General features: G+C 40.7%; 6 protein-coding genes across 8 annotated transcripts; 1 reads left to right on the forward strand and 5 right to left on the reverse strand.

Annotated features, from left to right (window-relative positions):
* Positions 1–23,782: 23,782 nt before the first annotated feature.
* Positions 23,783–95,958, reverse strand: PTPN22 (protein tyrosine phosphatase non-receptor type 22). The gene is made up of 21 exons (XM_053457639.1): positions 95,771–95,958; positions 88,515–88,623; positions 86,940–87,016; positions 78,148–78,243; positions 77,580–77,618; positions 67,612–67,683; positions 67,450–67,509; positions 66,992–67,134; positions 64,922–64,988; positions 61,881–61,958; positions 60,790–60,882; positions 60,301–60,362; positions 58,074–58,777; positions 52,096–52,179; positions 49,869–49,993; positions 48,162–48,189; positions 47,889–47,972; positions 42,042–42,151; positions 41,029–41,059; positions 27,952–28,020; positions 23,783–23,909 (listed from the first exon to the last, which is right to left on the reverse strand). The coding sequence occupies exons 1-21, from the start codon at positions 95,855–95,857 to the stop codon at positions 23,845–23,847; spliced, it is 2,283 nt and encodes a 760-aa protein (XP_053313614.1). The 5' UTR covers positions 95,858–95,958; the 3' UTR covers positions 23,783–23,844.
* An 8,447-nt stretch (positions 95,959–104,405) lies between these two features.
* On the forward strand, positions 104,406–128,040 carry LOC128475169 (serine/threonine-protein kinase 38). 3 transcript variants are annotated; one of them, XM_053457642.1, is made up of 14 exons: positions 104,406–104,573; positions 107,069–107,201; positions 109,180–109,231; positions 110,662–110,784; positions 111,056–111,139; positions 117,763–117,886; positions 120,176–120,330; positions 120,921–121,023; positions 122,087–122,148; positions 123,175–123,292; positions 123,405–123,528; positions 124,879–124,974; positions 125,232–125,326; positions 127,238–128,040. In XM_053457642.1, exons 2-14 carry the CDS (start codon positions 107,071–107,073, stop codon positions 127,366–127,368), a joined length of 1,398 nt encoding a protein of 465 aa, XP_053313617.1. In that variant the 5' UTR covers positions 104,406–104,573; positions 107,069–107,070; the 3' UTR covers positions 127,369–128,040. The 3 variants fall into 3 exon arrangements, with proteins under 3 accessions (XP_053313617.1, XP_053313615.1, XP_053313616.1); XM_053457640.1 differs by having other exon boundaries at positions 104,406–104,547; positions 107,066–107,201; XM_053457641.1 differs by having other exon boundaries at positions 104,406–104,547.
* Positions 128,041–137,055: 9,015 nt separating this feature from the next.
* On the reverse strand, positions 137,056–138,027 carry LOC128473642 (olfactory receptor class A-like protein 1). The gene has a single exon (XM_053455892.1). The coding sequence runs from the start codon at positions 138,025–138,027 to the stop codon at positions 137,056–137,058; it is 972 nt and encodes a 323-aa protein (XP_053311867.1).
* A 3,723-nt stretch (positions 138,028–141,750) lies between these two features.
* On the reverse strand, positions 141,751–142,728 carry LOC128473643 (olfactory receptor class A-like protein 1). The gene has a single exon (XM_053455894.1). It carries the CDS (start codon positions 142,726–142,728, stop codon positions 141,751–141,753), a length of 978 nt encoding a protein of 325 aa, XP_053311869.1.
* An 8,195-nt stretch (positions 142,729–150,923) lies between these two features.
* On the reverse strand, positions 150,924–151,901 carry LOC128473644 (olfactory receptor class A-like protein 1). The gene has a single exon (XM_053455895.1). The coding sequence runs from the start codon at positions 151,899–151,901 to the stop codon at positions 150,924–150,926; it is 978 nt and encodes a 325-aa protein (XP_053311870.1).
* Positions 151,902–163,638: 11,737 nt separating this feature from the next.
* LOC128473645 (olfactory receptor class A-like protein 1) lies at positions 163,639–164,729 on the reverse strand. Its single transcript, XM_053455896.1, has one exon. It carries the CDS (start codon positions 164,727–164,729, stop codon positions 163,767–163,769), a length of 963 nt encoding a protein of 320 aa, XP_053311871.1. The 3' UTR covers positions 163,639–163,766.
* Positions 164,730–288,358: the final 123,629 nt, after the last annotated feature.

A 288,358-nucleotide genomic window follows, 5' to 3' on the forward strand; every position in this document is an offset into this window, starting at 1 on the left:
CCTTCGCTCTGATTGGTCAGCCCTGGTCAGGTGACACCACCCACCAATCAGGAGGCTAGGGCTGAGGGGCAGCCCCTGATTGGCTGAGATTAGTCAGCTGACCCCAGCGACCAATCAGCAGCCAGCCCAGGTTTCCCTCGCTCTGATTGGTCAGCCCTGGTCAGGTGACACCACCCACCAATCAGGAAGCTAGGGCTGAGGGGCAGCCCCTGATTGGCTGAGCCTAGTCAGCTGACCCCAGCGACCAATCAGCAGCCGGCCCAAGTTTCCCTTGCTCTGATTGGTCAGCCCTGGTCAGGTGACAACACCCACCAATCAGGAGGCTAGGGCTGAGGGGCAGCCCCTTATTGGCTGAGCCTAGTCAGCTGACTCCAGCGACCAATCAGCAGCCGGCCTAGAAATCCCTTGCTCTGATTGGTCTGCCCTGGTCAGGTGACACCACCCACCAATCAGGAGGCTAGGGCTAAGGGGCAGCCCCTGATTGGCTGAGCCTAGTCAGCTGATCCCAGCGACCAATCAGCAGCCGGCCCAGGAATCCTTCGCTCTGATTGGTCAGCCCTGGTCAGGTGACACCACCCACCAATCAGGAGGCTAGGGCTGAGAGGCAGCCCCTGATTGGCTGAGCCTAGTCAGCTGACCCCAGCGACCAATCAGCAGCCAACACAGGTTTCCCTCGCTCTGATTGGTCAGCCCTGGTCAGGTGACAACACCCACCAATCAGGAGGCTAGGGCTGAGGGGCAGCCCCTGATTGGCTGAGCCTAGCCAGCTGACGCCAGCGACCAATCAGCAGCCGGCCTAGAAATCCCTCGCTCTGATTGGTCTGCCCTGGTCAGGTGACACCACCCACCAATCAGCAGGCTAGGGCTGAGGGGCAGCCCCTGATTGGCTGAGCCTAGTCAGCTGACCCCAGCGACCAATCAGCAGCCGGCACAGGAATCCTTCGCTCTGATTGGTCAGCCCTGGTCAGGTGACACCACCCACACCACCCACCAATCAGGAGGCTATGGCTGAGGGGCAGCCCCTGATTGGCTGAGCCTAGTCAGCTGACCCCAGCGACCAATCAGCAGCCAGCCCAGGTTTCCCTCGCTCTGATTGGTCAGCCCTGGTCAGGTGACAACACCCACCAATCAGGAGGCTAGGGCTGAGGGGCAGCCCCTTATTGGCTGAGCCTAGTCAGCTGACTCCAGCGACCAATCAGCAGCCGGCCTAGAAATCCCTCGCTCTGATTGGTCTGGTCAGGTGACACCACCCACCAATCAGGAGGCTAGGGCTGAGGGGCAGCCCCTGATTGGCTGAGCCTAGTCAGCTGATCCCAGCGACCAATCAGCAGCCGGCCCAGGAATCCTTCGCTCTGATTGGTCAGCCCTGGTCAGGTGACACCACCCACCAATCAGGAGGCTAGGGCTGAGGGGCAGCCCCTGATTGGCTGAGCCTAGTCAGCTGACCCCAGCGACCAATCAGCAGCCGGCCCAGGAATCCTTCGCTCTGATTGGTCAGCCCTGGTCAGGTGACACCACCCACCAATCAGGAGGCTAGGGCTGAGGGGCAGCCCCTGATTGGCTGAGATTAGTCAGCTGACCCCAGCGACCAATCAGCAGCCAGCCCAGGTTTCCCTCGCTCTGATTGGTCAGCCCTGGTCAGGTGACACCACCCACCAATCAGGAAGCTAGGGCTGAGGGGCAGCCCCTGATTGGCTGAGCCTAGTCAGCTGACCCCAGCGACCAATCAGCAGCCGGCCCAAGTTTCCCTTGCTCTGATTGGTCAGCCCTGGTCAGGTGACAACACCCACCAATCAGGAGGCTAGGGCTGAGGGGCAGCCCCTTATTGGCTGAGCCTAGTCAGCTGACTCCAGCGACCAATCAGCAGCCGGCCTAGAAATCCCTTGCTCTGATTGGTCTGCCCTGGTCAGGTGACACCACCCACCAATCAGGAGGCTAGGGCTGAGGGGCAGCCCCTGATTGGCTGAGCCTAGTCAGCTGATCCCAGCGACCAATCAGCAGCCGGCCCAGGAATCCTTCGCTCTGATTGGTCAGCCCTGGTCAGGTGACACCACCCACCAATCAGGAGGCTAGGGCTGAGGGGCAGCCCCTGATTGGCTGAGCCTAGTCAGCTGACCCCAGCGACCAATCAGCAGCCGGCCCAGGAATTCTTCGCTCTGATTGGTCAGCCCTGGTCAGGTGACACCACCCACCAATCAGGAGGCTAGGGCTGAGGGGCAGCCCCTGATTGGCTGAGCCTAGTCAGCTGACCCCAGCGACCAATCAGCAGCTGGCCTAGGAATCCCTCGCTCTGATTGGTCAGCCCTGGTCAGGTGACACCACCCACCAATCAGGAGGCTAGGGCTGAGGGGCAGCCCCTGATTGGCTGAGCCTAGTCAGCTGATCCCAGCGACCAATCAGCAGCCGGCCCAGGAATCCTTCGCTCTGATTGGTCAGCCCTGGTCAGGTGACACCACCCACCAATCAGGAGGCTAGGGCTGAGGGGCAGCCCCTGATTGGCTGAGCTTAGTCAGCTGACCCCAGCGACCAATCAGCAGCCGGCCCAGGAATTCTTCGCTCTGATTGGTCAGCCCTGGTCAGGTGACACCACCCACCAATCAGGAGGCTAGGGCTGAGGGGCAGCCCCTGATTGGCTGAGCCTAGTCAGCTGACCCCAGCGACCAATCAGCAGCTGGCCTAGGAATCCCTCGCTCTGATTGGTCAGCCCTGGTCAGGTGACACCACCCACCAATCAGGAGGCTAGGGCTGAGGGGCAGCCCCTGATTGGCTGAGCCTAGTCAGCTGACCCCAGCGACCAATCAGCAGCCGGCCCAGGAATCCTTCGCTCTGATTGGTCAGCCCTGGTCAGGTGATACCACCCACCAATCAGGAGGCTAGGGCTGAGGGGCAGCCCCTGATTGGCTGAGCCTAGTCAGCTGACCCCAGCGACCAATCAGCAGCCAACACAGGTTTCCCTCGCTCTGATTGGTCAGCCCTGGTCAGGTGACACCACCCACCAATCAGGAGGCTAGGGCTGAGGGGCAGCCCCTTATTGGCTGAGCCTAGTCAGCTGACTCCAGCGACCAATCAGCAGCCGGCCTAGAAATCCCTCGCTCTGATTGGTCTGCCCTGGTCAGGTGACACCACCCACCAATCAGGAGGCTAGGGCTGAGGGGCAGCCCCTGATTGGCTGAGCCTAGTCAGCTGATCCCAGCGACCAATCAGCAGCCGGCCCAGGAATCCTTCGCTCTGATTGGTCAGCCCTGGTCAGGTGACACCACCCACCAATCAGCAGGCTAGGGCTGAGGGGCAGCCCCTGATTGGCTGAGCCTAGCCAGCTGACCCCAGCGACCAATCAGCAGCCGGCCCAGGAATCCTTCACTCTGATTGGTCAGGTGACACCACCCACCAATCAGGAGGCTAGGGCTGAGGGGCAGCCCCTGATTGGCTGAGCCTAGTCAGCTGACCCCAGCGACCAATCAGCAGCCGGCCCAGGAATCCTTCGCTCTGATTGGTCAGCCCTGGTCAGGTGACAACACCCACCAATCAGGACGCTAGGGCTGAGGGGCATCCCCTGATTGGCTGAGCCTAGTCAGCTGACTCCAGCGACCAATCAGCAGCCGGCCCAGGTTCACCTTGCTCTGATTGGTCAGCCCTGGTCAGGTGACACCACCTACCAATCAGGATGCTAGGGCTGAGGGGCAGCTGCTGCTTGACTAATATAAGCCTGTCTTGGCTCAGCAGGCAGAAGAAATTCTCCAGCAGTCACTTCCTTAATTGGAGAGTATTCCCTGGAAGGAGGGTTGACGGGAGAGCTCATATTGCCCAGACTTACAGGTTCCTCTTGCTAGAATGGCTGTGCTGTTCCTGTATAGTGCATAATTAAATGGTCAGGGATTTTTCAGCGACATCTCATTGACTTAGCTATGCATTATACAGGACCAGCCAAGCTCTTTACGCTGCAGAAACGGATTAATAATTTGGCAATTAGAATGTATGGCAAAGTCAAGGGGTTTAAATCAGGTCTCTGCCGTAGACTTGCTTCTGATATTGAGGTGGTCTGTTATAGCAACAATCCACAAATAGCCAGGACTATCTTGGTCAGAGCTGAAAATTCACTCAAATTAAACCCCTATGTTTGCTTTTGTACAACTGTCCACAAATCCTCACACTGGAGGGGGGAAAGCAGAAAGCTACATACCAAAGGAATATTAAAAAAAATAATAATAATAATACACACACACTTAAATAATTCATTTTATTTCCATAAAAGATAAAAAATGTGAAGTGCCTTAATGTGGTACGTCAAGTCACTTCCTAGGTGGGAGTTGCGTCTCTATTGGCTAAGCAAAACTTCATTTGTGATTGGGTGTAGCATTTTCCATACTTCCGTTAACGCCAAACTGGGATAGCAAACTCCACCGAGCCGTTAATGTGACAAAATAGACAAATTGATGCAGGACACACTGCTTGTTTTATCCCACAGGTCTGTGCTGTTAACTGAGCCCTCTGACGTAGGGGTGTTTTGTGGCCATCAGCTTGGAACAGAAAAACACCACTTGGGTAAAAAAAGAGGAACACAATGAGAGAGGATAGGCTAGAAGAGTAAGAGATACCAGCCTTGGGAAAAGGGATAAAGACAATGGCAAAAAGAAAAGTAAAGAAGGAAAAAAAAAAAGGAAGAAATGCTGATATATGTATCTCTACATGTAAAGAAGCAACACAATTCTCTGAGGAAACTATGAGTACTAGATGAGTTACAGTGAAAGGAAATGTTCAACTTACCATTGTAGATAAGAATAACGCAGGCTCAGGATCAGGAAAGACTAGGGAATCTCGATATGTATAAGCTTGGAGAAAATACTGGAAATCCTTAAAGGCATTTAACAAATCACAGGAGGGAGGTTTGTTTCAAAAGAGGAGATATGGTTAAACAAGGTCATAATCTGAAACTAGTGAGTTAGAGGCTTAGATGGAATGTAAAGGAGTTTTATTCCTAGAGTGGTAGAGAAATGGAACAGTCTCCCAGCAGAAGCGGTAGAGACTAAAAGCGAGGGAACGTTAGCTTCAAAGACACAACACAACAGAAAAGGGATTGAACAGGACATGTTAAAGCTATGGAAAGAAGAAGAACTACTCATGATAGGTGAAGGAAAATACATTAGTATTATTGGAGATGATAGGGTCTGTGACGCCTTGTGCCTTCAGTAACAGCAAAGGTGGAAGCAGGAAAAAAACAACTAAAACACAAAAGAATAGGGCCAATGGCAATGCAAAAACAGAGACAGGGGAAATACTGTACAAAGATAAGCCCTGGCCTGGACACATCCCACCGCAACCACAGCACCTGGATTTCTCAAAGAAAATGAACATCAAAAGAACCAAGGGCTGCAAGTGAAGCTTAACCCCCGCCGGGTCTCAATCCCAATGCCTGGTTGGCTGGTGGAGTCACTTGACCAGGTTCAACCAATCGGACACATCCCACTGCAACCACAGCACCTGGATTTCTCAAAGAAAATGGATGAGGACAATACACAAGGGTGTGGGGGGCAATGGGGCATTCATTTACATGTAGGGGTGGCTGAGGGTCATCACATAAATCAATACACAATGTGGGGATGTATGGTGGGATAACTATACAATGCAGGGGTAATTTTTAAGTTGATGATTTTGTACGGCCTGTGAATGATGATATAAATATTCAAATGTGGGAAAAATGGCTAATGCTGACAGAGTGACCCAAATCCCTTTGAGTAAATCATTCAATTTAAATGCGTGAACTGGGTGGCTTGTGTTTTGGTCTACCTGGTTGCTAACAATAGCTTTTTTCTCCCTCACCAAACAAAAAAAATGTAGAAGAGAGCTCAGAGAAAGTTCAGATGGAGCACAAGGGAATTGAACCCTGGACCTTAAGCACTGGGGTTCAGCTCCTTAACCATTACTCTACATAGTCATATGGGAGTGGCACCTAGCTTGTCTCCCTCACAAACACAATTAATAAACGAAAGAAGGGTAGCATATACACTACAGACACTAGCAAACCTGTCCCCTGCAAACAATCCATTGGTTTTTGACCTCATTGCAATCTTGTAGCGTGCCTTCCTCCCAAACAAACACACCAAATAAATCAATTGGAGTGAATTAAACCCAAAACCTCAAAAACTAAATTTAACATCTCTACCATTGCACCACAGAGAACAGGTATAAAGCCCTGTTTTCAATCTTTTAGTTTTTACAGCCCTTTAACTAGCCTGACTCCCAAACAAATGTACTAAATAAACTAAAGAAGGGTGGCTTGCAAGGGCAAAGACAAAATGGCTTATGTTTTGGTCTATGTGCTTACTTAAAAACCAAAACAGACACAGTTGAAGCATAGGGGAATTGAACTCAGGGCGTCAAGGTACCAAGCACAACACCTTAGCCATTAGGCTACAGAGACTGGATGGCAAAGCTTGGAAAATCAGTCCTTTATACAATACAGTCCTCCAGCTGGCCTGACTTCTAAATAAACTAAAGAATGGTAGCTTGTAGGGGCAGAGACAATATGGCTTAAATTTTGGTCTACGTGGTGACGTAAAAAATAAGCCTCAGGGAATCACCTAAAGCTAAACTAAAATCACGTAACACCTAAACCAATATGCTACTGAGAGGGGTGCTTCTCAGTATCTCTGGCTTAGAGTTGTGGTTAAGGTGTTCGACTTCCACCCCGTTGCTCGTGAGTTTGATTCTGGCTACTGCCGGCTCGTTCCCACACCAGTAATGTCGCTCGTGATGCCCGTAAAGGCAAGCGCCATTTATTATGGATTCATTTAATATTAATTCATAATTCATAAATCATAATTCATAATTCATAAATAATAATACAAAGCAATCAGGAGGCTAGGGCTGAGGGGCAGCGCCTGATTGGCTGAGCCTAGTCAGCTGACCCCAGTGACCAATCAGCAGCTGGCCTAGGAATCCCTCGCTCTGATTGGTCAGCCCTGGTCAGGTGACACCACCCACCAATCAGGAGGCTAGGGCTGAGGGGCAGCCCCTGATTGGCTGAGCCTAGTCAGCTGACCCCAGCGACCAATCAGCAGCTGTCCTAGGAATCCCTCGCTCTGATTGGTCAGCCCTGGTCAGGTGACACCACCCACCAATCAGGAGGCTAGGGCTGAGGGGCAGCCCCTGATTGGCTGAGCCTAGTCAGCTGACCCCAGCGACCAATCAGCAGCCGGCCCAGGAATCCTTCGCTCTGATTGGCCAGCCCTGGTCAGGTGACACCACCCACCAATCAGGAGGCTAGGGCTGAGGGGCAGCCCCTGATTGGCTGAGCCTAGTCAGCTGACCCCAGCGACCAATCAGCAGCTGGCCTAGGAATCCCTCGCTCTGATTGGTCAGCCCTGGTCAGGTGACACCACCCACCAATCAGGAGGCTAGGGCTGAGGGGCAGCCCCTGATTGGCTGAGCCTAGTCAGCTGACCCCAGCGACCAATCAGCAGCCGGCCCAGGAATCCTCCGCTCTGATTGGTCAGCCCTGGTCAGGTGATACCACCCACCAATCAGGAGGCTAGGGCTGAGGGGCAGCCCCTGATTGGCTGAGCCTAGTCAGCTGACCCCAGCGACCAATCAGCAGCCAACACAGGTTTCCCTCGCTCTGATTGGTCAGCCCTGGTCAGGTGACACCACCCACCAATCAGGAGGCTAGGGCTGAGGGGCAGCCCCTGATTGGCTGAGCCTAGCCAGCTGACCCCAGCGACCAATCAGCAGCCGGCCCAGGTTTCCCTCGCTCTGATTGGCTGAGCCTAGTCAGCTGACCCCAGCGACCAATCAGTAGCCGGCCCAGGTTTCCCTCGCTCTGATTGGTCAGCCCTGGTCAGGTGACAACACCCACCAATCAGGAGGCTAGGGCTGAGGGGCAGCCCCTGATTGGCTGAGCCTAGCCAGCTGACGCCAGCGACCAATCAGCAGCCGGCCTAGAAATCCCTCGCTCTGATTGGTCTGGTCAGGTGACACCACCCACCAATCAGCAGGCTAGGGCTGAGGGGCAGCCCCTGATTGGCTGAGCCTAGCCAGCTGACGCCAGCGACCAATCAGCAGCCAGCCCAGGTTTCCCTCGCTCTGATTGGTCAGCCCTGGTCAGGTGACACCACCCACCAATCAGGAAGCTAGGGCTGAGGGGCAGCCCCTGATTGGCTGAGCCTAGTCAGCTGACCCCAGCGACCAATCAGCAGCCGGCCCAGGAATCCTTCGCTCTGATTGGTCAGCCCTGGTCAGGTGACACCACCCACCAATCAGGAGGCTAGGGCTGAGGGGCAGCCCCTGATTGGCTGAGCCTAGCGACCAATCAGCAGCCGGCCCAAGTTTCCCTCGCTCTGATTGGTCAGCCCTGGTCAGGTGACAACACCCACCAATCAGGAGGCTAGGGCTGAGGGTCAGCCCCTGATTGGCTGAGCCTAGTCAGCTGACCCCAGCGACCAATCAGCAGCCGGCCCAAGTTTCCCTCGCTCTGATTGGTCAGCCCTGGTCAGGTGACAACACCCACCAATCAGGAGGCTAGGGCTGAGGGTCAGCCCCTTATTGGCTGAGCCTAGTCAGCTGACTCCAGCGACCAATCAGCAGCCGGCCTAGAAATCCCTCGCTCTGATTGGTCTGGTCAGGTGACACCACCCACCAATCAGGAGGCTAGGGCTGAGGGGCAGCCCCTGATTGGCTGAGCCTAGTCAGCTGATCCCAGCGACCAATCAGCAGCCGGCCCAGGAATCCTTCGCTCTGATTGGTCAGCCCTGGTCAGGTGACACCACCCACCAATCAGCAGGCTAGGGCTGAGGGGCAGCCCCTGATTGGCTGAGCCTAGCCAGCTGACCCCAGCGACCAATCAGCAGCCGGCCCAGGAATCCTTCACTCTAGGGCTGAGGGGCAGCTGCTGCTTGACTAATATAAGCCTGTCTTGGCTCAGCAGGCAGAAGAAATTCTCCAGCAGTCACTTCCTTAATTGGAGAGTATTCCCTGGAAGGAGGGTTGACGGGAGAGCTCATATTGCCCAGACTTACAGGTTCCTCTTGCTAGAATGGCTGTGCTGTTCCTGTATAGTGCATAATTAAATGGTCAGGGATTTTTCAGCGACATCTCATTGACTTAGCTATGCATTATACAGGACCAGCCAAGCTCTTTACGCTGCAGAAACGGATTAATAATTTGGCAATTAGAATGTATGGCAAAGTCAAGGGGTTTAAATCAGGTCTCTGCCGTAGACTTGCTTCTGATATTGAGGTGGTCTGTTATAGCAACAATCCACAAATAGCCAGGACTATCTTGGTCAGAGCTGAAAATTCACTCAAATTAAACCCCTATGTTTGCTTTTGTACAACTGTCCACAAATCCTCACACTGGAGGGGGGAAAGCAGATAGCTACATACCAAAGGAATATTAAAAAAAATAATAATAATAATACACACACACTTAAATAATTCATTTTATTTCCATAAAAGATAAAAAATGTGAAGTGCCTTAATGTGCCACGTCAAGTCACTTCCTAGGTGGGAGTTGCGTCTCTATTGGCTAAGCAAAACTTCATTTGTGATTGGGTGTAGCATTTTCCATACTTCCGTTAACGCCAAACTGGGATAGCAAACTCCACCGAGCCGTTAATGTGACAAAATAGACAAATTGATGCAGGACACACTGCTTGTTTTATCCCACAGGTCTGTGCTGTTAGCTGAGCCCTCTGACGTAGGGGTGTTTTGTGGCCATCAGCTTGGAACAGAAAAACACCACTTGGGTAAAAAAAGAGGAACACAATGAGAGAGGATAGGCTAGAAGAGTAAGAGATACCAGCCTTGGGAAAAGGGATAAAGACAATGGCAAAAAGAAAAGTAAAGAAGGAAAAAAAAAGGAAGAAATGCTGATATATGTATCTCTACATGTAAAGAAGCAACACAATTCTCTGAGGAAACTATGAGTACTAGATGAGTTACAGTGAAAGGAAATGTTCAACTTACCATTGTAGATAAGAATAACGCAGGCTCAGGATCAGGAAAGACTAGGGAATCTCGATATGTATAAGCTTGGAGAAAATACTGGAAATCCTTAAAGGCATTTAACAAATCACAGGAGGGAGGTTTGTTTCAAAAGAGGAGATATGGTTAAACAAGGTCATAATCTGAAACTAGTGAGTTAGAGGCTTAGATGGAATGTAAAGGAGTTTTATTCCTAGAGTGGTAGAGAAATGGAACAGTCTCCCAGCAGAAGCGGTAGAGACTAAAAGCGAGGGAACGTTAGCTTCAAAGACACAACACAACAGAAAAGGGATTGAACAGGACATGTTAAAGCTATGGAAAGAAGAAGAACTACTCATGATAGGTGAAGGAAAATACATTAGTATTATTGGAGATGATAGGGTCTGTGACGCCTTGTGCCTTCAGTAACAGCAAAGGTGGAAGCAGGAAAAAAACAACTAAAACACAAAAGAATAGGGCCAATGGCAATGCAAAAACAGAGACAGGGGAAATACTGTACAAAGATAAGCCCTGGCCTGGACACATCCCACCGCAACCACAGCACCTGGATTTCTCAAAGAAAATGAACATCAAAAGAACCAAGGGCTGCAAGTGAAGCTTAACCCCCGCCGGGTCTCAATCCCAATGCCTGGTTGGCTGGTGGAGTCACTTGACCAGGTTCAACCAATCGGACACATCCCACTGCAACCACAGCACCTGGATTTCTCAAAGAAAATGGATGAGGACAATACACAAGGGTGTGGGGGGCAATGGGGCATTCATTTACATGTAGGGATGGCTGAGGGTCATCACATAAATCAATACACAATGTGGGGATGTATGGTGGGATAACTATACAATGCAGGGGTAATTTTTAAGTTGATGATTTTGTACGGCCTGTGAATGATGATATAAATATTCAAATGTGGGAAAAATGGCTAATGCTGACAGAGTGACCCAAATCCCTTTGAGTAAATCATTCAATTTAAATGCATGAACTGGGTGGCTTGTGTTTTGGTCTACCTGGTTGCTAACAATAGCTTTTTTCTCCCTCACCAAACAAAAAAAATGTAGAAGAGAGCTCAGATGGAGCACAAGGGAATTGAACCCTGGACCTTAAGCACTGGGGTTCAGCTCCTTAACCATTACTCTACATAGTCATATGGGAGTGGCACCTAGCTTGTCTCCCTCACAAACACAATTAATAAACGAAAGAAGGGTAGCATATACACTACAGACACTAGCAAACCTGTCCCCTGCAAACAATCCATTGGTTTTTGACCTCATTGCAATCTTGTAGCGTGCCTTCCTCCCAAACAAACACACCAAATAAATCAATTGGAGTGAATTAAACCCAAAACCTCAAAAACTAAATTTAACATCTCTACCATTGCACCACAGAGAACAGGTATAAGGCCCTGTTTTCAATCTTTTAGTTTTTACAGCCCTTTAACTAGCCTGACTCCCAAACAAATGTACTAAATAAACTAAAGAAGGGTGGCTTGCAAGGGCAAAGACAAAATGGCTTATGTTTTGGTCTATGTGCTTACTTAAAAACCAAAACAGACACAGTTGAAGCATAGGGGAATTGAACTCAGGGCGTCAAGGTACCAAGCACAACACCTTAGCCATTAGGCTACAGAGACTGGATGGCAAAGCTTGGAAAATCAGTCCTTTATACAATACAGTCCTCCAGCTGGCCTGACTTCTAAATAAACTAAAGAATGGTAGCTTGTAGGGGCAGAGACAATATGGCTTAAATTTTGGTCTACGTGGTGACGTAAAAAATAAGCCTCAGGGAATCACCTAAAGCTAAACTAAAATCACGTAACACCTAAACCAATATGCTACTGAGAGGGGTGCTTCTCAGTATCTCTGGCTTAGAGTTGTGGTTAAGGTGTTCGACTTCCACCCCGTTGCTCGTGAGTTTGATTCTGGCTACTGCCGGCTCGTTCCCACACCAGTAATGTCGCTCGTGATGCCCGTAAAGGCAATCGCCATTTATTAAGGATTCATGTAATATTAATTCATAATTCATAAATCATAATTCATAATTCATAAATAATAATACAAAGCAATCAGGAGGCTAGGGCTGAGGGGCAGCGCCTGATTGGCTGAGCCTAGTCAGCTGACCCCAGTGACCAATCAGCAGCTGGCCTAGGAATCCCTCGCTCTGATTGGTCAGCCCTGGTCAGGTGACACCACCCACCAATCAGGAGGCTAGGGCTGAGGGGCAGCCCCTGATTGGCTGAGCCTAGTCAGCTGACCCCAGCGACCAATCAGCAGCTGTCCTAGGAATCCCTCGCTCTGATTGGTCAGCCCTGGTCAGGTGACACCACCCACCAATCAGGAGGCTAGGGCTGAGGGGCAGCCCCTGATTGGCTGAGCCTAGTCAGCTGACCCCAGCGACCAATCAGCAGCCGGCCCAGGAATCCTTCGCTCTGATTGGCCAGCCCTGGTCAGGTGACACCACCCACCAATCAGGAGGCTAGGGCTGAGGGGCAGCCCCTGATTGGCTGAGCCTAGTCAGCTGACCCCAGCGACCAATCAGCAGCTGGCCTAGGAATCCCTCGCTCTGATTGGTCAGCCCTGGTCAGGTGACACCACCCACCAATCAGGAGGCTAGGGCTGAGGGGCAGCCCCTGATTGGCTGAGCCTAGTCAGCTGACCCCAGCGACCAATCAGCAGCCGGCCCAGGAATCCTCCGCTCTGATTGGTCAGCCCTGGTCAGGTGATACCACCCACCAATCAGGAGGCTAGGGCTGAGGGGCAGCCCCTGATTGGCTGAGCCTAGTCAGCTGACCCCAGCGACCAATCAGCAGCCAACACAGGTTTCCCTCGCTCTGATTGGTCAGCCCTGGTCAGGTGACACCACCCACCAATCAGGAGGCTAGGGCTGAGGGGCAGCCCCTGATTGGCTGAGCCTAGCCAGCTGACCCCAGCGACCAATCAGCAGCCGGCCCAGGTTTCCCTCGCTCTGATTGGCTGAGCCTAGTCAGCTGACCCCAGCGACCAATCAGTAGCCGGCCCAGGTTTCCCTCGCTCTGATTGGTCAGCCCTGGTCAGGTGACAACACCCACCAATCAGGAGGCTAGGGCTGAGGGGCAGCCCCTGATTGGCTGAGCCTAGCCAGCTGACGCCAGCGACCAATCAGCAGCCGGCCTAGAAATCCCTCGCTCTGATTGGTCTGGTCAGGTGACACCACCCACCAATCAGCAGGCTAGGGCTGAGGGGCAGCCCCTGATTGGCTGAGCCTAGCCAGCTGACGCCAGCGACCAATCAGCAGCCAGCCCAGGTTTCCCTCGCTCTGATTGGTCAGCCCTGGTCAGGTGACACCACCCACCAATCAGGAAGCTAGGGCTGAGGGGCAGCCCCTGATTGGCTGAGCCTAGTCAGCTGACCCCAGCGACCAATCAGCAGCCGGCCCAGGAATCCTTCGCTCTGATTGGTCAGCCCTGGTCAGGTGACACCACCCACCAATCAGGAGGCTAGGGCTGAGGGGCAGCCCCTGATTGGCTGAGCCTAGCGACCAATCAGCAGCCGGCCCAAGTTTCCCTCGCTCTGATTGGTCAGCCCTGGTCAGGTGACAACACCCACCAATCAGGAGGCTAGGGCTGAGGGTCAGCCCCTGATTGGCTGAGCCTAGTCAGCTGACCCCAGCGACCAATCAGCAGCCGGCCCAAGTTTCCCTCGCTCTGATTGGTCAGCCCTGGTCAGGTGACAACACCCACCAATCAGGAGGCTAGGGCTGAGGGTCAGCCCCTTATTGGCTGAGCCTAGTCAGCTGACTCCAGCGACCAATCAGCAGCCGGCCTAGAAATCCCTCGCTCTGATTGGTCTGGTCAGGTGACACCACCCACCAATCAGGAGGCTAGGGCTGAGGGGCAGCCCCTGATTGGCTGAGCCTAGTCAGCTGATCCCAGCGACCAATCAGCAGCCGGCCCAGGAATCCTTCGCTCTGATTGGTCAGCCCTGGTCAGGTGACACCACCCACCAATCAGCAGGCTAGGGCTGAGGGGCAGCCCCTGATTGGCTGAGCCTAGCCAGCTGACCCCAGCGACCAATCAGCAGCCGGCCCAGGAATCCTTCACTCTAGGGCTGAGGGGCAGCTGCTGCTTGACTAATATAAGCCTGTCTTGGCTCAGCAGGCAGAAGAAATTCTCCAGCAGTCACTTCCTTAATTGGAGAGTATTCCCTGGAAGGAGGGTTGACGGGAGAGCTCATATTGCCCAGACTTACAGGTTCCTCTTGCTAGAATGGCTGTGCTGTTCCTGTATAGTGCATAATTAAATGGTCAGGGATTTTTCAGCGACATCTCATTGACTTAGCTATGCATTATACAGGACCAGCCAAGCTCTTTACGCTGCAGAAACGGATTAATAATTTGGCAATTAGAATGTATGGCAAAGTCAAGGGGTTTAAATCAGGTCTCTGCCGTAGACTTGCTTCTGATATTGAGGTGGTCTGTTATAGCAACAATCCACAAATAGCCAGGACTATCTTGGTCAGAGCTGAAAATTCACTCAAATTAAACCCCTATGTTTGCTTTTGTACAACTGTCCACAAATCCTCACACTGGAGGGGGGAAAGCAGATAGCTACATACCAAAGGAATATTAAAAAAAATAATAATAATAATACACACACACTTAAATAATTCATTTTATTTCCATAAAAGATAAAAAATGTGAAGTGCCTTAATGTGCCACGTCAAGTCACTTCCTAGGTGGGAGTTGCGTCTCTATTGGCTCGGCAAAACTTCATTTGTGATTGGGTGTAGCATTTTCCATACTTCCGTTAACTCCAAACTGGGATTGCAAACTCCACCGAGCCGTTAATGTGACAAAATAGACAAATTGATGCAGGACACACTGCTTGTTTTATCCCACATGTCTGTGCTGTTAGCTGAGCCCTCTGACGTAGGGGTGTTTTGTGGCCATCAGCTTGGAACAGAAAAACACCACTTGGGTAAAAAAAGAGGAACACAATGAGAGAGGATAGGCTAGAAGAGTAAGAGATACCAGCCTTGGGAAAAGGGATAAAGACAATGGCAAAAAGAAAAGTAAAGAAGGAAAAAAAAAAGGAAGAAATGCTGATATATGTATCTCTACATGTAAAGAAGCAACACAATTCTCTGAGGAAACTATGAGTACTAGATGAGTTACAGTGAAAGGAAATGTTCAACTTACCATTGTAGATAAGAATAACGCAGGCTCAGGATCAGGAAAGACTAGGGAATCTCGATATGTATAAGCTTGGAGAAAATACTGGAAATCCTTAAAGGCATTTAACAAATCACAGGAGGGAGGTTTGTTTCAAAAGAGGAGATATGGTTAAACAAGGTCATAATCTGAAACTAGTGAGTTAGAGGCTTAGATGGAATGTAAAGGAGTTTTATTCCACTGGAGTCAAGCTATCAGACACTTTCAAATCAGTGGTCATGCCATCAGACGCTTTTTCTTTAGATTAGCAAAAGGTGCATTAGACCTGGAAATGTGATTATAATCATATAATGTTACAATATTTAGTGGATTTATATCTCCCTGCAAAATTAGATACGTTTATCTCCCTGCAAAATTAGATACGTTTATTAAACAATTTAAAGGTAAATATCGCTTTTATTACATTTCTGCATATATGACAAAATTCCACCGTTGGACCAACACATTTACACTGCACATATCTCACACACACACACCCCTATATAATATGTTACAATATGGTGCATTTTTACTGTGGAAATTTAAAGATATAGCACCCCAAATAGCAGTGCAGTACTTGATAAATGTCATATTTCAACATTCTACATGGGGTTAAAAAAAATTCCCCCATTGGACCAATACAGTTACACTGCACATATCTCAAACACAACCCCCTCTATTATTTCTGAGAATATGGTGCATTTTTACAGTGGAAATTTAAAGCTATAGCGCCCCAAATATCATCCCGGTAGACAGCAACTGCCATTTTTCAACTTTCTACAGGGGGTTAAAAAAAATTCCCCCATTGGACCAATACAGTTACACTGCAGATATCTCAAACACATGCCCCTCTATTGTTTCTGAGAATATAGTGCATTTTTACTGTGGAAATTTAAAGATACAGTGCCCCAAATATCAGCCCAACATATAGCAAATGGGATTTTTCTAAAATCTACAGAGGGTTAAAAAAAATTCCTCCATTGGACCAATTCAGTTACAGTGCAAATATCTCAAACACACCATCCTCTATGATTTTTGAGAATATGGTGCATTTTTACTGTGAAAATTTAAAGCTATTGCGCCCCAAATATCAGCCCAGTGGACAGCTAATGGGATTTTTCAACATTCTACAGGGGGTTAAAAAAAATTCCCCCATTGGACCAATACAGTTACACTGAAGATATCTCAAGATATTAAACAAAAATTGTTTAATAAACGTATCTAATTTTGCAGGGAGATATATCTTTTAAATAGCTTTTAAACAGATGTGAAGTGGAATAATTGGTGTTGCCAGACATACTGTGACAGAATGTCATACAGGGTCCCCAAGGTACTCAGAGATGTCTCCAGCTTGGCTGCCAAACAAAGATAGCACAGGTAGGAACTACATTGTTTAACTAATCCCAATAATAAGATTGCTGCCAGGAGAATTAAAGGTTGGGTTGTATACATAGTTACATGTGTCCATCAAGTTCAGCCTTTCCCATATCTGTTAATTTCTTGCTATTGATCCAAAAGATATACATGTATCTGTTGATCTATGTTAATGCAATTCTGTTGATATATGAGGCTATGTTTTGCAACATAAAATGTTCATTCTTGCTGTACACAATTGAAGGTAGTTGTGTCTACTTATTGGGTACATATGGCAAGGTGTGCATGCTGACTGGTGCTGGAAGTTTTTTCGGGGGCAACAGGAGGATACATCTGGGTGATCTCTGGGAGTGACTACAGCTCTCTTGGTGAACCCATTACGCATATTACATATTACACATTTCTGTTGTTCACGACCACAGAGCACTTTCTATCCCATTCTCTAATTTTATCTTACTGGTTTCTCTCTCTCTTAGGGACTGCGTCCGCTGAGGAAATTGTCTCAATCCTGGTGAAGGCTGGTCTGTTTGATACAGCCATCTCCCTCTGTCAGACCTTTAAACTCTCACTCACAGCTGTCTTTGAACGCCTTGCTTATAAGTGAGTTTGTCTTGTGTCACCTGTGAAATTTGTTAGCGCTGTAATACATCATATTTTCAACTTATTTATTTAATGTTAACAAATTAATTAGTTGCATTAATTGTTGCATTGTTTAACACTAGTTCTACCTGTAATGTGAGTTTATTATACAATTGACTTTAAAGCACCATACAGTGAAACTGCTGCTGTCCAGAATTTTGCTGCATGCTCGGATAGCTTTTCTGTTTTCCTTCTCAAGATACACAGAGAGTTACAGTTCATTGTTGACAGATTTGTGTCATATTATACGTGGCATTCGTACCTGAAAAATGTAATACTTTTGTGTCACATGAGAGAGAACATTATAAACAAGGACAGTGCTTCATTCAGTGCCAATCCTTGAAAGAGTTGCAGTATTGGTTACATATACTGTGTGCATTGCAGGGATGGATGTACTGTTAGTTACATTGGTATGGAACAGAAGACTACACTACAGTGTAAGGCTGTCGAGTATAGTACATAGGGAAACAGATGGCGCTAATGACACTACGAGGATTATTTCTTTTGATGTATATAGGGATTTGGAATTAACCTACATCTCCTTTTATCATCCAAGATGCATAAAATTACAACACAATGGAGAAGCTCCACAGGTAGATGCCTGGCAGTGGTTGGCAGCTAACCAGTTGTCAACTATCGTCACCACCAAAGAAACCAGGTATCATTTGAATTCATTTATTTAATCATTTTGCAAACTTTGATTTCTGCTGACTTTGAGGACTGTATATTTAATAAAAATTAAAAATTCTTTGCCCATAGGCTGTATTTCCATCTCCAATACTGCATAGGAGCCATACTCTACTCTGGTCTCTTCAAATGGCAAAACCAAAAGGAGGTTTTACAAGTAAAAGAAGCACTTGTGGTATATGAGGATTCAGGCAGTGCAATCAATTTAATTTGTTGTCAATTGGCTGTGTATTGCAAAAGTATTATGTTAAAGACAAGCCATGCAGGAGGTCTGTCTTAATAGTGCAATATTGCAAAATACATTTTAATGGGGTTTATGGAATATTGCCCAATATAACTGTTGGTAACAACTTTAAGCTGTTTTTTTTTTTACATTCTCTTTTTTCCCCAAGTGCACCAGATGAATCTTAGCGGATGCTTACATCCTATCTGGAGACATATGAGGCACAGAATGGCCAGGATCATAGCTGTATCATCAGCAAGCTACTGTCACATGGACTTCCTTTACCTAGCTGGTTAATTATCAGGTGTCCTTTATAAAATTATAAAAATTATATATACACACATTTTGGAATGGAACTGTAGCATAGCAATAAAGCCCTCTGCATTGTAGCAGTTGCTGCAGAACTGGGGCTTGTTTGCTTTCAGATAGACGAAAGTGGGAATTGCAAAAACTTTCCCATGGCCACAAAACTATTCTGTCATTTTAATGTACATCCGACTTATTTTCCGCCACAAATATTCTTCCTTAGTAAACGCTATGATGTTGTCGATGTCTGTTCATTCCAGCGTCATAATAATTGAACGACTTGAAATACAGCCATACTGTCATGGCAGCCATGGGTCTCCTGCTAAATCTTCAATAATGCTTAGATAGCAGGGAAGTGTAGCATTATACCAGTTGCACTCCTGCACCAGCTTGAATACCATGTGTTATACCTTACTAAGGTTTTAAATCGTATCTAGTTTCTAAAGAATAGCTTAAACCTGGACTAGGAACACTTTTGGTGACATGCTGATCTGCTGGCTATTTCTAACCAAAATGAAACACATACTTCAGATTTCATATGTGATCTTAATCTATGTCAGATTTACTACCATATTGGTAATTTGGGATAAAATTTTATTGATGTATAGAATTTGTTACATTTTAACTCACTTGAACCCATGTCCTGTGTTTTAGGTGATGCATGATGTTTTGATGCAGAGGTACTCCGTTTGAATTTGAACGATGATCTTTTGGAGGAGGCAGCAGACCTGGTTAGAATATGTAGATATAGATAAAGGTCACCAGTATTTTCAAATTAAAGTGAGTATCTCTAATTAGAATTAAAACCATCACAGTATGAACTATATCCATCTTTATTGGGGTGAACAAGATACAATGCCTCCTGTGCAATCAAAAACCGGTCAGTGCTACAGCCCCATTGGTTTGGCTTCCTTACTGTGCAAAAGACCATCTCCTTAAAGCATTAGCAGAGAACAAAAATAATCAACACAACACAGAAATGAGCACCCCATCTTATTATTTATTCACTTGATGTTTCTCACTCAGTGGCTAAACATTTTTTGAGCGATAAACATCACTTGAACTCTTTACGCTTTGTAGCCATTGATATGGTCCCCTCCTTGAGAAGAGGAGGTGACAGGGCCAAGTTATTGCTTCAGACCTTTTGGATTAAGACTCTTAATACTCTCACACCAATGGGACTAAATGAACATGTTTCTTTTTCCTCATTTTTGGATACTCGATGAAATGGATTATCATACTTTTTTATTGACTGCATTTATGAAATCCCAATATGTTCTGTTTTTATTCATTGCATGCATAATATTTCTTTGCAGTCTGCAGAAGTCTCTGCCTTTACCAAAATTTGTCTATTATAGATTCCTGTGGTATGGTACACATTTTCATTCTATATGCACTATTTAATTGCTATTTCACTGAGAAGTTTCTCTTTTATTGATATCATTTCACATGACCAAGGGAATTCAATGTATTGAACGGAACGGTTAAAGGTTCCGCTTGTTGCATGGGGGATGTTTTACTAGGTACACATTATGTTTAACTGGGGATATGCACATGCTGTTCTGGTGATTCCAGTCTTCATTCCCACATGATGATCGTTTGAGAGGTGGGGTAAGCCACCTCCTGTTGTTTATCACATTAATCACTGCACTGCATAAATTGTTTCACTTTGCCACACAGCACTTGTCTTGAGAAAGGACCGGAGGTGGTCCGAAACGTTGGCCGTGCTGATTAAAATAAACTAGTGTTCAATGCACTTTACTGCAAAGACCCGTGAGTGCCCATTTTTCTTTGGTTACATATATATATATATATATATATATATATAATAAGACCCTGTTGCCAATATATTTTATGGTGAAAAAATTGGACCCTACACAAGTATTTTCTTGGGCCCCGCTCCACGCTCCCTAGCATGCAATCACTCCCTCCGCTACCACACCAAAAAAAAATATTTGCCACACTGACTGCAGATCAGGGGAAGACTGTGAGAGTCAGTGCACTCTTCCCTCCTTCTGACTGCACTGTGACATTGAGAGGTCCTCTCCTCCAGTAATCATCCCCAGAGTCCCTTTGTCCCCTCATTCACTAAACCACACCTCTCTTTTACTTACTCCCTGAAGTTCATGTATAGATAAAAAAAAAAACACATGGAAACAGCACGTGCAACTGAATAAGACATAAAAACCCTGTATTTGCAGGTATACATAAATAATATATGGAAACATAGCATTGCAGGTATAAATCAACAGAACACTAGAAATCAACTGGAAATCACATGTAAACTCAGCACTTAATGTATAGATCAAATAAACAACACATGGAAACAGCACTCCAGGTATTGATCAACTGAATAATACATACAAATCCTGTATTTGCAGGTAAACAAACATAATGTATGGAAACATAGCATAGCAGATATGGAGCTACAGAATAACACAAAAAACAGCTTTGCAGGTATAGATCAATGGGAATTCACAAAAAAACTCGGCATTAAAGGTATAGATAAAACCCCCTAAATAACAGGCATATATTACAGGTTGCACACCTCAAAGCCAGCCCTGACATCCACACTGCCCACATAGAACCTGACCAGCACCCAAATTACACACACATAGGATGTGCCAAATAGCCCAGAATGAGTCAACATTGTCCCCAAACAGCCGAGCGTACGCCATCTTTGTCCCATAAACACGCTACCTGTGCCATCTTTGTCCCATAAACACCCTGCTTGTACCATATTGGTCCCCAATGCTTAAACACCCTGCTTATACCATCTTTGTCTTTTTGACAAATCAGTTATACACCTATGATTCACACAAACACTTTTACAGTCACTCACTAATTTGTTTTCATTCAATCATTTATTCTTTCACTCTTTCACAAATTATTTATACATATTTATTCATGCATTCTCACAAATTCATTACTTAGCTCACTCATTCACACAATTCATCCACACATTAATTAATACTCTCACTCATTCACACAATTTATCCACGCATTAATTCATTTATTCTCTCGCTCATTCACACAATTCATCCACACATTAATCCATTCACTCTCTCATTCTGACTCTTTATTTCAACATTCTTGCTACCCTCCTTTCTCCCTATCTACCCCTTCTTACTCTCTTCTGCCCTATCTACCCCTTCACTCCCTTCTCCCCTATCTACCCCTTCTCACTCCCTTCTCCCCTATCTACCCCTTCTCACTCCCTTCTCCCCTATCTACCTCTTCTCACTCCCTTCTCCCTATCTACCCCTTCTCACTCCCTTCTCCCTATCTACTCTTCTGTTATGCTGTAATCCATGATGAAAAAAGGATCAGACAGAAAAAGTCCCATCCCACCAACACCTGCACAGCTCTGTATGTTCAGAGCCACCTTTCGGACAGGAACGTCTCCTTGTGCTGACTTCTGCTTTGATGATTTGACTGCGTCATCTCCAGGGCTCCTGGAAAACTCTACTTTGGATTCCCCCTCCTTGTTGTCTTTAAAGACCTCCACTTCAGCCCCCAGAAGGGGTGCCAAACAGCATTCACTGTCAAACCTCCATCAGAGCAATCATATGCACAGGGTTAATGGATATTAGGGATTGGACGGTCTCCTCTACAACAGCTGTAGTTAACGCTTGTTCTGGACTTGATGGTGAGATCTCACTGCTGGACTTTCCACCTCTGTTGTGAGGACTGCTCTCAAGGTCTCCCACAGGAATGTGACTCATGACTGGTAGAAGGACCTGCACAGGGATTTAAAAACACGTTGGGATCCGCAGGACCCACCACTGGGGAGGGATCTATTGGACCCAAAACAGCCTGTTCCTTCATCTGATTACTTAAAATTACTGATCCCACAGCAACCAGCACAGCCGGGTCATCCAATGGCGTCATCACTATTACAGGCTCCTTCGGGTCAGCTGTAGAGGAGGACTTACTTGGACCTGCATCTAGTTTGCCAGGCCGTCCAGCAGGCATATCTGCACAGGACCCCCGGGGCTTGCTGGGGCAGTCCTTATATACATGGTCTGGCTTGCCACATCCGTTGCATAACTTGGACTTATCACAGCTAGCAGTGAGGTGCCCCCATTCTCCACAGTTCCTGTGCCTGAGTGTGCCCATAGCCCCCGCACCTCCTGCACAGGAATGGCATCCCAAGGTAGAAACAGTATCCCCTGTTGCTACCGATGGAGAAACTCTGGGGGGATGCGCTATTCCACCTACTCCTTCCTTGTGTTCTTTTATCTGCGCAAGGAACCTCCTCTTACCGTTCCAAATCCCCATCTCATTCCGTACCTTCTGTGGGTTACACACTTTGCTGCAATAGTGATATAACCAGGTTGTCAGACACATACGGGTTATAGATGTGAACAGTAAGAGGGATTTCCTCACTGCCATACAGCAACGTGAAGCGGAGTCCATCTGGTGGGTCATCTTTCTTTCCTCTGAGGCTTTTGTAGATGTTATGACACACGCAGATGTTCAGTAATGTTACTACATATGTACCTTTAACTTGGTTTTGCAGGCAGTAGATGTCTTTAAGATCCAGTCCAAGTGTTTTTATTAGCACCTCCTCTACAACATACTTTGTTCCTTTTTCCTGCTTCTCTCTCAGGAACTCAGGATCGAATTCCTTAGTCTCCCCTGTCCTTAACAGACGCAAAAACTGACGGTTCCAGGCATTTTCCTTTCACCAGAGCAATAAATTACTCCGACTTAACCCCTTCAGTCCCCTATGGACGTATCGGTACGTCCAAAAAACGCATCCCAAGAAATAACCCCAGTTATATGCAAGAACATCGCCTAATTAACAACTCAACATTATTCTGTTTGTACATGCATATCTATAAAAAGGTTCGATTTTGCCATCAGGATGTATATGTATGTTCACAAGCTACAACAAACCCTGTAGGTTCATGATGTGCTGGCCAAACCAATTAAGTCAACACTATTTATTAACATACCTGCAAAATATTACTTCCAAAAAAAAAGAAACAACATAAATGGGTCAGCAAAGACTCACTTGTTTTTGAAAAACTTTAAACAGCAACAAAAATGTTCATTCTTTTTTGGGGTAAAAAAAGGTTACTAAACTTAGTTGGTTTATTGTCTTAATATTAGCCCATCAGTAATACGAATGGGTACAGTAGTTCCAGCAAATAATCATGTATTTCATGACCACTATCAAGCTTACATTATATACAGTACTGGATTCCTTACAAGGCAAGAGTTTGTACCTTTTCTAGAAGGCTTCTTTGTGTGTGGCCTACAAACAACACAAGGGAAAGAACTGTAAACATAGGGTCACCTCCACAATGCCTATGTTTCCATGTTTCATCCATTTTTGTCTGTACTGCATCCAGTTCTTTAAGACTATTTTTTTTTAAAAAAGGGAGTGATGGATACCAATATCCTTCATGCCTGCAAATTGTTGAAATATACATCTGAAAGTCCATATTAAATTATAGGTTCCATGATGTAGGAAGATGTCTGGGACCCTTTGGTTTTGCAAATCGATGTCCAAATCCTAGAAAAAGCCATAAGTATATTTATCAGAAAAGATACATTTGATTGCTGGTTTAACAATGTGAGTTTCCTATACCTTTTAGGAACAGCAATGTATTGGCCTAGGCCAGTAGTTCTCGAAGGGCATCAAAAAGCTGGGTGTGTTGGTGCTTATTGAGCTAGTTACAACAATCTCAGATCTTGGCCCATTTACACTGACACTATGTGCTTTTAAGACATAGAGCTGGGATGGTCCTGGGGCAGCACCAAAGGTAAGTTTGCTACTGTTTGGGATAAACAGTTTATTTGACTCATCTCAATTTTATATTTGTTTTTTGCAATATAAGACATACTGAAAGGCACAACTAATTTCTAGCAGGGTGATATAGGGTTGACAGTTCTGATCTTTTCATGAAAAACATAGTCAGGTTTGCAGTTGAAGAACAAGTGACTTGTTCTGAAGCTCATCTGAATATTCACATGCTTCTGAAGAACCATAGCCTAAGAAATACTAAAGTATCTTTTAAAATTCCCTTAATGACAGCAGTGATATAATATATATTACCGTATAAGATTCTAAGACAAGGTTTTTTCAGAGCAAATGCTCTGAAAAAATACTGCTCGTCAAATTGAGATCTGACTATAAGACTAGGACCCAGGTCCCCAGAAGCGCTGCGGGGGATCTGGATCCTAGTCTTATAGTCAGACCTCTCTGGTAACACCCACCGCTGCCAGTACTTCCTCTGGGGCTTCTATGACGGAGCGTTGGTGTGATATGACCTTCCAGTGCTCCATCATAGAAGGCCCAGGGTAAGTGCCTGGCAGTGGAGGCTGTCTGCGCGCATTGCACAGACGTTCACTAGCTGCCAGAAAGGAGGATCCCCCGCAGCACTGCAGGGGACCTGGATCCTCCTCCCTGGCAGCGGTGAAAATCTGCACGATGCACGCAGACAATCTCCGATGCTAATGACACTTCCGCCGGGGCTTCTATGACGGCGCACAGGCGTGCCATGACCTTCCGGTGCTCAGTCATAGAACTGGACGTTGTCTACGCTCATTTGATAACGGCCAAGATATTAATGTGGTCATTCATGGGCACGTCCACCGGGTGCCCCCACTAGACACCAGGGAGACTGAAGCATGGGGGACAAGTCTAGGGATGCACTGGTAAGTTGGGGTGAGGGGACAAATTGGCATTTGGGGGTATACGGCATATCAGAGTGGCATATAGGGGGTATCAGGCATATCTGGGGGGCAGAGTGGCATATAGGGGGGTATAAGGCATATCTGGGAGGCAGAGTGGCAGTAGCTGGTGGACAGGTTGGCAAATAAAAGGGGAAAAAACCCAAAAAGTCATTTTTCTCAATCATAGTTTTTATTAAATATGAAAAACGGAAATTTTTTACTCACCGTAAATTCCTTTTTCCTTAAAACAGTGGCAGTACAATGGGTACTGTTCTTTTCTCGGGACAAGATGGATCTAAAGATAAACAATTAAGTGCCCCGGAACCCCTCCTCCTTACCCATAAAACCGGGGCCGAACCGGAGGTAGACAGTAAGTAACAAGACAGACACAAAATAGCTTGCCAAACATAATGTATCACATAAGGGAGGGAAACTGGTACTGCCACTGTATTAAGGAAAAAGGAATTTACGGTGAGTAAAAAATTTCCGTTTTTTCCCAACATACAGTGGCAGTACGATGGGATGTAGCAAGATCCCAGAAATGGGGGGGCCATATTAAGAGACCACCGCCTGGAGCACCTTACGCCCAAAATCCGCCGCAGAGGAGGAAAAGATGTCTAGCCGATAATGGTGCACGAAAGTGGAAAAAGAGGTCCAGGTAGCAGCCGTACAAATGTCCTCAGGCGAAGCTGCAGCCTTTTCAGCCCAGGAGGCCGCCATGGCCCGAGTGGAATGGGCCCTGATGGGCCATTGTAGAGTGAGACCACTGGAGTGGTAAGCCATACGGATGGAGTCCACCAGCCAACAAGAAATAGAAGCTTTAGAAACTGCTGTCCCGGCCGACCGCCCAAAAAATTTGATAAATAGCTGGTCTGAAGAACGGATGGAGGAGGTACGAGCAATATAAATCTCCAAAGCCCTCTTGACGTCTAACGTGTGCCAAACCAATTCATCAGGAGAAGAAGGACACGGAAAAAAGTAGGAAGAACCAGGGAAATGACCTTATGGAGAAAAGAGGGTTTAACATGGAGAACAACTTTATCGTCATGAAAAATCGTGAACTCCGGAGAGGATGACAGCGCCTGGATTTCCCCAACTCTCCTAGCCGAGGTAATAGCCACTAAAAAAACTGTTTTCAGCGAAAGAAACTTCATGGACACTTCCTCCAGAGGTTCAAAGGGCGCTGAACACAAGGCTCGAAGCACAATGGCAAGATCCCATGATGGAAACAAGGACCTCCTAGGAGGACGGCGAATAGTAGCGGCCTTAAAAAAACGTCTAATAAGCACATGAGAGGCCAGATCTGAAAGAAAAAAATGACTAAGGGCCGAGATCTGCCCTTTAAGGGTCGAGACACTAAGGCCCAAAGTCAGACCTTCCCGTAAAAAACAAATGACAGAATTGATGAAAGGAGGAAAAATGGAAAGGTGCCTAGCGGTGCACCACCGGAGGAACTTGGTCCACACCCGGAAATAAATTTTGGACATTGAACTCCTGACTGAAGTCAACAGAAAGTCTGCGACGTCTTCGTCCAAACCCTGGTCACTCAAGATCAGCCTTGCAACAGCCAGGCTGTCAAACGGAACGTCTGAAGAAGCTCCGGGCGAAGGTCGATGTTCTCGAGAAGTTGTGGAGAAATTGGCAGCTCCCAAAAGGTGACGATCAACTGCCTGAGGAGGACAAACCAACCCCTGTTGGGCCAGTATGGAAGGATGGCCAAGACCCTGGCCTTGTCGTAGCGGATTTTCAGCAGAACGCGAGGAATCAATGCCACTGGCGGGAAGATGTAGGCCAACCGGAAATTCCACACCATGGAAAGACCGTCCAAAAATTGAGGAAGATCCCATCGGTTGAGGGACGCGAACACCGGGACCTTGCGGTTCTTGCGAGTCGCCATCAAATCCACTTCCGGAAGACCGAAGAGTGCCACCAGAGTGGAGAAGGTTTGAGGGGTCAAAGACTATTCTGTCTGTGACCATTTTGCCCTGCTTAAATCGTCCGCGATTAAATTATATTAAAAAATAATTTTTTTTTCAGGTGGGAAGAGCATAGGAAAGAGCCAAGATAAAGAAAATATCTTACCCTAACCTCCTCTGAACCGTGTGGGGGGGCTGGTGACACGGCTGCACTGTACTGTACTAAAGCTCCAGCAGTCTGACAGGCAAAGCGCTTAAATGCAATTTTAAAATTGCCGCCCTCCGGAAGATCCAATTCGCGCATGCTCAGTAGCGCGAGCGGATCTTCAGTGGAACGCAATGACACCCGGGCGTGCGTTCCACCAAACTGCGCATGCTCCCACTTCCTTGCCCAGAAAGGAAGAAACCGTTACATCCTCCGTAACGCGGACCGCTACGGAGGGAAGAAAAGAACTGTCTACCTCCGGTTCGGCCCTGGTTTTATGGGTAAGGAGGAGGGGTTCCGGGGCACTTAATTGTTTTTTATCTTTAGATTCATCTTGTCCCGAGAAAAGAACAGTACCCATCGTACTGCCACTGTATGTTGGGAAAAAATAGTTTACATGTGAACTAAAATTTACCAGTAAAACTTTTTTCCTATACGATAGTCTCATATTCAGCCTTTTTCTTTTTTCCCTAAATTAATATTCAAGTTTTGGGGGGGGTCGTCTTCTAATCAGGATCGTCTTGTAATCGAGCAAATACGGTATATGTATTAAACATGAAACTATATCATAAACCTAATGCTCTTCTCATGTATCAAATTAATCTCAATTATTCAAGAGTTTAGAAGCTATACAAAACCTGCATGCCAGTGTGTTTCTCTGATAGTTGAGTATATAGGAAAGCTGCACCTAGAAAAGGGGTGGCAACTATTTTTCCAAGGCACCTTGCCTGGGTAGTTATGCCCCTGCTTAAACTTACCAAAGTGTAGAAACGAAAGCACATTGTGGGATGAAGAGGATTCTGATGATTTTGATGAACTGCATAGATCTAGGAGATAAAAAATAACTAGCAATATGGTAATATATCTCATTTGTAGCAAACTTGACCTTGCACCACTTAAAACACATAAAATGGTCAGATGGTTGAAATGTGAATTAAAGGTTATGTTGATTTATCATGTTCAATGCAACTTGATAAATGTTTGTTTTCATCATACTTTTGTGCTTTCCTTAACTTTGTTAACTTTATAGGACCAATGTCATATATATATTGTGACACGCCTCCCTTTTCCTTGGGAGTTTTGTCAAGGATCTTGGCTGTAACCACAGTCTTCTAGGGTAAATGAAGCCCAGGACACATCCAGCTCAGTTTCAATGTTTATTTTAAAGGAATGAACAGCAGCAGTTATAAGCAGAATAACAGTCTTTGCTTTTGCTTGAGCACTTGCTTAGGACAAAACAGGTCACGAGTTACCATCCAAACGGCTTTGCAGAGAGAAACCACTCCTCAGTTCATCAGTTCTCCTAGCTGGCATAACAATGGCTTACTCTCTTTGAATCAGGCTCAATCCCTTTTACCTTCTGCCTGCTAATTAATCAACCACAGGTGAGCTGCTACTTAGTCCACACCTGTGGAGCTCCTGTCCAGAATGCAGGCTCTGGACTGGATCAAAACAGCAATTACTGCTGTTGGAGCACTGGCCCACCCTGCTCTTCCAGATGCTCCGCCCCAGGGACCCTTACCATGTTTTGCAAACTGCCAGTAGTGCAGTTTGTAAACAATCAACATCTTTCCCTGGGACATATTTTAACCCCTTCAATCCCCTATAGACGTCCCGGGACATCCAAAAAACGCCTATTAAGAAACCCCTATGGACGTCCCGGTACGTCCAGCCCTTCTTGCAGCGTCAGGGACACATCCCTGCCACTGCACGGGAGATCAGGCTGTCGTTTGACAGCCTGGACTCCCCACTGACAGCAGAAGCCGGCATTGCCGGCTTTCTGCTGTCCGATCTGCTGTAACAGCTTCCGGCATGAAAGCCGGAAAGTTGTTACGTTTCAAACTGCCTGATCGCGTGATCAGGCAGTTTCAAATGCCCGATCGCGCAATCGGGCATTCCCTTCTGGGTTGAGTCACTGCTGATGTAACCCGGAAGGTCATCGGAGGATAGGATATCCCCTGCAGGGGATACAAAAAAAATAAATATATATATATATATAAAAAAAATATACCGTATTGGCTCGGATATAGGCCGCCCCCGTATATAGGCCGCACCCTAAAAGTTTGGTGCTTTTTTAACGAAAAAGTTTTTTTCTTTAAAAAAGCACCAAAAAAAAAAAACATTCTGCCACTCTGTCTCCCCCCCCCGAGATATGCTGCCACTGTCCTCCCCCCCGAGATATGCAGCCACTGTCCCCCCCCCCTCGAGATATGCTGCCACTGCCCCCCCCCGAGATATGCTGCCACTGTCCTCCTCCTCCCCCCCCGAGATATGCTACCACTGTCCTCCTCTGCCCCCCCCCCCCGACTTACCGGAGCAGACTCCCGGGTGTCTTGCGGGGCCGGCGGGGGGCATCTACGCAATACGCGTATACAACCGGAAGTTGTATACGCGTATTGCGTAGATGTCCCCCGCCGGCGCCCCGCAAGACACCCGGGAGTCTGCTCCGGTAAGTCTTGGGGGCAGAGGTAAAACGCATCGTGTGGACGGTCACCGGCTGCGGCGATGCGGGTAAACAACCCGGAGGCTGTTTACCCGCATCGCTGCAGCCGGTGACCGTCCAGACGATGCGCTTAGACAACCTCCCGTGCCGGCACCCCCCCCGTGGAAAGTGCCGGCAGGGGAGGCTGTCTGAGCGTATCAGACAGTAGGATACAGGTCCCCTGCACCGCTGCGGGGGATCTGTATCCTGACCCCGCTGCCTGCCCGGCGCCCGGGACTGCATGTACCGGGCGTCGGGCACTAGACCCCGAATATAGGCCGCACCCCCACTTTAAAGTCTTAAAGTGGGGGAAAAAAGTGCGGCCTATATTCGAGCCAATACGGTAATAATAAAAAAAAATTATGAAACCTTACATCCCATTGTCCTAGCACAGTGATGGGCAACCTTTTTGGCGTGGTGTGTCAAAAATCTGCAAAAAATCGAGCATAACTCGCGTGGTGTGTCACTTCGACAAAAAAACATAATTTTGCGCAATTTATAGTTTAAACTACAAAAATGTATAATTTCAATATATAATTGTATTTAATAAACCAAAAACAAATTATTTAACATACCTGCTTAGTAACTACCGTATTTGCTCGATTATAAGACGAGGTTTTTTTCAGAGCAAATGCTCTGAAAAATACCCCTCGTCTTATAATCGGGGTCGTCTTCTAATCAGACCTCAAATAGAGGTCTGATTAGGAGACTAAGATCCAGATCCCCCGCACCGCTGCAGGGGACCTGGATCCTCCTGTCGTCGCCCCCCCCCCACACACACTTACCGGTGCTTCCGGAGGTGAAGTTGGCAGCGGGGGTTTGTATGCGTCCGTCGCAAATACCTTCCCCGACTGTCAGAGATCATTGTTCCAGAGTTCCTGATCTCTGACAGCCGGGGAAGGTATTTGCGACGGACGCATACAAACCCCCGCTGCCAACTCCACCTCCTTCCGGCTGCCGCGGAATGAGACGTCAACCCGCTGCCCCGGCAATACACCAGGAAATTGGAAGCACCGGTAAGTAAGTAAGTGTGTGTGTGTGTGTGTGTGTGTGTGTGTGTGTGTAGGGCATTTCTGGAATGCCTTACACCCCTATATGCCACTCTGGCACTTAGGGGGTTAAAAGGCATATTATGGGGCAGAGTGGCATATAGGGAGGTATAAGGCATTTCAGGAGGCAGAGTGGCGTTAAGGGGGCATTTAATAGTGCACTCTGCCTCCTGAAATGCCTTATACCTCCCTATATGCCACTCTGCCCCATAATATGCCTTTTAACCCCCTAAATGCCAGAGTGGCATATAGGGGTATAAGGCATTTCTGGAGGCAGAGTGCTCTATATAATGCCTTTTAACTCCCTTAATGCCACTCTGCCTCCTGGAATGCCTTATACCTCCCTATATGCCACTCTGCCCCATAATATGCATTTTAACCCCCTAAATGCCAGAATGGGATATAGGGGTATAAGGCATTTCTGGAGGCAGAGTGGCACATAGGGGGTCAAAAGGCATACCATGGGGCACAGTGGCATATAGAGGGTTAAAAGGCATATCATGGGCCACAGTGCCATATTGGTGTGGCAAGCCTGGGGGCAGATGTGCGTAACTGGGGGACAGGTTGGAAAATACAATAGAAAATATAAAAGAAATAAAAACAAAAAAAAAATATTTTTCTCAATCATAGCTTTTATTAAAAAAAATAGTTTACATGAATTAACATTTACTGGTAAAACTTTTTTCCTTTAGGGTCGTCTTATATTCAGGCTTTTTCTTTTTTTCCTAAGTTAATATTCAGATTTTGGGGGGTCGTCTTATAATCAGGGTCGTCTTATAATCGAGCAAATACGGTACTTACCTTTCAGGAGTCCTGCGGTGGGGGTGCAAGGCCTCTGTCTCCCAGCTCTGCCACTGTATGGAACAGTATAGAGTGATGGGAGTTATGATGTACTTTAGAGCATAATTATATAATGAAAAATACATTGGAAATGGTACAGCATAACACCCATCACTCTCACACACTTACCAATCCGCATTTACCAATCCACACGTATACACCAATCCACACGCATACCAATCCACACATATATACCAATCCACACACATACCAATCCACACATATATACCAATCCACACATATATACCAATCCACACGCATACCAATCCACACATATATACCAATCCACACGCATACCAATCCACACGCATACCAATCCACACATATATACCAATCCACACACATACCAATCCACACACATATACTAATCCACACACATATACTAATCCACACACATACACCAATCCACACACATATACCAATCCACACACATACACCAATCCACACACATATACCAATCCACACACATATACTAATCCACACACATACCAATCCACACATACCAATCCACACACATACACCAATCCACACACATACCAATCCGCATTTACCAATCCACACACATACCAATCCACACACACACACATACCAATCCACACACACACATACCAATCCACACACATATACTAATCCACACACATACCAATCCACACACATACCAATCCACACACACACATACCAATCCACACACATACCAATCCACACACATACCAATCCACACACATACCAATCCACACACATATACTAATCCACACACATACCAATCCACACACATACCAATCCACACACATACCAATCCACACACATACCACAATCCACACACATACAACAATCCACACACATACAACAATCCACACACATACACCAATCCACACACATACCAATCCACACACATACACCAATCCACACACATACCAATCCACACACACATACCAATCCACACACACATACCAATCCACACACATACACCAATCCACACACATACCAATCCACACACATACCAATCCACACACATACACCAATCCACACACACACCAATCCACACACATACACCAATCCACACACATACCAATCCACACACACATACCAATCCACACACATACACCAATCCACACACATACCAATCCACACACATACCAATCCACACACACATACCAATCCACACACACATACCAATCCACACACATACACCAATCCACACACATACCAATCCACACACACATACCAATCCACACACATACCAATCCACACACATACACCAATCCCCACACATACACCAATCCCCACACATACACCAATCCACACACATACCAATCCACACACACATACCAATCCACACACATACACCAATCCACACACATACCAATCCACACACACATACCAATCCACACACACATACCAATCCACACACATACCAATCCACACACACACACCAATCCACACACATACACCAATCCACACACACACATACCAATCCACACACACATACCAATCCACACACACATACCAATCCACACACATACACCAATCCCCACACATACACCAATCCCCACACATACACCAATCCACACACATACACCAATCCACTCTCACTGTATGCTTTCCTACCTTTCCTCTTTTCTCCTTACAGCTCCTTTTCCTGTTCTTCGCTCCTCTTCTTCTTCAGTTCTTCTTCCGAGGGCACGGGGTTCAGAGGGCACGGACAGCGGTGGGCGCGGCTTCAGTGTTGTGCGCCGGGATCTGACAACAAACCCCGGCGCACAACAGCTGTTGCCGCGCGGATCGCAAGGGAGCGGTATCGGAGGTCTTTAACAGACCTCCGGCTCCCTTGAGTGATTTTAAGCCGGGTTCAAGGGAGATCCTTGAACCGGCTTAAAATCACTCAAGGGAGCCGGTGGTCTGTTAAAGACCTCCGATACCGCTCCCTTGCGAGCCTGCTCCTCCACCGCCGCCCCCCGCTAGGTACGCTACTGCACGTCCCACCCCCCCTTTTTTTTGGGGGGGGGGGTGACACGCGCAGGATTTCCTGCGATTCATCCTCGGCTCCTGCACGGCCGCCGAGGATGAAAGAATCTGTGCTGGAGGAACGGGTCCCGAAGATGAATCGCAGGAAATCCTGCGCGTGTCACCCCAAATGGCTACGCGTGTCAGCACTGACACGCGTGTCATAGGTTCGCCATCACTGCCCTAGCATAACATCTAGCCAGTATAACCCTCCTGCCCCCGTTCGCAACCCCCAAACCCGTTAAGCCATAGGCATAAAAATTTTACAAAAAATTTACACCTTATAGTATGCTCCATGGTGCTGGGAAAGTATGGAAAATCTATATAAATTAGGTATTTCCATCACTTTACCTAATTTTGTGAGGATTCAGAGGGAAAATGTAAAAAAAAAAAAATCAGGTTTTTTTTCAAATTTTCTCTAGTTTTTACTAAATTTCTCATTCTAAATTTTCAGCTAATCATGCAACTATGGTATCTATCTCTCCTTGAAAAAAACAATATATAGGTTACATGGGTACACTATTCACAGGAAAAGAGAATAATCTCTGAACCGACATAGCGCAAAAATGGCAAAATTGGGATTGAAGGGGTTAAAGGCTGGTCTAATATACCTGCCATCTACCACTTTACCACACCATTTGTCACAATATATATATATATATATATGTATGTATGTATGAACACATATTCTGTTGTAATTCAATTTAAAGGCACTGTTTACTGTCAAGTAATGTATGTTACAGTTCTCTGTGTTTACTTTAATACACATTCTTCATAAATGAAAAAAGCACCGACCCAAGGTAGAAATGCAGCAGTGAAATTGATGGGAGCGATTTCCACGCACTCGCTGAGTCAGCACTGGAGCTGACTTGTGTGCATATTTATCACTTGGATGGAAATGTGCTTGTCCAAAATAGCACTGGTGGGCAAATGCATATGAGGGACTCTACAGAATCCCCTGTGCATTTGCAAGGAGGACACCACAAAAATGGAATTCAGCTAGCTTATGCAGTAAAGCAGTTCACTGCTGGAGTGTCCCATTAAATGAATTGACTGAGATACTGATAACATTGTTTATACTCTATGAAGACACTAAATGGATGCTCTGTCAGAATAACATTGGCATGTCCTAATGAAGGACGCTATTACATTATATTTATTTATAAAGCCCTGAGAGATTCTGCAGCGCTGAACAAAATAGATTCACACACAATAACCAACTGGTACAAAGGAGAAGAGGGCTCTGTGCTTGCGAGTTTACAATCTAGTCAGTGGTTGAGATGGAAGTGAGATAGTAGGAGAGGACTGCTTGGATGGGGATGAGTTGATCTTGTTCCGATGATATGTTGAAGCTGTTAATTATTCAGATGGCTTGATTATGGTGGTTGAGAGTACTGGGAAGGAAGGCTGTACGCTTGAACACCCTGAACAGGTGGGTTTTCAGAGAGGTTTTGAAGGTTGTGTATGAGGTAGAAAGTCTGATGGAACGGGGAAGAGGATTCTACAGGAGAGGTGTGGCGCGGGTGAAATCCTGAATACAGGAGTGGGAAGAGGTAACAACAGCTGCCGTGTTGAGAATGGATTGAAGCGGTGAAAGGCGGGAGAGGGGGAGACTGGTTAGTAGGGAGTTGCAATAATCCAGGCGGGATATCACCAGGGAGTGGATTAGTAACTTGGTTGTGTCTTGTGTGAGGAATGGGTGGATTCGGGAGATGTTTTTCAGGTGAAGGCGGCAGGATTTGGTGAGGGACTGGATGTAAGGGATGAAGGAGAGAGTAGAGTCAAGGGTGACACCAAGGCAGCGAACCTGGTCCATTGGTTGGATAGTGGAGTTGTCAACAGTAATAAGTAATAAGATGTCAGGAAAAGCGGACAGAGCAGATGGAGGGATTACCATGAGTTCGGTCTTAGAGATGTTAAGCTTTGGGTCACGGGACGCCATCCATGATGCAATTCCTGATAGACAGTCGGTAAGCGAGTTAGAAGAGAGGGGGAAAGGTCAGGAGCAGAAATATAGATTAGGGTGTCACCTGCATGTAAGTGGTACTGGAAGCCAAAAGGAAGATATAAATTGTCTGAGGGAAGAAGTGTAGATGGAGAATAGCAGAGACCCAAGAACTGAGCCTTGAGGAACACCAATAGATAATGGTAGGGGAGAGAAGCAAGTTACAGTGAATGAGACACTAAAAGTACGGTCAGAAAGGTAGGATTTAAGCCATGAAAGAGCGGTATCATGGCTGTGACTGTGTCAAAGGCTGCAAAGAGTTCCAAGAGAATAACCAGTGGGAACTGGCCTTTTGTTTTAGCTGCAAGGAGGTCATTAGTAATTGTGTAGTAATTTGAGTGCAGTCTCTGTTGAATGCTGTGGACGGAAACCGGATTGTAAAGGGTTAAGTAGAGAGTTTGAAGAGAGAAAGTTACTGGTTCCAGAAAGTTTGGAAGCTATCCAAACATATTGAGCTCCAACCACACCACTCTTAACCCCTTAATGACAAGACTGTTTTTTACTTGTAGTACACTTTGGGACAAAGGCTGTTGCTGTTTAGCTGAAATTTTCTGCTTTCTCATTTAGTGCTCCCACACACATTATATAATGTTTTATTTTCAGGACAAGCAGGGCTAAATTTAGAGGTCATGCACAGGGTCTCTAAGAACACTACCCATTTTGAAACCAATAAAAAAGGTCTCATGCAATGGTATTATGTCCCACAGAAGCTTGCCAAATTCTTCCCAATTCTTCCTTGTGCTGGAGGAAGTGCAGTGAAATTGGTACAATGATCCACATATGGTGGAACTTCCCTCAACTTTCACAATTCTGGAAAGATGTCTACTCTAATCACAGCCTCTGAACTTGGTGAAGGTAGCTCTCCTTGTTTCCCGAATATCTCTTTGTTTCACATCATAAATTGTGTCCCATGTATTGACTGCTGCAAAACTCTGCATAGCCAAGTGTTGGAATCACGTATCTCTGACTATCCAAGAGGTACTCTATTCATTGACCACTCGCATCTATGAGAAAATGGCCCACTCAGCTTCCAATACCTCACATATTTTCTTAAATACACAAATCCAAAGTAAAACATTACTCATTTAGTAAAGTTACTAATAGAAGGATCAGATAGCATACAAGAAATGGCAGTATAGTAACTTAGGTAGCCTGCATATTGGATTGATCATTACCCACATACAGTTGACATAGAACTTAGTATAGAAATGTAGTCTTATAATATACAAATCTGTGAATATAGGTTATTTCCACAGCACATTTATCCTTCACCAGCAGCACTATATATATCTATGTGTTTCACTCGATCATTTAACAAGAATTCAAAGTTACAAATGAAAAAGTCATTTATCTCTGATAAATCAAAAACGTATACAACCCCCCCTTTCTTTCCTGGGAGTTGAAGTGAGTCCAAGAAACATCAAGAGGGTTCAGTACATCCTAATAGAAGTGCTCTATCGCACTCTGAAAAATGTGAGTGCACACATTATCTTAAACTATTGATCAAAATTTAAAAGGATTACCACACTATATTGTTTTTCACTCTTTTTTGTTTCTCTTTTGGGATGTATACATATTGCAAAAGCTAAATATCAGGGACTGGGTCCATACAGACGACTGTAAAGACCTAGCCGCAGGAGTGGAGTCTGACAAAACGAGCAAAACTTGGAGATATCCTGCAGGCACCCTGGAGCATGCATGAAACATAGCACTGGAATCGTGTGCAGGATGCTGCAGGCTGGGAGTATGGAAGCTAAGCATAGTACACAATGGAAACATAGCAAGCAAGGACAGAGCAAGGAACAGGGAGACCGAGCAAGGAACATAACCAGACAAGACCTACATGATACAGGGCACAACAAAGGACAGGGAACAAGGCAAGGAACACAGGGGAAGGAGTGAGGAGCCGGAATCCTTGGACGCTTCTCCTTTAAGCAAGGATAGGACTACTTAACTGGGACATGGGGAGAGGAGAGGGGAACCGAAATCCTCAGATGATTCAGGGAAGGAGGGTAAAGGTACATAAGAGACAGACAAACATGAATACAGGAACTAGCCTAGGACTAAAAGATAACAATTGGAGATTCAGTCACATCATATGGCCATAGTATGCTTAGCCCACCACTACACCAAAGTACTCCAATGACGGTGGGTCCTATCCTATGCCAAACCGACACCCAAACACACACACACCAGGACAGGCTCTGCCACACCGACACCCAAACACACACACCAGGACAGGCTCTGCCACACCGACACCCAAACACACGCACACCAGGACAGGCTCTGACACACTGACAGACAGACACACGCACACCAGGTGATTTGGGATGAAATTGTGCAAGAGTACAAATAGGGTTTAAGATGTGAGTTTTACAAAGGTCCACTGATCAGCACAGGCAGAAGGGAGAGATAATCTCAGATGGGCCTGGTGATACCCGAAAGTATAAAATGCTTTGGATACCACACAGGATCTTATAAAGAAACTGTCTCAAGAGCAGCTACAAATAGGGGCGGTAGCTCTCCAAAATCGCCTAGCCCCATATTATCTCCTTGCCGCCAAGGGCAGAGTCTGTGGTTTGGTGGGTAAGGAGTGCTGCAGCTACATAGTGAACAATGAGGGCGAGATTAACCATCTATCTAAGCTGACAGCAATAAGTAAAAGCTCCATGAAACACCAGACACCGGTTTATTTGGGTGGTTGGGGAGCTTGGAAAATACAATTGTACATGGGTTGATGATTGCCATATTAATTTGTATTTCTTTGTTTTATGGAAGTGTGCATGTTGTATGTTTGGTAAACTAGCAGACATGGATTTTAGAGAACCCTTATTAGAGTATAACATTAGTAAATTGTGGTAAAAAAGCAAGAGGTGGAATGTTATGGACATGAAAAATTAAAAACATTTTTGGTGCTATTTCTGCTTTTGCTCCCATAACTCCCTAAGTTATAAACTCGGAGATTCCCCATTTAGTAGATATTCCCTGGGTAAGTGGCAGTCTCCAGCAATGGAAGGCCTAAAAGAAGTTGCTTTTACAGTCCTGGAAACTGGTAGTGGTGCCTTTAGCCTAAGAATTGGGATTGCATCTTGGAGAGTAAAGAGGAAGACCCACATTTAGAGCTGCAGGAAGTATGAAAGGCTTTTCCCTCCTGCTTCTCACGTGTTCCAGTATCATCACCGTAAAATAGCCTGGGATTGGATAAGTATTGAAATCGTATCAATTCTCATATTTTATACTTTAACTTTATATCACTCAGATAGATCTGTGCTAGTCTACTAAACATAGAGCATGTACTATTGTATTTAATGTTTGCATGTATGTTTTTTAGCTACAGTATTAATGTTTAATATTTTGTTACATTAACTAACATTGATTATAAAACATTATTAACTTTAACTCGGTTCCCGAGTGATTGTTAAGTTCCTTTGTGATTGTTAAGTTGGTAATGGTCAACTGCTAATACAAGATATTTGCTGCCAAAATACCTGGTACATCTTATAGTATTAATTTCATAGTTGTACACAATTAATCAGTCTTTCAGGGTGTTTTACAAATGCATTTGGGTCCTATAAACTTAGCTTGTCCCTTCTGCCTGAGTTTTACATGCTCGGCAGCCATCTTGGGACTCCTGAACAAAAGAGCACATAGTCAGTGGCCATCTTTGTCTAACACAGCTGTTATTGTAACCTTTTTGCACCCAGTGTTGCGCAATTTCATCCCAAACCACAACACCAGGACAGGCCCTGTCACACTGACCCAGACACACACACCAGGAAAGGCTCTGACACCCACCAGATGGGCTAAGCTACAACAATAATAAAAAAAAAAGTATTTTCCACACTGCTTTGTCATTGACCACCCTTTTAGTGTTTTTGCCCCCTTTTGTGTAGTGGCCCCAGTTGCTACCCTGGTGTATTGATGCCGCCAGCATAGATAAAATGCTGCCCTGCAGTATGGAGGATGTATAACTGACTAGTTTGTTCCTTCCATGAGTCTATACATGCCCCATACTGCAGGGCAGCATTTTATCTCGGCTGGTTAGCAGAATGTAAAAGCTATATGTGTCCTGGAAAACAAGGCCAATGCAGTCACCCTAATTCACCCACACCCTCGTTTATTGCCCCAGCTAGCCCTACATTGTAAATTTATCCCAACGCCCAGCCCCCCCTTTAGTATTTATTTATGTGATGCCCCCAGCCAGCACCCTCTCGTGAATTAATGCCCCCCCCTTACCACCCAATTTCACTCACTGGATCTGCCCAACACCCAGAATGGAAGCATAGGACTTCCCACCTTTGCCCCTAAACAACCTGCCTGTGGTAAGTGTGCAATGCTTTCCCCCCACTTACACATCCATGCAATCACACACGTATTCATTCATTCATTCATTCTTCCTTAAACATTAATTCACTCATTCATATATCATTTTTTTCATTTACAGATATTAATTTACAGACCCTCATTCTTTCACTCATTGACAGATACTCATTAATTTCCTCAATCATGCATATTCATTCATACCACCACCCTCACCTCCTTACCTGAACTGCAGATCACTCTGTGCCACTTGCAGACTTCTGCAGGAGCTGCTGCATCCCTCTGCGTTCTTCTCTTGTACCTCCCAGGAAAGGAGGAACAGAGCCGAGTCATGTGATGTGACGTAAAGTCACGTGACTCCGCTGGTTTCCTGCTTGTCCTGGGTAGAACAAGAGATGTTGCTCGCACAGTGAGCAACGCACAGGTAAGTGGCAGGGCCTCTGTGGAAGTGATCGTAGGGTTGCGACCCCTGCGATTACGGTTAATGCAGGCTTTTGTCCAGCATTAAAGACGGGCTTTTTTCCAGTATTAAAGACGGGCTTTTGTCCAGCGTTAAAGACGGCCATGGCGGTCATGTGGCCGCATAGGCCACTCAGCTGGCCATCTTATTAACATTTAAGGTGGCCTGGGAGGCAATTGCCCTCCCAAGCCCAGCATGCCCCTGCTTAGTGAAGCCTTGCTAAGAATGACAGGACCTCTAGAAAGACACATAGGAATCTGCCCTGCTTTGGTGCAATGTCAGGAAATAAAATGACAGCATTGCTGGGAATACAGATATAAGTTGACAGGAATGATTATAAGGATACGTACAGACAATGCTTTCTAGCAAATACATATAAAGCACTCTCAAGACAGTATAAAGTATAAAGAATGTTAAACAAAATGGCCCATGCAAAGGTCAGAGCCAACAGTTGCTATGGGGAATAGAACCATAAATAAACTATATAATCGAAGAAAGCAAACACCACTAGAAAACACCAAAATCCAAATGTACACTTTCATAACTATCATATGCATTTTCATAACTATCATATCAAGTAGATAAAATCATAATGGAAGCTAACCTAATCCTTGCACTTCACTGCATTTTTCCAGTTTTGGAAGATCATGAACAGTTTTATAGCAGATTACTTACTTTTTGTAACATTCCGCAATATTTTCAGACTCTGCAAAGAAGAATAACCATATTTAGCTACTATTATGGTGTGAAAAGATAAACAAACATTTGTAAAAGTACTGATGTACATTTAGTATGAAAGGAAGTGTGGGTACAGCACATTGACTAAAAAATTCAAAATGGCAGCCCAATGTGTCACTTTGAAGGTAACTCTGCCTTCTTCAAAAGAAATCAACACAACTTTTTGAGTGACCACCAAATACACCTTACAAGCAGACTTGTCAGCCATTGCTTCAGCAGTAAGTGGCTCAATTTTAAACATAATCCCAGATGTTGATCTGGTCTAAAAACATTTCCCTCTGCAGGAGCTACCACCACTAATTTGGGGGCACTGACAAGATGTTTGGAAACAAAGATGGCACATAGAAGCTGTTTAGAAGCTGTTTGGGGGCACTGACAAGCTGGGAGCAAAGATGGCACAGACAAGCTGTTTTGGGGCAAGGGTGACACTGTGGGACATGGTGCTTGTTAAGTAGGGGTTGGGAATTTCACACAGGGGCCATATATTTTCTACTCACAGCTCTAAGTTACATTGCATGCATTAATGAAACGTATTGTTTAATATTGGATGAATTTGAAGGGGAAATGGCCCGGGACAGCTCTACACTAACACATACTGTACATACATACAGCCACTCTAACACCATAAACATTCATAGATATACACATACTCATTAACACGTTAAACATACATGCATGCACACACTCTTTCATCATACACATATATCCACTCTAATAGCTACTCTTACACCATACACTTACATATACATACACACACCACTCTAAAATAAAACACTTACGCATACATACACACACAGCCAATCCAACACCATACATACATATTCTGAACAAAAAATATTGAAGCCAGAACCTGACATGTGCAGTGTGCCTAAAAATAGCACCATGAAATACGGGACTGGTATTCAATTATTTCCAGGGCTTGTTTTAATTCCCAATCTGGTTCTGCTTACTTTTTTCCTTGTCATTTGCGCTTCAGGCTCACTGGATGCCACCACTTCTCTATGTTCTGTGATCATGACTCTGGAGGGACCATGTCTTTCAGGCACATTGTTCTGCAGGTCTAAACATATCAGAATATTCAGGAAAACAATTCTAAAACAGAACTGGGCCCATTCGCTAAAAAAGAGGTTAGAAGGAGAGTCTGAAGTAGAGTTATAGTAACATAAAATTTGATGTCAGATGAGAACCACTTGGTCCATCTAGGTTACCCTTTTATTTCCTGCTTAAAAGACTCAAACCCTAATCAGTCCAATTATTTGACACAGTTGCTAGCATCATGACTTTAAAATCATTTTATGGGTTACATTACAATTTGGTAAATGTACAGTAAAGTATCTTGGTGTCATTTATAGACTCCCTAGACAAGTAGAAGTGCTAGATAATCTACTCATTGAGGAAATGTATATTCATGTGTGACTTTAATCTTCCTGATGTGAACTGGAAAACCAGAGTAGCTGGTTGTCCCTAGAGTGCAGATATTCTAAACTCCCTACTGGGATTACCGTATTTGCTCGATTATAAGACAAGATTTTTTCCAGCGCAAATGCTCTGAAAAATACCCCTTGTCTTATAATCAGGGTCGTCTTATAATCAGACCTCCAATAGGTCTGACTATGAGACTAAGATCCAGATCCCCCCCAGCGATTTAGGGGACCTGGATCCTCCTGTATTATGCCCCCCCAACTTATCGGTGCTTCTGAGTCCCCGGTCCGTAGTCCAGGCAGCGTGTAGAGCTCTACGCGATTCGCATTGACAACATTCCCTGCAGCTGGAAGGAGGTGCGGTAAGCAGCGGGGGTTGTCTGCGTCCATCGCGTAGACCTTCCCCGGCTGTCAGAGATCAGCCCCAGAGCTCTACACGCTGCACTGACTACGCACCGGGGACTCAGAAACACCGGTAAGTTTGGAGGAGGGAGGGTGGGGGAGGGAGTGTTAGATTGGAGGGCATAAGGCATTTCTGTAGGCATTTCTGGAGTGCTCTTTTAACCCCCTTGATGCCACTCTGCCTCCAGAAATGCCTTTTAACCCTCTATACACCACTCTGCTTCCTGAAATGCCTGAGTTGAATATAGGGGTATAAGGCAATTCTGGAGGCAGAGTGGCACATAGGAGGTCAAAAGGCATATCATGGGGCACAGTGGCATATAGAGGGTTAAAAGGCATATCACGGGGCACAGTGGCATTTAGAGGGTTAAAATGCATATCATGGGGCACAGTGGCATATATAAACTTTTTTCCTATAGTGTAGTCTTATATTCAGGCCTTTTCTTTTTTTTTATAAATTAATATTCAGATTTTGGGGGGGTCGTCTTATAATCAGGGTCGTCTTATAATCGAGCAAATACGGTATGTTTAAAACAAGTATTGAGGAGCGAACTCATAAGGAGGTCATATTAGATTTAGTGTTCACAGATATTACTGTAGGTGAAAGTTTGGGGTTTAGTGATCATCAGTCTATGTGATTTAATAGACTCACACCACACAAGAACCAAAGCTTTAGATTTTTGAAAAGCTGACTTTTCTAAAATGAGAATATGTGTAAAGGAGTCATCAGACTGGTGCCATTTGAATGGAGTTCCGGAGAGATAGGATTATTAAAAAGTTGAATTATTGAAGGTAACAGAAAATTGTATTAGGCTAGTTAGTAAGAGGGGAAAAAAAATAAACCACGGTGGTCCTCTGCAAATATAGACAGATCTACAAGATTAGGCAGAAATAGGCAAAGCAAATTATAAGAGCTGCCAAAGCACACGCAAAAAGAGAGATTTGCCCTGTCAGTAGAAAAAGGGAGTATTGGCACTCGAGCCCCTAGCGATCTTATTCACGGCTTTTTAAAGATCACACCTATAAAATTAGTTTATTCGCGGACGACATTCTTTTAGTTCTTTCTCAGCCTTTACAGTCGATCCCCCCTCTCCTACAACTCCTACAAGACTACAGCAAACTCTCCTACTATAAGAATAATGCTAGCAAGACGCAATCACTCCCTCTCAATATGTCCCCCACTGCCCTTCTATCTCTGCGACAGCTCTATCAATTTGACTGGAGGAATGACTACCTAACCTATCTAGGTATTAAACTTACCAAACGCTTTTCCTCACTGATCCATAATAATTTTGCCACACTATGGCCGTCAATTAGGAGAGATATCCAGACATGGACTAAATTCGAGATTTCGAGAATTCGAGATTTCCTGGTTAGGTCGCATAGCGGCTGCGAAAATGGCTGCCCTCCCAAGATTAATGTATCTTTTCCATCCACTACCAATCCCTGTTCCAGTTCGCTGCCACATTATGACACTATCAAGCTACACTCACTTATTTTATCTGGATGGGCAAAAGGCCACGACTAGCCATGACTACCTTGAGATTCCCGACACATAAAGGGGGGTTGGGACTTCCGGACCTTCATTCATACTACAAAGCGACGATTGTTGCCCAGCTTTTGGTGGCTTTTAAGGCGCCTGAACAGCCTCGCTGGATGGAACTGGAGTCTGCCTTCTTAGCTCACCTTACTGAAATCCTATGGTTTCCTCCCACTTTAGACTTGGATTCGTGGAGGTATCCGTACAATCAACCACCTAATGACGAAAACTAGAGTATATACCTTTCCAAAGCTCCAAACTCGCTACTGTCTCCCTCTCTGAAAAATATACTTATTTCAGAATTTCTAGCATTTTACATAAAGTGTTTACCAACCCAGATTTGGGGGGCGATCGTAGGCTACTCGCCTTTCTAGGGTCTTCGAGGTCTCCCGAACACGCTATTTCAATATGCTATGAGTCTATTGTTACCCTTACTTATCCAGATAAATTGCCATATATGGTAGCGTGGGAAAGGGAGCTAGGTACAGAATTTTCTAGCCAAATGTGGTCAGTCGCGATTTCTAACTTTATTGGTATATCTGGTTGTTCCAATCCTTTTGAGGCAAGTAGGAAGGTATTATTTAGGTGGTACATGGTTCCGGCGAAACTGGCTACTATATTCCCAACCTGCCCCAATGTATGCTGGAGATGTCTGAGAGCTCCTGGGACGATGAGTCACATCTGGTGGCATTGTCCTCTTCTTCAGCAGTTTTGGAGGATGGTTTTTGCTCTTCTTAATTCGTTTAGAGCCCCCAGATTACTCCCATCCATTCAGATAGGTTTACTAGACATGCTACCTAAAAGCGTTACTTCCTGCTCCAAACCTCTGGCCTTACACATTCTTGCCTCAGCAAAACGCCTTATAGCACGTCATTGGAAGTCCACTAGCCCCCCGTCTATCTTACATCTTAAAGAAGACTTACTCTTCGTGGAAAATATGGAAGCCATGACTTACAACAGATGTAACCGCTTCATTGCTTTGCCATATTTAAATAAGTCGCTACTAGGGTTAAGTTAGACGGGTGGATGTTGCGTCTAACGGTGGGGGGTCCGAGACAGCCTACGAGCTCTAAAGGCTCTAATCTTATCTCCTTATCCTGGGTCCGTTATCCCACGCTTCTCCACGCTGTTTCTAAGTTTGTTCCGTTATCCTTGTCCCTGGAGTCGCCACTTGGGTCTAGGACAGGAGACACTGGGGGTGAGAGATAACACTTTCTCCTTGACACATATGTAGCACTTCACACTTGTTTTCTTTTGTTTCTTTTTTTTATTGTTTTGTCGTTTTGATGTTTTACACATCCCCGCGAATCGTGGTTTTGTTTCGAGGCTCTACCAAATTACCATCTCAGAACTTTACATACTTGCTATGTCTCTGACCGCACTTTTTCTGTCCTTGGTATATGTATGACTTGCTGAATGGCAACTTGATTCCCCTCAGCCAGGGCATTACTTATAATAATATATGTACTCTAAGAGAATACAGGTTTGGTTGAGCGCTTCCTACATGCATTCTTCTTCTCTGTTTTTGTTTTTGTTTTCCATCAATATACGCATGGACGTTTAACACTCTGCTACAGTCAGCCCAGTATATGATATTGACACCTAAATCTCCATATATTGCTTTGTATTAGCTCCTTGGTGAGCTTTCTCTACTTCATACCATGTTTATGTTAAACTTCGTGAAGCTGTCGGATTTCATAATTGTACACCTGTGTGCTGACTTCAATAAAAACAATTAAAAAAAAAAGGGGAGATAAAATATTTTTTTAGATTTCTAAATGAGAAAAGGAAAGTAAAACAAGTACGAGTTAGATTGAAAACAAAATAACGAAGATATATAGAAGAGGATAAATGTCTAGCTGACTGTCTCAATTAATATTTCTGCTCAGTTTTTACAGATGAAAGTGGGACCTCAGTAAGGAAAAAAGACTAATGAGTCATTTGATACATGTGAGTTTATCAAGGGAGAGGTTCTATTCCAGTTCTCTAAGGTAAAGACAAATAAGTCGATGGGCCCTGATGGGATACACCCCAAGTTCTTAAAATAGCTTGGTGGTGTACTAGTAAAGCTGTTAACAGATTTTTTTTTAACAAATTATTATTAACAGGAATAGTCCCAGAAGATTGGAAATTAGCAAATGTTGTTTACAAGAAAGGCAGTAGGGAGGAGTCAGTCTTACATCTGTAGTGGGGAAATAAATGGAAACTATGTTAAATGATAGGATTGTTGAACATCTAAAGTCATATGGGTTTCAAGATCAAAAACAACATGGGTTTACTTAAGGGATATCGTGTCAAACTCATTTTAATGATTTTTTTTGATTAGGTGACTAAAATAATCAACCAAGGTGGTGCAGTCGAGGTTGCATATCTAGATTTCGGTAAGGCTTTTGACACTGTCCCACATAGAAGACTTATCAATAAAATGCAATCCCTTAGTATTGTTGAATGGATCAGGCAACAGATGGTTGTAGTCAATGGAGTATATTCAGAGCAGGGTCTTGTTACCAGTGATGTACCTCAGGGACCCATTCTCTTTAATATTGTTATTAATATTTTTTTGCTGATGACACAAAGATTTTAAACAGGGTTGATGTTCCTGCATGGATAAGCCAAATGGCAAATGCTTTAAGTAACCTGGAAAAATGGTCAGAGCTGTGGCAACTGGCATTTAATGTGGATAAATGCAAAATAATGCACCTAGGGCATAAAAACCCAAGGGCAGAGTATAGAATATTTGATACTGTCCTAACCTCAACGTGTGAGGAAAGGGATTTAGGGGTGATTATTTCTGAGGACTTAAAGGTAGGTGGACAATGCAATAGAGCAACAGGGAATGCTAGCGGAATGCTTGGTTGTATAGGGAGAGGTATTAACAGTAGAAAGAAGGAAGTGCTCATGCCCTTGTACAGAAAACTGGTGAGATCTCAATTGGAGTAGTGTGGATATAGATATGTTGGCGAAAGCTCAGAGAAGGGCTACTAAAATGGTTTATGGATTTCAGGATAAAACTCTCCAGGAAAAAAAGGATCTTAACATATATAGCCTGTGACGGGAAATATAATTATATTACTTTACTGAAAGGTTAGTAAATGCATGTAATAGCCTTCCAGCAGAAGTGGTTTTTCAAATCCCAAATATTTTTTTAATGTCATTTTTTTCATATTTTTCTTACAGAATAATTTATTGTATATATTGTATATACTTATGACATAGAATTTGTTTGGGTACACTAAATGAGGAATAACTCAAGCAATAGGTGTGATATGTCCCAAATAGTTGAACAACATATATTTATTTTTAGTCTTACTTTCTAAAATTGGAGGCTACCTCTCCCCTCACTCGGTGTCATGAGGATTTCTTGAAAAGCATCTCAAACTTTATTCACATCTACACACAACTCGAGATGAACCTTTTAATACTTTTCTACTCACCACCAATTTCACTAGTTATTATAAACGAGTCCTCAGTTCTTTCTGGCAATGGAGGAGGAGAAGGTGATCTATGATGCAGTTCCTCTGGAATATAGTATTGAAGCAGAGAACTATCATAATTACAAAAAGTAAGATGCTGGCATGTCTAAAAACATCACCACAAATCAAATAGACCTTATTTATAACGTGAATTGTATTTTTTGTCAGGAAATGTGTTTGAAAATAAGAATTTATTAAACTAGCAGTCTGCTGATATACAGTATGTTAACTCACCCAACCTGAAACTCCTAACTTTCACGCTCTGGAAAAAAGATAACAGAAAAAATATAGCAAATTCTGGGAATTCTTAAACATTCAAAAACTGTACAATATGGCATTTTTATTTCTTGTTGTGCATATTAGCTAGGTACAAGCTGCTTTAAGAAAATATACATGAGTTAAACAATTTGGTGCTAGATCATTTTATTGGTATTGACTAGATAACTTCAGTCTACATTTGCCTGATCTATTTAAACATGCCAGTAGAGGGCACCGAACTGTGGATGCATTTGTTACCCACTACTCCCCATTAAACCATTCCAAATCATATCCCTCTCCATCTCTCTGCCGTCACAGCTATCCCAGTACCTCTACACTAAACCTTTATATGTGAAACCTACATGTATTTGCTCTGCTACTTCTGTCTCCCACATATTCTTCCCTATTCCTATCACTCTCAACCGCCAAACTTAACCAACATGCACAACCTAACCAATCTTATTCCTATCATCTCCAACCATAAACTCCCTCCCGTCTTTAACTGTGCCCTATGGAATGCCCGTTATGCAACAAACTCGCTTGTATACATGACATTTTTCTCTCCCATGCTTTTAACCTCCTAGCACTAACTGAAACCTGGATCCACTCCCATGACACTACCGCTTCTGCTGCACTCTCCTTCGGAGTACTACACTTCAGGCACACTCCTAGGCCTGATGGCAGAAAGGGTGGCGGTGTAGGCATCCTTCTCTCACCTCACTGCACCTTCCAGCATATACCAAGCCCTCCCTCTCCCAAATCTACCTGTTGTCTCCTGATCTCTCTCCATCTCTCATGTCCCGTATTACCATTATTATTGCTTAATCTTTCTAAAACTAAAGTCATTATTTTCCCTCCCTCCATCTCCACTCCACTACCTGAATTCTCTATCACCATTGACAACACGACTATCTCTCCTACTAACCAGGCCCTATGCCTTGGGGTCATCCTTGACTCGAACCTTTCCTTCATCCCTCGCCAGATCCTACCTAATAAACATCTCTCGTATCCGCCCATTCCTCACCCAAGAATCCACAAAAACTCTGGTTCATTCACTTATCATTTCTCGTCTTGACTACTGCAACACTCTTCTGGTTGGCATTCCACTGTCTCGACTCTCTCCTCTACAGTCTGTCCTAAATGCTGCTGCTAGGCTTATCTTCCTTGCACGTCGCTCCTCTTCTGCTTCCCCACTCTGTGAAACCCTCCACTGGCTCCCAATTACCTTTAGAATTAAATTTAAAATCCTGGTACTAACATATAAGGCCCTCCATAATACTGTTTATACATACCTCCATACATTTCTGCCCTCATAAGCAAATAATCTCCTACATTCTTCCCATGGGCTAAGGCTCTCCTCCTCACTTATCACCTCTTCCTTTTCCCGTGTACAAGATTTCACTCGAGCTGCCCCATATCTCTGGAATCTACTCCCAATGAACCTTCAGCATTCACCCTCCCTCCCAACGATCAAGAAACATCTCAAAATTCACTTCTTCAGAGAAGCATACCATCTTAGCTGCTAGAACTTCCTTGTCATTGATACAACCACCACACTACCTCTCACCCTTTCTCTGTGCCTCTGTCACCCCATTCCCTCAAGATTGTAAGCTTGCGAGCAGGGCTCTCTCCACCTAATGTATCGGTTATGTCATAATTTGGACACGGGAGTTCTTTTGTTACCTTACTACGTGTCATGAGGTTTGATTCAACAGGTTTACAAATAGATGCACCTCCCCATTCCAAAGAGGTTCCAATTTTCCCGTTAAATAATAGAGGATCCAGTTTTGGAGGCTTCTGTGTTGGTTCTGGAAAAAAATATAAGAAATCTTATTTTATAAGAAAAAGGTAGCTAAGCAAAAGCAACAAGCAGGGATGAATGATCCTTATATGCAGTCAAATTGAATCAAATTCAAATATTTTGTATGTTTCAAAGTTAATTGGCATTATTAAATATATATATATTACCTCTGTTTGTTTAAAAAGAAAGAAAAACCTGAAATAGCAATTCCTCCTGGGGTCTACTCATCTCCCAAGTTCTGGCAAGTGTCAGCATTACTAACAATTTATTAACTGTAACTGTTTGGATGTCCGATCACACGTGCAATTCTGCATTCAAACACTTGCAGTCTCACTGAGTGTCGTTACACCGGATCTATAGGAAGGAAGCAGCAATGGTCTCTCCTGGTAACAGGGGGCTTTAGACAGCTGGGAAATCTCCCAACCCTTCAAAAATATCTTAACACACTGATACATCCTAAGGGCCAACCTAATAAGTTTTCCGTGGACATATCAATACATCCAAAGTGGCATCAATAGGTTAAATGTCAACTTTATAAATAGAAGCAAATTATGAAAACGGTAATATTTATATAGTATTATTTAAAGTGCTATTTAAAAACCATCAGTGATATCAATGAGCATACCAGAAAATTAAAAGGCAATAAGTTACAAAAACACAAAGTACCATTCATGGAGTAAGAAATAAAAGAGAATCACACAAACAAATGAACACATATGAAATTGCATAGAAAGGCTCAAAACAGTGACAGCCAGTGGGTAATAGGAGTCGTTTGTCAGTAGGACAAATAGTTTTCTTTATTTTAACCACCTCCATCCTTCAAGGCATGTCACCAAGTTTATATTTTATTACGTGCTGCCCCATCACACACAGGATGGGTCGATAAATCTACAGGAATAGCCAAATGGTGGAAACTACTTCGAAGGTTGGAAGACCCGGACACAGAAACAGGAGTCTATTTATTATTCTGGGCACTTCTACAGAGTACACTTTTTGCTCTTACTGACCAGCTCAATACAATTTTTAATAATTCAACTCTTAAATAATCCCATTTTCCTGGACTCCATTTAAATGGCACCAGTCTGATAGTGACTCACTTGCACATATAATTATTTTTTAAAAAGTCAGCTTTTCTAAAATCTAAAACTTTTGTTTGTGTGTGTGGTGTTTGTTTATTAAACCACACAGACTGATGATCACTAGATCCCAAACTTTCACTTTAGCGAATGTTGTACAGTCATATCTGTTAACAAAGCACCATTTACGAACACAAAATCTAATATGGCCTCCTTCCAAGTTGGCTCCTCAACTACTTGTTTTAAAGATAATCCCAGTAGGAAGTATATAATATCTGCACTCCAGGCACAACCAGCTTCTGGTGTTCCAGTTCACATCAGGAAGATTAAAGTAACCCATGATTAGAACTTCCCCCTTCACTGTCTTTTTAGCTATTTCCTCAATTAGTAGATTATTCAGATCTTCTACTTGTTCAGGGGGTCTATAAATTACACCTACACAAGTTACTGTACGTTTCCCAAATTGTAATGTAAACCAAACTAACTATGTTCTTCTCGCCAACTTGTGCTAGGTTAGATATTGCAGTTCTTCACATATATGGCCACCCCTCCCCTTTCCTGCCCTCCCAACCTGAGCTTCCAGAGAGGCCAATTGCTCACACTTGCCACAGCAATATAGACCCAGGGACTGCGTTTCCCAGCATGCAAACACCATTAACTAATTACGCACTAAAAAAAGGAGAGAAAAAACAAAGTTAACCAAAACACACAATTTTTACAAACCCTTCAACTTTCTTACTGCAGGTTGAGTTACTATGAGCCTTACCTGAGTATTGTTTTTAAATATAATACATGATCCATTAGAGTAATTATACAGTGTTTACCCTTTCATTGCTGCAATCATATACCCTTTAATTTGGGATAGACATCAACAAATAGGTGGACTACGTATCATATCCCATTAATACATGACACTAGCTAGGACCATCACAGGATTGGCTGCTGAAGGCATCCCCATTTCAGATAAATATATTCAAAGGCTTACTTATTGTATTTGTATGAAAGATTCAAATTAGCGTTCACAGAAACTTACCACATTGATTGGCTACAATGAAGGATTCTGGAGTGCGTTCTGGCAAAGGAGGGGGCCTTTCGTCATCAAGGCTAAGAGGAACTCCTAATTTAATAGAACAAAAAAGTCTAGGTTATGCTATAGTGAATCTGACACATTTGCCTATTATTTTACCTGTTCAATACTAATCCTTGCACCTCAATACAGTAAGCAAACCTATTTCAAAACAATAATTCATGTGTATAGGAACCCACATTTAAGTGGTTATCACTGGGATCAGCCAACAAAAACTTTTGAATGTTTCCAGAGCTCACTACTATTCAGTTCTATTAACTAATGGTTGCCATAGACACAGATATTACATTAAACGCGTGCACGGCAAGCAAAATTTATTCAAACAGATTTTTTGTTTTGTTTTTGCCATGTTTGTTCTTGGACAACAAATTCTGTCAGCCACTTGGTACGCAGCTGAATTTCCCTAGTGTTAGAAAAAAAAATAATATAAAAAATAAGTACATAAGTAATATTAGAATAAAATTAAATTTTAGGGCACTGGACAGTAGGGAACTGGACATGGGCAGGCACTTCCAGCCTTATGGTACAGGACTGAATTTCCCCAATATTAAAACAAATAAAATAGTTGATCCCCTAGAGTAAGGAAGGAGTAAGAGCACTAGAACATCACTCATTTTTAATAAAGCCATCTGCTCCAACATGTTCTGGGAAGAGCTGTGTTCTTTTGGAGTTGAGAAAAGAGAAAACCTTCTCGCTTTGGACACTGGTGGATGGAAAAACAGGTGCTGGGCCACTAAGGATAGGCTTTCTGGTCCCAATAACTTACAGGGTCAGTCGTAGGATGTATTGTGTAATAATGCCTTGCATTCCTTTTTATATATATATATATAGGTGCCGATTTAAGTAGTTTACCAAAGGAGCTCACCAAAGAGAACAAGGAGAGGAACTTGGAAGCTCTCTTCAATCAATACTAAACAGTCAATAACTGCTGCCTACTGGTTACTATGTTTCTTCCACTATCATTCTACTCTCATCACCATAATTCTCTATCTATCATGTCCATAATTTTCTTGTTGCTATTCTTAATTTCATCTGTTATCAATAGAACTTTTGTCTCCCACCAGCCACCAACCTCCACACTATATCTGTATTGCTCCCACCTGCCCTTTCCCTCACTTTAACTCCTTACCCTCCAATTCACCAAACTCAATTTCTTTTGCCACATTTAACCAATTTACTCCTGTCACAGAAGATGGGGTTTGTGCTCTTCTTCATTTCCTTCCTTTCTAATCATACCTTCAGCTTCTCGCTCTCCAGTAACACTTCCCCTCCTCTCCCCCTCTATGTCGGGGTACCCCAAGACTCAGCTCAATGAACCCTTCTGTTCTGTCTTTACACTACCTCACATGGAAAACTAATCTCATCCTTTAGTTTTCAATACTTCAATACAATACTTTCAATACAGGTTTCTAGTTTACATGCACACTTAGAAGATTCTCAACAGCTGCCCTTATCCTCTGGAATGCCCTTTCACCCGGCCTATCCATCTTTCCCCCTGCCTTTGTTCCTTCAAAAAATCCCTTAAGACCCACTTTTTTAAAGACGCCTATGAACTTACACTTAAATGCTCTTACTCCTATATTCCTTTAGCTCACCTTTCCTAGTCCCTTTCCTGCAATACTAATACTAGTGTGGCTGGTCCATCCTTAACAGCGGCACTTTTGCCTCTTGTATAATGCACCCTAACTCCCTCTTTATTATAAACTCATTTGAACAGGGCCCTCCTAACCTGTCATTTCTGTATGTAATCTTGTTATGTTATACACTAATTGTTATGTACTGTCTACTTTTGTACAGTGCTATGTAATGTGATGGCGCTGAACAGTATAAAACAATAAATAATAATAAATGGAAAATTACTCGGTTCATACAGAAATTTAGGGTTAACAAATATCACATAACCCTTGTGAAATTTGAGCTTCAACCATCATGTATTTAGATTAAAAAAGTGAATTTGTTGGTTACTATTTGGTGTTTTGTTACAGTTGTCTGCTAAGAGGTTAAAAGGGGGGGTCAGATTGACACAGAATGTAATTAGTGTATTGGTGAAAGACCATAAAATTTATGACAAAAAATAAACGTTTAGTGAATGGAGAGATGACATTGAGAATTCCAAGCTGTGCTCATCATTACTTGTCTGATATGTACAAAATTGCAGAAACAATTGATAAAATCATATTAAAGTTCTAGTTAATTCATGAATTTAAAAGATTCTATTGAATACTTGAAAGCTCAGTGCAATGAGCAGGCTGGGGAGATTGCCAGAGTTCAAGAGGATGTGTCCATAATGCAAGAAGCATGGAACAGTACAGACTGGCTAGTAATAAGGCATTCATTAAGACGTTGTGAGATTGTGGCAATGAAAGAATAAAACAATGTTCTATCTGATAAATATATTCCGGAAAAGGATAAGTTGTGCAAATGTTGGAAAGATTGTCAGTTGATGATTGCTGAGCGAGATAAGTGGAGAAGTGATGTGACATGTTTATTCACAAAATACGATATTCTTAAGCAGAGAAGTAACAATTATTCCACCCAAATTGAGCAACTAAGCGCACAGATATCTGACTCCAAGCAATTAATTCAGCAATATTTGAAAGACAAAAAAGACAGAAAAATATTTTGCTGCCAAGATGTCTAAAGACATTGATCAATTATCAGGGGAGAATAGACGGTTATCCCAAATGCTTACTGCCAAGGTGGAATTAACTGACAGGAGCGAACCTACCCTGTCACCAAAACCGGTTAATGAGCCATCTACCCAACCAAAAGTAAGTGTATTTGAATCAGGAACAGCCACTCTTACAAAAATGAATGGTTTGATGGGGTAAATTGGAGTGGCCGGGTTCAAAGATAGGGCATAAGCACAGATTGACCAAAATAGAAAAAAAACACACTTCCCAAATGTGGCCTTGGGTGGTATCATTGTAATCAAAAGATGTTGCTAAACACATATTGGGGGAGTGACATGTACCAGGAGCTGTAAATTCACACCTGAAATACCAGCATTTGAAATACCTTGGGGTATCTAGTTTTCAAAAATATATGGTTAAATTTGCTGGCTTTAAATATACTCGGAATAGCACATGAGGCAGAATAACCAGATTTGTAAAAAAAAAATAGTTTTCAAATAGCAAAACACTACTTGTACTTATTGTCCTTATTTCTAAATTCAGGACAAATAGTATAATCTATTTAGCGGGTTTTTTCATTAGCTTTTTTGGACGAGTAAATGTTTTTTCAAATAAAAGTGAGAAAAAGGGTTTTTTTTCAATTTTTCATCATATTTTATTATTTTTTTATATGAAATTAGACGAAAAGCCCTTCTTGTCCTAAACAAAAAAAAAAAAAAAAAAAAAGCAATTTTTAACTTGTGTGGGCACTAGGGTGACCACATGTTGCGGATTGCCCAGGACAGTCCCGCAATGGGACTTCAAGTCCCGGGCACTCTCAATGCATCAGTGAGTGTGTATGAATTAATGAATTTGTGAGAATGCATTAATGAATATGTATAAATGATTTGTGTGAATGAGTGAGAGAATAAATGACTGTGTGAATGAATTATGTGAAAGGAAGTGTGAATTGGTGAGTGACTGTAAAAGTGTTTTTGTGTATCATAGATGTATAAGTGATTTGTGGAAAGGCAAATATGGCATAAGCAGGGTGTTTGAACCTTGGGGACCAAGATGGCACAGGCAGGGTGTTTATGGGGCAAAGATGTCACAGGCCAGGCTGTTTGGGGACAAAGTTGACTCATGCTGTGCTGTTTGGGGACAAAGATGGCAAGCCCCATGTGTGTTATCTGGGTGCTGGTCAGGTTATATGTGAGCAATGTGGACACCAGGGCTGGCTTTGGGGTGTTCAACCTGTGATCTATGCCTGTAATTTAAGGGGTTTCAGCTATACCTTTAATGCTGAGTTTTTATGTGATTTCCAATTGATCTATACTGGCAAAGCTGGGTTTGTGTGTTATTCTGTTGATCCATATCTGCTGTGCTATGTTTCCATACATTATTTATGTATACCTGGAAATACAGGGTTTGTATGTCTTATTCAGTTGATCAATACCTGCAGTGCTGTTTCCATGTGTTGTTTATTTAACCCCTTAATGACAAGACTGTTTCTTATTCGTAGTACATTGTGGGACAATGGCTCTTTTAACATTTTTCAGTGTTGCTGTTTAGCTGTGATTTTCTTCATTCTCATTTCGTGCACCCACACATATTATATATTGTTTTTTTTTCAGGACAAACAGGGCTTTCTTTATTTTTATTATATCATCTAATTTACTATAAAAGAAATCATAAAATATGGTGATTTTTTTGTTTTACTCATCTGCAAAAACTAATGAAAAAACCTGCTAAATAGATTCTACTATTTGTCCTGAGTTTAGAAACATCCAAGCAAGATTCAAAGCGGCCATTGCGTGGCCGTCAGTCTGCCTCCACCGGCTGCCGGCCACTAATGAAATTAAAGTGGCTGGTGTGCATGCACTGCGCCGCCCAATAGCCCTGCCACAGCTCTTCGTCCCACCCCTTTTGTGGTTGAATCCAGTACCTGCATTCAACCTGCAGGGGGAGCTCGAGAGTTCTCAAGAGGGTCTGGATAGTCTGGATTAATTTTTCTATTGTTGACGCCATCTTGTGAATGGCGGCAACGTCGTTTGCATGATGGCACTTGTGGTTGCTCTTCGGAGCAATCACAAGGCTATAGGGGTAGGGGGGTTGTGTTGCTACATGCCTCGATATCGAGGCATGTCAGCAACACCATTTATGCTTAGGAAGCGATTCCGATCGCTTCCTTACCTGTTTAAGCCTGCCGCCGCGATCTTTGATGATTGGTGCGGCGGCAGGCTTAAACAGGTAAGGAAGCGATCGGAAGGGCTTTCCTCCCCGGATCCATGGTCAGCCTCACTTGTGAGGCTTCCGTGGATGCAGCAAAGCCGCCGGTCACGGCAAAAACGCATACGGGCTTTTTCGTTATCACGTTGCACTTGCACGGGCTTTGTCGTTAAGGGGTTAATCTATACCTTCAGTACTGAATTTCCAGTTGTTCTATACCTGCAATGCTGGGTTTGTGTGTCCTGTAGATCTACACCTGCAATGCTATGCTTCCATACATTATTTAAGTATACCTGCAAATACAGGATTTGTATGTCTGATTCTGATTCAGTGTGGCAAATATTTTTTTTAAAATGTTTGCAGTAACAAATGTTTTGATTCCATTATGTCTAACGTATTTAATTTATTATGGCCTTTTAACACTTTTGCTTTCTGGCATTTTAATACTAATAATGCGATAAAAAGAATGTTTTATAGTTATTTGTATGGCAAATAGTGTGACTCGAGTATGTATAAAGGGTGCGTGTGGGTACAAGGGCTCAACCGTGAGATAAACTATATGGGGCTGGTCTCCAAATCTTTTCAGGGCTGCTTTTTTTTCCCAGTCGGGCCCTGTGTAGGCCCTCCTGGATGGAGCTCTGTAAAAAGCAGCCATTTCTTAGGCCTGCCTCTCAGAAGTCTTGCATGAATGAATCTTAATTTTTTTAAAAAAAGTTTTGTTCATTTTCATTTGATTAATTGGGGATCCTCCTAGTTATCTGACATTTGTACAATGGCACAAAACTAGCAAATATCTTAAAAATAAAATTCAAAAGAATTTTAGGGAATTAAACCTTTTTGAGGTATTTTCATATGCTGTTGACAAGCAAATATGAAATGCTACCCTGCATTATATGTAAATGAGTAATCGATTATCTCCTGTAAGTTTATATATCCCACATTCAGCCGAGCTGCACCTTACACGTGGTATTCAGCAACATGTAAAATGTATGTGTGTTTCTTAAAAATGGCTAATATGGCAACTATACCTACAACTATATAGACTGAAAACCAAAATGGGCAGAAATGCAAAATAGTACTTACGCTCTCTGCATTTGTCTGCAGAAGTTATATTGGTGTGAGGCACAGGAGCAGTACCAGAAGGTAGTAATTCCATGTTTAGTGTATTAGTTGGTAGCTTAGCTACATCAGGGTATGATGCTACCACATAGAAATTGGCAAACTTTGGAGATCCCGGGTCAGAAGACGAAGATGATGGTGAGAAGTAAGGGTCTTCAGTCAAACGTATATAAGCATGTGTGCTAGGGACAGTACTAATATTACCCAAAGAGCCAGTGATTTCACAACGAAGGCATTCTCTAACATGACCTCTTGGATTATTAAACATATGGGAATCTGAAGCTGCTGAATCTGATACGTATCTGTTCTTTAGCAGTTCAAATGGTGACGATTTGGTTTTTATTAATGGTTGATGCCCACTGTAACTTCTCGTATCACCAGAGTGTGCTTTGAAGAGGAGGTCATTGGAATTAACATTTCCAAATTGTGTATCTTGCTGTTTACATGGCTTCAAACTTGATAGAGCATCAGGTACATCTTCAAATGGTCTAACTGGGTCAGATTGCTGGTTGGTAGAAGTAGTACAAGTTCCAGATTTGGATATGAATGAGGTCTGAATTCCATTACGAAGCTTTACTACTGGGCTACAGGATATTGGACAAAATCCAGCAGAGTTTTGGAAAATCTCCTCTTGTGGCGACAGTTCAACTTTGCTTTGATCTGTGTAACTATAATATATTTGAATGTTATTTCTAGACACAGGTTACTCACTTGTACATTAAACTATAATAATACAAATTTGAAATACATTTAACAATGCAACAACTACATACTTATGTATCCTAGTTCAGGAACTGTGGTACAGAGAACAAAAATGTGAATGCCTCATGGCTCTGTTTTATATCCCTAGATTAAAGATTTCCAACTCACCACCAGATTGTGGGTACAGATGTTATATCTAACAAATAGCAATATACAGCCTGGCCAGGAACAAAAGAAGAAATATTTTTTGCAAAAGGTTGTGTCAATTACCAGGTAGAAATATAGAGAGCACCTTTGGTTTTGTCACAGCTGCACCTATGTGAGCACTGTAATTAATTATTGAACTATCCCCAGTGAAAACATTTTTTTCATGAAGTCACAGATTTCTAGTTTCAAGCGGGATGATTAAAAACCCCACAATCACAAAGCTTTATTTAGTCTCCCTGCATGCACCACAGCACTTAGATGTCGGAGTGGAGGTAAATGTATTGTCGGTGGAACAGCTGTCTAAAAACACCTTACTAAGGATACAGTATAGCTTTAAAAGTAACCACTACGTGTGACACCATTAATTGTGTGAGTTTCAAGTCTTAAAATTACTGCAATCCACAAAAAACACTTGAAATTCTATTTTTGATTTGGATAACCCTATGGGTATCATAAGGATGAGCATTTGCTTAAGAACTAAATACTTTGTTGATATGTTCCTTTTTAAGAGGAATCCTAGTGCAAACATTATAGATGTTGTTTCCTCACCAAAGTATCCAGTGGCAAGCTTCACTTTTTTCAGTTTGCACTGGAAACCCACATATATATTTTTTAAACCAGGTAACTCTTTGATATTTTTGATAATGATTGGTATATTCAAATGCACAGTATATTAAGACATTTGAGATATACATGAGAAAATGAGAACAAAGACACACATGAAATACAGTTACGTATTTTGGCAGTGGTGTAACACAAAATCCTGGCACCCCTACAAAGTGTATTCAGGGGTCCCTACTCATTTATGTATCCTGTTTTGGATCAAATTAGCTGTCTTGGATGATGTTATTGAACATATAACAACTAGTGTTCATTTAATTGCACTTATATTATGGAGCAAATAAACACAATATTACTCAAATTATGAATCAATTATATGCTAACACACACCTTGTGCGTGTATGGTAATAAAGTATTATAGATGTTATTTAGCAGATGAAGTCCAGTTTCAAAGGTCTCTTTTCTGCACCATGAAGACTTTGGGTTTCAGAAGAACTGTAGAGGCAGGGGACTGTGGTACGGCCCTGTATTTTGCATCACAAACTAAAGCGCAGTCTTTCCAATGTATTTTAATTTCTCAAGAAAATCTTTCTCAACATAAAGTTACTTGAATTTTGCCTCTTGAATTATAAAATGTTGAACTGTATTTACTTGATGTCTTTTTTTAATCTTATTTAACACTGTAATGTAATGTTTTTGTAATAACAGGGTTTGCACTTACCCATGTGCCAGGTTAACTGAAGGTAATGCAGGTGACGAATTGGAGGAATGAGTTTGCCTTACCTATAAAAGAAATAGGTATTATCGTCTTTGCAGATTTTTCTGATTTTTAGATAATTTAACCTTATGTAAATGTATGCACTGGTTCAAAGAAAAGTCTGTTCAACAAAAGCCTGGACTAGCCATCTGGCACACCAGGCAAATGCCTCTAACCATTGATGCCCCATACACACCCGATCTGCCACTTCCGCTGCAGAATATGGCCTTCAGCTTGATTTGTCCAGCGCTATACTACGTGAGTATAAAAATGTAGCATGCTGCCATGCATATCCAGCTGTTGACCTCACCCACATCATCAGACTGGACTATAAAAAGTGCCAGCGCCGTCTAGTCCAGCCAAGCCTATGTATAATTATTTTAATCCTATGAAATGTCAGAATGAGCACCAATACCATGTGAGGGCTTGGGTCACTTAAAAAGTATAACTTACTTCTGACATAGGAGAGCAATTTTCTGCATTGATCCGTTCAAGTTCTTTATTGAATAGTTGGACCACAGCATGGTAGACTAATTCATACTGTTCCTGTAAAAAATTAAGAAAAAATGTATTATACATTATAAGCTTGTGAGCAGGGCCCTCTTTACCTAACATATCGGTTTGTCTTAGTCTGTCAATTCAAGTTTTGTCATACCCTATTGAAGACAGCCCTGATTATATTGTTGGCGCTATATAAATAATAAAATAATAATAATATTAATACAACTGTACAAATATCATTAGAAAACTCATTTTGCTTAATTTTGAAATTTACTGAACAAAGGAAGGGGATTTGTGTGAGCCCTTTCATCTAGAGGCTGTTAAAATAATGTTAAATATACAAAACTAAGCCTACAATATTTCAGACTTTCTGCATTAACTGGAGCCCAGTGATCTAATTACAGGTACATGTTGTCCTTGTCTAGATTGCCCTTAGGGCAGGTCAAGCAGAGCTCTCACTCAAGCTTCATGCTTGTGCTCTCTGCAGAGCGTCATATCCCAGCGCTCTGCTTTTTTCAGACCTGTGGTGACTTCAAGCAGAGCCACTGTTGCAAGCACATGTTACTGTTAAGAGCCCTCTTCAGTTGGAGGTGGGGACCCATCACGAGGCAGTTGCCCTGTGGCCAGTAAGGGCCTGAGCATGTCTAAGAATTAAATATTCCTAGTTACAGACATGTATTTCTTTATGAGATATACTTTAACTGGTCCCTTAAAACCACTACAACAAAGATAGGTGCAGATTCTACCGTATGGAAATTAAACTGTTTTATTTCCATATTATTGCAAGCTAATTCTATACACCATAGTTTCTAGTTTTATACCAGCATGATATAGTGTTAAGTAGAAGAGGGCAGATAGTAATGCTAGAATTTTTTTACAGAAAGGCTAGTAGATGCCAAGAATGGTCTTCCAGTGGCAGTAGTACATAAAAACGCAAAAAAATTGGTCACAGTACACTTCTTTCTGAATTAAATGACTACAATTACTATATATACTTTGGGTCTGCATCTTTGTGCATAATCTTTCTGAATGTGACAACATACCTTGGTCTGGACAAGTGAATACCTCTGAGTTCTCATTTCCTGAATGATGCAATAAACACTGAAGTTCATTGGAATAATCTAAAAAAGAAATAATAACAACAACTTAATGGAATTACAAAAGGAAAGCCGTTTGATTTTGACTGCTGCATAAGAACATCTAGATGAATGATAATAGGAGTAATAAACCTGATACCATGCTAAACTTGACATTAAAGAGTAACTTAAATCTGTGCAGTTTATAAAATCCAATTAAATCAATTTATTATATATTTTGTTTTCAAGCAGCTAATTTGAACAAATTCAATTTTAAGTGAACTATTTTACAATAGGCAAAATTGAGATCTGTTGTGTTTTATCTTTAAATAAGCATAAATATATTCTCTCCTGATGTTGCCTCTTTATCCTCCCACCACCCTCCTACCAAAAGTCTGTCAGCTTCTATGACAAGCATACCTGGGAACTCTCTGGGTTTGCCCTGGAGATTGCCGGGTGAGCGCTGCTTCTCCGGTTCTCTGGGTCAAGCCCTGGGTCAAGACCCGAATCCTCCGGGTCACGGGAGCGGGGTCTTGACATGCCCGCAAGGGAAGGCTCCAGGTAGCGGTAGCCCAGAAGTTCCCAGGTATGATGACAAGGCAGTAAGACCCCGGACAAATCACTATTTCAAGGGAGCCCACTGGTGAGTTGGGTAGCTCCACAAGGTCCAGACCTACCACTCTAGGTGTGTTTAATATTCCTGCTTGTGCTGACAGTAGGACTGTGATACAAGTCCTCTCTAAGAATTCACTGAAATAGTGGAGATTGCATTAAATATCTATGCCTTTGGAATAGGCAGATGTTTTATTAGCGGAAGAAAATATAGATCTGGATAACTTAAAAGCAAAACATTAAAAAATATTGTAGATAATAAATGTTTCATAGTGCTAGATTCAACTGCAAATTTATACTTGATGTGTCAGTTTTCGCTTAACCCCATAAGGACAGAGCTATTTTTTATTCTTTGTGCCCTTTGTTTCATATTTCTGCAGTGCTCATGTTTAGCTGTAATTTTATTCTTTCTCATTTACTGTACCCACCCAAATACGGTTTTTGTCATGACAAAAAGAGGTTACATTAGATACAATTATTTTGGTCATATGTGTACTATAACACAAATCTAAAATATGGTAAAAAATTTAGATAACTGACTTTTATTTGAAAAAATCTTTTACTCATATACAAAAGTTAATGAAAAAAAAGCCTGCTAAATAGAGTGTAATATTTGTCCTGAGTTTACAAATACCCATTTTTTACAGTAAAAGTAGCATATTGCTATTTCAAACTAATTTTTCATATCTTGTCATACTGCTCCATGTCCTATTTGGGACATCTATGAAGCCAGTGTTGCTTCAGGCTGACTCAGCTGTTGCTTGACAAACTGCCTTACTTCTCTGTTACCATGGTTACTCACATGATTGTTAAGAGCCAACCTCTATTTTAGGCTATTTTAGCAGCTCAGTCCATTTCCTCCTTGCTTGTGTTTATTTCCTGTTACCAAGTTCACTCCATTGTATTTGTGTTCCTGTGTATTACCTGGATTCGTAAGACTACTCTCCTGACTTCTGTACTCTGACTTTGCTGACCTCCGTCAGCCTATATTTTTAGGCTGACTCAGCTGTTGCTTAACCAGCTGCTTACTTCTCTGTTAGCACAGTTACTCACCTGTCATCAGCCGATCTCTTACAGGCAATTTTACCAGCAAGCCCCATTTCCTCCATGCCCTTGTGTTCGTTTCCTGTTACCAAGCAAACTCTGTGTTCTGGTTTCTGTACCCTGACTTCGTTGACCTTCATATTGCTGACCTGGCTAGTCTGATTAGCCCCTCTGTTTATTGACTCTGGCTTGTTATTTGGACTTTGTTTTTGGTTCACAATTCTCGTATTCTATCTGGCATCTTAATAAATGTTTTTGCATTTTACCTTTTTGTGTCTGTCCCGTTGCTTGTCCCTTACAGTTCAAATTACCCCCACCAAACCATATATGTTCAAAAACTAGACACCCAAAGGTAGTATTTTAACTCTTTCCATGCATGAATTCTAATACCAGCCTTTGTCAAACTTTGTGGTAGTGAGAAGTTTTTTTTCTCACACATTTTATTTTTGATATGAAGTTACAGCTTCTGGTATATGTCACTGTCAAACAACACCCCAATATGCGTTCAGCAACATCTACATATGTACATATATATATATATATTAATATATACACATATATTAATATATACATATATATATATAAATATACATATATTAATATATACATATATATACATATATTATATGTATATATATATATATATATATATATATATACATACATATATTTGGATTTTTTTGCTGGAACTGGATGGTTCCCCTGTTGGTCACATCAGTGAGGAAATTTTTTCACATGTTATCACATTTATATTTATTTCTATTTGTTTCTTATCATTATTTTTATTTATTTATTTTACCAATCACATTGTGATTAGTATGCTGCGCTCCATTGACTTGCATGGTTGAATACAATACCTGTATTAAAAATGCAAGGGAAGCTCTGGAGAGATCCTCTTGGGAACTTGTTTAATTTTTTAAAGGGCACTGCCATCTTACGAGCGTCAAATCTCGCTATGGCACTTTTGAAGTGGGTTTTCATTGTCGCTGAATGCTTTTATATCCAGGCATTTCAGTGACACCGGTTAAGCTTAGGAGATGATTGCTGATATCCTTCTTACTTCTTTTAATATGCCATATGTTGATGCACTGAAGAGAGATCAGATGGGGCAGCTGTAGTAGTTTTCCGTTTGGGAGAAGAAAGTGATTTTAGATTGCCTTCTAAATCCGTTTAAACTCATGACGTGCCAGGCACGTCAACTGTTACCAAGGGGTTAAAATTCGTTTTAGTGAATAGTTCCATATACATTTAATTGCCTCTTTACTACTATATGATTGCCTCTTTACTACTATATAGTAAAAAAATAAATGATGTACTGGCAAAGGAAGCTTAGTTGCAGCTTGAAACTTTACCTTATCTTTTAGGAGTCTCCACACATAATCAATTGCACAAATAACCCCAGTTCTTCCACAGCCAGCACTAAAATAAAGAGAGTAAGGCTACGATGAACGCAAATGTACACAATTCTGATCATGGACACCTGAATTTAAATATTCTGCATATTCTGTGTTTCAAAACCTCATCTTACAATACTACATCAGTACAGATTTTAGGGATCACTTTACCTGAGTTAAGTTTGTTTCATTTGTATCATTCACTCATACTCTGCCAATAATAAGACACATTTCAGTTATAGAATACCTGGCAGGTATTTTTGTATTCATTTTTGCTCAGATGATCACACACTCACATCCCTTCACACAATTTTTATGTCAAGTTTAATCCATTTACTATTATACCCCATCTATTTCATGTATATGAACCACCGACAAATTATTTATATTTTTGGTCATTATGTCATTATGTATGTATTTTTTATGTACTTTTTAATATGTCATTATGCCAGTAGGTGCTTTGAATAAAATCTTTAATAGTTATGACACACATGCATATACCATATACACTGTACTTTTAAGATCGTTTAGGAATATAAACTAGGGGAGAGGAAACTATTCTATTAGAGACAGGTCTTTTAGAATATTTAAGTTTTAGAATACCATATAGCACCTTGCAAAAGTAGTCAAACCCCTTGGCATTTTTCCTATTTTGTTGCATTACAACCTGCAATTAAAATGTTGTTGGGGGGTTTGTATCAGTTGATTTACCAAACATGCCTACCACTTTGAAGCTGCAAACTATTTTTATTGTAAAACAAACAGGAAATAAGACCAGAAACTCTTTTTAGAGCCATCTTTTGCACCAAATACAGCTGCAAATCTATTGGGGTACATCTTGAAAAGCTTGGCACATCTAGCCACTGGGATTTTTGCCCATTCTTCAAGGCAAAACTTCAGTAACTCGTTCAAGTTGGTTGGGTTCCACTGGTGTACAGCAATCTTTAAGTCATACCACAGATTCTCTGTTGGATTGAGGGTTTTGACTCGGCCATTCCAAGACATTTAAATGTTTCCCTTTAAACCACTCAAATGTTGCTTTAGAAGTATGCTTAGGGACATTGTCCTGCTGGAAGGTGAACCTCCGTCCCAATCTCTGGAAGACTGAAACAGGTTTCCCTCAAGAATTTCCCCGGGGTGATGAGAGGTGTTGGGTTTGTGCCAGACATAGCATTTTTCCTTGATGGCCAAAAAGCTAAATTTAAGTCTCATCTGACCAGAGACCTACAATGCCGTCCAGGCCGCATCCACCGATCTGTTGAAGGAGTGATGGTGGTGGGGGTGTCCTGTGGTCCAATGAAGCAGGAGAGCAGACCAGGGGGCAGGATAAGCGGTGGCGGACAGGTCACCATTGACTATAGGTATAGGGGCTGGGGGATGAGTCAGGCTTTGGTGGGCTATTTAACCCTCCAGCACTGATCCATCATTGCTTGATTGTTCAAGTCCCTTTCCGGTTTTCCCATACCTCCTTGCTGGATACTTGTTTTTCGAATTCTATGGACCTTGGCTTGCTTAACGGACTTTGCTGATTCTCTCTGCCCCAGACCACGGATTTCTGTATGGTACTGATTTTGCCTTTTCTTATTGCACAGTGGAATAAAACCATTGCTGTTATACCCTGGTTTGCTTCTGCTACTACTCTCTGCGCTGTGCTCCAACCCCTACACACCTGACAGTACCTTCTTCCATATGTTTGGGGAGTCTCTCACATGCCTTTAGGCATACAGCAAACATGTTTGGTTTGCTATTTTTTATCTTCATTCAATTGGTTACACCAGGTCTTATTTAGGGGCTTCATAGCACCACTTTTTTTTTTTTTTTTATAAAAAAGTTATTTTCACCAAGTGAATAAAAATCAATTTTAGTTCCAGGTTGTAATGCAAAAAAAAATAGGAAAAATGCCAAGGGGGTGAATACTTTTGCAAGCCACTGTATTAATCTTTCAATTAAGTCAAGACTCTTTTACTTATTAATTTATGTATAATATATTTCATTATATAAATCATCATTCCAATAAAAAATCCTTACCTGCAGTGGACACATATTGGTGGACTATCATCTTGCTGGAGCTGACTAATGTCTTTTATCAGGTTCAAAATATATTCGGTAGAGGAGGGAACATCATGGTCTGGCCAGTTCTTATAATGAAGTTGGTGAACAATTCTTATCTCCTAGATGTAAGTGGAACAAGCGCCAAAACATGAATCCTATGACGTCTGTTAAATATTCAGTAATATAAGGATAAATAAAATTACCAGTCCCAGAGGTGTTTAAAATCATTAAGAAACACCCTTAGTTACTAGAGTTGTAAGGGTAACTCTTACATTTGACATAAAACCAAAATTGAATCCGACATGGAAATTAATTTAACATTACACACATCTGAAGCGACAACCCTGTCCCTGGTTCACAATTAGAAAATGTGGCCATTCAAAATTCTCAAAAGACATTTAATTTCATATATGCAAAAACATAGAAACACCTACATTCCCATAGGTAACCACCAGTGTCCTGATGATATAGTCTGTCTTTTTCTTCTCATCGCTCTGCAGAGGAATATGATTATTGTATTTTGTTAGATTGGTAGATGGTTTATATGTATAAAACTAAGTAAAGTTAATGTATACAAGCATTACATATATACTTACACACTGAATAGCGAAAGGTCCACACTGTAACACTTCAGATCCCAATTCCACCCAGTAACGTTCACACTTTTTCTAATTAAAATACACACAGTGGTTAAATGATTAATCTGCTACTAGTTTTAGTTTTGTACTAAAATAGCATTGCTTGTACACAGGTATGGTTCTTTATCATATAGTGTCAAGTGTGAATACAGTATATAGGGTACATAAAAATTAAATGATCATTTGATGCAATGTGAAAAACAATGATCTTAATAACCAATTGAATTGTCAAATATGCAGGAACATATCTATCCTTTAAGGTGCTGTAACAAAAAGCCAAGTTTTCAAACTTTAGATTCAAATCCCTCTTTACATGAAACCCCATATACAGCAGTTATGCCAGAACCCCAGAGTTACATTTTAGCAATAACTTATGCTTTAGTCTTTAGTCAAACTTGATACCTATTATTGGACCAACATAAAAAAAAGATGTTAAGTTACATCAGGGTTGGCTCAAGACTTTGTGCTGCCTGCACCCAAAACCATGCCCACATCCATTATGCTATATCATGATTTAGTTTTTTCTAAAAGAAAGAAAAAAAGCTTGGCAGCAGCTCCACTGAGCTCATGATCCCGATATTACAGGATCAGCAATTAGAGAGGGCTACAGGAGGAACCCTCACTGCCAGAGGCGCCACTAGTCTCCCACAAAACCTCGTCGACCTCTGTGACCTGGGACGGCACATTACTGCCATCAAAGTGATTCACCACGAAGCCCCAAAAATAGTAGCATATCTATGGGGGAGGGGGCGAGCGAAGAGGCCGGTCCTCATTGATGCCGGTCTTCATTGACCGCTCCCACAACTGGATGGAGGATAGAGGATGAAAGATGAGAAGGTAAGAGATGGGGAGAAAGGGGTGTAAGGGCTATGTATTTGTATGTTTGTAAGCTGGTGTGTGTGTATGTGTAAATATGAGTGTAAAGGCAGTGGTGTCTGAGGGCAGTGTATGGGTATACATGTGTGTGGATAGGCTTGTGTAAAGGCAGTGAATGTGTATGTGTATTTATAGGTAAGTGTTTGTAAGGGCAGTGTATGTGTATATGTGTGTTTATGGGCAGTTGTGTGTAAGGGCAGTGTATGTGTATATCTGTGTTTATGGGCAGTTGTGTGTAAGGGCAGTGTATGTGTACGTGTGTTTATGGAAAGGCGTGTTGCAAGAGCAGTGTCAATGAAATAACCTCTGCAAAAAAAACTGCTGAAGGGGCACAATTTTCCATTCTTGTCTTGAGCGCAAAAGGAACTAGCTACGGCTCTGCTCACAGCAACCAGGCAGCACAAGAGAATGTCGCTCTGTCTCTGCACTTATTTGTAAACTATAAAGAAAGCTTTCCAGAGTTTTCCTCTCTTTCTCAGGTCTGAAGCAATACCTAAGAAAGAGAGGAAAACATTTGAAAGCTTGTCTTTTTTAAGTATTGTGTTAATCCAATAAAAACAACTATCATTCCTCTCTGTGAGTTCTGCTTGGCTTTTTGCAGTTGCATTTAGCTTGGACACACAAGCGAATCCTGAGCTGGGGCGAATCTCCTAAGTGACATCTCTAAGTGAGGAGTTCCAAGCAAAGAAGGAGTTAAAAAGCAAAAAGGAGGGTAAAGTATACATCCTTGTAATTCCATATAATATATTTATATATATTTTGCGTCTTACATTAGTAGCCATGTTGGATAATGCCACTCAGTGCATGTCTTGCAAAATGTATGTGCTCTTGGAGCGAGCTCCCCAGGGGCCATACCGCTGTTGCAAGTGTGAGCAGGTTGCTTCTTTGGAATGTACTGTGATAGATCTAAAGAGGCAACTGGCAACACTGAGGGACATAGACAACATGGAGAGGAGCTTGCTGCTTACAGAGCAGGCATTGGCTGGGGCCAGTGCTGAGGGGGGTGGAGATGGGGAAGAAGAGGTCTCGAGGGCAGAGAGCTGGGTTAGTTGTGCAAGGGGCAGCAGGGGCCGGAGAGCTAGGGAGGTTTGTTCTGGGCTAGATCACCCCAACATGTTTGCCAGTTTGTGCGAAGATGCTGGGGAGACCAGCTCAGAGGAAGCATTTCTGGGGCAGGCTGACTCTCCTAGCAGCCAGGAGAGTAGCCTCTCCAGCATAGTGGGGAGCCAGAAGGCTAGGAAGGCTAGACAGGTGCTGGTGGTAGGGGATTCAATTATAAGGAAGGTTGATAGGGTAATCTGTCGCCAGGACCCCGAATGCCGAACAGTATGCTGTCTCCCGGGTGCTCGGGTTCGACATATTGTGGACCGGGTAGACAGATTGTTGGGAGGGGCTGGAGATGATCCAGCGGTCGTAGTACATGTTGGTACTAACGACATAGTTAAGGGCAGGTGGGGGGTCCTTAAAAATGAGTTTAGGGCACTAGGTCAGAAACTTAGGCAAAGGACCTCCAAGGTAATGTTCTCTGGAATATTACCAGTACCACGCGCTACTTCAGGGAGACAGCGGGAGCTTAGGGAGATCAATGCGTGGCTAAGAGCATGGTGTAAGAAAGAGGGATTTGGGTTTTTGGAGAACTGGGCAGACTTTGCAGTCGGCTACAGACTCTACAGCAGGTATGGACTGCACCTCAATGAGGAGGGGGCTGCAGTGCTAGGGGAGAGGATGGCTAGGGGAATTGCGGATCTTTTAAACTAGGTTCTGGGGGGGAGGATAAATATAGAAATGAAGTGCTAGCTAGAGTAGACTCAGAAGGGGGTCTAGCTATGGGAAAAGGGTGTGAGAGCACTGGTGGGGTTAGCACAGACAATATGGTGTTGCATAGTACTAAACCTGCTGTCAAGAATTATTTGTCAACTGTTACATCAGAAATGGGTAGTAACCTTAAATGTCTTTTAGCAAATGCGAGAAGCTTGGCAAACAAAATGGGTGAGCTGGAAGTATTGGTAAGTAATGAACAATATGACTTGATCGGTATCACGGAAACGTGGTGGGATGATACGTATGACTGGTCAGTAAACTTACAAGGATATTCACTTTTTAGAAGGGACAGAGCAAATAGAAAAGGGGGAGGGATTTGTTTATATGCAAACCCTAAACTTAAGCCCAGTATTAAGGAAGATGTGCATGATGACAGTAGTAATGTGGAGACGCTGTGGGTAGAGATTAACCTAGATAGTAAAAAAAGTCACACACTACTTGTGGGTGTATGCTACAAGCCACCCAACATTAGCAATGAGGGGGAAGATCAGCTGCTATTTCAAATTGATAAGGCTGCATATAGAAATGAAGTTTTGATCATGGGAGATTTTAATTACCCAGATATAGATTGGAATAGTGGAACTTGTTCCACTAAGGGCAGCAAGTTTCTGAACCTGCTTAATGACCAATTTATGTCCCAATTAGTAGAGACCCCAACCAGAATGGATGCCTGTCTAGATCTGGTAATAACTAACAATGAGGAACTTATCTCAAACATTAAAGTAAGAGAACACTTGGGAAATAGTGACCATAACATGGTTTCATTTGAGATTAATTCCAAAAAGCAAATGGGTAACTTCTCTACCAAAACTCTTAATTTCAGAAGGGCAAACTTTGACAGGCTAAGGTCCACCATGGAATGTATAGACTGGGATGGATTGTTCTCTGGGTTAAACACAGAGGAGAAATGGAATACGTTTAAGCACATATTGCAAAGTTATACATCCCAATATATACCTATGGGAAACAAATACAAAAGAAACAAATCAAAACCAATGTGGCTTACCTGGAAAGTAAAACAGGAAATAAGGAATAAACAATTGGCATTTAAGCATTATAAAAGCGAGGGGTCGGTAGTATCATTTATGGCATACAAAGATGCCAACAAAGCCTGCAAAAAGGAGATTAAAATGGCTAAACTAGAAAATGAGAAACTTATTGCCAAGGAAAGTAAAACCAATCCCAAGAAATTTTTCAAGTATGTGAATGGAAAAAAGTTAAAGGTAGAGAATGTCGGTACGTTATTATCTGAAACTGGAAATTTGGTTAGTGAGGACAGAGAGAAAGCCGACATCTTAAATGCTTTTTTTTCTTCTGTTTATACCAAGGAAGAACCGATGACGGAGCCCCTGCTGGCTAATTTTAAGAAACCGTTGCAACAAACATGGGATTGGCTGACACAAGAAAAAGTGCTCAAGCAATTAAATACTGTTAAGGTAGACAAGGCCCCTGGACCGGATGGTATACACCCAAGGGTACTGAAGGAACTAAGCCTAATTCTGGCCCAGCCACTATTGCTAATCTTTAGGGATTCTTTCAGCTCGGGCATAGTTCCATTAGATTGGCGCAAGGCAGATGTTGTGCCCATATTTAAAAAGGGATCAAAATCTCAACCTGGCAATTACAGGCCAGTAAGCTTAACATCGGTAGCAGGGAAATTATTTGAAGGGTTGCTAAAGGTATACATTCAAGATCATATCTTGATCCATAATCCAATTAGTAGAAGTCAACATGGATTTGTGAAAGACCGGTCTTGTCAAACCAACCTATTAACATTCTATGAAGAAGTTAGTAAAAATATAGACCTGGGGTTGGCTGTAGATGTGATTTATCTGGACTTTGCTAAGGCGTTTGATACGGTTCCGCATAAAAGGCTACTCTATAAATTAACAGAAATAGGCTTAGGGGCAAATGTATGTATGTGGATCAGAAATTGGCTAAAAGATAGAATGCAGAGGGTTGTTGTGAATGGATGTTTCTCAGCCTATACGCAGGTATTAAGTGGAGTGCCTCAGGGGTCTGTCCTCGGTCCTCTTCTTTTTAATTTATTTATAAATGATCTCCCAAGCTGCATTAAGAGCCATGTCACAGTTTTTGCTGATGACACAAAATTAGGCCGGGTAATTCAGACTAATCTTGATGTTTCTTCATTGCAGGAAGATCTAGACAGAGTTGGGGACTGGGCGTGCAAGTGGCAGATGAGGTTCAATATAGAGAAATGCAAAGTTATGCATTATGGTAAAAATAATAAAAATGCAACCTATTCTTTAAATGGAATATCCTTGGGGGAAACTACCAATGAGAAGGATTTAGGAATAACGGTTGACAACAGACTTGACAACAGTGCGCAATGCCAGCAAGCAGATGCGAGGGCCAATAAGGTTTTGGCATGCATAAAAAGAGGTATTGATTCAAGGGAGGAGGATATCATCTTGCCTCTGTACAGGTCATTGGTAAGACCTCACCTTGAATATGCGGTACAATTCTGGGCACCGGTCCTTAAAAAGGACATTATGGAATTAGAAAAAGTGCAAAGGAGGGCTACGAAATTAATAAGGGGATTGGGAGATACCAGTTATGAAGAGAGACTAAAAAAGTTTAAATTATATACACTGGAGAAACGGCGTCTCAGAGGGGATATGATAACATTATATACCGTATTGGCTCGGATATAGGCCGCCCCCGTATATAGGCCGCACCCTAAAAGTTTGGTGCTTTTTTAAAGAAAAAGTTTTTTTTCTTTAAAAAAGCACCAAAAAAAACATGCTGCCACTCTGTCCCCCCCCGAGATATGCTGCCGCTGTCCTCCCTCCCCGAGATACGCTGCCGCTGTCCTCCCTCCCCGCGATACGCTGCCGCTGTCCTCCCTCCCCGCGATACGCTGCCGCTGTCCTCCCTCCCCGCGATACGCTGCCGCTGTCCTCCCTCCCCGAGATCCGCTGCCGCTGTCCTCCCTCCCCGAGATCCGCTGCCGCTGTCCTCCCTCCCCGAGATCCGCTGCCGCTGTCCTCCCTCCCCGAGATCCGCTGCCGCTGTCCTCCCTCCCCGCGATCCGCTGCCGCTGTCCTCCCTCCCCGCGATACGCTGCCGCTTTCCTCCTCTGCCCCCCCTCCTCGACTTACCGGAGCAGACTCCCGGGTGTCTTGCGGGGCCGGCGAGGGACATCTACGCAATACGCGTATGCAACTTCCGGTACCGGAAGTTGCATGCGCGTATTGCGTAAATGTCTCCCGCCGGCCCCGCAAGACACCCGGGAGTCTGCTCCGGTAAGTCGGGGGTGGGCAGAGGTAAAACGCTTAGATAACCTCCCGTGCCGGCACCCCCCCCGTGGGAAGTGCTGGCAGGGGAGGCTGTCTGAGCGTATCGGGGAGAAGGATGCAGGTCCCCTGCACCGCTGCGGGGGATCTGTATCTTAACCCCGCTGCCTGCCCGGCGCCTGGGACTGCATGTCCCGGGCGTCGGGCGCTAGAGCCCGAATATAGGCCGCACCCCCACTTTAAAAACTTAAAGTGGGGGAAAAAAGTGCGGCCTATATTCGAGCCAATACGGTAAATACATGCAGGGCCAATATAAAGAGCTCTTCAGTGACCTGTTCATTAACAGAAATATACAAAGAACAAGAGGTCACCCTCTGAGACTGGAAGAGCGCAGATTTCATAGACGACAAAGGAAAGGATTCTTCACAGTGAGGACAATTAAGGTATGGAATTCACTTCCAAGGGAGGTAGTGTTATCCAATACATTAGATACCTTCAAAAGGGGCCTCGATATTTTCTTAGAAAGGCACGATATACAGGGATACAAATAGAATAATATTAATATTTTAGAGCTTCTTGATCCAAGGAGAAATCCGATTGCCTCTTGGGGTCAGGAAGGAATTTTTTCCCCTGATGGCAGAATTCGAGGTAGCTTAATTGGGGGTTTTTTGCCTTCTTTTGGATCAAGAATAGAAAGGTTAGGTAGAAGGGTTGAACTTGATGGACTTAGGTCTTTTTTCAACCTTATGAACTATGTAACTATGTAAATTCCATATTGCAATATTCTTTTGCATTATTTTGGCATCTTATTTATATATATTTTTTCAGTGGCATGATTTAGTGGAACTTATTAGTGCCCCCCCAGTTTTGACTGTATTATCGTATGTGCGCCCCCCTATATATTGAGTCACCACTGATTACAGAGGAGGGAGCACAAGTTTAGAGATAATATTTTTTTCCTGACATTTGGAACCTCCTCATGAGGAATGGAACTGCACATACAAAATATATAACTTATCTCATAGGTTACTGAGTATTATCACTCAATTTGAATGCATATCTATAAAGGTTAAGTTTTGATATAAAATACTTTTACTAATTAGTCTTAAGTTTGGTGTGTTCGAGTTTGATAAGCCATCTGAATCCTGGAGGTATTTAACCCCTTAACAACTATTGACGTGCCTGGCATGTCATGGCATTAAAGAAGCTTATACTCCGATTTAAACGGTGTTGCTGTAATGTCAAGGCATTCCGATGGACAGTAGGGGCCTCGTGTGGCCCCTCCCCTGGTCATCGTCAGCGGATGCCTATTTAAAAGACCTTAGGAGGTGATCGTATATTCAATGGTGTTGCTGAAATGCCTCGATATTGAGGCATACAGTGACACCAAAAACGCACTACAAGGCGCACTGTGACCGCTCTCGGCTCCCCGTGCACGTTGAATACAGGTACTTCATTCAACCATGCAAGCCAATGGAGGCCAGCTTTTCAATCCAATGTGATTAGTAAAATATTTAATTTTGTTTCCATTTTTTATATGTAGTTAAAAAACAAATACAAATGTTAAAAATAATGATGTAGTGATGTCACCATCAGGGAAACCATCCATTTCCAAAAATATAAAAAAAAGTTTCTTTTTTTGAGCAAGTGCTAAAATTAGCGCTTTATCTTTCCAAAACTCCTGGCATGGAAAGAGCTAAAATACTAGCATAGGGTGTCTACTTTAAAAAAAAATGTATGGTTTGATACGGTAAATTTAATTGGCCATGTTCAAAGATGCCTTAAATAGGGCATAGGTGCAGACTGATCAGATGTCAAAATGAAAAGAAAAAAAAGCGCATCTCTCAAATGTGGCCTTTTAGCCCTCAAACACCCAACAAACCCATGCATGGGTGGTATCACTGTACTGTATTGAACAGCTGGGGTAAATTGAATTGACTGGTTTCAAAGTTGTCCCAAATAGCAAATGGGGGCAGAATGACCAGAGTAATAATGGTTTTGAAATCACAAAATGCTACTTGTACTTATTGCCATAAAAATTGTTAAAAAAAAAATATGTTTTTGAAACTCAGAACAAATATAATCTATGTAGCAGTTTTTTATTAGCTTTTGTAGATGAGTAAAGGTCTTTTACAAATGAAAGATAGAAAAAATGCTTTTTTCAAATTTTTACCATATTTTATTTTTTTAATATAGAAAATTAGATGGTGTGACTATGAAAATGGTTCTAGAAAACTTGTGTGAGTAGACTAAATGAGAGAGAAGAAAATTACATCTACACATCGCAAAAGTGTTAAAACCGCCTTTGTGAAGGGTAGAAAAAAAGAAAATACAGCCTGATCCTTAAGGGGTTAAGTAGGAGCCCCTCCTTTGTTTGATTACTGTGCCATATTTGTCCCCAAACAGCTTGTCTGTGCCATCTTTGTCCCCAGCTTGTCTGTGTCATCTTTGTCACAAAACAGCTTGTCTGTGTCATCTTTGTCACAAAATATCTTGTCTGTGTCCCGAAACAGCCTGTCTGTGCAATCTTTGTACCAAAAAATATAAGTAGGAGACATAATCCTAGTGGTGTGGATCATCCGGGGAAGGGAGCCCAGACCATTTGTTCTGTAAGGGTTGCAAAATTTCTCATGGCGGCCCTGCTCTCATACTCTCAGGCTCTCTCACAATGACCGATCCCTATTTGCTGCTATTTGCTTAGTAGCTATAATGGTTAAAAATGCCACGTTCTTATAACAAGTGATACCTACTTGTAAGTGCAGGAACTCTCCGCATCTAATTTCTGAGCTAAAAGATTAACTACCTAGACCACAATCCTGGGTGTCAGGAGTAATAGATCGGGAGAGCAGTTCCCATGGACCCCAGGTTTAAAGAAAAAAAATCTTAACGTGCATTTCACTAACTCACTTTAGCTTTTTTCAGGGAAACATACCAAGGGGAAGCACGCAAAATTTAGAGGGCTATTAGCCACACCTCTTGATTACTCTCATTGGATGAGTTTTCTTAGCCACAACCCCGTCTTTTCATGAGTTTCCTTAACCAGCCTGAACCACTAAAGAGAGGAATCCTGTGGGCCATCACCTGAGCCTTAGACGTAATTTTATATCATGTGAGGATTTTTATTGTCAAGGTGAAAACTTTGAAACAAGATTTTAGGAAAAAAGGATATCCCAATAAGTGGCTGAAGAAGGCCTATCAAAGAGCGCTCTCAACGGAACAAACAAGTTTATTAGCCCAGAATATGATCCCTCAAAAAAAGAGGTGTGCACTCCTCCTCATGTCTTTTCGCAAAAGAGAGATCCTTCAGGCACACTCTCTCCCCCTACTGGAGTATTAGGGTGTCAGGATTCCACCCCGCCAACCAGGACTCGAAGCATACAGAGCTGGGCAGGTGTTGCTGAGATGGGACTTTTTCTGTCTTATCCTTTTTACATCATATCAGAAGTTTCGGACTCTTAATGTAAGGAGTCTGAGGAACCCTGTCAGAAGGGCTGTTTGCATATTTATTGACTCTAAATTTGGACAGTGTGCAATCCAATGATTAGTTGGGGGTGATTTTAATTGTGTGTTTCCGGGTGCAAATAGAAGTGGAGGGAATGAAAACCGGAAGGTAGACAGAACTTAAGTTATTGTTACCTAAGGATGAACAAATCAGGAATAATTTTACGGTCTCCTATGGGTGATGGCGGCGACAGGAAGACCCAAGTCAGAACTTTATCTTTATGTTGTATCCAATAAACTGCCAGGAAAGTGTTCATGAACAAATATATATACCAAGAAACTTTAGGGAGTGGCTACTTTCATTCTCTGTGGCGTACTACAGAGCTTTTACTATAGAGGAATGGCAAAGGCAAGTTTAATACCAAATTATCTGGGTTATAAGGCAAAGAGAAAATCATTACATATCCAGCTTCACTTCATTTTCATATCTTGTGATTTGTTTTTGTAATCCTACTGAAAAATTATATTTACCTTCCCCATTTCAAACTCCATGCACGCCATGACTATAACCTAGGACCGAAGCAGAGCACAAACATGTGAGTTGTAATAAATCCTGACTGAGATGATCAAGCAAAGTTAGCTAATTATAAATGGTAAAGCTATCAGAGCTTCTATAAATTAAGTAGCCAAATCTCCCTGATTTTAAACAGGAATTTAATATATAGAACATCATTAAAATGTCATCTTATCATTAATATACACATTTGATGTATTCATGCACAATAATTAGACTTGGAAGAGATATTTATCTTGTCCTTGCCCATGGTGAAATTATTCTGTTCAATATAAAACATTTATAACTAGACACTGAACTATCATTACTGGTGCTGTTGTCAACATGCTTAATTGTAGCTATTTTTTTGTGCTTCATGTATCTTATCCTGTGCTATTCTGTGTCCTATCTGATACAGATTTACAAAGTATAATATTAAAATCTCCCTCACCAGTGGTATGCTATGTGTTATGTTCAGAATTGTAGGATGTTATAGTTTACACTGTTATTTACCTGCTATCATTTCTATCCCTAAAATGGTCTTACCACAACTTTATATTCCCAGATCATTCTCCAGAAGTCAGTGAGTGTCCCAGGCAGGGGCCCTTGAGTGGCAATATATGCCCTCGGACCATAAACACCCTGTAACAAAAAAAGTACTTGAGCTGTAATCAAAACAGTACTTGTAAAAGCCACATAGTGTTCAAAATAGTAGCACGTAGTAGAGTTTGTAGCTACATGATCCATGTGCTTGTTTCGTCTTTGCTTAAAGTTCCACCATTAAGGTTTCCCTGTCTCAAGGCTATGCATTTCTAATACTTGGTGGGTTGCTGAAGACTTTTCCACTCCACTGTCACACAGGGTTTGAGAATTACAAGTGAGGAACCCAGTATGCAGATGTGGCACTGGTAACGGACACTGGAAGCATTTTAAATATTCCATTATATCCTTTAACCTGTTTTAAAATATTTATTTATTATACTGTAGCATATAGTTAATAAAAATCTCTGTACCAGGTCTTGAATCGTTCCTGGCATCCTGCTTCTGACCTGGCTTAATTTTGACCACTCTCCTGCATACCGTATCTGGCTTTTCTGAGACCAGCTATACAGAGCGGGCCCCTGCCAGTTCAGCTACATAGAGAGGTTTCCTGCTGTATGTCCTGCCAGAAGGGCTTCCAAGTCGCGTGCCCTGCCAGAAGGGCTTCCAAGTCGCGTGCCCTGCCAGAAGGCTCCCTGCCGTGTGTCCAGTGCCCTGCCGACTTACAGCCTGTACTTGCCTGTTGTCCAGCTTCTCCAATACAGACCATATCGTACTATTCAGCCTGTGTTGTGTTTCATTTCGCGTGTTTGTATCATACTTCTAATTGTAATTCATTGTGGGGTACAAACTGAGCCTCTGGTATCCCCTGCGACTGGGCTCCTACCTGACCTGCTTACCAGAGTCCTGACACATTGTGACATCACTGGCATAAATAACATGTTCAAGGGGTCCTCCTCTAACCATACTGCACAGATAACAGTGCAATTTTAAAACACACACACAAAAATAGCAACAAAATTAAAAAATACATTTTAAAAAAAATATATATAAAAAAAATAAAAAATAAAAATCCCTTAAATCCCATTGCCCTAGCACAACATCTAAAAAGTATATCCCCCTGCCCCAGTTCACAACCCCCAAACCTGTTAAGCCATAGGTATGCAAAATACTACCCTATAGGGTACTATGTAAGATATGGATATGGCCCTCTAGAAAAGAAAAGGAAAAAAAAAAAAAAGATGTGGGGTATTTCTGTAATCTGGAGATGCAGCTAAATAATTTTGGCTGGGTTTCTCTGCCATAACACATACCCTGTGCAAAATCTAAGCAACACAGAAGAGCAGGAAATGATTGCTACAGGCAACTTTGGCAGTGATTGGTGTCCAAATGGTTGCATAAAAAATGCCCAAATGCCCCTAGTGAGATACTCTGGGTTGTCTGCTTTACAGAAATATATCGCGCAACTACAGCGAAATTTCACGTTTGGAATCTATAGAGCTCATGGTCCAACTTGTGCCCTGTAATGTCTAGAAAACCACAAAAAACTATGCATGTGGAGTAATTCCGTAATCAGGAGATGCAGCTGAACAATTTAGGCTGGATTTCCCTGCCATAACACATACCCTATGCCAAAAATCCTCAGTAACACAGAGGATAAAAATAAAATGAAAATAGTTCAGGGAATTATTGCTATCAACTATTAACTATTTGTTATTGCTATTAACAAAAACTTGTTAAATATATGTATGGCACACTTATTGGTACCGCTATAAAGTCATATGAGAAAATGTATTTGAAGTATATTTGGGTATCAAGCCTACTGTCAGGAACCACTTTTTCACTGCCTGAACCATGGCTTTTTTATACCTGTGGTGTTTAAATCTGCTACCACTAGTGGCCACCCTCCGCCCTCTGGAGCACTCAGAACTCAGGTGTGCCTTGTTACTTGGGTTGAGCCCAAGTCAACACATCCAGCTGGGTCTTGTTACCTGGATTACACTGCCTTTATGAACTTGCCCTGCCCTTCAGTCAGGCCCTTTGTATTGAAGTCTATGGACCTTTCTGCTGTGGCTCTGCACCTGTACTGTTCCTGGTTCCCTGCTTTGTGTCCTTCCAAGTGGACTCCCTGCTTTGTGTCCTTCCAAGCGGGCTGTGTGCCTTTCGTACCCTTCCAAGCGGGCTGTGTGCCTTTCGTACCCATCCAAGCGGGCTGTGTGCCTTTCGTACCCATCCAAGCGGGCTGTGTGCCTTTTGTACCCTTTCAAGCGGGCTGTGTGCCTTTTGTACCCTTTCAAGCGGGCTGTGTGCCTTTCGTGCCCGTCCAAGCGGGCTCCCTGCCAAAAGACTTATTACCGGTATTTTATTTTGCCATACGTCTGGTTTCTTGCTTAGACTGTGTTACCCTTATTTGCTGGTCCTGTTATATACATAAAATACACTGCATTACCTGGATTTCTGCTTGTGGTGTCTTTGTTTGCATAATCATGCCCTGTGGGTTACAGACTAAACCCCAAGTATCCCCTGCGCATGGGCTCCTACCCGACCTGATCACCCGAGTCCTGACACCTATTGTGTAAATCATTAGCCATCAGAGTCAAATTCAGAAAAAAATAAGTGGGCAAATATAAGATTCAGATCATTGTGTAGCCCTGTCTACACTATCTTTTTAAGTGATAACCAAATCATCAATATATATATCATCTATTGCAGGGGTGTCCAAGTTTTTTCTGCAGTGGGCCACTTCATCAGAATTGTATACGTGCGCGGGCCGCACTCATTTTTCACTGTGACAAAAAATATGGCCTTTAATAAAATATGCAGATTAAAATAAAGTAAAATGACACAAAACCTTTATTCTTCCTCTCACTGATTTCTGGGCCTAGAAAGTTTTGCGACTACAAATTCAGGATTCCCTAGATTTATTCTAGGGATGAACTAAAATGAAAATTCTGGACCAAAACATTCAGGGTTCACTTAGCCAAAACCGAAAATGACCCCCACCTTTAATAATAATAATAAAAACTCACATTTTTAATAAAAGTAGGTAACACACAACTGGACAAAATTAGCAATATGACTTGGCAACCAGTAAATGCTGGCAACCCAGGCAACCAGTAAATGGTGGTACCTAGGCATGATGGGACTGTGCTCGCTGTGATTGCTGTTAGCAATCACACTCCTATCATGCCAAGTCAGCCAATACACGCTGGTACAGGGTGGCTGTAAGTGATGTGCAGACCCCATACTGCTGGCAGCATCAATACACAAGGGGGCAGCTAGCCAGGTTTCAGCATGTACTGGCTGACTTGGCATGATAGGAGTGCGATTGCTAACAGCAATCACAGTCCCATCATGCCTAGGTTCCAGCACTTACACATCCATCCAGTAAATACTGGAACCTAGGCATTATGGGACTATGATTGCTGTTAGCAATCACACTCCTATCATGCCAAGTCAGCCAGTACATGCTAGTACAGGGTGGCTGTAAGTGCAGACCCCATACTGCTGGCAGCATCAATACACAAGGGGGGCAGCTGGCCAGGTTTCAGCATGTACTGGATGACTTGGCATGATAGGAGTGTGATTACTAACAGCAATCACAGTCCCATCATGCCTAGGTTCCAGCACTTACACATCCATGCTATCACACACACACACACACTCATTTATTCATATAATCATTCATTCACAGATTCATTCCCTCAATCACACACACTCATTCAAACAAAAAAAACCCCACCCCCTTACCTGCACTGCAGCTCCTCGATGCCGCTTACAGACTTCAGCAGGGGGCGCGGCCTCCCTCTGCCTTCTCTGCTAAAGCACAGAGGAAGTAGGATGTCACGTGAACTCCGCTTCCTCTGTGCAGTCCAGAAGACCCTCCCACAAGTAAGTAGCAGGGCTTGAGGTGCGGCTCGCGTAAGATCGGTTGCCCTGGCCCGCGGGCCGCATGTTGGACGCCCCTGATCTATTGCTTTGCGTTATATTATATATATATATATTGTATATTGCCATTTTTCTCCAGCCACCACCTACCTTTGAAGACTTCAGCCCCCCCTTTCTTTTGGGGAGACCAAGAAGAGGGCTACTCTCTCTAGCTTTGGCTATGAAGAGTAAGACTAGGAAGCTTAAAGATGGGCTGAATAGTTCATATCTGTCATCAAATTCTGCATTATTGATCTTAAGGAGATTGGTAAACCCACATTTTATTGTGAGCAGTTTGCTCAGAACATTGGGCAGTATGAATAGTATGTGGATGACATACTTGATTGCCTGGCTATGGAGATTGAGAAATTGCAAGCATCTACATGCTGTAGCAAAGACTTTTACTTTAAGCACTTGGAGATGATGCAAAAAATGTATCGTCATGACATAATAAATTTTTCCTAATAATTGTCTAGATAAAGTTATTAAAATTAGGTGAGAAATGGGAATTGTGACTACAGCCACATGGTGAAATTCATTGCACAACACAATTATAAAAAAAAAAACTATACACACACAAAAAATTAATGTTGGTAAGAATATTAATTTCACAAATTTATAAACTGCATGTCAACTGGAAAAACTAGATATCTGAAAAAAAAAATAATTATTAACTTATAAATAAATGAAATACGTTTAAATAAATAACATTTACTGAACAGATATGGTACAGCATAACTCCAATGCCTGTATAATGAGCCCTCATATCTCATTGACACCACTGATTTGTTGAATAAAATCGCAGAAATTAGAGATGAAGTTACCTTAGTGACTTTTGATGTAGCAAGCCTTTATACTTCCATTCCCCATGTGGAAGGTTTAAAAGCTATGGAAACAGCCACCAAGAAATTAGGATATGATGGGGCTTCTCTAAATCGACTTACTACATTTGGTCCCAAGTGAAAATGACTTCCGTTTTGATGGTAGATTTTTTGGACAAATTTGTGGTACAGCTATGGGTTCAAGCGTAGCCACGACCTATGCAGGTATATTCATGGGTATTGTGATGGAACCCTCCATCGCTGGGGCCACTGGAGAGGCCTGACTGCCAGCCTCCTCCCTGTTGACAATGTAAAGACTTCTGTGGCTACCCCCAGCAGGATGTCATCTCATTATATCATCAGGCCCCCCACCCCATGGTGCATTACTATGTTGTACCCCCCCCTTCCCCCCAGTTCCACCACTACAGACATTTACCCATGACAGGTATGTTTGAAGATAAGGTTATATACCAACTCCCAGCATACCAAGAGCATGTTAGAACATGGTTTAGGCATATTGATGGTGCGGATCTGCATTTCTCTGATTTTCCCTGTCTCGCTACAGTTTTGGAACCCACAGCAGAGATGTTGCAAGGATTCTTAGAAAGCACTGGCATATATTATCTGATGGCTATCCAAGGATAAAAGAGTTTGTATCACCTCCCTTAATGGCTCATACAAGGGGTGGTACTATTCGGGACCAATTGGTCCATGCTGAGTTTAAAAATCCAAAATGTGATGCCCCACAGTGATTTTTGGGTTCAAAAAAATGTCCCATGCTTAGGTAGTGTGGCTTGTCCCAACATACTAAAGGGGGACAGGTTTAAACAACCACAGAAAGAAAAGTGATATAACCTCAAATCCTGCTATACATGTGAGTCATCCTATGTGGTTTACACACTTACCTGTCCTTGCAACCTCTTTTATGTGGGAGAATCCACCATTAAATTGAGAACTGGAGTTACCGGTTCCATCACATTTTGATGAGTTGAGACACAAAGTAACGGACCTTAAATTACGGGTTGTCGAACAGGTGCTCAGACCCAAACGAGGGGGTGATCGGGAAAATATTCTTAAGCAACGTGAAGCATGGTGGATTTATGAATTGGATACATTATTTTCAAATGGACTCAATAGGGAATTAGATTTACTGCCATTTTTGTAATAGCCATTTCTGTGCGATAGCCATGTTTTATTATGGGATATATAGGAAGATTTTGAATTATCTAAATTGTTCTCAAAAATATATTGCTTTATATATTGACATTCTCATATATATATATATACACATTAATTGAAGTATTATTTGAGCTGTAGGCCCGTGTTAGGCGATCGTCGTGGCACCCCCCTGATGAGTAGCACCCGGGGCGGACCACAACCCCCCCCCCTTACGCTACTGACTAAACCACAATGAAAGCAGTATCTTCTATGTAGACCTGGCTTATTAATCTTGTCCATCTTGATGGGGTGTTCCAGAATTTTAGTGTATTCCCCAACTTTTCAAGTGTCCCCCTGGAGGTGGATTAGAGTTGGAGATGGTGGTTGCCACTTTGGGGGGCATAGTCAGGACAATCTGCACACCACACCCAGTAAAGCTACCGCGTGACCCTCAAGTAGGCTACATGGGATCTGCATTGGAGGTCTATGCTACAACATCACAGATCGTAATTTATGTTACAGTAACCTGGATTAGTCAAGAGAGGTCAGGAGATCACCTAACCTCTGGAGCCTAACCTCAGGAGGGGCACTCACACGAACAGACACCCAAACACACACAGACACGCATGCTAACAATCACACAGACGCTCAGCACTAACACACACACAGACCAGGCACTAACACACACACAACACACACACCCAGGCACTCACACTAACATACCGAGAAATAGGCACATGTTCACACATTAACATACCCAGACACACACATACTAACATTCCTAAATACCCACCACACACACACACACACATGCAACAGCATAATAGTATACCAAAATAAAAACAATTAACACACTACAATACCCCCCACACTAACATACCAAGACAAAGGCACATTTTCTCATGCTAACACATCCAGACTCACACACTAACATACCCAATGACACATGTTCCCACACTAACATACTCAGACAAAAGCCTCAGCTAGTGTTTGGTGCAGCTCACGCGTCTCGTTTTACTCGTGTGGGGTCATACAATGATGATACGTGACCCTGCTAAACCTCACCCACTCCTGGAAATTAAGGAAATAAAGTCTGGGTGTTGGAACGTACCTCTTTATCCCTACTACTCCTAGAACCTACTGATATCTATCTCGGGGCAATTGCCCTGTGTTCCCCCCTGGATCCGTCAATGCCATGATCCCCACTGCTTTTAAAAGCCGGATGGTGCTATGCAGGACAGTATTAGAAAATCAAAACCAACTTGAAAAAGCAGGACACTTGATATGTATGTCTTATTAAGAAATATGTTATGGTATATACCATGTTGAATGTGTATTTTTGTTATAAGTAAAAAGACCTTTGTAGCAAAACTATTAGCCCCTTCTTCAGTTGTTTTGGTTGTGCCCAGGAGTATAATCCCACCCTTGTGTCACCCGGATCCATTGGATCTTTATTCCCCTTGCCCTGTATCTGACCGGGTGTTAGCCGTAATTCTCTGAAACTGTTTGTCGGTTAGGATCCGCAGGAGTGCCTGCTGGACTTTTTAACCCTAAATATTACAGATGCCCCTGGCCCCACCAGAGTGCTCTTTTGCACAAATATACCACCCGTGGTGGGGCTCAGAAGAGGGGTGGTTGGGAGAGGGGAGCACATTGGGATCACCCCAAAAACAACAATGTTATATTTGCATTGCTGTGCTTGGTGGCCTGATTGTGGCGCCGGGCTGTCTGGGTAGGGTATTGTTTGTGGTGATTATCTCCTTATCTGAAACAGTTTGGATATAAGGCTGCGTGTTTTCACCATGGTGGGCAAAGTCCCGTTTCATCTCTCTAGCGCTAGTTCTGTCTAGCACTGAGAGGGTTAAATGCTGAAGTCTCGGGAAGGAAGCAATGTGTGGCAGGTGTACCCAGTCAGGGTACAGGACCTCCTGTCACAGATTCTATTGAAAACAATGTGAACTTTAGTGTTACTGAAGTAAAGCCTCTTCAACAGAGTGTAACTCTTATTAAGTCCATATTCTATATGCTGTACAGAACTGCCAATTGCAAGACCTCTAGATTTTCAAGGGTGTTGCAGGAAACTAGTGGTCAAAATGTAATAGAAGCACCATATCCTGTACATTTTTTATTTTTGATGTTCCAACAACACTATGATATATGACTTCCACACGCAAATTTTATGGTCCTGGCCATGAGTGGAGGAAGTTAGTTGATTCTCCCTAAAGAACCTAAGGCCAAATTCATAACAGATTTTAACCTATGATAATGTAAGTGGTAACTGGACAGTTCGCCTATCCAGTTAGAATTGTTTTCTACTTATGCAATGCCAAAAACAGTAAGGTGGGTGTGCATTGACAAAATCTGCAGACCTGGTGGCTGACTCTCAGTCATGTGATATTTTAGGTGACTTTTCCTACTCAACCACCACAGCGAGTTGATTCTTTATGGCAATGTTAACAAAGTTGGTTCCCCCATAGACCTGCATCAGTCAGAGTGTCTGACTGGCCAGTTAACAATAAGCCATTTTATTGTTAACTGCAGGCAGTAAGGAGTCTGAGGTGTTTGTCTAGAAGACTGGGTCAAGATGACAGAGCTAAAACATGTACAAAAGGCTAATATGTGGCTGCCTTAAAACATTATATAATGAAAAAACTGGAAGTGTTTTAAAAAATAAAACGGCACAAGCATTTTGAAAATTTCTATACTATATTTCTGATAACAATAATAAAGGTAATACAATAATTTGGTGGGTGCCCCCATTTAATGGTTACCTACAGATTAAATGAAGTAAATAAAGCCATTTCTGCCCAGAGATGTCTGTAATACTTCAACATTTTTCTTTGCTTTCACTCTAAACTAAATATTTTTGAAGAAAAAAACACAATACTTCACCTTAATAAAATTGGCATTGATGTAATCCGTGTCTTCATCAGATGTGATCAGTGAGAGTTTCACTCGACTATGGTCAACTGTTGCAAGGAAATAGATGTCATACACATTTTTAACTAAAATAAGTTTATGTAAACAAGGTAACACTGTAACAAACAAAAATCCTTTGCTATTTCTCCTGAATGCTGAGGATCCATGCTTTTCCCAAGTCTACGATTTTAACTAAGTACAGGAGGGAAGTTTATTTCAGAGGCGAAATATCAGAACAAGAGGCCATACTCTGGAAGGTTGGTGATTTAGATGTAAAGACGTTTTACTTTACAGAGAGGGTGGTAGATAAATGGAACAGACTCCCATCACAAGTGGTATAGGCTAATACAGTGAGGCAATTTAAGCATGCATGAGAATATACCCGGAATATAAGACAAAGCCTCTACATCAGGAAAAATGGGTAGACTAGATAAGCTGAATGGTTTCTATGTTACTCGAGAAGCAATATATTTGTGTTTAAAAATTAAATAGGCTATATATATATATATATATATATATATATATATATATATATAGATATATTTGCCACTCTCAGGATTATTGTGTACAGAAAGTAATATAATTTTATTAGTCATTAGAGGATTGACCATGGTGCATAACATGATTGACCATGGTGCATAACAGTAAATATGCATTATCCCTCATAACCCGTGGCCACTTATATATAATATATATACCGTATTGGCCCGAATATAGGCCACACTTTTTTCCCCCACTTTAAGTCTTTAAAGTGGGGGTGCGGCCTATATTCGGGGTCTAGCGCCCGACGCCCGGGACATGCAGTCCCGGGCGCCGGGCAGGCAGCGGGGTCAGGATACAGATCCCCCGCAGCGGTGCAGGGGACCTGTATCCTACTGTCTGATACGCTCAGAGGACAGAGTGGCAGCATGTTTTTTTGGTGCTTTTTTAAAGAAAAAAACTTTTTCTTTAAAAAAGCACCAAACTTTTAGGGTGCGGCATATATAAGGGGGCGGCCTATATCCGAGCCAATACGGTATTACTATATACACATATATATATATACACATATATATTCTTTTAACTAATTATTGGTGGATACCATTAAGGTAAGTTTCAGAGGCTGCAAAAGAATACATTGGATAGATTAAGGATTTAGATGTAGGAAAACAAAATATAGAATAGAGTTAAAGCCCTCTATTTCATTGTGCAAGTTGCGGGAATTGGAAGGGCATAGGTTCCAAGCCTGCTTATACGTGGAATTTTTCCCTAAGACTTCTTCCAGCTGAAACTTGCAATTATCCAGTTGGTGTCTCTGTGCTACAGTCAAATTAATGCAAGTCCAGTAAGGTTTAATGCTAGTGTAAATGTGAGTTGGACGTTTTCCATCTGCAAACTTGCATACACTTGCAGTTTGGTAAATAGACCTATAGGTTCCTTAACTACACAAAATGTAATGTTTGATTGGTGGTTTTTATTTTAGTTTTACACCTTGACACATTAAATGTTAATTAGGAAACTGTGAAGCAAATTAGCTGTATAAGAAAAGGGTAGTGTCTTTGTACTCACACGGAAGTATGTCTTTATATCGGTTTTTCTTAAAGTTTTCAGGCCTTTCTGCAACCTTGGTGGTATAACTTTGGTTTGTCTTGAACTTTGCAGATTGTTTTTTTAAATTCTAAAAACAATAAAAAAACGTTTATAGAAAATGAATAAATACAATAAATATATGGGATATATATATATATATATATATATATATATATATATACGTATATGAAAAAAAGTGGATGACAAATTATACATGAGGTAGATTTAAAATATAACTTTTTTTATGTTTTTAAGTAAACGAGATCTATCTTCCTAAGCTCTGAAATCTATCACAACAATAAATATATAAATAGAAATCCAAGAGGTACACAAAAATCTCAAAGCAAGATTGTAACAGGCTTCTAGGACTCTTGGCAGTTCCACTATTTTAAGGTGACCTATACTGAATGATCACAATACAAAAAACTCTTTTGTATAATGTTTATGCATTATAGTGATCATAACAAATGTCCGGGCTTTCTTTTCCATTCTCAGATGGGATCTGAAGAATACACGAGGGTCCTAAATTGTTTCTCAAGCTGCTTAAACAGTATTGCAATTTTCATGCAATCCATCCATTAATATTATCCTCGACTCCAGAGACCAATGGGGTTTCTTTCTACCAGCATTTCCTGTGCTAATTATATTTTTTATAGTCCTGCACATCTCTGTAACCTAGATATTACTCAGCATTTTTAAAATATATTGACCAACTTCATTTAATAGTGAATTCCACCTTCCTTTCTTGCTATACAAGAAACCCTTTTCCACAAAAATGTGTGTAATGATCTCTAAAATATATTTCTGTAGGCATTTAGAATACTTGTCTGTGATAATCATGTCTTGTAAATGCTTCTTTTATAAAGCACACAAGCTCAATTAGTATAACCAGTTAATAAAGTAGCTGAACTTGGGACTTGTAAGATAATTGCCATTTAATAATTTAAATAACTGTTTTTTATAATATCATTATCTAATTATAATCGTTACTTATCAGAGGATAGAGATATTCTGAATTGTTCTCATACCGATGGAGCAATGTCAGCTGTAATAGTCCAGTGATAAAAGTACAAGGCAGCCCCAGATGGTGTGACTCATTTCATTGGATTTGCCAAATCACCTTAAGATCATGAATCAGGTACAAGGATATGCAATATTTCTATACAAGGATACCAGGATCCATGACAAGGCTTGTGGAAGTCATTGGTTCTACCACAAAGCCTGTTGTTGCGTTTTGTTAGCAAGAGGACCACTTAGCTACCATATATATTAAGCAATTTCTCTTTACACTAAGGATGGTGCAAAAGATGTATTGCTGGGTAATACTTGGGTCAAGGGTCCATCTCCTCCAGCAGGGGTATTTGCAGATACATAGATATACTCAATCACTGGAGTATTCTCAATAATGGCATATGGAAACTCTTAATTCCTAGCATGTGGCAGGATCAGCCAATAAGATGCTTAAACTCATTGCTTGCAATTGAATACAAGGCTGAGTGTTACTGTTTTTTAGCTAGCAACTTGAAGTCATAGGAACTGAGGGATTCTATGTAAGTATGAGCTTGGGACCATATGTATGAAAGTTGGTGTAAATTAACATAGGAATGACACTACATGAACGCATCTGGCTATATCCATTGTACAGCGCTGCGGAATTTGATGGTGCAATATAAAAAATAAATAATAATAATATCTTATGTGTCTGCATATCTGAGCATGTGTATATATGCATACACATGAGGGTGTACCCAAACAGCATCACAACTTATATGACGTAGATATTTTTGTGTATACTTACTTGTATGACAGATACTTGGTTATATTTTGATTTTCATGTATGTATCTTTGCAGAACACTTGCTTCACATGCCAGTCCTCTTAGCTTTGTGGTCCAGGAATTGTAGAGTTCTGACTTAGACTTGATAATGCACTGACCCTGTGGTATGTGTGTATGTATAGATATAGTTATAGTATCCCTGGCAGGTTATAGTGCTGATTAATTCAAATGTGAAGGTCTCTTTCTCAAAGAAAACACAATGCTTTGATATACAAAAATCAGTATTTAAATAAATAACACATGTAAATGAAAAATATATTGTTTAAGTTGTTATATGCATTATATGCTTTCACCAGCTAACAAGTAGAATGTAGTTTTGGTGAGTTTTTTGTTACCCCCCCCACTCAAAGATTTCAGCTTGTTATAATGTGAACAATTCAATTGCAAAAAAACCTGAAATCTTTGAGGTGGGACTCACAATAACCTGGTTGCACCCTTAAACTAATACTTTGTTGAAGCACTTTTTTATTTTATTACAGCAATCAGTCTTTTTGGGTAAGAGTCTATTAGCATGTCACATCTTGACATGGTAATATATGCCCACTCCTCTTTGCAAAAGCGCTCCAAATCTGTCAGATGGCGAGGACATCTCCTGTGCACAGCTCTACAGATCACCCCACAGATGTTCAATCGGATTCAGGTCTGGGCTCTGGCTGGGTCATTCCAAAATGTTAATCTTCGTTGTCATGCTGAAAGGTAAACTTCCTCTTTAGCTTCGTAACGGACGCCTAAAGGTTTTGTGCCAAAATTGCCTGGTAATTGGAACTGTTCATAATTCCCTCCTCCCTAAGACAAGGGTCCCTCTCCTGGAGCAGGAGCATGTTAACAGCGGGGGGGGGGGGCGTGTGTAGACATTTTATATCCACTGTGTATATATACCGTATTTGCCCGAATATAGGCCGCACTTTTTTTGTGGCCTATATTCGGGGTCTAGCGTCCGACGCCCGGGTCATGCAGTTCCGGGGCGCCGAGCAGGCACCAGGGTTAGGATGCAGATCCCCCCGCTGCGGTGCAGGGGACCTGTATCCTACTCTCTGATACGCTCAGACAGCCTCCCCTGCCAGTACTTCCCAGGGGGGAGTGCCGGCACGGGAGATTGTCTTTGTGCTCCTTGGAAAAAAAAAACTGCATTTATTCCAAAGTAGCTTGTATTCCTCATGAGGTTACCTGTGGGGTTTTCTTTGTATACTAAACAATACCAAAGTCCAGGCAGACCAGCAACAGCAAAAAAGAGCACCCACAAGCCCTTTGATCACTCCTACATGTGTGATCAATAGGGCTCCTCCCTGCAATCGCCGGTTTACGGGTGATTGTGTCCCTGCTGCCAGCTCCAGGGACAGGGGCCAATGTTTCATGAGTGTGGAGACCAGCCCCAACCCTCTTCTGCTGCCTGATCACTCCATTAACAGCGACCCTGCAGTATTAACCCCCTTCAGTGCCGCGATTGTGTATGACACTGATGTGCTACTATGGCGCATAAGCATTGAAAGAGTTAAAAAAAAAAAAACAGCACTGACCTGAAAGTCAAGGGTGCTTACAGGCCAGTTGCTATAAGTTAATTACCTGCAGCAGTTCAACTGCTGCAGAACCAATCAGCAGAGGGCTGGTGATGATCAGATCACTCCTGGTCAATAGGAGTGATCTGATCATTATGGCAGCCCCTGGATGACCCTGCCCTAGAAAGACAGAAGGGTCATCTAAGGTAATAATGAACCCCCCACACACACAAATTATCAAAAAGACTGGAACCAAAATGGTTAAATCAAAAGTGTTAAAATGCACCTAGTAAAATACTTCAAAAAATATATACTTTTGTTTAGCAGTTTTTCTTTTTCTGGCTGTTATTGGGGCACAACTCCCAGCATACCACATTTTCAAAAAATCTTGTTTACAAACAGCGATGCGCGTCATTCATATTTAACCCTGTAAGTGCCAAAAAATGAAAATACCAGGCATATGTGGTGTTTCCAAAAACAGAACAAATACCTAAATAAACTTTTGGAGTTTTTTTTTCAATTTGCAGTGGTGATATATAGTTTTTATATGTGAAACATTTTTACTTTTTCCCCCCAATGTTCCCCATATTTTTTAGATATTTTTCATACAAGATAATGGTTTATATATAAAATTATTATTTCAAAAGAAAGCCATACTTGTGCTGAAAATAACTATATATAATGTGTGGGGGTGTACTAATGAGTTAGTGGGCAATCAGAGTTGAATAAAGTCATTTAGTGCAAACACGGTAAAAAAAAATAAAATAAAATAAATGAAGGGGTTAATAATTGGCTATTTTTTTCTTTCTTTTCTTCTGTGCTATAAACAAAATATGTCTGTATGCCTTAAGAAAATTCAATACATATGATATAAAAAAACAATTTAAGTGAAACAATGTAATATTTTATTTTGCTACAATTGTTCATGATTTTTTTGTTATATTGTTCAAACAAGCATATGCATATGAAACTTCGCTACCTTGCAGGAAATGGAAAAAAATTGAGCCAGGGTGTTTTTAGAACATAAGAGAGTGTTTGTGGTCAAGATGTTATGTTTAACAGAAATAGTACGGTGGCGTTTACATACACGTATGGGTGCCTGAAGCCAGCAATCACGCATTGCTCTCTTTTAAGACTAATAATTGTAGAGTTTTCCATTTACATTGTTTTTTAAATATTAGGACATTGCAATCTGCTAAAGATTTAAAAGTAATTATAAGACAACCCAATTATTACTAAGATCACTTTTCTAAGATAAATTGAGAGTATAGCATAAACTCTATGGAGGAGACAAACAAGGTATCATGGAACACACATAATGATCCAAGGAAGATAATGATTTAGAAACTTTTAGAAAATTAATATCAAATCCAGACGCTACTGCAGAAATTGTTACTCTCAGGTGTTCAATGCAAAAATCAGTCAATAGTGAAGGCTGGCATATAGACAATATATGTGCCCAATGTGCCCTAAGGACTGGTTCATTTAGATACGTGTTTGTGAGAAAGTGGCATATGAGCCATATTAAGTGGCTCATCTAGTACCACAAAAACAGAAGCTCTGACATGGAGCTGTTGTAGTTTACCAGAGACTACCCACTTTGGAAATGTGTACTAATGGAGAATTGGAGTCTTTGTCATATAGAAACTAGTCATTTTATGCATAATTTCCCATGATTTACTGTTTCAAATGGAAACCTAATGGTATAAACGTATATGTCACTAATGGTAACTAAATAGACCAGATGTTTCTAATTGAGATATCAATCCATTGTTTCTATTTGTTAGATTCGAAAAACAGTTTGCTTTTTTATAGTTAATGCTTTTAAAGTCATATGCACACCAGTTTAGATTTGTATAAATATAACATCTATGATACTAAATGTGATTAAAAAACATATGTATTTCTGATTATACTTATTTTACAATGGATACATTTATTTACACATATACAAACCCTTCCCAGAAATAAGTCTTTAATCAAGCAAAATTTGCTTTTGCGCAAAAACCTTGTCATGCGGCACAAAAGGAGAACTGATAGGTTGTGTCCATAGAAACCTAAAAAGGCTTATTTAATTAAGTTTTGGTGCTATTTTTTGTTAATTAAATGTTCAGATTGGAGGATAAAATAACGGATCTGCAACAAATTATTTGCTAGGGCAGGGATATCCAACCTGCGGCCCTCCAGCTGCTGCAGGACTACATCTCCCACAAGGGGCTGGCTGAGGAGGATGGGAGTCCTGCAGCAGCTGGAGGGCCGCAGGTTGGACACCCCTGTGCTAGGGAGTGCAATTTTTTTGGGCTAAGTGGAACAACACCTTTAAATCACAGTACATCACATAAGAGTTTTATATCATTGTTTTTATAGCACTGTCCAGTTTTTAGTGGTTATGTGCATATTCATACCTGGGAACTTCTGGGAACTTCCCTTGCGGGACGCAGCCAGGACTGCACGCTGATGTCAGCGGGAGGTCCCGCTGGCGTTGATGGGTGGTCCCGCTGACGTCGGGGGAGTTCCCGCCGACTTCGGGGGAGTTCCAGCTGACGGCAGCGGGAAACACCCCCATTTCAAGGAAAAAATGGGCGGGGAGCGGGGTGGATTCGGTTCTTGTGCATATTAACTTATTTAAAAGAAATGGAAAACATCCATATTGGAAAGCATACAGGCATCCCTTTTATTATTTCTCATATCACTGGCCAATGAAATCAATTACATACACAAAGCCTTTTTTCCCCAAAGAAACCAAGTAAGACTTCTGAAAAAGGTCAACAACACTGGAAGAATTCCTTGTGTCCATCTAGTCATTGAAACAATTATCCAGCAAATGACTAATTATTTAGTGATGCCTTAGCGTTTGCAAAGGATCACATTGTTTTAGTCTTAGATGTTCTTTAAACATGTAAACATGTAATGAAAGTACTCTAGCATTTTTTGACAAGGTCAAAGGAGGACAACATAAGACTCATTAAAGGTTAGCAGAAATACGTGACAACTATATATCTTGTATTAATTAAACAAAGTAAATTCAGTATTCTTTGTATGGGTATTATTACCGAAGGTTCTTTAAACTTCTTGAAAAATATGATTAAAATTTAAAGTCAATCTTTCTAATACTGCCCTACTCTGACAACTTGTGACCCCCTTACTTTCTCATTTCTGCCCACCCCTAGTCTAAGAATACATGACCTTTAATGCAGTTGATAATTGTGCACGTCAGTACTGTAGTACATTACTTTTGTCGTGCTTTGAAATACCACTTGATTCTAGAAGTTAGATCTGCTTCTGACCACAGTGTGGGAGATTCCGTGCTGTTATAGTAACGCTGCTGCCAAAGCAACATGAACGTGTAAGTACCCTGACTTACATTACCATTAACAGGAACATCAGTAAATATAATACATAAATGGTACAGAAGGAAAGCGGATCCTGCTTTTGTAATTGCATTGAATTTGGGGGTTGAGTTGGATTTAGCAGAAAGAAACTGACTGCTTGAATATATTATCTATTACAATATACATAATTAGCCAGTAATTTAATACAACAGTTATATAATAGCTAATAATAATATATACATAAAATACAAAAGATATCAAATATCTCCAGTGTTTACTATAGCATATGCCTGACTCAAGCCTTTTTTTCTTTAATTTGTTTTACATCAGCTAGAATGTTGTTTAATGTATTTAAAGAAGTTAAAATTGTAATCCTGACAAAAGCTTCCAAACTTCTTGCACTTTATTTGTGTTTTACTGTAAATGCATTAGATTGATCTCTGTAAGTGTACTCAATGTGTCTTGAATCCCAGGATGATGTGCCCGATGTGTCCCATGTTTAATTCTAGGATTAACACCAAAATAAAATATTTTGTTGTAATGAAGTATGTATGCTTTCTCAGTATCTTACCGTGAAGTCACTGGTAAACTCTTCTGAATTCTCTTTCTTTTTCTGGAAGTCTTTGACATAACGCATAAGAACCTCTCTCTGGTCCATCTTTGGAAATTAGCAATGGGTATGGCCACATCAACTAGACTTTATGTGTAACAAGAACAACAGGCAGAGGCGAAGTATATAGTTTTCACGCATCATGACAAATAAGAGAGAAAAAAAATCTTCAAGCGGAAGTTATTACTGACAGCTAATCGTGGCCACGATTAAACCAGAAGCTAACTTAGTCCTGCTGACTTCCTCTTTCAAATATATACAGTTTCTGGTTTTGGCTTTTCATGTGCACAGCAGAATAATGATAAGTTCACTTTGCTGCTAAGTTTAAAACTATATTTCTAATACTGTTGCAATCAGAGCAGACACTCCACGTCTACTCACGTTGCCTCTTTCCTTTTTCAAACAAATAATGTTTAATATATTGTTTATGACAAGAGATTAGCTCAAAGTTACTCTAGGCAAACACACAGCACTTTTCAGTGCTTTTAGAATGTAGGCAAGGATAATGGAACAGTCTTTAGTAACTCCCAGAGATCCCCCACATGTATCCTCCTGTTGTCCCCCGAAATCACTTCCAGCACCAGTCAGCATGCACACTTTGGAACCCTGCTTTGTGTACCCAATAAGTAGACACAACTACCTTGAATTGAGTACAGCAGGAATTAACAGTTTATTCTTGTAAAACATAGACTCATATAACCACAGAACTTCATTAACATAAATCAACATTGATAACCTCTTCCCTGAGGTGGCGGCTAGGGGGGTGTCCGGGATTCGGGCCTTCTTGTCCTCCCGTGGCTTGAACCCGTTGGGAGACCTGGTGGCTGCTGGTCCGCCGGCCCCTCTTGATCGGTTCCACTATGCCCAGCTGGGCAACTTCTTTCGGACTCTGGTCCGTTAACATGAGATCTTCCGGGACCTTACTGCCTTCGAGAATCTTTGTGTGCGAGACGAGACTCCGGCTCACGGTGTGTCTTTACTTTATGGACTTCTTCTGCCCGCTGTTTACCCCGCTACTCCGCCCCATGTGGGGAGGTGGGAGAGTTCACTGAATCTGACCCTTACGGAGGGGCAATGGCATAAGATCTCGATCCTCACTCACCAGTGCTCCATCAATAACAGGGACCAGGAGATGTCCTATAAGCTCTTGGCCGGTTGGTACCGTCCTCCGTCCACGTTAGCCCGATACAATCCCGACATACGGGATGAATGCTGGAGATGTGGGGCTTCCCCGTGTTCGATCCTTCACTTATGGTGGTCTTGCCCTCGGATGCTCTCTTTTTGGACCACTGTCCATTCCACTGCTCAAGCTCTTACTGACAGACAGCTGCCGTTCACCCCCGAGTTCCTCCTATTGCTGCATATGCCCTATCCTGTCTCTTGGTACAAGTCTACGATACTCCGTCATCTCCTGGTGGCGGCCAAATCTATAATCCCCCTGCATTGGGGTGACCCTGCCCCGCCCTCGATTCGGGAGTGGATCCTGCGGGTGGAGCGGAGACCTATCCTTGAGGAACTGATGTGCTCGGTGGACGACAGGTCTGAAAAACATCTTCGTCTCTGGTATCATTGGGTGCAATACCTATCGGGCCCCGAGGTACGCCCTCACCTGGCGGCCACACCTGCTGCGTAGTCCCACCTTGCCTCCACTTTTTTTTTCTTTTCTCCTCTCTCTTTTTCTTCCCGTTCTCGTCCATTTCTACCCTCAGCTTCCTGTCTCCCTTTCCCCTTCCTGGATCCTTTGTCTTATTGTCCTCTTCCCGGCCGTCACGATACCGAGTGGGTACCTTCTTTCCGGATGCTCGAGGTGCCTCATCCACTGTGCTGTACCCAAGCCCCGACTTCCTTCCGATGTCGGTCGCTTTTCGCCTCCCATGTGGGGCTGGCCCCTGGCTGTCCCCGCCTCTATAGTTTACCGGACTCGTCGGCCCGCTCCACTCGGAGCCCTTCACACATACTACATCCTGTTGTGTCACGGGCCACGACGGTGTCACTTCTCTGGTTAACAATTTTGATTGGTCCATCATGTTTCCGTTGTCATGCTGCTGACCCAGATGTGTTGTTCTGTTAATGGGATTAGTTTACACAATAGCGTTCCTGCCTGCAACCAGTTCAGTCAGGGAGCACAGCTCTGTCGCTCTTAGAGTTGTGGATGCAGGGGGCTGGCAAGAGGCACCTGTCCCACTAACCAGTACTGGAGTGCATTCAATGACTGGGGAGTTTGGGTCCCAGACGAGGACAACAGTCCCACTCGCCAGGGCATGGAGGCAGGGTCCATAATCTGTGGACCTCCAGGGGCCCGAGTGATGGACCGTTCTGTCACACACTCCATCACATATCTCCTTTTTCTGGGGGAGACTGACGTCTGATAAGACCCCACACGGTTTGACTCCGAAGTCAGTCTGTATATCTAGACCACCACTGCCAGCCACAAATTGATACTCCCCAAAACAATTTAACAAAAGAGCATTACTCACCCAGCCGCACTCTGCTTCTCCCAAACAACGTAACTGCCGCTGGGAAGAAGGGCCAAATGTGCCTTCTCCCTGGAGTTCTCTCAGCCGCTGGGGAGAAAACAGAGAGGCTGGGGTCCCTTCCATATGGGGTTCTGACTGCCCGGCACCTCTGGGGACTGCAGGTGGCAACCGTAGTCCAATCCACCTGCATGGTACAAATGTTTGCATGATCCACTGCGAGGGGAGGGAAGCCACATGCATCCCCTCCTGTATACTCCATCTGCTGGGGAGAGATGTCGATCTGCCTCTCTCCCATTGTCAACACTTCTGCTGGGGATACAGGATCCATAGAAATCACTGCCTCTGGGCAACATTGCGGGGGTAAAGCCAATGGAGCTGGGGTCACAGAGGGGAGCGCTTCAGCTGCATTTGTAAAATCCAGGAGCACCACCAACTCTGTGGCTGCCTGACCAGACTCTCTTTGGTTGCTGCGGTCAGGCATGGGAACAAGTGGAAGGGGTGGGCAGAGGCCAGCAGTGCTCTGCCTCAATGCCAGCAGTTCAGCTGGGGGATCTGGCTGGGACATGCAGGGGAGGTCTCGGTCAGTTTCTGGGCTATATTGTGGGGAATAGGGCAAAGTGTCTGGGGTGAGAGAAGGGAGTGGGCAGGGGCCAGTTGCGCTCTGCACAGTCAAAGAGTTCTCGGTAGGCCTGCTCCAGGATCCATTCTTGGTAAACCAAATAATCGAAATCAGTCCACAAGTCGGGCAGGTAACAGGGCACATCTGCGAGAATCCCTTCCCTGAACTCCCGGATCTCCTCGCACCGATATTTCGATGGGCTCCCAAATTCTCGGTCCTCCTGTAGGCTTTCCATTATAGAAACATAGAAACATAGAAAGTGACGGCAGATAAGAGCCAGAAGGCCCATCCAGTCTGCCCAACCTCTGAGTACTCTCCTTTAGTACTTGCCCTTATCCTATATCTAGCTTGGCATTATGCCTATCCCATGCTTGCTTAAATGACTTTACTGTATTAACATCTACCACTTCCACTGGGAGGCTATTCCATGCGTCCACTACCCTTTCCGTAAAGTAATATTTTCTGATGTTACCATTAAACCTTTGCCCCTCTAGTTTATGCTTGTGTCCTCTTGTTGTGGTTTTATTTCTTCTTTTAAATAAACTTTCTTCCTTTACTTTGTTGATTCCCTTTAAGTATTTAAATGTTTCTATCATATCCCCCCTGTCCCGTCTTTTTTCCAGGCTATATAGGTTAAGATCCTTTAACCTGTCCTGGTAAGGTTTATTTTGTAATCCATAAACCATTTTAGTAGCCCTTCTCTGCACTTTCTCCAACATATCTATATCCTTCTGGAGATATGGTCTCCAGTACTGTACACAATACTCCAAGTGAGGTCTCACCAGTGATCTGTACAGCGGCATGAGCACTTCCCTCTTCCTACTGCTAATACCTCTCCCTATACAACCAAGCATTCTGCTAGCATTACCTGCTGCTCTACTGCATTGTCTACCTACCTTTAAATCCTCAGAAATAATTACCCCTAAATCCCTTTCCTCACACGTTGAGGTTAGGACAGTACCAAATAGTCTATACTCTGCCCTTGGGTTTTTATGCCCCAGGTGCATTACTTTGCATTTATCCACGTTAAATGCCAATTGCCACAGCTCTGACCATTTTTCCAGCTTACCTAGATCGTTTGCCATTTGGCTTCTTCCTCCAGGAACATCAACCCTGTTGCAAATTTTTGTGTCGTCGGCAAATAAACATACCTTTCCATCAACACCATCTGCAATATCACTAATGAAAATATTAAAGAGAATGGGTCCAAGTACAGATCCCTGAGGTATCCCACTGGTAACAAGACCTTGTTCTGAATATACGCCATTGACTACAACCCTCTGTTTTCTGTCACTCAGCCACTCCTTAATCCATTCAACAACATTGGGATCTAAACCCAGAGATTGCAGTTTATTTATAAGTCTTCTATGTGGGACAGTGTCAAAGGCCTTACTGAAATCCAGATACGCAATGTCTACTGCACCACCTTGATCAATTACTTTAGTCACCCAATCAAAAAAATCAATAAGATTTGTTTGGCAAGATCTTCCTGAGGAAAACCCATGTTGTTTTTGATCTTGAAAGCCATGTGACTTCAGATGTTCAACAATCCTTTCCTTTAACATTGTTTCCATTAATTTTCCCACTACAGATGTAAGACTAACTGGCCTGTAGTTGCCCGACTCCTCCCTACTGCCTTTTTTGTGTATAGGCACAACATTCGCTACTTTCCAATCCCCAGGGACAACTCCCGTTACCAATGATTCGTTAAATATATCAGTTAACGGTTTTGCTAGTACACCCCCAAGCTCTTTTAATAACTTGGGGTGTATCCCATCAGGCCCCATCGACTTATTTGTCTTTACCTTAGACAACTGAAGTAAAACCTCCGCCTCGATAAACTCACATATTTCAAATGATTCAGTCTTTTTTCCCAACTGAGGTCCCATTCCATCATTCTCATCTGTAAAAACTGAACAGAAATATTCGTTGAGGCAGTCAGCTAAACCTTTATCCTCTTCTACATATATGCCTTTTGTTTTTAGTCTAACTAATCCTTGTTTAACTTTCCTTTTCTCATTTATATATCTAAAAAATGTTTTATCTCCATTTTTTACTGATAGGGCAATTCGCTCTTCTGCCTGTGATTTGGCAGTTTTTATAACTTTCTTTGCCTCTTTCTGCCTAATTTTATAGATCTGTCTATCTTCCTCACTTTGGGTATTTTTGTATCTACTAAAGGCTAACTTCTTGTCTTTCACGATTTTGGCCACTTCTGCAGAGTACCACAGCGGTTTCCTTAATTTTTTACTCTTACTGACCAACCTAATACAATTTTCTGTTATCAATCCTGGGCCACCAAAGTCATCGCCCTCTGGCATGTAGTCATCCTTCAGCTCTGGGCACCACTGCGCGGCCTGCCAATACAGGGCCCAGTATCCACAATCCACAGTCATTTCAAGTGGAAGCAACTTCTCCAACTCAGCCACCAAGTCCTCTTGGGGCTGTTCTCCCAGGTACTGCATTCGCCAATCCAGTTGTAGCACGTACCATTCCTGGGAGGATGGAAGGACTATTCCCCGGACACCCTGGTCCACTCTGAGAGCCTCCATCCAGGCATTTATGTAACTCGCGACTCTGCTGCGCACTAACACGTCCTGTAGTGCTGGAACCATCTTTAGCTTGCTGCAGGCATACCCGATTGTACTCCGCTGGGACGTTTGCAAGGAGGATCCCGCCGCTGGCGCCAATGTAACGGGTTCACCAAGAGAGCTGTAGTAACTCCCAGAGATCACCCACATGTACCCTCCTGTTGTCCTCAAAATAACTTCCAGCACCAGTCAGCATGCACACCTTGGAACCCTGCTATGTGTACCCAATAAGTAGACACAACTACCTTGAATTGAGTACAGCAGGAATGAACGGTTTATTCTTGTAAAACATAGACTCATATAACCACAGAACTTCATTAACATGTAGACAACCCAACCTTTAATCCCCTTTAGCTACTGAAACTCCCTCCTGGCAGCCATCCTGTTAATGGGATTAGTTTACGCAATAGAGTTCCTGCCTGTTTGGCAGCCAGGCTGGAGCCATCTTTGAGTACCTTGTGATATTTTTACATGTTACCATTTAAAAATAACAAATAAAACTATTTTTATTTTTTTCACATTTATTTTACTAATTACATTGTGATTAGAAAGCTGGGCTCCATTGACTTGCATGTACCTGTACAGGTACCTGTATTCAACCTGCAAGTAGAGCAGGAGAGACCCTCTGTGAAGCTTTTTCAACTCTATTTTTTTAAAAGGACGAGCTGCCATATTCCGAGTGGCAAAATCACTGGAGCGGTCACAGCGCATCCTAGGGTGGGTGTTCAGTGTCGCTGAATGCCTCGCTATTCAGGTGATCGTTGATAGTCTCCTAAACTCTTTTAAAGCAGGTGTCCGCCGCCAAATAGTGTATGGTGGACGTTGATTCCCTGGGGAGGGGCCAGACACGGCACCTGTTGTCGACCTCGGTGTTGCTGAATGCCTCCACATTGAGGCATTAAAGCAACACCGTTTGGGCTTTCTGCACCCGTTTAAAGCCATGAAGGTCCTGGCATGTCAATTGACACTAACTGGATGTTAGCGCATGACGTGCCGAACCATCAATTGTCATCAACGGGTTAATGGTTAGGTGAGTGACCAAAGGGCTGGTATCATTAAACCTTGCAAAACTCACACCCTGTATGTCTTGTTATCCGATAGCTAACCATGACAGTGCTGTTTATTACCTACTGTCAAAGTAATTTCTGTTTAATAACTTTGATTTCATTAATGTATTTAAATACATTTGAAAACAGTTAATTTCATACTAAGATTTTTTTTTTTGCATTATATAAACTATATCGGTGCTCTCTCATTTGGTACCAGCCAACTTGTCCTGGGCCACAGTGATATTAGGAATTATGAGTTGTTATATAGCTATATTAATTAAGACTAACATGTTTTTCAAATATACCGTATTGGCTCGGATATAGGCCACCCCCTTATATAGGCCGGACCCTAAACGTTTGGTGCTTTTTTAAAGAAAACGTTTTTTCTTTAAAAAAGCACCAAAAAAACATGCTGCCACTCTGTCTCCCCCCCCCGAGATATGCTGCCACTCCCCCCCAGATATGCTGCCACTCCCCCCCAGATATGCTGCCACTGTCCTCCTCCCCCCACCCCGAGATATGCTGCCACTGTCCTCCTCCCCCCACCCCGAGATATGCTGCCACTGTCCTCCTCCTCCCCCCCGAGATATGCTGCCACTGTCCTCCTCCTCCCCGAGATATGCTGCCACTATGCCCCCCGACTTACCAGAGCAGACTCCCGGGTGTCTTGCGGGGCCGGCGGGGGACATCTACGCAATGCGCGTATACCGGCACCGGAAGTTGTATATGCGTATTGCGTAGATGTCCCCTGCCCCGAGAGTCTTGTCTGGTAAGTCTTGGGGGCAGAGGTAAAACGCATCGTGCGGACGGTCAGCCGGTGACCGTCCCCACAATGCGCTTAGACAACCTCCCGTGCCGGCACCCCCCCGTGGAAAGTGCTGGCAGGGGAGGCTGTCTGAGCACATCCGAGAGTAGGATACAGGTCCCCTGCATCGCTGCGGGGGATCTGTATCCTAACCCCGCTGCCTGCCCGGCAGGACTTAAAGTGGGGGGGGAGTGTGGCCTATATTCGAGCCAATACGGTACTTTTAAATGCATGGTTAGTCCCTAATGTGAACAGAAACACAACATGTGCAGCATGCCCAAAAATGGCACTATTAAATATAGGCTGGTATTCAATTATTCCTAGAGCTGGTTTCATTCCCATCTGAGCTAGTCAGTAACCACTCATGTATTAGTTTCAATTCGAGATGGAAACGATCACCCTGTCAGTCTGTGCTATGTGCTTCCCGCGTATTTCCTACTTGTGAAGAGAGTCTGTCCCTCGTTTTTGCTAAGAGCTTAGAGCGGTTTGCTGGGTGTGAGGATGTTACAGCGTAACATTAAATGTTGCAATAGCAGAAATTGGGTAAATAACACAGGTCTTACTCAGTTTGCCAAACTCTTGGTAAAGCCACACTAGCTTAAAAAAAAAAAAAAAAAATGCCCCTGATTTGACACCTGTCGGAAAGTACGAAGGCTGCGTATGTCATATATCGACGCAAATAATTTCGACGTATCCCATCCCAATAACTTTTTTTAAAATAAGGCCAGCCCCTAGCCACGCCCCTAAAGCGCTCTTCCGACTTAAGAGATGGTTGAAAACGCATTTATGTTTTAGCGTAAACGAACAGGCATATGAAAAATAGCAAGACACCGTTCCAATAAACGTCCTCAACAAGTATGTTCACGCATTGAATTCGCATCAAGGCACTGCATAGCCACAGGTCGGATACACTATTATATTTGTTATTTTTCAGACTGCTCAACTGCTTCTCTAAATAAACATGCGAGCCGGCCCCACGTCACACCAGCAATATTTATACGCATTTTTTTTACTCTCGCGAGAAACGAGATTACCACGTTATCAATGACTATTTGCGTCGCTGAAGCCAGGAAGCAGGGAAGGAAGGTTGCACTTGCGCGTTTATGTGACGTCAAGACACAGACGACAACATCGGGGCTGCTAATTTCAAGTAGTAAAACGCCATATACTGGTGTTTTTAAAGCGGCGGATCGGCTGGTAAGCCTGCAGCAGGACTGGTGGAGGTGGCCTGGTCTGCCCTCTGCTAAGCTTTAGGACAGCCCTGTTTAGCCTTGTTACCCACATGCTTGGTTATGTCAACTTCCTAAATTGGTTTGTTTCCTATGTAAATGAACATAAAATACCGTTGTCATTATTAATACACGCAAGCTAAGATTTAATATTGTTCTCGTTAAAAGAGCTGGTATAGTTGGCAAATGTTTGATGAGCTCTTTTATGATTTCAAATAGAGCTGTAATAATGCTCTGGCTTGCGAGCAGGCCCCCTCTAATGGTTTGTCTTCGTCCATCGGTTGTAGTGTTGTCATTCCGTTTGAGTACATGAACTGTAAAAAGTGGTGTGTAATTTGCTATTGCTATAAAAATAAAATATGATGATCCGATGTTGTTTGCTAATTTGTTGCAAATAGGTACCCCGTTTGGCTCTGTTTCACACCACTGATTCTCTAAGGTTATCCTTACAGCGATGCTGTTTTGACAGGTCCACCTTGATATTAGACTCAAAGCACTTCAGGAAAGGTGTGGAAAATCTGATACTTGCATATCAGTTCTGATATTTATCAACTGCTTAAGGCTATTTTTCAATCTGGTTCTTCTGTTATGGATTCTGAGTAATGGTCTTTGGAAGTAAGTTTTATTTTAATTTGTATACAGTGTATAGTTAACATTCCAGCTTTGCTAGTTTGTCACTGAATCCATGTAGGTAAATTAATTTACTGAATCAAAATGGCTTTTATGTTTACATCTGATTGCTAGGCATCTGCAGTAGCACTGTCAGGAGAGCAGCTCTGCTCTCTAAAGGCAGGGCTGATATTTAGGTAATCGCCTCCACCTTAATACTTATGTTTTCTTTTCTGTACTGCTTTTGGCAGACCGGCTACTGGTCTTTTTCAAGCCTCCCCTTTTCTCCCAGTTACCTACCCGTGGTGGCATGTGACTGGATGCGTGACCACATGCTGACCTCAGGAACGGTGTAGTGGTTCAAATTGGACTGTTAACTGTTCCTTGGTGGGACTGTGGTCATAATCAAGGGCAGTCTGAGGTGGTGTTTTATTTATTTATTTTTAATAATTTTATGATAAAGGATACAATACCTGCTGAGTTGCTAGATAGTATACAGGCCCCAGCTCCTGGACTCCCTTGGCTCCATTTTTTTACTCAGTTTCTAGGGGAAAGGCAACAATAAATGTGTGCAATGGGGCTTTTTGGAGAGGCAGGGGACTAGAAACAATGCCCCAATACAGGAGCTTGCTGGGTCCATAGAGCTCAAGCGTATCCACAATTAACAGTATGATCTGAGACTGCAATACACTTTTTTTTTGTTTCCTACCAAACTTTTAAAAGACAGATTTCCGAGGCAGCCTCAGCACAACACACCTCTTGCATGCCAAATAACTGGAGGGTCATGGGAAGGCTCATGCATTTCTGATCTCTTCAGAATCTCCCCATGCTTTTGCAATTGGGACCGCATGGAGATCACACAAGTATCATATATATTAAAGTACATATAATTAAAGTACATATAATTGCTAGTGTCCATTTAAAGGTACATTTTGGCAAATCCTACTTTTAATGTAGGATTTGCTTAATTTAGTCAAAAATATGTTTAGTGCCTCTTTTCATGAAATGTGTGCTAAGCCTGTGATGGTAACCTTCCCGCTTTAATATATATATATATATATATATATATATATATATATATATATATATATATATATATATATATATATATATATATATTAAAAAAAAGGCTGCAGTCAGCAAGGCACAAGCATTTACCGCAAAATCTCACATATAATGCGCACATGTGTCTATGTAATACCCAGTTATACACTCAATTTTGTAGGCAATAATGAAGTACCTGTGTATGATATGCACTCACCAGAATAGGTCTCACTGAGAGTCACCACTCATTGATCACATAGCATTTTATTAGGATTAAAAATTATTATGATTTCTGGAGGCAGATTGGCATAGAGGAGGCACTCTGCCTCCAGAAAAGCCTTATGCCTCCCATATAACACTCCCCCCGACTTACCAGTGCTTTTGACTCCTTGGTGTCTAGTGGAGGCCAGCGTTAGTTTCGCCGGGGCTTCTATGACTGAGCGCCGGAAGGTCATGTGAAGCCCTGGCGGAAGTGCCGGCAGCAGCGGAGGTTGTCTATGCGCATCGCACAAACGTTCACCGGTTGCCAGAGAAGCGAAGCGCTGCGGGGAATTCTCTCTGGCAGCCGGGGAAGGTCTGTGCGATGCGCATAGACAACCTCTGCTGCTGCCGGGACTTTCGCTGGCACTCGGTGATGGCGGCCTCGGTGGAAGTGCCGGCAGCAGCTGAGGTTACTCAGCAATTGAGAATTATATGTATGCATTACATGTGACCAGGGCGTAATTGTAGAATATGGATAAACATATTTGTTGTATTCAAACTGAGGCCCAAGACTGTATTTAATATGCTTTTTAATTGTCTAGTTCGTCATTGAAAATTGTTTTCTTTTATAGCAGTAATGGCAATGACAGAGCAGAGCCCATGCTTCCCAATGAGCAATCACACAAAGGAACGAGTCACTATGACCAAAATGACATTGGAAAACTTCTACAGTAACCTTATCGCACAACATGAGGAACGGGAGTTGAGGTATGTAAATGCGCTATCCATACATAGAATTGTCTGAGGAGTGTGTATTTTTGTATGGCCTGAAAATGTTGGTTTGGCTCATCAGATAACCAGCAGACATCTTATTTCCTTTAAGCAGAAGTCTTTTGTGTTTAATTGTAAGCTTCAGACTTCCTTATATAGCTTTTGTTTTCTTCAACCCCCATCGCTTTGATGGTGGTTCTCAAGTGCATGTGCACCAGAGTTGGGAAAAGGTTGGTATACATGTATGTATGTATGTATGTGTGCTTTCTACCTAGAGTTTGTGTCATTATGATTGTGTCTGTGTGTCCACCCTGCACCATATTGTGTATGGAGAGCTTTTTGTGTAATCTATGTTTATGTTTAACATAACAAATGTAGGTTAGTTTGCACATAAATCAACCATTTAACATCAACATCAACTTCAAGGAGAGAGGTTCAGTTGTTGTGAAGAATGCACCAGGGCGCCCAAGAAAATCCACCAAGTGCCAGGACTGTCTCTTAAAGTTGATTCAGCGCAGAGCTTGCTCAGGAATGGCAGCAGGCCGGTGTGAGTACCTCTGCATGCACAGTGAGGCGGAGACTTTTGAAGGATGGCCTAGTGTCAAGAAGGGCAGCAAAGAAGCCACTTCTCTCCAAAAAAATTATCAGGGACAAACAGATATTCTGCAAAAAGTACAGGAATTGGACTGGGGCAAAGTAATTTTGAATCCCATTTCCGATTGTTTGGGGCACCCAGAAAAAAGCTTATGCGGAGAAGACCATGTGAGCGCTACCATCAGTCCTGTGGTACCAACACATCCTTCAAGAGCAACTTCTCCAAACCATCCAAGAATGGATGATGATGAACAATACCCTTTTCAGCAAAAGTGAAAAGTAAGAGGCTCGGGGAACAAAACATCGAAATTTTGGGTCCATGGCCAGGAAACTCCCCAGACCTTAATCCCATTGAGAACTTGTGATCAATCCTTGAGGCGATGGACAAACAAATTCTGACAAACTCCAAGCATTGATTATGCAAGAATGGGCTGCCATAAATCAGGATCTGGCCCAGAGGTTAATTGATAGCACGCCAGGGCAAATTGCAGAGGTCTTGAAAAAGGAGTTAACACTGTAAATACTGACTCTTTGCATAAACCTAATGTAATTGTCAATTAAAACCTTTTGACTTTTTGAAATGTTTGTAATTAACTGGATGATATACAAAAAGTTTTAAAGAAATGTAATAGAGGTACATAACACTAATATAATCACACAAAAAGAAAATCCCATTTATTTGTACAGTGTTGAACTTACTAATATAAAAATTGAGAAGAAACAATTAGACTGTAACTGGATCATGTTTATATATTGTATATTCTTTCGTGATGTGCAGGAAAAATATAATAGAAAGTATTATCATGTATATGGTTTATACCATAGGGATGTAGACTATTAATAGTAAATAGCCATCTTATATCAGTCTGTCCTAGTCTCTTAATGAAACTTTTTTTTTCTCTATTGATATTTCGTAAGTCTTGTTTCACTTTTTCTGCTTGTTCAAGAAAAATCTCCCTATCTGTGCGATATCTGTGTATTCTAACCAAATGATCTTTACGGGTATTTTTAAGCCAAGGTGTATAATAGCAACTATTTCAATGTAAACGGTAACTATACCTGTTAGAGTGTATAAGTATATTTATACTCACACCTTACATACATTTAATGTATTTTGCAGATTTACATTATTTTACGTTTGTAAATTTAAAGAATACTTTTGCGTTGTTTAAGTATTGTACCAATGAACAGCATTTTTTGTTTTTGTATGCTTATTTGATCTGTAGTGATAAGTATACTGTAGCATTAAAATGTGTGCCACGGCAGTTTTCTTATTTTAAAATATTTGTCTGCTAAAAGTCTGGTAATTCATAATCTGTAATTTATATTTTATGCATCTTATTTGCAATTTTTTATAACTAACAAAAACACTTCTGTGCAGGCAGAAGAGACTAGAAAAAGTCATGGATGAGGAAGGATTAAGAGATGAAGAGGTAAAAATGTTATGCCTGCATTCCTTAGTCTGATAAACATCACTGAATAACGTGACTATTTCATTAATTCTGAAAACACCAAGGTAAAAATCTGTATTGACCTAAGATCTCTAGGTTAATATAAAACTTCTGCCCATACTTTTACTGTTTAGAATATGCGTATAAAGTATAGGTCTTCATTACATCTGGAGAAGAAAATTCTGAGTTCCCTAAATCTTATGTAATTGTAACTTTTCGCATTGTGTGTTTATTTACATATGTGTGAGATCAGATTCTTTAATAGAAAATGTCTCTATTAAATCTTTCAAGAATCTGATCTCACACATATGTAAATAAACACACAATGCGTTTTCCTTCATATGCAACGGTCGGTAATATGGTGGAGAAAAGTTACAATTAACTGCAATGTTTGTACTGGTGGCTGCCTAAAGGGCAAATGTTACTGTAATTTTTTTTTATTTAGTCCTCCATGTTATGTGTGAAAGCTAGAACAATTTTATTTTTATTTATTTTTTTCTGATACTGGCTTAAAAAGACCAATTGTAGGCGTATGTCCTTAAACACTGTACACTTCCAGTTACCGTGAAGCAGTTTATAGATCATACACCCGCACTGGAATATAGGATATTTTTACTCTTACATATTTTTCCTGATGCCGAATAAATGTTCTTTTAATAGGCATGAGTTAAATAGAGGTTATGTCCTTTTAGAGTCCTGATTGAGGAAATAGGTAGTGATTTTTCAGGAAAATACTTCTGAAAAGACAGAATACAGATGGGTCTTCATACACGCCTCGTGTATATAAAAATGATCATACCTTTCCGTAACTGAGGAAACCATAGACCGGCTATGAGAGCACACTGTCAGGGTATATGACCAATTCAGCAGTACCAATATGCCTGGGCTGCTCATCTGGCAAATCGGGCAAACGTAGGGCGGCTCACTGACCGCCAACTCCCCATACTGAAATCAATATCTAATCTGCTGCTCCTGCATCAACTCAAGTGCTGCAGTGTGTGACCGCCAGCTGGATATGCCCAGCCTCAAGCTATGTGAGCAGTTCTGCCATTCGACGGCCGCCGGCTTTAGTATTAGGGCTGCTTTGCTATCCCCAATCAAGGTCAAAGTACCAATGTTTAAATGTGCCTTGAAGCCATAGTAATGCAATGCAAATTCTTGTTACCCTGCATATATGTTATATGGCCTAATATAAACAGAGTACGTCGGTTGACATGACTTGGCCGTTATCTAATCCAGTTTTAAACCTGGCAAAAGCAAGTTGATTATAGGTTTCCAGTACAGCAGTTGTCACTTTCACCCCTAAAGAACTTGTATTGCTTGGGGAGGAACTGTATGTAATTGCCGTTGAACTAAACCGAACCTGAATTTTAATAATCATAAAAGATCTGACGTTTATTTTCTCTGCATAGAAAAAGATGAGACGGTCAGCACATGCTCGAAAAGAGACAGAGTTTCTTCGACTGAAACGGACAAGGTTGGGGCTAGAGGATTTTGAATCCTTAAAAGTGATTGGAAGAGGTGCTTTCGGAGAGGTAAGAAAATGAGTATAGTGAAAATTTTCAGGTGGTGCATTTGTTTATTCCTTGTTACAGAAGTTGCATACCATTGTTTGCATCCGAGTGCATGCATTCTAACATAACCATATTATCTTTTTAATTTAATATACTCCTAATGTGCCTATAGTCAAGTCTTTTTATTTTATATTTTTATACCTTTAATCAGCTAATCTATTAAGACTGACAAACACATAGTTGTACACTAAAAATAATGCTTTTTTTTTTTTTTTTTTTTTTTTTTTTTTAGGTCAGACTGGTTCAAAAGAAAGACACTGGACATGTATATGCCATGAAAATATTACGTAAATCTGATATGCTGGAAAAAGAACAGGTACTGTTGCCATTTTAAAGTATATGTTGACATTTTACGTTTGTACCTCCCAATACTTGTAGCTACTGTGGACATGCTTCTCTTTATCTAACCTTATTTTTAGTTTCTTTTGGAATTTCAGTGCTTTTAAAGGGTGTGTGGCCTTTGGATTCCATTTTGGCTTTGTACATAATTGCAAATAGTCCAGTGTGTTTTTTTCTGTAAACATTTACTCAATAAGACTTCTAATAGGAAGAAGGGTGTGGTTTAGCCAGCGTATTTGAGAAGACAAAAATATTCTCAGACATGGCATGGGTACAAAGGGAGAATATAAAGATCGGAAAGCATAACGAGAAAAATGAGGAAGAGAAAATGCAGTATATGGTAAATAAGTTCTCTTTATGTACACCCAGGGCCACCAATTGTTTTCTGTAAATATGTTTTGGACAGTACAGTAATGGTATGCATAAAGTGTGTTATCTGAAAATGTATTGGACTACATTACGACTGCCCCATGACTGCATTTGTTCCCTAAGCTCACCAGCCCACATCTACGAGTATGTACATATGCATTAGCCCACAGCAGTTTTTAAAAAGCTTTTTTCATTATTTAAAATAAATCTACCATTCCAATTTATACTAGAAGATTTTGGTAATATTTACAAAAACGATAAGCGATAGAGATTAATCCCTTCAGTCCCAGGGGTTTCTGGTACCTCAAGTCCTAGAGCAATTTTGCCATTTTTTGCGGTATGTCAGTTAAGCAATTATTCCCCTTTCCTGTGAATAGTGTGCCCATGTAAATTAAAGAAAGCTCTCTCTCCTTGAAAAAACTATATATAGACACCATAGTTAGATAATTAGCTGAAAACTTAGGATAAGAAATGTAGTAAAAACAAGTGAAAATTAGAAGAAAAAAACAAATTTTTTTAAATATATTTTCCCCTCTGAATCCTCACAAACGTAGATAAAGCTAAGGAAAAACCCCTCTAAATTTATCAATTCAGGTGTCTTGATTTCAGAAATACCTCATTTATATAGAATTTCCATACTTTCCCAGCACTTATAGGGAACATACTGTAAGGTGTACATTATTCTTAACAAAAGCTGTGGAATTTTAACATTAGGTATGATGGGATTGCAACTCCAATTTTTAACAAACAAACCAAAAATACCCACAAAAGTATATATTTCTGTAAAGCAGACAACCCAGACGATCTTATCAGGGATATTTGAGCACTCTTCACACAGCTATTTGGCCACCAATCACTGTCAAAGGTGGCAGCAGAAATTATTTCCTGCGCTTTTTTAGCTGCATCTCCTGGTTATGCACATCCTTCGTTTTTTCTTTCTTTCTTGAGGGCAATATCCATCCCTTGCATATACTACCCTATAGGGTAGTATTTTTTTTATACTTATGGCATAATGGGTTTGTGGGTTGTGAACGGGAGCAGGGGGTTATACCTTTTAGATGTTGTGTTAGGGCAATGAGCTGTAAGTCGTTTTTTTTTCTTCTTTTTTTCTTTATAATTTAAATTTTTTTATTGTTTTTCTTTTAACATATTAATGCCAGTGATGTCACAATGACATTGCTTAGCTCACTTTATTGTTTATTTTTTTATTAGTGTTTTTTTTATTGTTAAAAAAAAATCACTAACACTTTTTTTTTTTTTTTTGCCGATTGGTATTTCAGCATGTGAGAAAAGTGATAAACATGGTTTCTCACTCGCCTCCCTGCGATCTCCCTGCACAATCACACTGTGATCTCCATGCAAGTCCCCATAGACTTGCATAGAGATCACAGTGTGTGATCAGTGCCTCATCGGAGTGATTGGATATCCTGTCCTCCGATGACCTTCCGGGTGATGTCAGCAGTGTAAAACTGTAACAGGCAGCTGGTACAGGAGTTTGGGCAGCAGAAAGCCAGCGATGTGTCCCTGCCGCTACAAGGAGGACAGGATGTACCGGTATGTCCATAGGGGACTGAAGGGGTTAAACCTTTTTCCAAGGACATGTATAAGGTACACATTAAGCCAATATGGGTATGTCTGAGACACCTACACGCCCTGTGACAGAACCCTCCTTTACTGGGGCCACTGGAGAGGCCTGACAGCCAGCCTCCTCCCTACCGACTATGGGCCCTGGCTTTGTCATCAGTTGTTGAGGGGATTATCTTTGGCAGACAGTCAGGATATGCAACCAGGGAGTGACCACCATAGTTTTATGTTCTACCACTACAGACATTTACCCTGGCCAAGCCATCCCTGGAACTGATTAAGATAATGGAGTTTGGGACCCCATTGTATTGTTAATCCCTTTACTGACCCTGTTGTCTCTGGGAGGCAGATTAAGGGGGCGGTTTGTATCCCAATATCTTGATTTATGTTAATGTGTGCTTTGCTGGCTATAACCAGCCATATGTGTGAAATATAAAGCAGTCTTCTCTTTGCTTATACCGTACACGAAGTCTCGGCTAGTGACTGGGAAACTGGGGAAAGGGTGTGTTGTCCCAGGCTAAGGGAGCACAAGTCAGCGGAGGTCGTCGGTCAGACTATCCAGCTCCGTGACATGCCCCATGTAAGGAATCAAAATATAGCAAGTTGAGTTACATTTTGATTCCTTATGGTAAGGGGACTTTGACGAAATCTCACTGATTTACCTATGTGTTATATTGGGCCAACCAAGCTCTTCCTGCAGCAGAAACTCTCTGGAGTTGGCTCCTCATAATGTATAGAGAAGTTAAGAAGCTGAAACTCCTGATTATTTGACTTTCAACGAATAAACTCCCTTTTACCTCCTATTTACTGGAACGTTTAACCTACAATCGCTTAATGAGCTTAAAAAAAATAAACACTCTTAATTGCACACTTCTGCAAACCTTTCATTATTATGACAAGTGTGACATAGCCTTTTCCCTGCTCAATTTTTGCATCCCTGTCCTGTTCTTTTGGTCTCCTCCTCTGGCACTTGTCCCTCTCCGGTATTGCTCTTCTGTTAATGTCCTTCGTTGGTTGATGTTTTCCCGAGCCTCTTTTTTGTTCTCTATCTACACCTCCTTTCTTTGGAAATTAATATAATTGGATTACAGTACCACTAGGGGTGTGGAATTTTTTTAAAAAAATCTACTTGTCTAAGGGACTTAAATGGTAGCCCAATCTACTTGTCCCTCATGACAATCTATTTGCCCTGACAAAAAAAAATGTTTTAATCAAAACTGTATTATAATAAGGTCTATGTATTAAATTAATGAAACATGGCATATGTATTAACAATGTTATATTAATAACCGCACAGAGCCCATTATCTTCACCTCATGAGTTTCTCCTCACATCCGCTAAAATGTTCCCTGGACTACTTGCTCCTCCAAGCTCTGGTGCATGCAGCCGGAAACAAAAAGGGCTGCGCAAGAGCTTGGACATCTCATCAGATATGAAATGACATCATATCCGGGAGAAAGCCCTATCTGTCCCTGAAAAAATTTATGTGGGCACAAGCAACAAAAAAAGTGAATCTGAAGAACTCTGGTCCCAATTAAGCACACACTTGTCTTTTGTTCTCATTACACATATGTTTAGCTTTATTGTTGATCATTACGTTAATGTCTGTTTTGATGCAAGATTGCTAACGTTGCTACTGGACACGTTCTAAGTATGATAGGCATTTTGTCACTCCTTATCTGCCTAGCACAGACCACTTTAATTGGCCTCTTACATCTTTTTCTTGTACTTTAATTTGCTTTCACTAATTGTTCCTTTCTATCTTGGTTTATTGGACCTTACACATCCTCTTTCTTTTCCTCTCTTGCTTTTTACCTCTAGAATCATGTGCTGAGGGAATGAAGTAAGAAGAAGAATACCTGTCCCCTCTTCCTGCCTATTTGATCAATTTTATATTTCAGTCTTTTCCACATTTAGAATGGCAGAGTGGAGTGTTGAATCTCCATGTTCTGCGTTGTTTATGGTGTTAGCGATATTGTGGCACAATTCAGGGATATAAGGGCCAGGGAAATGGTGAGTAAAAAAATCTCTTCATAAAAGTATATATATATATAGTTGGAAACCATCATTCTCAATCCAATTTAAAAAAAAAAGTGTCAATAAAGCCCACCCCTGCTGTTATATAACACTTGAAGATATTGAAGTCTATGTTGTATTTATGTGCCCTGGGCCTTACTCACAAGCTAGCTTCATCAGGAGCTCCACTTTGGGCACTGTGAGTGCCCTGGACTGAGCACTTGGAAATTATGTCATGCCTCCATTCCACTCAGAGGCACACAAGAGACACTGCAGAGTAGTTAAATGCATAGTTAAAGGCCAGTTAAAAAGACTTGACATCTCTTAAACTTGTTTAAGAGTTTGTGTACCAGGGAGCCTGATCAGCCAGTGTAACACATGGGATGTTGCAGCCACTGTAAACATGCCACTTTTGTTGGCCTCGATCAAAATATGCACAGAAAATACAGAAATGGAAGCACACCCTAAAAAGGCATATACGTTTGGATTCCAGAGTGCTGCTGAAATGACCAACATGTACACAAAACACAAGAGGTTTTCCCGCTTAGACACTCATGCAATTCAAGTAATCTCTGGACACCATTAGTGAGTCACCATTAATAAGTTGGAGGTTCAGCTCCTTGGTAAGCAATGTAGCCACGTAAAAATTAGATAGGACTTGCCAAAATTGGGATACTTTATGGCCATATACTACATAGCGTTATGGAATCCCCAATGTTCATGCCTCAGATGTTTTTAAATACAGTATTTGCTCGATTATAAGACGACCCACAAAATTTGAATATTAATTTAGAAAAAAAGCTTGAATATGACTGCCCTATAAGAAAAGTTTTATTAAATATGTAAACTATTTTTTTATATTTTTCATTTTTCCCTCTCATTTGCCAACTTGCCCCACGGCTTGCTACTCTGTCCCCCAGTTATGCCTTATACCCCCCTACGTACAGATGCATCCCTAGACTTGTCCCTCATGCTCCAGTCTCCCTGGCTTCTATGACTCGGCACCGAAAGGTCACGCTGGTGCTCAATCATAGAAGCCCCGGTGGAAGTGTCGGGTAGTAGCGGAGATTGTCTGCGTGGTGCGCGTAAACAACCTCCGCTGCTGCTGGCCTGTGCTTCTGCCGGGACTTCTATGGTGGAGCACCGAAATGTCATGTGCCACTGGCGGTGTGTCCTAAAAGCCCCGGCAGAAGTGACGGCAGCAGGGGAGGTTGTGCACATCTTTCAGCGGCTGTCGGAGAGGAGGATCCAGGAGCTCTGCGGGGATCTTAGACTTGTAGTCAGACCGCTATTTGGTGTCTGATTATTAGATGACCTCGAATATAAGATAAAGGGGTATTTTTCGGAGCATGTGCTCTGAGAAAACCTTGTCTTATAATCAAGCAAATACGGTAGTAGTTTGAATTTTTGTGCCATTGTTTTATGTTCGACAGGGGCTAGACCACAGATTGTGGTTGCATCTCACCTCCCTAATTTGGCATAAAAGTGAACTTGGTAGTAGTACAGCAGGGTTTGTCAAACCATGGAAGTCTGAAAGAAATTCTCCAAATTACTGTTGAACTTTGTAAAGCATATCATTTATATACAGACTTTTGGCACCTGTATACAAGAATTTAAATCCCAAGTAGATGTATGGGTAAATATTTTATGATACCGTTTCCTAGGTTCATCAGGTTTATCCTAAATAATCTCTGTATACAAAAGCAACATTACAATGGAAATTCTTGGGGACGTAAAGCCAATGGACAATGAATTTGTACTTGCAGCTTTGTGACCAGAGGCTATACCAGTGAGTGTTAAGGTTTTGGCAGGCTACAAACATGGTACATACATGGTCTGTGGTTGTTGGATGTAGTTTTCATGTTGGATAGAGGAATCTGTTTTTCTGATCTAATGTGGCCTGATTAAAAAGTTCTCAGTGAGGGGTTGTTGGTGGAAGCAACTGTCCATGGTAGTGAAGTGTTTCCAAGTGATCTATCACCACAGAATGTAAAATAGACATGGGAATTGTCAGTGAAGTCTTTCAGCAAGAGTGTCAATAGAGGAGTGAAAAGCTAGTTTGTTTTTTTTCAGCACATTATTTTAATGATGGGCCTATGTGCTAATTACAGCATGAACGTGAGTGTAAACATGCAACATAATGGGTCATTCACCGTTTGGCTTGTATTCTGTATCTGATGTGCAGTTTACCCTTACCACAAAGACAAGTTAAGCTAATCTTGGCTGTGGGAACTTTCTGAATCCACAGCTATCTTACAGCACTACTGAATCTAGTGGTAATAGATTCTGAAAGTACCCCCCATCACTGAAAAATTTCAAGTTTCCTGTGTTTACAATCCTATTCTGTGCTTTAATATCCTTCTAGCCGTACCTGAAAACAAAAGTAGATTTAGCATGTAACTGCATTATTTTTTGTAGAGCTGTATCAATGCAATCGTAAACCACCTCTAAATTTTTTATTTTCCTTTTAGGTCATTGCATTTATATGTTTTAGGAGGAACTTACAGATTTTTCTCTTGGGGTATTTTAATTGTTGACCATTCACAATTGGTGGTTAAAGGTCAAATCATACAGTTATTTTGGAGGTTTACTCTTAAGGTTCTTGCACCTCAACATTGTGTCTTGTTACAGGTTGGACACATTCGTGCAGAACGAGATATACTGGTTGAGGCTGACAGCTTGTGGGTGGTGAAAATGTTTTATAGCTTTCAGGACAAGCTCAACCTTTACCTTATTATGGAATTCCTACCTGGAGGTAAGATCAGAACAGTGAATCAAAAGGCCCTATAACATAAAGAGAATTATAACCTTAAAGCCCCATAATGGTTAATTTATAGTACGATGCAGTTAATATGTGGTGAATTTTCATGAAATCCTCATTGCAAGTGCATGAGTGAAGTCTGGAAAATCCCCTTTTCGCAACCCCAGCTATTCGCCAGGCAGGAGATGTCTTCGGCCACCACCACCTAGGAATACACCAGCTATTATATGCATTTTAATGCATGTGATAGCTGTGTGGCCCCTTGCAAACACATGCCCATTTAATATACTTGCTACCAGTCAGCTCCATCTCTCATGTGTTGTGGGTGGGACAAACATCTATGCACATGTGCAGTAAGTGCTTCAAACAGCTAATCAGTGGTGTGAATCATCAGACCATGGGACACATGTTTACAAAAAAGGTGCTTATTATATAAATTATATAGTTATTTTATAAAGTACATTTTAATTTTTAATGTTTAAATGACTACCTGCTACGCTGGAGCCAGTCAAGAGTGGCCACCCGGCACACAGACAGGGCCGGCCGAAGACTTAACGCCGCCTGGGGCGAAGTTTAAAACGCCGCCCCCCCACCGCCGAGGGGGGGGGCGGCATTTTAAACTTCGCCGACGCCATTATCTACCCCCCCCGGTACTTACCTTTAAACAGTCCTGCGGCGAGTCTCCCTGCTCTGCCACGGTGCCGGCTTGTAATGCTGAGCGCCGGAAATTGACGTCACTTCCGGCGCTCTGCATTACAAGCCGGCACCGGGACCGAACAGGGAGACTCGCCGCAGAAGAGAGAGAGGGGCGCCGAGCGGGTAAGCGAAAACCACTCGGTGCCCCTCTCTCTCTCCTCCGCTTCAAAAAAAAAACAAAAAAAAAAAAACTTCTAAAGTGCCGCCTGGGGCAATTGCCCCAGTCTGCCCCATTATAGGGCCGGCCCTGCACACAGATGAAATGCCCAGTGCGCTGGTGGGTGATAGGACCTCACACTTCTGTAACTAAGGGAGATCAGGTTCTTCGGTGGGCTGGACTCTGCAAGGGTATACATAACTGGTCCAGCTCTGTTCATTTTAATAATGATACAAATGCATTTGTGGCGTCCATTATGTTCAGTTACCCCTTTGGACAGATCACATATAATCTGACTGCATGCTAGCAGCGGTAGGTATGGCATACTAAAGCATGTGAAATCAATGGGATTTATTCAGTAAACAGAGTATTTAACTCTCAATTTACTTTTCATTATAAAGGACCAACACCAGCAAGTTGGCCCAGTATAATTCAATGTGTACAGAGAATTTGAAGAAGTCTCACTGATCTAAGAGTCGTTATGCTGGGCCATTCCTGATGTAGAGGTTCACTAGGGTTGACGTAATGTTTAGTGAAGTTTAGGGCTGCAACAAACTATTATTTTCATAGTAGATTAGTTGGCCAATTATTTTTTAGATTAATCTGAAAAAAATTTGTTTTTCATTTATTTAAAATAATTTAATAAACAAAAGGATGTTAAAAACAAACAGCAGAATAAAAAAACTTTGAGAAAAATGCATTTCTTATTGTTTCCCAATCTGCCCCCCCAGTTATGCACACTTGAGCCCACTGCCATATATGCCTTATGCCCCTCTGATATTCCACTCTGTCCCCCCAGATATGCCGCTCTGCTCCCGAATATGCCTTATACCCCTTATATGCCACTGTGCCCCCCTGATATGCGTTATAACCCCCTATATGCCACTCTGTAACAGCAATCACACTCCTATCATGCCCAGGCAGCCAGCACATGCTAGAATCTGGGCATGATAGGAGGGTGATTACAGGCTCCCCATGCCATGCCACCCCCCCCCCACACACACTCATATACGCATTAATTCACAGATACTCATTAATTCCCTTAATACTTCTTGTACAGAAGGGGTCCTGTAGAAACTTAGTCTTTTTATCTATTCAGTTTTTTCTAAAATAACACTGTAAACTTCTTTGTGTATGAGGTGCTTTACAGTATCCTTTAGCCAATAGTTGTATGTTCCAGTTCCCATAGACAGCATCACCTGAAAGAGGCCCTGTGATGTAAGAAGTATTTACACCTCACCTCGCGTCAATGTAAAATTAGGTCTCACTAAAAAGTATTTTAATACATTAATCTCTTATTCCTACACAAACCATAATTGAACATGTAGATCAACAATGGAAGGGCCATCTAACAAACACATACCTAACTATTTATAAAGTAGCTAAAGCATTTTTAATTTTTGAATGTTTTTTTTTCTCTCCCCACCAAGGTGACATGATGACCTTGTTAATGAAAAAAGACACCCTAACGGAGGAAGAAACACAGTTTTACATTGCTGAGACTGTGCTGGCAATTGATTCAATCCACCAGCTGGGGTTCATCCACAGGGATATCAAACCAGATAATCTCCTTTTGGATAGCAAGGTACTGAAACTGTTGAGCTCTGGGTGTCAGGGCACATTTTCTTCTGGAGACAGGGTTGATTTTTATAATTATGCCTAGTTTGAGGGAAAAGGGATTCTTCCATAGTAGCAAAACCACAAAAAAGCCCATGTAGATGTATATACAACAGTTTAGGCACACATAAGAAAATGTGGAATTCCATAATCATGGAGATAAGCTCTATAGTCTAGAAAAGATCATTAGTTTCTCTTTTATTGGAGAGGGGGGCATAGCTATATTTATATATATATATAAATATGTTGATGGTTTTTTTTATCATTACCTTAAGTTGGAGGGAGTTTTAAGTTTATTTGCGCAAAGTGAGATAAATTCCAATATTTGTTAATGCTAACCTACATCACTGTATTGTATTTTATGTTGAAGGAGAAAATATTTTTTTATTTTACCATAGGGTGTTTTTATAAATAGCCTCACAATAAAAACACATGCAATAAATAAGCAGGTGCTAACAGTTATTGAAGGTTAGGAGTATTAAAATGAACCTAATCCAGCCAATATTTTAGTAACTACTTAAAACATTATTTCAAGACATTGTTTGTTTCCTGTTTTAGGGACATGTCAAGCTCTCCGATTTTGGCCTTTGTACTGGTCTGAAAAAGGCTCATCGGACTGATTTCTATAGGAATTTAAATCATAGTCTGCCAAGTGACTTCAGTGAGTATGCCGTCCTGTCCTGGTGTGTGTGTTTGGGTGTCAGTGTGGCACAGCCTGTCCTGGTGTGTGTTTGGTCATCTGTTTCTTGGCACTTTACTTAATGTAGGAATAAATAGAACTATTTAATTTTTACTTATTCAGAGATAAAATGCCCTCCTGAATTTGTAACCACTTCAGAGGACAAAACTTTCTAGGACAAAAAATCAGTGAGAGGAAAAGTAAAGGTTTTGTGTTATTTACTCTATTTAAATCTCCATATCTCCATATCGTATTAAAATATGTACGAGCACCTTTTTTTGTGTACTGATGTACTCCCAATCCCATCATTTAAGATTCTGTCCTATATTATCTGCTGAGCACTGATGTTCTCTTTATCCAGTGCACATGGGCAGTTAAGATTCTGTCTGTTTTATTCATTTCCATAAAAAGGCCCACCAAAATCCTCAGCCCCAGGCACATGATACTCTCCATCTGCCCAAAAGATTTTAAGAAGTATTTTTTTTTATCTCATGGACTAAATGTGAGAATATATATTATATCATACAATCACTTTGTAAGCATTTATAAGCGCATACCGAATACGCTGCATGTATAGTTTGAACACAATATGCTTAATTTTTTTTTTTTTTTTTTACAATTTGCCAGTTAGAAATCTACTCTGTCTGTAACATGCCGATATACAGCATAAAATGCTTCACATCCGTTCCATACTGCAATGCTGCATGTGGTTGGGAAGTCTGCTTTAAAATATATCAAAGCAATTTTTTTTAATAATTTTCATTTTGGCAGTGTGCTTGATGTCAAATAACTTGCAGGAGCATAACATCTGAGACATTGTTAAGCAGTTGAGTTGCCATGCCCATTATAACAGTCTTATTATCATGGCTGAAACAATTTTATGTCAAATTCCATTACATAAAAATGCTTGTGGAATGGCCCTGTGTATTTTCTTGTTGAACATACAGTATATGTTAAAAGACTGTTTAATGAACAACTGCCCTTATGTGAGGCAGACTGTTTTCAGGTGTTTTTTCCATGTACCTATTTTTGTTTCTTTCTACAGGTTTTCAAAATATGAATTCCAAAAGGAAAGCAGAGACCTGGAAAAGAAACAGACGGCAGCTGGTATGTTGTATCAGGTTTTCAGTTAAAAATGGCGATAAATCCATATCCAGGGCTTGTTCACTATTACTGATAATTACAATAATTATCAATAATGATTACAATCTCAGATAAAGAGTGAACTCTAAAGTACAAACTATGGAAAGGTGCACCATAATATAAATAATTTTAAAAATACATCTACATTCATGAAAATAAAAATGTACAAGAAATGCAAATTGTAATTAGAGATAAAAGATCTCTGATAGATGCCGTAAGCTTCTTCTTAAAATAGTTTTATATATTGTATTATATCATTCATATCATAAATATATATAATATTTTGAGTTGTATCTAATATAATGGGGAGCAGAAGTTAATATAAGATTGCAGTTAATTTAATATATATTAAGTTTAAAATAAAGATTGCAGTTTTCCATAGCATTAACTACTAGATGACTGAGTATGTAATAGTACGTCCTATGGTTTTCGCACTGGCAAGGATGTATCCTTGCCAGTACACGGGAGATCGGGGTGTTTTTCGACAGCCTGGGGTCTCCTCGGTCAGCAGGAGCTATCTTCGTGCTGACTGCTCTGTGTAGCGGAGATCATCACAAGCACCTGTTAGAATGCTGCCAGTGTCAGTCCTGAAACTGAAAAGCTTCCCATAAGGTCTATCTAGACCATCCTGAAACTTCTGATGAGCTGATCCCAAGTAATGCAATCAGCAATGCAGGGCTTACTGAGAGCCCTGCTTACTGATCTCTGTTTGATTTGCAGCAGTAAGCGCCTCATTTATGAAAGAAATTCTTACTAAAATTGTTTTTTTCCCCCTCAAATTTTGCTCAGAATAAATGAGACTATAAAAATAGTGTTACAAAGATCCCTTATTGTCCTTGAAAATGTATAATTTGTGTAGGTAGCATCAACATGATTGAGCAAAGAAATGCTAAAAATGGCAAATATATAAGCTCTGGTCACTTAGGTGGGTAAATCCCTCTGTTATGAAGGAGTTAATGATCATGGTGTTATGTTCATCTTATCTTTTAGGCATTTTCTACAGTTGGTACTCCAGACTACATTGCTCCAGAAGTGTTCCTGCAAACTGGCTACAATAAGCTGTGTGACTGGTGGTCATTAGGGGTCATTATGTATGAGATGTTGATTGGTAAGGAGATTAGATTTATACTTTTCACAACCTGATCAATTACACAAGTGGAATTTCAAATATGTTATGTTTGTGATATATTGTGTGTATACGTATACATGTTTTGTTTTAGGTTATCCTCCTTTTTGTTCTGAAACTCCACAAGAAACATACAAGAAAGTTATGAACTGGAAAGAGACTTTAACATTTCCACCTGAAGTTCCTATTTCAGAAAAGGCAAAAGACCTTATTTTACGGTATGCACCTTTTTGCTACATGGACATAGTATTCTAGTACATGGAGTGTAGTTTTAATTGCACAGTACGCCTTTACTTGCAGGGACAGAATAACAATCGCAATACACATTTTTGCGTTTTCATCTTTTTTTCCTTACTGGCAGACACTAGTTGTAAGGGGTTAAAAAAAAAAAAAAAAAGTGACAGAACTATTATGCAGTCTCCTTTGGATAGCCCTATTGCCAGTGAAGGAACATTACATGTGAAATTAAATGATTTGTTTTTAAAAATGAGTTAAATATTTCTCACCTTAAGATTTATAATGGCAAGTGAAAAGAAAATGCACCTTTGTTGGGGGGAAAAGTATTGTGTTTTGAATATATAAAAAAGATTTTGTGTAGAATATCATGTATCCGTTACTTCGCTTAATGGAGCTATTCCGCTAACCTTAATACTTAAACATGAATAAACTGAGATCTTCTATGGTTTTTTCTCTCTCAAATTGCTCAATAAATGTTTTGGGTTTAGTAGAACTGCACCTTTAATCATATAACAGATAAGATAATTATGCATGATTGCAGAACACATTAAATGGAATTATGATGGCAATGCTCTTGCAGTGTTTATTTATACTTTATATTTTCAGATTTTTGTATACATAGCGGAAAAAAAAACTTTACGTACGTAAGGTGCAATAGTAGAATCCTATACAGCTGTTACAATCAAGTCTGCCCTCAATGCCAAGCTATTACCAGTATATTGTACAAAATCATATTCATGCAACAGTCATTACATATAGATCTTTACAAAGCCTGCACAAGCCACTAGAAAAGGGTCCGTGCATTGTTATGCATGTAAGTAACCTCAAATACAAGCAGAGTAAAACAAAGGGATAAAAACCCAAGAACAAAAATGTAACCCTTTGACAATCATGGGGGGATTTCTAAGAGTATGAAGCTGTGGGACGGGACTTGCAGGTCGGTCAGTTAGACCTTAGAACACAATGAGCTCTTAATAATACAGGTGAAATACGCAAAGAAGGATTTTGAAGCCATAGGTCCCAAATTTTGCTGAATGACTTCTGGGAGTCAAGTAACAGGGCTGACATTCCTTCCATTTTGACCATATCTCCTATTTTGCTCTTAACTAGTAATAATGCTCTTGTTTTGTAACCTTCAAAAGGCCACACTGTAAAGTCTGCAAAACCCTTAATTGCTCTTGGTTATACTATGACACTACATCTTAGAGTTGTTTATGGAAGTTGCAAATCTTAGGTGTTTTTAAAACAACAGTATGAGTAGTAGGCTCTGAATCACATACAGGTATATACAAACTAATTGTATCATCTTATTTATGGTATTTGTTCCCCAGATTTTGCTGCGAATGGGAGCAACGAATTGGAGCTTCGGGTGTAGAAGAGATAAAGACCAACCCTTTCTTTGAAGCAGTTGACTGGGAACATATAAGGTAAGAAAGTGTAGGGTATTAATAAAGAAAAGTAAAGAAACTGTACTGTAGTTTTGCATTGAGAGAGTAGTTTGAATTAGACAATCTCAGATCATTTTCAATATTTACTACAATTCAGTTATTGAAAAATGTGTAGATATCTCTAATATAGCATTTAATTCCACAGTAAGTAATGAATAAGAGAAAGACATTAGGTTTTTTTTGGGGGGGGGGGCATATTTATTCTTAAATATATCGATATATTTTTCTTTCTAAAGGGAAAGACCTGCAGCTATTCCTATTGAAATAAAAAGCATTGACGACACTTCAAATTTTGATGAATTTCCAGATTCAGATATTCTTAAACCAATGAGTAAGTTATCATCATGTCAATGAAGAGTGGTGATTTTGCAACAGCTTTGTAAGAAACGCAGGCCAGAAGTGTAATGCAGTTGTAGGGTATGTTTTTACTACAGCAGGGAAAATTATATAGTGCACTGTACAGTCGTGGCCAAAAGTTTTGAGAATGACGCGTTAATTTTCACAAAGTCTGCTGCCTCAGTTTAGATGATCGCAATTTTCATATATTCTATATTTTCATATAGAATGTTATGAAGTTCCTCTTTGCCATGAAAATTAACTTAATCCCAAAAACATTTCCACTGCATTTCAGCCCTGCCCTAAAAGGACCAGCTGACATCATGTCAGTGATTCTCTCGTTAACACGGGTGAGCGTGCTGACGTGGACAAGGCTGGAGATCGCTCTTATGGTGATTGAGTTAGAATAACAGACTGGAAGCTTTAAAGGGAGGGTGGTGCTTGAAATCTTCTTCCTCTGTTAACCATGGTTACCTGTCATTGCTTTGCACAAAAAGGGCTTCACAGTCAAGGATATTGCTGCTGGTAAGATTGCACCTAAATCAACCTTTTGTCAGATCATCAAGAACTTCAAGGAGAGAGGTACAGTTGTTGTGAAGAATGCGTCAGGGCGCCCATGGAAGTCCAGCAAGCGCCAGGACTGTCTCCTAAAGTTGATTCAGCTGTGGGATTGGGGTGCCACCAGTGCAGAGCTTGCTTAGAAATGGCAACAGGCAGGTGTGAGTGCATCTGCACGCACAGTGAGGCGAAGACTTTTGGAGGATGGGCTGCTGTCAAGAAGGGCAGCAAAGAAGCCACTTCTCTCCAGGAAAAATATCAGGGACAGACTGATATTCTGCAAAAGGTACAGGGATTGGACTGCTGAGGACTGGGGTAAACTCATTTTCTCTGATGAATCCGATTTCCAATTGTTTGGGGCATCCGGAAAAAGGTTATTTGGAGAAGACGAGGTGAGCGCTACCATTAGTCCTGTGTCATGCCAACAGTAAAGCACCCTGATACCATTCATGTGTTGGGTTGCTTCTCAGCCAAGGGAGTGGGCTCACTCACAATTTTGCCTAAGAACACAGCCATGAATAAAGAAAGGTACCAACACATCCTTCAAGAGCAACTTCTCCCTTCCAAGAACAGTTTGATGACGAGTAATACCTTTTTCAGCCTGATAGAGCACCTTGCCATAAGGCAAAAGTGATAAGTGGCTCGGGGAACAAAACATAAAAATTTTGGGTCCATGGCCAGGAAGCTCCCCAGACCTTAATCCCGTTGAGAACTTGTGGTCAATCCTCAAGAGGCGGGTGAACAAACAAAAACCCACAAATTCTGTCAAACTCCAAGCATTAATTATTCAAGAATGGGCTGCCATCAGTCATGTCAGGGCGTACAGCATGTCGGGGCGTATTGCAGAGGCCTTGAAAAAGAAGAGTCAACACTGCAAATATTGACTCTTTGCATAAACCTATGTAACTGTCAATAAAAACCTTTGACTTTTTGAAATGCTTGTAATTACACTTCAGTATACTAAAGTAACATCTGCCAAAAATATCTAACAGTGATGCAGCAAATTTTGTGAAGACCAATACTTGTCATTCTCAAAACTTTTGGCCGTGACTGTACTATAGTATGATGATGAGTAGAGGTTGTGATTATCTTGATGTATGCATTTTTCACTGTGTTACTGAAGAAACATCTGTGTTTCATTTAAAATGCTAAAATCACAATTAAGCATTGAAAATATAAATGACCACATCTGCACAGTACAGATCACATGTGGCATGCCAGATATACAGTATATTTACTCAGTTTGTTTTACGGTAGCAATTTAACTGTTGATTAGTCTCAATCACACTTGCATTATGGAATTCTGACATATACAATGTCTAGTAACACATTTTATTAATGATTTTAGGTGTGGCCAGCAATCATCCTGACACAGATTTCAAAAACAAGGACTGGGTCTTTATCAACTACACATATAAGCGCTTTGAAGGACTTACAGCAAGAGGTGCCCTTCCATCCTTTATTAAACCAAAGAAATGAAGCATTTTTGGATAGGACATGTTTGCTTCATTGCTGTCTCTCTCCTAGCCTGGAACCTTTAGAGCATATGGGTGCCTTTAAACAATGCAGCATACAAAAAAGGACAACCAAGCTTCTAGAATTTTTGATATTGTTTGTTTCCTGGAAAACTATATAACCTGTCACTTTTCTCAGAAGAAGAGATTCTCATGCACAGCCACTTAAGGTCCATCCGTCGATGTTCAATATTTTTGTTTGAAATTTGAAACCAAGAAACATGCCGTTTTCACAGCACTTCAGATCTTTGTTTTTTGTTATAATTTGCAAATACTTGACTAAGAGATCATGGTGTATTTTCATTTTGAGCATGGACAGTTTGCTGATTCTATAGACGGATTATTTACACTGGGTTTAGTTTACTTGTAGATATCTTGTAACCTCACAGAGCCCCAGTATGAGACCGTAAGATGCTTTTAAACACTTATTTTTGAATGTCTGATTTAGTTTTCATACTTCTCATTTAAGAAAAAAAACATCCTTTGTAAAGAGTTGGTTCTATGCAGACAAGCAAATGAATTGCTATAATTCCATTAACCTTACAAGGCACATAATTATGAGACGCACTTCAACCTGATGGTTTCTCTAATTTTGGAACTAGAGTTTTTCTTTGTTATTAAAGTGAACTTGCTTTTCTTTTTGTGTATGTTTATAGCATTATTGTGATAAGTGCCTTATCTTTCAAAGCATTATTTGAGTTTTTAATTGCTAGAGCACTCATCATTTGTTTTACTTTGCAACATATTTTATATGGTAAAGATGACTTAGCAAGTCTGAGTCTGGTCGATTTATGGCGAATATTGTAAAGTGTTAGCTGGTGTATCTGTCTATGAGGCAGGAGTGGACCACCAGTAGCGATCTAGATCTTATGATCCTTGGCCAGGAACTCACTAGACATGGACAGGTTAATTCCAAAAACTCATCTAAACCTACATATTTTATTGAATGTAACACTTTTCTAAGTACTCCTAGTACTGTTGGATGTCCAAAATCATTCTTAAAGGTATAGAGTTGTACCAAGTTAACCATAAAAAGAAAGAAATAAAATTTGGTAAAGATGATCCCTTTGTTGGCTAACTCACGTATAATGGAATGCAAGCTTTCAAGACTGTCTGTCTTTTCTTCAGGTATATCGACATCACCCAATAAAGTTATGATCTTTACCATATTTACTTTCTCAAAATCTTTCTTGAAATCATGCCATGTTAAGTATTAGCCAAAAAATATTGTAGGTATTGCCATAGAGCTAGTCATGGTGTTGTCAAATATTTGTAGAGATGGTACAAGAAATTGGTTTGCCAATATTCTTAGTTCAGGGACAACTGATAAAGGAAGCTTCATTCATTCCAGTATGCATTTTTACTGTTTAGGTATTAACAAAATGACTAATATTGATGTGTATGTGAATGAAAGGCAAAAGTATCACTGACAAATGGAACAGGCCTTTAAACTTGTTTTCATGCATCTTATGTTACCCATATGTTCTATAAAATTTTATATAAATAGTGGACATATTTCCTATTGCGGGCTACAGCGAGTCTTAATTTTTGAAGCATATTTAACATTTATATATTCTATTGTACTACATGGGGCACACATCATAAAGACCTGTAAATGATGTTGCTTGAATCAGATCAGTGAACAATCTAGACTGTTCAGCTGGTGTTCAGTTGAGACTGTTTAAAGGTATTTGTATGAAAAAAAGGTTCATCCAGTTTGTTTAATCATCTGGAGCTCCCCATCAATACTTGGACATCATAGATCTAGGCTACGTCTACTGTATAGGTGGACTACACTGATGAGTGCATATGTGTGTGTGTGTGCATATATATATATCGTTCAAAATATTGTTCAAAAGCTTAGGGTAATTTAGCAATTTGAAAAGAAAAGCAAATGTTGTATCGATTAAAATATCATATGGATCAAGAATGCAGCTTAGACATTGTTAATGTTGTAATTGACTATTGTAGCTGGAAATGACTGATATCCTAATATACAGAGGCCCTTTATAAGGAACCATAACACAATTATTAATTTTGCTGTGCTGTTTATTACTGCCTGTTCATTAATAATGAATAATCGACACAATATTCTCATTCCAAATTAGATTTGTTCTGATCTAGATTCTTTTAAAACAGTGTTTTGTTTTTTTATAATTTTGTGTTTTGGGTTTTTTGTGTGCCTTGTACAGTCCATTAGTGTATGGAACTTTTCAATCTTTTTTGCACATTTATAAAAGTATCCTCTTATTCAGAAAGTTTGGGGACAACAACTTCTCTCTTATTTTAACTTTAAAGTAATTTCATTTTTGCTGAACAGAATTAATATAATAAACACTTGGAAGCAAATGTCCTTTTATTCTTAAACTTTTGCTTAAGACCGGTTAGTGTATTATTGCAAATATAAAAGTGTGTGTGTGTGTGTGTGTGTGTGTGTGTGTGTATATATAATATATATATATATATATATATTTATACCAACGTGGCTTAGCAGGGAAGTAAACCAAGAAATTAAAAATAAGAAAAGGGATTTTAAAGCATTTAAATCAGACAAATCAGAGGCATCTTATAAAAGATAAAAGGAAGCCAATAATGCGTGCAAAAAGGTAATTAGATGGGCTAAACTAGAAAATGAGAGAGGAATAGCCAAAGAGAGCAAAACCAAGCCCAAAAAATTATTTTTTTTATAAATTCTAAAAAAAAAAAAAAAAAAAAAAGGAAGTGTAGGTACACTAAAAACAGAGATGGGAGTGTTAGTTAAAGAGGACCAGGAAGCTACCGTATTTATCGGCGTATATACTTTTATAACTAAAATAAGAAGAGGAAACCCTACCTGCGTGTTATACGCCAATTAATCCTACAGCTGCATGATTTGCAGCCGCGTCCCCCTCACTTCCGGTCCGGACGGAGGTGCGTGTTATACCCCGGTGCGTGGTATGCACCGATAAATACGTTCTTTTTCCTCAGTATATATTAAGGAGGAACCTATGGCAATAGTAATGCAAATGACTACTGCAAAAAATGTGCAGACAAATTGTGATTGTATGACTCAGGACAAGGTGCTGCAGCAACTAAAAGTTATTGTCAACAAAGCTCCGGGGGCCTGACGGTATTCACCCACGAGTACTTAAGGAGCTAAGTCTGGAAATAAGTGAACCTTTGTTTCTAATCTTCCGGGATTCCTTTTTTTCAGGAATCGTACCAGGGGATTGGCGGAAGGCAGATGTGGTTCCTATATTCAAAAAGGGTTCAAACTCTTTGCCTGTGAATTATAGACCTGTGAGCTTAACTTCTGTGGCTGGGAAAGTATTTGAAGGGCTATTAAGGGATAATATTCAGGAATTCATTGGGAAGAACAGTGTTAGCAAAAATCAGTTTGGTTTTATGAAACAAAGGTCATGTCAAACTAATTTAATTACATTCTACGAAGAAGCAAGTTGAAGTGTAGATCAGGGTGTTGCAGTGGATGTAATCTACTTGGATTTTGCCAAGGCGTTTGACACGGTTCCACACAATAGGTTAGTTTTCAACCTGCAAATTCTTGTTCTTGAGTTGTCCATAAGTGGTAAATTTTCAAGCTGGACAAAAGTGGTAAGTGGTGTTCCTCAGGGTTCTGTCCTGGGACAAATTTTATTCAACATATTTATAAATAACCTTGCAATAGGCGTTGAAAGTCATGTTTCCGTGTTTGCAGATGACACTAACCTCTGTAAAGTACCATATTTGCTCGATTATAAGACGACGGGTATTTTTCAGAGCATTTGCTCTGAAAAAAACCTTGTCTTATAACCGGGGTCGTTTTATCAGACCTCAAATAGAGGTCTGATTTATAAGACTAAGATTCAGATCCCCCCTGTCTTATGCCCCCCCATTTAACCCCCCCACCACCTTACCGGAGCTTCAGACTCCCTGATGTGTAGTCGGGGCAGCGGGTGGACGTCTACGCGATTTGCGTAGGCAACTTCCGCTGCAGCTGGAAGGAGGTGGGATTAGCAGCTGGGGTTGTCTGTGTCCATCGCCTCTCTGATATTCCTTTTAACCCCCCCCTATATGCCACTCTGCCTCCCTGATAGTCCTTTTAAGCCCTCTATATGCCACTCTGCCTCTATAAAGACTCCATCAACCATAACTGCCCCTAAATTAACCCTAAAGACCCCATCAACCATAACTGCCCCTAAATTAAACCTAAACACACCATTAACCATAACTGCCCCTAAATTAACCCCCACCTCCCCTAACTTTCAGCAACCCAAATATTAAATATTATACTTACTGTTAGATGAGTTGCTAAGCAGTATGGATGATATAAGGAAAGGGGCGGGGCCAATCATCAGTGTGACTGCAGGGAGGGACTGGGAGACATTTGCATTTGCATTAGACCCTGCTTCTGATATATATTATTAGACCCTGCTGCCAATATATTATTAGTCCCTGCTGTAAATATATATAAATATTAGCCCCTGCTGTGTGATACTGAGATTATCAATTGGTATGAACCATATCTAACCTGTTATGTGCACAATGGTATAGTCAGGCAGTGGCTCTTCAGTGTGTGTGTGTGTGTGTGTGTGTGTGTGTGTATATATAAAGTTTACAGTTATGAAGACATGTGCTTGATCTCCCTATATAAAATAAGATAAAACACCTGCTGCCAATATATATTAGCCTCTGCTGCCAACATAGAACCTAACCAGCACCCAAATTACACAAACAGCCCAGCATGAGTCAACACTGTCCCCAAACAGCCCAGCGTACAACATCTGATCTGCCGTCACTTTCTAACTTTCTATGTATCGGGTGTTCTGAGCCTACAGATCTCCTGTCTAAAATCTATTTTTTGTTGATCGCTGCACAGGGAGATACAAAGCCATATTTTATGAGTTTGTGGGAGAGGGACGTTCAATCGTCTTTCGAAGATTCAGACAACGATAGAATACTACGGGTGATTCACCAGGGAGCGTTTTCAAGTAAAATTAAAGAATGCGCTTTTAAGTTGCTTACATGTTGGTAAGCGGGGGCAGGATATATATATATATATATGTATATGTGTATATATATATATATATATATATATATATATATATATATATATATATATATATATATATGTATGTGTGGTCTTTTGGGTGTTTCCAGCTTGCTTGGAAATGTAACTGCTGTGGCCTTACCCCAAGTGGACTCTTCATAAGTGGGCAGTTAAGAGATAAACTGGAGGGAAACCACATACCAAGTAGCACCGCAGAAAGCAGGATTTCACCCGCGCCGCACCCCTCCTGTGGAATTCCTTTCCTCATTCCGTTCAGACTTTCTGCCTCATACGGAACTTTCAAAACCTCTCTGAAAACCCACCTGTTCAGGGAAGCCTACAACATTCCTTCCTAGTACGTCCAACCATCATAATCAAGCCATCTGAACCATTAACAGCTTCAACACATCATTGGAACCAGATCAACTCATCCCCATCCAAGCAGTCGTCTCCTATTGTCTCACTTCCCCCTCAACCACCGACTAGATTGTAAGCTCACAAGAGCAGGGCCCTCCTCTCCTTTGCTCCAGTTTGTTGTTGTATGTGTTTTTGTATGTGAAACTGTTCTACTGACTGTAACAGCGCTGCGGAAACTGCCGGCGCTATATAAATAAATGTAATGTAATGTGTTTGTGGAGAATCCCTGGGAGTGTAGAGGATGGGCTGCAGCATAAATGAAAGGATGTAAGTGATGCTGCTATGGAAGCCTGGAGGAAGCTATGATGATGTTAGATTTTCCAACTGTCACTTGTAGTAAACCTGTTGGATCTTAATGAAGTATCCTTATTTTGCAGTACGTAAGAAACATGACGGAGAGAGCATGTGTGCGTGTGTGTGAGCATGAGTGTATGTGAGAGAAAGCGTGTGCATGTGTGTGAGAGAGAGAGAGAGAGAGCATACATGTGTATGGATCTGTGTGTGAGAGAGAGAGAGAGAGCATGCATGTCTATGGATCTGTGTGTGAGAGAGAAAGTGGGTGTGTGAGAGAGAAAGTGGGTGTGTGAGAGAGCGTGCATGTGTATGGATGTGTGTGAGAGAGTGAGAGCATGCATGTGTGTGAGAGAGCATGCGTGTGTAAGTGGGGTGAGATGGAGTGTGTTAGTATGAGTAAGTTGTGTATAATTTGTGTAAGTGTGTTTAAATATGTATGTTGGAAAGGGGGCAAAGAAGGCACAGACCAGTTGCGTGGGGGCAATAATGCCACAGACTAGCTGTTGAAGTTGGCGGGCCCAGGGCAATTTTTCGCACCAGGGCTTGGTGGTTTCTAGTTATGCACCTGCTCTGATGCTTTCATGGGGAATTAATCTGTCCGTTTAAGAGAAGCCTTTGTGTATGTATGGTACACACCTTGGAGCATTTTTTTTATTTTTTCATTTTAATGATTTGCTTTTGTGTATTTTGGTTGATGTTGAGATTATTTCAAATGCTACTTTCTTAACCTTTCTCCTCAACCACTGTAATAAGCTTTAAAGTATGGCTTGGTCAAAGTCTTCTTGACTCTGGAGGGCATTCATATGATTTATTTGAATTGTATCTCTTGAAAATATGTTAGAACAAAAATTCAAATTTAATGCCTATTTATTGATAAGGTTGCTAATATTCTTTACAGCATGCATTGCAAATGTACAGAAGTGCTGTGAATTGTCATTATGCCCATGTCTAATGAACAGAGAATTGAGTTAAAATGGCGTGTCTAGTTTTCAAACATATATGATTGGATGGGGTAAATTTAATTGGTCAGCTTGAAAGATGTCCCAAAAAACACATGAGAACAGGATGACCACCAGGACCAGGATGTCAAAATTCCAGTTTGAAAAAAATGCACACTTCCTAAATGTTAGCCCCCAAACAACCCAACAAACCCATGCATGGGTGAAATCATTGTACTCATGAGATGTTGCTGAACACATATTGGTGTGTTGTTTGACAGTGACACATAACAAGTGCTGTAAATTTATACCTGAAGTAAAATGTGTGTGGCAACAAAATAAAGCAAAAAAAATACTACCATAAAGTTTGACAAAGGCTGCTAGTAGAAGTGCACGTAAAGAGTTAAAATATTAACATTTGAAATACCCTGGTGCGTCTAGTTTTCAAATTTGTAGGCTTTGATGGGGCTAAATTGAACTGACCAACTTCAAAGATGCCCCAAATAAGACATGGGGGCAGTATGATTAGATTTGAGAAAAAAATTGGAGGGAAAAAACATTGAGTGTTTCTAAACTCGGGACAAATAGAATCTTTTGGGAGTTTTTTTCACTAGATTTTGTAGATGAGTAAAAGATTTTTCAAGATTTTTTTTTCTTTCTTTCTAAATTTTTCACCATATTGTATACATGATATGATCAAGCCATTCATGTCCTGAAGAAACAATACATAACTTACAATTAACGAGAAACAAGAAAATGACAGCTAAATATGAGCACCGCAGAAATAGCCATTGTCAGGTAATCTAAAACAATAAATGATTAACTGATTTAACAATATGTTTAAATAAAGTTTACTGAACAGATATGGTACATCAAAACTCTTATCACTGTATACTGAGCCAGACATTGATGGTAGTACAGCGTAACTCCCATCACTATATGCTAAGCCAGACATTAAGGTGGTAGGCCTCTGCCCCTAAAACAGCCTCCTTGTGCCAATTCTGCCCCTGAAGCAGCTTCCTTGTGCCAATTCTGCCCCTGAAGCAGCCTGGCTGTGCCACCTCTGCCCCTGAAGCAGCCTGCCTGTGCCACCTCTGCCCCTGAAATGCTATTCCCCTCCTAGCTAAAGGCATGGGATTGAATACCCTATTTAAAGTGATCAAACAGGAAATTGTGGCAGAAGAAATGCAATTGCTGTCTATATGAGGACTCACTTTTGTGCTAACTGGTTGGTGTAAAGAGGTTATGAGTAAACTTGAGCGCTGGCTACGTCTTTGTGTTCGTATTCGTATACGTTCTTCATGTTCGTTTTTTTGCCGGTTGCAATAGAAATGCTGTGAAACTGTGATGAAATCAATAAATGAACAGGTCAAAGAAGTTGAATAGGAAATTTGAGACCAAATTTACATACTTACCATACTTACCAACTTACCTACAATGGCATACTTACCTACAACCCGAATTTAAAAAAAAAAGGGAAATTCGGGACTGTTGTCAGGTATGCAAATGCAAGAAAGTGGGTCACAAACTAAGTTTAGGCTTAGAATTATAAGGTTAATGTAAGCTTAAGGATAGTAGTAGTGCACCGATTTGGTTAAAGATCTATTATTTAATTTTAAATTTAAGAGGTGTTATTAAATGAATGATGTTACAAGAGTGAGCTGATTGGGACAAATGAAGATCAGGTCACTCAATATCCCTCTTCATCTTTCATAGCGGATTCTTAAGAAATTTTTCTTTTCTCTTCTATCAGCAATTCTACTCAGTTCAACGTCTTTACTTAGCCAAGAGACGTAAGTCCCCCCCCTTAAAGATATAGGGTTTCAACAGGACCATCTATCATAGAGCATCATCATACATGTTATATGTATTATAAGTTTTGTTATTTATGTACACTGTAAGTTAATCTTACTTACATGTTTGTTGGTTGTTTGTTATAATTTTTTAAAAGATTTAATAAAGGATAATTTAAAAAAAAAAAGAATGGGTGTCTGGGTATTTTCTCATGTACATTTGAGTATGTTAGTAAAAGTGTGTGTATGTTAGTGTGAAAACATGTCTCTTTGGGTTTGTGTATGATGCACTCACGTGACTCCACCTCCAAAGGTGGTATGCAAAGGGGCAGCATAATTAATTTTCACCTATGTGGACAAAAATCCTTACACCAGCAATGACTAATAGGGAGAAGTAGCCAAAAAACAAGATGTGGTCTCATTGATGGTTATGGCTGTAATTGAGTCCAACAACCTGTGGGGGGTTTTCCCCCCTGCTTTTTTTCACTCTGGCAAGCATTTACAAGGGGAAGATACAATCAATAGATATAAAAGCGTGCTGATGCCATTTTAACTTGTCAGTAGCAGGAGTTACAGATTGAGGATTGGAGTGTGTGACAGCTTAGCAGTGGCTGATATTAATGCTCATTGCTCACGTACGATACTGCAAGTTAATTCATAACATAATAATAGTTTATTTTAGTGCAGAAAATTTACTGGTGTGTGATGGACTGGAGAAGTGTATGTATATCATTTATATATACCACTTACAAGGACTGAATCAGTCATTTTTCCAAAATTATTTTAGACCAAACCACTTGTTTTTGGTCAACACAAAAAAAATGTTCCTGAGTAAAAGACAGTGGCTCATTTATGGCCCATTGGTCTCCACCTTCTATCTGGCGGCAGGTATGTACCATTATCTTTCTATATTATCATATATTATTCTTCTCTGACAAATAAATATTGATGACAAAACAAGGCATTGTTTAAAACCTGTTCCTGAGTAGTTTAATACAGAGTTGCCGCTTATGAATTTATTATATACTGTTTGGTTTCGAAACATGTTTTTTAGACTATAAGCTAATGGTATTGCCCCAAAATGTTTGAAATATAAATACAACATATATAATATATATATATATATATATATATATATGATTTATTTAAATGCACCACAAAATAAAAATTTTTTTTTTTTTTTTTTAATTTATAGAGCTTACAAATCTAATATTTTGTACGCCTTGTTTCTGTATTTCGACAAGTTTCTTCTTCCATGAATTCTCTAACCTTTTGTGCAGTTTTGGATTAGTTGCAATGATCACAATAGGACTCAGAGCAGAATAAGAGGCCGCGAGAAATATGCGGGTATCATTCATTTCCGTACTCACATTGGACAGTGTCAGAGTATAGATCCACATAGAGTTATCCATTCCATATAAGACAACATAAAGAGCAACAAGCAAAATAACCGCTCTAGAAGCCTTGAACTCTACTGTCTTACTTTGCATCCTGTCTGAACTTCGCATGCTTTTCATGGTTCTTCCATGACGGTATAAGATAGAAACCATATAACTGCTAGATATTGCCATCAAACCCACAAATATTATTTCCCGAATTACTGATACCAGTCCATTAAAGAGGAAAGAGATATAAGTCACAAAGTCTGCATCACAGTAAACCAAGCGCAGTGTATATTCTGAGGTTGCATTAGGTTTTCTGGCCTGTCCATACAAAATGGTTGAAGGATACAGAGAAATATTCATCCCAAACAGTAGTATCACAATAACAGATATTTGTTTAGTAATTTTTTCTTTTAGGTATATCCAATATCTAGTGACCGGGGCAATAAGGACACACTGGTGACAGCTAAGAAAACTGGTGACACATATAGACATGGCCCTGCTCACTCTGAAAGTGAAGAGGACAAGTTTACACTCTGTGTCACCTAGTAAATTCTCAACTCCTATGGCATTTAGAGCCTGTGGTATGACACGAGAGAAAACCACAAAGAGATTTGATAACGCAAGGACCATAAGCATAACATTGGCTGGTAAGAGTTTCTTTTCTACCATTTTGATGTAGGCAAATTTCAACAAGATGAAAATATTTCCAGGAATTCCTATGATAATCAAGAGGATGAATCCAAGGGCTTTGAGAAGAAGACGAAGTTCCATGTCAGATGAAAGACAGAATCTGAAACAACAAGCAAATAATGACAGAATACGTTATACAGTTGTGCTCCAAAGTTTGCATAACCTGGCAGAAATTGTGAAATGTTGGCACTGATTTTGAAAATATGACTGATCATGCAAAAAAAAAGTATTTTATTTAAGGTTAGTGATCATAGGAAGCCATTTATCATCACATGTTAATGATAAGATATCAGATATCACCCAAATGACCCTGATCAAACAATTACATACCCTAGAATGTTTGGACTTGTTACAAACACACAAGGTGACACACACAGGTTAAACAGGCAATTAAAGGATCATTTCCCACACCTGTGTCTTTTTAAGTTGCTATTAGTGTCTGTGTATAGTCAATGGGTTTGTTTGCTCTCACGTGGATGCACTGAGCATCCACCAGCATAACAAGGTAATGGAACCTTATAAAGATGGAAAAGGATATCAAAAGATATCCAAAGCCTTGAAAATGTCAGTCAGTACTGTTCAATCACTTATTAAGAAGTGGAAAACTTGGGGATATCTAGGCCAAGCCAAGATCAAGTAGACCAAGAAAGATTCTCGCCACAAGTGCCAGAAGAATTGCTGAGGATACAAAGAAAACCCTACAGGTAACCTCAGCAGAAATACAGGCTGCTCTGTAAAAAGATGGTGTGGTTGTTTCGAGGAGTACAGTACAAATTGCCCGGTTACAATATGCACCTTGACACGCCTCACAGCTTCTGGGACATTGCAATTTGAAGTGGTGAGACTAAAATAGAGCTTTATGGTCACAACCATAAGAGCTATGTTTAGAAAAGGGGTCAACAAGGCCTATAGAGAAAAGAATACAATCCCCACTGTAAAGCATGGTGGTGGTCCACTGATGTTTTGGGGGATGTGAGCTCTAAAGGCGCAGGGAATCTTGCGGAAATTGATGGCAAGGTGAATGCAGCATGTTATCAGAAAAAAACTGGTGGACAATTTGCATTCTTCCGCAGGAAAGTTGCGCATGGGACGATCTTGGACTTTTCAGCACAAGGCCAAGTTAACCCTCCAGTGGTTGCAGCATAAAAAGGTGAAGGTTCTGGAGTGGCCAACACCTTAATATCATTGAGCCACACTGGAGAGATCTCAAACGTGTGGTTCATGCAAGATGACCAAAGACTTTGCATGACCTGGAGGCATTTTGCCATGACAAATGGGATGCTGTACCACCTGTAAGAATTTGGGGCCTCATAGAAAACTAGTACAAAAGACTGCACACTGTCGTTGATGATAAAGGAGGCAATACACAGAATAAAGAACTGCTGACTTTTGAACAGTGGTCATTTCATTTTTTCTTTCTTGCTATGTTTTCTTTTATGATTGTGCCATCCTGCTATAACCTACAATTGAATATGAATCCCATAAGAAAGAAAAGAAATGTGTTTTGCCTGCTCAATCATGTCTTCTCCAAAAATTGTACATATATTACCAATTCTCCAAAGCAAACTTATCATCATAACAGTACATATGTGTGAATTTATGTGTGTGTGTGTGTATATATATATATATATATATATATATATATATATATATATATATTTATATTTATATATACATACATATCAGATAAAGCTAAAATATATATTAGACAATTTTATAAACATGAGCAAATGTATAAATTGTCAGCATTTTTAAAAATAGCTATGTTGGATAACATTACACTATTTTGCCAAATATTGTATACTATTTCCCCAAACGTATGCTTGTTATACTTTTTTTCAGTAATATTATCAACACTGCTAACACTTGCTGATTTTATCTCAAACTTAAACTGTATCTCAAAATCTTAAGTTAAAATTACTATGAAATTATGAATACACTTTTCACACTTATTATATCATTAAGTTTGAGTTCTACCACATTATTATAATAATAATTATTATATATTATAATAAAAATGATTTCCTATAAATAACTTTTCTTTACAATGTCAGAACATAGACCTGCATCAAAATGCAATACCGATGCAACCCTAAGTATAGATGTTGGTGCAAGGTGTTGGAGTTGGAGGAATACTATATACTATGGTCTTCCAAATACATATTTAAATTATTTTACTATATTGTTTGAACCTTGAACCCTTGCTTAAAATACATTTTTATGTCTGGGTGTACTACATTTTTAAAATATTCTTTATTTAGATTTTATCATTTAAGACATTATGAAAAAATCTAAATCTAAACGAATAGACAAGGCTGATGCTAACTACCTATTTTGACATTAAAATAGAGATTTGAAAATCTTACCTAGAACCTGTAAGAGGGGACAATCTATCAATGTCAACAGCAAAAATGTGCTCAGGTATTTATGCAAGGAGACCACCTTTTTTTGAAAAGGTTTGTTGTTATCAAGACAAAATTATATTCCTCTCTCCATTTTATAATGATATTGAATTTGATTAATAATTTGAGTATTTTATTTCAGGTTGCATGTACTGCACCTTTGACCACCATGTTTACCATGTACTGCACTTTTCACCACCATGACTACCCTCATCTATTTAAAACTTAGAAATATGTATAGCTAATATGTTCCCTATAACTAGAGAATGCTTGAAAAAGTATATATTTTCTTCTTCTCAAAAATGACGACATACCCTTTTGACACTGGATGCATTTAAGCAATATAAACATGTCTATATGTTTTTTTTTTATTGTGTTCAACTTACCTATTCAGTCCAGATTTTTCTTAAAGATAAAGTATTACAACAGTTGTAAACCCCCTCTATTTATATTACCTTTTTATCACTAAGGTCTAACCACATGGGATTAATTAGACATAACAGTTAGCAGTAAAACATAGAAGAGCAAGCCCTGTGTAACTCATTAAACTAGTAATAATAAGCCATTCTGACCTTGTTTTTTTCTATGTCTAATTAAGTGTTATTTGTAAAGTACCTAATTTGATTTATTTTGTAAATCAGGTTTTCTTAAAGTTTTAAAAATACAATGGGACAATATAATAGAAGCAACAATTAGTAAAGTCAAGTCTATAAATTATAAATTCTTTAATCATCAACATTGAAGAGCTGAGCATAAAACATTATACAGAAATATTGGTATCTAGAATGTGTCAAATGTAAAACATCTTCGTCCAAAGTTGTGTTGATGAGGTTATATGACAATCTATGGTAGATATAATAGATTTGGGACAAGGAACTAAAAGTCCTGATGCGGTTCCAAGTAGTATTGGTAGATGGCAGGGTTAGAAAAAGGTGAATAGTAAAAAATTGCTTATACATAGAAATAGGCAGGTCAGTATTGCAAAGTTTTCATTCTAAATGAAATATGGAGGTTCTATGAACCTTTCACAGCATCTTTCCAGAATTTCTGGATGGCAGGACACTCCCAACAAATACATAGAGATGGACCCCTCTTCAGTATTACAGAGCCTAGGGAGAGGTGGTTGTGTACTACAATTATAGGATATTATAGGAGAGTTCTTGAAGTTCTGATGTAATGGAAACTTTCTATGTGAAAAACATCATACTACTTGACATCAGTTAATGGGTTCCTCAAATATGACCATCTACTATTTAAACGCGTAGATGCAGAGGCGCTACAATTCTTTATTTTAGTTTAGATATAGATTCCTACTTTCAAATGCCAAGCTTATTTTTTAAGCACCACAATAAAACTTGATCTCATATTTTCCAAACACTACAAATGACAATTTTCCACAGGATTATTTACTAATAGAATACACTTGTCCATTGCTGTCTAAACATTGTTCATAAGGCAAAGATAGGGGTCTCTTTCGGTTACAAAGTAAAAAGCATTGCTGGAGTTTGGGATTAGTAATTATAATGACTACAGGACTTAGAGCTGAATACGATGATGCTAAGAAGATTCGAATTTCATTCATGTCTGGACTCACATTGGAAAGATTCAGTGTGTAGATCCACATAGAGTTGTCCAACCCAAATAAGCTCACGTACAGAATAACAAGCAAGATGACAGCCCTGGATGCCTTGTATTCTACTGTCCTTCTCTTGTATTTGTCTGAACTTCTTATGCCTTTCATGCACTTTTCATGTTGAAGCAATGAATATATAATATAACTACTTGCCAAAATCATTAGTCCTACAAAAACAAAATCCCTTAAAACATAAAAAAATCCATTAACTATATAGGCAATATAATTCAAAAAGTCAGCATCGCAATATACCAAGTGTAAAGTATATGGTGAAGTTGTTAGGTTTCTCCTAGCTAGGGTATTTAGAACAAAATAAGGATACACAGAGATGTTAATAATCCAAAGCACTATTATAATAAACAGAATATTTTGCGTTACTCTTTTTCTTAGATTAATCCAAACTTTGGTGTTTGGTGTTATAAGGATACACTGGTAGCAGCTGAGCAAACTGGTGACACATATTGACATTGCTCGATTTGCTCTGTAGGTAAATATAACCAGTTTACACTCTGAGTCATCCAACAAATCTATTATACCTATGGCGTTTAAGAACTGAGGAATGATACGAGACAGAAGAACAAGTAAATTTGCTAAAGCCAGTGTCATCAATATGATATTTGTGGGTAGTAATTTCTTCTCAAGGAGCCTGCTGTAGGTGAATCGGAATATGATAAAGATGTTCCCTGGTATCCCAAATATTAAGAGGAGAAGAAAACCAACAGCTTTGAATAATGGTTGAATATCCATGAGGACTTCATTAATTATATGCCTAAAACAAGCAGAAAAGTTGAGATTTTAGTTGTTAGTATAGTGACCCAGTGACCAGAAAGCTATTTTAATAGTCTAAATACAGTTTTTCCAATTTTTGTTGTCATTGAATATTAGTAACATATAAAATATGAGTACACACGAACTAATATATTGTGTAGATGTGCTACTTGAATTTTAATATCACCTCCTTTCACAAAACATCTTTATCGATTGGCTGTTGGTTTCAGTATTCCGTTCTTGATAATAATAATCATAATAATTAAATTAAATAATTAATAATTAAATGAAAGCGTTGATTGAGAGAGAAGGATATAAGAAAGCAGCCACATATCACTTGCTACACACATCTTAAATACATTCTATACTATCAAAACCAGATTTTTTTTTGTTTTTGTTTTCTTTTATATGTTTTTGTGCAGTAACCACAGCCACACAGTAATGATTTTTTGGAAGGAAGGTCTGTTTAGCTGGACTTGGGAGGGTGGGTCAAAAATAGGTATATAGAACTGATCGTATCATGGCATTTTAATTTTATTGTTCACTTTATTTTCGCATTTTATTTATTTATTTTACTTTACAGGTATTGTGAACAATGGCAGTTTCTAGGGATATCACGGAGACTAAACATCGGTACCGATTAGTACTATAAACCTACTTTTGGCCCATGTTGTGAGTGTTCTTATTTTGCAGTTTCTTTAGAATTATTTTTGCTAATGTATCAAAGTAACAATCTGCTCTTACATTTGCAAACAAAATGTATTACAATATCATAAACTAATATGTGTTTTCTTTTACAGAGGAAAAATATGATTGTTAGAAGTCTCCTTGTTCTATCTATATACTAAAAATGTGTCCTGATTAATAATATTGTAGTATTGCACAATTACCAATATATATATGTATTCCTGAATTAGGTGGCAGAAAAAGAAAACTGTTTCCTAAGGAATTTTGTTCTGTGAATAGACACTGTAAATGTTTAGAACTTACCTCACAAGCCAGCATTCATTCTGTGATTTTATTTAAGGGCTTAACCTGTATTTATAATCCATGATGTATCCTATGTCATCACACTAGAGATTAATTAGGCTCACGCAGCAAATAAGGGCATTTAACTAGTTTGCATTTCAAAATAACTTTTTTAATTAAATCAGAGGTTCATATAAACAACAGTTCATTTAAAGTTGGTTAACAATCCTACATAATGTTTCTGAGAAGTAATTGACATTGTAAACAAATTTTTTTTTTTCCAAAACATAATTGAATTTTATAAAAAGGAAGCATTACAAATAAGAATTTCAATAAAAATCCATGGGTGTGAGGCACCTAACTGGTGGCACGCTTTAGGGTGCGTCCCATGAAGATGCTGCCAATCCCCTACTACTCCCTGTTCTTCACTCCCTACTACCACGCAAGGAGCTGGTATGGGCTGCCAAAGAGGTACTGCTGCCAGCGAGGGGCAGCACTTCCATGCATGGAGACATCGCCCACACCTTTATCAGCTTCTATCCTGGAGAGTGGAGAGCGAGGGGGCCTCATTATTGACAATGCTTCAAAAGCCAGTAATTCTTTCATGTCGGCACTCAGGTGTATCTCTTTGTGTCGTCCTGAGTATTACTGTGTCTAGTTTGTGTTATTTTGTCTCTGGCTTGTGACCACTGCTGGTCTCCTGCTTTAGAATTGTTACACTGACTTCTCTATTTGCCTGCTGCCTACAACTAGCCATTGGAATTCTGATACATACTTTGCTGTTTGTTTGCTGCCTGCCACTGACCTTTGGAATTGTTACACAGATATCTGTATTTGCCTGCTGCCTGCCACTGACCATATGAATCCTGACACAAAAGTTTTGCTATTTTGTCTGTAACCTGCTTTGGAATGCTGCCACTGACCATTGGAATTCTCATATAGCATTCTGTAATCATGTATTGTCCTCCTTATTTTTACTGCATAATGGAATCTTTTCCTTATCTTTCCCTAAGGGGAGCCTAACAATGGATTACCAAACCTGTTATCGAAGGCTACACACATAACAGAGTTTCAAATTATAATTGTATCTTATCTTTACATTATTGTCCTCTATACTGCTTTGTTAGATGAACTATGTCCCGAAGAGCAACAGCTGTAATAGACCAAAGTGAAAACCTGAAAAAAACATAATAATCACAAATATGTAAACAAGCAGGTTCTGGTAAGCACAGTGATAATGTATATAACAATTGACTGGGTGCTGCTAACAACCAATAGACAGAGCTCCACAGTTGTCTCTAATTTGTGCTCCAAAAGGATGGCTTCAAATGGAGGACACAAGGTTTCCTGTATATGTATCTGCTTTCAAGATCCCATCAGTGGTCAATGTGGTATATGTGGTATATGAAAATATACCTTCAATAAATAAGTAGAATATCCACACTTACATTAGAAACCGGATCGGAACTCCCAAAATATGTTCTTAAGTCCGAATCCCCAGAACACTGCAGTCCTTCATAATAAAATTGTTCAATTACACGGTGATGATTATCATAAAATAGCAATCAGACTAGCTTTATCTTGAGTATAAAACTCCTTAAAGGTAGTATCTATATGATCTGAGCTAATACAGACTTTATCTTTTGTTTCTATCTTATATATTCTAGCTTTAAGATTCTGCTTCTTAAGTTGGTATGACATTCATTTATCTGCCCAATTTCCCATGTAGTACCATTTCTGTTTCATTCTTAAGAGTATATTATTAGCTCTTGCTGTCAATTGGTCTCTAATCAGGGATTAAACTGTATCTATTTCTATTACAAGCTCAGCGTTCACAGATCTTTTATGTGCCCTCTCAAACGCTGAGAGCTTGATATATAATTAATTTTATAATTATAAATTGTCCTCTTATAGTACTTTTATTCGCACACAAAACTGTGGGTAAGGCTACATCCCCAGTGTTGTTTTCTTGAAAAACAGCTCTGAGGCTAGCTAAATCTGCTCTAAATTATATTGATTCAATAACAAAGCATCATTCAGCCTCCATGAGTGACCGCTAACCTTATAGTTATCTCTAAATTCAAGAAGAACAGGGTTGTGGTCTGAGCAGGTGACAGTACTTATCTTAAAACTTTTGCATAGAGCATGCCTTAGTCAACATCATATCCAATCTAGCATTTGTTTTATGGGAGAAGTGGGTGCACTCCCTATCGGTTCATACCTCCCAACATTTCAAAATGTGAAAGAGGGACCCTTTTTTGTCAGCACAGTCATGCATATTAAAAATAACCAACACATTGAATTGAATTCCCATGAGGCTCAGAGAGACATCCGACTTCCATGATGCTGGCTGAGCATCATGGGATGTGCAGTTAACAGTAGATAAAGCTGCAGATGTTAGCTGTGAATTACAATTCCCATTATGCTCAGCCAGCCAGGTGTCCACCATAATGCTGGCTGAGTATCATTGGAATAGTAGTCAACAGGACCCTTACATACTGCCCTACACACACATACATATACGCTGCCCTTACACACACCACCACTAGATGAAGACAAAACGGAGGGCAAGACTTACTGCCCTGGTGCAGTTCCTTGATAGATTTTCATGAGTTAAGTTAAGTGTTTGCCTGTCATGTGATGCCCATGGGTCAGGCCTTTTGTCGACGATTGTCTTTGAGCTAAGCTAGTTTGGAAGCCCACACAACCTATGAGTTTAGCGCACCTTTTAATAACAGTATAATAGTCAAACTTGCTGGCAGCAGGCTGAGTTTTGCAGTTCTGAGCTAAATTTGTATACTGATGCCTCAGGTGCTATTGGCTTTGGAGCCTATTATCAGGGTCAGTGGTGTATGCAAGCATGGCCTAAGTCATGGAGTGAGTCCTGGTTGTCACCATTGAGCTGTGGGGTCAGGACCTCATTAACAGCGCATTATATTTCAAACTGACAACATGAATGTTGTGCATGTTGTTAACCATTCCACATCTAGCTCTCTGCCGGTATTGCCCTTGCTGAGACATCTGATTCTTCGTTGTTTACAGTTTAATATATGGGTTAAGGGTAGACATATTTCTGGAGTGGCTAATGTTATCGCGGATGCTTTGTCTTGTTTTCAGTTCAATCGATTCTGAGAGGCGGCTCCAGGGGCAATGGCGGATGGTCTTCACTGTCCTCCTCATTTATGGACCCTGGTTTCTCAGGCTGATTGGGCAGGCACTATCGCCGCAGTCAGTCAAGGCATACTGCTGGGTGTGAAGATCTTGGTGGTCCTTGGCAGAGAATTCTGCAAGTTTTTGGATCGATGACGGTAGGAGATGGGCCCTTCTATCATACTTGGATGAGTTAAGGTTAGCCGGCTTATCTGGTGTTTTGGCAGAAGGGGATTTGTCCACTTTGTCATTTATGTTTCAAGCTTTGGGTTGGCACAATGTTACAAAGGAAGGTTGTAAGATCATTAAGCGTTGGAAAAAGTTCCGTTGGCCTGATCGCCAGCGGCCTGTTTCCTGTCCTTATTATGGTTTATTCTTTTACAGGTACCTGTGGTTGGTTTCTCTGGCTATGTTTGTTTGTTTATGGCCTTTGCATTGGCCTTCTTTGGAGCATTTCACATTGGTGAGCTTGTTTCGGCTAGTAAGGCCTTCCCAGGTGGTATTCAAATGTCTAATGTCTCATTTCGTGGTGGTCAGGTGTTTGATAAGATTAAGCGATCCAAGACAGATCACCTAGGTTGTGGTAGTTTAGTATCCCTCAGGCCTAAGGGTGGTGACTTCTGAGGCCTTTCTTTAAATTCGAATACCAGTTGGTGGCCCCCTACTGATACATCATGACGGTTGCCCTCTTACGAGGTATCAAATCACATTTGTTGGTGGGGGTTTCGGGGTCTCCAGAGTTGGTTATTCAGTCCAATGGTAAGGCTTTGAAAAGGTGCCGTAGGAAGGTAAATTATTCCATTTCTAAATAGGCGGTGCCGGCGTTTCATGTTGAGCGCCGGAATATGATGTCATATTTCGGCGCTCAGCTGTGAAGAGCGCACCATGGCAGAGTGGGAAGACAGATGCCTCGCGCCCCCACCGCAGGACTCCGGCAACAAGGTAAGTAGGGAGAGGGGGGCAGTGGGAAGGGGCAGAGGTGGTAGATAATGAGAAGGGGCAGAGGGGGGAGGCAGTGAGAAAGGGGAGAGGGGTTAAATAGTGAGAAAGGGGGAGAGGGGATAGATAGTGAGAGGGGGTACATATTGAGAAGGGGGAGAGGGGGGAAGGCAGTATCTGGTACGCTCTGTTTCCATACATTATTATTGTATACCTACAATAGGGTTTGTATGTCCGATTCTGTTTATTTGATCTATACCTTCAACGCTGAGTTAACATGATTTTCAATTGATCTATACCTGCAAAGCTTGGTTTTGTGTTGATTCTGTTGATCTATACCTGCTATGCTATGTTTCCATACATCATTTATGCATACCTGCAAATATAGGGTTTGTGTGTGATCTATACATGCAAGTGCTGTTTATATGTGTTTGATCTATAGTTCACAGGGAGGAAGGAAAGGAGAGGTATGGCTTAGTGAATGAGGGACAAAGGGACTGGGAATGATTTCAGGGGAGAGGCCCTCTCAAAGTCATGGTGAGGGTGAGAAGGGGGGAAGACTGCACTGACTATCACAATCTTCCCCTAATCTGCAGTCAGTGTGGCAATTTTTTTTTGGTGTGGTAGCGGAGGGAGTGATTGTATGCTAGGGAGCGTGGAGCAGGGCCCAAGGAAATGTCGGTGTGGCAGAGCCTGTCCTGGTGTGTGTGTTGGTGTGGCAGAGCCTGTCCTGGTGTGTGAGTCTGGGTGGCAGAGCCTATCCTGGTGTGTGTGTTTGGGTGTCGGTGTGGCAGAGTCTGTCCTTGTGTGTGTGTCAGTGTGGCAGAGCCTGTCCTGGTGTGTGTGTGTTTGGGTGTCGGTGTGGCAGAGTCTGTCCTTGTGTGTGTCTGGGTGGCAGAGCCTGTCCTGGTGTGTATTTAGTCATCTGTTTTCTGGCCTTTTACTTTCTGTAGGAATAAATTGAGCTATTTAATTTTTACTTATCCAGAGATAAAACGCCCTCCTGAATTTGTAGTCACTTCAGAGGACAAAACATTCTAGGCCCAGAAATCTGGTATTGTGTTATTTACTCTATTTCAACCTGCGTATCCTATTAAAAAGGATTAGTGGCAGAGCCTGTCCTGGTGTGTATTTAGTCATCTGTTTTCTGGCCTTTTACTTTCTGTAGGAATAAATTGAGCTATTTAATTTTTACTTATCCAGAGATAAAACGCCCTCCTGAATTTGTAGTCACTTCAGAGGACAAAACATTCTAGGCCCAGAAATCTGGTATTGTGTTATTTACTCTATTTCAACCTGCGTATCCTATTAAAAAGGATTAGTGGCACTAAATTGTGGCTTCAGGGGTCCCGTGTATGATGACTTTTTTTAGTCACATTGCTCCGCCTAGAGGATTGGCTGAGCGTCGCAATTCAGTTGGGCTGGTCTGAGGTCTGAGTTTCTTCCCTGCTGTGCTGTGAGTCTGTGACTGACAGACTCACTCGTCATGAGGGTGATCTGACCAGCCAAGGCCCAAGGAGTGCCACTAGTACCAGCTAAAAGATTAGTTACTGTTTTGAATCTTTCATTAAAGATATAGCACTTTATAAATTGCATGACGTTATGATTACTTTATTATATATTTATGTAATGCTAATTGATTACAGTGACAAAAGCATGCTGAAATATGACTAATAGACAACAAGAAATTGTATATTAAATTTGTCAGAATTTGCACCTCCAATGGAACATGTTCTGTGCAAATGAGTTTGGACATTTAAGAACAGAAGCTGAGAAGACTGATATGCATCTGAAGAAGCTGTCCATAGTGAAATGCATTGTGAGTATCGACATCACACGGGGAGGATCCAGAAGAAGACATCTATACTTTCAGGACAAAAGCCAGTATCTGCGGTAGCTCTGCTGTAATCTGGGGATTTGGACTATAGAACATATTTTGGGACTTCAGATCCAGTTTTAATGTTAGCCCTTCTATATTGATGTGCACTACTACCTTCCTTTTTTCTTGATCTATTATAACAAATATATCAAAATATAGCTTCTGTATTTTACCATCAAGAACAATTACATATCTGATAACGATTCTGTTGTGACCAGGTTTTATTGTGAAAGCATTTTTTACCTGTGTGCGGTATATCTTAATAGCTTTTACTTGAGAATACTGGGTGCCTTTCTATCACGTGCAAAGTTCTATTTTGAGGTATTCTTGTTATTCAGTGAGTTCAAAATCCCCAGATGTCTGGCATACAAACATAGAAGAACTAAGCTGACGTTGTGGGCAGTACCACTGACATCAGTGGGCGATCCAGCCGACATAACGGGGCACAGGTTATTTTTAATAAATATGTGGGCAGTGGGGCATGCCGTAACTCTGTTCCCATGAGCCAGAGTATAACCACATTGACCTGGAGACCAGGAGAAGTGGCGCTTCTGCCTGAGTCTCCGGCGAAACATGAAAAGTTCCTAGAGTATGCCCATGGTATTGCAATATTACATGTAATATTACATCCACATCATGAAGGGGTTAAAACCCTAATTTACATTGCACTATAAAGGGCCACTCAGCCCTTCCTGTGGTAGAAGCTTATTTGAACTGGCCTTTTAAACTATATAACATTGCCTCTTTATTAATAAGCACCAAAGAGTAAGCTAAAACTCCATATCATAAAATATTTTGAAAATAGGACAGCCTTAATATGTCTTTAGACTTGCGAAGTAATGTGTCTTGTTTACTACTACCACTATTATTTATAGTGGGTGCATTCATGCCCCTCCACCCACTGTTAAATATTTTACAAAAATTATAAAATTAAAATGTCATGGCTGTTTTAGTAAGCATGCATGTATCTAAAGACATATGAGATTGTCTCATTAGCTTGCATCTGCTAATTTAACATTGAAATGACATAGGCTCAAATATTACAACATGGATTACCTCAATTCTATTTCAAATCAAACCACAGTCATTATTTCTTTAACAGGTTTTATAGTAAGGTTTCCAAAAAGTAGTGCTAACTCAACTGGCCACAGGATGGCAATGTAATCATGGAATATGAAATTATCCAACTATACTGTACAAGGGGCATTTTGACACAGCACATTTCACTTTGCTGATATTAGCTGATATAGTGAACCCGTTTTGCATCTCCTGTGTTATTTTGCGAGGTTTGTGAATGTATCATCATATTTTTCTGTGACCATTTCATACTTTGCTGCAGTTTAGGGTTGGATGTGATGATGATCAAAGGACTTAGAGCTGAGTAAGAGCAGGCTAGCAATATCCTGGCATCGTTCATGTTGGGGCTTACATTGGACATGGTTAGGGTGTAGATCCACATGGCATTGTCTAACCCAAACAGCAAAACGTACAAACAAACCAACAAAATGACTGCTCGAGATGCCTTGTATTCGACTGATCTCCCTTTATGTCTGTCAGACCTTCGGATGCCTTTTATGGATTTTTCATGTGATATTAACAGATAGACAATATAACCGCTTGCTAACGTCATCAGCCCTATAAAAATGAAATCTCTGTTGGTAAAAAATGCCCCATTAAGGATGTAAGTAAAATAATTCAAAAAGTCAATATTGCAATACACCACATGCAACGTATAAGGAGAAGTTGTAAAATTCCCTTTGGCCCTTGATATTGACATGCTGTATGTGTACATTATAATGTTTATGATCCATAAAATTAAAATTAGGATGGAAATATTATGAGTCACTATTTTTTTCAAATAGGTACATAAACCACTTCTTGGAGTGATTAGGAGGCACTGGTAACAGCTAAGTAAGCTGGTGACTGAAATGGACATGGCTCTGCTTACTCGGTAAGTGTATATGACAAGCTTGCACTCGACATCACTGAGTAAGTTTTCCATCCCTATGGCTTCTAAAGATTGAGGAATAACACGGGAAAGAAGAACAAGAAGATTTACTATGGAGAGAACCAACAGGATAATATTGGCTGGGAGGAGCTTTTTCTCGATGATCCTGAAGCAAGTAAACTGAGCGATAATGAAAATGTTCCCGGGCACACCAATCACTAATAGTAGTATAAATCCGATGGCTTTAAAGAGAAGATGCAGATCCATTATAGTTCTCTTAAACTGTTGTTTGAAGCCTGGAATGAGAACAACTACTTATTAAGTCCAACATGCTTGGCACATTTTCACCTATAAATTCCTTGGGGTTTTTTTTTTTTTAGATTTTCCTTGAGATTTTGGCAGTTCACCTTAGGGCCAAATGATGGAACATTACTGTGACATCCTCTCCCCCATCCTTCAATCAGGGAGAGGACGTCACCGAACACACTGCTATTTTGCCATAAGGTAAACTTCTGCCAAAACCACAGCACTTTTGGTGACATCCTCTCCCTCATTTAAAGGATCGGGGAGAGCACATCAGCGGAAGGGCCATCATTTTGGCGAAAGTTCGCTCCAGGTTATGTATGTATGTATATATGTATATATATATATATATATATATATATATATATATATATATATATATATATACACACACACACACATTATTATGGTTTTTTTTTAAGAAAAAGAGAATTGACATAGAAATGTGTAATGCATACATCATCAGGTTGATAGTCAACTTAATTATAGAGGTGTGTAAAATCAGGTCATAATCTAAAACTGGGGGTCAAAAGCTTAGTTGTAATATAAGGAAGAGGGTGATAGATAAGTAGAAGAGCATACTAAAATAATTGGTAAGAGGCTGTTATAGTGAGGCTATCCTGAATTTAATCCAAATGTTTCTTATCTCTCGTCAACTTATACCTTTCAATGATAAATAATTTGTGAAAATTTCCTGTGCATCCCATCCATGTGTTTTCTTCATTCAGATAAAAATGATATTTTTTGTTTAAAGGCAATCAGTAATATAATAGTTTATGACAGATATTGTGTTTGTCTACAACATGTTGTAAATAAAAAAAAAAAACTCTAATAATCAATTAAACATATTACAGCCACAAGGGTACAGCCTGTTAATAACGCAAGTTATTTTACACAAAGATAAGTTAGTTAGATAATAGACACCTATATAATCTATAAGAAATATAGTGATATTTTATTATACAGTAAACTTATTATATAATATAATCATATAATATATAATACTTATATAATATTTGAATAATCCATAAAAAGTAAACATCTTCTCTAAAGACTGCTTCTTACTAAAGATAAAGAATGTGGAGACATCAAAAACTGTACATAGGAAGAGTGCTCATAACAGCTTAGAATCTACCATTTTACAATCACTGCAATATATTATAAATAGTTGTAATGCCTGCCAATGTCCCAGCTCTATACTTTAGAAACAAGTCTTATTCTATGTACCTTAGCACAGCAAGTGTCTGATGATGTTTTATTTCAGTGAGTTTTGGAGTGTAGTTAGTATTTATATTTTTCTTTTTCCATTAGGTAATTCCACAAGGAATTAATTAGACCAAAGCAATTAATAAGGACACATTCATTTCCATTAGTAAACTCTATTCATTAGTAAACTAAAATGTTTCGTCTTTCTTTAACCTCACCATTAAACAGATCTATCATGCATGATAAAATTCACAAATATGATTAAAAGCACAAATGGCTACTCACTAATTAGGAAAAATACTTAATTACAAAGCAACATTACTGGCTACAACCTTGTAGCTAAATGAACAATTCTATTCAAATGTAGGCACAGGGGAGGACCTGCTCTAATTTTAATATATTTTACCTTATGTTTTATTGAGTGTTTTGCATACAATTCTCTCTCTCTCTCTCTCTCCACCCTACCAGCATTGTCATATTTAACTTTATATGTGATCTCCCTTTTAACCAGCCCATCAAACATATTGGGTGTCTAATGTATTCCAGCTGTGTTTATTCCACTCATTTTCTAGGTATACCCTTTCTGTAACTGGACAGAAAGTAAAGGCCAAACTATGAATACTGTCCAGCAGCAAATAAACCACAGGAGTGCTGTATGATGCTACACTTAACATATGTCATCCTTACTAGATCTAGAAGTTAAGGTGCAGCCATATCTATCCACTAACATAGTGGGAGGCAGTAGCAGGTATTAGCCCACTGTCCCTGACAGCGAGTTTACCATTCTACTAGCCAATAAGCAAATGTACTTGCTCTCTTCCTATGGCTAACAAGACACAACTCTGTACATATTTAAAATATTAGCTGAAACCGTAGTGTAACAGGGTTTTGGATAGACTCCCTGTGATTGTTAACCCTAGTTAACTCCTTACCCACTGCAGTCCAATTCTGAGCTAATTGAGGCCCATAAAAGATATCAATTCACACAGGCATTGGTCATGTTGGGTTCATCCACCATTAAAATTAGTCAGTAAAAAACAGTCTCCTAATTGTGGACTAAGGTTCAAGATGCCCTCTTGTGCAACAGGTAGAGATAGCTCAAACTTACCACTCCGCCAATCTGCAAGCATTCAGGTGCCTGCTCCTTCAGCTACTGCTGGGCCTTCCTCACTGCTCACAGCAATCTCACCCAGAAGGGCTTGCTCTGAGTCTTTTCTTTCCCAATTCTAGGACTCTCTATGGTGCCTTCTTCCAAACCATTGCTACTCCTCATCTTCAGCACAGGCAACCGACAGTAGATGGTTCCTATGCCAAGCCTTCTGGCCCTTTTATGTTGTACATTGGCAGCCCCTTCAGCATAGACACACCTTCGAGAAGGGTATGCTTCAATCTGTCTGCCAATTAATGCTTCCCAGATACTGAAGAACCTTATCTCCAGGTTGGATTTCCTGGTACTTTACTTTGATATCATATGTACCTTTGTTCAGTTCCTCCATTTTTGCTTTAGCCTGAGAGGCCAACTCATAGGCCCTGTGAAGATTCTGTTTGCCAGTCCTCGCATACTGGAAGTGTGAGCCCGAATGTGTGCCATCTGGGGATATTGACAGCCAGACATCTATTGGTAGCCAGGTTTCCCTTACAAACATCCGAAAGTAGGTTGAGAATCCTGTAGACTCATGCTTTGTGCAGTTAAATGCTTTGTGCAGTTATATGCATTTACAATGGCTTCCACATGCTTACTCCATTTTCTTCAAAGTTCCAAGAATATATAGGAGGGTCAAATTAAAACTGTCAGGCTGACCATCGCCCTCTGGGTGGTAGGGCGTCGTTCAGGATTTATGAATCTGCAACATGTCTAATAGATCTTTGATGTACTTTGTCACTGAAGCCTTCATGTCCTGAACTCCAGGGACTGCTGGGACAAGGCTTGTCCTGTCCCTTATCTCCTTATTCCTACAAAAGACTATTATCATTGTGTGGATTTCAAACTTAAATTTCCATCATGGGTATATGTGAATAAGGGAATGAATGAATATATGTGAATGAGGGAATGAGTCACATAAATCAATACTAAAGGTGGGCTTAGTGGGGGGATAAACATCCATAGTGCTTGCTGGGGGCAATACACAAGGGGTCAACGACAAAGCAGTGTGGAAAATACAACATTTATTTATGCCTGTATCAAAACCCTGTGTGTGACTCTGAATAAAGTTCCAGTTTCACCCTATTCTTCTTGTTCTTCACTTTACACTAAGCTTCGGCTAGTGGTTTGGGTGACTGGTGATTGCGTATATTATGTTCCTCAGCTCTTTGGAAAGCTGGTAAGCGTGGAAGCAAGGTTCTGACGGAGGTACCTAGCCAGGGTACACAGGAGGTTCTGTCACACCCACCTGTTCAGCTTAACCCTAGACTGCTCTAACACCGGCTTGAAATATTGACACTTGGGGCCCAATTTGGAAATTTCTACTTAGGGGTGTACTCACTTTTGTTGCCAAGGTGTTAGACATTAATGGTTGTGTGTTGAGTTATTTTGACGGGACAGCAAATTTACACTGTTATACAGGCTGTTCACTCACTACTTTACATTGTAGCAGAGTATCATTTCTTCAGAGTTATCACATGAAAAGATATAATAAAATATTTACAAGAATTTGAGGGGTGTACTCACTTTTGTGAGATACAGTAAGAGTGACCAATGAACCACACTTATAGGGCATAGGACCTTAAATATAAGAGAGCCTCAGGACGAACACATGACAAACTGTCAGGACTGCCACCGCCCGATCTGCGGAAACAAATGCACCCAGCAGGCCCCACCTTGAAGCCTCTATTATCACCCTTATCTGGCATTAATAACCCCCGTAGACCCAGACTTGGGCACCCAAAAATATCCATAGACTTCAACTATGGCCCCTGTAACCCCAGGGCGAGCCATGCAAAAACGCCTTTATTGCAGTGACTGGACAAATTACCGACCCTCTATTGCCCCAACTGAACCCACACAACTTTTCCAAACACATCCATCTTTGACCGCCGAATCTTAAAGCGCAAAGAAAGTTCCTTACACAGCACAACATGATTTTATATATATGATATTATTTATTATTTTTAGTAGTGTTGCTATATGAGTCCCTCACTACAATTGCTTGACTTTTTTTCACTTTCATTTACATCCTGGGAAAAAAAATGTTGATTTGCGAACAAACCTATTGATGTTTACCAAAGTGTCTGATACAATTTTGTCTTCCGGGTTTCTTGTCTCCCTGCTTTGATTAAGTCCCTGAAATTGTTGGTTGCCCTTCCTGGTCTATGGATGCCAGTCGACTTTTGTTTCAAATACTTGTAATGTTTCATGCCCCTGATGCTATATTAGAGTGAAGATAAATAATATATTTTTTTGGTTTTTAGACAGTTTTTTTTTTATATGGAAGGGAGACAAGGAGAGTTTAACAGATTTTTTGAGTTATTTACATCAGAATCAATGGGGGGATAATATTAAATACAGATTTCAGTTGACACACAGATTAATTTTTTGCATTTGGAGATATATATTGAAGATCAAACAGTTAAATCAAAAAAAATTTAAATGTTAATAGTTTCAAAATAACTATTAATTTCAATTTCAAAAATTTACAGTTCTTGCTGAAACCCTAACTAATGCCAGAACCATCCTATTACCAAAATTAAGTAAGGATCATACTGACCCATTTTACAGTAGCATTGGAGCAATTGGACTTTGTAAAAGGTCTTCATTCTGTCAAAGGAAGACGTACAGCAATAGCTGCAGTAATCCATACCCAACAATCCTAAACAAAATGTCCCAAAATATTGTTAAGGTTTGATGCTGAAAAAATATTTGATACCATTGCATGGCCACCTCTCTTAAAATTTGATTACATTTTTGTAAAAAATATCTAAATCTAACCACAATCTCTATAATAATCCAAAAACCACTATGTCAGTCATGATGTTCACATCACTGTGTGCCATGTTTTGCAGCATGGGGCGTGTCCTCTATCCTGACGGTGGCTCCCGGTTGATGGTTCAGTGATGGATGCTATGGAGGGCGGATTCAGCAAGAAGAGGACATAACTGTCCATGACTGGGATAAGCTTAAGCCTCTGACCCTAAATAACTCCTGTTTATCGCTCAGTCAGTGCTTGTGTGTTCTAAGCTGTTTTATCTGCCTTGGTACATGCACCAATTCTTCTTACACTTGTGCTTCAGCTCACTGACCCTGCTTGACCCCGTGTGAACTCCCAGCTATTGATCTTGGCTTGACTTTGGATTATCCTGGGTATCTCCTGTCCTACCACTTTGGCTTGTTTGACCTCAGTGAACATGTTCTGCCTGCCTTGATCATTGGACTGTCTGACTGTATGTGTGCCCTACCATCTGGTTGTTACTGCTCTTGGCCTGCCCAGCCCTTGTGGCCATAAGCCCTTGTCTTATGTTCCAGCTGTGCCTGTGACACACTATAACAACTAATGGACTTGATTCAAATACATGCCATCTGGGCCGTGGGGTTTGCCAGGGATGCCCTCTGTCAACACTTCACTTTAATATAGCTCTTGATCCTTTGTTACAAATATTGATATCCTCCAAAGACTTTAAGGGCTTTAAGGTGGGCGCTCTAGAATACAAATTGATTGGTTATGAGGATGATGATATACGCCTATATATTTCAGACACTCACATTGTTGCACTTGTGGGGCACCGTAATGGGATTCAAAATGAATATTGACAAAACAGAAGCATTAAATTTAGGCCACTCCACCATGTCTAGGAATACTTTTGGTTTTCACTGGGCTGTATACTAAATGAACTAATCGCAGTAATGGCAAGGAAAAGAAGCCTACAATGCTGGATGAGACTGGTGCTGCCAACGCTTACTACTTTTAAATTTAACTGTATTAATTATTATTCCACATGGACTGAGTGTGAGGGTAAAGGAAAAATCAGCAAAAAATATTTACATTAACACACTGGATGTTGACCTACGAGTGAAGACAACATTTCAATATACCTCATGGTACAGGCTACATTTACTGCACCAGAAGATATCACAATCCATAATCCACTGTTTACAACTAAAAACGCTGTCCGGACTGCGGTGACATACGGACATGGTGCAGGGACATGGTGAGGGGTAGTTGAGAGTAGCAGTGAAAGGGCTGAATTGTTGGATATTGTTCCCGACGCAGCCCACCAGAATCCGTATGTTTCATTTGCGGTGCCCCTAGGGGTGCATCTTAAGATGGACAATAAGAAGGAGGAGGAAGAGAAAAAGCGCAGGTACAGGAAGATCCCTAAGATGTTTGGCAACTGGCTGAGAGCATTCTGCAACTTGGCTAGTGTGGTGGGAAAGAAGGCGCCGGACAAATGCTCAGCGCTGTTTCATTATTTAGATGGCATTTGGGAGGTGTATTATATGTACTGGGGCATGGCGTGGTGGAAGTACGATGAGCAGTTTAGGCATCGCCTCGCGGCAAACCCAGGGATGCAGTGGGACCAGATGGACCTGTCGTTGTGAATGAAGTTAATGATGACGCATAATAACTGGTTCTTCGTCAGCAGTTAATGGGAATAGTTTCTGTTGGCTCTTTAATGAGGGCCAATCTAAGTTGGATTCGGGATGTAAGTTTAAGTATAAGTTCTCAGATTGTGGGGGTGCCCACAACCTCAGCAGGTGCTCTAGGAAGGGAAATTCCTCTGCATCGGCGAGTGCTACCCTGGCAGCCGGGATGGCTGCCTCTGGGTCAAATGCCAGTGAATTTAAACACGATGCTACCGTGGCTAGTATGGTATGTCAATAGGGAGAATGTGGTGCTGTTAGAGGTTTTGCAAGTGGGTTTTATATTCTGTTTTGGGATCTTGTTAGCAGGGATTGTTATAAATTTGAGGTTGGTCTTAGAATTTCCATATGTAGTGAGGGAGAGGTTGCATAAGGAGGTGCAGCTTGGGAGGATGGTGGGGCCATTTGCAGAGGGGCCATTGCCTAATTTGCGCGTTTCTCCGTTGGAGGTCGCTCCTAAAAAAGAAGTGGGAAAGTTTAGAATAATTCAGAATATGTCCAATCCCTATGGGTCATCAGTTAATGATGATATTGATAAAGAGATGTGATCGGTTTCCTATGCATCATTCGACCAGGCTGTCAAGTTGGTTAGGCGGGCTGGGCCGCATGCACTGATGGCTATGGCAGCTGTTAAATTGGCATTCTGGCTATTGCCTATACATCCAGAATGTCATCATTGGTTGGGGACACTGGAGTGCGTGACGCAGTCGTTTGGGGTTCCATTGGTGGCTAATAAGACTGAGGGTCCGACTACGTGCCTTGGTTTTTTAGGCCTAGAAATTGATTTCGAAAAAAGGGAATGTCGGCCCCCACAGGAGAAGTTGAGGGTGTGACAAAGGTTTGGGAGGTATTTGGGAGCTTCGGTCTTTAATGGGTTGTTTGAATTTTGCGTGTAGGGTTAGCCTTTTGGTTTAAATTTCAAGGGTGCAGGGATCTGATGAAGTTTTTTTTGATCGGGCAAGCTATGAAAGGTTTTTGGAAAAGAAGGAAGATGCCGGATCAGAGGAGGCCATTGTCAGTGGACAGCCTGAAGAAGATAATTCAGTGGCTTCCACAAATCCGTTATTCGCTATTTGAGGCTAGTTTATTTGGGGCGGCATTTGCGTTGACATTTTTTGAGGCTTTTATGATTGGAGAGCTGGTGAGTCAGAATAAGGTGGGCAAGGGTGGTTTCCAGATGTCTGATGTTCAGGTATGCGGATACGTTGGGAAGGGGTTGTGAGGTGGTTTTATTTCAGTTGGGGGTTGTGAGGTGGCCTTATTTCATCAGGCGTGATATGCCCCGTCCGTTGTTGTCAGTTGAATTTGCGGAAGCTGGGGATACGTTTTACTTACATGAAGATGGTTCAGCGTTTCGGTAAGGTTTGGAACCATCGTAGTTTGGGACACACTCATTTAGGATTGGTGTGGCGAAGGAGGCTGCACAGTTGGGTTTTGGGGATGACATTGTAAAGAAGATTGGGAGGTGGTAATCGGTGAGATTCTGGTCCTATTTGCTCCCTGAGCTCATGTTATAGTGGGTGGTCCTGTTTAAGGTTTTATTGGTTGTTAACGTTCTTATTTTGCAGGTTTAGTTGCATGGATTGTGTGACATTTTTATATGTCTTCTGGGCCAAATGGAGAGCCACAGTTCAGGAATGTGGTCCGCAGTTGGGCTTTCTGGAGGCACAGATCAAGTTGAAGTTGTTTGGTTTTAGGGGGTTTGAGTGGAAGGATGTTATGGGTGAAGTATTTAATTTGTTGGGTACAGGGAAGGCCCCTAGTATTTTGTTGTTGCATGCTGGGGGGGGGAATGATTTTGGTTTGGTTCCTCAGAGGGAGTTGGTAAGGGAGATAAAGGAAGATCTGAGGAAATTAAAAGACAGGCTGTCGTGGATTGTGTTGGTGTGGTCGGAGGGGGGTGTCATTGTTATGGGGATGATTGGAAAGCAATGCGGGAATGTATGCACTGTATTATGTTTGGTGGCAATTCTGACAATGACTTTATTGTGTTAATAATTGATTGTGTTTTGTTTCCCATGCATATTAAAATATGGGGCCAATTTTTATCCAAAACAGTTTATGTCCGTGTGTTCATTTGGTTGGATGTTATGGTATTGAAAATCCGGGCCCACAAAATCGATGATTGCTTCATATATATTTAAACGGCCTGTCTTCCGAGTAATTTTTAATCACTCAATAAATTATATTTTTACCCTACAGATTTATACTATTGCATCTTCCTTCTCTGACTTTTGTTACTCTCTTCATGGAGCCATTAACCATAGGAGGGAAGTATCAATTGAACCCTTCTATGAATCTCTGTTGATTTTCTGGATGAATTGTCATATTTATTCAAAAACCATTCTATATTTTTATTAATGCACTGATGGCTAAGGCAGATGTTAAATCGGCATTCTGGTTATTGCCTATACATCAAAAATGTCATCATTGGTTGGGGTGTTTTTTCAACCCGAGGCCCCACACACAAGAAATTATCCAAATAATGCACAATAAACTATCTACCCTCCTCCTGCTTAACCACCCACTCTAAATATGAACTGAACATGAAATGGAACACCCCCAATCAGAAGGCACAGGTCTACAAAATAACACCCTTTTGCCATAAGTTAGACCCTGGTCCACTGTAAGTACTATTTTTGTGAAGAGAAAAAGTAGCAATAGCTCAGCCATAAAGCGGTAGATCCTCACAGAGCAGGGCTGTTGGGAATTTTTGCCCATTCATCCACTAGAGCATTTGTGAGGTTAGGCACTGATGTTGGACAAGAAGGTTTGGCTTGCAATCTCCGTTCCAGTTGATCCCAAAGGTGTTTGTTAGGGATGAAGTCAGGGCTTTGTGTGGACCAGTCAAGTTCTTCCATACCAAACTCATCCAACCATGTCTTTGTGGTTGCTTTGTGACTGTGGCACGGTAATGGTGGAATGTAAAACGGTCTTCCCCAAACTGTTCCCACAAAGTGGGAAGCACAGCATTGTCCAAAATGTCTTGATATGCAGAAGCATTAAGATTTTCCTTTACTAGAATTAAGGGGCCTAGCCCAAATCCTGATTTCAATAATAAACAGGTGTATCCCAATACTTTTGTATACATAGTGTACATCTTGAAAAAGGAAAATATTACAATATACGGTATATCATACATGCATAATACAATGTTCTGGGTTCTATGAAAGCTGTTGATTAGTATTCCTGCTATCTCATTAACTGTCTGATAAACCAATCAAATTACCACCACTGCAAAGCCCCATGATGGAGCATTGTGGGGACAGCAGTCGGCACAGTGCACCCGCATCACCTTGGAAGGTGAGATTTCAAGGGCCTGTATCCCCGTTGGCCCTCCTGTCATTTTCAAGAAATAATAAAAGAAGAAGCTGGTTATAACAACATTTTTATTTTACCAGCACAAGGATGAACATCCAGTAGTCGGACAAGAACAAGATTGAGGAAGCCATGTAAAGTAAACAAAACTAGCTATAAAATGCTGGAATGGATTGGATCCTCTTTGGATCCACACAAAGAAAATGCAACTTTTACCAACTTGCCAATGTCACATAAGGGGTTATGCATAAATAAATAATAGTGCGATGTATGTCAAGTGGTCATGTCACAAAACAATGGAAAACAACTGAGTACATTTGCACTTAAAATTGCATACGTTCATTGGTACATGGTTAATCTTTTACAAATATATAAATATTAGCATATGTGCCCATGATTAATTATGTGTATTTTTTTTCTTCTTTTTTCCTCTTTTCTCTGTCTCTCTTTTTCTTTCTCCCTCTCTTCCACTTTTTTCTCTGACTTTTTTCTTTGTCACCCTTCCTCTCCCCAGAGCATTTGCTCTGAAAAAAAACAGCAAATCCGGTATTTGGTGCCCTACCTTATGTAACATTGTTTAAAGCTGTTTTTGACAAAAATGGCTAAATCAAATCAATGGTGTTATACCATTATATCACTGTAAACATACTGTATTTGCTCGATTAGAAGACGACCCACCCCCCAACATTTGACTATTATGTTAGGAAAACAGAAACAGCCTGAATATAAGACTTAGGAAATTTTTTTTTACTAATAAATAAACTATTTTTTCATATTTAATCAAAACTAATTAATCAAAAATGATTGAGACAATGCATTTTTTGTTTTTATTTCCTTTTATTTGTCAACCTGCCCCCCAGTTATTCACATCTGCCCCCAGATATGCCTTACATCCCCTGATATGCCACTCTGCCTCCCAGATAAGCCTTATTCCCCCTATATGCCGCTGCCCACCAGATATGCCTTAAACCCCCCTATTTGCCACTCTGCCCCCCAGACTTACCAATGTATCCTCAGACTTGTCCCCTGTGCTCTAGACTCCCTGGTGTCTAGTGGGGGCAGCCGCTGGGCGCCTGCACAATTTACGTAGACAGCCTACGCTTCTGGATGGCACTTCTGCCGCGGCTTCTATGACTGACCATGGGAAGGTCATGTGATGCCAGGCTGCCAGAGAGGAGGATCCAGGTCCCCTGCATAGCTATGGGAGATGTGGATCTTAGTCTTACAGTCAGACCTCTATTTGAGGTCCGATTATGAGACGACCTTGAATTTCCGACCAGGGGTACGACCAGGTACTTGTCTTATATTCAAGAAAATAGAGGAATACATACATTACATTGAAGTACATTTTTACAGCATTTAGCAGAGTTACCTTCCTGCACCATATCTTCTCACTGTCAATACTTAATTCCAACAGTGGGACTTTGCTGGTACCGGTACTACTTCCTAGCATAAATAGAAAACAGAAGGCAGGAATCTACATAACTCCAGTTTTTTTTCCCACTCATTCTTCTATTATAAAGATTGTCCAAACCTTACTTTTATCGATGTAATTTATTTGCACTATAATTGTGATGATGGCTGTTTTAAAATGTAGTTTGATTTTTTTCAACCGTGTGAAGTTAGGTCATCTCAAGAAAAGGTGTCAGAAATGAATGAAGCAGAAAAGGCCAAGGGATAATTTTACTATCCCTTACCCAATGGTTACATGTGTAAGTGTAGCGCCACCATTATTCTGAGCTGTCTGTCGTGGTTGTATCTGTAGAATGTATTTGTTCTTTCTTGTTGTTACATATTAAAGTTGTTTTGATTTTTTTGTTAGTCTTTATTATTACAACAGGACTAAGTGCAGCATACAAGGTGCCAAAGAACACCCGAGCATCTGAAATAGCTGGGGAGACTCTTGAAACTATTAGGGTATAGATCCAAATACAGCTATCTAATCCAAACAGTGCCACATAAATTGTAACAAGTAGCACTACAGCTCGGGAAGCCTTGTACTCAACACTTTTTCCGGGGTTTTTGTCGGAGCTGCGCATGCCTTGTACTTGCTTCCCATGTCTGTGTAATGTGAATACTATGTAGCAGCTGGCCAATGTCATAGATCCTACGAAGGAGAAATCTCTCAGCGCTATAGCTATTCCATTGGCAACATAGGATTGAAAGGTCATGAAATCATGATTGCAGAATTCCAAATGTAGAGTGTACTTAGAGGTGGTGTAATTGCCTATGGCACGGACGTGTATCAAGCATGATGGGTAAATTGCAATATTGATGGACCATAGGCACAGCATAATCCATGGTAAATTGGGTGAGATCTTTTGCTTTAAAATAAGCCAAGATTTTGAAGGTGGTGCTAATATTACACACTGATTGCAGCTCAACAAACTAGTGACACATATTGTCATGCCCCTGCAGATCCTATACATAAATGAAAATAATTTGCATTCAGTATCATTTAAGATGTTCCTTATGCCGATTGAATGGATGGCCTGAGGAATTCCTTTGGTGATTATGACTAAGAGGTTTACCAAAGCCAGCATGGTAAGGATAGCATTAGAAGGTAACAACTTCTTCTCTGTGATTTTAGTATGGATAAAAATGGCCAGAATGAACACATTACTAGGAACTCCAATGATGATCAAAATGATGAATCCTATTGCCTTGAAGATCAGACGTACTTCGAATTCCATTTCTAAAAATGCACAAGAAACACTGTGTTAGTCAACCTGATGGCTTTTTCTGTGTATGATATTTCTATTAATTACCTTAATTGCAAATCTACTTAAGAAACACAATAATGGAAGTTTAACAGAAAAATTAAATGATTAAAAATTCAAAAATACCTTCCATTTTACAATCACTATATACACTTTAATTATTCTATCAATTAGGATGTTGTATTGAGATTTATTAGCACACTAGAGCATAGATGGCATTCACTTTATATACAGCCCCTTCAGTGAACAGCTGTGCATAAATTAGTGTGTCAAGAAGTCTAGAGTTCATGCTACCAATCCATTACGCTATTGCAAAAAAATGACTTATTACTCATTACAAAGTTACTAATATCTACCGTATTGGCTCGGATATAGGCCGCCCCCGTATATAGGCCGCACCCTAAAAGTTTGGTGCTTTTTAAAAGAAAAAGTTTTTTTCTTTAAAAAAGCACCAAAAAAAAAAAAAAAACATTCTGCCACTCTGTGTCCCCCCCCCGAGATATGCTGCCACTGTCCTCCCTCCCCGAGATATGCTGCCACTGTCCCCCCCCCCGAGATATGCTGCCACTGTCCTCCCCCCGAGATATGCTGCCACTGTCCTCCCCCCCGAGATATGCTGCCACTGTCCTCCCCCCCCCGAGATATGCCACTCTGCCCCCCCCCGACTTACCGGAGCAGACTCCCGGGTGTCTTGCGGGGCCGGCAGGGGGCATCTACGCAATACGCGTATACAACCGGAAGTTGTATATGCGTATTGCGTAGATGTCCCCCGCCGGCGCCCCGCAAGACACCCGGGAGTCTGCTCCGGTAAGTCTTGGGGGCAGAGGTAAAACGCATCGTGTGGACGGTCACCGGCTGCGGCGATGCGGGTAAACAACCCGGAGGCTGTTTACCCGCATCGCTGCAGCCGGTGACCGTCCAGACGATGCGCTTAGACAACCTCCCGTGCCGGCACCACCCCCCGCCCCCCGTGGAAAGTGCTGGCAGGGGATGCTGTCTGAGGACATCCGAGAGTAGGATGCAGGTCCCCTGCACCGCTGCGGGGGATCTGTATCCTAACCCCGCTGCCTGCCCGGCGCCCGGGACTGCATGTCCCGGGCGTCGGGCACTAGACCCCGAATATAGGCCGCACCCCCACTTTAAAGACTTAAAGTGGGGGAAAAAAGTGCGGCCTATATTCGAGCCAATACGGTATATCTTGTGACCTTGATATACCCAATTCATCGAAAAGCCATTGAAAATTATGCACTATATAATTTTTTTAAATTAACATTCAGATCAAATGGAATTAAATACAGTCATGTCAAATGTAGGAAGGGAACATTACTGGAATATTTAAACTTATATTATAAAATAACTACAATATAGACTTGTGCAAATGTACACAAAAAACAATTCAGATTACATTTTTGTTTTGGTTAATACATTTTTGAAAAACAAAATTTGTTTTCTAGCCTTACGGATTCAGACTAAATTCGGAGGACTATTTCCATTCAGAATTGAATGTCAATCACCCTCAATCATGCTCTCTTATGCCCCCTCATACTTTTTCACATTCTCATTTACGCTCTTCCACACTCTCTCTGGTTAACAGAGCTGGTACCAGGAAGAAATGGACAGGAGATAGGGACACGGAAGCAGTCAGTAGAGAGGGTAGTGAGACATTGAGGTAGAATGTAAGAGAGAGTAAATGTTATTTTTGCAAATAAAATGCAAGCAAAAATTTGGAGCTCTCTGCTCATTTTCATTTGATTCATTAGAGTTGCTCTTCATTTTTAGACATTTGTATGAATTACCGAAATTGGCAATTTTCATTTAAGTTCAAATTTGTAAGATTCTGAATGCACAAGTCTACTACATTATCTACAGAAAGAATCATAAGAGACCTTTAATCCATAATTTCACAATAAATAAAGATACATTTGCTATAAGTATAAAGTATAGTGTGTGCTTACCATACTGCACAACATATTTCTCTACATATTTCTGCTGGTACATGGGAAATCAGGTTGTCAAATGACAGAATGGTCTACCCCCTGCTAACTGGGGACAAAACATATCGCCCCAAGCTGAGCAATGTAATGCGAAAGTGTTTAAAGTGCTTTCACATTCAGTGACAACACTGGAGGATCCCTTCACTCTGACGGAGACCCAAAAGAGTCCTAGCAGGTTTCCCTCCTTCTAATTACTCTTAGTATGATCAGGAAAGTTTAGTTGCACAGCTCTGCCTCCAGATCACAGTGTGATCAGAAACCTTGAGATCACTAAAGCGTGCTGCAGTATGAGAAGTCATTTTATGCTCCATGAGCACTGTGCACTTTGGTTGCAGAGGGAAACCCTCTAGTGATATCATCATGTTCTCTGTTACAAAATTGATCCTTGAGGTCTGAACAGAGGGTGCATGGGATCTCTAGTTATGGTTTAAAAAATATATATGTCAAAAATGTTTTTTTAAAAGTATAAAAGAAAGGTAAAAAAAACAAAAATAATCAGCCATACCACCTTATTCCCTCACCTAAAAACATAAAATCCGTAATAAAAATGCTGTCACTCAATATATTTATTTATTTATTTATTACACGTGTTCCAATTTAGGCCCATAGCTTCCCCAGAACATTCCGCACTTATGCATGTAGCTAAATAGAAATTGGTTTGTTTCTGCAGGTATGCATAACCTGGGTAACAAATCCAAAGAAGCATTGCAAAGAGCGTTTAAAAAGCAGTTTTTTTTTTCAATGTGCAATACAATGGGTTGTCTACTTTTTCAGAAACATATAGTTTTATGTAGCGGTTTTGAGATCTGAGAACATTATTGAAGTTTCTCGCTCAGAACACCAAATTTGTAAATATTAAAATTTGTAAAATAAAAAATATGAGCAAATTTAAATATTTGTCATGTAACGCTAAAATTAAATTCTAGACAAATTCTAGAGGTGGACTCAGGATGGGTATATGAATGTATTTGGGTTTTTATTTTACATTTGCATTAGCTATGTAGAAGGAGGTAAGACTGTAAAACAATTTTAAAAATAATGTTTAAAAGGTTTTAATATTAAATATATAGATGAATATGATCAAAACGAAAGCTCTACTTGTCTAGATATATATATAATTGCTTTGGGTTTAGGAAATTACAGTTGAACAAGGAAACAGCAGAGATGTTGAAAATGCTGTAAAATGTCTTCGTCAACAAGGTGTTAAGGAAAGAGTCATCTGCATTTTGAAATATTGTCATTCCCATTATGCTCTTCTTAGCTCTGTGTTTTTACTAAACACTTTAGTTTTAATGATCTTGCAAAAAAAGGGACATAACTTACGCCTTAATATAACACAACACATGTCTTCTAATTGTAAACTGTAGCTCTTCAAAAGTCATAAAATAAAAAACAACTTTGTTTCAAATTACTGGCCATCAAAACTCAATTGTTTGACAACACATAACCACAAATTATAAATGCATGTTTAATGAGATTAAAAAAAAAAACCAGATACTGCTACAAATACTCTTTAAAGTCAATTAACTGTCTAATGCAGCTTCACCAACAAACAATGCATATTAAAGTACTTTGTTAGTACTTTAATATGCATTCTTCAACATGTTACTCTAAGTAATAAATAATCGTTAGGATAAGCTGCAGATCCACAGCTGCAGCACACTGCCCCAACTACATTTTATGAAAGGACGCCGCTTTCCCTTCCCCCATTTGAGCCAGTGGTGGAGCTGACTAGAAGTGAGTATACCACAAGTAGGTAAGGGACAGGGTATAATCCAAATGCATAAGGTGATTCTGCAGAAACCCTCAATGCATTTGAACCCAGATTTTCAAGCACAGATGGAGTGAGAGAAGACTAAAGCATGCATATAAATATTTTAAGTATGAAAAGACCGATCAAGGTGTCCTGGTTCCCATTAGCTATAACTATTATATTTATACAAAAGATATTACTCAAATCCAGTTTGGATAGCAAAGTACTGTAAGCACTTCAACGAGTATTTGTTTACTGAAACTTTTAGGAGAAATTGCAACTCCATGGCACACTGTCACCTCCATGGTCCTGTTTTTCAAACCACTTTTGGGTGATTAAATTTTTCTTAACATGCACACGGAGGATATCTTTAGGGCCCACAGAGCTGCTACAAGAGCCGGCACTGTTAATTTAGACCATGACCTTTTTTTTTTAATCCATTCAGTTGGAAAGTAGGTAGTTATAAAGCCTAGAAGACCTACATGTGCAATAAAACTCTCCGCATCAACATTTAAGGTATTTGGATTCTATGGTTTCAACTAGACCAGGGCTTCTGGTATTATGCTCAACTTGAGTGGATGTTGCTCTAAAATTTAGGCACTACTAACATGTCAGCGCAAGATCTTTTGTTCTCTCAACATGCTCTTTGGCCAGATCCGCCATAGCACCTTCACTGAAAAACCTAAATTTGCTTTTATATCTTCAACAAATCTCTAGTGATACTTTCAATGTTTATGGCTTCTCATAATATTCATAATATTGTTAGTCAAGGCAGTATTAAAATGGACTCTAATGTCTTAGGTGCTCATGAAAATTATGGGAAGTGTAGATTATAGTGTATGTTCGTAATATTTGCCATAAACTAACACAGGGGATCTTCATGAAGAAATTACAGCTTGTACAGCTTTGTAAAAGTCTCGGATTCATGTGTTAAGGGACGTGTGTTCATTTGTCTTCGCTATTATCTGGTGAAAACTGTTCTTCACATTATTTCAATTTCTGTTTGACTACATGATATATCTAGACATTTCACTAATCTATCATACCCCAAGGGAAATCAAAAGAAAGGAAAATACATTATAGACTTCTAAGACAATTATAAAAACAATCTCTTTGGAATTGAGGATCTACAAAATTACATTTTAAAGCCTTCAAATATATGAAGTCTTTATTAATAATTCTAATTATTTCAAGGGTTATCTGAATATGATGTGCATTTGCATGGATCGATATCCTTTATGCTGTTTTTTTTTTTATTATTCAGCATCTTATATTATTTGTACAATGAAGGACATTTAGAAAATTAGTAAATGTTAAATTTAAATAATAATATAATAATATGTGAAAATTGTGCGAACCAAGGCCAGAAATCGTTTGAATTTTAAGTAATTTCTATAGTTAAAACAATAATAATTCTTCTAAATAGACAAATAGGCTAGAGAAGACATTTCATTATAATAGGATGAAGGTACCTATCTTAAACATATCAACATTTAAGAATAAGCAAATACTAAAGAATGCTTTCATTAATGAATTACCGTATTTTTTCTAACTATAGGATTCCATAGATTAAAATATACCAATTTATTTTTTACCAATCATAGTCTACACTTTGCTATTTTCTTACTGCATTAGCAATGAAGTTATAAATTATTTTAATCTTATATTCAGAACAAAAAATTGTAAATTAAAAGAGAGAAAAAAATATTTTAAACAGTATGAACGGATGTAAATTGTATCAGTATTAACATACTCCTTTTATAAATTTTCAATCCCTTTCTGTACATCTGGTTAATACAAGCAGAGTGTCCGATCTACAGAATGACTTTTAAACTGCCTTACTGTGTAACTTGATCAACTATCTCACACCTATAGTTATGCAAAATGAGGCATTAGTGGAAATCTATTGTCAAAATCATCAAGAAAAAATATATTTGGATAGCTTGTTTTGCTAAAAAAAATGTCTAAATTTTGCATTGCCTTTTAACCTCATATTAAAAAGCAATTGTTTCTTGGATGTTTTATATCCAAGGCTGTTATTACGCTTCTTCTTTAAGACTATATCCCTCTTTTATGCTAGGTTTAACAGGCCTATATACTGGAATTTGATTCAGGTAATTATTACTTCCTCCTATTTTGCTGCATCAGCACAGTAAAGCAAGGTAGTCAAGAAGTTGATGAACCAGGGAGATTAAAACAACAAATTTAAGATAAATAAGATAATTTCAGGATAAGTAAGATAATGTCAGCAACTAGATACAGTACTAGTCATACTACACCATATTTGGTGCTGAAAAAATAGAAACATCCTAAACAGGAGCATCCAGTGATTGTACAATATCTAACAAAGTTATCACATCTCTGATAAGCTCCATAATATATAATATAAACATATAATAAAATTTATACTGTTTATGTTGCCTTATTTTATAATTTCAATTTTCCCTGGTTGTTTATTTTGGTGTGAGATATAAGGGGATTAGAAACTTACCAGAAGTGCAATAAAACGAACAGGCAGTAACTGGCCTTCAAGGCAATGACAGTCCAATCTACTATTTATATTTCTTTCCGTCATCAATGGGAATCTGGGGAAAACACAACAAATATCCTCTGAGACGAAATCAGAGAGTCCAGCTTTAACTCACACCTTTTATCAACGTCTTAATTTGCTCATTAGACTTACTAAAACTGAATCTGAATCCTTTGGGCATCTAGCAGTGGTGTATGAAGATGCTAGTGATGTATTGCCATGTTAATGTAGCTAAGGTCCAGCTAACTTAAACATAACTACACCAAGGCTATTGTATGTAAGTGACAAATGTAAATGTTTTATATGTATAAAATTAATTATAATTTTTTAATGTAAGTTGTTATTTACAATAAACATTGTAGTCTTTTCTCTACAACCAGACCTCACAATGGCTTGAAACACTCTTCAGAGCCCCTTAGCTCCTTCTGCTTTCCAATGTTGGCATAGATATTTCCTTTTATTTTCCAACCTGCCCCCCAGTTATGCACATCTGCCCCAGAAATGCCTTATACCCCCTATATGCCACTGTGCCCCATGATATGCCTTTTAACCCTGTAAATGCCACTGTGCCCCATGAAATGCCTTTTAACCCTGTAAATGCCACTGTGCCCCATGATATGCCTTTTGACCCTCTATATGCCACTGTGCCCCTTGATATGCCTTTTGACCCCCTATGTGCCACTCTGCCTCCAGAAATGCCTTATATCCCTATTTGCCACTCTGGCATTTAGGGGGTTAAAAGGCATATTATGGGGCAGAGTGGCATATAGGGAGGTATAAGGCATTTCAGGAGGCAGAGTGGCGTATAGAGGGTTAAAAGGCATTTCTGGAGGCAGAGTTGCATAAAGGGGGTTAAAAGGCATATCATAGTGCACTCTGCCTACAGAAATGCCTTATGCCCCCCATTTAACCCCCCCTAAACTTACCGTTGCTTCTGACTCCCTGTTGTGTAGGCGGCGCAGCGGTTAGACGTCTACGCGATTCGCGAAAGCAACTTCCGCTGCAGCTGGAAGGAGGTGCCGTTAGCAGCGGGGTTGTCTGCGTCCATTGCGCATACACCCTCCGGCTGTCAGAGAGAATTCTCCGCAGCAGTGCGGGGAACTCTCCTCTCTGACAGCCGGGGGAAGATCTGCGCGATGGACGCAGACAACTCCCGCTGCTAAGGGGACCTCCTTCCGGCTGCAGCGGAAGTTCCCTACGCAAATCGAGTAGACGTCTACCTGCTGCCCTGACTACACACCAGGGAGTCAGAAGCACCAGTGAGTTTGGAGGTTCCCAGACAGGACGATCCAGGTCCTCTGCAGCGCTGCAGGGGATCTGGATCTTAGTCTCATAGTCAGACCTCTATTTGAGGTCTGATTATAAGACAACCCCTGTTTTTAATGGGTTTAAGGACAACCCATTGTCCTTAAGGAGTTGAATAATAATAAATTATGTTGATTCATGGGCTTCCTTAATTTTTTTAAAATAATTTATTTCTGGAACACCAAGATTGCTGAGTGGTGTATGAGTTTCTGGACTCATGGACAGATTAGGAGAAACGAGGCAGCCCTGGCACTTTAAGGTTACTGGCTGCCTAATAACATAAGAACAGCCAGCAGGTAGATACGACAGACCGCACTTTATGTTTTTATGCTCATGTAACGCATGGCCACACACTGAGCATTTGCCTTATGCTAATCCCATAGACTTGACAGGAGCCTAGTCGCTATATGGTCACGGTGAGAAAACTAATCATAATCCCCAATAAAAAACTCATTTTCTCATGGGTAAAATATGTCCAGAGATTTTAATATAAAATAAAGAACATGAATGCTTAAAAGTCATTTTCAAACAACCCTGTGAAACAATATTTCATTAAACCCCCCCATCATACTACATAACCATTGCAGTGACCCAAACACATGTCCGAGTGATCCATAATAGAGGCATACCAAGACAGGCCTACACCTTCAGGTTTTGAGCCACAGGCCATCTAAAAGCCTACAACACCAACTTTAAACCAGTAAACCTATGAGTTATTCCTAATAAAACCTATTCAATCCACCAGTTTACCTATCCAGTCCCTCTGCTGTGACTAAACAGGAAAAAAAACCCAAATACCCAATTAAAGGGAGTGAGAGCAGGGGAGGGCTTGCAGCCTTAGGCCTGTGGGGCAAGTCTAGTCAAGGGCCCCTGAATCAGCCTCTCTTCTCTTGATGTATTATCGATGTAATATGATGGGATTGGGAGTCTATCAATACACAAAAAAAGTAATCATACGCGGGACGCCTGAAGTCATAATTTATTGCCATTAATCCTTTGGTGGGCCAGTCCGGCCCTGGCTGTACCTATTTTCCGGTAGGGGCCTGGAGCTGCAGCTCCATCAGCCCCCTGTGCAGCCCCCAATGCAATATTCTGCCTTTTACCCTAAGTGCATTTAATATTTATCAATTTTAAACCGCAGCTGCAACACTCACAACCATTCTTTTGATTTTTTACTAAGTCACTTGCTGTTTGGCTTGTTCCACCGGGAATTTCTACCTTGTTGCAAACAGACATAGTTTGCAATTAAAATCTTTTGTAATATTGCCAATACAGATCCCTGATGAACCCCACTAATAAAAAGACCTGTATCTGAACATACACTAGACATGTGCAAATCATCCAAAAAAAATTTTTTGTTTGTGTCGGCCTCAACTGCATCGTAGAGTTCCTGAACTGCTGGGACAATAGATAGAGAACTTTTCTTTTTATTTATTTTTTACAGCTGCATTGGTCTGCCAATAAAGTTTATTTATTGTTCAGCTGCACCTGCATGTCATCATTTGGGGTTTCCTGGGGTCATATGCATGGCTACATGGCTACAGATATTGTGTGTATCCAGTAGGTGGCCACACAGTGAGATGTTAAAGCACTACATCTACCCCTTAAGCAGACGTATCGGTGGGAGGCCCAGAGAACCAGCCCAGATCTGTTTATGTTTTACAAGCAATATGTTAAAGATATTTCATAAATCCTTTTAGATTTGCATATTGATTTTACAGAGATCATGCTTTAATTCACACTGTTCACGGAGCCAGCATTGGATCTGTCTGGTTGCACATGTCATTTGCATGGCAAATGCAGGGGGTGGGATTGTGCAGTATCTCCCTATGCTTTGAAAGAGTGACACCACCAAAATTTAAAAGAACCACCATTAAAGTGCATATGATGGCTGGAGTATCCCTTAAACACGATTTGTAACATTTCTTAAATTTGGATTTCCAAGCTGTATTGATCTTTTTGAGTCATACATAGACTCAATAGACTTGTGTCTATTGTCTTGACTTCTTGCAACATCCAACATCTAACTAATTCTACATCATCTCTGCCCTGTGGGTTGAATAACAACAGGTCAGCAAGAGGGACAATTAAGAAAGATTCTATACACTCTATCTGTACTCCCTTCCTATAATAATTGAATCATGGCTTTTTTTCAAATAGCAACTAATTGAAATAATTGCTTCCTGTAACAAAACAAAAAGGAAGATAATTAACTGAAGCATTCTTCATCCCACCTAGATTGCAGGAGAATTTGTTATTTTGAATCAATGATCCTGGCACGCACACCTAAGTGACTTTCACAACCAATCCCTCAATTAGCTGCGGAGATGCAAGTTCAAATTAAGCACGAAGAATCAACAAAGACATTTCTAATTGTATCTCTTACTCAGAGGGTTAATTAAATGTTACCAGCTCCTGTGCAGATTTCTTTGGTATTGCCACCCTAGAGGTTTTCATGCTTGAACATATTTCCCTGTAGATTTTACTGCTACATTCATTACATCAAATTAATTTAAGGCACAAACGAAAACATAATTTCATCTTTTACATCTGTAGACACATTATTCCTGTATTACATTAAATAACTTGACTTCTTTTATCTAGAGGTCAAATCTTCAAAGCACATAAGAAGTTTGAAAGAGGCAGTTAAAGTAGTTAAATTGCAGCAGTTTAGCTTAAATTCAAAGCCATTATCAAAGTTGTTATGTTTTATGATTAACTCATTTTATATACGAGGAGAGTTAGCGCTTTTGAGTTAATATGAAAGGGTTTTTTAAGCATTTACAAAGGGTTGCTATGCAAAATACCTTAGCTTATTTCTCAGATCACAGTTTTAATTGCAGACTTTTGAAAGGCTGGGTAAATACTGTCTCGGAGTGTTGTATGAAGACTCTACTGTTATGTAATCTTCTTTTTTTTTAAAAAAAAAAAAAATGTACCTTGTTTTTTAGTACATGTTAATTCGATCCAAAACTCTGGAAGTACTCATGGACCAATGTTTTTTGTGATGCTGTACACATATTAGTTCTAAAGATTAAAAGCAGAAACTATTAAATTAAAAAAAAAAATAATGACCATAATTTATCAAATAAATTTGACCTCATCTTAGTATTTTAACACCTATGTCATGAAAAGGATGTCTCTCTGGGAACAATGAGGCATCTGGTATATAATCAGGTTAAAAACTGTCATCCCAGTCATGGTGATCAGTGGGCCACTGCTGTTGATGAAAGCTCATTGGCCGGAGTGGTCAGTCTACAGCAGATCCCCTGCACTACTGTGCATGTGAGCCAATCAAATGCAAAGATACATTCAGATGACAAAGGTAGTGCCTTTGTCCATGTTCTCTGCAGCTCTCCTTTTCACAGCGATTATGAGCCGGAAAGTGACAGAAAACAGTAAGAAACAGTGATTCTCAGGTTTAATTTTTTTTTAACCCTGAGTTTGATTTTTAAATGTACTTTTAATTTATTATGTGTAGTTTGTGGTGCGGGTTAGTGATTGGAGAATTAGTTAGACAAAGTTAGCATTAGGTTTGGGTTTGCATTAGCATATGGGTTTGTTAGGGGTTATAAAATTGAAAAACTAAAAACCTAAAGAAAATTGTAAACTTAAATGAAAATGATTTAAGGATATAGGGTGATTTACAAATCTGCGCAAGTTAATGAATAAACAGTATTTTTGGTATGTTTTCCCATTTATACTTGTTTCATATTTATATACCTGTAAATCTGTTAATCCGTGTGCCTTTTTAATAACATTTGTTTACATTTTATTCATAATAAAAAATAGTGTCTTACATACATGAGTATGGTTTTCAAAAATTGTTTCAGATGACATTCAATGAACTTTGTGTTAGGTACACCAGATGTCCCTTTAACTGAAGGAACTTAATGCATTATATTACCATATAAAGAAGACATTTAGTCTGTTTTTTTTTCAGTGTGAGCCATGACCTCAGAGAATATCTGATATATTGATGTTTAAAGTGGCACTCATTCTGCCTTTATTAAGGTTGGATGGAATGACAAATTAAAAGATAAGAACAAAAAATGCCTGCATAATTAAGTATGATTATAAAACTTCCTTCCCGATGTCAGGTGAAAAATGTCTGATCAGGGTTTCTTTTTTAATTGATACACAATGGTATTAATTAAGACTAATTGTACAAAAAAGGAGAACATGAGTATTCAGGTGTTATAAGTAAACAAATGGTCCATAGTCTCTTGAGACTCATTACTTAGACGATTATATAAAGTTAGTTACTAAAATATAATGCTTGCCTAAATGTAATTAAGTATAATCAGTGTCTTGCATTAACTGTACCAAACTGCTGTGGTATGACTTGCTTGTCCGTAACAATGCATATTAAAAGTATATTTCATTTAAGTTAATATTAATAGTAAACATATTAAGCAGCAACCACAAAATGTAGTTATCATGGAAATACATATATTTTGGTGGAAGAGAGAGGCAACTGTCAGCCACCCTTGATTAACAGGTTATCCTGGGGACCCCCTGTTTCATTTTTAATGTATATGTTTAAATGTATTTCTTTAATAAAGCAAGGGTTGCTGATTTTGCAAATTATAGACGAGAGCATGTAACACTCATAATATAAAGTCTCACACACTTGCACACCCTGGCTAGTAAACCTACTGAGTTGTTTTGCAAGTGTTAGCATGCAAGGGCATGAGACTACAGTTGGGCCTGATTTACCCTTAACTCGACTTTTTCTTTGTAGGACACTGATACCCTGTGACACAATGATGCACACTACCCAGCAAACATTCTGAGCTGCTACAGAACAGGGACATCAAGGGAGGATTCAGGGTGCAGAAGAAATCAGGAGTGGTGCTTTTTTAAAGTTTTATTCACTTATTGTTTTCATATATATATATTTTTTTATATATATTTACAATTTCTTCCTTTATTATGTTTTATGAAATAAAAATAAGATACGTGTAAATACATAGATTACAAAGTTCAGAAGAGTGGTGAGCAGACATGTCATTGTTTCTTCAATTACAAAAAAAATTACAAAAAAAATCAAAACGAGAAAAGAAACCACAGAATGGTATCTGAGTCTGGAGGGATGCATAAGGGTGAGCAATACATGCAAAAGCGTGAGAAAAAACATGTAATCCCTAAGACAGAGAAGGAAGAAACTTCCCAAGTGTCACATAGGGAAGAATGAAGTCTGCCTCTCAACTGCTTATAGAGTTTTTACGCAGTGATCCTAGATTTTATATATATTTTTATTTTGATTATGAGGTGATATCCCTTTCCTTTTTTAAAAACATTATTTATTTCTGACCATGTGTCTATTAGGGAGGACTTCCAGTTCCTTGGAATTGAAGTTTTAAATGATATCGAGGTGTTGATCAGAAACCATTTTTTTTAGCTTAGGGAGCTTTTTTAACTTAGGTTCCTGTTGATACATTATTGAAAGTCTCAAATGAGTCAATTGTAATATTTTCATATGTATGTTCCAAACAATCACATAGCAATATTCAAATTGTGTGATATATACCATATTTAGTTTCAGTTAAGGCAGTTGGAATTTGGTAGTCTCTCTTTGAGCAACAGTTATTTACAGATCTCTACTATTGTAATAAACGTACACCAGCTTACCCACAACTAGTACCTGACATTTATTGGTACACATGGTACACAACAAAATATTACATGGTGTCAGAAAGAAAGAGATCTTTTCCATTGATATGGATAAAGCTGGAGTTCCCACGTTCACAATGAATTGGGAATCAAGTAACTTACCTGCCGCATGGCGGAATTTCAGAAAACACGCAGTCTGTCGGACCTTTACGCAGCATATGTTGAGCACAAAATAATCATGACACAATGTACAGGAGGCTCAGGAACCCTTTAAACAATTTGTGACAGACTTGCGGCTTGCTGGACTTCAATTATGCTCAGAGCAATAAGATGATCCGAGACCACATTGTCTTCAGCATACACCCGCCAAGCGTAAGAGAGATATTGTTAAATGTTGCATCTGAGTTAATGCTAGAAAAGGCCATTGATATTGCCAGATCAAATGAATTGGCCCAGGCGCAGTTACTGTCCATCTTCAGAGGTCAAGAACGAGACACTCCACGTGGTGATGTCAGTCACAAGATCTCTCACCACATAAGCAATGGCATGAAGTGAAGTCAATATAGTGACATACAGGCAAACTGCAGGTATGTCTAGACCCAAGAGATCTCAATAAGGCAATTAAGTAACCACATTATATTTTATCTACTCTAGAAGACATCACTACTTTTGTGTCCTAGATGCTAAATCTTGGTATTGGGCAATTAAGCTCACTGAAGAATGCCCCAAACTCACTACTTTCAACACAGTCTTCAGGCAATATAGGTTCAAACATTTTCCTGTCAGCCCAAGATGATTTCCAGTGGAAAATAAATGAAACTTATAAAGGTTTAAATGGTATAACAGTCAGAGCCATTAACATCCTTATCTACGTGAAAACCAAAACAGAGCATGATCAAAACATTACTGCTATGTTACAATGTTCCAGAGAAAAGGGTGTCAAGCTCAACCCAGAAAAAAAGGATCATTTGCGCCACAGAAGTCAGTAACGTTGGGCATCACCTCACAAATGACGGAATAAAATCTGATCCTGCTAAAATCACTGCTGAGAAAAACAGGGAGCCATGAAAGACAAAGGTGAACTTGAAACAATACAAGGCATGATCAACTACATCTCTAAATTTGCACCCAACCTTTCTGACCGTTGTGATAACTTCTAACGGAATCAAGTGAATTTGTTTGGGATACACAGCAAGACAAAGCTTTCAAGCTTTCACAGCAAGACAAAGCTGTTAGCAATCACACTCCTATCATGCCAAGTCAGCCAGTACATGCTGAAACCTGGCTAGCTGACCCCCTTGTGTATTGATGCTGCCAGCAGTATGGGGTCTGCACATCACTTACAGCCACCCTGTGCCATGCCCCCCCCCACTTACTTACACATCCATGCTATCACACAAACACACACTCACTTATTCATATATCCATTCATTCACAGATTCATTCCCTAAATCACGCATACTCATTCAAACATACCTATGGAAGAAGTAAGGACATACTTAGTTTTTCAAACATGGCTTCTCCATTTTTGTTGAATAAATCATGACATGGTATAATATGTCATGTTGTTGTTCACCTGAGTTTGTCATTACCTAAGTGTTAGACCTGCTAAGGAACACATGATTGTTGTTATATCCTGATATCAGTGCCACCTTTAATATTAGTTGGACCATGTGCAAGCATTTGCATGCCACACCACCATTTGCATGCCCTAGCATACAATCACACCCTTTAATCCACACCAACCACACCAACCCTTTAATCCACACCCACAATCACACCACCCCCACAAAAAAACAAGTACTTGCCACACTAACTCTAACACACTAACTCTACAGATTAGGAGGAGACTGTGAGAGTCAGTGCAGTCTTCATAGATCACAGGTTACACACCCCAAAGGCCAGCCCTGGAACCCAGATTGCATCCACAAAACCTGCCCAGCACCCAGATTACATCCACAGGGCCTGTCTAGGACCCAGACTAGATGCATAGGACTTGCCATCTTTGTTCCCAAACAGCCTGCCTATGCCATATATGCCTTTGCTTCAATCATGTATCTCTCTCTCTTATATATATATATATATATATATATATATATATATATATATATATATATATATATATACAGATGCGGGCATAGCAGACATAGGACCTGAGGGCAAGACCAATGATAAACAGGTAAATAAGCACAGGTCAGGCGCGGGAGTAGACAAACATCTACAGCATGGGGGAATAACCCATGTGTTTATAAACCACTTTACTCCTTAAACTGTTAATCAATCCCTGAACATGGTATATCCTAGGGTGACCAGACATCCCCGGTTTCCAGGGACAGTCGCCGGATTGAAGACACTGTCCCCGGCAAACTATGTCTCTGGACATGTCCCCGATTGCAGGACTTACCTCATGGGAAGCAGGAACCCAGTGGAGTCACATGACTTTACGTCACATCACATGACTTCGCTCAGTTCCTGCTCTCCCTGGGAGGGCAAGAGAAGTTGTTCGCACGGAGTACAAGTAACACAGAGGCAAGCATCGGCCCCTGCGGAAGTCTGCAAGCGGCAGGTAAGGGGGTGGGGGAGGGTGTATGAATGAGTATGCGTGATTGAGGGAATGAATGAGTATTTCTGAATGGTTAGTATCTGAACGAATGAATGAGTGTGATGGTATGGATGTGTAAGTTGGTGGGCATGGCACAATGAGGCTGTATGTGATGTGCATGTATTGGCTGCTTGTGCATGATAGGAGTATGATTGCTGTATTATATATATATATATATATATATATATATATATATATATAATTGTTAACAGCAATCATACTCCCATCATGCCCAGGCATACCCAAATTCCAGCATGGACTGGCTGGCTTGGCATGATAAGAGTGTGATTGCTAACAGACCTTGGTGAAGGGAGGATCTGTACTAAGCCTGTCAGATGGAAGATTAGCCATCTTCTGTGTGAAAAATACCACGGAGCTTGTGACAGGTAACACATTTGAAAATACATCTGCTCACACATCTTTTCTCATAAAGCCCCTTCTGTAAATAGTCGACCCTGATGTTTTGTCTGATCATGGTAATGTTGCACAAGCAAAGAAGCAATGTGATGATGACCAGGGATTAATACAGGATGTTTTTCTATAAAGTATATTTAGGGCATTTTGGCACTAGAGTCAAATACTACTCTAATCTGACCTGGCTTCTTTGGATGGTATACTCCAAATATAGGTAGGTACCAGAACTCCAGAGTCAGTTAAGGTAGGAGCTATCTCTGCATGACTATTCCCAAATATTTTCTTCATGAAGGTAAAAAAGTGGTTTCTCATCTCTGGCTTTTCTTGGAAAATTGCGCCTAAGAGATGCAAAGCGTTTATATGCTTGCTCTCTATTGTTTGGCAAATGCTGTCTTTGGGTTCTAAATGGTAGCGGTAAGACCCAGCTATTAGATTCATTCTTGACTATTCCCTGTTTCATTGTCTGGAAGAACAGCCTGTCCTCAAAGGACATTGCCACCTGATTGTCCCCTTTTGTGCAATGGAATACTTAGCACTCTAAGGGATCTTGGTCACTGTCACAGAAAGGGCCTATGGAGGGGTCGGGCTGATAAGTGCTATGTGGCAGTTCTTTTATGAAGAAACGACTTTGACATGGTTGGAAAAGGGAGGTGCGTCCATTCTCTAGAGTACAAGTAAGCATGCTGCTGACTGAGGTGGGTCTGTGCACACTTCCTAGGCAAACATCCCCTATAATTACCCATCCTAAATCAAGTCTTTGGGAACATTGTGAGGACCATTAATCTGACCCCTAACTTTATGGACTTGTAAGATAGCTCTCCCAAGGAGCAGGATTATATGAGCCAGAATGTCTAGTTCTGGTATGAGATGAGCTATACGCTACAAATGAAGGTGATGTACTGCAGCATCTGGCGTAGGGATTTCAGAGCTATTATCAAGAATATGTTACATTCCATCATAGTTGGTAAGGGCAAGCGTGTTTGACCATCTATTGACTCGACTTGGTAGCCAGTAGCCCTCCTCCCTGCCGTCTCAACAGTACCTGCACAAGTCTTTAGGGAGTAAGGAGAGCTGTGGCCCTTAATGCTGAACATGTCAAAGAAGGAAGATCTTGCTAGAGATTTGTTACTTTGGTCATCTAGTGTTTTCCTTAGAGCCTGTTGGGTATACCCTGACTTGGCAAATTTTTGAGCAGGACCTAAGACCTATGAGACCCTTGCAGACCTTAGTACATTGTGAAGTAACTATTGATGTATCTATAACAGTGTCCGTTTCCTCCCCACCATGCTTTTGTGTGCTATTTGCTTGAGTTAAAGTCCATGGAGGTGACCCAGGGTGCAGGGCGGTGTTGTGATCTGTGCTGTCACATTCTGTGCATTTTACACTGACCTTTAATTCTCTGGTGAAGTGCGATATCCATGAGCAGCACAGGTAGCAGATATTGTTCTCCATGAGGAAGGCTTCGCGGTCTTCTATGGGCTTTTCTATGAAGCCTCTGCATTTCAGGAGAGGATGTGGCTTCCTGTGCAGGGGATACTGTCTGCTAGGATCCTTGTCTTTGTCCTCTGGGCAAGAGGAGGTTGAAGGCCTGTAGAAGGAATCTGTAGAGGAAACATTCGTTTTATGAACCACCACTGACCCTTTGTGGTGCTTGAGACCAGAAGGAGTGGCACATGACAGTGTAAAATCAAAGCTGGGGTCATTTCTAATTTTTGCTTGCTGTTTTTCAAAGTCCACAAACACACTGAAGGGAGGGAATGATAGATTGTGAGTTTGTTTATACTTAAAGCCATGTGTGACCCATCGTTCCTGGAGGTTGTAGGGAAGCTTTTGGACTATAGGGTTAACATTCCTGGCTGTATCAAGAAATGTAAGCCCCAACAAGTCTCCTTTTGCTTTGGCCACCTGCAGTTCCATTAGCAGGTCATTTAGTTTTCTGAGTTTCTGATAATTCTTACCAGCTATTCTAGTCATCAATTCTTTTAAATAGTGCATTTTCTATGGCCTCTACTGAGCCATAGCACTCTCCAAGTGTGTCCCAGATCATTCTAAGGCCTGTCTCTGGGTAATTTATGTTAATAGCTGATTCGTTTAGCATATTCAGCAGACTCCTTTCCAAGCCATTTTACTAGGAGATCTAACTCCTCATTGCACGACAAATCTAAGTCTCTGATTACATTTTGAAAGGTAGACTGGCAGGCTCTGTAGTTTTCTGGACGATCACTGAACTTTACAAGTCCTTCAGTAATTAGCTCACGCCGTGAATTTGGCAAAGTCCATCGTAGCTTGGTTAGCACTGGAATTGTTTTGCAGTGCATTGTCAAGATGAGAGTGTGGTGTATGGTCATACCTATTAGGAATCTCTGACTTAGGCCAGCCGGTGCCATACCGTTTTGGTGTGGAAGACGTTTCTGTATGTAGGAATGGAGGCTGGGTTCCTTGCTGAGCGGAGAAGTTGTTGTGGGCAGTGTCATAATGCTCTGTATTCTCCTGCTTGCTGCACTGCATTTCAAAGCCGCTACCTGTTGCTTTGTATGTTATGTTTGGCTTGTCTCCCTGACGACATTCTTTGTTTCCTGTGCAGACTGAATGAAGCCAATGGGTCTGGAGTGTTGATAGACGTAATCCGCTGTGTGTTGTAGTGAATCCTGGTGGTCCCGTTCTGGACTGAGCATGTTGCTGCGTCTGCTGTACTAACTGTTGGGGTATCCAGCCACTTCTAGGGCAACTGCTTCAGCTATGGCCGCTGCCACTTACTTCTCTACTGCCAGCTTCTCTAGGTTAACTTCCAGGAGGGCTCTCTCTTTTTTTTATCTGCATTTTGTTCTGCGAAGGCGGCACGCGCCCTTGCAGCTTCAGCCTTCGCACGAGCAATGACGGCTGCATTGCTGACAGATGATTTAGAAGAGCCACCTACTTGGGACCTTATCTTGTATGATGAAGACGTCTGGCTTTGTGGCATTGTCTGACTGTTTAGAGGTCTTAGGTTGTCGTTTGCAGGTAACTATGTTGACAGTACTGGGCCTCTATATAATCTGTGGCTCTCTTCCACAACGTCATTTTACTGTCCTGTCTCCACTACATGTGCCCCCGGGGCCTATGTGGAGCTCAATAGGCAGTTAAACACCCTCCTACAAGTCAATAAATGAGACTAGGTTGAAGTATGTAGCTTTATTAACCAGCCGTAGAGATTGGGTAAAACTAAGGGGAAAACAGAATGATGCAAACTGTAAAAATACAGAGTACATAAAGATAACACACCATTAAAATTATGCAGTTGAAAAAGCATGTTACCGAGTGTGTTGGGCCATATGTAAGTAAGACAGACTGCAAACTATCTAAAAGGCAGCTGACTATTAATACAGAAATATAATAAATGTAACATAAATAAAGTGTCTCTAAAGCTACTGAAAGCAGTGAGGTGAGTGAGGGAATAATAAACCCTATCTCTTACCGACGATGCTTCCATAAGAGGAGAGATTGAGACCAAGTCCTCTTCCCAGCTCATGTGGTGAGACAAAATGGCCATCTCTTACCCACAAATCTCTGCAGGAGCAGGAAAAGGAAATACATCGCCTCAAGCGTTATGAAACTCCTGGGAGGCAGGGCTAAGATGCTCAAGTATTAAATGCTGGTGATTACAGCAAATACCCACCAGATGGCATACACACCTATAACACTATACATAATAGAAATCGTATGTCCTAAGGACAGCACAGCAATCACACTCCTATCATGCCCAGGCATACCCAGATTCCAGCATGTACTGGTTGCCTGGGCATGATAGGAGTGTGATTGCTGTTAACAATCATATATATATATATATATATATCAATATTGATTTTTTTTGTCCAATTTTGGTGTGTTACTTGCTTTAAATAAAAGTGTGTTTTTTTTAAAGGTGGGTGGTTCATTTTCAGTTTCGGCCAAGTGAATCCTGAATTTTTGGTTTTGGTCCAGAATTTTCATTTCGGTGCATCCCTAATGCCGGTCTGGCAGAACCTGTCCTGCTTTGTGTGTTTGGGTGTCTGTGTGCAGTGCCTGTCCTGGTGGGTGTGTTTGGGTGTCTTTGTGGCAGAGCCTGTCCTGGTGTGTGTGTGTGTTTGGGGGTCGGTGCGGCAGTGCCTGTCCTGGTATGTGTGTTTTGGGTGTCAGTGTGGGAGAGCCTGTCCTGGTGTGTATTTGGTCATCTGTCTCCTGGCACTTTACTTACTGTAGGGATTCATTTTTACTTACCTAGAGATAAAACACCCTCCTGAATATGTAGTCACTTCAGAGGACAAAACTTTCTAGGCCCAGAAATCAGGAAGGAAAAATGACGGTATTGTGTTATTTAAAAAAAAAAATGTCCCCGGATGTAATTTTAAAAATCTGGTCACCTTAGAATATCCCCTTTACCAATAATGAATATTCGCAAAACATATACGATTCAAAAAAGAGTTAAATGCAGAAACTTGTAAAAACAATATTTTCAACAAGGCTGGGCCTTCAGGTAAAACTTAACTTTTATACACATGAAGTTAAAAGTATAAATCTGCATGAAAATCACTAACAGATTGTTCTTTAAGCAAGAAGCCAACAATAGCCTTCCCCACCATCTTGGTGCTTAATCATAAACTCAACCTCTTCTTCCAAACCAAAGGTTATAAGGAGTAAGAGGTGTGTCCAATCAGTCGCATAATTGTTTTCGCAGCAATCAATGGTAATCGGTACTTCGGTAGACATGTCACAAGCAAAGGTCAGGGGCTGGCACTTGTCAGCAGTAGTCAGTATGCAGGCAGCAATCAGTAATTAAGAATGCTAGTGAGGTACTAAAGGTTAACCCGCAACTGAAGGTTTAAATAGCCCTTCTCTGTCTAGGCACTCCCACTATCAAAATTGGGAGATGGGTAACATTTTCTTAATGGCCCTATAACTGAGATCTGCCATTTTGGTGTTTCAGGAGCACCAACCTCTGTTCAGATCAGCCTTTACCTTTGAAGCAGACACAACAGTTTTTTTACCCTGAACCACCTGGAGAGGGGTTGAGCCCCAAGATAAGTGGACAGGGATGATCCCAACAGTGTGGAGGCTCCGGTATAGACAGGTATATAATAGGCACTCAGTATAAATAGTGGGTAGCAAGGGAGCACTTTATTTCCCCCACGCTGGTCGATACGTGGGAGGATCGCTTATTCAGGAGCGGCAAAGGGGTTATTTTCGGTCAGGGTTCCTGGGAGGACCTCGATTTTACCTACCTCAGCAGCCCTTGGGTGGGCTTGCTTGTTTCACAATGCCAGGACTCTGCCGGCAAATTTCTGCCTGTGACGTGTCCCTGGTTCTCGTCACAGGCTGCCAGGGGGTGTTTCCCAGTAGCAAGAAGCAGCTCTCATGTCAAAGGATTTTGACGGTTTCTAGAGCAATTTTTCCAGCGTTTTTGATAACATTACGCTATTTATTTGAATAGGATGATGTTGTTTAGCAGTTTTCTGAAAATCTCCTGTCCTTTGTTTTTAGGATGTCGCTAGATAAGCCAGACCTGCCTGAAGAGACTCCAGTTTCTAAGAAGGCTACATCTAAAACAAAGAAAAAAAAACAGACCATTTCCCCCCCAAGGTTCTTTTAAGAAGCCTAAGGCCTTTCTGGTCCATGAAGCCTTAAATGCTATTATTACTGACCAGTGGGAAACAGCAGAGAAAAGGCTAACTGTCTCCAAAAGAGTTTCTAGATTGTTTCCTCTCCTAGATGATTTCTATGAGCTCTGTTTAGCTTCCAAAAGCCAGGCATTGCAGTGGGTTCAGTGGCCAGAGCTATGTGTTTGTTGCTCAAAAAAATTGAGGATGATATCCTAGTGGGTGTAGGAGAAGAGAATATTCTCTGTAGCATTTCTGATGTGAAAAGCGCAGCTGATTTTTTTGTGCAGTTCGGCTACGGAATGTGTTCATATGGCTGCTAGGGCCTCTGTCCTATCTATAGTCTCAAGAAGGGCTCTATGGCTCAAGTCCTGGTCCGCAGATTCAGCTTCCAAACATAATTTGTGTGCGATCCCCTTTTTTGGACCAGATCTGTTCGGGAAGGAACTTGAACTTCTTTTAGAAAAAGCTATTGGTGAAAAGCCAAAAAATTCCACCCTGTCAGCCAGGATTTATTTTACTTAGTTTCATATCAGCGGCAGCCCCTAGAGGCCTCCTGTGTGTACACAGTACTCTGTAGGCTAACGAGTAGACCTGGGTGTAACCCTTCTCACTCTGGAGCACCCAGACCAAATCAGTGCAACCAGTTGAGCCTCGTTGACTGGACTGAGCCTGCCTATTTCATCCTGCTCTGCCCTTTAGTCAAGGCCCATGCATTGAAGTTATAGGACCGTGTTGCTCTGGCCCTGTACCCGATCCTGACTTGTTCCTGGCTTCCTTTGTACCTGATCCTGCTTTGTACCTGATCCTACCTTCAGCCCTGCCAGCTATGTTTCTGTTCTCCAGCCCCAGCTATTGAGTGAACCTGCTCCTTGACCAGGGAATCCGTACGCAGTGAATCCAGGCAGCAAAGTGGTAGTGCTGGTCGCCAGCTGTCGCTCTTTAAAGTGGCTTCAAGAAGTTCCTCCAGGTTAAGATATCCTATCCTTGATTAAAGGAGAAGCGTCTGGGGATTTTGTCTCCTCGCGCCATCCCCTGTGTTCCTGCCTTGTGTCCTTTCAAGTGGGCTTCCTACCTTGTGCCCTTTCAAGTGGGCTTCCTGCCTTGTGCCCTTTCAAGTGGGCTTCCTGCCTTGTGCCCTTTCAAGTGGGCTTCCTACCTTGTGTCCTTTCAAGTGGGCTTCCTGCCTTGTGCCCTTTCAAGTGGGCTTCCTGCCTTGTGCCCTGTCTAGTGGGCTACTTGCCTTGTGCCCTATCCAGTGGGCTACCTGCCTTGTGCCCTGTCCAGTGGGCTACCTGCCTTGTGTCATGTCCAGTGGGCTACCTGCCTTTAGCCCTGTCCAGTAGGCTACCTGCCTTGTGCCCTGTCCAGTGGGCTTCCTGCCATACATATATTTTCTTGCTAAGAGACTGTTTAACCTGTATTTGCTTCTCCTGCCATATTATACAATATATAGCATTACCTGGAATTCTGCCTGTGGTGTATTCCTTTGTGCCTGTCTAACCCCAGGTATCCCCTGCAGTGAGGCTCCTACCCCAACCGGATTACCTGGGCCCTGACACCAACTCATTTAAATCACCTGGGACTCTAGACTTTGTCCCTTCAAAAGACCTCTAGTAACCTCCTGGTTTCACCTCCTTTCAAGCTCCTTGAAGACAGTCCGGTCATATTTCTCACCTGGAAGACTGTCCAATTGGTGGCGTTGACATCTGCTAGAAGAACAGCCAACATCCAGTCTGTCTCTATTTTGAGTCCTTACCTGGTGTTTTTTGAGGATAGGTTAGTTTTGCGTAACCGCCCCCCACCCCAGGAGTTTCTTCCTAAGGTGGTCTCACCATTTCATTTACAGCAAGATACTGTTCTGCCGCTTTTTTTTACCTTAAACCTAGTAGTGATGGAACACCTGCTCCATTGCTGTACGCAGTTGCTTGGACTTATATCTACAGAAGACTTCTCCATGAAGAATATCGTCCAGTCTGTATGTTTCACTTTCCTAGAAAAGGTTTTGGCGTAACAAGATCCTCTATAGCCAGATGGCTGATCATCGCTATTGCTGAAGCTTACAGGGCTGCTGGTAAAGAACCTCTCTCTGGTCTCAAGGTTCATTCTTTTTGGGTGGTCTCAACATCTTGGGCTGAAGCTGCTGGAGTTCCACTTGAGCAAATTTACAAAGCTGTTGTCTGGAAAAGTGTTCATACCTTTGTTAAACATTATTGTTTCTGCCTCCAGAAAAGCCTTATGCCACCCATACAACACCCATACAACACCCACACAACACCCACACAACACCCATACAACACTCCCCTAAACACTCCCTAAACAAATACAACACTCCCCCCCGACTTACCAGTACTTCTGACTCCCTGGTATCTGGTGGGGGCAGCGGGTGTTCTGCCGGAACTTTTATGAGCAACGGAATGTCATGTGACGTCGGTGCTGCGTCTTAGAAGCTTCGGCGGAAGTACAAGCAGTAGCGGGGGTTATCTGCATTCAGCGAGCGGACTTTTGTCAGCTGACAGAGAAGATAATTCCCTGCAGCGCTGCGGGGAATTCTCCTTTCTGCCAGTCGGGGGAAGGTATGCGTGATGCGCATTGACAACCTCCGCTGCTGCCGGCACTTTCTCTGGCGCTCGGTGATAGACGCCCGGTGTAAGTGGGCAGCAGCTGAGGTTACCAGACAGGAGGATCCTGGTCCCCTGCAGTGCTGCTGCAAATACGGTATATGCAGTCTCAACAATTTGACCAAACAGACCCATATTCTTATATATATAATAGAGATACCTCATCCTATTTCTTTCCAGTCCTTAGATGTCACTTTAATAGATTCAGAAATACTAGATTTACTGAACAAGAGGGTGATTTTTCCAGTACCATTTTCTTCCCCGGGGTTTGTCAGCAATCTTTTTCTACTGTCCAGTGATAAACTTAAAAGAACCAAACAAATAGGTTTCCTATGGAGGGCATACACAATCTGAGGGATTTTTACATCAGAAATCCCTGCAATTCATTCGGAAAGTACCAATTCAGTTGTCTACCTTTGGGTCTAACCTCAGCTCCATGGTGTTTCACAAAATTGATGAAACCGGTTGTGTCTCTATTGAGAAGCAAAGGTGTAGATTGATAATTTATTTGGATGATATCCTTATGATGTCTCGAAGCGACCAACTAAATCACCCAGTGGATCGTCAACATCCTCACAAAATTTGCTTTCCTTATAAACTGGAGGAAGTCAATGGTCATTCCCCGCACCCAAATAGAATTTCTGGGATTTACCATATATTCCGTAGATGCTTCATTGAGTCTACCGAAATCCAAACTCATCAGAAAAGAAATCTGGTCAATCCTGAGGAGGACACAGATTTCTTTAAGACAGATCGCCAGACTAACTGGGAAGCTGTCTGCATCAATCCAAGCTATATTTCCTGCACCTCTTCATTACAGAGCACTCTAGAGTCTGAAAGCTCAATATTTTAGAAAAGGTCTCTAATATATGAATCTGGTCCATCTGTCCTTAGGAGCGAAAGAAGAACTTCTTTGGAGATTAAAACACGTGGGGGCCTGGAATGGCTGAGCAATATTTGGTATCCTTCTGGATCTGGTCAAAGAGTCAGATGCCAGTCGACTAGGTTGGGGAGCGCAATGCGGTACCCAAACAGGTGGAAAATAGTCTTCTTATGAAACAGATCTTCACATCAACTGTCTGGAACTACTGGCAGGTTCATTTGCGCTAAAGTCTCTGACCAAAGACAAGGTAAACTGTTGCATTTTGCTGAAAATGGACAACGTGTCAGCAGTCAGATACATAAATCATTTAGAAGGAACAAAATTAAAGCCTTTAGCTTATCTAGCGAAAGGTTTTTGGCATTTTTGTTTAGATCGAGGTATTACAATCAAGGCAAAATACATTCCGGGCCTCTCGGATAAGAACTCCAGATATTTAAGATTCCAGTGATTGGATACTCCATACACCAATTTTCTTTGGTTTGGGGACCATTCCAGGTAGACCTTTTTGCGACTTGTTTGAATACTCAATTACCGAAATTCTTCAGTTGAAAACCAGACCCAGAAGCCTTAGCAGTGGATGCTTTTCTTCAAGATTGGTCTCAAGGAATCAATTATGCATTCCCACTATTCTCCATGATTCCCAGGGTTGTTTCTACAGTCAGAACTCAGAGGGTAACAATAGTTCTAATCACTCCATCGCGAGAACAATGTATTGTTCCGTAACTGAAACGGCGTCTTTTTTATTTACGTGAAGGAGAGGAAGGGGTGCCGAGTGGTCACTCATGAAGTTTTCAGCAACGGCTTGGAGCCCCTCAGGCTCCTCCCTGAGGCCTCTAGCTCGGTCACGGTGCCGGCATTCCATGCTGAGCGCCGGAATATGATGTCATATTCTGGCGCTCAGCATTGAAGCAACGTGCACCACGGCAGAGCAGGGAGACAGAGGCCTCACGCTCTCACCACAGGACCTCTGGAAGGTAAGTGAACTACAAAGGGGGGAGAGGGTAAATAATGAAAAGTGGAGGAGAGAGGATATATAGTGAGAAAGGAAGGAGAGAGGGCAGATAGTGAGAAGGGAGGAAGAGAGGGTAAAACGAGAGAAGGGAGGGAGACTGTGTAGATAGTGAGAAAGGGGGGAGATGGGGTAGATAGTGAGAAAAGGTAGAGAGGTAGATAAAATAAAATAATTAATGTGCGGATGAATTGTGCGAATGAGTGATAGAATGAATGAATTAATGTGTGGATGAAGTGTCTGAATGATCAAGAGAATTAATTTGTGAGGATGCATTAATTAATATGTGTAAATGATTTGTGTGAATGAGTGAGAGAATAAATGATTGTGTGAATGAATTATGTGAATGAAAGTGTGAATTAGTGAGTGACTGTAAAAGTGTTTGTGTGTATCATAGATGTATAATTGATATGTGGAAAGGCAAATATGGCACAAGCAGGGTGTTTGAGCCTTGGGGACCAAGATGGCACAGGCAGGGTGTTTAAGGGACAATGATGGCACAGGCCGGGCTGTTTGGGGACAAAGATGGCAAGTCCTATGTGCGTTATCTGTGTGATGGTCAGGTTCTATGTGGGCAGTGTGGTCTTCAGGGTTGGCTTTGGGTTGTGCAACCTGTGATCTGTAATTTAGGGGGTTTTATGTATGGGTGGCATAAAGCTTTTATATATGCCACTCTGTCCCATGATATGCCTTTTAACCCCCTATATGCCACTAAGGCATTTCTGGAGGCAGAGTGGCATAAAGGGGGTTAAAAGGCATTTCTGGAGGCAGAGTGGCATAAACTTCTGAGCTCCAGCTACCCGGATCCTTTCCTTTGTGAGACGTGGGCGGTCCCACTGATGTAGTGGGCGTTCCCTTTAACATCATCGGAAACACCCGCATTAAAAGGGGAAATGGGCGACTCGGAGAACCAGTGCTTCACCCAAAGATCTCTGGGTCAAACCCGGAGAGTTCCCAGGTATGCTAATACCGCTAGCCTTTGTCTTAGTCATTTTCTTGGTGTAACTAAATTATGAAAATTGTTAAAATATCACAATTTAAAATACCCTGGATGCATATTGGAGTGTTTTTTTTTGTCAGTGACATATTCCAGGCGCTGCAAGTTTATATTAAAGTACAATTTATGTAAAACAAAATCACAAAAATAAATTACTACCACAGATTTTGATAAAGGCTGGTAGTAATATTAGTTCATGGAAAGAGTTAAAATATCAACAATCACATGGTAACGACTCATCAGTAACAGGCACAGAGCTCCACTTCGATGCCAGCAAGGTGGAGGAGGGATATAGGTATGGGCTGGTATAGGAAAACGTCTGCATCTTTCAAGCAGACCATGGTTTGGGAAAAAATAATGACATGGGCGCCCTTCCTCACCTGACCAAAATCCTATTGAGAACTTGTGGGCCCTTCTTAAATGGCAGATTTACTCTGAAGGAAAACAGTACACCTCTCTGAACAGTGTCTGGAAGGCTGTGGTTGCTGTGGTTGCTGTTGCTGCTGCTGCACAAAAAGATGATTGTCATCAGATCAAGAAACTGACAGACTCCATGAATGGAAGGCTTATGACTGTCATTGAAAAGAAAGGTGGCTATATCCGTTACATTTTTTTTTTTGGAAATGTCACAAGTTTATTTGTAAATTTTGACTTGTTTGTTTAGTATTCTCACTTTAAAAGATGAAACTAAAAATGTAAGATGGGAAAATTATAGTTTTTTATTTAGTTGCATAATAATTCTGTGCACTAATAGGTGCCCAATAATTGTGCACATAGATATTCTCCTAACAAAGCCTTAAATATTGCTTAAATATTCAGGTTTAAGGTTTCTTAATATTTTGGATTGACGGAGAGTACTGTAGTTGTTCAATAATAAAAATAAACCTCAAAAATGTAACGTGCCTAATAATTGTGCACACAATGTAGTGACACCTCTATAATAACATTTTTCAGAGAATTTGCTGAAAAAAAAACTTGTCTTATAATCAAGCAAATATGGTAAATCCATTTGAAGCTGCATAAGTTGCATGTGGAAAATACATCCACTGGAGGGCAGTAGAACAGCATCCAAAGAAAATGCACAATGAAATGGTGGAATAAAAGGAAGGCCGCAATGGTAACAATTTATTTTACAATGTATTGTTCATTCCTTCAGTAAACCTGTCATCTCTACCAATGTCTTAACAAAATCTGGATGGAACACAATAGTTAGCCTGGCAGTGCCTGCTGTGCTCACCCCCTTCCTGCTCTGAAAGGAACACATCAAATGTTAAATCATTAATGTAGTACTTTGTGTGAGAATTTAACATCTTTGGAGGAGTGATGTATTGCTGACCTATGCAGCAGGATAAAGAACTAGAGAGATTTGGTTTTGTTTTATGGTTACAAAAAATAATGGCAAATAGCAGAAAATATATGCTATGCTTCAAATTAGACTGATTAACTTCTTAGCTCATTGGGTAAACCAGTATTATGTAGTGCACTTTATGACACATTATATTATATTGTATTTATTTATACAGTACCAGCAGATTGCATAGAGCTGCTTAAAAATACATCATTAATTCACGTTAAAACATACTGGTGCAGAATGGAAAGAGGGCTCTACTCTTGCAGGTTTACAGTCTACTTGGTGGTTATGGGGAAGTTAGACAGTAGAACAGGACTGGTTGGGTGTGAATGATTTCATTGTAGCGAAGGCAATGTGGAAAATTCAATGTTGATCTTGCAGGTGGGCATGACAGATGGCTCCTTTGGCATGCTAGTTGAGGTTATTGGAAGAAAAGGTTGTGTGCTTTTTAGAAGTGGGTTTTAATGAACATTAAAAAATAGAGTAAAATGGTCCAAAAAAAGTCCAACAGAACAGGGTAGGGATGTACATGTGAAATCCCAAATAGACAAGTGGGAAGAGGTAATAGTTTTAGAAGAGAGACGCAAGTCATTGGAGGCGAGAAGAAGGGCATTTATTTTGATACGAGAGTAGATATACGGATGCTGAAAAATCGTTAAGGGCTGTATTGGTCATGAGTTAAATTTCATTCTGGAGGGTACAGGGAGCCAATGGAGTGATTGAGACAGCAAATGAAAAGTGGTGGGAAAGAAAAGATAGTCTGAAAGAATGTTAGTACAAGAGGTCATATGTTTTATTTTACTAAGAGGGTGGTAGATAAATGGAACAGACTTGCAGCAAAATGGGTAGAGCCTAATAGAGTGAAGGAATTTAAACATGTATGGGATAGGCTATCCTATAACTAAGTTAAGACCACTGATTAAGGTATGAGAAATGGGCAGGCTAAATGCATCGAAGTGTTCTTATCTGACATAAAATTTTGTGTTTCTATGTCTATTATTATGGGTTATATGTTGGGCTGATTAAGTCATGTAGGTTTAGGTGAGATGCCTGGCTTGACCAATGCCCTATTACCGGACATGCGCAGAGATGTCAGTGTGCAGAAAGAACCATGGTATGATTTGCACACTTGGTCTATGAACTAAGCTAAAACTCAGCTTGCTCATCATTTGAGTCAACTTCACTACCAACAAAATACAAAAAACTTGTGATATCTTTTAGTGGACCAGTGTTCATAAAGTAAGATGAAGGGAAACATTAGCTTTCGAGATGTCATAGGTCCCATGCATCCAAAAAACTCTCTACATCTTACTCTATGAACATTGGTTCACCAAAAGATATCGCCAACTTCACTGAAAATGTTAATGGAATGATACTTACACCCTAATTGCTACCTCACCAACATTAACATCTAACGTAATCTTGCACTGAGGCTTGTATAAATGATTTTAAAAACACTTTTGTTTGGTAAATCAAAGTTTTTATTGTTTTTTATAACAACATATAAACACAGAAAACAGTGGGAAAACAGGGAATGGAAAAACTAAAAAGAGGACAGCCAATGGACATAAAGGTACATTGCAAAACCCTGACGCAGCAGGGTAGTCCAGAATATAGCAGTGACAAGCATCAAAACAGCCCCCCCCAAGGAAGAGGTCTAGCACCAATAATCAGCCCATCAATACCAATTAGACCGATAGCGGGTGAGTGAGAAGATCTGACAAAAATTGGGACCAATAGAACCAGGTCTGTCGGTGCCGTTCATCAAGATGATCAGAGCTGGCCACCAAATCCTCCATAGCTCGCACATCCTCTACCTTTGTTACCCATTCCCTAAAGGAAGGTGCGGAAACATCACCCCATTGTAGGGGGATCAAAGCTTTAGCCTCATTCAATAATTGCCTAACCATCAATTTTTTTATGAACAGAGATTGGCAGGGAAGTATGATGTAACAAACAGGGAGTCAGTGAAGTTCCGAAGGGTGTCATGGATAGCCTTCAAAATGGGACAATAAGAGGACATTCCCACCAGATATGAGGAGCTGTCCCCACCGACAGCCCACACCTCCAGCACAGATCCGATAGACCCGGAAACATTGCATTGAGCCTAGAGGGCGTACGGTACCAGCGTGAGAGAAATTTGTAGGAAAACTCTTGCGATCTAGTACTAAGGGAACAGCCATGCGTCAAAGCAAAAAAAAAATCCCATTGTGTCCTAGTGAACGACATATCAAACGCCAACTCCCACTTGCCCACATATGCTGGTAAAGGAGTTTAAATACACTTTACTAAAAATCTATTAAAACAGAAAAAAACAGTCTTGTCAAAATCCAGTTATATTTTGATCACTTCATGTTTTGCTTTACCTAAATTAGGAAGCTTATTGAAGATGCCAAAATTTCTCTACATTGTTTCTCCTGCTTCTTCATTCCTACCAAGCAGCTGTAATTTGATAGCCTAGCATGTTGAAAGCTTTGTGGTCCATAAGTATGGTCATTGCATGTTGGCAGTACTGAGAAAATTCATATATAGTTAATGTTCTTTAAATAAACATATCATATTCCTTCTGCAATAAAACAAGGGAAAAGAAGCAGAATTTGGGATGCTTTCCATAAAGCTTCAAACCTTCACAAATCTTTGCAGCGTTATCACAAGCATTTCTTGAAATTCAAGAGACGGGTGACAGCTGGCAGTGAGACTGGATTTCACACATTGTGTCACATGCTGCATGCATATTAAAGGATACAATGCAGATTGCTTTTTGTTCCCTGGTGGGATTGGGATTGCTTCTTGCATCTCATCAAGTGACCAAACACAGAGAAAACGGACATTAACTCACAAACAAAGAGAATAAACCAGACATAATCACAGCCATGGAGGAATATCTTAACATCAATATTTGGCTGGGAAAAATATAACCTGTTTCTGTTTCCAAAACTACTTTAATGGAAATGTCTCATACTCTTCCAGGTGTTGAATTTTATTAGCTTGCCCTCTGGACTGGGAGCCATGAATCCACTTGATTAATACCCGATCCATTATGACTCACAACCTCTCACTAATAATCATTTTAGTCTATAGAACAATATACTAATCTTTTCGGACCTAGAGATTTGTTTTACACGATTCCTGGAAATTGTGTTTAGCCATCTGTAATTAAACACTATTACATATAACACCAGGGAAGAACTAAGATTATTGGGACTTTATAGAAAGAGAGAACAAGAAAATTCAACAATGTATGTACAATATATGGTATTGGGACACCTGGCCTTCACACCAGCAGGGACTTTTATGTCATTGCATTCTAACTACATAGACATTAATATGTATTTGTTCCCCCTTTGCAGCTGTAAAAGCTTCCACTCTTCAGAGAAGACTATCCAGAAGATTCTGGAGTGTCTCTGTGGGAATGTTTGCCCATCCATCCAGTAGAGCATTTGTGAGGTCAGGAACTGATGTTTGAGGAGACACATATACATATATCATTTACCAACAACTCACAAAACTAAATGTGGTTTAACCTAATCCTGGAAATGACAAGCTTCCCAACAGCCAATGTGCCATCAAGTTCCTAGTGAAAGCAGCCTCTGACCAGGAAGGAGAACATAGCTCTTCACAGTACCTGTCCTAAAAATACACCCTAAAATTTAGAGTTAGAGGCCACGATTTCAACTAGTGGTTGGAAACAGCACCCTCCAAAAGCTATAATCTGCCACTGTAAACCTTAAGAAATGATTCCCACACCAATAGATATTACCTGTGGACCTTTGTGGACCACCGGTAGCCCTGGCCAACCTATGGAAAAATATACGCCCAATAGGGAAAATCCTGCAAGTGAAATTAAATTTCCCCAAAAGTGACTGTAACAACCTCAGCTTAACCTTGTGTACAAATTCGACTCACAAAACCAAAAGGAGATCTTCAGTTTTACCTCTAGGTAGACGACGCTCAATTTCTATCCAACGACCGCTTTCTATGCAAACAAGAAACTGAACCTACAGGCCCAATGCAAAGACATAGTCCTTGACCACCCACTCAAAAAAATCTCAAAAAGAGGCACAAGTCAACCTACCTTGCCACTCATAGCCCAAAAATTTAACCCAATCAGTGTATGAGAAACATATAATGTGTCAGCAGATAGGAACCATTTGGCCCATATAGTCTGCAAAAGCCATTCTTTTGTGGATTTGGATGTGTGCTTTGGGTCGTTGTCATGCTGAAAGGTGAACTTCCTCTTCAGCTTCCTAACGGACACCTGACATTTTTGTGCCAAAATTGCCTGGTATTTGGAACTGTTCATAATTGCCTACACTCTGCCTAAGGCCCCGTCTCCAGCTAAAGAAAAACAGTCCCAAAGCATTATGCTGGCACCACCATGCTTCACTGTGAGTATGGTGGTCTTTGGGTGATGTGCAGTGTTGTTTTTGCGCCAAACATACCTTTTGGAATTATGGCCAAAAATGCTCTAATTTATGGAATAAAATACATGAAGACCACCATGCAATCACTTAAACCTTTCTATGCAATCTTTGTAAATATAGACTTTGCTAGAAGTTAAAATTTTTTATGTCATCACTTTCCCTGTCAGTGTCCTGTGATTTCATTGATTTACCATAGACGTGCTACAGTGTTCTTATTCCATTGGACCAGGAGGAATGCAGAGAAACTGAGAGTCATAGCATGGAAAGTTGCCTCGATGGATGGAGTTGATGGTTTTCTCACTTATACATCACAGCTGAAATCCCTGCTTAATTGTGTCCCAATTCATGATTATTTTTGCTACTTGGCAGTTTTGATAAGTACCAATATTAGAACCAGTAGGTTGCCACCATTAGCAAGTCACTACGATACAAACTTTGTGATGGGCAGATTTGCATGATCAGTTCATATTAAAAGTACTGGGGCATCATTATTCCTTGGTATCAGTAGTATCAAAACAGATGTGAAACTGATAGCTTACCCAGGGGAACATGATCCAGACTACATCTGTTCACTGGCTGGTTTCTTTCAGCCATATAAAATCATGAATGCACTTCTACCATGTTAACAATAACTATACAGACATCCAGTAGTTTATGGCTGATACATCAAAATAGACACTGTACAGGTATATGAACAGCAAATTTATGTGACACTTTGAATGATTAATATCGCTTCCAGCTGTTTGTCACTCATAACTCACAGTTCTCTTAAAATACCCGCACCAATGAATGTCTTCTGATGCCTCCAAGGAGGTTTGTGAGGGCATTTGCATTCCTGTTTAATTGGTGTTATCCTTCAAACAGCTCATGCTTTTACTTTCAACAGCACATTAGTTCTTCCTCTTTGCATTTTCATTTTTGATGTAGCAGCATTATTAAATGTCGTACTTTAGGTGAGGCCTTGTCTTTGCTGTACAGTGTATCAAGCAGGCTTTTTTTCTACAGCATTTTACCCTGACTTTTAGACATTTAATAGAATTAGCTTTCAGCTTATGCACAGCACATTTTTTTTGGTCTAAGACTACAGTTTGTTTTTACTTAGCTTATTTGGCTTCAGGTGCATTTGCTTTAAAAATAGGACCATTTGTGGCAAAATATGGCAGCATATAAATTACATTTGTCTTCCCAGGTCTGCCTGAACTGAGCTTCTACCATTTTTCTACATTTCTTCTTTAATCTGTAAATACCATTAAACAGGTTTATTTAGTGGAAGATTTGTGAAAGTGACAGTTCCACTGTTAAAAAATAAAATCTGCCTGTGTCTGCCTGGGTTTGCATGTGCGTCTCCCTGGGTATATTAACGTACGTTAATGTGTGAACATGTGTCTTTGAGTATGTTAATATGCATGTGTCTAGTTGTGTATGTTAGTGTGTGTACATATGTGTTTGTGTTGAGTGTCTGTGTTAGTGTTGAGTATCTAGTTGTGTTGCTGTGAGTGTCTGTGTGTGCGTTAGTGTAAGTGTCTGCATGTGTATTAGTGTGAATGACTCTCCCGAGGTGAGGCTTTGGATCTGCCCCTGGCTCATGAGTGAAGCCACGTGCACCGTGACGCAACAGTGAGATAGAGGCCTTGCGTTTCCACCACAGGATCTTGGCAAGGCAAGTGATAGGGAGAAAGGAGAGAGATGTATAGTGAGAAAGGGGATGCACATTAAGAAAATGGAGAGATAAAGAGAAAGATATAAGAGGAATAAAGGAGAAAGATGGAGATAAGGGGAGGTGAGAAACATTAGAGATGGGGAAAAGTTGCAGAAAAAAACAAAAAAAGGAGAGAGAGCTAATGAGGAGGAGAGATGTGGACAAAAGGGAAAGATTAACCATGATCCTTAAAATAAAACAGAAGCACACCCAGTGGCACAATGGGCACAATGGCACAAACAAACACAAAAGAGCATGCACATGGATTAAGTGCTCTGCCTGTTAAAAGACATGTTCTACTCTTTCCTAAGAGACATCACTCCTGCCTATACATCAATATATTTTTGCCCACAGGTTAGCAAAAGCTTTCCCGCTTTCCTCCCTATCCTCCTCGGCCTTCACTGCCTTCTTAGTCAGGTCAAAAACATTAACACATTTGCCAGCCCTTATCTTTTTTCTTATACTTTCCTTTATGTACATGTGCATTGTTGTTATCGCGCATGTTGAGTCCTCTGATCCTGATAACTCCACTCTAACTTGACATGAGATCCCATAATCCTTGAGCTGTCCAACTGTCCTAAGGGGAATTGTGTTATATAAAAAAGCACATTGTATAAGTAGTGTTGCTCAGAGGTTCTAGTATAAGGAGTGTCGCTCAGAGGTTCTGAGACAGAAGACAGAGAAGAGGAGTCAAGAAAACAAGTGGAACAGTGCAAAATCAGACAAAGATGTGAGTAAGAGTGATTGAGAGAGTATGAGTAAGACCCCATGATGCCCAGTTTATCAAAAAGTCTTTTGTGATACTTGCTAAGGATCATAGTTCTCAGCAGCAGTATTTCTTTGGAGCTATGCTGCACAACTATTTGCCTGGATCACTATATAATGACGGGTGTTATACTATGCCATCGTCAGGCTCGGTATATAATGATAGGATGTACTACAATCGGGTGAGAGGACATCCCTGCAAGCATGCCAAACTGTCGGCGCTTGCAATGACGTCCTTTCACCTGATTGGAGGATCAGGAAGGGACATTCCTGCAAGTGCTGCCATATTGCCCTCAGTTGCCGAGTTATGTCCCCATACATATAGACAAAGAAAAAAGATTAAGGATTGAAGATGGTCGTCAGAGAAGGTAGGAAAACATTTAGAGAGCGTGAGAGAGAGCGAATGAGAATGCACAAGTCTAGACATTAGTACATCATTGTTTCATGACCATTGAGATAAAATGTGGCTGGCAAACCAGGGGGAGACTTTGTGAAGATGCAGCATTGCAATGATTATAATGATTCCAAAGAATGTCCCAATATATTTGCGATATTATGGGTATATGGATAAATCCTCCAGGAAATTGATATTTCTCCTCTTCTGCGTCTTCCCAAAAATCTTTACTTTTGAAGGATAAATCCTTTTGGAGTAGATTGTTCTATATTCCAATAAAAAATAGAATACCTTTTGTATGTTACTTTGTCCTGTGTTGTACCTGGACGAGGATGGTGATCAGCCTTTATTTCAGGTTTTGTTAAAAATCAACAAAATAACAATGTCCCAGAGATACATAACACACCTTTTTTCTATAAGTTTGTTGTTTCCAGTGGTCCTGTAAAGGTACATTATTTGGCAGGGTGGTAACTTTTATCTTTTTTCATCTGGTAATCTAGGTATGACTTTACCAGAGTTTTTGTGAAGATATAGAATCGTAGGACTTGCTCATAAAAAATATTTTTTTTCGATTAATCGGATAAAAAAAATGAATGTAAATTTTTCATTTATTTAAAATAATTTAATAAACAAATGATGTTAAATACAAACAGCAGAATAAAAAAAACTTTGATAAAATGCATTTCATGTCTTTATTTCCCAACCAGCCCCCCCCCAATTTATGCACATTTGAGCTTGCCACGCTGCCTCCCAGACATGTCACGCTGCCTCCCAGACATGCCACTCCACTCTACCTCCACATATGCCACTCCACTCTACCTCCACATATGCCACTCTACTCTACCCCCACATATGCCACTCTACTCTACCCCCAGATATGCCACTGTGGCCCCAGATATGCCTTATACACCCTGATACACCACTCCGTCCTCCCCAGACATGCCACACTGCCCTCCCCACATATGCCTTATATACCCAATATGCCTTATACCCCCAGATATGTCATTCCGTCCTCCCCAGATATGCCTTATACCCCCCAGATATCTCATAGTCCCCTCATAGAGTCACAGACCAGTTCGCATCACACTGACACCATACTTTTATAAATAAGTACTAGGTTAATCTTCACTGCCCCAGGATTTAGATTCCCCTTAGTTTGCCCCCCTTTATTTCTAACTGCACCTTAAGTTAACTTTATTAAATTAATTAAATTAACCCTAAACACCCCATTAACCATAACTACCCCTAAATTAACCCTAAATACCCCATCAACCACAGCTACCCTAAACATCCCATTAACCATAACTGCCCCTAAATTAACCCTAAACACCCTATTAACCACAGCATCGCCTAAATTAACCCTAAAGACCCCATCAACCACAGCATCCCCTAAATTAACCCTAAACACAGCATCAACCACAACTGCCCCAAATTAACCCTAAACATCCCATTAACTACAACTACCCCAAATTAACCCTAAACATCCCATTAACCACAACTGCCCCTAAGTTAACACTAAACACCCCATTAACCCCATCAACTAGGGAGCCACAATACAACTGAGCACTGGCATAAGTGTAGGAGAGCTTTAACCCCTTCAAGGACCGGGTTTTTGTTACTACATTTGCGCTAAAAGACCAGAGCATTTTTTGTGGTTTTGCAATGTCTTTCTTCAACAGTAAATTCTCTCTTCTCAATTAGTGTACCCACACAAATCATATATTGTTTTTTTCAGCACAAGTAGGGATTTCTTTTAAAATACTAATTATATATAGGTTCTAGTATAAGGAGTGTCGCTCAGAGGTTCTGAGACAGAAGACAGAGAAGAGGAGTCAAGAAAACAAGTGGAACAGTGCAAAATCAGACAAAGATGTGAGTAAGAGTGATTGAGAGAGTATGAGTAAGACCCCATGATGCCCAGTTTATCAAAAAGTCTTTTGTGATACTTGCTAAGGATCATAGTTCTCAGCAGCAGTATTTCTTTGGAGCTATGCTGCACAACTATTTGCCTGGATCACTATATAATGACGGGTGTTATACTATGCCATCGTCAGGCTCGGTATATAATGATAGGATGTACTACAATCGGGTGAGAGGACATCCCTGCAAGCATGCCAAACTGTCGGCGCTTGCAATGACGTCCTTTCACCTGATTGGAGGATCAGGAAGGGACATTCCTGCAAGTGCTGCCATATTGCCCTCAGTTGCCGAGTTATGTCCCCATACATATAGACAAAGAAAAAAGATTAAGGATTGAAGATGGTCGTCAGAGAAGGTAGGAAAACATTTAGAGAGCGTGAGAGAGAGCGAATGAGAATGCACAAGTCTAGACATTAGTACATCATTGTTTCATGACCATTGAGATAAAATGTGGCTGGCAAACCAGGGGGAGACTTTGTGAAGATGCAGCATTGCAATGATTATAATGATTCCAAAGAATGTCCCAATATATTTGCGATATTATGGGTATATGGATAAATCCTCCAGGAAATTGATATTTCTCCTCTTCTGCGTCTTCCCAAAAATCTTTACTTTTGAAGGATAAATCCTTTTGGAGTAGATTGTTCTATATTCCAATAAAAAATAGAATACCTTTTGTATGTTACTTTGTCCTGTGTTGTACCTGGACGAGGATGGTGATCAGCCTTTATTTCAGGTTTTGTTAAAAATCAACAAAATAACAATGTCCCAGAGATACATAACACACCTTTTTTCTATAAGTTTGTTGTTTCCAGTGGTCCTGTAAAGGTACATTATTTGGCAGGGTGGTAACTTTTATCTTTTTTCATCTGGTAATCTAGGTATGACTTTACCAGAGCACCTACTTCAACAGAAACAATTTCAGCCATTTTTGTCAGTTAAGCTTTTCTAATACACACCCTGTAACTGTAACAATCCGACGAGAGACGGATCCCGTTTGCAGAATGGTGGGATATCAGGACGGTAGTAGCAGGAGGAATAGTGGGACAACAGCAGGAAAGTTCCAATAGCATAAACAGGTCACAGTCCAAGGTCGAGGCAGGCAGCAAACAGGCAAAGTCCAAAAAGCAATCCAAAGTCAATCCAGGCGGCGATCAGAAAGTAGTCAGGAACAAAGCAGGAGTCAGGAAACCAGTAAATCAGAATATAACACACTGAGACAGTGATAACGTATGTACCACACAAGGGCTCAGATTAGAGTGAGCAGGGGGGTTTAAATTCGGTGCCAAACAGCTTCAGCCAATAATCAGCCAATCAGATAAAAAGGGGGAGGACCCGCCCCCTAGCGTGACGTACACAATTGCTGGGTATGGGATTCCTGGCCGCCATGACAGCGTGCACGTGTGCGCACTTCCCGCACACCGATGACGGCAGAAGAACCTCTCCAGGACCCCCGCCGCAGACCCCCGGCAGGAGAGACAGACGCCAGGACGGCCGAGGACGGTGAAGAGGGTGATCCCCGGCGGCGAGCATCGCTGGAGGACCCGACGGCGAGCACCATTGAGGACGCCCCACCCGAGGGAGCGGGACGCGAGACGGACGGACGGTAGCAGCGGAGATCCCTGGACAGACCCGCCGGCAAAAGGTGACAGTAACCTGTACATTCACAGAGTTATTATTTTTTAACATCAAATCTCTTTTATTTACATGTTTTAGCTCTCTCAATACCACACATTATATATTGTTGTTTTTTTCAGGACAAACAGGGCTTTCTTTAGATACCATTATTAGATACCATTATTTTTATCATATCACCTAATTTACTATAAAAAATTATAAAATATGGTAATTTTTTTTGAAAAATCTTTTACTCATCTGCAAAAACTAATGAAAAACCTGCTAAATAGATTCTACTATGTGTCCTGAGTTTAGAAATACCCAATGTTTTTATGTTTTTTGCTTGGGTTATTTGGGAGGTAAAAGGCCACCTTTGTGAGGTGTGCATTTTTTGCCATTTAGACATCTGGTCACTCTGTGCCCATGTCCCATATTTGGGACATCTTTGAAGCCAGCCCATCAAATCATACACTTTTTAAAACTAGGCACGGTATTGGCATTTATAATGCCAATATTTTAACTCTTTCCATGCAGGAATTTTTGTGAAGATATAGAATCGTAGGACTTGCTCATAAAAAATATTTTTTTTCGATTAATCGGATAAAAAAAATGAATGTAAATTTTTCATTTATTTAAAATAATTTAATAAACAAATGATGTTAAATACAAACAGCAGAATAAAAAAAACTTTGATAAAATGCATTTCATGTCTTTATTTCCCAACCAGCCCCCCCCCAATTTATGCACATTTGAGCTTGCCACGCTGCCTCCCAGACATGTCACGCTGCCTCCCAGACATGCCACTCCACTCTACCTCCACATATGCCACTCCACTCTACCTCCACATATGCCACTCTACTCTACCCCCACATATGCCACTCTACTCTACCCCCAGATATGCCACTGTGGCCCCAGATATGCCTTATACACCCTGATACACCACTCCGTCCTCCCCAGACATGCCACACTGCCCTCCCCACATATGCCTTATATACCCAATATGCCTTATACCCCCAGATATGTCATTCCGTCCTCCCCAGATATGCCTTATACCCCCCAGATATCTCATAGTCCCCTCATAGAGTCACAGACCAGTTCGCATCACACTGACACCATACTTTTATAAATAAGTACTAGGTTAATCTTCACTGCCCCAGGATTTAGATTCCCCTTAGTTTGCCCCCCTTTATTTCTAACTGCACCTTAAGTTAACTTTATTAAATTAATTAAATTAACCCTAAACACCCCATTAACCATAACTACCCCTAAATTAACCCTAAATACCCCATCAACCACAGCTACCCTAAACATCCCATTAACCATAACTGCCCCTAAATTAACCCTAAACACCCTATTAACCACAGCATCGCCTAAATTAACCCTAAAGACCCCATCAACCACAGCATCCCCTAAATTAACCCTAAACACAGCATCAACCACAACTGCCCCAAATTAACCCTAAACATCCCATTAACTACAACTACCCCAAATTAACCCTAAACATCCCATTAACCACAACTGCCCCTAAGTTAACACTAAACACCCCATTAACCCCATCAACTAGGGAGCCACAATACAACTGAGCACTGGCATAAGTGTAGGAGAGCTTTAACCCCTTCAAGGACCGGGTTTTTGTTACTACATTTGCGCTAAAAGACCAGAGCATTTTTTGTGGTTTTGCAATGTCTTTCTTCAACAGTAAATTCTCTCTTCTCAATTAGTGTACCCACACAAATCATATATTGTTTTTTTCAGCACAAGTAGGGATTTCTTTTAAAATACTAATTATATATATATAATCCATGTAGTGGTCAGGCAGCAGGGGAATGTTGTCTCAGGTCCCCACACTTTCCTGAAGCTGCCTGTTCACTCCATGACAGCATCAGTGCAGCATTTTATGAAGAACGGATTTTGAGCCGACAAAATCACTCCGTGGCAACGTGGGGACATTTTTTGAGATGATGTACCTGGTATGTCCCGGTCTGCAGCTACCATGTAACCATGGCGTACCAGGTGTGTCTCGGTAACTCGAAGGGGTTAAATAGCCCAGGGGGGGCGGTCCGGGGAGTCGGGAATGTAACCGCGCCTTCCGTCACCATAGCGATGCTGCGGAATCCAAGAGGCGGTCCGTCTCATAAATATTCATGAAGCGGCCGCGCAACTGCCTTGTGTTGCGGCGAGCAGTAGCGGCGTCCCTGCTGGGGAGAAGGGGAGGATGTCTGCCTGGTCCCTGAGGTAAGTGGCTTATAGTAGGTCAATGAGCTGGGAAAAGTGGCTAGCGCTAGTTGAAGGACCGTAAATATTCAGGATTAACACTGGGAGATTGTTCAGTAGTCCTTCAATCAACAGATAACTACTCTGTTTATCTGCTTTAGTAGAGTGGTGTTGAAAGTTGAGGGAAGAATTTCTAAAAATGCTGATGACTAATTTTGGGATCAGTGTTGAGCATGGAATCTAAGGTCTTTTTAATTTTATTGACCTTTTTAGTGGTAGCACATATAGCTGCAGATGCTGTAACCCTTCCTTCTACTTTACCTTCCCTTTCAGATGATCTGTTAGACATAGATTTTTTGGTATCTTTCCCTTGGTCTTACATTTTAGAAAGTCTGTCTATATCTATCAGGGGTACGAATGAAAGGGAGCAAACCATATCGATTTTGGGATTCCCGCCTCCTTATTTCCTCAGTTAGTGGTCTAGATGGTGTTTCAGAGCCAGCTACATTTGAATCAAGAACTCCAGAAGCTGCAGACCCATCCTTCCTCTCAGGAGTCTTCCTCCACACCCACACAGGAGCCAGGAGATTTTGCTCCATGTGCCTTTAAAACCCCAGAACCCTGAGAACATTTCTGATCAGCATGATCAATACAGAGAATTTATCTTAGCTTGTCAGGTGCTATTCTCTTTGAAACCTTGTACCTTGTACTACTGCAATGACTTTGTAAAGATTCACAGGGTTATTTCTCTACTCACTTGTAAATCACAGGCCTGGGCCCATCACTTACATCAGATTAAGAGCCCAAAAGCCCCGCAGCATGCCCAAAATCTATGCATCTACTGAGGAAAATCTGGGCATCATCTATCCTCTTGTCTTCTTTGTCAAGAAGAGCTCCACTTCTGACTTACACTCTAAGGCAACATTAACAACTAGACCACCCTTTTTTCTCTGCAGTGGAATCTTAAACCTTATTATTCTGCAATAATTGATTTGGGAGCCAGGTGGATCTCAGTTTGGCTAAGATACTTGCTGTACCCACCTGTCAGAAGCCCCCCTCCTCTGGCCCTTTTATTTCTGAAACCATTCCTTTCCAGATGAAGGTTGGTCCTTGAGACTATGGTTTTTGATCTTTTCAGCTCACCACTGTTTTCCCTCTTTCTCTGTATTTCTTGGCTAAGAACTCATAGTCCTACTATAGATTGAGCTATGGGTGCCGTAACTCCTTTGTCCAACTGTTGTCAAAGAACCTGTTTTCTTATGCATCTTGCTGTCACTGCACCTGATCTTAGTAACAGTGCTCACTCCTACCTCTGAAGTAGTATTTGTATGAGAACTTGAAGAAAGGGTTTATCTGTCCTTCCACTTCTCCAGCTAGGGCAAGCATATTTTGTGGGGGAAAAAGGCGTGACTCTTCGGCCTTGTATCGGTTATATGATTATAGCTACTATTTATTACTGACTTCGGGGCAGAGGCCTGTTCAGCTTCCATATTCTTCAAACTTGATCTTTGCGGAGCACACAACCTAGTCTGCATTTGGAAAAGAGACAAGAGGAAGACGGCTTTCCAGAGAAGATATGGGTATTTCCACTATACGGTGATGCTCTTTGGCCTTTTTCTAATAGCCCATCTACGTTCCAGTACTTTGTTAATGATGTGTTCAGAGACTTTTTAGACATTTTCATTCTCTCACTATCCCTCGATAAACATCTGCATCATAATAAAACAAGTTTTGCTTGTGAAAATGGCCTGTACATCAAACTCGGGAAATGTGTCCTTGAGTCAACCGTGGTAAAGTTCTTATGGTTTCATTCTGTCCAGATGGACCCAAAGCAGATAATCGTGATTGGTCTGTGCCATCCTCCAAGAAGGAGGTTAAGAGGTTCAATGAGTTTGCCAATTTTTATCGAAAATGTGTATATAATTTTACATACTGCACTTACCAAACGGGATACTCATTTTATCTGGTCTACACTGGCACAAGAAGATTTTGAAATATTGAAAGACAAATTTACATCTGCTCCTGTATTAATTCTTCCTGACTCTTCCTCCCCCTATTTTGTGGAAGTTCACGCTTCAAAGACGTGGTGAAAGACAATAGCTCCATTCTATTGCCTACTAGACATGCAAATGGGCCAAAAAAATGATTTGTTTCTGTCATCATCTGACCTCTTGACCCATTGTGGTTTTGTCCTTCGGTCCTGTCGTCATTTAACATGTTGTACCACGCTTGTCATGCTGCCTGCTGTATCATTTGTTACTACCAGTTTCCAATTTCCTGCAGTCTGCAAGTGTCTGCCTAAATGTTACCTGAGTTCCATTTGTCCGCTAATTAACCTGTTGTTACTGGTTCCAGGATTCCTATGGTATTTATTGTACCACTGTCTACACTCACCTCTGGACACCAAAATTTTTTGGCACTCAGGTATCAGTGACCCTAGCCTCAGCTCTGTTTAAACGTTAACATGCATCCCAATTGTCCCCCCTGTTTTTGAAATTAACCTGTTTCCCGGTGATATATAATTCCTAAAATAAAGAGTAACCTCATCACTGCCAGAGGAGTCAGCAACAATGAACAAGCCCTTGGATAGATTCACTGCACTAAAAGGAGGCACGCAATTCTAAGATCCATAGAATTAAATAAGATTACAATTTACAGCCGAATAAAAAGCACTTGATAAATGTCCTCTCCCTGGCAGTGAATTGGAAGCCGTGTTTGGGTTTTGGTGGTAAATTTGTCAAGATTAGCTTGTGGATTACTGGTCTGCCCAGCCCCTCCTGTGGCTCTATAAAGTACTAATTTATTATATCTCCAACTTTCTTGGACTAGAATAGATTCATAGCATGTCTTCACCTCTGGGTCTTCTTGTGACTCCATGGCAGGCTGCTTTACTTAGTGCAATCTGTAAATTGTATAAATCACCCCTAGCTAGCCAAGAATCTATAACAACATTGTTGTTTTACTGTATATAGTGCAGATCTAGCAGTACCTAGCAATACCATCCTACTCGGTCTTTCTGGGCCTTTTTGATATGATGTCAATATCCACCTAAAATTATGTTATTTCATTTATTTTAGTGGACAGCCCATCATATCAAATGCTGAATATGTTTGGCCAGGACAGTCTTTTACACAGGACTCAATGAGCAGTTACCCACCATTTTTACTCTCTGTAAGAACTTACATCCGACACCGACCCGCTACGTCCCGACCTGACTGCTCTCCGGCTGTTATATATGGTTATATGAATTGGCCAAAGCATAATTAAGCTCACCCGCCACGTCAAGGCACAGTCTCAATAGGGTGAGAACCAGGGGTGTACCTAGAGTATTTGGCACCTGGGGTGGATCCTGTTTGTGGCACCCCCCCACAAACACTTTAAAACTGCATAGCTTCTATCGTTATATACTGGTGCAGACATTGAAGGTGGTACAGCATTACTGTTATCGTTATATACTGAGGCAGACATTGACGGTGGTACAGCATTACACCTATCACTATATACTGAGGCAGACATTGATGGGGGTACAGCATACCACATATCACTATATACTGAGGCCGACATTGGCGGGGGTACAGCATAACACCTAACACTATATACTGAGGCAGACATTAACGGTGGTACAGCATAATCCCTATCACTATACATTGAGCCAGACACTGATAATAGTGCAGCATAATCCTATCACCATATACTAACCCAAACATTGATGTGGTGTAGGCCTACCACTTCATTATCTGGCTTAGGGATGCACCGAAACGAAAATTCTGGACTGAAACCGAAAATCCAGCATTTACCTGTCCGAAACCAAATATGACCCCCCACCATAAAAAAAATCACACTTTTAGTTAAAGTAAGTAACACAGCAAAATAGGACAAAAAAAATCAATAACAATATTAATATTATATATATATATATATATATATATATATATGATTGTTAACAGCAATCACACTCCTATCATGCCCAGGTATACCCAGATTCCAGCATGTGCTAGCTGACTTGGCATGATAGATAGGAGTGTGATTGCTGTTAGCAATTATATATATATATATATATATATATATATATATAAATATTGTTATTATTATTGTTCACATGTGCACTGGAGGCATAGAATCAGACATACAAATCCCGTATTTGCAGGTATACAATAATAATGTATGGAAACATAGCAAGAGATAAAACTACAGGCACAGATGATAGGTTGCACAACCCAAAGCCAGCTATGGTGTCCACACTGCCCACATAGAACCTGACCAGCACCCAGATTATAAACATAGGATTTACCATCTTTGTCCCCAAACAGCCCAGCATGAGTCAACTTTGTCCCCAAACAGCCCAGACTGTGCCATCTTTGTTCCATAAACACCCTGCCTGTGCCATCTTGGTCCCAAATGCTCAAACATCCTGCTTGTGCCATCTTTGCCTTTCCACAAATCAATTATACATCTATCATACACACAAACACGTTAACAGTCACTCCCTAAGTCACACTTTCATTCACATAATGAATTCACACAATCATTTATTCTCTCTCATTCACACATATTTACACATTCATTAATGCATCCTCACAAACTCATTAATTATCTCCCTCATTCAGACAATTCATCCACACATTCATTCTCTCACTCATTCTCACTATTCCCCCTTTTCTACCCCTTCACTATCTACCCCCCTCTCTTCTCACTATCTACCCCCTCCCTCCTCACTATCTACCCCCTCACTATATACCTCCCTCCCTCCTCACTATCTACCTCCTCCTCACTATCTACCCCCCTCCCTCCCTCCTCACTATCTACCCCCCTCTCCCTGCCCACTATCTCCCCCCTCTCCCCCTTTGTAGTTAAAGGTTTTGCACTTACCATCCAGAAGTCCTGCGGTGGGAGCACAACGCCTCTGTCTTCCTGCTCTGCCGCTGCGCTGCTTCACTGCTGAGCGCCGAAATATGAAGTCATATTTCGGCGCTCACCATGACATGCCGGCATCGTGACAGAGTTAGAGGCCTCGCGAAGGAGACTGAGGGGCGCGAAGCGGTTGCTAGGCACCCCTCTTTCTCCTCCATGGAAAAAAAAAAAAGTGACGAGGCTGCCGGGGATCCGGGACATGTGGTCACCCTAGCCCGTTTCACCCCCTGATGAGCAGCACCCGGGGCGGACCGCCGCCCCCCCGGCAAGGTATGCTACAGGTGAGAACCTACTCTCACCTCCTACATAGTGGGTACACAAAGCAGTTTATACTGCTACCGCAGACAGTTTTAGTTTTTTTTTTATATACTGTTCAGCCAATACACTGTAGTTGCAGCATGCACATGCATACCTCCCAACATTTCAAAATGTGAAAGAGGGACACTTTTTTTTTCATCGGTCTCGCGGAACTCACCAATACGAGCAATTGCACTTTACAATGTTGCGCTTGCATCACCACTTACAACACGCTTCATTTTTGTCAGCATAGTCATGCATATTAAAAATAACCAACACATTGAATTCCACCAAACCAATTTATGAAAAAATATATGTATTTAAATTAATCTAATACAACAGCAAAGGCAGATCAGCCTTAACACTGGTACTAATCCATGCTACTTACACTGAAAATATTTCTCAGCAACATGCATTTTCTATATCAGAGCCCCAACCAGGTAATATCACACAGTAACATGCATTATCTATATCAAAGCCCCAGACAGGTAATATCACATAGTAACATGCATTATCATATATCAGAGCCCCAGCCAGTTAATATCACACAGTAACATGCATTATCTACATCAGAGCCCTAGCCAGGTAATATCGCACAGTAACATGCATTATTATTAAAATCCCAGGAACCAAAAATGTTAAAAAGACCAAATAAGTGCATAATAAGTAAATGAGTAAAGATGGCATCAGTGCTTGGCAGATAATATAGGATAGAATCACACACACCAGGACACGCTCTGCCACACTGACACCCAAACAAACACGCCAGGACAGGCTCTGCCACACTGACATCAAAACACACACACAGCAGGACAGGCTTTGCCACACCGACACCGACACCCAAACACACATACACCAGGACGTCTCTGCCACAGTGACACCAAAACACACACACCAGGAGAGGCTCTGCCACACCGACACCCAAACACACACACCAGGACAGGCTCTGCCACACTGACTCCCAAACTCACACACACCAGGACAGGCTCTGCCACACCGACACCCAAATGCACACACACCAGGACAGGCTCTGCCACACTGACACCCAAACGCACACACACCAGAACAGGCTCTGCCACACTGACACCCACACCTGGACCGGCTAAGCTACAACAAATACAACATTTATTTGCCACACTGCTTAGTCATTAACTTCCCTTTTGTGTTGCCCCTTGTGAATCTCTCTCAGCCATCCCCTCCCTTTAGTATTGATTCATGTAATGGCCCCAGCTGCCCTCTTGTGTATTTATACCACCAGCCAGCCCGCTTTTAGTATAGATGTACTGCCCCTAGCCAGCCCCACTTCTGTATTAATGCCCCCACAACCTTGTGTCCCTTGCCTTCCCTGACTCTGTATGTATGCCCCCAGCCAGCAGCCCCTTTAGTCTTGATTTATATAATGCCCCAGCCTTTTCCCTATTGTGTTTTGTTGCCCCCATCGCTTTGGGTACTCATGCCCCCAGCCAGCCACCTTTTTTCTGACTTTCCCGCGTGCTCAGTGCTCTCCTCCATGGGACTGACTGCCACACAAGGAACTCTATTAACTCTGTTAGCCTGCCTCCTCCAGCGTTGCACCGTGTCCTCAAGGGGCGGGATGAAGAGTCTCACTGAAGCAGAAGCAGCACACACAAGCTTATGCTTATGCTTTAAGAAATTCAGCTGGCAATTGGAGGCGGGCATCACGTTATGCAGTTTCTGTGCCCATGGGACAGCCAGGCGGGACAGCGGTAGGGACAGGCGGGACAGAGTCACAAAACCGGGACAGTTGGGGGCCTGCTCATGCCTGTTTGGTAGGCCTCATATTACAAATTTGTATTATTTGAGCCTGAGACTAGCTTAGTGCACCAACATTTTTTTCCCCTGTTTGCACATATTTGAGGTTGTTGGCTCCTCATCTGGTTGCAGCTTGCTGTCGAGGGGTTAATTGGGAAGAGGTTTAATTGCACCCCCCCCCAACAGATTAATAAGGTTTTGGTAGCAGTATGAACTGCTCTGTGTGCCCACTATGTAGGAGGTGAGAGTAGGTTCTCTTCCTATTGAGAGTGTGCCTTGACGAGACAGATGAGCTTAATTATGCTTTGGCCAATTCATATAACCAAAACCTCTCATTTATATTGTGTTTATATATTTGTTGCCAACTTTATAAGGGTGAGACAGTATTAGTGTTTACATCACTTGTCAGTGGTCATAATGTTATGGGTGGTCATATATATTTTTGTATTCAATTTGAATCCAATGAATTTTTTTCATTTCTGTGTTCGTATTCTCCAAAATTCATCCGTCTCCGTGTTCAGATACAACAAAATTCGTCCATCATTTTTGGAAATCCTATTCAGCTAGAATAAGCTCATTGAGACCAATGGATGGAAGAAAAATTGTCAACGTTAGCTTAGAGTTACAGATAAGGAAAAAGGACTGATTAATTGGTCTTAATTAATAAGTATAATTAAATCAAAACTTTATAGAGTCTTAGACACTGTGAGAACTGGCAGACTGAGGCTCACCAAGTCTTAAACAGAAGAATCTCACTCAGCACAGCAGTGTGACATAAAGCAGACCAGATCCCCTACCTGCTCTGCTTATTACTTGGCTCTCTTCCTTACTAGTTTGCTTTTTTTTCTTTGAAAGATGCGGCACAGCCATTGGACAAGCCCTCAGCATGATGTGACAGGAGTGAGCTTATTGGACAAACGAAGATAAGCTCACTTAATGTCCCTCCTTTTAGTGCAGGAAACATGGTGAGATTCTCCTCCTCTTAGTGTAGTTATATATGGCAGCCCTGGCGACAGAATGAATAAACATCCGGCCAATGTGGCATTCGTTATTTGGACAAATGGACGAAATGGTAAAAGTCATTCGTCCAAAAACAAATCATTCAAGTCATTCGAAAAGCATTCGTCCAAAAAACAAATGCACAAGTCTAACCTCTACCTGTATATAACAATACTTTAACATTTATTAAATTGTGGGCAAGCCACAGAATAAAACTGTATATATATACAGTGGATATAAAAAGTCTACACACCCCTGTTAACATGCCAGGTTCTTGTGATTTTAAAGAATGAGTCAAAGATAAATCATGTCAGAACTTTTTTTCACCTTTAATGTGACCTATAACATTAACAATTCAATTGCAAAACAAGGTGAAATCTTTGAGGGGGGGGTAAAAAAAATCACAATAACCACGCGTTGCCTGGTTGTTGTGAGCAGAGCTGTAGCTAGCTCCTTTTTGGAAGCGATACGCTTTTTGGGCTGCCTTTACACACACCTGCCTATAAATACACCAATACACATACACTGCCCTTACATGGTGCCTTAACACATGCCTGACCATAAACACACATATTCACATACACTGCCCTTACACACACCTGCCCATAAACACACATATACACATAAGCTGCTCTTACACACGACTGCCCACATACGCTGCCTTTACACATACCTGCCCCTAAACACACATATAGACATACACTGCCCTTACACATGACTGTCTATATATACTGCCTTTACACATGCATATACACAAACACTGACCTTATACACACGTACCCATAAACACACACCAGCTTATAAACACAAATACCGCTTACACTGCTCTTACACACACACTTGTCCATACACATACACTGCCCTTACACACACCAGCTTATAAACACGCACGTATATATACACATAAACTGCCCTTACACTGCTTTCTCCCCATCTCTTACCTTTCACATCTTCCATCTTCAATCATCTTCCATCCTGTCATGGGAGCGCAAAGTTTGTCATTTCACACCACTGCTTTAGTACTCTCTAATGACTATGCACCGGCTATTGATGCAGAGCGCTGGGATAAGACATCATATCCCGGTGCTCGGCATCAATTGCCGGCATATAGTAATTAGGGAGCACGGAAGCCAAGGTCTGAAATTACCTCCCCAAACAGCTGGTTGGGAGATCATACACCTGCCTCGGTGCAGCCCTGAAGACCGGCCCAGTGGATGTGTCAAAAAGAGGGGGCAAGGAATAATCTAGAGAGGAGATTAATCCCCTGTAGTGACACCTATAGGAACAGAATACTGATGCCAGGTAGCAGCAGAGGTTTTCTACGCACATCGCACAGACGTTCAACTGGCTGCCTCCACTAGACACCAGGGAGTCTGAAGCATGAGAGACCAGTCTGGGGATGTATTGTCTGGGGGGGCAGAGTTGCATATAGGGGTGTGTAAGGCAGATCAGGGAGTGGCATATAGGTGGGGTGCAAATAAAAGGAAATAAAAACAAGAAATGTATTTTTCTCAATCATAGTTTTTAAAAAAATAGTAAATGTGAATTAATATTTAGTAAAAAAAACTTTTTCCTATAGGGTAGTCTTATATTCAGGCCTTTTCTTTTTTTGGGGGGGTTGTCTTATACTAAGGGTCATCTTATAATATGGTAAGTTCCCATGGAAAATTACTCAGGAACCAAAAGGATCTATACTCAAACGAAAATCCCGGGATACCAAATATAAGCAAATTTTAGGACAGTCTCATCTAGTGAGACAGAAATGTCCAATGATGATTCTACAGCTGTTACACCCTCCTCTATTACTTCAGTACCATCAGGTTCTTTGTTTGAGATGATACACATAAGGATTTTCAACAGAGCAACAGCTCATACAAGACAATCTACATCATACCCCCAAACTACCATAGCAAAACAAACATCATCAAATGTTAGCGATTTGTCTAATTACATTTACCTCCTGTTCAGGAACATGTTTTTGAGTTTGAGTTTTGAGTCTTTCTTTTTCCCTGAGTGTACGTTTCAATCTGTGTAATACATTGCTTGATGTGAACAAATTTGTCAGGACATCGATGAGGGTCGTCTTCCGTGAATACCCTCCTACACTCCTCCGTTGGTGTTCAAAGTCTACCCTTATATAGAGGAGCTCTCCACTGGACCCTGGGACGGACATGTTTTGTTTAGTTGTATTTATATGTTTTACCTTTATGTCCACATGGCATTAGCATACCGGGTACCTTTGCTCCTCCCTGGTTTTCTCTTGTCCCATCCCTTCAGGGGTATCTATGCACGCACGCTGTACCTGGTTTTATTGTCTATTAGCTCTCAATGTCTCGTATTACCCATACTGTACCACTCTGTAAGGCCTATATATATGTGTTCCAATTATTTGAAGTTTGTGTTGGCCCTATATTTTTATTACACCTAGCGCACTTGGTACCAATGTATGATATATCCTAGTGTTACACCGTTTGTGCTGGCTGTACTGAAGGTCGGTCTGTTTTGGTGTGCCCTACCGACACAGGACGTAGAGTGATGTTGGCCTACTCATTTTAGAAGCTTATATTCGGCCTCCTATGTGCTCAATGTAAAGTTACTGTGTGTACTGACATCTTCATATGTTCTGCTCCTTTGCAATATATTCACGCATATCGGTTGTACACTGTGACTTTGTATATGAAGCTCTGTATTATGTTGTAATAAACAGAGAATTGAGAAAAAAAACAAATTTGTCAGGAAATGAACTCTTAAGAAACTATTTCTCTCAGCTGAAATGTCGTTAACGGATACCTCAGATATTATTGGTAATAATTTTGAATATTTTGAGCTTGTGCCTAATATGCTTGCAGGTTCCCATTTGGTCCTTGACATACATTGTTGTGTGTCGCGGCATGAACATCAGATTTTATCACGGAATATGATGCTAACCAATTATTTGGAAATATGTTAAGCTTTTCTGATAAAATATGATTTATTGAACTTGGAGAAGTTGCATGCTGAGGTTTCTCATACAGAGGATATTATCACAATCAATACTGGCCTTAAACCTATATCCCCTTTTCAGACATGCAAGTTTACGGTAAACTTCCCGCTAAATATCTTAGGGACTTTTCTAACACTTTTTCTATACACTATTTACAGAGGAGTATTGAGCATTGATGAAGTGCTTTACATATATAAAGTGAAACTGTCTATCCCATTATTTCCTTTTTTACCCAAAGTTGAACCTCCCAGGAGACCTATTGTCTCTGGTATTGGGGGCTTAGGGGAGGGTCTATCTATAATCATGATACCAAACAGGTTCTTTAACAATAAAAATATTTTGAGTGGCAATCTGAGTATAGATGGATGTCTTTAGATGCGGCTTCTCTTTATTATTTTATACTTCACAAAGAAGGGTTAAAAGCTGTAGAATGGTGTTGGGACCTTGTTTTGACAGCTATATCAGTTTAATCATATACCCTTAATAATTTGAGAATGTATTGTTATTATAATTTTGTTTGTATTCTATGACCTATATTAGTCATCGCATATGCTACTCTTCAGTATTTCCATTGCATACTTTGAATACACTTTGTAACATCAATTATGTATGGTAACCCTTTAAGGCTGAAAACTCATGGGGGTATGTTTGAGTTTGGGAAGAGGGCACTGGTGGATTCCTGGGGAGACTCCTTACCTGGCTGACAGTCCCCTCTTATGCCCACGTAACCCTGTGCTGATTAGGGTGCACAGGATGACCGAAAAACTATGTCTGGGCTGCCGGAACCAGAGTCCCATGAACTAGCTGGCTATGGGGGGTTCTACAAGCCAGGAAACCTTTGATGCGCCTGACTGAGACCTATCCGCAAATTCATAGAACTTTGCGGCGGCTATGAACCCCCGCGATGCCTACCGACAATTGGAACAGCATCACTATGGACGCCCTTTTCCCCATCATGTCGCTCTTTTTATGTTACATTAAGCTTGTGGTGGGCAACACTCTGTGGTGGTACTGGTTACAGAGAGGAAGCTTTTTTGGGAACCCTGATTTCATTACCAATCTTTAGGACCGGGGCTAACCCGGCCATGCTATGGAACTCTGGCCCGGCTATCACTTGGACTATTCCCGGGGAAGTTTCCAGACGCTGACGCTCAAGGTCCCGACATCGGATCGCATCACTTTTTGGATCATAACATCCATTGGTGTCCGGGGATTGACGCTGCTCCCTCAGGATCACCCCAAAATAGTGACTGTTTGTCGAGTGGGCATTGCTGGCCAAAGAACTGCATGGAGGCACTGGGCTGTCTAGTTGTTGAGTTTATACCATTAATCCTATCATGTTCTGTGTATAAATATCTGTGCTTGAGGGAATATGAAGGGTTAATCCCTTGAGCAATTGAGCTTTCAGCGGCAAGGAAGATCTCTACAGCTGAGCTACTCAGTCCGAGTACGGGTCTCCGTCACACCAACATTATAGAGAAATGCTATATATATATATAAGGCAATCAGAGATGTTATAGGGAATATTTATAAAGGGGAGTAGCAAAGGAATAATGTGAGCGGGGATGGGCATAACTAAACACCACTTCCCTTTTTGGAGGGTTTATATAGTACACCAGAGTCCCAGGGGAAACAGCACTTAATTTGAAAGCATAGTAGATTTTATATTGCAGTCAAACCTGTTTTTGGTGATTGATTTACATGAGTTTGACTAGTTCTGCGGTTCCTTACCTGCTCCATAGGAGTCAAATTTATTTTGTCAAGTTGTAGTCTAGTGTTGAATTTGGCTGCCAACTCATTTTCTTGTGAATGGATGAGTTACTATACTTACCATTGCAAAGCAACGTGGCATTCAAGCTGATTTGCATCAACTTAAATTCTGCAGTTGTTTGCTCAGTTGACTTTAGTAAATCCATGATTTCTCCTTGCAAGAAATTTCATTAGACTTTGGCTTCAGCAACTAACAACTGGATTGAGCTTTTAGTGAGTGGACAGATAGAAAAGGTTATATAAAGTAGATGATGTATGTAATTAATGGAGAAGGTTATGTTCAGCAACAGGATTTTTAGATGCAAATATGCACAAACATATGGTGCATAGCATGAGTTTTGGAAAGCCGCCATTTAGTTAAGAGAAGGCGTAATAAGTTTAGCTTCCATAGGATATTACTGTAAATTAAACGGCACTGTCAGAAAAAGGAAACTAATTTTAAATGATGAATTAATCCAAATAGATTATATCACTTTTTCTCAATACTGAGAATCAATAGATAGCAATGCACTGTATATTGCAGACATATTTTTACTTAATTATTATTATTTTTATTGTTTTATACAAATATATATATATATATATATATATATATATATATATATATACCGTATTGGCCTGAATATAGGCCGCACTTTTTTCCCCCACTTTAAGTCTTTAAAGTGGGGGTGCGGCCTATATCCGGGGTCTAGCGCCCGACGCCCGGGACATGCAGTCCCGGGCGCCGGGCAGGCAGCGGGGTTAGGATACAGATCCCCCGCAGCGGTGCAGGGGACCTGCATCCTACTGTCTGATACGCTCAGACAGCCTCCCCTGCCGACATTTTCCACGGGGGGAGTACCGGCACGGGAGGTTGTCTAAGCGCATCGCACGGACGTTCACCGGCAGCGGCGATGCGCCGTTGCCGGTGAACGTCCGCACGATGCATTTTAACCCCCCCGACTTACCAGGGCAGACTCCCGGGTGTCTTGCAGGGCCGGCGGAAGACATCTACGCAATACGCGTATACAACTTCCGGTGCCGGCACTTCCAGGAGTTGTATACACGATGTGCATAGATGTCCCCCTCCGGCCCCGTAAGACACCCGGGAGTCTGCTCTGGTAAGTCGGGGGGGGGGGACAGACTGGCAGCATATCTCGGGGGGGGACAGAGTGGCAGCATATCTCGGGGGGGGGGACAGAGTGGCAGCATATCTCGGGGGGGAGGACAGAGAGGCAGCATATCTCGGGGGGGGGACAGAGTGGCAGCATATCTCGGGGGGGGCAGAGTGGCAGCATATCTCGGGGGGGGGAGGACAGAGTGGCAGCATATCTCGGGTGGGGAGAGGACAGTGACAGCATATCTCGAGGGGGGGGAGAGGACAGAGTGGCAGCATGTTTTTTGGTGCTCTTTTAAAGAAAAAACGCTGCAGCCAGATGTTAGCTGTTCTTCAATAGGAAATCGCACAATGCCATATCCACTTGGCGTTTTTCTGTTTGGCGTTTTTTCAGTCCTCTTTGGCGTTTTTCTGCTTTTTTGAGCTCTGTGGCAGTTTTTCAAAATCGTAGCATGTTGACACTCTGGCGTTTTTTGCAAGGAAATCTTGGCGTTTTTTCTCCAATAGAAGTCTATGGGAGAGAAAAAACGCCATGAAAAAGCCATGTGGGTTTTTTGCCTTGGCGTTTTTTATGGCGTTTTTTTCCACAGTTACAATGCAGAGGATGGACCCAGTATCTGTGTGTCCTACGAGAAATAGGCTGGAAACAAACAGTTTCACATAAAACAAAGTTCATATTGAATTTTACACCATTTAGAACAAACATGCCATTACAAACAAACATACCGACTGGATCCTGCGTGCCAAAAGCAACAGCAAACAATTTGCACCATCATTTGGGGGCCAATCTTCCTAGAGGAGCAGACATTCGAAATACAGCATGCCTTACAAACCACAGAAAAGAGACAAAAGGGTCCGCCGGGGCGTGTTGAAGTAGAACTCTACCAAGTAAATGACATCAGGAGGGGGCAGATACTTGCCATTTATCCTAATCCCTTTTAGCTGGGTGAAAATTCTAACTTGTAAAGGCTGGAAAAACTGCCTAAGGTCAAAAAAAGCAATTTCCACAGAAAGGCTAAAACGCCGGAAAAAACTCCAGAAAAAACGCCAAAACGCAGGAAAATGCAGTGGCAGTTTTCTTGGCGTTTTTCCTGGCGTTTTTCATCAAGAAAAAAACGCAGGACAAAAACCCAAGTGGAAACCTAGCCTAATTCAAACACATTTTCCTCACTTTTGTAATTAGTTTTCATTGGTTTTGTCGGAGAAAACGAAAACGAATGCATAAGTTTAGTAACAAGTAATTCTGCTTTGTGGTCTCATAAATAATGTATATACGCCTAGAAAAGGCTCTGGGTGTACTTGTGGTGGTTTCTTATTGAATATTAAGAAAAATTCTATACAAACCATATATACACAGCAAACAACCATAGCAGATCTAAATAATAAAGAAATACGCATATAGCAATAGCCTTCTGTAGATGTCCTTAGACAGAGTTCTAGCTTTAATTATATCTTTGAATAATTAAAACTGCTAATGCTGCCTCCTAAATTTTCCTCCTAAATGATTATGTCATCTCACATATCAGTGACATTATCACTGATAGAGAACCTCTGATATCAAATAAGAAAGGGTGTCCTATGATTACAGATGGGCATACCTTGGAGTGTCACTTTGTGCAGGGGTATTTTGTTTTCTCCTAGAGGATTTTGTTTCCTATAAATAACCTAGCTGCTTTTTTTGACTTTTTTTGTATTGGCCATATTATTTCTTTTATATTTTTATGCAGATGAGTTTGCCATTCACAGGGAACCATTAGCTGAGCTAAGCCCCAGCATACCACCCTTAAGTTGACCATATTTCTAATATGAAATACAATGACATTTTTAATAAAAAAAATTATTCTTATCAGTTACAGATACTTGTGTAATATGTATACACTAAGTGTGGTGAAATAATAAATGTATTCTTAATAAAGTAAGTGTATATTTTTGCTTTAGCTAAGATATAAGCACATCCTATAAAGACACCACTACCTAATAGTACATCCTGAGAATTTTGCGTCACTGGGTGCAATCACCCATATATTTAACAGTGTTTAACTTCCATTTAAGCATTCTTTTTCAGATGTGTCAACGCTGATACTCTCAGAAACACCAGTCACATGTAGCTGAGACCCCCGAGGGTTTGTACATCACTGCTTCCTGAAATATAAAAAATCATATGACCAGTGGATACCAGCTAGTCTAAGTTCTATAAATACCAAAAAGGATCTCTAGTCAAAAAGTTAGAAAAAGTAAAAAACATTATAAAATGAAAAACTGTGCACCTAGACTATAAAATGTTTGTTGCCTCAACACAAAAGTTTTAAAAAAGTGTTGCACATCAGAGAACATTTTGTCCTCCTACACCATTAAAAAACTATATATACTTAACAGAAATTGGATTTTTTTTCAAAATATGCAAAAAAAAAATTGTTTCATTATTTTGGCCATTATTTTATATGTTAGTGTTTTTCCTTAAAAAATTATGTATAATATGTGTAAATACTTGAAAAAGAAGAATAATGATTGAACAAACAAATTAATTTTAATATAAAAATTATAATAAAGCTGTAGACTTGATGTGGTGAAACAAGTATTTTTTATTACATTTAACATAAATGTTGATGTTGTTTTAAGGTTATAATCCAATAAAATAAACCGGTTGATGGAAATGTAAAAACATGCCGTTGAATTCGGACATAAAGGTCTTGATAGACCCAAAAAAGAAGCAAATAAAGCCTTTACACTGGGCTAGCTTGCATTTGTATTCCTCCTGTTGAGAGGACATTGCAATTGAGTGTTAACGCCTCACCCCGCTATATCTATGATATCATGCACTGCAGTAGAGATCCTATCTGATAATGGCATTTTGTTTTGATACCCCCTTGAAATGACATAACCACTTCAATCACAATATAGGTGGTTGAGCCGGAACCCAAGACTTGGCATGACAATTAACGAACAGCTAAATCAGACTAGCTGAAAGCAGAAATAAACAAGAGATGTTCAAAAGGTAAGGACCTAACAAAAGAAGGTGTTTGAGCCACATTTAGTTGATTAAAAGTGCAAAGGTACAAGCCCAACATCAGGCTTGAGTATGACTTAAGCTACAACTAGCTCACCCAGATATAAATCCCATGAAATGTTTTTCTAAGTGCAGTGAGATTAACAACAATTCATCTAACTAACTTAACCATATATAGTATACAGGGCCAACCCAAGTATGTTTTTATGGAGTCGGTCCTCCATTAAGCATATTTTCTAACCATTTATGAAAGGCCAATGTAAGCCCTTTTTTCATGACAGCCTCTTCAAAACATAGTTAAAACTTTTTGGCTAACAGTCTAGTCAATAAAATCCAGATTTACCTTATGATGTCTTATAACGAGGGAGTGAAAGTGTTAACAACCCTATCGACCATGATATGGTTATGGAACCTCTTTAACAAACCCCTGCCTGTACTTGATATGATTTACTTTGATTTTGACATGTGAAATAATTCTTGCTAATTGACGCTCTGCAAATTAAGCTCTCCCACTCTCTGCAGTGCATTAAACATGATTCTGCCCGACGGTAATTAGTCCAATTTAATAAGACAGGCAGATGTAGAGAACTAATAACTTCAGGAAACATGCAGACTCCTTTGTGCAATGACTATAAATTAACTAAAATTTTAATAACATCATAATAAACCATTGTTTTATTTATAAAGTTATCATGTATTAGGCCATTTTGTTTATATCTAAACATCACTTATTGCCTACACAGCTGTCATTTCCTTAATATTCAAAGGATTTTTTTAATTGTTTGTTATTTGGTAATTATTGTGCAGACTTCACATACTGCTGTTCTGATTGGGACTTAATTGGTTATGCATTTATATATATACTACATCACCAAATGTATAGAAAAAAAATCTGTCAGTGGATGTATTGTACTGTGCTCAGTGACTTCAAACATGGCACTGTCATAGGGTGCCAGTGCCACCTTTGCCACAAGTCAGTTCATGGAATTTTTGCCAAGCTAGATCTGCCCTGGTCCATTGTTAGTGTTGTTGTTTTGAATTGGAAGAATGAAGGAGTAACAACAGCTCAACCACAAAGCAGTAGACCATGCACACTCACAGAGTGAGGATGTTGTTTGGTGAAGCACGTAGCATAAAAAATCACCTGTACTTAGTTTCACTAAGCAACCACTTAGCAACCACCATGAAATGGGTTCTTTGAAGTGATGAATCACACTTCACTATCTGTTGGCCTTGACCTTAACCCCACTGAACACCTCTATGATTAACTGGAATGCATATTTTGCCTTAGTGCCCATAGTTTTGGAATGGAATGTCCAACAAGCTTATATAAGCGTGATGGTCAAGTGTCCCCAGTTTGGTAATACAGTGCATAGTAGGTCTGTGTTTTGATTTATCTGCAGCACATATCCAACTGTCATGTACAGCTTTAGAACCATAGCTCCTTTCTGAGAGTTGCCCACAAGATAGAAAGCCTTTCATTTTTTTGCCATTTGGCCCTCTAGTCTGCCCAATTTCTGAATACATTTATTATGTCCTAGCCCAACCTTAAACCTAGGATAGTCTTATGCCTATCCCATGCATGCCTAAACCTCTTAACTTTATTAAGCTCTACCACTTCTGCTGGAATGCGATTTTTATAATATGTATGCAATTCTATGATGTCTTATAACTCAGCACACAGGGATTATCCCTTCTAGAAAGACCAGAACAGAAGAGGTAAAAGATGGTGAACTACCTGCTCCTAGCTACATAAGCTGGAAGCGCTTCTTGAAATTATTGATGTAGATGAAGAAAGAACAAAGGTTCAACTTAATAGTAATCCATGCAAGGACTTTCAGCATTTCTTTAAAATATTTTTTTTCAAATATAAGACTCACAATTAAGTCCAATAAAGAGTACTCTTTGCCACTTATCCATTGGATGTCTACTTAATCAATTAGCAAATAGCATACCATACATAGTAAAATTGTAGGGAAGAAAAACTTATTGTAGAGGATAGGAGCTAAGAGCCAAGAGATCCAAAATCCGAGTATAAATATACACCAGAGACTTTCTTTTTTAGATGCAACAATTCCAACAAAGACTTAATTTCTTTGAGAAAGAGTCACAGTGATGATTTTGTTGCTAGGATACTTAATATATCACAGTCTTCTTTTCTGAACCACAGATGTTACGGTGTGAATTGGTGGAGTGAACGTGTATATAAAGCTGCCTCCCACTCTGGCTTAGAAGACAAGTATTGACCTTCATTGTCAGAGCTAATGATATCCTGACATGATCGTAGCAGCTTTAACCTGTACATCAGATCTTGGCAGATAGGCACTATTGCCCTGTTCTGTTGCCAAAAACTGCTATTATTTGAGCATTTAGTCTCTTCCTTATTCTTCCCATTTTAACCCATCTTATATGAGAGGAACTGCTTGCCTCTGTGGTTATTTATCAAATGCCTTTTTATATTTTCCAAATGCTACATCATTTCAGGTTGCAAAGTTCATACGTTATGATAGCAACAGTAATAGCTCAAACTGTGCTAGACCTTGAGCTTAGCTCTTTTTTTATCAAGGCAAATACATCTCTCCTGTTCTTCACATACACACATAAAAGATATCTTACTGTAACAGTCATAAATAAAAGAAACTACATTGTTGAACAAAATGTTAGGGATTGGCTTGCATGCCGTTCTTGGTTGTATTCCTTTTTTAATATTTGAACAGCAAAAATAAAAGCCTCACATTATATATATATATATATATATATATACAAATACAAAAAGGAAGCACTCACCTGAACTAGCATTAATTATAGGGGGGTGCTGCTAAGACCGAAGTCATACACAATCTCTAAATCAGCGCACTCACATCAAATAGGTTATAAACTCTCATGACTGTAGTTAAAGCTACTTAAAAACACCTTTTTAAGATGACAAAATTGGAGTTTTAGTCACTTTATATGGCCATATTATGCTAAGCCCACCACTACGCCAAAGTACTCCAATGTAGGTGGGTCCTAACGCCAGTGGCGTCGCTACAGGGGGTAAGGGGGGGCAATTGCCCCCCCTAGGTTATTCCTTGCCCCCCCGCCAAATTTGTAACCACCCAGGAGAGTCCCGCAATGGGACTTTAACCCCTTGACTGCTAACGACGGCATAGTGCCGTCGCTAGCAGTCCCAGTCAGGTGCTAACGATGGCACCATGCCGTCACTAGCACTACCTTACCTTGATGGAGGTCTGTGGACCTTCATCACAACCTACCCCGGCGATCTGCCCCTCAAACTGAAGGGCATCACCGGGGCCACCCGATCTGCCCGGTGACGTCTCGCGCAATGACGCTAAATACTGTTGCTTATATGGAGCTAAATCTTTGCAAGTACATTGCTTACCAGGAGCCAAAAGGCCTTCCTAAACACAGATACTCCTGCAATTTATAGGTTTCCAAGGACCTCACCAAGGACCTCTTTAGCGTTAGGACCCACCTACATTGGAGTACTTTGGCGTAGTGGTGGGCTTACATAATATGGCCATATAATGTGACTAAAACTCCAATTTTGTCATCTTAGAAAGGTGTTTTTAAGTAGCTTTAACTACAGTCATGAGAGTTTATAACCTATTTGATGTGAGTGCGCTGATTTGGAGATTATATATATATATATATATATATATATATATCTTACATTTTCTCATGTATACGCTTACATGGGAACTTCCCTGGGTAAGCTAACAAAGTACTTTATTCTTGGGGGGGAGTGGCTATTAGTGTGTAGGAATGGGGCTATCAAATGCTAGTTGCTTGCTCTAATTTGTTTGATTTATGGCTAATACGTGAAGGTCCATAAACATGGTTAGAAGACTTTGGTGTGAAAGAATTGACTATCCTGCACAGAGCCCTCACCATAACCCCATCGAACATCTTTGGGATGAACTGGGATGGAGAGTCTGGCCTTCAGGTCCAACATCAGTGCCTGACCTCACTAATGCCGTACTGGGTGAATGGGCAAAAATTCCATGAATTCCATGAACATTATTATTAATGTTATGTTTTATTTACAATTTATGAAGTGCTTTTTACAACAGATATATTCAAGGGATATGACAACACTAGAATTGACAGACTACGACCAGCCAATATATTAGGCAAAGAGAGCCATTCTCACAAACTTACACTGCATAATGTTAGATCTGGAGGACTGGAATAAGGCTCTTCTTAAATTTGCAGGGTGTATCTCGCTGTGTGTTGCACTGGGAGGTTAATAGGGAGGTTCTATACCGTTGATACGACTGGGTCACATTTCTCAGATGACTCAGTCTTGTGTTGGCGCTGCCACAACTCTCCGGGCTCCATGTTACATATCTGGTGGGAATGTGTCAAATTAAGACATTTCTGGTCTGTGGTCTTTAATGTCATTAATAGCTTACTTCCTCATAGAAAATAGCTTTATTGGATATGCTCCCCAAATGTATCTGAAAATTGACTCGTAAGCTTGTTATGCATGTGCTTCTAAAAGCGGCTAAAATGCTGATAGCTAGATTGTGGAGATCAGCTTGGATCCCTTCTGAAGAATATCTCTCATTGAAGAGAATGAACAATATGAATATCCTGCTCATGAAGCCTCGAACCATTTGGACTCCCATGTTAAGGTGTGGAGTATGTGGTGGCTCAGGGACGACGTGGGGAGTGTGGGGAACTGATGATTCGTGTCTTTTGAGATAAAGCAGAGGGCATTTTACAACCTTTTCTTACCTGGCAAGCACTATTTTGTTGTTATGTTTTACCCGTTTTTATTTCCTTTGTACCATGAAACGGCCCTATATTCACCTGAGGGGGGCACGATTCGACAAAGTTCATTGACTCAGAGATGGTGGTTTTTTATTGTTCAAATGCAACAATATGACACAAATTCTGTCTTGCAGTATTTTCATGCCATTATCTGTATCATTGTCTCTGTACCGTACTGTGCATTGTACCGCTCTGGGAATTATTGTGCATGTTGGATCTATTTGTTTTCCAATAAACGTTTTAAAAAAATAAAATAAAAAAAAAAGAGATGTTGCTCAACACATATAGAGGTGTTGTTTGACAGTGACATATACCGGGAGTGGTAAATGCATACCTCAAGTACAATTTGTGTGAAAAAAAATAAAAAAAATACCACCACAAATTTTGACAAAGGCTGGTGGAAAAATTAGTGTATGGAAAGGAATAAAATATCAGCATTTGAAATACCATGGGGTGTCTAGTTTTCAAAAATATATGATTTGATGGGGTAAATTGAACTGACTAGCTTCAAAGATGTCCCAAATAGGACATGGGGCAGTAGGACCAGATGTCAAAGTTTCAAAATGCGCACTTTACCCACCAAACAACCCGACAAACCCATGAGGGGTATCTCTGTACGCGGGAGATGTTGCTGAACACATATTGGGTTGTTTGACAGTGAGATATAGCAGAAGCTGTACGAGCATTTCAAATACCTTGTGGTGTCTAGTTCTCAAAAATATATGGTTTGATGGGGTAAATTTCATTGGCCGGCTTCAAAGATACCCGAAATAGCACACGGGGCAAAAATGGTTTTGAAATAGCAAAACACTACTTGTGCTTATTGTCCAATAACTTGCAGAAATATAAAAACATTGGGCATTTCTAAACTGAGGACAGATAGTAGAATCTATTTAGCAGGTTTACTAGCTGTTTTAGATGAGTAAAATATTTTGTATCTGAAGAAAGCCCTTCTTGCCCTGAAAAAAACAATATATAACTTGTACACTAGCGTGGGTACACTAAATGGGAGAGGAGAAAATTACAGCTAAACATGAGCGCCACAAAAGTGTTAAAACAGCCTTGGTCACAAAAAATATAAAAACAGCCTAGTCCTTAAGTCAGGGGTGTCCAAGTTTTGTCTGCAGTGGGCCACTTCGTCAGGTGAGTAACTAGAAGCCTCAGGGCCCTGGTGAGAGAATCTGTTAAGAGGGCCCCCCCAATCCCTAACCCAATCTCCCCCTTCTCACACCATCTACCCCCTCTCTCCTCCTTCTCAGGCTATCTACCCCCTCCTCCTACCCCCCCATTCTCACTATCTACCCTCTCCCTACCCCCCCATTCTCACCATCTACCCTCTCCCTACCCCCCATTCTCATTATCTACCCTCTCCCTACCCCCAATTCTCACTATCTACCCTCGTCCAGTCCTGTGGTCTCGCTGCTGTGCCGCAGTGCGCACGGCTTCACTGCTGAGCGCCGGCATATGACATAATATGCCGGCACTCAGAGTGAAGCACTGGCACCCAACACAGATGCCTCACGCTCCCACCACTGCAGTCGGGGCAGCGCTGAGGCAGGTGGTGGCAGGGATCAGAGGAGACAGAAGGGCACCGAGCGGTTGCTGAAAACGACCGCTCGGCACCCCTTGGACCCCCTTGACTGGCAGAACTCCAGGGCCCGGTCGCAGTCGCGACCCCTGCAACCCCGGTAGTTCTGCCACTGCACTTCATCAGAAATGTATGTGTCCATTGGCCGCACTCATTTTTCACTGAGAGAAAATACGGCCTTTTAGCTTTATAATGCATATTAATACAGGGATAATTTGGCGATAATGAAAAAAGCAGTGGAAACGTTTTTTTTGATCAACTTTTATATGTCGTTCCATTAATACTAAATTACTTAAACAGTAAAACAAAGTCAGTCCACAAATCATTTAAAACAAGTTTAGCCAAATAAAACTGCACAAGGCTGACGCACACTGGAGGCAGGGTCAGATAAAGAGCATCATGGGCCTGGTGCTGAGGATTTTGGTGGCCATTTTATGGCAATAAATAAAATAGACAGAATCTTAACTCAATGTGTACTGCATAAAGATGACATCAGTGCTCGGCAGATAATACAAGATATAATCTTATGTGATGGGACTGGGAGTAATCAGTACACTAAAAAGTCATCATACACGGGACGCCTGAAGTCACAATTTCCTATAACGCTTAACTATTTTTTTTGTAATACTTAAATTTTTGTGTTGTTACTTTTTTGCTCTCTTCTGATGTGATGACCCTCTCCTTGCCACGAGGAACACCTTCTGTGAGCCCGCCCCTTGAATGCCACGTGTTCAAAGCGGCCGTCCGGCTGTTAAGTTCCAAGCAGCCGTCGTGGAGCTGTAAGACCACCTTCGCCGGCCACTTAATAAAGTTAATGAAGGGAAATTTTACTACTTCATACGGGGCGTAACTTGAAGTCCGGCGGCCATATTTGGCCCGCGGGCCGCACGTTGGACGCCCCTGCCTTAAGTGGTTAAAAGTACAAGAACCCAAACACAATATTTCTCAAACTAGGCTTTAATACATAAACAAAGTTTTACTAGTAAATATTAATTCACATGTAAACTTTTTTTCATATTTAATAAAAACTATGAGAAAAAAATGCATTTCTTGTTTTTACTTCCTTTTATTTGCCAACCTAGCCCCCAGTTATGCACATCTGACACCAGTTATGCACATCTGACACCAGTTATGCACATATGCCCCCAAGCTTGCCATTCCTGGGGACGTCTGAGCTCCATTGCGGGACGCGGCCAGGACTGCCCACTGACATCAGCGGACGGCCCTGCTGACGTCAGTGGGCAGTTCCATGATGTCAGAGGTATTCCCACTGATGTCAGTGGGCATTCCTACTGATGTCAGTGGACATTCCCTCTGACATAACGGGAGACACCCCCATTTAAGGGGAAATTGGCGGAGGATTCGGGTGTTGACCCGGAGACCAGGAGAAGTGGTGCTTCACCCGGAGGTCAAACCTGAAGAGTTCCAGGGTATGGTCAAGAACCTGTGGCCTTGTGAGCCTGTCAGTACTCACAATGGACACTGGTGTGGGCATACAGAAATGTAGTGCTTTGTTATATTTCCTAAAAGGCTAGTGAAACTTGCAAAAATTAAAAGCCTTTGACATTTCAATGGGAGACTCACTAGGAACTTGTGTATGCTTTCTTAACTTTTTGGGACATACTTCAGTTTTAATAGTGATGTGTCCTGTCTGGAGTGACATATAATGGAAAGCAATGCCATCAAGGAAAGTCCTGCAAATAGCTCTACTTCCCTCCAGGCAAAAGAGTTTAACACTAAATCGGATGATCTTAACACTGAATCAATGACAATGACAGAATATATTGCAGAATGAACGTGGTCAATTCTTACTTTCTCAGCTATTTTTTTATTCTCTCTCAATAACTCTACTGAAGAAAGTCTTCATGAAAAAGCAATTATAGTGTGATTAGTAAAGACTCACAACTCTAGGCATCAAACTCCGTACAGTTTTGGTAGATTTATACTGTGATTTCTTTTATTTATAGGTCACAAAATGTAAGCTTTATATGAGGTGGAATTGTACAGACGTTATAAAACTAAAAAATAGATATACACAGAGAAAACGGAAACATTATTAATGGTCAGGGACAGGATTGCCAGTTTAGCAATTTTTTTTTTGGTTGGCATATATAGAGAGTTTTAACTTTCAATTCAGCTTTTGTTGAGGACAGTGTCGACCACTGTCATACATACAAGTCACATTATTTGGGAAAAGCAGAGTATGTCCATGACCAAAAACTGTTTGGTCTGGCATGCTATGGTGTAGACTAACTGACATCAGGGGAATTTCCTTTGATAGTCTGACAGTGTTAATATTTTCCATTAGGGACAGTACTTGTTCAAGTGTATTAACTCTCTGGGGGTTGGTAAATTGCTTTTCTGGATTCTGGTCTTTAAAACAAAGAGTCAAATATTTGTACTGGCCTGTAGATTAATGAATTATTCTGTTCCAAGACGGGTGTTGGGCTTTACCCCACTCCTGACTAAGCCATGTCCAGCAAAGTCCTACTGTACACTTATACCTAAGGGTCATATAACTGTTACATTTGGGTCAAAATCAAACAATGAAAGACCAAAATCCTCCCATTGCATGAGGTCCAGCAGTTTTCAAAGTGCTTTTCTCCAGTGTCCTTGTTTTACCTTGACCCAGTGGAGTAATGTCACAAATGAGCCTAGTTGTTTGGTTACGGGAGACAGTGGGTAACTTTTGGCCAATGGGGCAAGCCAACTGTCCAGTAAAACAGTGGCACTTAAAACATTTTAGTCTAAAGTCAGAAATCAGAAGAATATGATTCTTATTTGTATTGCATTGTGCCATAAATTCTTTGTAATTAGGTTTACATACTATTGTAAAGTGCTCAGAACAGTGACCGCAGAGTGGGAGTTCAGGTGTCAACTAGTGACAGGCATGCGACAACACAGTATGTATTGTATATAGCAGCACTTTTTTTTTTACCTCCTATGCTATATCCTACCCCTAATCTGACTGGTAGATATGATAACAAAAGGGTTACATTTTTAACTAAATAATTTGCTTGCTAATTGGTTTTATTTATTGTTTTACCTACTGGTTGTTTTAGAATATGATTCCTTGCAAGTGGGTTTTAAACTTTTGGGGTTTGTTTATTTTCTTAGTACTTTTAAATTCTTGATTTGTTAAGATACCTGGTCGTTGGTTGGAATAATAAAAGGAGCTTTTGTGTTATTAGTACACATTTACAGAATATATACTTAATATCACACCTATTCAATAAAATAAATATAATAAGTAGACATCATTTAAAGTAACCACGTGTATTTTGGTTGTCCTGGCCTTCTGGGGGGATATTTGTTCAGACCTTCAGAACTCAATGGGTTCCTATCTCCCTCCTTCTAAAGCAGCACCTCCCTCTCTTAGGATGCTACTGCTGCAGTGACTTCCATGACCAGCCATTTTTGCGGCACTCAGCCGCTCGGCTCCCAGACCAGACCAGGGCATGTGGCCTACCTGGTATCCTGGTGGGCCAATCTGGCCCAACAAATGTATTGGTTTTAGCTCTCATACTACATTAGATCTGATCTGCCAGACAAACAAGATTACTACTGCCTTAACCTAGCATTTCTTATTAGTGATCAGTACCAAATTAAAATATTAGCAGCTCTGATACCTTTTAAATATACCATATTTATTAATGAATTAATTGTGTAATATGTAATGCTTTAACGCCTTTTAGTATAGATATAGGTAAATTGTCTGCTTTACGTCAGGATGTCCACAGATAACACTTTAAATTGCATGTTTGATGTATCATATGGCTATTCTGGGAGTTTTAATCACACTGGGAGGTAAAAGGTTAATGTATTTGCTGATCTCTGACAAAATACATTAAATATACTGCTTAGATAACTTTGATATGCATGACAGATTCTGAGAGGGACAATCAAGAAAGAGGGCAGAGAGAGTAATTTCACTGCAATTTTGTCTGTGGCTTCAATGGAAATGATTTATGAATATTAATGGGTTTGCTGATTACTAGATATTTATAGCAACTGCTAACTTCCTGTGATGGGGATATGTCCACCTTGTTATTTCTTGCTTTAGCCTTGCTTGTTTATATCTGTGTCTGGCTATCTAAGCATGGGCATCTGCAGCTTTTTTCCAGGAGGGGGGGCAAAATACCCCCCCCATCTTTCTCCTCTCCCACTCCAATACCTCTTTACCTCATCTCCATAACCTGCCTTTGTTGGCTCAGGAGGAGGGTTTCCTGTGGGTGGGAGGCAAGTTTTAGTTACCCATTAATAGGCAAAATTATATGACCATGGTAGTAACAGCTAACAGACCAGCATGTGCCTGTGCCACATGAGAACTTTGGTTTACAATATTTAGATGGTAAAGATTAGCTACAACTATCCCTGTTAGTGATGTCCGGATCATGAACGAATCGTTCATTTGATCCGATTCTTTTTAGTGATCCGGATGAATCGGTTCAGTAGACTGAACGATTCATTTGTAGCGGTTCAGTCTGTGAATCATGCAGCTGTAACCTGATCCTAGAGCTGTGAGTCATCTGCAGAGCACTCAGACACAGACTCTGGGGTCAGGTTACAGCTCATTAATTCACAGAGGAACGATGACTCATAGAGTCAGAGAGTCGTTCAAAGATTCGAATGATCCGAAGATTCGAATGATCCGAAGATTCGAATGATTCAAATGATTCGAATCTTACAGGGATCCAGATCTTACAAGGATCCGAATCTTACAGAGATTCGAATCATTCAGAGAATATTACTGATACCATACTTTTTTAAATAAATACATTAATAATGTTCACACTGCCCCCAGGATTTAGATTCCCCTGAGTTTGCCCCCCTTTACCTATAACTGCACCTACAGTTAACTATTTTAAATTAATTAAATTAACCCTCAGTCATCAGCATAAAATTAACCCTTATACCCCATCAACCATAACTGCCCCTGAAATTAACCGTAAAGATCCCATTAACCATAACGGCCCCTGAAATTAACCCTAAAGACCCCATTAACCATAACGGCCCCTGAAATTAACCCTAAATACTCCATTAACCATAACTGCCCCTAAATTAATTGCATGTACTCCAGATAAATTACCTAATAAATTGGTATGGTTGATGGGGTCTTTAGTGTTAATTTAGGGGCAGTTCTGGTTAATGGGGTGTTTAGGGTTAATTTGGGGGCAGTTATGTTTAATGGGGTGTTTAGGGTTAATTTGGGGGCAGTTATGCTTAATGGGGTGTTTAGGGTTAATTTGGGGGCAGTTATGCTTAATGGGGTGTTAAGGGTTAATTTTAGGGGCAGTCATGGTTGATGGGGTGTTAAGGGTTAATTTTAGGGGCAGTCATGGTTGATGGGGTGTTTAGGGTTAATTTAATGGTGAGGGTTAATTTAATTAATTTAATAAAGTTAGCTTAAGGTGCAGTTGCAGGTAAAGGGGAATGTAAATCTTGGGGGCAGTGATTATTAATGTATTTATTTATAACAGTATGGTGATATTATCTGACTGATTCGAATCCCAATGAAGGCAGAGAGTCGTTCAAAGATCCGGATCTTACAATGATCTGGATCTTACAGTGATCCAGGTCTTACAGTGATCCAGGTCTTACAGTGATCCGGATCACTGTAAGATTCGGATCCCTGTAAGATCCGGATCTTTGAACGACTCTCTGCCTTCATTGACATCACTGGAGTAGGCAGGGGGGAGGATTCATTGAGTAATGAAAGGGACGGGGCCAATCGTTAGTGTGCCTGCACAGAGTTACTGGAAAACAGTAACTCCCGTGAGTCACACTGAGTGACCTGAAGATTCGGATCATGAATCGGATCATTTCAGTGAACGAGTCGAAATGATCCGATTCACTTTAATGATCCGAACTTCCCATCACTAATCCCTGTCTAGATTGTAAGCTCACAAGAGCAGAGCCCTCTTAGTACTAGTTTGTTATTGTGTATGATTCAGAGAACTCCATGAGAAGGATCACTTCTCCAGTTCCCCAGGTCGGGGGTCTTGACACTCCCCACTCCGTGCCCATTTACACTTTAAATGGGCATGTTTCCCGCGATGTCAGAGGGAACCCTCACTAACGATGGCATTTTAAAATTAAGTTTAACTTTTTTTCATTATAGATTCAAATATTTCATCAAAATTTTGGGTCACCTCCAGACCCTTTAATGTTTAAGAATAAAATATATACTGTATTTGCTCGAATATAAGGCATTTGCTCTGGGGAAAAAAAAACTTGCCATATATTTGAGGTTGTCTTACAATCGGACCTCTCTGACTATCAGACTAAGATCCAGATGCCCTCCAGCGCTGCAGGGGACTTGGATCCTCCTCTCTGGCAGCCGGTGGACGATGCGTGCAGACGCTGCTGTCCGCACTTCTTCTGGGGCTTCTATGACCGAGCACCGGCATGACATGACCTTCTGGTGCTCCATCATAGAAGCCCCAGCGGAAGTCCCGGCAGAAACAGAGGTTGTCTGTGCGCATTGCGCAGATATTCACCGGCTGCCAGAGAGGAGGATTCCCCGCAGCAATGCAGGGGACATCCATTGAAGCATGGTGGACAAGTCTAGGAATCCATTGGTAAGTCAGGGGGGTAGTTTGGCATATATAGGCGGGTATAAGGCATTTCTGGGGGCAGAGTGGCATATAGGGGGTATAAGGCTTATTTGGGAGGCAGAGTTACATATAAGGGGGTATAAGGCATATCTGGGGGGCAAAGTGGCAAGCCAGGGGGAAGATGTGCATAGGACCAGGCTAGCTGGCTCATATGTTCGTGTGAAGTTTAGCCGGGTCATGGAGCGCTTTTGTGTCCAGTTCATTGTGTTTTATTTTAGAACCGGCCCAGAGACTGAATGTGGCTGCAGCTCCTGCCTTCAAAGGAACAATTCTGTAACCTGGCTGGAGCTCTTAATCAGCCAGCACAGCCCTGTTTTCCCAGACGGCACCCGCACTACAGGGGGGATAACACAGGTGGTGGAAACCCATTGTATTCCTTAATCCCCTCACCTGATACATCGCCTGTATACTGATGGGATTTGTGATGAGATGTGGGCTAATGGGATTGGGGGTTGGGTTTGGTGCAGATTGAATTGAGGTTATATATAAATTCTGTGTGTTTGAAATACAGGAGTTCTTGTTTTACTACGAATGGTGGTCTGGCTGATCCTTGGATAGCAGGAGCTATCCGTATGAGGGACTGACTGGTGATTCCTCGAACAGGAGTACCCATCCTTGCGTCCGGTGACCCTGTAACATTGGTTGGCAGCGGTTTGACGAATCCCACAACTTGGGTGAAATCCAAACGACCAACTGGGACCGAGACCGCAGATATATGGAGTGGGTCTATGAGAATTGAAGACAAGAGACAGCAAAACAAAGGCTACCCTGACTGTTAAACGCAGAGAGATGGACCAGCACCAGGATGCCCCAGAGCAGAGCTTCGGACTGAGTGCTCTACAAAGAACATTCTTTGGCACTGTTGCTCTTAGAAGCGGACATGGTGATTCCCGCCACTCCGTAACTCCGCCCCTGTAAATTTTGCTGATCTGCGACGAAGTCCTAGGCTTTCCCGATCGCGTTCTCTGTCTGGGTCTCCAGCACACCATCTGTTTACTGCCACTGCATACCAGCATAATGGATCAGTGGCAGATTCAGTCTTGTCGCGTCACTATGCACATACACAATTATATCCTCACAATAATTTGCAAAATAACACAGCAGGGTTAGCTCAGTTAGCTTTAGGGGACACGATGGGTGTACCGCAGGCTCCACAAGGGGATGGCGGCATGCTTATACATGTAGTTTCAGTTTTAAAGTGAATCGGGTGCTATGGTGCACGAGGAAGCACCCTCGTCTTCACAACTTTGGGGTGCTTACGAGCTTGTGACTATCCCCCCCACTCACAATCCGTGCGGAGTGCTCCTTACATTATCTCAGGTCCCGGTAGTAGCGCAGGGGGATCCTGTAGTGCCAGCTGCCACACAAGAAGTAGTGCCTGAGACCCCTAGCATTTAACCAATTTTGGTATGTGGTGTTTTCGGCTGCCTAATGTTTGCTGGTCCCCTAATTTTATCTTTCAGACTTCAGGCAGTGTAGGGTCTGGATCTTAGGACATTCATTTGTCTTTTGGGCCGCCAAGCAGGCAGCCGTCCGTCCTGACGGATTGCAATTGGGACTTCAACAGGATTTTGCGGAGATTCGCTGGATAGGTGTCCGGGGTCAATGGTGGGCCGCCATGCCTCCACTACTGGCTCAATCTGTGGCCAGATGGGGTTCTCCCCAGGTTCTCTTCCTCCACCTCAGAGGTAATGATTTATGTTCTGTTCCTCTCCGGGAACTGATTTGTTTCATGAAAGCTGATATCCTCAGGCTCTGGCTGCAATACCCAGACCTGGTCATCGTATGGTCCAGTTTGGTATCAATTTGGCGTGGGGCCCATTCCCCCGTGGGGATTAAACATGCCAGGAAGAAGTACTATTTCCCGGTTTGTGGTTTTTAATGGAGGCATTGTTGTACGCCATGTGGAACTCAATGGTGCTGAGGCTTTGTTGTATCGGGAAGACGGAGTGCACCTTACACACATAGGTTTGGATCTTTGGAACCTGGCTAGCCAGTCTGGGATTAAGAAAGCGGTAGCTGTGTGGAGGAGTCTATAGCGCGCATAGTCCATGGTAGGGGTACCCGAGGTCCGGGGGGTTGGTCGGCTTGGGTATGGCCAACCCAAGTAGCAGTATGGTTCATCCCTGGGAGAGTAAAGTCGGGCTACTGTGTATTACGTCGACGCCAGTAGCTTTTGAGTATGGTTTACGCCTCCGCCAGAGCCTTGGGGCCCTCAATCCTAGATGGGCTAGGATCCGGTTATGGTCACGCTACCACTTTTAATGGAAACCATGCTAAATGATAGGGTTGATAAATATCTGGATATAAATGGTTTGCATGATCAGAAATAGCATGGGTTTACTGCACGGACAGTGTAAGTCTTTAGGTTTGGACATCAAAATAGTTGAGTGGGTAATGCGATGGTTGACACCTGAGACAGAAAGTTATTTTTAATGCTTTATATATTCAAATATATTCAAAAATATTTTTATTAGTGACATTACAGAAGGTCTTAATTGTAAATATATGTCTTTTCGCAAATGATACGGGAGACCTTCCAGGTGGAACAAGTTAAATTATTTAAGTAAATTAAAAGAATTGAGCGTGTGAGAGCTGCTGTGTAATGTTGATAAATGTAAAATAATGCAGGCGGGACATAAAAGTACCAAGGCAGTATATATCACTAGGAGCACTGTTCTGTCAGTGACCATGGACGAGAGAGACTTGGGAGTAATTATTTCAGACTTAAAGGTAAGCAGGCAATGCAATAAAACATCAGAAAAAGCAAGCAGGTGACAAAAACAGGTTGTTTAAAATTTAACACCCCCCCCCCGGGTGGTTTAAGATAGTTGCCCAATTACAATATTACCAGCCAACCCTGTAGTTTGTGGACAAGTATTTTTTTATTAGCTTACTATCATATCATCTATTAGTGTTCATTGATAAATAAATATTGGTGACAAAAACAGGCATTCTACTGGGTTTGCACACAGTGTGACTGCCTTTCAGTTGTTTAAAATTTAAATATAATCAGAAGAAGGGGCATATGTACATAGGGAGAGAAAACAAAATTCCACAATAGTGTAGTATGATTAGGAAAAGCAGACTAGAGATACTACTGATTGCATTCACAAAAGTAGATGGATATCAAGCTCTTCAATTATTGTAAAAGTTTTTCTTTAATAGTTTCTTGAAATCTATAAAAGTAAAAGCAGCAATGGTGCAGTATATTCTAACTTCATACACTTAAAATACTAAATCCACTTACAAGACATGGTGGCATAACTAGACAGTCATGCAAACTAGCCCAGTACTAGTAAGATAGTATAAAAGGTGATATAACGTCCTCTGGAAAGTAGTCCTTTCAAATGAAAAAGTCCGATTTCTTTCCATTTATTCATTACACTCTCCTCAAAAAGCTGGGACAAACCGGCAAAACACGTTGAGAGACTTTTTCATTTGAAAGGACTACTTTCCAGAGGACGTTATATTGGCTTTTATACTTCCTTGCAGCCTTGCAGTATGGAAGATGTATAGGCTCATGGAAGAAACCAATTAGTCAGATATACATTCACCCATACTGCAGGACAGCATTTTATCTGTGCTAGCAGCATCAATTCACAAGCATCAATGGCAGCTGGGGCCATTACATAAATTAAGCGATAAAGCGAGGGGCAGGCTGGGGGCATAAATACACATAGTGCTAGCTGGGGCAAAACACAACAGGGAGGTCAACGACAAAGCAATGTGGAAAATACTTTTAAAAAAATATTTATTATTTTTGTAGTTTAGCCCATCTGGATGTGGGTATCAGTGTGGCAGAGCCTGTCCTGGTGTGTGTGTGGTTGGGTGTTGGTGTGGCAGAGCCTGTCCTGGTGTGTGTTTGAATGATGGTGTGACAGAGCCTGTCCTGGTGTGTGTGTGGTTGGCCATCTGTTTCCTGTCACTTTACTTTCTGTAGGAATAAATGTAACTATTTACTTTTTACTTATCCAGAGATAAAACACCTTCCTGAATTTGTAGTCACTTCAGAGGACAAAACTTTCTAGGCCCAGAAATCAGTGGGAGGAAAAGTAAAGGTATTGTGTTATTTACTCTATTTCAATCTGCATATTTTATTAAAAAGGATTAGTTGCACTAAATTGCGGCTATAGGGGTCCTGTGTATGATTACTTTTTTAGTGTCCTGATGTACTCACAATCCCATCACATCAATATGCGTTAAAAAATCAGATGGGCATGAATGGTGGGCTGATCCGGTGGTGCAATGGGCCACCTGACTAGACCTGCCCTTCAGACCTTAGGCTGCCAGCTCTCCCCTGGCACACAATGTGACTGTCTTTCAGTTGTTTAATACTTCTTGTGTAGCTTAAAACAGATAAGAAGTACAGTGTATACCTTTATAATTTTTTTTCTTCATTTTTACCGACGAGTATAAAAAAAAATTGGAAATGTCCGTGAGTGATTCCAGTGTTCATGGGTTGGACAGAGCAGGCGGAAGGTGTGTACGATAAAGTAGTAGTCAGTAGTTATTGCTTGAACTACAACAAGTCCCATGAAGGAGCCGCAGCAGTACCGAAGAACATCCTGAATCTACTGGTGTTAAAAGCTTGTCCACCCCACCTGCCAAAGTAAGGTGAGGTTTTAGTCACAATTACAACCAAAGACGCACTGAGGGGTCAAGATCCAGGGGGAAGATTGCTTGCAAGCTATTTTATGATAAAGCACAGAATAAAACCACCACTACCAGTGCAACTGCCCTTGGGGCTGCCACTACCACCCCTTGGGCTACCATTACCTTAAGCACGCTCCAAAACAAAGAGGGACAGCAAGCAGTGGCACTGTCAGATGATAGTAGCAGATTTTTTTGCCCCCAGAAGAAAGTGAGGAAGAAGAGGGAAGGACTACTTTTGAAGTAGCAGGGGACCTTACTCCACCTTCTGCACAGGTGGCAAAAAGATATGGTCATCTGGGATGATGATGTTAATGATGGCAATTGCCTGGATTAAGATTATGAGCCAGACTTTGGGGAGTCAAGCAACACATCTTCCCGTTTCTCTGTTGGATGTTTTCCAATGTGCAGATGCACCAGCATACCTATGCAACAAGTTCCCATTCAGACACTGGCAGCACCATCACCATCATAACTAGACTTAGACGCTGGTCAAGTCTTCTTGTTCGTTTTTATGTTCATCTTCGTCTTTGTGTAAAAAAAAACCCTCTGTATTCCATGTTTTCTTTTTGTGGCAAAAGATTTGTGTATGTTCTTTGTGTTCATTTCCTTTCTTTGTTTTTTTGCCTTTTTTAGCAGGGGTTAATATGGGGTTAAAGTGGTAACAATAAGAAGCAGCTTTGGCACCATGATTTTAAAGGTCTGATATAGCGACTCTATTGTCTCTATAATGAAAAGCAGCTGCTCTTCATTGGTTGATGCCAGATGAGCCCTCTGGAGCTTTAACTCCTAACACCAAAGCCAATAGTCTCCCCAGGCCATGTTGCTTCAAGGTGTACTCAGACAATCTTTCTGAGCAGCTTAGCTTGGGAGGAACAGGGATTTTAGTGAAGTCGCTCGTAGGGACCAGTTTTGGCGTCTGGAGTTAAAGGTCCATACGAGCGACTCTATTGCTCTTTGACAGGGCACCAACCTGTGGCATCAACCTGTGAAGGGCAGCTGATCTTCATTGGTTGATGCCAGAGGAAGCCTGTGATGGCGACCGATAGAGTTGCTTGTACGGACCTTTAACTCCAGACACCGAACATGGCCTGGGCCAGGGGTTAAGGGGAATGGGAATCCGTAAGATTGCGCCAGGAGTTAAGGGTCCATACGAGCAACTCTATTGGTCATTGGCAGGGCCTCCTCTGGCATCAGTTGATGCCAGAGGAGGTCTGTGCCGGCAACAAATACACTCTTACAGACCTTTAACTCTTAGCACAATCCTACAGATTCCCATTCCTGTTAACCCCTGCAATGCTACATAGACAAGGTAGGCTAGAGGCAGTGGTCAGGGACCAGCGAGATTAGCTAGGAGATAAGATGAACACTAAGATTCTTGGCAGCTCCTAGAAAGATGCTAGTGCAGTGGATTGGACCAGTAGAAATGAGAATGGTGGTTACTGATGGGGCAGCAAAGAGGTTAGAGTGGGGCATGCTAAGCAGAATAGAGATGCAGGAGTTGGAAATAAAACTTTCCAACAGCAGTGCCAGCCACATGTCTCATTCCCAGTCCTTTACACCCACGCAGAGCAGCTGCACTAGACCCACTAGAGCATCACCCTTTTTGGCAGCGGCCCTTGATACTTTGGTGGGTACTAGTACTACCTGAGCTCCCCAAAGTTAGAGTAGCACCTCTGAGATGGCAAACGCCTATTTTGAGGCACTACCACTACCTCCTGGTACTGACCCTCTATGTTATTGAGACCAGAAAGCTCTTTAGTGGCCCAGCAGTTGCTTTCATACCCACCCACCAGTGTTCAAAGCAAGAGAGTTTTCTCTGTGAAAGATAACTCAACCTATAGAGAACACAACTCTTCCCAGAACTGGTTGAGGCTACCCAGCTAGTGAGGTGTAGTGCTGCTGCTCTGTCTCATTCCTTACTATGTGTGATCATTTTTTGTTAATTTTGTTAAATTCCTGCTCTCCGGGGTTGCATGTATCATCTGCCAGTGTCTGGATCTCCCCAGATCCAGTGCTCTACTGCTGCTGCTGCTGCACCTCTTTGACCTTCCTTACTCTGGGAGAATCTTTTTTTTACCTTTTTTATAATATTGGGGAAATCCAGTCCTGCTCCATGAGGCTGCATGTGCCTATCATGTGCAAGTGTCTGTCTGCCCAGGCCCAGTGCTCTACTTCTACTGCTGCACCTCATTTACCATCCTAACTCTGGGGGAATTTTTTTTAATTTCTGTAATGAAAGGTAAGTACAGAAGGTGTCATGGTCCCCCCTCTTTTGAGAACAACCCCTGAATTTCCCCAAATCAAAAAAGACCAACAAATTTTCGCCAAAAACAAACGCTGTATGCACATGTCTAATGTATAGCTTGAAGGAAAGAAGAGTGAGGGGAGATGTAATAGGAAAATGTAATAATTTAACAATTTAATATTTAAAGGGATCTAACAAAGCACAGGAGGAGAACTGTGAGAACAAGAGGTCATAGTCTAAGACTAAAGGGTCAGAAGTTTAGATGTATTGTGAAGAAGTTATACTTTACAGACAGTGGTATATAAATGAATCAGTCTTCAAATAGTGATGGCTGACAAAGTGAATTAATTTAAATATGCATGGAATAGGCATAAACATACCTGGGAACTGCTGAGCTCTGGCTACCCAGAGCCTTCCCTTGCGGGACGTGGCCAGGACTGCCCACTGCCCACTGCCCACGTCGGTGGCCGCTCCCCACCCATTTTCCCTTGAAATGGAGGTCTTTCCTGCTGACGTCAGAAGGAAACAACCCCATTTCAAGGGAAATTGGCGGGGAGAGTCAAGACCCAACTCCCGTGACCCCGAGGATTCGGGTCTTGACCCGAAGAAGCGGTGCTTCACCAGGAGATCTCCCAGTCAAACCCGGAGAGTTCCCAGGTATGGGCATAAAGCTTTCCTGGATCTGCAACAGGGACAAGGAGTGATTGGGGTTTTCTTATATCGGGACAAATGGGCAGACTAGATGGTCTGAAGGGTTCTTATTTGCCACAAAATTATGTTTCCCCAGCCCAGATTCACACCTTCCACGTGTTTCTGGAATAATTTTGTACATCAATGAAGAAAAAAAAAACTAAAAAGTAATAGAAGAAAATTAAGGAACCGGTAAGAAACTGGTACATTACAAACATTGGTCTTTATCAGAAGCTAAAGTTCATACATAGAATGTAGGACATCAGGAGAGTATGAAGTATTTGAGTACCATATTCCAAGCATAAGCCCCTGGTTGTCACTATAGCATTTTACATTAGTAAATTCATTTTTTGAAACTACCTGTTAGTCAATCAGTGTATTTATTTTGGTGATATTTAATTTTAAAGTTCACCAAATAGAACCTGAGACCAGGGACACCCTGTGTTCAATATAGCAGAGGTAGAGAAATAATAATACACATCCTGCAAATAAAGGAAGTTAACATACTTCTGATGCTATACACATTTATGGGGTATTAATGTGTATATATTGTTTGTTTAATATGTAAACAATATTACATATATTTACTTACTGTATAATCCTGTAAATTGTAGGATTTGAGAAAAGTGACAGATTACGTTAAATAAATTTCAGAATAGTATTTAAGAATTTCAGTACTGTACTTAACCTTTTGAACTTTGTCATTGTAGCCAAAAACCAATAATATTTTAGTAAGATCGCCAGAAAATAAATTCACTTATTTCATTATTATTTTATATGTTCATTTTACATAGTGTGTGCTATTCTTTGGGGTATAGTTAAAAACTGCAGAGTACATCAATATTTTAATAAGCCCCTTAATTCAGTACTTCTTCTTGTGCCAAACCAACATTATACGTAGTTATTATATTTACCAAAATAATGCTTGCTCCTCAGTTCTGTCCCAACCTAATGCAGCAAAAACATCTGACAGATATCTGCTCATAATATTATCCTATCCAGGCAGCTGGTTAATGTCTGTTTTTATCTGCTTATCTACGTAATTCTTTGTGACACCGTTTATGTTTATAGATAGGTGGAGGGAGAGATGGACAAGAAGGAATAAGGAAGGTGTTAATGATTGCTGCAAGTATCTGTAGTATGTAAATAATTCTGAACCTAATTATTACTTTTATAATGCTGCAATGTAGTTTCTAATTGTATTATCCAAGTTCCTGTTAATGTATGTGAATTTTATTTTTTACTTGTAAGTATTGTATCGCACTATGACAAACAAAAATTATCATCACAATATCCTACTTGGCAATATTTTTTGTTGTAACAAGGCACACTGAACAACTGCGTAACGGGTCAGAGCCCTTTGTGACTCCCATGTTCCAAAATGTAACTCCTTATTGTACTGGATACACATGGTCACATGCCGTGAAAGCATATATGGCTTATAACATGTAGTGTGTGGCCACGTGTTTCTAGCAGGCCACTGTGTTTAATCAGCTCCTGGCCTAAAAGTGCCAAGTCCCAGTTTAGAAATCCCAGTATGGTCATGGTGAAAGTGTTAAAATGAACCCAGAGGGCTCATTTAAATTTCACTAATCTCCATAATCACATATGGTTCATTGATTAAAATTTCCAGACCCCCTATTATCTTGCCAGTTTTTTTTCCTGCATATGTAAACAGAATGCTGACTAAATACATTTTGTTTTGTTTAAATTTTTTTTGTATTTACAACATGTTTTTCTTTAGCTTATCCCTAGAGCATACCTCATTTATACAGGTTAGAACTATGTTATCATAGAACTAATTCTGCGTGATGGCGCTTGCCGAGTCATCAGAAAAAACAGGTGGCCTAGATAGACCAAATCCGCCATCAAGTTCTACACCAACCAGCTATAACATTAGGAGCACTAATAGGCGAAGGGAATAACATTGATAATCTTGTCAGCAGGAACAATGAGGAAGCATAAGGATCTGAGTAATTTTGATAAGTGCCAAATTGTGATGGCTAGACGACTGGGTCAGAACATCTTCAAAACTGCAGCTCCTGTGGGGTGTTCCCGGTCTGTAGGGATCGGTACCTATTAAAAATGGTCCAAGGAAGGAAAAGCTGTGAACCAGCGACAGGGTCATGGGCAGAAAAGGCTCATTGATGCACGTGGGGACAAAGGCTGGCTCGTGTGGCCAAATCCAACAAACAAGCTACTGTAGCTTAAATTGCTGAACGTGTTAACGCTGGTTCTGATAGAAAGGGGTCAGAACACACAGTGCATAGCAGTTTGGTGCACATAGGGAAACTCTAATGGGCACACGAGCATTTTCTTTTACATTATGTAGATGGCCAGGTGCATGTGCGTCACTTACCTGGACAACACATAGCACCAGGATGCATCCATGGAGACCCCACCTCAAGACTTACAGAACTTAAAGGATCTGATGCTAATGTCTCGGTGCCAGATACCACAGCACACATTCACTGGTTTAGTGGAATCCATGTCTTGACAGGTCACGGCTGTTTGGCGCCAAAAGATGGACCTACACAATATCAGGCAGGCGGTCATAATGTTTTGGCTAATCTCTATGTGTAACCAGACGCAGGCCTTAATTGTGAAGGGAAACATCAAAGTAAATTATAATGTAAACCAGCATCTTTTCATTCACCCTGGCAAGAACCCCCCCCCCCAAAAAAAAACAGAGGAAGAATAATTTGTCTCCCTGAGCTTGACACACAGGACCCTTGCAACTATAATGTTTGTAGCCCCCTGATAGCGGCCCTGTTATTAAACAGTTTTATCTGTTTTAAACAATTAAATATAGATAATTTGATAGATTTAAAAATAATAGTTGATAAAATAATATACTCCAACACGTATTTCTTAACATCATGTAATTATTAAAGACATGTATACTTCCTATATATTTACTGGCCACAGAAATTAGTGAATTATTTATTGCAGTTTACTATAAAAATGTATGCCAAAGTGTTACTAATCTGAATGTTGAGGAGTGAATGTTGAGGTGACATTGTCACATGCTCTTGTGCTTCACTCCACTGAAATCTGATTATCTACAAGACAGACTCCGGTGGAATGAAGGACAGTAGGATGCGTGGATCATTTCTTCAACTGCTGATCCGTAGCTGGAAAAAAAATTGGAGCCCCACAATCTTTTGGTGTCACAAAATGTTGTGTTAGCATCACTCTGTGCCAGGAATGGAGGTTCCCTGAAGCCAAAACACATATAGTGTCTATTAATACAGAAACTGAGTGGACATCTTCTGATGCTTGTCATGTGAAAAATAATAAAAGTTTCCACTTATTTTTCTTCTTTACATCCAAGTGTTCCAACCAATGTTCAATTAAATATAACCTAAAAGAAACAAAAATGAATGTTAGTGTTTTGTTGGTATTCTAAGAATTAATCACAACGTATATCATTTTGACAACTATTTAAATACATCTCTGGTTACCACTTAGTTGTTTGGCTAGACTATTAAACAATCCATCTGATTTGTGGTGAACACAATCAAATAAACAATGTGTATGTCCTCTCCATACCCCTGTTCCACCGTGTGTCTTTCTTTGTTAACAGTAACAATTAGTACTATGTAGCCAAGCAGAGTTCACAAAAAAAATGTACTGGAGCCTTAGGTTACATTGAAAAAAAAAAAATTGCCTGTTACATGTTCCGTCCTGCGTGTCGGATGTTATTTGTCTTGGGTCCTGCGCGACTCTTTATTTGTAACCCGTTTTCCGATGAATAATAAAAAATTTTAAATATAAAAAAAAAAAAAAAAAAAAAAAAAATTATAATTAGCTACCCCTTTAATATTATAATTACATGACTTACGTCTTCAAAGTGTGCAATTTAATGCTATTTAGTAAGCCACAAAATTAATGAATTATAGACTTTTGAGAGGAGTAGATAAGGTAAACGCTGGACACAATTCAGCTGCAAACACGCATATCTTCACAATGACATTTCAAACTGAGGTAATGTTGCAGAAGGTTTAATCAAGGATAACAAAATTTCAGTCAAAATGCTTTGCATCAATTGGAAAGGATGAAGGAAACCTGTTGCTAAATACGCCAAAATAAATAAATATATTAAGTTAAAACCAAACAAAATATATCTAGATATTGTTTATAGACTACAACATAAAATAAATTATAGTACCTGGAATCTCACAGTTTAGTAAGTCAACATCTTAGAACCTACGTAACAAAAAGGGAAGTGAAGCAAATACTATATTGTTTTCTCTTAGGCCTGACTTCAACTCACTGTTCATCCAACAATATATAATGTAAGGATTTACCCAAACACAGAAAATGATTTACTATGAACTTTGGTGCATACTGGGCCCACAGAGAGCGCTTAAGTACAGTAATTTGTGAAGGAAACATTGTATATTATGGCGATTTCATAAATATATTTGGAGTACTCGTACGGAGGAACCCTTTCATCAGAGGTAGTTAATAGGCAAAAAAGGTTTTGAAACTATCTTTGTGATATTACATTATTTAGTACAGGGGGATTGATCATTTGATGCAGAAAGTACATTACTCTAAATTCCCACTGTTTATATTATAGTTTATTTTGTATTAATTATGAGGACCAAACTTAATTATTATTAATGCATAGCAGAATTAATGTAACTGACATAGCTAGTGAAAGCATACTGTCAAAATCTCATCATCTTAATTGCAAGAATACACAGACATCAAACCAAGTACATTTTTATAGTACATCGTTTATTGTTGTTCCCATCATAAAGAAACATTTTGGCTCAGTGGTGTGTTTTAAGAGACTTGCACAGATCAAAACTGGTTTCAGATCTTGTGTAATGTAAACCTAAGTTCTGACTGTCACAGATATTTGCCTATCCCTTTACCTGTCTGGGCCTGTTGCTTTTTGGGCAGTCTCCAATCTGCCTGTACGGTGCAGGACACACCTGGAGGCTTAAATTCCTCCATGCAGTTTAAAATATTTTACGTCTCATGGGCATGCCTTAACGAGCTTTCATTTCTGAAACAGACAGAGGCCTTGTATGGTTTAAGGGAAAAAATGCTGGAGGCTAAATTATGTCAGAGCCTTCCTAGCATTTGTGGCTATTCCCACTATACTCCTTTGTCAATAAGGAGTTTGTGTTTCATGTTCTGAAATCCTTTAATTGATCAACATGAGAGCTGACTGAACATTATTTCTCCTGGTATCATGTTTGTAATTCAAAGATATCACAGAACTGCTGAATGTCAAAGGGGGCTTAGCCACTTTATGATTTAAAAAAAAGATATATAGATATTTATATATAATTTAATTGGGTGAATATACACTGCAAGTCCATGCAATATACTGCAAATCATTGTCCTGTAAGAGTGTGTCCTGTCGCATGCAGTGTGAAGAGATTGGCCCTCTTTACCCAATATAACGGTTCATCATAGTCTTACATATATATATATATATATATATATATATATATATGTAGTGAAAGAACAACTCTATAAATAAAAGATAAAATAACTTGCAGCAACATACAACATGTATATCTGTCCTGGCAAAGATACCAATGTAAGTGATATACCGTTTAATGTTACAAGGAATACAACTTAAAACTAAAGTGCTAGCTGTCCATATAATAAATAACTTGACATGTGATGCTGTCAAGAGGGAATCTAATTTCTGAAGTAATAAACATTCTCTAGTGCAAGGTCCCAACGGTATGCTTTATACAACAATGTATATTGCATGAACAATATCAGAGAGCACCCTCATTGTTGGAAACAGAAGAATGATTGCAGGCTCCATGATTATGTAATATCATTACTGCCACTAGGAATGATAGAATACAAAATGTATTTCCAACAATGGAATAAGGGAGTGTATGAAAGTGTATTGCCTGCAGCCATATATGAATGGGGAGGAAAGAAAACCCAAAACTGTGGTGTATTTCTTTATACGAATGTAGATAAAAAAGGTTTTAATAGAAAAAAAAATGCAATTTGTATAGTTTATACATTATCCAAAAATTGATAATGCGGTTTGTTTAACCCTCTCCAATGCTTGTTATTGTTATAGCAAGCGCTTGGATCCTATTTGTTTATAAGTAGGTACGATTTAAAAAAATTTGGAGCAATAATAAAAGATTTTAAAAGTGATTACTTTCACTTATGTTTAACACCACAGAAAGTAAAACTACCTTACAATTTATTGTACAGCATAGCAGAATATAATGGCGCTATATAAATAATGGTAATAATGTGGAGTATGAAGTTTGCAGACTCAATAGAAATAAATATAACACGTTAAAGGAATATTGAATGAAACATTTTTTTTAACTAGACAAAAGCTGAGCTTTCATATAAACAACAGTGTCCAAATTTCCTACAAAGTATTTCAAGGATTTCTTTTGCAAACTCCTAGAAACTGATCTTATCTTTACTTACCTTAAGGCAGGTTGAATGCACATTCTGTTGACAATGTTTCCACTTCTCCTCAACTGATGAAGGGTAAACATAAAAGAACAACAAAACATAAAACAAAAAGATACAGACCCATTAGGGAGAAGAGAACTTTAATTAACCCATTCAAGGTATAAAAAGATCACAGGTAAGTCTTTCACCCAGTAAATTAAAGGAAAACAGAGTAAATAAAAAAACGTTGTTCCACAAGGTAAAAAAAAAAAATCCCAGACAGGATTTTTCAATGAAAAAAAATATAAAGAGATACAATTAAATGTACTTGCGTTCTGAATAAAAAAAAATGGCAAATAGAAACAGGTAGTAAATTTGCAAAAGGGGAAAAAAGGCAACAAAGTGGCTGTAGAAATTTGAAAGAACAAAAAAGGCACAGAAAAGTTACATACAAAAAGACCTACGCAGCTGTTAAAGAAGACTGCTCTATATATTTCCAGGTAACGGCTTTATGTATGTCACATAATTTAAAAGGGCTGTGTTGGACAAGGTGAGATGGCCTATCAGAGGTTTTAAAACATGTGGAATGGGCTGTCTTGAAGGAGTGCTTACCTGATGGGTGTGAGTACTGCTTTCAAAGACAACCACACCTTAATGAGCTCTAAGACAACTTATTATCGTGTGCCTTTAATACTTTAGAAAACTTTTGCTGCCAAAGTCATAAAGTAAAATACAATTTGTGGACTTCAAAATGTAAAATTCAAGACCACTTGGCTCCTCCGTCTTCCCATTTTGCTGCAAAAAAAGAAATCCTTTCATATTTCCCATATCACAAGCAGTACTGTATGTGTTTTTAAGAACACTGAATATTCCAACAACCGAATTTAGTCTAATGTCTTTTCTGTTCTATGTGGTTTTGAGCCCCCCTCAGACTTGCCACTCTTGGCCAGAATACGTTGCTTCTCATCATTTAAAGAACCTTATTTAAACAAAAAAAGTGTGCCTTAAGTATACCAGAGGTTTATTGAAAAAGGAGAGAGTATGCAGGGGAGTTGTGGTTTTAACTCTCTCACTTCAGTATTCATTATGAAAGGCCAACACTAGTTTCTCCAGGAAACCCAATATACCGTATTTGCTCGATTATAAGACGACCCTGAATGAGAACTTAGTTGTTTAATAGAAAAAATAAACAGCTTAATGTGTTGAAATGAAAATCTCAATGTATTTATATAATTATAATAAGGTTATAAAAACATTTAATTAAATACAATAATAAATGCTCTTACTTTGTACGTTCACCTCACAAACAACTTTGGTTGTGACGTGCATTGAAAATTTTTGCTTAAAACAGGCCCTGGTTGTAAGGGTCTTCTCAAATGCTTAGGTCCTGAGAGCTGCCCCTTTTTCCTTGCCTTAAACTCCTCCCTGCCTATTAACTGCAGAAAAAAGGGTGACATCCCTAGAGTGGTATTGTTCAGATTACTACTCTTGATGACAATTGAGATGCTAGGCATGTCACGGAAATGCATCTTCTCAATTTTACTCTAAACGAGTAAAATCAATAGAGCTAAATGAGGTGATAAGTTATAGATATGTAATAGTGGGAGATATAATGGTGTAACATTCTCTGAATTTAAGATAACACCAAAGACCAAATAAGGTTTGAGGTTTTTACATGCATGAAAAGATGTGCAAATGGCTCTTCATCTGCCATCAAATTCCATGCTTTTATGGTGGGCAGCTCCGGATAATCAGTTAGGCACACTACCGCATTTGCTCGATTATAGGATGACCCCCCCAAAAAAAATTTGAATACTAATTTAGAAAAAAGAAAATGCCTGAATTTAAAAACAATATATAAAAAAGTTTTACTAGTAAATATTAATTCACAAGTAACTTATTTTTTCATATTTAATAAAAGCTATGATTGAGTAAAATGTATTTCTTTTTTTTCTTTCCTTTTATTTCTCAACCAGCCCCTCAGTTATGCACATCTGACCCCAGTTATGCACATCTGTCTCCAGGCTTGCCACTCTGCCCCACAGATATGCCACTCTGCCGCCCAAATATGCCTTATACTCCCTATATGCCACTCCCCCCCCAGACTTGCCAATGCATTCCCAGACTTGCCCCCTGTACTCCAGACTCCCTGGTGTCTAGTGGGGCAGCTGGTGGACGTCTGCACAATGTGCGTAGACAATCTCTGCTGCTGCCCGACACTTCCGCCGGGGCTTCTATGATGGAGTGCCAGAAGGTCATGTCACGCCGGTCCTTCGTCATAGAAGCCAGGCGGAAGTGCTGGGCAGCAGCACAGGTTGTCTGCGTGTATCATGCAGACGTCCACCGGCTGTCAGAGAGGAGGATCCAGGTCTCCAGACCTCTATTTGCTCTGAAAAAACCTTGTCTTATATTCCAGCAATTATGGCATATCCAGTGTGTCCACAGTGTGTTCTAGTGAAGCATACAGGGACCCATTGAACATTTTTGTGCGTCAAATCCAGGTGCTGTATAATAAGTTTGATGAAATGGGGATTGATAGGAAAACTTTAGGTGCAGATTAAATATTTAAACATTTACTTAACATACCCTAATTAAATATTACATTTTACAGATTGCATTCACATCTGGTAGACACCTAAAGCATATGAATGTAAGCTCTGGGGAAGAGCGTTCACCACACCATCTGTTTCTCTGAGTTAAAATTTGTTACAAGTAGTGTCTGATGTGTCTCCGCTGTGAATAACATGTGATTTAGGTTCAGAATTTTTTTGTACATCAGACTAAAATATTACTTAAAACAGAAGATGTTTTCAAAATCCTGCTTGTCCTATACTTTGGAAGTTCAGAAGAGTAGTAATGGCAGTCTTCTCAAGCTTAAGCCAAGGAGTTTGTGCTCCTCAACAATGAAATATCTGGAGGTTCACCTTTGTTTGGTTTCCTTCCTGCTTTTTACATTTGCTATGTAAAGAAAGATTCACTCCTGTTTATTTATTTTCTTTTGAAGGGCCAGAGACCCCAGCTGACGTTACAGAGTCTCACATTGGCCAAGTATATAGGGGACTGGGACTAATGTATTTAAGTGTTATCAGGCTAGTCACCTAGCCCAAGTGGTGGAATGAAGTCAGGTGAACCCCAGGAAGATATGGGCTGAGGTAGAGGTGGTTTAGGTTCCTGTTGGTCTCTTTGATATGGCTTCCTTGCAACCAGTCACTTAAAATCCTAGGGCACCAGACTATTTTGCCTATACTGAGGATGGGTGCAGCCCTGCACCCTATGTAAGTGTTACATTCACAAAAGACCAACGGCACAAGGTCTTTGCCTGGATAGATGAAGGTTTCATATCTACCATATTAATTTCATTGCAGCATAGGACTCCAGTAGATGTCAACCACATTAGTAATAGTCTCACAGATTGATAGGTCATGTGTAACTTATCGGAAAGAGATTTTCTTTTTCATATGGCTTGGTTAGGTCTAGCAATGAGGACTTTCCAGTAGAAGCTCTGATCTAAATGTAAGGCTTTCTTCTTGCTAAATACAGCAAAAGCCACTTTTCCACTATTTTGGAAACAGCAGACCATAAACACCAGCTCTAAGCAATGGGATATATGGGAGATATGTTTTATTGCCATGATGTCTAATTGCTTCACAGATATTATGTTCACTCTTGTGTGTACTGTCCAGTGTTTTTACCATTATGCTGTAATCATTACCAGTATCTTCTCTACTTGTCTGACTTCAATTGGCCTAAATAAATAAATAAAGTAGTATACCTGAAGGCACCTAAGACCTGTAGCTAACCTGTATAATTATCTTTATTTTGCCTCACCGTATCAATAGAAAGGTATATAAAATCATAAGAGAAATAACTAAATGGAGAGATAGGATAGTTTAATGCAGAATAATAGCAGCTCCACTGCTTTTTAGGTAGGGTTTCTACTACACATACAGGTATATTTTCTCTAAGCACAACATAGGTATACTTGTTTTTTTGTTCATGAGTTGTAGCAGGATATCCATATTGTAAATAACTGATATACCATAGTTAAACACCTAAATTTATAAAGAAAAGAAACACACACCTCAGAAAATATAAGATAGTGTGTCTCTCAGGAATGTAAGACTGCTTATGTGCAATATAGATATCAAAAATTACTGATTGATGAAAAATACAATAGCTTATAAAAATAATAGTCATATAGGACTTCCCTAAAGAAGTGGAGGAACTCCACGAAATGCGTAGGGTGGTGTAGTGAGTGCTATCGGGACTACAGAGAGACGGAACCTTCCACAGAGAATAACAACGTGTCTTAGTCGGTGGGAAATTAGAATACACGAAGAGGGAATGGTTCCCTGTATATCCTAGCAAGCTAGTTTGTGGACTCTGATAAGCAGTATCTGAACTTGTTGTGTCTGCTATCATTGATGATCCTGTAAGTTGCTACGATTAAAGTGCAAAACAGAATTATTTTATCAGTAGACACTATGTGTTTTTAGCTTTATTTATAAGCTGTTATAACTTCCTACTGAAGAAAAACATATCCAGCTATTTGCTCATCCAGTTACAAATCATTTTAGTGATTTATTTATTTTCTCATTTATTTAATTACACCTTTTGTTATTTATTTATATATGTTTTCTTTTTTTCCAGCTCTTGAACTTCAAAATCCAATTTTCACATGATTTTCACTTTTATAATGGTCCTATATGACTATTATTAATTTTTTTTAGACTATTGAATTTTCCAATAATCGGTAATTTTTGATATCCATATTGTACATCAGCAGACTCACGGTCCTGAGAGACACATTCTCTCATCATTTTTGATTTCTGTGTGTTTGGATTGCTGCACCTATTGTGTGTGATACACTGCTCTTCTTCATCTAGGTGACACTTTCACTACACTCTGTGTTTTGCCTCATTCTAACATATAACTATCTGGTTCCTTCATTTCTAAACCAATATATATTAACATGTTATTTTTATAACAGTTCTGTAATTATAGATTACAAAGAATTTGTGTACAAGTAAGTATGTCAAACTCTTTCTGTTTAAAATTGGGTAAAGATGCATAATATCTATGTTACAAAACTTACATTTGGCTAGATTGCCATATATCAAATTCCATTGATATCCTCGTACAAGAAATTATTATGGGATTTAGGATATAAAGCTTCCTTAATATAAATGTTTTGGTATAGTGAAAATTATTAAGAGGGATTCTTAGATGTTAAGGTAAATATGTGACTTCCCAGTGCAAGTACACCCAAAACGCACTTGTGTTCTTTTTTAGTAGTTGATTTTTAGAAGTGAGATATCGGTCACATGTGTAGCGTGACAGAAATGAAGGAGAAAAAAAAGAAAACACCTAGGCATGCCCATGGACTAAATAGTGTATTATAATGGTTATGTTGTATTATGTTGTGTAATAACGCCACAGGGACTTTGCAAACCACCATCTTGCTACAAGCAGCTGCAAGAAAGTGTTCCTGTAACGCCACAAGGTCTCTCCAAACCACCATCTTGCCACAAACAGCTGGATGAAATCTTCCCTGTAACATCACAAGGTCTCTGCAAACCACCATCTTGCCACAAGTAGCTGCAAGATAAATTTCCTGTAATGTCTGCAAGAATGCAGCAGTGTTACATTACAGAAGGCTGCCCATACAATGTGAGAACACCAGAAACAAAGCTGCAGATGAGGTAAGGAGATGCGGGAGGCAGAGACCAAGGTAGTGAGTAGGAATATAAAAAAGAGATGTATGCATGAATGTATGTTAGAATGTATGTATGTGTGTGTTAACATGAATGCATATGAAAGCATGAATGTGTACTTGTGTAGGTGTTTGTGTGTGTGTGAGCATGAAGTGTTTGAGGGGGCAAAAGATGGCACATGCAGGCTGTTTGGTGGCAAAGATGACACTGGCAGCCTGTTTGTGGACAAAGGTGGCACTGTGGGACATGTTGCTTGTGAAGGCGAGGGGGGGCAACTTTTGCACCGGCACCCTGTGGTTTCTAGTTACGCCCCTGGCCACAAGGTCTCTGCTAGCCACCAACTTTCCACAAGCAATAGGCAAATGTTTCTATAAACCTAAGCCATAAAGTAATAACTACTTCAAAGTGGAAAACTTATATGAAACACTCTTTGGTAAAACAAAGCCAGCTGTATAAATTAACTTTATATATAAAAATAGGTGTGTTTTTATATACATGCAATATATAATTATTTAATAACACCCTAATAACATCTGTATTGATGAACAAAGCACCGCCGAAAACACTATCACCTTTTATTCATATGCAAGATATATAAATGAACTTCATAACTATATTTATAAGAAAACTCCTGAAGAAATAACGTTTTTTAGAAGACCAGCTAGATTTACTTTATACAGTTGCCGGAAATACGTTCCAACTGTCTTACACATTTTTCTAATACTTTATTAATTTGAGATTAAGCCTCCCCTTTTTACATATTTATTGATCAAAGTTGTTATTTTTACATAATAACTTTGCATCCAACTTTAATGACATTATCTTTATTTGAGTACACATGATCTAAATCTTCTGTGCCTTTCATTCACAATCATCGAAAAATCTATTGTATGCATCATCAGTATATTTGAATTTCCAGTTTTGTGGGGAGTTTAGAATCAACACTGTCAAATCGATTTTGAAAAAAAAGGTAGAACTCAGGGCTATATAACCTGCACAATATGAGGTTCACAACCAAAATCCTTCCTAAGTTTGTTCCAGTAAGGTTTCCATAGATCGGACATAAAGTCTGAATAAGTGCCAGTAAGCAGGTCTGTGGCCTTCGGCTTTATCAATGCTTTGTTGCAAATCAATACAACATAATCCTTTTTAGTTATAAAGCCACAAATATATTTGAAATGAAATGTGGAATTGTAGGCCACAACTCACTGTGTTGAATCTAAAAGCCATACTTAGCAATCAGTTATATTTCAGAAGACATTTTTCAATGCACAGGGAAATGTGCCTGCAAACTATTTTTCCTGTTTATATGTATTTATGTTATGTTCAAGCAAGATATTGAGCTAAAATTGTCTCTATGAGCTTCTAAGCACACCCGCTCCGTCGATTTTGCAGAAGTGCACCAAGAGGCCAGAATAATGCAAACAGATTTGCTGTCACGAACGGGGTCTATACAGACAAATGTAATGACCCAGAGTACCCAAAGATGATGTTCAGGAGTTATTGCGCAGTAGCGGAGTTGGACAGGGCCTTCACTCTCCGGGGTGATGAGCACCTAGGGTTGTGCCCCCAAATAACAGGGCCCTGATATAGCAGCGGATGTTGTCCAGATCAAAACAAAACTTGGTGATATCCTGCAGGCACCCTGGAGCAGGCATGAGACATTGCTCTACAGAGAAATGACCAGGATGCTGCAGGCTGGGAGTAGGGAAGCTAAGCAGAGTAACAACAGAAACATGGCAAGCAAGGGGACCAGAGGAAGAAACAGGGGGACAGAGCAAAGAACAGGGGGACAGAGCCAGACAAGACATACATGTACAGGACACAAAAAAGGACAGGGAACAAGGCAATGAACACAGGGGATGGAGGGAGGAGCTGAGATCCTCAGACACTTCTCCTTTCAGCAAGGATATCTTAACTGGGACATGGAGAGAGGAAACAAAGTCCTCAGATGATTCTGGGAAAAGAGGGAAAAGGTACATAACACATTATATAGTCCTAGACTAGTCCTGTATTCATAACAATTGGAGATTTAGTCACATCTTATGGACATAGTATGCTTAGCCCACCACTACGCCAAAGTACTCCAATATACTGTGAGTCCTTGCGCTAAACCCTGCCTACTGAATTACTAATAAGCTGAAACTAAACATTATATCTATACACAGAACAGAGAAGGACATATCTTTAGACTGCAGACTGAGACAAACATAACAAATGGGTGGAGCACGCCTTATAAAGGAAACAGAAGCTGAAGCTAAGAGCAGGACTGAATCAAAAGTATCAGAAGTAAATGGCAGAGCACAAGGGAATCCAAGATTGGATTACAGCAAAGGGGGAACTGTAGCGAGACAGGGGAACTGTAGCGAGACAGGGGAACTAGCGATAAGCAGCCCTGCAGCCTGAATGGGACCTGACATTTGCAGAGAAAGAGAGGAGCAGAAACGCATTTTTTCTCCTAAAATCTATCTGAAAGAACATCCCTTGGAGGGGGAATTGCCACCCCCTGACAAAGTACCTTCTGGGTCCCAACAAGATCCATATAAGGGCCAGCTCTGCTCACTGACCTCACTATGTATTATAAAAGGCTATGGCATGTTTCTGTGCAATAAAGGGCTGAGAAACTAGGAGCAGGTTAGTTCCAGATGGTATGACCCTCAGATTTTTGGTCTTTTACCCTGAGATTGGGGCAAAAACCCCAAGAATTCAGTTATGCAGGTCAAATCTTCTAGCTGCTGGGAATTATGTTTACTGGAGCTGTAGACTAAACAAGTCTTTATTGATAAAACTGTAAAATAATGTATTTCTTTAAAAATGTCAATAAGCTTCAAGCTGACCTAGCACTTGACATTACCTAGTCACTGAAAATATTGAGAAAAACAAAGTTACATGGATGCCATACTTTGATGTATAAAACTGGATAAAATATGTGGTATTATGATAATTCCTGGGGACTTCCCAGGTTAGTCCTCTTTTCTGGAGAGCAGTTTTGCGAAAGAGCAGGGCTAGCTGCCCCACAAAGCCTTTAGTAAGTGGAGAGTTTGTGGGTAGTGCGCATGGAGTAATTGAAATGTGGGCAGGGATTAGGCATTGGCAAACCCGCTCCACGGCCTGGAGAAAGAAAAGACTGAACCGGAGGCCCAGGGAAACAACCCTGCTGATGTGAACCTTGCCTCACAAAAATATATCTCAGAAGACCTACAATCAAGAAATGATGATTTACATATAGCTGGAATGGATTACAAAGTCATCTCTAAAGGTTAAAATATTCAGTCAGTAGAAGTTGGGTGATGCAACAGGACAATGACCCTAAACATTGAACTAAATCTACTACAGAATATCTTAAAAAAAGAAAATGCACCTTTTCAAGTGGCCTATTCACATCCCAGACATTAGCCTATGAGAGATGCTGTGGAATTACCTCAAGAGAACCGTTCACACCAGACAACAAAAATATGGCTGAGCTTAAGAAGAATGTAAGGAAGAATAGTCTAAAATTCATCCTGAATCTTGTGCAGGTCTGATCCGCAGCTACTGAAAGCACTTGTTTGAGGTTATTGCTGCCAAAAGAGGTTCACTTACTTTTTCCACCAGCACTGTAGATGCGTAATGTGTGTGTTCAATAAATACATGAAAGATTAACATTGTTTGTGTGTTATTAGCTTAAGAACATTATGTTTGTCTATACTTGAGACTTATATGTAGCTTAGGTCGTATTTTTTTAATTTAGTCATTTCAAATGGTTCTCTTACTTTTTCTTGACACTGTGTATATATATATATATATATATATATATATATACACACACACACATACACACCTCTGGTACTCAAGTTCTTAGACTTTATTTACCCATTCCCTGTCAGATTCCTCTGTAACTATCTTCTTCGTGTAAGATTTTGTGAAAAGAGAATATGTGCAGGAATATCATAAGTCCCCACCAAAAAAAGAAGAGAATGTTTCTGCTTTGCTTAACAATGTGCATTTCTCACGCAGTTTGACTGCTCCCCTTTTAGTTTTTAAAACAAGGACATTTTTGCTCTGGCAAGAGAATAATGCTGCAAGCTGGGACCTGTCAAGTTTACAGCATACATCTTAGGCGTTCACTCTTCCTGTTCTTACAGAAGCCCGTAGGCAAAGTAAGTTATTAGGACCTGCAGACTTAATGGTGCTATGCTCAATTCCCACTAGTGGTTCGGCTAACACATTCTTTTTAAAGTCCAAAGTTTTTATTTTATTTTTATATTTTATAGCTGGCTGGAGAAATAATTTCCACTACAGTAAACACACTCTTATTTTCTTATTCTCTTATTAAATAAATAAATCCATACATACTTGAGTAATGTATCATGAAAGGTATGTGGCCCTTACCCAGGGCCGGCCCTATAATGGGGCAGACTGGGGCAATTGCCCCAGGCGGCACTTTAGAAGGGGCGGCACTTTGCCGCCCCAAGCGCTTTTTTTTGTTTGTTTTTTGAAGAGGAGGAGAGAGAGAGAGGGGCACCGAGTGGTTTTCGCTTACCCGCTCGGCGCCCCTCTCTCTCTCTCTCTCCTCTGCGGCGAGTCTCCCTGTTCGGTCCCGGTGCCGGCTTGTAATGCAGAGCGCCGGAAGTGACGTCAATTTCCGGCGCTCAGCATTACAAGCCGGCACCGTGGCAGAGCAGGGAGACTCGCCGCAGGACTGTTTAAAGGTAAGTACCGGGGGGGGGAATCGTAGATTATGGCGTCGGCGAAGTTTAAAATGCCCCCCCGACGTCGGTGGGGTGGGGGGGGCGGTGTTTTAAACTTCGCCCCAGGCGGCGTTAAGTTTTCGGCCGGCCCTGCCCTTACCAATGGCAGTCAGGTAAAGAAATGTCTCCACTGTGAGCTCGACTTTGTCAGAAAAAAAGAGAAAAAGAGAAAAAAAAAAATCAAAATCTAACTCCAATCCAAAAATACATTTGGATATATATTAAGTTGACAAGACCCATCACCAGTCAAGATTTCTGGGCTTTCCTTTGACACCCAAAACAGATATGTAAACCCCCAAGTGGTGCCGAAAGGTAACATTGTAACATTTGTTCTGTAAAGTTAACGCAACACTTAATGACGTTAACTCAGCATAAGCACATTAACCAAGATGGGTCAAATCTGATCCTTTTTACAGTCATCAAAAGTGAACATAACACATACTCTGGAAGGTGGCTGACACCACAGGTTTTATCTGTAACACCAATTATGTGTCAATAAAAGTACTACTGTGTCTCTTTAAAAGGTTGTCGTATAGCTTTCCATCAGAAGTAATTTACTGTGCTGTTCCAGGAGACCTTACATGTAAAGTGCCTGTTTGTTAAATAACTAAGGTAATCCTGAAGCTGTGGCTTCCCAACATTGCCACAACACGTCAGAAAATCCGTTGTCTTATTGAGCAGAACAATATTTTTATCCATGGCATTGAGCACTAGTATTTTGTTTTTGCTCACCAGCTGACAGTGGTGGGAACTGTAGTTTGTCAGCAGCAATTTAGCTTGTTTTTTCCACATCTTAAAGAAAGAATTAATATTTTTGGGGGGTCTCAGTACCCAGTCACCCATGATGGGTGGTCAATGATCTCCACTATGTAATATGCAGAGACATCCATCTGTGCAACCAAAAAGAAAATGTGCATTTGCTTTAAAATTCAAAATATAGGAGGTCTACTTATAAAGTAATCTGTGTTAAAAGTGTTACATTTTAGGTAGGAAGTATAGAAAAAAAATGTTTATTTACATATGTAATTTGATGTGTTTAAACTTAGTTGAGAAAGAAACTTCAGAAGACTGGGAACAATGTATTTGGAATCTCACAAAAGTCTTAATGATTGTGTGTCCCAACAAGAAAAATGCTTTCGAAATGGGATCCTTGCCATGAGCTTAGTTTGCTGTGTCTCAATCATGCACCTTTTGCGAGTACTCTTTTCTCATGCTGGGGAAAAAATGACATCAGAAGATTTCTTGTAAAAGCAGCAATATCTATACCTTTTCCCTGGCAGTATCTATGATATGGTGTAATTTTTTAAGCACATTATAATTTTTTTATAACAAAACATCAGCCACTTTATGAAATCTCTTAACTATTTCTGCTTAAAAGATTAAATATTCCTTCTAGCACTTTTCAGAACATCAAGTTAAAAACATTATTCTCTTAAAATTCACAAATAGTAATAAGGGCAGAAGTGTCAATCAGGGGAAAAGATACAATATAATGTTACCACATACCTAGAGCAGGAACTAGAGTTTCCTTCTAACCCTGAATAGTAAGGTTTGGTAGATGTAGATATCAAATAAGTGTAGCACCCTTCATTTACGTGTGTCTCTCGCTTTGTGTAATGTATGTAGAGCATAATGGCATGTTTAGAAACAAAGAATTTGATGCCATTAAAAAACATTAGGCCCATCTAATCTGCCCTTTTTTCACGTAAAAACCCAAACCTTAATAAGTCCTTATCTCTTCTTGTCCTTGGTCTCTTATTAGATAACCATATGTCCACACCAGCATGCTTACGTTCTCTTCCTCTACCACTTCTGGTGGGAAGCTGTTTGATTTATCTACCATACTCTTAGTAAAGTAAAACATCCTTCAAAATTGCTCTCAATCAGGATAGCTGATTTTACATTTCTTAGGGTGTTGAATCATAATGGTTCAACCATTGTTTCAAGATCATGTGTTAAACTGGAAAACAAAAAAACAAATAACATGTTAAAATACTTCCTTGTTAACTATGGTACTGTAATAATCTCCGAGTATCTGATTTAACTTCACAAGAAATGCAAAGTGAACTAACCCTTTGAGAACCAGGAGGGCAGAAATGTAAATACTTTACAAAATGTTGTAGCGATATTAAAACTCTAAAATGTTAAATCTTACTTAGAGTAAGTCTTGTATATGTTTTTGCTTCATCTCTCCTTAAGCCCCTTGACTGACTCTTAGTCAGCTTGTATGAACCAAACCCTTTTTTCCCCTTCAAACAGATTCCTTTGCAGGCAAGAACACACACGCCAAGCTATCTGCCCATTATTTTCAAGCAAAATCTCTGCAATGCCCCTGGCAGATTTTTTTTTCTTTCATCCTATTAAAATTTTGCTGCTCCAGCTTGTTGGATGACGGCTTTTAAAGAGGAAGCGACTCCTTACAATACACTAAACTTTGTTACAAACTCTGCATTTCCAAATGCAAATATACGGTTGTATTATTTTTTCCCCCCTGTGAAACGTTGCATGTTGCAAATGCCAATACATTTCTATCGTCTCACAAACTATAGCTGAATCCTAACAAAACGTATGTTTCCAATAAAACAGAATTGGTTTTACTTATAGCTCTGTGGTTTCACTAAAGTAATCATATAAGAACCATACAGCCCTTCTACGCTAATACTTACTAATTTAGGTTGTAAAAAAAACCTCAAGAACATGAATGTTTAAGCTTTCATTTATCATTGTCCACGCTGTTAATCTAGAGGAAGACAACAATCGCAATTTAACAGAAAAAAGGGGGAAAATGACAATTTGATTCCTCACTATAATTAATAGTTTCCTTAACATTTATATGCTTGTCTATTCTGCTTTGACAATCCCAGCCCATTTTTAAAGGCAGTAATTAAAGTTGATTAAAGAATATTGGTAGGCAGTGCATTTCAAATCTCTCTTTTTCTAACCCTCTCAATGTATGACCTCTTGTTCTTTCTATCGTCCTGTTAATAGGCAGGTTCATAGAGAGCAGTTTGTATTGGACTGTATATATTTGTATACTTATACCCAATAATAAAAAAAATCTAGCCTTTATTCAAAACTTAGTTATCTCATTCTTCTAATTAATTTGTAACCGGCCTCTGCTCTTAATAGTTCCGTAATGTCCTTTTTAATAAGGTGCCCAGAATTGCATTGCATATTTAATTTAAGTCGGCAGTCTTACCATTGTATTATAAAATTATACTTGTGAGTAAATACATCTTTGTATACATTACAATACCTTACTGACAGCTGCTGAATGATATTCTTCATAGCACTTTAAGGCCAATGCACAATTAAATTAAGGACCTTTTCACTTTTTCAGTATGCTTAAGTGTATATCCAGCAATAAAGGAATGGGGCAGGCAGGAGGCAAGCCCACTCCTGTGGCTAAGTATATGTTAATAAAGAAGACCAAGAGAGACAATGATAAAACTTTGTTTGCCTCAAAGTATTAAAAGACAAGACAACTGAGAATTGGGTTTTCAATATACATGTACATGTTTAGCTCAGTTCTGTACTAAACAAACCCTATTTTAAAACATGTGTTAAAATATATGCACTTACACATTTAAATGCATATGATAGTGTGTCACCTCTTTATGCATTTGTATTCTTCCCTGTCCCCCCGTTATATGCACAGCAGGAGATTAGTTTTACCAAATGCAATGACCAGTAGTGCACATACATGCATATTCACCGACAGCTGTGGGAGAATTTTTACTGAAGCTTTTGTCATGGTTATCCACTGAGGCTGAGGACACATAGGGGTAGATTTGAGTTTGGGAGGGGCACTGATGGATTCCTAGAGAGACTCCTTGCCTGCCTGCCCAGCCCCCTCTGTCCCCAATGATCATAGGGTGACCAGAAAACACTGTCTGGTCTGCCCTAACCAGACTCCCATGAACTAGCCGGCTATGGGGGCTCTATATGGCCGGTATCTCTCCATGCGTCTGATCGGGACCTAGCCTGACCTAGAAACTGCAGCGATGACCACCAATAATTGGAACTGCGTCGCTATGGACATTCATCGTCCCACCACATTGCTGTTTTGGGATTACGCTATGCTTCTGGTAGACAACACACTATTTCTGGAGATGTTTCCGACACTGCCACTCAGGGCTCTCCATTGGTGCCTCTTCCTCTGTCCTTGTCAGCACAGTAAATCACTGTATTGCTATGCTACAGTGCCACCGAGGTTCCTGAGGAGCAGCGTTTCCTGCTGTCTTCGATAGTAGCTCCACCTGACAATTTAAGTCTTAAATTCCTGGTGGCTATGGGGAGATGGTCATTTTTCTTTCATTTTCCTTTTATATATCTTGTGGAATTATTAAGATTCTGATGTATTTATTTTTCCACTCAACCATACTGTACATGCAGCATCAAATGTATATAGAGGAAAGAGTGAAATCTTAAGAGAAATCTGAGGTTTGATTATAATGCTGGATGCTTTTAAAAACCAAATTGATTCCCCAGACCAGCTCAGGGAACTTAAAATTGAGCACAAACCTTCTACACAGCTTCCACATGTCCTTCACATGTTGCTCTGCAACCTAGTACTGCGAGGTGGCTCTTCCTGTAAGGGAGGCCTGTGACCACACCCCTGGCTCTGCCGTTTTGGTTGTTGGCCCTGCCAACTTATGAAACTGGTCTCTTCTCTTGCCCCATCCCCAACCCAGGTGTCCCGATTTGGACACCTGAAATCTTGAGGGTTATGCACTATATGGCATTATGCAGGGGCCAGAAGAAACTGGCCTACCAAGCAGTCTCTTCTCCAAAAGCACCCACTTCCACTCCCAATCTTGGTCTTAAAACTGCATATAACTGTTTCTCCCTGAGCAGGCCCCCCAGGGCAGCCTGGCCCCTTACAACTGTAATAGCTGCACCCCTCTGATGGCAGCGCTGTGTACGCATACCTTACATTTCTAGTCTACACTTTTCTTCAACAAACTTGGCATATATAAGTTAATCAAATGCAAGATGAATGGACATCATATAAACCCTGACCATCATAATAAACAAAGCACACGCTGTTTATTTCTACGTTCTTAAAAAAAAAAAAAAAAAAAAGAACCAAAAAAGAACATATGTTTGTGCAAGGGGATCAAGTAAGGAATTACTTGCACCCATTGAAGCAAGACTGGAAAGCCTTCTAATGGATTCTTGTGTTAAAGACCAGGAAGGCATTTAAATGTCCCACTGATGAAAAGCACACAGTTTAACATGCATAGACTTGAACTATTATTTTTCTCAGGCAAGCTACATTTTTAGCTTTTTCACAATGAGTATGCAATTACATTTAAGAACCAGTTCTAAAACAGAGGCAACCATGTAACAGCATATCTAGATATGGTACAAATCTGTTTAGTCATAAACGTTCTTAATGTAAATTAAGATATTGTATAATCTAGCGAGTAGTTCTATGTCAAAGCATGAAGAGATGTATGCTATATACTCCGCTCTTGTGTATACCAAATCTTGGTTAACTAAAGAACGTCTTAAGTAAGAAATTTGGGTTTGTAACCATGTTAAGCTTACTGTGGTTAAATTACCTTTGCACACATAGATTTCTAGAGTTAGGAAATGTTTAAATTGCCTACCAAGTTATGTTGTGAATATGCCTCAACATTTAATAAAACCATTGCCAGTTATTTTATAATAAAAATGTATTTTATCAATATAAGGAAAATGTATCATTTTTTTATGGGGGCACATGTGTTTGATATAGTTTGCTTTTTTAATGTTCACTTTAACAGATTAGAGTTTATGCCATGTTATTTACATACCTCCTAGTATTTCCATATGCCAATGTAGGATACACCCTTTCTTCATTCAGACACACGTTTACCCCAGTAAGACACCCCTCTTGCACTTACCTCAGAGCTCCCCCATGCAGACATACTCTCCAAATGCAGGGGCACTGGCACACACTCTCCCTCACTTTCCTTCTCACCAATTACCACGTTCCTAGCAGGTTAATCCAATTTCATCTGCCTTACTGTACTGTGTCTGCGTTGTGTTTCTTTGACCTGAGAATGAGAATGAGAGCTATTAAGCTATGCGCAGAATAAAGAATGTGTCCAATTTTGGGTTGGTGTCCCAAGTTCCATTTAGTAAGTTTTTTTTTCCGGATGTTGCTTTTTTCTCACTGCACATTTTTATTTCTTTTTTTACAGACTTTCTGTAGATTTACTGGTGGTTTGCCAACCTAATTTATGATAATTTACTCTTATGGAAAAAAATATGTGGTTACTAAATCTATAGTTTGGTGCTGAGCTGGATGATATTCAAGTCATGAATGAGAAGAGAATCGAAGGATGGTTGGCTGGTGCCCCGCATCACCTCCATTTAACCACCATCGGCTTGGGCAGCTGGTCCTGAATACACACAGTCACACACTGCAGTGTGCATTCCCCCATAATGTGGAGTATGCATCAAATTTGTTGATTACCACTCCCAGTCCAGTCTTAACATCAAGTCATGTTGTCTTGATTACAATATGTTACGTCCAAAAGGTCTTAAAGTAATCTTATTTAGCTTTCTGAATATCTGCATGGTCAATCATTATTGGTTATTATTCCTGTAGGGAGTAAGCAATAAAGGTGAATGTTGTAAAGTAAAAAAGAAATACTTTAAACATTTTTGGCCATTATTGGATATTCTAAACATAAGGCTAAATAAGGTGTAAAATTTTACAGCAGATATTAAAATTGCCTGCCTTTGTGAGCTTTGTGAGGTTCTTATCTCAAGTCAAATTCCATAATTCTGTGTTATAGTGCTAAGCTGCTAGATATTTTAAGTTCTCTGTGCACAATGAATTTAATGACTTAAAAGACAGTCTATTAATCCTGTTCTCAGTTATTTCAAACAAGACAGTGTTATATCCTTTAAAAGCCTCTGTGAATCAGCCTCAACAATAAGCTAGTGATTATACTACTTTGGCTATTCTTAAAACGTGGACCATTAGGGCTATTTAAGGACAATGCTGAGAAACTATGTCATAACCTAATAAACTTAGCAGTTAAATAGCTTCCTAAAGCAAGTCAGGTTTTACAATATCAATGTAGAAGATATGTACCCTAAGAAGTCTATCCTAAAAAGTGTGAGGTTGGAGTGGTTTTTGAACCACTGAACAGCACTTGCAACGGCTATGTGTGAAATCTACCTATGTTGATGGGAGAGTTGCTTCCTGTGGACAGCTGGACCTACGAGGATAATAAACATGTCTTCTGAAGTCTCCACGAGGGTAGAAGATAAATGGAACAGCCTCCCAGCAGAAGTGATAGAGAATTTTGGGTTAGAGTACCATAGGGACCCCTCTGTACTTCATACCCCATACCTCTTTTCAGTGTGGCAGACAGCTGAAGCTCCTCTGATCCATTACCACTCATCTGTTCTGCTCATTTGTTATTGCCCCTTGATCATTTGAACAGCACCCATAGTAACACATTTATTTTAATTTTAAAGAAAACTATTAAAGTTTGCAGAAGCAACACAATCTCGGGATTTGTGTGCTTGTCCCGGCACACCGTGTTAAGGAGCGCTGAAGCAGAGGTCTGAAGAAACTGACTTCACGCTCCCCAACACTGTGTACCGGCAATTGATGCTGAACGCCAGGGTATAACCTCAGTTGCTGGCACTTGTGTACACAGCATGGGACCACTGAAGCAAAGGTCCTAAAAAACAGTCTTCACACTCCCACCATAGGCTGTGGCACAGGACCTAAAAAAAACAAATGCAGGTAAAATATGCTAAGAAGGAGGCATCCTCAAAAAGACATACCTTACCGTCAAGACCTTCTACAATATCACTGATAAAAATATTAAAGAGGATGGGTCCAAGTACAGATCCCTGGGGTACCCAACTAGTAAACATGCCCTGCTCTAAATATACTCCATTGACTACAACCTTCTATTGCAGGGGTGTCCAAGTTTTTTCTGCAGTGGGCCACTTCCTCAGAATTGTATACGTGCGAGGGCCGCACAGGTTTTTCACTGTGAGAAAATATGGCCTTTAATAAGATATGCAGATTAAAATAAAGTAAATGACACAAAACCTTTACTTTTCCTCTCACTGATTTCTGGGCCTAGAAAGTTTTGTGACTACAAATTGAGGATTCTGGATAAGTAAAAATTAAATAGTTCTATTTATTCTAGGGATGCACCAAAATGAAAATTCTGGACCCAAACCGAAAATTCAGGGCTCACTTAGCTGAAACTGAAATGACCCCCCCATCTTTAAATATAATGAAAAATCCCACACGTTTAATAAAAGTAAGTTACACACCAAAATTGTAATTTTTTTTATAACAATGTTAATATATATATATACATATATATATATAATGATTGTTAACAGCAATCTCAGGCATACCCAGATTCTTGCATGTACTGGTTGGCTGGGCATGATAGGAGTGTGATTGCTGTCAACAATCATTTATAAATTAATATTGTTATTGTATTTTTGTCCAATTTTGGTGTGCTAACCACACTTTTATTAAAAGTAAGTAACATACCACAATTGGACAACAAAAAAATCAACAGCATGATAGCAATCACACTCCTATCATACCCAGACAACCAGTAAATGCTGGAACCTAGGCATGATTGGACTGTGATTGCTGTTAGCAATCACACTCCTATCATGCCAAGTCAGCCAGTACATGCTGAAACCTGGCTAGCTGCCCCCCCTTGTGTATTGATGCTACCAGCAGTATGGGGTCTGCACATCACTTACAGCCACCCTGTACCATGCCCCCCACTTACACATCCATGCTATCACACACACATTCATTCATATACTCATTAATTCACAGACTCATCCCTCAATCACGCATACTCATTCAAACACCCTCCCCCACCCCCTTACCTGCACTGCAGCTCTCTCGATGCCGCTTACAGACTTCAGCAGGGGGCGCAGCCTCCCTCTGCGTTCTCTTGTACTGCACAGATGAAGCAAGACTGGAGCAGAGTCATGTGATGTCAGGTAAATTCACATGACCCTGCTGGGTTCCGCTTCCTCTGTGCAGTACAAAAGACCCTCCCACAGGTAAGCAGCAGGGCTCTTGTGATCCCGGTTGCCCGGGCCGTACCTCGAGGTCCCGCAGGCCGTATTTGGCCCGTGGGCTGCATGTTGGATGCTTACTTAGCCACTGCCTTATAAATATAAAGACTGCAGCTTTTCCACATGTCTTTTTTGTGGGACGATGTCAAAAGCCTTACTGAAATCTAGTTTTGCTGGTACACAACTAAACTCTTTTAATAACAATAGGTGTATCCCAATTGACTTATTTGCCTTTACTTTAGAATCCTGAATTAGAACCTCTTCTTCTATAAAACTTATATGTATCAAATGACTTAGTCTTTTTTCCTAACCGAGGTCGCTTTCATCTATAAAAACTAAACAAAAATAAGTCAGCTAGACCTTTATCCTCAACCTACATACCTCCCTTCTTTTGTTTTTAATCTAACTAATCCTTGTTTTCCTTTTTTCATTTATGTTTCAAAAAAAACATTGTATCCCCTTTTTAACTGACGGGGCTACAAGATACTGTAATCTGCGTCTGTAAATGGTTCAATCGAGAATAGCTTTCAGTTCATATTCATCAGGACCCCGGACAAGGATAAGTTTCTGTGGGCGAAGAGGCTTAGAGATTCTGGATAACAGGTTTCAGGAGCGATATGCGAAAAACATTATGAATGCACATAATTGGAGGACGATCTAGGGCATATGTCATGTTATTGATGCAAGTCTGATTCTTAAAGAGGCCGATTTACCTGGGACCAAGTTTTCTGGTATTCTGTCTGTAGATTCTGGGTGGATAACAGTGCTGTGTCCAAATAATGTTTATTTGAGGCTCATTCATGTTTGGCATTAGAAAAAGATTCAGAAATTATTTTCCAGTGCTGTTGGCAACTCCTGTAACAGTGATCTACTGCTGCTGGAGAACTATGCAGAAGGGTGAGGGCCTTAAGGATTTGTGGTATGAGCAGTTGTGGGAATGTTTGGCCAAATGTGGTAAGGATGCCCAATTTGATTGATTCTTTGAGACGTACATGTGTAGATACTGTTTCAACATTTGGTTGGTCCGTTCAGTGTGCCTTTTGGCATCCTTGATGGATGGTAGGCAGATAAAAAAAACTGAGTACTCAGTGTGCCCAGATGAGTACACAAAGCTTTCCAAAATCTGGAGATGCACTGACAGGCCCTGTTGGAGGTAATATTTTAACGCACCCCGTAGAGCCGAACACCCTCGTCTAATTTGACCTTTGCTAATTCATCAGGAGGGTAGTTTGGAGACAGCAATAAAATGAGTTTGCTTGGAAAAGAAGTCAACCACTAGGATAGTGTTTTTTGTAACAGGAGGAGGGTAGATCACTTACGAAAGTCATGGTTAGATGACTCCAAAGCTTGGTGGCATTGGCAAAGGGTGGAGACGAGCGGCTGGTCTCCTCCTAGGTACTTTTTATCTTGCACATCTATCACAAGACTGAACAAAGTCCGTTATATCAGTGGTTATGTTAAGCCAGCGGTGGGATTCAAAAAATCCAAAGTTTGCCGAACCGTTTCTTAATTAATATTCAAATTTGCAGTTAGTACAGGATTTCAGCCGTTCCGCAGGCTTTTGACATCGCACGCAGCTTTTTTTCCCCTGCCACACTGTTACATTTTGTTCCACAGTTGGTTTCCACCAGAAGAAACAGTGGGCAGCGTCCTCCTGAGTGAGCCTGTGGAGCAGCAGCAGTACTCTACTTTGGTAAGAGCTTGCTTATGTGTTTTTCTTTCTTTCTTATTTAAATTTTAAATTATATATATTTATTATAAATATATATTTATTAATACTATAATGGTAGTTAGCAATGCATTAATTAAATAATGCATTGCTAACTACCATTACATTATTAATAAATATATTATTAGTAGTGATTTATTAATGGTAATTAATAGTATGCAATGGTGCTTTTTAGATTGATTGTGATTTTTTGTATGTGACTGGTATTACTTTGATTACTTTGGTTAATTTATGATTAATGTTACATTTATACATTATATATATTATAAATATATAATAATTATTTTTAATATAATGGTAATCAGCATTAATTAATGGTAATTAAAGTATGCACTGGTGCTTTTTTAGATTATTGATTGAGATTTTTTTATGTGACAATTGCAAGAGGCATCATAGATTTGTAAAAAAAAAAAAAAATTTGAAAAAAAGGTGAAAACGGCATATCCCAATTTGAGTAAAATGTTTTCTTCATGTGCATGCAGTTTTCACCTTGTTTCCAAGTAGATTTTTAAAAAGAAAATGTATAGAGGCTCTTTAAATGTTTTATTAAAAGTATTTGTCACATAAACAAATCACAATCAATTATCTAAAAAGATAAGATCGTCGGTGGTTCACATGGAAGGAATGCTCATGGCAGATAAGGATCTGGTTAGGTCCTTATATGGATCCATCTTTTCAAGACGAGAGTGTTGAGAAGCAAATACCTGGTCTTGATAATCCCAATGGCTTTGGACATCGAAGCACCTTTGCTCACCCTGAGAATTTGTTGTATGGCATCATCCACCAAGGAATGATGTAGGGAAAAGTCCTCAGCTGGGATCATAGAGTTATTGCTTGTGCATGATGAGTCCTAATTAAAGCTATTATAAATTTGTGAACACCCAAGGAATGAAATAGGTCTACCTAAACAGTCCATTGACTTAGGGGTCAGTAGAGAAGTTGAGGGGAGTAGTGATCCAGAAGGCGGGTTGCTAGCTATCGGGGGTCTGTCTATAATAGTGGGGAGCCCTGTCTCCAGTGAAGGACATACTTAAGTGAAGGACATAAATTAGTCATGTGTAGACTGGCACATCGGGACTTGTCTACTTTACTCCAGTTAAAACCGGATTCAAAGATGTCCCAAATAGGACAGAGGGGCAGTATGACCAGATGAAAAAAATGTATTTTGAATGCTAGTGGAACTTATTGCCATATAACTTGCAAAAAAAAATTAAAACATTGTGAATGTCTAAACTCAGGACAAATATTAGCATCTATTTAGAAGGCTTTTTCATTAGGTTTTGTGAGTCCTTTTTTGATGGCACATTCACCTGTTGAGCATGGACAGGTGCCTAAAGGGTTCATGACATTGGTAGGTCCTGGGGGGGCATGGCAGGTCCTGTGGGTGTGCCATGGCAGGTCCTGTGGGTGTACACTGAGTAGTAATTTTTCAAGTATTTGATGCAATGTGTCCCTGGACTTTTTTTTCCAAATGGCAACGATGATAGAGTTATATGAAGTTTTACAAACACAATGCAAATAACAATGCTAAGATATGCATCCCTACTATTAATGCTTATTACTTAATACTAAGTAAAACAATATACACTACTTTCAATGTTAATGAAGAGGTAATGGTAAATCTGTTATAGTTGTCTTCCCTCTGTTGTGTCTTTTAATTCCATACTTTATCTCTTACACCAGTATTTTTAGCCTGCTCTATAAAATGGTTATTATTATGTAGCTGTTTTACCAAGCGAAACATCAGTAAGAAGGGCAATGAAAGCATCTGAGATTTTTATTTTTGAATTTATATCTGTTTACAGTATCCTCATTTAAAATTCAGTAAATATTAAGAAATCTCCAGGTACACAGAAACAAAAAAAAACAGAAATGCATAGAAGGGAACAGTTCTTGAGGCAAGAGTGAGATTGCATTCATTCTTTTGTTCGTGAAAGAGAAAAAGGCATGACGACGCATGTAATCCTTAGGCTTCTACTTTAAAATAAACAGAGAAGCAGATCCACCCTAATGAAGCTGGCACCCATGTGTTTGGTAAGGTGGTGAAACTCCCTCAATTTTACATGCAGATCTACCCACTGTCTGAACTTGCAAGTGGCATACACAGATCCCAGGATGCTGAAATTTCAGCTCAGATATTTAATTATATAACCAAACATAACATTCCAAAACACTACATCACTTACACACAAAATTATAGAAAGTGGGATCTCTCCCATAAATGTTGTTTGTTATGTTCTGTTGCTACAAACAGTGGTATTTTATATGTCTTGAAAACAACAATCCAGGTCTTATGATTTACAAAGGTTTTGACAGAACAAGCTCTGTAAATATGCTACACTTTATGAGATAGCCATATCCTCTTGGGTAAGCACTTTAGCTGAGTTTACTGTTTACAACTGTATGACCATGGTGCATTGTTTAATTGTGATTAATGGCTCACAAGTGAATATTGTGACGCTATAAGTGTGAAATGGATGTTCTGTAAAAATAGCGTCCTAATGGCAGTGACAGATTAGATTCACAGAACAAAAGAAGCACCCTAATGCATGTTGTAAAATCATCTCAGAGGATGGTATAGGACTCATGTAGTGAAGGGGTTAATACTGGTTAAATTTAGGTTGACAAACCCTCTTATGCAACTTGAATAGCTTACATGGCAAATACATAGTTATTTAGTTATTACTTATTAAAATGGGATGGATGATGGATTGTGACAGGCGTTAGAATTGCTGGGTTAGAACATATGATTAATAATCTCATACGGTCACACTGCCTAAAAATGCTTGACCATGCATGCCATACTTCCCGTGTGTAACACACAGGGGTTTATAGATTAAGCATGAAACATCTTGAGTATGTTCAATCAGCGTATGTACTTTAACTCAGTGAAAGGAATCTGTAATCAGGTAACCTACAAAACCTTAATGTTAGAGTATACTAATAACTATATGATTGAGTGTTGGATAATTGGCATAATTTCATTAGATAAGGTTTTGTTAGCGCTAAACATGTGAAAGCAACAATGTATTGTGACCTACACCTACAAAAGGGGCAGCAGTCTCTATGCAGCAAAACCAGAAGACAGATCACCCTTTTTGGCCTTTTGATGTGCTGCTGTTCATTGGTTACAGGATCTGATCTCCCAAACTGGCCCATTTACACAATGGAGGGCTGTGTCAAGTAGCTAAAGACTCTATAGTATGCACAGACAAACAGCTAGGATATGATAAGTTATAGCTTGGGAGTGCTACCCTAATTCAGGTCTAGGGCAGTGCCCACAGTAAATACATGACTGTGTGCTAGGGGACTTGAGACCTACTTGACACTGCAATGGTCATACTATCCATTATGAAGAGACAGACCTGGCAAGGTTCTTCTGCAAAAACAGCTACAGTCAGTAATGTGCAGTAACAAATTCAACTCAGCTTTTCTTGCAGGAAAATCTAATTGGATTTCTCGCCTATTAAGGCAGCAAGAAGCCAAGAGCTGAAACCTCAACACTCTTCCTTTTTTATTTAGTGCATAAACTCAGAGCCCATTATATAATAAATGCAGTTACATTGTTAACTGATTTATGATGCAAAATGAGTGAGTCTACCACTAATACTGGACATTGGTGGGAAGTATCAAGGGGATATTAGGATTGCAATGCAAAATTACTTCATATTACGCAAAGTTTTATCAATGTCTTTTTTTTTGTAAATTTTGTTTTAGTGTTACTTGCATAGATTCTAACCTGTGGTGGTTTAGTGCATAGACGGTGCATATGTAATCTGTGAAACATTACAGTATTTTACCATCAAATGGTTAAAAGATGGTTGATGGCTGCATCAAAAAATGTAATTCCCTTGTATCTCTTCCACAATGTATGCAGAATAGAACAGTACTTTAAAGGGGCAATCTAATGTCACAACTAAACAACTAAACTTATGTTTTTGCTCAGTCAGTGTAGTCAGTACATTATTTTAGCACAAAATAAAATTAATTTACCAACCACACCTACCATCAATTTAATAGTTTTTGTAGTTTTGGAGATACAAAAAAAAAATATGTAACTATTTTATACCAGTAAAAACATTTCAGGTGACCAAAATAGAACAGCTTAGTTAGGGCATATGCTCATCCCAAGCATATTTAAATCATCCTACTATTTGAACCTCTAACACAGCTGGAAGGCTATTCTACCATCCTCTCAGTAAAGTAATACTTTTTTATGTTTACATCTAAAAACTAACTGTAGAATATCTAATCAATTTCCTGTAGTGAAGTCAGGGCCGGCCCAAGGCAAAATGCTGCCTGGGGCGAATTTTAAAATGCCGCCCCCCCTTATCTACCCTTCCTCTCCCTCCGTCCCTGCCGCCCCCCCCATTATCTACCCCCCCCCTGTACTTACCTTTTCCGGCACTCAGCATTACAAGCCGGCACCGAGACCGAACAGGGAGACTCGCCGCAGAGGAGAGAGAGGGGCTCCGAGCGGGTACTGACAGCTTGGTAAACGAAAACCACTCGGCGCCCCTTTCTCTCTCTTTCGCTTTAAAAAAAAAAAGGGCTTGTGGGGGCGAAGTGCCGCCCCTTCAAAAGTGCCGCCTGGAGTGGTTGCCCCACTCGGCTCCATTGTCGGGCCGGCCCTGAGTGAAGTTATCTCCTCCCACTCACCACCCTGAACCCTCAACAATTATCAATTTAACAAAGGGTTATAATCAGTAATTTAACAACAGTTAACACAACGGTGAGGTGAAATTGTGCATTGCAATGGTACATTGCTCCCATAATATACACTCACTGGCCACTTTATTAGGTACACCTTGCTAGTTCCGGGTTGGATCCTTTTTTGCCTTCGAAACTGCCTTCAATCTTCATGGCATACTTTCTACAAAGTGCTGTAAACATTCCTCAGAGATTTTGGTCCATATGGACGTGATGGCATCACACAGTTGCTGCAGATTTGTCGGCTGCACATCCATGATGTGAATCTCCTGTTCCTCCACATCACAAAGGAGGCCATTGGAGGACAGTGAACTCATTGTCATGTTCAAGAAACTACTGTGGTCATAAAGGGATGGACATGATTAGTAACAATACTCAGGTTTAAATGACGCTTAATTGGTACTAAGGGGCCCAAAGTGTGCAAAGAAAATGTCTCCCACACCATTACACCACCAGCCTGAACTGTTGATACAAGGCAGGATGGATCCATGCTCTCATGTTTTTTTACGCCAAAGTCTGTCTGGCATACAATTCTACTCTCAATTCCAGCACCAAAAAAAAAACACTTCCACATGGACTCTACAGATTAGGAGGAGACTGTTAGTCTTCCTTCCTTCTGACCCTAATGTGGTCCGAGTGAGGCGTCCTCACATCACAAGCGCAGGGAAGGAGCACAATGCAATGCAGATCAGATAGCAAATAAGTGGTGTGAGTCAACTAAAACGGGGTGCGAGTCTAGATCAGGGTCAGCTTTAGGTGTTCAGGCACCCTGTGCAGGCCACCTCCGTGGTACCCCCTCCCCCATCATCACCCCTTTGTCACTTCTTCACTGTACCACACCTCTCTTTTCCTCCCCAATGCAGTTCAGGTATAGATCAAATTAAAAAAAAAACACATGGAAACACATCTGTGGCAGGACACTCTGTTCCCCAACTGGGTACACCCGCCAGACGTTGCCAGGTGGGAATAGCTTCGAAAACAGCAGGAAACACTGCTCCTCAGGAACCTTGGTGGCACTGTAACACAGTAATATAGTGCTTTACTGCCATGACAAAGACAGCACTGAGGCTTACTCCAATAACAAGACAGAACTCATATTGAAAACACACCAGTATTTAAACAGTACAAGGGGGTAATTTACATACAATAGTCACAACAAACCACACATAGTTCTCCATATAGTACTCCTTTGCACACTGCTCAGTATTTGCCCCACCTCAGCTCAGTAGGGGGCCGCTATTGTAGTTTGTGGGGAACATAGTAAACACCGGTGGTTCCCTGAATTCTGGCTAAAACCTGCTGGATATCAGATCTTGAGTACTGGCCATGCAAATCTCTGTCCTGTAAGTCCTCACCTGATGGAGAGTAACATACCACACATAAAACACATGGAAACATAGCATTACACGTACAGAGCAACCAAATAACACACAAACCCAGCTATATATAGATATATAGATATCATATAGATAGATATAGATCAACCGAAAAATTACAAGTATACTTAGCACTGAAGGTATAGATCAAATAAATAATGCATGGAAACCCTAAATTGCAGACATAGATCACAGGTCGCAAACCCCAACAGGACAACGGAGCAATGGAAGAAGATGGCCTGGCTGATGAATCAGGTTTTCTTTTACATCATGTGGCTGGTCGAGTGCGTCGCTGACCTGGAGAACACATGGTACCAGAATACATTCATGGTGGCCCCACTTTGCAACTTACAGGACTTAAAGGATCTGCTGCTAACGTCTTGGTGCCAGATACCACAGCAGACCATCAGGTCTAGTGGAGTCCGTGCCTCAGTGGGTCTGGGCTGTTTTGGCAGCAAAATGTGGACCTACACAATATTAGGCAGGCGGTCGTGATGTTATGGCAGATTGGTGTATATATACAGTGTGTGTGTATATATATATATATATATATATATATATATATATATATACATATACATATACATATAAATACTCTCATATCTTTATATATCGGTTTGGAGTACTCTTTTACAAGGCATGCAATTTAATTTATGTCCACTCTGCTGTTAAAATCTATCATCAGCTACTATATTTAACAAACACTTTGGCATGGACCTTAATTAAATGTTCCACTATTTATTATTGTTTGCCTTTGGCTATATAATAAGGTACCGGATGGCTCACATAATTCTTTGGAATTGTACCATGCTTGAATTAATTGAAATGCTATCAATGGTGCTAACACTTGAATGTAATATATTCCACTATATTTTAGAATAATTTGTTTGTACTTATGTATGCAGGTGTTGTAACATTTGTTGATCTATTTTCTGCTTAAATTAATAACAGACTCTTCTGTAAATTGTTGACAACCAAGAACATAATCCGTATATTCCACTGGTAAGGTCATGTTCAGTTGTTATCAGGAGAGTTAAATGTCGCCTTTCCTGTACTGCATTTTACATTTGTTTGATTTGCAAGCACTTTTTTTATGCTTTACCAAAGCTTATTAAGACTTTCTAAGCAAAGTATGAAAGAAAAATCTCATTTCATAAGCAGTTGTACTTTAAACATAATGTCAGAGGCCATGTGGGAGCAGGGGCCGAACTGGTAAAGGGCCCTTTGCAAACAATTTTGGACCAGCTCGAGGAGGCAGGAATGCAGAGGGGTCACATTACACAAGGTTACATGACCCTGCAGTAGAAACGACGCTGTGTGTTTACCTGAGAATGTTGTATCTGATCGTGGTACTCAGTTCACCTCTAATTTCTGGACGGCCTTTCATCAGGAACTTAACATACAACGATAATCTCTCTACCCGATTTCGTCCTTAAAGTAAGGGGCAAACCAAACGCACCAACCAAACCCTAGGTCTTACATCTTTACTACTTACCTCCAGGACAACTGGGCTCCCTTTAGCCTAGTTTGCTTATATAGTCGTACTCACTGCACCACCATGAAGTCTCCATGTTTCATTAATTGTCCATCCATGCTCCCAGCTATCCTATTCCTAATGCTTTTCCTTCATCTACCGATCACACTCACATCCTCACTCATACCTACGCATTACTCTGCATAACTTTAAAACAGATCACAGAAAAAAAAAAAAGGTTTGGGTGTCCACGAAACATTTCAAAATGTCCTGTCCCACAAAAAAAACTAGGCCCAAAATGAATTGGTCCTTTTACAGTTTGTAAAATTATTATCCCTCTGGTGATCGAGTTACGTCTCCTACCCTCAATGAAGACCATCCAGTGTGTCAGGCTTCTTTATTCAAAGCTTTGGTCAAGAATCCCTTCCCAGAATGACACAGTCCTCCCCTCGGAACCTGTCCTTTTTGATGATATAGAGGAATACGAGGTAGAGGAGGTTTTGAATTCTAGAATTCATCGAGGACAATGACAATATTTTATTTACTAGAAGGGCTATGAACAGACAGATCATGAGAATGTGCTAAAGAGGTCCACGCTCCTGCACTAATGCTGTCATGCCCCGATGTATCAGCACGGAAATATTTAAAAAGCAGTTTAACCCTTTCCTCCCTGCTTTGTCAGTGACCTTTGACCTTGGATTTTTATATCTCTTGTGCCCCTGACCTTGGATTTCGGTGTGATTATCACACATTCTGTTAAACAAATTCAAAAGAAGCTCAGCAATGGAAGAAATTAGTGCAGTTTTATTCCAAACGTGTGGTGAAGTTTAAACCCGCTCAGGGGTTTTTATAAAAAAAAAAGCGTAATAAAAACCCCTGAGCGGGTTGAAACGTTGCCACGCATTTGGAATAAAACTGCACTAATGTTTCCCATTGCTGAGCGCCTTTTGAATTTGTTTAACCGCTTGTGGGGATTTGGTGGAATACTGCTTGCGCAGTGGGGAGCTTTCATTGTTGGTGTGATCTGCCCTCTTTTTATCTGCTATCCTGCATTCTGGACTCTTACAGTAAGTCAGTATAAGCATGTGTATGTGTGTTAACGTGTGAGTGTAAGTGAGTGCGTGTACACATGTGTGCCAGTGCGTATGTGAATTATTGGGGGGAAGTAAATAAATAGAAAATGCCGCTCTTGCTTGACTTGATACTTAATAAAGAAAAGTAATGTTTACAGGAACAAGTGGATATAGGTTGAATAGCCTAATGCGTTTCACTCCAGTGCTTCCGCTTACTCATAAGCACTGGATATCTGAATAGCTGATTATCTGTGCGTTTTCACACTATTACATGTGACAGTCAGCAGCATGTGAAATGTTTATGTGTCCAGGAAAATTATGGCATCATTCTGTATATATGTTGATAGTACCAGCTTATTAACAACCTGCAGTGTGCCACATTAATAGGTATCCAGTTTTAAATATCTGGTCAGGCAATCCTATCTCAAGGAGACTATTTTTGTGCCCGTGAACTGAACATAGGTGTCTTTGATGGGAGTGAAGGCTATATGAATTAATCTGTTATATGTTTTAATAAGAGCACACCAAAGGAAAACAACAGGCAACATTCTAAAGTTTAATACTATTTTATATGGAAATAAATTCTGTGGTACTGTTACAGCTACAATGAGTAGCATTATCAACAAATAACAGTACTTAACCCCTTAAGGACCGGGCTCATTTTTCGTTTTGTACCCTGTGGGACCGCAGCTGTTTTGACACTATTGTGGTGCTTGTGTTCAGCTGTAATTTTCTCCTCACCCATTTAGTGTACCCACATAAGTTATATATTGTTTTTTTCAGGACAAGATGGGCTTTCTTCGGATACCATTATTTTGATCGTATCATCTTATTTACTATAAAAAAAATATAAAAAACATGGTGAAAAATTGAAAAAAAAACACATTTTATGACTTTTATTTGAAAAATCTTTTACTCACCTAAAAAAGCAAGTAAAAAAACTAGCTAAATAGATTCTACTACTTGTCCTGAGTTTAGAAATACCCAATGTTTTTATGTTTTTTTGCTGTTTTTTGTAAGTTATAGGGCAATAAGTACAAGCAGCGTTTTATGATTTCCAAATCTTTTTTAACAAATCTGGTCAGTCTGCCTCCATCTCCTCTTTGGAAGATCTTTGAAGCCAGTTAACTCAATTTAACCCCCTCAAACCATATATTTTTGAAAACTAGACACCCCAGGGTATTCCAAATGCTGTTATTTTAACCCTTTCCATGCACCAATTATAGAACTACACTTTGTCAAACTTTGTAATAGTAATTTTTTTTATTTTTTTTTTCACACAAATTGTACTTTAGTTATAGATATACAGGTTCTGGTATATGTCACTGTCAAACAACCCCCCAATATGTGTTCAGGAACATCTCCTGAGTACAGCGATACCCCACATGCATGGGTTTGTTAGATTGTTTGGCTGGTAAAAGGCTACTTTTGGGGCATGCGTAATTCAGGTGGTCATTTGGTCATTCTGCCTCCATCTCCTCTTTGGAATATCTTTGAAGCGGGTTAACTCAATTTAACCCATTCAAACCATATATTTTTGAAAACTAGACACCCCAGGGTATTCCAAATGCTGTTATTTTAACCCTTTCCATGCACCAATTATAGAACTACACTTTGTCAAACTTTGTAATAGTATTTTTTTATTATTTTTTTTTCACACAAATTGTACTTTAGTTATAGATATACAGGTTCTGGTATATGTCACTGTCAAGAAAAACCCCAATATGTGTTCAGGAAGATCTCCTGAGTACAGCGATACCCCACATGCATGGGTTTGTCAGATTGTTTGGCTGGTAAAAGGCTACTTTTGGGGCATGCGTAATCCAGGTGGTCATTTGGTCATTCTGCCTCCATCTCCTCTTTGGAACATCTTTGAAGCGGGTTAACTCAATTTAACCCATTCAAACCATATATTTTTGAAAACTAGACACCCCAGGGTATTCCAAATGCTGTTATTTTAACCCTTTCCATGCACCAATTATAGAACTACACTTTGTCAAACTTTGTAATAGTATTTTTTTTTTATTTTTTTTTCACACAAATTGTACTTTAGTTATAGATATACAGGTTCTGGTATATGTCACTATCAAACAACACCCCAATGTGTGTTCAGGAACATCTCCTGAGTACAGCGATACCCCACATGCATGGGTTTGTCGGGTTGTTTGAGATTTAAAATGCCACATTTGGGAAGTGCGCTTTTTTTCTCCATTTTGGTCAGTCTGTACCTATGCCCTATCTTTGAGCTTGGCCACTCCAGTTTACCCCATCAGCCATTTTTTATATATTAGACACCCCTTGGGTATTTGAAGTGCTTTTATTTTAACTCTTTGTTGAGATTTTTGAGAAATTTTAGCACTTGCTCAAAATAATAAACTTTATTTTTTTATTTTATTTTATTTTTTAATACTTTTTTATATTTTTTTTTTACACATTTTGCAATGTACTGGATGGTTCATCTAGTGACATCACTGCATAATTATTTTTAAATGTTAGCACTTTTTTTTTTTTTTCCATTTTTTATTTTTTTTTTTTGAATATTTTACTAATCACATAGTGATTAGAAAGCTGGGCTCCATTGACTTGCATGGTTGAATGCAGTACCTGTATTCAACCTGCAAGTGGAGCCAGAGTTCTCTAGAGGGTCTGGAGACCGTCTAGCTAACTCTCTCATCTTTATTGTTTTTTTTCCCGGGCCGCCGCCATCTTTCTTGATGGCGAAGATCACCGGCAGCTGCGGCTGTGACCGCTCTCCGGAGCGGTCACAGCCCATCCAAAGGTAAGTGTTTGGTGTCGCTGGATGCCTCCTGATCGAGGCATTCCAGCGACACCATTTAAGTTTAGGAGGCGATCGTCGATCGCCTCCTAAACGCTTTTAAAACGGGCGTCCGCCGCCATACAATGTATGGCGGCTGTTGACGCCCCGGGGAGGGGCCAGACATGGCCCCCGATGCCGATCTCGGCGTTACTGAATGCCTCGACATCGAGGCATTACAGTAACGCCGTTTAAGCGAAGAAAGTGATCGTTGATCACTTTCTAAGCTTATTTAATTTTATGACGGTTCAGGACCGTCAAAGGTCATTTAGCGACCTTCATGTCATGACGGTCCTGAACCGGCAAAGGTCGCGAAGGGGTTAATCTTCCAAAGGACAATTACAAAAACAAAGTATAAAAAAGGAGCATAATAAAAAATAGATTTAGTCCTAGCAAATAGGCAATACGTTCTGCAATGCATTACTATAAGCAGCAAAATGATGTGGCCAAATGTAAAAATAAAATCAGACAAGGGACTAGGGAGAGGTTTAGGTCTAGGCTGGGTAGAAGAAATTACAAAATTCCTCTTTTTCTAAGGAACCAGGTAAGGTGGCTATGATGACAACTATAACAAATGTACCTTAGAAGGTCCTATAGTTTGCTTGGAGATGAAAAGACGAAACACTAATTACTACTGACTAATTACTACATGCCATTTCCATTTTATCTGCTAAATACTGATATTCATACAGAATTATATTCTCCAAACACATTTATGGTAGCAACTATGGACTTTAAATAGCCACACTCAAATTGTGGGACTATAAATGGTATCAGTTCATTTGAATCTGGCCATTTACATGAAAGCAAAATAAAAAAAAATGTTCTCTTTCTCTCTCTCTCTCTCTCTCTCTCTCTCTCTCTCTCTCTCTCTCTATATATATATATATATAAATAATATATTAGGATTCCTTTGTTGACAAATCTCTATATCTCCCTAAATCCATGTGGCCTGCCGACTGAATGTATCACAGTCATTCCGTCTCCGTAGCAATGTATAACTTCCAACTATAATGCAATTATAAGAGACGTGGTAGTGGGAATTCAGCTGTGACATGATTGCTGATAAACTTGTTTATATTGTAACTGTATAGGTCAAACTGTGAGGTCAGACACTGATGTTGGATGAGAAAGCCTAACTCGAAATCTTCATTACAGTTCATCCCAAAGGTGTTCAGTGGCATTAAGGTCAGGGCTATCTGCAGGCCACTTCAGTTTCTCCACACTAAATGTGTCAAAAATGTTTGCACAGGAGCACAATCATGCTGGAACAGGAAAGGGCCTTTCACAACTGGTACCACAAACTTACAAAGCATACAATTGTCTAAAATGTCTCTGTATGCTGCAGCATTAATATTACTCTTCACTGGAACTAAGGGGCCTAGCCCAAACTACGAAAAACAGCCTCAAATCATTATCCCTCCTCCACTTAACTTTACTGTAGGCACTATGCATTTCGGTAAGTAGCGTTCTCCTGGTATCCGCCAAACCCAGATTTGATTAGCAGATCTTCCAGTGGCTTCCGGCACTTCCATTTCACATTAAATGCACCTACAGTGGATTGTGGCAGATCTAGCTTTGCAGACATTTTACGAACTGACTTGTGGGAAAGTTGGCAACATATGATAGTGCCACATTTAACGTTACTGAGCCCTTCAGAATGACCCATTCTACTGCCAATGTTTGTGTATTGAGATAGGATACATACGTGCTTGATTTTATATTCCCATTAGCTATGGATGAGGCTGAAACACTTAAACTCAATCATTAGGAGAGGTGAGGAGAGGTCATATCTCCTCTCTTCTTTCTGTCTAAGGTGGTAGTCAAATTATGTAGATCAGCATCTTATAAAATCGTTATTTACTTCCACGATGTCTAAAAATAAAAAGAGGTACACCAAAGGGAAAGCAGCATGCAGAATACTTACAAGAAATATTGCAGACAATCTAGAAGTGCAAAATAGGGAGGATGTGCAGCCATGCAGAAGTCTTCAAAGTGCTGGATCATTTAGCACTTCAGGGGCTGTCAGGGAAGCCTCCGTGCCCTGGGCTCCTGGAGGGGCCTGAAGGCCAGCGTCCTCCCTACAGACTATGGGCCCTGACTTCGGAAGGGGTTCTGTTTTTTCGGAGGTGGGTACAGGAGGTCCGTTTCGACCACTTCTTTCCCCTGGTAAAGAGTTCCACGTCTCCCCTATTACCAGAGACTCTAAAGACTGTGGAGCTTGGAAATAGATTTGAGGTACCTGAATTTTTTTGGTCCATTTTTTTGTGTGGTGTTTTACTCTCTATCCATCGGATCAGGACTTACAGGACATATACCTCTATGGCCAGTATTTGCATCAAGATCTGATATCCAGTCAGTTTCGGACAGAAGTCAGGGAACCGCCCGAGTAGAAGAGAAAGCCGACTTTGGCAGATATACCCATACGGGGTACCGAGATCCGCTACTGGATATATATTATTATGATTATCTTTTATTTATATAGCGCCAACAGTTTAGGCAGCGCTAAATACAATACATATATTCAAGGGCTATGACAAGACAAGAATTGACAGACAAACCGATACATTAGGTGGAGGGGAATATATATAAGGGGGGTAGTAGAAGCATTATTAAACACTCATCTACAGACACCAGACAAGCCAGAAATTTCATGGTGCTGCCACAAGGGATTCTGGGTAGGCGCATGCATTAAGGTCAACAATGATCACCTTATATATATATATATATATATATATATATAATTTGGTATATACTATAGATGTCCATCTGTATAGGGTTCAGACATTCCCCAACTGGTGGTAAATTTCATAGTTAAAATTTCAAATGTCTATAATTTTAACTACTGTAGTTCATTTTGTAGTGTCACGTGTAATTTTTATATATTTTTTTATATTTTTTAAATTTTTAATTTATATTTTATTTACATTTTTTATTTTTCATTTTCATTTCTATATGATTTTCCAGCATATCAGTTACATTTATGCTTTTACATATAAGGGTCAGTTATATTGTTACAGCTACCTTGACCTCATAACCGTATATGTAATGGTAGTTAAACCACATTTATCTGCTTGAAGAGCATTGTTTTGCTGTTTGTTGTTATCTGCTTGGTAATATCTTTAGACAAGGCACTGGCCATTACTTTGAGAAATGCTTCAGGCTGATCCCACAACAATGGAAAATACTGTGATATTGTTCCAGACATAGTTCATTTCAATAACTGTGTTGTCTTTTGCAATTTTCTCTTTAATCCCTGCATTATAAAACCGTGTCTGAATGATATTGCAGTAGCCAGTCTGCAATGCAATCTAGTCTGATCCTTTTCAATTCACACTTCCAATAAAATACTAGATGAAATACTGTAAGATACGCAAGGATGTCTTATCTCTTACAGACAGTGCTGTATGTTTGTTATTTTTTATTAAAAAACGAAAACTGGACTTTTGTAGCAATATTGACTAGGTTTGTGGTAACCCTGAGGTGTAGGGTGAAGTAATTATAATGTGAAAGGAAAAGAAAGAATTCTTGTGAAATTTAACCCTTCTGCTATTATACGTGACTCATTCTGCACAACTTATTTTTAATTATATATGCATATTTCACATGCTCCCTTAAGTAAGCTGTGGATGTTAAATTGACAGTAAACTTTATTTTTAATGCTTATGAAAATGATTAAGCAAACCTTACTTATATGAAAAGTATGGTTTGCACAATGGTTAATTTAATAGCTGGAATGTAAAAATAGGTTTAATTTGCCCATAACTGATCATTTCCTGGGATCTCTGTGGGCAGAGCCAGGGACCAAGTGCTGGCGGTGTTCACAAACACATAAGCATGTGTGTGATATACCTACGAGTGCCCTCAACATAAGAAGAAACCAAGGACCAGAAACTGTGAGAGATTGCCAGATTAAGTTGGCTAAAATGGTACTTTTCTGCCATCAAATTCTTATGTTTCCATGTTTTACTAACAGAGGGCCATAGCTAGAGTAAGATACCATTGAGCTAAATTAGGACATGCACAGTGAAATATTACTAGCTATCCTCTAGTACATTGAAATGTGGCTAGAACAATGAAGTATACTAGTGCTAAAAGATAAATGGAAATTACAACCTCAATACATACTACCCCGTGCCAAGAAATGCACAAAAAGCATTTGCAATATGGCATTGTTGGCATGCTAAAAGACAAACGTTTATAGACCAGCCTATATCCATTCTTCTCATCTCTGTGGTATAATTTAATCTGAGCATTTCCTGATTCCTACTGCAGAAGTAACTGGCATGTGGTAGGGACATATGTGGAAACATTGCTTGGTACAGTCACACAATGTTAACGGTTTGGGCAGATAGACGGGGGTCCCTTACACAAGCCAAGTCATGTTTCCTGTGCCTTGTCAGACAGAATGCTGTGTTTAAACTCTTACTGATCTCCCATTGTTCTATTAATTCAGTGCTTTCTGCTACAGGCAGCCAAGAAATCCACCATCAGAAGAAATATTCCATATTTTACAAAAACTCATTTTTTGCAAACAAGGGTACTGTTTCTGCTTCGGTAGCAACATTCAAAGGTTATCTAGTAAAACATGTTGCTATCTGTTATTGCTTTTAAAAATTAAACTTTTTTATTTCTTATTTCCTCCTAGGAAACAATTTAGTAGTCGAGTTTAATGTATTATAACAGCAAAGTTTATAGGAGATACAGTGCACCATACACCACCAAGCTATTCTTCTGAGAAATGGCCAATTAAAAAAGGAAATAAATAAATAAAAATAACATCCACTTCCACGGTTCCACAGCATAGCTGCTTACTCTAGATACAGAAAACAGTCATTAGGAAGGAGGTCTATAAGGGTTAAGAATTACTGGAAAGAAGTGAGATTTTTATTAGGAGCATACTTGAGTACAGAAACGCTTAATTGGGCAAAGGTATGTTGTCATGTTGTGTACATGGGTATACACAAATTTTGTGGCAAACTAATAACACTGTTCAAGAGTAAGGCACTGGATGAATAAGGTGTGCCTTCCACAATAGCCAACCACCTCATGAGTATAAATCCCCATTAAAGATTTGCATTTGGAAAAAACCAAGGGTTCAGGAAATACCAGTTAAACCATATGAGCAATGGGGGTGATGATAAAAAATCATTTGCCAATATGCATCAAGTAATTTAATCAGTGCAATGCACAATACTGCCACATAACAGAAAAGGTTTTTGCATAACTGTTTTTTTGCACTATAGTCTTCATTAATTCTACAGTGGCTTTATTACAGCTATGAACAAAAAAATACAAGGAGGGTACTTTTATTTAGGGGCGAGGTAATGAGATAAGAGATAGTCTTCACTGAAACGTTAATATTAACAG

Source organism: Spea bombifrons, chromosome 2 (genome assembly GCF_027358695.1).
Source record: "Spea bombifrons isolate aSpeBom1 chromosome 2, aSpeBom1.2.pri, whole genome shotgun sequence".
Lineage (NCBI taxonomy): Eukaryota > Metazoa > Chordata > Amphibia > Anura > Pelobatidae > Spea > Spea bombifrons.

What these genes read in the sequence shown, in the direction of transcription:
- PTPN22 (XM_053457639.1), bottom strand. Translation starts at nt 95,857, where the DNA reads ATGGACCAGAGAGAGGTTCTTATGCGTTATGTCAAAGACTTCCAGAAA. An exon ending in AGTTAGGAGTTTCAGGTTGG is followed by an intron (nt 47,973 to 48,161) that starts GTGAGTTAACAT and finishes ACTATATTCCAG; the next exon opens with AGGAACTGCATCATAGATCA. An exon ending in ATTGCGGAATGTTACAAAAA is followed by an intron (nt 28,021 to 41,028) that starts GTAAGTAATCTG and finishes TTTATCTCCTAG; the next exon opens with ATCTATGCAGTTCATCAAAA.
- LOC128475169 (XM_053457642.1), top strand. Translation starts at nt 107,071, where the DNA reads ATGGCAATGACAGAGCAGAGCCCATGCTTCCCAATGAGCAATCACACA. An exon ending in CATGAGGAACGGGAGTTGAG is followed by an intron (nt 107,202 to 109,179) that starts GTATGTAAATGC and finishes ACTTCTGTGCAG; the next exon opens with GCAGAAGAGACTAGAAAAAG. An exon ending in AGATATTCTTAAACCAATGA is followed by an intron (nt 125,327 to 127,237) that starts GTAAGTTATCAT and finishes TAATGATTTTAG; the next exon opens with GTGTGGCCAGCAATCATCCT.
- LOC128473642 (XM_053455892.1), bottom strand. Translation starts at nt 138,027, where the DNA reads ATGGAACTTCGTCTTCTTCTCAAAGCCCTTGGATTCATCCTCTTGATT.
- LOC128473643 (XM_053455894.1), bottom strand. Translation starts at nt 142,728, where the DNA reads ATGGATATTCAACCATTATTCAAAGCTGTTGGTTTTCTTCTCCTCTTA.
- LOC128473644 (XM_053455895.1), bottom strand. Translation starts at nt 151,901, where the DNA reads ATGGATCTGCATCTTCTCTTTAAAGCCATCGGATTTATACTACTATTA.
- LOC128473645 (XM_053455896.1), bottom strand. Translation starts at nt 164,729, where the DNA reads ATGGAATTCGAAGTACGTCTGATCTTCAAGGCAATAGGATTCATCATT.